This window comes from Xenopus laevis, chromosome 4L (genome assembly GCF_017654675.1).
Source record: "Xenopus laevis strain J_2021 chromosome 4L, Xenopus_laevis_v10.1, whole genome shotgun sequence".
In the NCBI taxonomy this organism is placed as follows: Eukaryota; Metazoa; Chordata; class Amphibia; order Anura; family Pipidae; genus Xenopus; species Xenopus laevis.
Window position 1 is genome coordinate 40,673,356 of NC_054377.1, and position 284,068 is coordinate 40,957,423.

The window sequence follows — 284,068 nt, forward strand, 5'->3', positions numbered from 1 at the left end:
ACAATTTCTCTTCTTTAAATTGCGTTGTGGCAATGCTGCTCAATAGAACAAGAAATTCAAATTACAGATAAACATTAATGAAAATGAATAACTGCAAGAACTGCTTAATGTAAGAACAATTTTTATGTTTGGAGCAGTTTTAAGTGCAATGCATTATTCTGCAAATGAATATTAAGAGGTATTCCCAGATAATAAATGAATCAGCTTTGGCGACTTTTTAGTGTAATTTCTTAGATAAAACAGCAGCTTCCAAGTCACATATTGATTATTTTGTGTAACACAATGCAGAGCCTACCAAAGGAGAGGTAGAATAACCCTATTTCTAATTCCAAATATAAGATTTTTTTTCAAATAAAAACACAAAAGATATAGAGGTCTGGGACCAAAGTTTTCCCCTCAAAGGGAGTTGTATGATCCTGAAGTCATGCAGATGTTCTATATTGAATAGTTATCCTACTGTAGGGGAAAGGTTGGTCCATAGTCATATGCTATGTGCATAGATCTTTACAAACAATTCCTGTTTTGTTTAATGGGAAGGGCATTTTTGATAGCCTAATGTCTTGATGTCCTTACCATATTGATTATGGGATGAAGCTGAGGACCACTTGCCTTTGTCCATTTAGTATATCAAAAAATAACAAAATGGTCATTACTTCTACAAGAATAAAATATCAGCAGTCAATGAAATTGAGAATATCGAGTAGTAGAGGACATGTACCAAAATAATACTGACAACTCCCCTATTTTAGTAAATCCAAGTTAAATGAACAGTAACACCAAAAAAAAAAGTGTTTTAAAGGAATAAAAATATAATGTGCTATTGCCATGCACTGTAAAATTGGTGCAAAATTCTAAACCTTACCCTAGATCCTGTGCATGCTTATGTACTGTAAAAAATGCATTTATTTTGAAAATCAAGTTTAAAAGGTCAGTTGCATAAAACGCACAATATTAATTAATAATTATTCATTATACGGCCAAATTGATGCCTGGTTTTTACAAAGGGTAAGCAGAGCCTAGATAGGGATAGTTCTATTACAAGTGTCTTTCAGGGCAAGATTTAGGATAATCGCATACAGCAGTCTGAAAGCATATTGCTGAATGTAAATTACCTGATAAGTGCTTGTGTTGCCACTTAAGGCAGTAACAGGGCAATATTTTCCTTTCTACGAGGAGATCAAAGACTTACCAGCCATAATGGATGGCAAGGGCACACTTGCCTTCAAGAATAACTTTGCTGATGGTTCCATTTATACAAAAGATTCCTTAAACCACTTCCCATGGGGTATAACCACTGGTGATGTCAATCATTACACCCTTATATGTATACTGCGAAAAAATCTTTGGAGGGCTTGACTCACCCCCTCCCCAGATTTCTCCTTGCTGCCTGCTCATCCTTTTGTGGCAGGGGCAAAATTTAGCATGCAAAAGTGGCTGGGGAAAAGGACTACCATGCATATCGTTGTTAGTTACACTTCTTATGTCTATGTGTGTCCTGAACTGTGATTTGAAGTTTAGTTTTTAGTTAATAAAGCATGGATTATTTAAACTGAAAGAAGCTCTTACATGCATTTATGTTTGCAGTGCACTAATATATATTGCATTGTAACAGTCCTCTAACCAAAGCAAAGTTATTAATTCTGAAATAGCATCTACAGTATGTGTAGTCAACCTTCCAATCTAATTCACTTATGGTGTTCATACACCCCAATATTGATAAAAATAACCATCTTTCCTCGCAGTGTCAGATTCCTCCACTGACAACCAATAAAATAAAAGTCTGAGCATGAACTGTATCAAATTTGAATGTGTTAAACCTGAAATGACTTTGCATCGTTGTTGTTTTATTTCCACTTCTATTTATCTCATTCTCTGTTCTCCCTTGTATATAATTGTTGTCAGCCTTTCAGTCCTGCTAAGAAGACTTTTTTTTATAATATAAATAAAAATAATAAAAATGTATATGTTCATATATACTCATTGCTTATGTATAAAATGTATAAAACTTGTCACATCCATATTGACTATTGACTATTGTCTAAGTCATCTGCTTTAACAAATACTGTACATATCTATTTTTTTATACATAGCATGATAAATTGATAGCATTCATTGCTTTTTATGTGATATGAATTATTTATTATTTCAAATATCTGCTTGTTTTTATCATACTTACTATTTCTGAATTTATATTATAGTTCGTAAATTGGCTATTAGTTAGAACCACACTATTTATTTGATCTATACTGGGAGGCCATCTAGATTTTAATCTGTACTATACAGTTTGAAAGGAATCAATGTATGTTTTAACAATCTCACATAAGATCATATTTATGAAAATGCCAAAAGCAAAATTCTGCAACATTCTATCTATTTCTATGGTCTCTTTAACATAATTTTTTAGGAATGCTTTAATGTTTACATGTTTATTAGAAATAGCAATTGCAGGTATAGTACAATCATTGCAATTATTAGATTTTACCAGGGTCAGACTGGGCCGGCAGGACACCAGGGAAAAACCGGGTGGGCTTTGGCCCTTGTGGGCCCTGCTGACCGACACCCGTCTGAAACCATGGGCACCCCTGACCTCCCCACCCAATCGCGGAAAATATGTATGTGTGAGGAATATATGTTGCAGTGTCTACAGAGAGACCGGGCCCAGGGGGGTGTGATGACCCCTGAGGTGGCAGCCCGGGACGCCCTGGGCCCCCAGTCCAACACTGGGTGTGTCCACGATTATTTCATATTATCTTATTCAGTAATCATATTATAGGTACTGTACAAAGGTGGAAGCGGAGTTTGGAAACAACAAAAAAAGTCTTTAAAATTTACTTTTTATCATAAGAAAATTTATATTTTTTGTTGTTTTGTTGCTTATGTATGTCTATGATCTGGTATAAAACACCAAAAATCTGTTTTCTTTAAAAAAAAAAATCTGCTATTTCTGAATCCATACTACTTTATTTATGTGTTTTATAATCCTCTAGAAAATACCCAGTTCAGCTACATAAATATGTTTATTTAGTGTAAAAATGTAAGGGAAATTGTGCTAGCATTGAAGCCAGAATTTGGAAACTCCAGAACATTCAATAATACATTGTGTGTGCCAAGTCATGACTTTCATCTGAAACACCTGATCCCACAAAGCACTTTAATTGAATTGTGTAGGAAATATTGTCCAATCTGATATGCTTATCGCTATAAATAAGATTTGTTGCAAAAAAGTTTTTTCTTTCTGCAAGAAAAAATTATTTATCTACGCATATAATATGGAAAATATATTTTATAAATTTTTTATTAAATATATTTTAATAAATGTAATGTTCTTTTTCTGCTAGCAATTAGAATTCTATATTCACAGTGCCATAGCAATAAGTGCAGGTACATTTTATTCAACATTTCAAATCTGTACAGACACCCAAGAGGACAATATAATTTGATGTCACTGTGTGGTTATTGTGGCATTATGATGTGCTGTTCATTAAAAACATTCACAAGTGACTATAAACCACTTTTTGTATTTAAAAAAGTGCAGTTATTTCGTAAAAAATTTACATTCTTGCTGTACTGTATTTTTATGAGGGGGTTAAAACATTGTGATTTAGTAAGTACATAGTAAGTACATAGTAAGTACATAGTAAGTAAGGTTGAAAAAAGACACATGTCCATTGAGTTCAACCTTTTTTTTTTTTTCTTTGTATTAACTACCTATCTGCCAGTTGATAATGGGGTCTTAGGTCTGTTATACCTATGGCAATTTAAAGTACATGTAACGCCTACATTTTCCTACCATTTATATAAGTTGGGTATATCTTCCCCACCCAAGCCACATCATTTGTCCTACATGTACCCCTCCATTTGCCAGCGCCATCACATTTTCCTAAAACAAATAGCAGCTTTCACCCGGCTGCCATTTTCCCTCTGACACATCATCAGTAACATTGAGACATGTATGCTGTAAAGTCTATGCAATGCAGAATGCAGCACTGCAATAGAATATAGTACAAATGAATATATCCCGCATAGTCTAAAGTCAAAGTAGTGTATTCCTACCTGTAGTCGCATCGTTCATCAGGCATCAAATAGTCCATATAGTTTACATGTATTCAGTCCAACAGTTAAGGAATAATAGCATGGAAAAAGGAGGTAATCAGTTATAGAAAACACTTTAAACTGAGTTCTTCATTTATTCCCAAAGGTTCTAATGTCTCCATTTTGTGAAACCATTTGGATTCACATTGTAGGAGTAGTTGTTTTCTGCCACCACCCCTTTCTGGAACCTGTACCTTTTCCAGTACCAGTCATCGTAATGTGGCAGGACTGTGTTTGTGTGAATAAAAATGTTTACCCACTGGTGATTGTAATTTTTTATTGTCAAGATCATAAGTAGTAATTGATTATTTGTACAATTAATAATGAGGTAAAAACTGCGCTTAGTCCAAATGTGACAGGGGAGATGAGCTGCACCAATATTCAGTTAATGGATCCACTTATCCACCTTTCAAAAAATTGATTATTTGCGTTCTCTTATCCTAATCTTGATTTCCCTAGAGGTCTGTCCTGACATTTCAAAGCATACACCACTGGCTCAGTGTCACATGTGAAGAAGCCCTTAATTGGCATATTGTACCCTTTTAGCGAATGTGTAATGCTATCACCTTTGATAATGGAGTTACAACTCCCGCACCCTATACAAGGAAATGTCCCATGTTTCAGGGGGCCCAAAATACGTGTTTTAGTTTGCACCTCACGAATGTCTGACTTGACAAGGCGATCTGCCAAATTCCTGCCTTGTTTGTAGGGGTAGGGTTTTGCAGTATTTTGTCAATGTGGGATCCTTTTGTAATATTGTCCAGTGATGTGAAGTCACCTTCTATAGTTTGTTACGGGGACCATAATAGTGTCAGTGGACAAGAGGAATGCGTTGTTCAACCTGTTTTTTTTAGCTATTTTGCCCTTTAACAATTCTATTCGATCCTTACTGAGGATGTCATCCCGTATATTGCACAATGATTCAGGATCATATCTCTTCTCCACAATTTTTTTATGAGTTTGTTTGCACTTTCAAGATATCTCTCATCATTTGAGGCTATTCTCCTAATCCTCAAAAATTCGATTCTAGGGATACCTCTTATGGCGGCTGGAACATGATAACTATCTGGTCTAAGTGTATTATTCCTCTCTGTAGGTTTAGAGTATAAGTCTGTTACAAAATGTCCATCTACATTAATGACCAGAACATCCAAATAGTGGATCGTAGTGGAGAGTTCCTCAACTTCACATCTCTCACAGTAAAAAAAAAAAATTATCTAGTTTATTATTTAGACAGTTATACCACACTTCCTGTACAGCTTATACCCGTGAATGATTCATGATGTTTGATTCAGATATGCTGAGTGGTTATAGCTGTGTTGGGGAAAAAAAGTGAATGCATTATCAGTTATGTTATTGCCTGCAGGAGGAAAAGAGTGCAAGATGATTCCTTAAAACTGCATTTTAAATGTAATTGCTCTTAGAAATACATGGTGTGGCATTTGAAAATCAAATTAGGTAGAATTATGTGCCAGGATATAATCTAACAGTCTTTTTATTTATATTAATTGTATCCATAGAAGACAGCAATATGCTAATAAGCAGATTATTTACCTTTCCACCGTTAATGCTCGCTATCTTGGGGTTTACATGAACTGATTCTATTTTCATTATGTTTTGCTTAGAGCTGGTGGCGTCCTTTGATACATTACTTTCTTTTGTAAATGTAACAGATCATCATTTTTTTATTTAAATAAACTCCAGCAATTGTTACTTCCTGCATCCTGCATTGCAAGACCTGCGACTGCACAAGTATGCAAGTTCCCATTTACCATGCATAAGCGCCAGGTCTGATAGATAAGGTTCATACTGTTGTTTGGCATATTAGAAAAGTATAGCAATGGACAGAAATATTGGCATTTGTTTCTGCTCTGTTGGACAGCCACTTTGTTCATGTGCTACAAAAATATCAGGGTGTATTTATATATTGTTATACCATAACCTTGAGGTAATTACAGCAGCCATGATTGAGATCATATTTTGCCTAGCAATGCATTTCCCCAAAGGAATATATGTTAACCCAGAAATATAGAATTTATGTGCTTGCATTTTGATGCTGAAGATCACTTAAAGGGATACTGTCATGGGAAATTTTTTTTTCCGAAATGAATCGGTTAATAGTGCTGCTCCAGTAGAATTATGTGCTGAAATCCATTTCTCAAAAGAGCAAACAGATTTTTTTATATTCAATTTTGAAATCTGACATGGGGCTAGACATATTGTCAATTTCCCAGCTGCCCCAAGTCATGTGACTTTTGCTCTGATAAACTTCAATCACTCTTTACTGCTGTACTGCAAATTGGAATGATATCATCCCCTCCCTTTTTCCCCCCAGCAGCCAAACAAAAAAATAATGGGAAGGTAACCAGATAACAGCTTCCTAACACAAGATAACAGCTGCCTGGTAGATCTAAGAACAACACTCAATAGTAAAAACCCATGTCCCACTTAGACACATTCAGATGCACTGAGAAGGAAAAACAGCAGCCTGCCAGAAAGCATTTCTCTCCTAAAGTGCAGGCACAAGTCACATGACCAGGGGCAGCTGGGAAATTGTCTAGCCCCATGTCAGATTTCAAAATTGAATATAAAAAGATCTGTTTGCTCTTTTGAGAAATGGATTTCAGTGCAGAATTCTGCTGGAGCAGCACTATTAACTGATGTGTTTTGAAAAAAACATGTTTTCCGATGACAGGATCCCTTTAAAGGATTATACCACAAAGTAGAATGAAGGATTAAACATTTTAGAATTATATTTATTATACTGTCAAAAAACAAAATATAAACTACTTTTTTGTATCAATCACACAGACTCATCCCTCAGCAGGAGCCATCATTCAAGATACACATCAATAATATATCAATTCATATTCAAAATAATACTGTCCACGACAGTAGACAGTACTTTCAACTGTTGGCGTCGGCGCATGATCAGGGGGGCCGCATTGCTAGTGCAGATAGCTCTAGTGCGCTCGCTGCACTAGCAGAGCCGAATTTCCATGTCAAAAAATGGAAATTTCTCACCTTGCCTCATGGTAGGAGAGGCCCTGCTGTCTACGTTTTTCCATACAGTGGGCCAATAATTTCCTAAACTGTTTGCGGACAAATTATAATAAAATAATAATGTTAAAGAGGACAATGGTCCTCTTGTGCAGATCACAAAAATCTCTTCGATACCAGATCAGGGTCATGGTTAACCTAAACCATCACTGTTGTGAAACATTGTCATGGTAATATTTTGATTTGTTATGGGTGTTGCTAATAATTATCACAATTAATTATCTTTTCTTTGAAAGAAAACATTTAATAGCAAAGACCCCCTCCTTTGTCCAATGTAAACATATCGCCTAATCCAAGAAATTTCTAAAATAATAATCGCCATAAACATACAACAAAATACAATGAAAAGGCTAATCTTGAAAAAAATGTTTACATACTTGAGATTAAAATGAAAATGTGTGCTATGAATAAAGACTGGTGTTTATCAATGCTCTCCAAGGAACCTAACAGAACTCAGAGAGCTATATAAAAGAGCAAAGTACTGGGAGTTTGAACTCTAAGGGTAGGGACACACTGGGCGATTTGGGGAGTTTTAGTCGCCTGGCGACTAATCGCCGCGACTTTTCTCCCCGAATGCCTCCCCTCGCTCTGCGCCTGGCTAAAATGAAAAATCGCCTGCGCTAATCACACGCGGCGATTCGTTTTCCGAAGTCGCCCGAAGTTTCCTCGTGAGGCAACTTCGGGTGATTTCGGAAAACGAATCGCCGCGTGTGATTAGCGCAGGCGATTTTTCATTTTAGCCAGGCGCAGAGCGAGGGGAGGCATTCGGGGAGAAAAGTCGCGGCGATTAGTCGCCAGGCGACTAAAACTCCCCAAATCGCCCAGTGTGTCCCTACCCTAAAGATTCACAATAGTAATTGCTCCCAAAGGGATTTCCATCAAGTTGTGACTTGAAGGAATTGAGTTTTGTCAATTGAGGAATTGAGTTTTGTGAGTTTTTGTATTTTTAACATATTGTTTCTTTCTTGATGAAGACACTTGACCACTTAAATACATGTACTTAAATGGAAAATTCCTCAGCTAAATGCATGATAGAGCCAAAACCATATCACTCAAGCTCTAAAACACACTATGTCAGTTTTGCTTCCCAAAGCCCATGGTAAACTTTTGTAGTATTAGAAATGATCAAAATCAATATATTCAGCTTTCACTGAAGAAATTATACTATTATTTTGATCCATATTCTACTTGTATGCTTATGTTGTTATATGGGGCTAGAAATGAATATTTCTAGTTAAATGCACAAAATGCAGCAGTTGCCTTCCCACTTTGTGAGCATTTTAACATATAGAAACTGTCCAATAGTCATGCAAGTAAAGTTCACAATGACATAATTATAATGTCATAGTTACAGTGGTGTATTCTCATTGTGCTGGGCCCCTCAGCAAAAATCTTCAGGGAGGGCCTAGTACATAGCTGTAGGCCCCCAACCACCTCTAACCACATCTAACCACCCACACGCATGTTCTGCCTCCTTCTGCAAATGAGAGTGGGCAAATGTTTAAAGCTTAAATGGGCTGGAGAATTTTTTTTTATTAAAATCAATATCATACAAATACAGAACACACAGACAACCAGAACATTATGGGGCTGATTTATATCAAGGATTGAATAGGAAATTCAAATTTCCCTTTCTTTCAATGTCAAGGGAGGCACTTATGTCTGCACTGGTTAATAAAGCATCAAAGAGCTTATTATATGGTCCTATTACCAATAAACAAACAACAACATGGGTGCTGTCATCTCATCAGGGCAATTCATCAGTACATCAATTGTACTAATGAAGACACCCTTGTGAGGTTTTGACATAATACTTTTTTAAAAATATTTTTGGAAAACCAGAGTGCATCAAAGGTTTTTTTGGTAACTGAATGGAGGGAGGTATAGAGAAATCAATCCTCTGTCTGACATTCAATTAATGTAAAGGAGTGCAGTTCTCACAAACATCACTGTTATATGGTCAAAAGTTTATCATCCTCAAAGATTAAAAAAAATGTCAACATTTTTTCAAAGTGAGTACTGGAGAAAATGCTGCATTGCATGTTCTAGACAGGCCTTACCAGTGCTTTGTAAAGGATTAGTAAAACCTATCCTTCTAGAAATCTATATCCCTATATCTATATTTCCTGCTGCTGACTGGGATTTCTTGCTACAACTACTTCTAGGTCCTTCTCTATCAAGGATTTGCCTAATTTAGTTCTGTTATGGGTAATGGAAATGTAAAAACAGTTGAGCACTTGGATTGAACTCTTATAGTCATATGACAAAAAAAACTGGATAGAGCAAAATCTTTTTCAGATTATGCTTAAATTGGATTATGCAAATTAGGATTCAGATTTGGAATTTGGAAGAAAATTCTGTTTTTGTAATTTGCCGAATTCATGGATTAAATTAAGTATTTATTGCAAGCCTGGAAATAAAAGTAAACTATGTCATCAGTTTTCAAGTTTGTCTTGTGTTAGCATACAAATGTAAAGATATAAAACATATTATACTGCAATACTGGTTTATTAATATGTAATAAGACAAATTTGTATTCAAGTTTATATAGCACAAACATGCATCTAATACAGGTATGGGATCTGTTATCCAAAGAAAACATGTCCAGAAAGCTCCAAATTATGAGAAGCCCGTCTTCCATAGACAATATTTAAAAAAAAAAAAAAAAAAAAAAGGTCCATTATGCAGGGGGGTTATCTGTGCTCTGGTAATCTAATTATCTATCTTTCGAAGACAAACCAACCAGTAACCTCAATTTCCCTGTTTAGCTGCTGCTCAATAAATAACACTGGCTATTTAAAGGGCACTTATCATAGCAAAGTTATCTCTCCTAATGGTGTGGGCAGATAGTGCCTGCACTCCAGTTTGGGGAAACAATATTTTTTGCACAAGGGGAGAGTAAACAGTTTTGAGTCTTTACAAAGCATATGTAATGAGAAGTGTCCCAAACATGGGTGCTTTCACCAGGAGCTCCACCCAGAGCAGGCAGTATAATAAGTAAAATATGTACTCATATAGCACAAGCTAATCTAATACAAAACTCCCTAGTGGTCCATGGTGCTCTGTTGCCTTTCTGAATACTGCCTAGGGATATCCCTGTCAGTAAATGTTAGTTGCATATTTATAAAACTGTGTAAAACGTATCTATATTTTATATCCTTAACATATTTATTCTAATACAAGGATAAGATTCAGAAAACATGCATAACAATTTACTGCCAGGGCTTTTCTCCCCTTTCAGCCATAGTAACTGCTATATCCTGTTACATGCCACTGAATGAATTTGATGGATATTTGCTCTTCCGGAACCTAATGTTTATGTCACCAAAACTGTAACCTGTAACTATTAAAAAAAATCATACTCTATGACTACTAGAGCATAAATCCCAACTGTCCCGTACAGTTTCGATTTTGACAGCTCAACCCACAGTCCCGGATTGTTACTAAAATGTCCAACAACAAAGTTTTTAAAACTTAAAACTTAAAGGGTTGTTCACCTTCAAACAAGTTGTGACAGATTTATCAAGGGTCGAATTTTGAAGTTTAAAATACTTAGAAATTCTACAATCTATCAAAGTCGAAGGATTTTTACCAAATTCGGCCATCGAACGATCGAAGTAAAATCGTTCGAATCTAACGATTCGAACGATTATGTGTGTACAATCAAATGATTTTACTTGGATGTGTAAAGACTTAGAAAAATGGTCTAGAAGGTCCCCATAGGCTAACATATCACTTCGGCAGGTTTAATTTAATAAGTATTGAAGTTGAAGTTTTTTTTAAAGAGACAGTACTTCGATTATTAAATGGTCGAATATTCAAACAATTTTACTTCAAATTGAATTCGAAGTCGAAGTCATAGTATCCTATTCGATGGTCTAAGTATCCAAAAAATTACTTTGATTTTCAAACTTTTGTACTTCGTAAATTCCCTCGAATTCACTTCCAATCACTTTCTATTTTCTATGTGTGACCGTTTTTCTAATATTGAAGTGTAAAGTTTCATTTTTCACCTTTCAAAGCAGCTCTGGGAGGGGGGGTCGCCAACCCTGTAAACCGTATTAAATTGATACATTTATTTGATACATTTCTTATCTTTGTCCCTGCTGAGCAGAATCCCTGGGTTTCATTAAAGGCAGCTGTTAGAATTGGAAGGTGAACAACCCCTTTAATTGGCTTTTAGCAGAGAGCCCAGAATACGTGGCAGGTAGGCCCGGCAATCTGTGGGTTCTGGCAAATGGCAGAGGGGCTGCTATAAGGTGCCATAGAAAGTCAGTATTTAGTGGGTTGGTGAGGGTTGTTTGGGCCTCTGTGTGGGCTGATTGGGCCTCTGTGTACCTGAAATGCCAGGGCCTATTTTAATTCTCAGTCCGGACCTGGTGGCAGGTGCACTTAGATACTTTTGTAAGAATTTAAGGGCAAATCACCTTCATTAGTTAAATTGCAATAAAACATAAAAACCACAGAAATGTGTTCAAACTTTCATAACATGCCCAATTATGTAAAATGAACATGGTAGTTAGGGGTGTGGCCACACAAAAATTGGCGTGGCCAACAAATTAGCTGCGTTCCGCAAAATCTTAGGAACACTTGGTGAGGGAGGAAGTAAGCATCATGGGGCATAGCCAACAGGCAGTGAATGTAGCTACACTCACACTGACACTCTTCCAAACTGAGGAACATATTTAAGTGGGCGTGGATTTCCATTTTATGGGCGTGGTTTGTCGGTGTCGGGGAGGGGTTACAAGCTGGGGGCGGGCTGCGCCCCCCTCCCAGTATCAGACATGTGTGAGCAGGCAGCCCGGTACTGCAGGGACAGCGTCCACAAGCTCCTGCAGCAACAGCATCCTCAGGCCCGGGGTCTGGACGGTCTACTCCGCTGGATTGTAACCAAGATGAGCGACAAGAGTGAACGAGAGCTGCGGGGAGAGGAGGAAGTCACCCCTATCCCGGTCACCAGGAGGGGCATCTCCGTAATCCTGGATGTGAGTAACCGGCAGATACATCTCCGTGCACTCCTGTGCTGGAGAATCCCACATTCGGATAGATGCTTCAACTGTGTCCATAGAAACGAGTCTTCTAAATCCCAAATAACTAAGCCCCTTGTGATTCGTCTGTTCTGTATGTGATACTTTGAGGTGCACACTCTTTTGTTAACATTATGTACATCGCTTTACAGTCGTGGTGGTGCCTATATGCTCCACTTTTAGATCTGGCTATACTGTCTCATAATAGTCTTTCGTGTATACTTAATAGTTTAACAGCAGTCTTGTTTCAATTTCATACCATTTAGTTACAGCTGCAAATTGTCCTTTATTTCTATATCATGATATCCCAGAATCACTTCTTGGTGTGTCAGAACCATACCGTCTAACCTGTAAAAAAAAAAAAAAAAAAAAAAAATATATATATATATATATACACATGCAGATAGACTGCTTGCATATACAGTACATTTCATATGCACACCAATATCAAGTAATTTTCTTACACATTTCTTAAAAATCTATACACAATAGGCACTCACAAGATGCATTTACTAAAATCTCCATGCCTATCTCCTATAGAAATAAATTATGCATTATTCTTTGCATCGCTATATGTAGGTTAATTTAGAGAGAGTGTGCAAGGCGTGTACTGCGTGTTTAACGCATGAATTGTATGCAGGCAAGGGAATAAGGGCACATATATACACATGAAATATTCTGCAGCTATCTGCATATCTCTCTCTCTCTCTCTCTCTCTCTCTCTCTCTCTCTCTCTCTCTCTCTCTCTCTCTCTCTCTCTCTATATATATATACATACAACCTGATTATGGTTTGTGATTTTCTGTAACGGACCTAATTATCAGAATAATTACATTGATACATGAATAGCCTTTTACAACAGTTAGTTAATTCAGCTTTGGATCAAAAGTTTTCTTTTGTCAATGAAATAGTTGCATAAAACAAACAATGCAGAGGGTGGGTATACTTCATAAGTATATATTCAAGTGTACTGCATTGCCTTGCATTGATTTGTATTGCATAGTTTAGATTGGAACCCTTATTTAGCCATAAATTCATAGCTTTGTAGTACTGAGGTTGAAAAAAGCACATTTACTTTTCAAGCTTTTCACAAGTAAATCATACCTAACTTCTAGTTGATTCTAAGAGCAAATAATAATTATTTTTATACAGAGCACCAGCCATCTTCCTCCTGCTTTCCTAACAGTTTCACTTCTTGTATTGTTGCCCATTCCACATGGGCATCAGACCAGCTTTCCCCCAGCTCAACTCTCCAGCTCTTTACTCGCTTGTTCATATTTTTGTGCCAGGTCCCACTCTCAAACTTCTCCCCTTTACTAATCTTGGAGTCGCCCAGACATCCAGCAAAACTCCCCTGAAGCTTCTTCGCAAACCTTTTGTCAGCTTCTTCTTTCTTGTGCTAAAATGCAGCACTGCTCCAGGTGTTTTTTCTCTACAAGCACAAGAGCACCCGACAGTCAAGTGGGCACACTGCTCTAGTAATGCCTGTAGGAGCACTAAGTGCAGCACCAATAAAATGCCTGTGCTGAGCTGCCTTCATTATTTTACAGAAATACAGATTAATGGAGGATTAAGGAGTACATTATATAACCACTCCTCTTGTATAGAATGTAAGTGAGGTGCAATTAGCCCAAGGGTACACCCACAGCATGTACCCAAAAAATCAATAGAAAATGTATTGGGCCTGCACCCTCCAAAGAAATTTTTTTTACAAATTCTTTATATTTCAAATAGTAAAACATACATCAAAAACATTTTTGTCATTCAGTATAAACAAAGATATACATACCTCCCAGTAAAGTATTTCAAGGCAAAAAGGAAAACACCAAAAGAAACAGATACACTTGCCAAGGATGATATCCGTTTCTTGTGGAATACCCCTTGACAAAGGTTTAGTGCCGAAATGTTGGGGTGTTCTCATCCTTGGTGCATTGGAAAATGCCCATCTTGTGTAATATATATGGGTTATTTATTACCAATTACCAAGATCTCATGACAGGCTTTTCTGGTTTTATGTTTGAAGATGTTTAAAGAATGTTTAAACATTAAGGTAGTTCTGTTCTGTAACAAACTTTCAAAGTACCCATTATATTCTGTACTTTCCCTCTGGCACAAGCACAGTTTATTCCAATATTGGAAAGCTCACTTGCTGCATGTAGATCAAATCTCCATCAATGTTTTACAATTTATATATATAATTTATTCTTTTACAGCTACGCATTCAAACACAACTGATGGATTGTAAGTTCACCAATTAAATTCCCACTATAGTTTGTCATAAAAAGGATATTATATTACATTTCCAGCTAAAGGTTTTATGTACAGTAGGTGCAGCATGCTGAAAACTGAAGACTTAAAGATGTTTGTGGTATATGTGACATAAAATAATCATACAATAATTGCAACAGTTTTGCAGAAACTCAGTGGCCATTAGAAGATTGAGGGGAATTTAAAGGAGATAATTTGCATCAGCTGTTGGTGCAAGAATGAAAGCTTGTTATGCCACTACAATGTTTAAAGTGGTCTCTTTTCACTGAAGAAGTGCATTTCTTATCACCACTGGGATATTACTGTTCTGGGAAGTAAAGATCTAAACTGGCATCCTTTATCTGCAGTACAGGAGGTGTTAATAATCTCACTATCTGCCACCAGCTCCAGCAAATGTCAAGCAGCATTGCTGCATAATATTATAGAAAATATCTAAGAGCAATTAAAAAGAAAAAAACTTTTATACTTTGCAATAAACACTCAATTCCCTATGGGAAATTACTTGAATAGGCTTGACGTGATCAGAGAGAACATTTGAACTTATTATGAAGTTATTAACTTGTTCTAAGCGTAGCTGACCTGCAGCCTATGAAATGCTGATATAACTTTGGAAAATCTACCACATGCAGTAGAATGGAAACAGAGCTGTCTTTGTCTACTGTGATTTGTTGGATACCCTTATAAGATGTTTTATATTTTATTTTTTAGGTATGAAATGAATGGAAAATGATTAGATGTTGACAGTTCATTAAATACCAGTACTTGTTTTTCTAAAGTCATATAATTTTTGTCTTTTTGCACCCAGATCTTCCGCCGGGCAGATAAGAACGGTGAGTACATCTTTTGGAAACATATTGCATATAAAAATATATTTCACTGCTTTGCATTTCATTGGACATTTTGCTGATCAAATGAAGAGGTTTTAAAGCTTGTCATATATTAAGGCAATGCTTTTGATGGGAAAATGATGGCTGCACTCATGTCAGAGAAATGTCATCAGGAGTACCTTGGGTTACAACATCAACATGGAAATCTGTGTTTTTGGCATAAAAATTGCTTCCCTCATGGGTAGGAGCATGACAACGACTCATCAGTCATGCGCTCTGTTACCCTAGGTAAATTTGAATATTTTTACACTTTCAGAAAAAGTCAACAGCAAGATCAGTTAAGATGCAACATCTTAAAGTACCATGAGTAGAAAATATAACCAAGTCAGAAACAAAAAAGAGAGACATGAATTCATTTCATACATCCATGATTCAGTAATATGCAAATTATCCATTTTACTAGCTATGAAGTATGTAGAATACAGCATATAAACAAGTAATTATATTGTCACATGCTGATAACATTGGAGAGGACATCTTGATAGAATTTCTTAGAACTTGTTGGACCATTGGTGACAGGGTCTGCCATACACAGCAATTTTTTTGGTCAGACATAAGCTGCCTCTTATGCAAATCACTATCACATTTTAGAGACACATGTTAGAGGCTGGTCACCTGGGCCACCAATATGATTGACAACTGGAGCTTAATGGCCCAGACAGCAACAATTTTTTTTTTATATGCAACTATATTTTTGGCAGGCAGCAGGGCCCTCCAGCACCCAGGCAGGCCAAAAAATATCTGGGCTCCAGCGATGCTTTCCTAGGACCTACTGTGCTGGACAGAATGGTTGCACATATCTCCACCAGCATTTTTTATGTGAAGGTAGTAGAATGGCAAATATGTGCCAAGCTAATTGAATAGGCTGAAAAATAACCTGCCTCCATCAGCCTTACTTAGTAGGAATCTAGTGCTTGGAAGGTTTATACAGTTGTCTGTGCAACATAATGGGTACTAGAGGGTTAGGGTTTAAAATGGACTCTGGGGCTCTGTACAAAGTTACACTGGTACTGAGGGAATATCCATTGTTAAAATGGATGCAGGGTTATATGGGCACTAGGGGAAGCTGTAAACTTTAATATATTAATGAATCTCATCAATGTATTATTATTATTAAGTATTTATAAAGCACCTAAATATTCTGCTGTACAATAAATGTATGTGTACAATGAACATACATTACATACAAAACAAAAGCAATAACCAATACAAGAAGTAAAGAGGACTCTGCCCAAAGAGCTTACAATCTAAAAGAGTAAGGGGTATTAGGTACTAGGGGGCAGATTTACATAGGGTCGAATATCGAGGTTTAATTAACCCTCGATATACGACTGCCGAATGTAAATCCTTCGAATATCGAACGATTTTTCTTCGACCAAAAAATTGATAGAAAGCCTATGGGGACCTTCCCCATAGGCTAACATGGCACCTCGGTAGGTTTTAGGTGGCGAAGTAGGGGGTCAAAGTTTTTTTTAAAGAGACAGTACTTCGACCATCGAATAGTCGAGCGTTTTTTAGTTCGAATCGTTCAATTCGAAGTCAAAGTCGTAGTCGAAGGGCGAAGTAGCCAATTCGATGGTCGAAGTAGCCAAAAAAATCATTCGAAATTCGAAGTTTTTTTTTTATTCTATTCCTTCACTCGAGTAAATGGGCCCCGAAGTGTGGGCATAGCAGTTTGTATAGCAGCTGGTGAAAAGCTCTAGGATTTCAGCTCAGCCTAACTCAGCCTAAAAATAAATAAATAAATAAAAACATTGTGCAGTGGAAATGTGACTTTTGTTTAGCAATCAACAACTTGAACAGAAAAATTTAAAAAATGCTTAAACACAAAGCAAAGAAAGAGTTTACATGTATCAGACAAGGGGGCAAATTCACTAAGAGCCGAAGCGCCTAACGCTAGCGTCAATTTGCTAGCATTGGGCATTTTCGTTACTTCGCAAATTCACTAACGAACGCTGGCGTAAATTCGCTAGTGTTACTTCGCACCCTTACGCGTGCCGAATTTGCGCAACGGACGTAACTACGCAAATTCACTAACACGCGCATTGTACTGAACGCTACCTTTTACGCTAGACTTCCTTCGCCACCTCAGACCAGGCGAAGCGCAATAGAGTAGATAGGGATTGCTTTAAAAAAAGTTGGCTGGCGTTTTTTCTATATCATGGGTGATAGGCTGAAAAAGATCGAAACTTTTTTTGGGGCTCCCCTCCTTCCCCCCTACATTTCCTAACTCATGGCAACTTAACTATACAGTGGGCACATGTGTAGTGCAAAATAAAAAAATTATTTGATGTTTTGAAGGTTTCCCAGGCATTTGTAGTGCTGCTACATATTCCTCCATTGAAATTTGAATTTGGCGCTGTATGTAAATTAACCATCGCTAGCGTAACTTCGATTCGCTTAGCGAATCAACGCTAGCGCAACTTTGCAACCTTACGCTACCCCTGAGCGCAACTTCGGATTTTAGTGAATTTGCGGAGCGCTGGGGAAACTACGCCTGGCGAAGTGTGGCGAAGTGCGGCGAAGTTACGCCTGGCGCAACTACGAATCTTAGTGAATTTGCCCCAAGGTACTTTCATTTGGCCCCCAAAATCACCCTATGTTCCATTGCGCTAAAGGAAGGTATGAATGGTCCACTGTTGCTATTTTTGCATTCCTTAATGCTGATTAATGAGCAGCTCAGATCTTTCCATACAATAACAACCCCATTATGTTTGTGCTATATAAGTAGATCCTCCTGGTATTTGCTTGCTGCAAAGAGTTAATGTAATACAATCACTGAGTAGAATGTATGTCACTGGGAAGAAGGCAGAACAGGCTGTATCACTGGGGATTTATGGGAATGTCTACCTTGAAAAGCCTGGTCCTGCTGGAGCTTCTTTATTCTGGTTCAGTTTATAATGGTAATGTTTAAAGGGATAATTGGAGAAATTTTACTGGAGAGAAACAACACTTGCATAATTTATTAATATAGAGACAATGTGTGTTTTTTCATTTATAACAATTATAGGAGAACACTTTAGCAAAGGAAAATGGTGCCACAAGGCCAAGATCCACTTTTTATTTGACTCAGCTCCTGAGTTATAATTTGACAATGACTAAAGGGCCATCTGTCAGAAGTTATCCTATATATAAATACTAGGACCCTACTACAGACAGCCTAGAACAGAATTGTTTATTGCTTGTCCTAATTTTATATCCAGTGCAAGCAAACATCTTCCTTACAGTGGGTTGATGATCTCATAGTCACAGGTATAGGTATATTAAAATCATGATGTCGTACAGAGAACACTGGGCAGACAAAATACTTTTAAGAGTCACATCTGGCAAATGGGCTTCCCATTTGTCAGTTCTAATGAATGCTATTTAAAATGTGTCCATTGTATAATCTTGCAGCATTTTTCTTTACTTGACCAACACAAATATGTTTATTTTGTTTTTTGGCTAATAATATAGAAGGGTCTTATTTGTCATAGTGATTGTTCTACCCATTGGGGAGCCTTGTGGAAATTCTCATTTACTGGAGGGACAGACCTTTCTCTCAACTAGTTGCTTCCATTTATTTTATGGATTTTCAGATTGACTTCTGATTAAGAAAGCATGGAAAGCTATTTATTCCGAGCTCTACAAAGCCCCAGCTGAGTGTAAAAAGCTTCTCCTGATGTGTATTGAATTTTATTCCTACTTGCCAGTTCTTAAACCTCTTTAGGTTTGCTTTTGCCAGGAAAATATTTTTGGAATGAAAAATCAGAGAAGGCGTAATTGCACAGGAAACAAAAGACATCATCAATATCCTGAGATGGGTGATCTTGGAGACTTATGTCTCTATTTTTTAACTAAATATGGGAAAACAATATAAAAGCCATATACTGAGGTAGTTTCATCTCATATTTTCCTCAGTTTACAACTTTACTTCTCAGCATTAGCAGAAATACCCTGCTAACAAACTACTAACTAAAGGGTTATCACTAAAGTTATTTTCTTTGTAGAACAATGAAAGGGAGATTTCTGGAATTTGTTTAATGTGGGACTTCATATATTTCAGCATGCAGAGCATATTTCTTTTTTCATACAGGTTTGCTTACTATATTTGCTTAAAGCCAGATTATTGTTAAATCCACATGCTGTAATATCTGTCCAGCTGGAGATCTCCATAGATATGTTTGAAAGGCTTTATCATTTAAATGTAATCTAGCCCATAAATATTAATAAACAATTGTTCTACTACATGTTAAAATGTATGCAGCATTTCTATATTCCCTACATATAAAACACACATTTGATCTTCATTAATTATTCACTGAGATTTAGGCTGCCAGCTAAACTACATTACAATCAGGTATGTAGCATACATTGAAAGTGTTAAGAATATAGATTTGCTCACTGTTTAAAGGAAAGGCTGCAACCTTAACATTGTATCTGGTACTTTTTTTTTTCCTCTTTCAATTGTTTTTATTGACATTTTTTGAATGTATCTGGTAATTTTAACAGGAAGAATACAATAAAATGTTCTTTGGTGAAATCTGTGCAGTACATAGGATAGATACATCATCCCTTCATTTCTGGTGCCAGGTTTTAAGTGGATACATACAGTTTGGACCACAGTGCAATCTGCAGAACACATTAAAGTTTTTAGATTAGGTGGGACACTTCTAATAAATGCAGGTTACTGGCCTGCAATGTATGTAAACTGCTTACATTTTAATTGTTATCAACCAAAAGAGCACTTTCAGTTCTATTTTTCAGATATTGTAATCTGGTAATAATAATCATGGCATTAATAGTAAATGACAGTGTGCTTGTTATTCAACAGTACATTTTATATTAGATCAACAGCAGAAAAAGGTATAAATGACCTCGGGGCACATGAACGCAATAGTATTATTGTTCATGTCATGTGCAATCATTTTGACCATAAGGATAAAATAATAGTGACAAATTCCCAACTGATTTCCTGATTGGTATCTTTACATGCACGGCCAATCAGACCAATGTTTTTAAGGAAGGATCTCATCTCAAAAAATTTGCTCTTTACGTTGAATATTATTTTCTTTACCAATCTTATGAATCTTTACCTATAACTGACCATATCCCCATCTTGTATGGATACCTTATCCATAAAATTGCAATTGCCTACTATTTTTTAAATTGTAATGAAGTCTTTTAGAACTATACCATTAAACGTTGCACATTATTTTAGGCACAGTTTGTTTTATGACTGGATATTTTATAATATGTTTCACCCACGTGAAACATATTATAAAATATCCAGTCATAAAACAAACTGTGCTAGCTATTCTATACTGCTGTGCAAGGGAATGGTGTATGCACACCATTCCATTGCACAGCAGTATAGAATAGCTGGCAATATATCAATACATAATAATAATAATCATTCCTGTATCTTGAGGCATTCATTTATATGACCCAGAATCTTATGCATAAAGCAGTACTGGGCTGCTGCTCCATGAGGAAAATGAAACAGATGCAGTCACGTGTGTTACAGGAATCATACCAAGCCAATCTGAAACAAAAATTCAAAAAAAATACATTTTACAAATATAAGCTATAATGAATTTAATCAGATTTCCCAACTCTTCTCTTATAAACATATAATACAATATCAAGTGCAAATGTATACTATATTGTCTATAATTTTTTTATAATTTTTTAAACAAAGCTTGATAATTGTAGCTAATAGTTACTACACCAAGGGGGTTATTTATTAAAGGTAGAGTTGTTATTTTTGACGAAAAAATTGAGTTTTGGAGGGTAGTTCTCAGTAAATACTCGATTTTTGGGTTAAAAAAATTTTTTTTTTCAGGTTTTTAAAAAAAAAATAATTCATAACCCCCGAAGCTTGAATCCAAAAATACTCCAGCTAAAATCTGTTGAGGTCAAGTAGAAGTCAGTGGTAGAGATCCCTTGAACCATATGAAGATTTATGGAGCCTTCATGATGTCTGGGATTTTTTTGGTAGTTTTTGCTCAAAAACTCAATCTATTCGTGTGATTCAAGATTTTTTTCCACAGAAAACTCGATCAATTCGAGCTTTTCACCCAGATTACACTGATTCGAGTTTTTATTTTTGAGTTTTTTTCATGAATTTGAAAACATTCGAGTTGTGAGTTTATTCAAGGTATAAAAAAACCTAACAAACCTCACATACTCGACCTTTGATAAATAACCCCCCAAATGTCATGATGAGAACCTCAGCCTATATTCTGAAAAACTTCTCCCCTTGTAAGTTTGAATGCTGCTTAGTAAGACCATTTTAATATAAGATGAAGAGAGTGATAATTGCAATTAGTCTTAATTTTTTATTATATGTGGTTTTTGAATTATTTTGTTCAGCAATTATTGGTTTGCTAGGGTCTAAATTGCCCTAGCAACCAAACATTGGTGTGAATGAGAACTGGAAAATGAATAACAAAGGCCTGAATAGAAAGATGAGTAATAAACAATATTAGTGTAACAATATCAATAATATCAATAAAATTACATCTTCACAGAGCAGTAGTGTTTTGGCTTTTGGGCTCAGTGACCCCCATTTGAAAGCTGGAAAGCATCAGAATGCAAATAATAAAAAAAACTATAAAAACCAGTTGAAATGTTTCTAAGAATTGCCAATATGCCTATACCATACTAAAAGGTGAACTACCTCGTTGAAAGAGCTTTAGAATTGGAGTATTACGCTGCTTGATCTTTCAAGTAATCTTTACTAGCTTTTGTTGAGATAGTGACCAATGTCAATGTTTGTAATACAATCTGCTAAAGGATTCTGATTATTGTGAATATCTATTATGATCCACTTCAGGTGCTAAGAAGTCTTCAGTGAGCCCTCTATAGCAGTGCTGTCCAGTGGCGGGCCAAACCGGCTGGGTGCCCTAGGCAGCCCTGCCGGCTATGTCACCTCTCCTGTGGGGCGCATGTTTGCATGTGCATGCCGGGAGAGCGCGGGGACGAGCGCACGTTTGCGTGCACGGAAAAGTGCATTCAGACACCCCTCCACCTTTGTGCCCTATGCATGTGCCCCTTCTACCCACCCCTAGTTCCAGCCCTGGTGCTGCCCAGCTTCTGTGGTACCGGTATCTGTGGTGGAGGGCTGGTAATGGAAACCAGTGTTGACCATTCCCTGTTTTTAAACCACACTTACTTTGAACCACACCCATGTTACCACAAGACCAGGTCCACATCAATGGTGGTAACACACCAAAAAGCCAAATGGTTTATGCTCACTGAATTGATATCACTCGTCACTCATATGTGAAAAAAGTTAAGTCATATTAAGATATACTCTTAAATCCATATGCCTCCTCCTCCCCTGTGGATAATACAGCAACCCCCAACACATGATTAAACACCTTAGGGGCTTCTAACAATAATTTTCAAATGCTAACAAACCCCCAAAACAAATACCAGGCTTATGTTCCACAGGAAGAGCAGGGCAAACACAAGCAGAGTATGACACACCCAAGGAACAAAGGGCAGGCGTAGTATGGCACACCCAGGGAGAATAGGGAACGCAGAGTATGGCACACCAGCATAGGGCGGACAGAGTACAGCACAGACAAGGAGAACAGGACAAGCAGAGTATGGCACACCCGGGGTGCATGGTGCAGACAGATTATGGCACACACAGGGAGCATGGGGCAGACAGATTGTGGAACAAACAGGCAGAGTAGGGCAGGCAAAGTATGGCATACACAGGGAGCATAGGGCAGGCAAAGCATGGCACACACAGAGATTATTGGGAAGGCAGAACAGAGCAGGAGACATGGAAGGACCACTCTTAAGATGTACTACATACAGTGACACAATGCTGGTGCCCTTTCAGTAGTTCGTGTGAGGGCAGTTTCAGTCTGGGTCTCAGGTGTGAACAGTACAGGGCTTTAGGGGTGTGAACAATACAGGGGGGATTACATGTGTGAAATACAGAGGATTACAGTCTGAATATGAGGTTTAAACAATACAGGGGCTAGTTAATCTCTGTAGTGATACCTTCTAAAGTTTACACAAGAGGCAGACTTTCATGTGGGGGCCACAAGGGGGGGTAGAGGGACGCCAATTGTACAGCTCTGCTCTATAGTATTTATTGGCACAGTATGTACTTTTTGTGTGCATTGCATTTCATGTATAACTGCTGTGGCACACCTGGGATCTAATTAAATTTATGGCCATAGGTGTTTTATGCTTCATGGATGCTCCTTCACAGTCAATGGTATACCTTGTCATAGGTACATATCTGGGAACTACCTTTCAGATCTTAAGCTTTGTTTTTCCCCCTTAGAAATGTATTCATATTTTTGCTTTTTAGAAGTTGTCAGTTTATGAAATATCCATCTTATTATAGAATAGCTCTCTCTGGATAACGCTGGCCTACGCTTCCACCCACTCATATATTGTGTTATGTTAGTTTCTTCTATATCCTTTAACATGCTCAAGTGTAGGTCCCTAACCAGCAACTGCTATCAGTTTGTATCTGTCATGTTCATTCTGATCGTTGTTCCCAGGGGTACAATGCTGTAGACTTTATAATTACATTTGCTAAGAAATGTATAGCTACAACCTCTCTTACTTTCTCTCATTTACCTAAGACAGGACATTCAACCAATACCAGCAAAAATAAAGAATTTTAACCAATATCAGTAGAAACAAAGATCTGGACACCAACATATAGCAGTGCACTCCTGGGATTAATGTCTTTATTACAACATGGCACAAAATCGACATTTCCTGTCCATTTTTGGAATAGAAATTAATGTTTTAAACAAAATCCCAGGAGTGAGCTGCTATATTTGGTTGTATGGATATGGTCCCAGAAGCAACACCCAGGTAAGATTAAGAGATATACCCTAAGGAGTCAGATCTTGATGGTATATTTATATGTATATATATATATATATATATATATATATATATATATATATATATATATATATATATATATATATATAGATATACCTTTTGTGTGTGATTTGGGTGCACATTTACAATTTGTATGTACACAAATCTTTAAACCAGTCCTCATTTAGAGAGGTCCTAATGAGGACCGAAACTTTGGACTTACAATGTATCAAAAATAAAAGGGCCAGGGGCGTAACTATAGAGGAAGCAGACCCTGTGGATGCAGGGGGGCCCAGGAGCTATAGGGGCCTGATGAGGCATAGGGGGCTCCATGAGGCCCTAATTAATGGGCAATTTTAATATATATATATATATATATATATATATATATATATATATATATATATATATATATATATATATATATATATATATAGTCAACTACAAGAGGTCCTCTGCACTCAACCCATTATCAATATATTTAAGACAGCGACATTTTGTGCATACTGCTACTGAAAAATGCCTTACCCTTTAAACAACACAGGGATTGTTTGTCCATATATTGCAATATATTTAAGCTGGCCAACTACGTCAAATTCATCCCATATCTGGCCAGTCCTATGCTTAATTTTCATCTGATTCATTAAGAATTTAATTGCTTAATTATACATTTTACAAAGGGACTAAGTTTTACCTGCAATTTACTAGCTGTCTTAAATATATTGATAATGGGTTGAGTGCAGAGGACCTCTTGTAGTTGACTATATGTATTTTGTGGTCACACCCTCATTGCACCCCCGCCTAATGTTTTTTAAAAAATAGTGGTGAGCACAACTTTCCCTTGTTTGTTATAGTTATACAGGAGCAGTGACCAGCTCCATGTTGTAGCTCCCACCCTTCCCAGCTATAGTCAGGTGATCCCACTGGTGTCTAATAAAAGGGCAGCCAAGTTTGGGAGTTTTACTTTGAAAGCAGCTAGTAAGTTGCATGTAAAACTTAGTCCCTTTGTAAAATGTATAATTAAGCAATTGAATTCTTAATGAATCAGATGAAAATTAAGCGTAGGACTGGCCAGATATGGGATGACTTTGACGTAGTTGGCCAGCTTAAATATATTGCAATATATGGACAAACAATCCCTGTGTTGTTTAAAGGGTAAGGCATTTTTCAGTAGCAGTATGCACAAAATGTCGCAGAGGACCTCTTGTAGTTGACTATATGTATTTTGTGGTCACACCCTCATTGCACCCCCGCCTAAGCTTTTTAAAAAATAGTGGTGAGCACAACTTTCCCTTGTTTTTTATATATATATATATCTATATATATATATATATATATATATCTATATATATATATATATCTATATATATATATATATATATATATATATATATATATAGATATATAGATAGATATATATATAGATAGATATATATATAGATAGATATATATATATATATATAGATAGATATAGATATATATATAGATATAGATATATATATATATATATAAATATATATATATATTATAGTTGTGTATGTGTAACTAGGATAAAAATTTAGGTAGTATATGCTATATATGATACATCTGTGATGACATAACATGATAGCAGTGTAATGCTTATAAATATTAGGGATGCACCGACTCCAGGATTCGGTTCGTGATTCGGCCAGGATTCTGCCTTTTTCAGCAGGATTCGGATTTGGCAGAATTTGCATATGGGAGGGAAATCACATGACTTCTTCAATTAATTACTGCTCTTTGTTAAATAAATATTAATTTAGTGTGGTCCTTCCACTAGAGAGGCATCTGACCTATTTTTTAATCACCCCAAAAAATAACTCATTGTAAACTTTCTCATTCATAACCTGCCTATTTAGAAAATAATTCCTTCTTGTGCTGTTAGTGAAATCTCTTCCTCCTGAATGTACACTTTTCATCTGTTTCCTGTAAAGAAACAAAGTTAGACAGACTGGGCAAATTTGGGTACTTTAAGAAGCTTAATGTACCCAGAAATGTCCCAGTTTGCTTTTAGATAATCATATGCAGGCTTTTTTCAGGTGATAGTAGTCAGTTTACTTAGTGTCAGTAGTTCTGGGATATCTAGCACCTTGTATTTATGTTCAAAGTATTGAAATCACCCCAACCACCCGTATCATTGCCACAGGTGTATAGCTCAAATTGGTGGCTTTAAAGAAAACATAAATGTAACTGAGAATTATGATGCAGCTACATTTTTTTTTATTCATGGGCCATGCAAGTGCTTAATGTTTTATAGCACAATATAGAATGATGTCGTGATGTGACTAATTTTACATTGTTTGTGAAATGTTACCAAAAGTTTTATTTAAGTAGGTTGTGTCATAATTGCCATGGGTGTGGACCAACAAACCTCTTAGGTAAGATTGTACCTCTTTTCAAGTGCATAATATACCTGCATAGACTTTGTGACATTTCAACAGAACGGCAGCCCAAACAGCATTGTGCAACAGTCAAAGAAAGATATACATCATGAGTTGTTAATTTCACCTGTATCCCAGAGTGTTCTGATTGCTTGGCCCATACACAGTTCCTCATGCATGCCTGTGAGTATATGCAGAGAAGCATGAAAAGGATATGAGCTAACCCTAGTAGTGATTTGTCTGTTGGAAGTAATAATCTACTTTAGTTGTTTGCTGTTTCTATAAGCTGTAAATGTGGGGCCTCTTTTCCTGGATCCAACCCTTTACTTTGTTAAAATACATACAAAAATGGACTATTCACCCAAAAAAAAATTTTTTTAAATAAAAATTAATTTTTTAAATAAATTTCAGTTGGTCTTTTTTTATTCGAATTTTGACGATTTTTTAATTCGACATTCGACCCTTGATAAATCTGCCCCCTAATGTTGTTTTCCACTTGTGACAACTGCCCTTACAACTGAGATTTAATAAAGACAAGCATGTTTTCATTGAATGAATAGAGGGGGTTGTGCTGATTTAAGTAGTTAGCTATATCAACAGTACTGAATGCATGAGCACGTTTTAGTAGATCACTTGCAAGACACACATACTCCTCACTTCCTCGTGGGCATTAGGTGTTCCACGAGAACACTGCAATTTCTGCACTTCATGAGACATACTTTTTTGGGAGGCTGCCTATTTCAGGAACTGCCAAAATACTGGTCAGTCTGTTGCTTGCTTTTGTGGCCAGGACTAAACTTTAATGGACAACAGTTTTCATCTGATTATTGTTTTTACCTGTAGTACTTAGGGACGTAACTAAAGAGGAAGCAGACTCTGCAGTTGCAGGGGGGCCACTAAATTAATGAGCAGTTTCAACATACAGTATCTTGGTAGAATAGGTCAATTTACCAGTGTTTTGGAGCCCTAAATTTGCTGTGGGCCCAGTAACAACCAATTATACCACTGGTATTTTCTTACTTTCTTGTACATTTGGGTTTCTCATATATGGTTACTACCTTTCTCAATATGTAATACAAGACACAATCAAATAGTTATTCAAATTACAGTAATGCGTATTTTCAGAGCAGAAACCCTAATTTTCAGCAAGATGTCCTGTAGTTTGCTTAGATGGTAGATAAATAAATTGTAACAATTAACAATTGAATAATTATATATATATATATATATATATATATATATATATATATATTATATACATATATATATATATATATATATATATATATATATATATATATATATATATATATATATATATATAACAGTGCTTAGTGATGTCACCATGTACAGCTGGTGGTTAGTGGTGTAATTTGTGTATTATAAAAAAGAACTAGGCGTACTATGAGCTGTATATATGGTTATGGAACTGCTTGGTGACTTATAGTATCTTTATATTTTATGTCAAAGCTTTCCATTCAGTGTCATTAGATGTGCATAATGCACTAGGGCTATAGCACCCTAAGCTATTCGATTCTGCTACAAATACTAGCATCAAAATGCCAAGAAGTCCCCTGGATCGCTTGCCATTGGGGAGAACTGAAAACTCTACACATAGTCTGAAACCCATTCTCCCTACAGGACAGAAAACCCAGCAATACTCAGTAATTGAATCTCTTCTCTTTGAAGTGATATTGAAAAAATCCTAATGTGCCATATCCTTTATGGATAAAAATCTAGTTTTACATCTTTAAGGAGGATTGTCTCGAAAGCAATGAAATAAAATATAATGCTAAGCAACTTTTTAGTATACACGACTATACATTAATTAAAAATGTTATTTGAAAATGGAATAGCAGTGGAAATCAATATGCCTCTACCTTGCAATTCTCTTCAAAGCTTGCCATACTTCAGAAACATTGTACCAGAAATTAGACCTCCAACAGCCCAGACTCTGATTTCTATAAAAAGCCATGCATGCTTTTGTTATTCTTTTTTTCAGGGTTGCTAATCACAGTTTATGCAAGGGATGTGGAGACTAGAGTCTTGGCTGAAGGCGCATCAACTACCAGCAGAATGTTTCAATGGTACAGCTAGTTAAGAAAGTCAAAGGAAGAAATAATATAAAAAGACAGAAACTGTTTTCAGTTGCATAAGATTTAGATATAACAGTTAATTCAATAAAACATTGTAAAAAATGTTTATTGAAAATGTGCTTATAATTACATTTAATTTTCATTATGATGTGAAAGAAAATGTTTATTTTTCATTCTTTGGAAAAACATTCCTTCTAAGTTTGTATGTTGTATTCTTCATTTAACATTGTATACATCCATTTATTGTACACTGCAGTATATATTATAAATAAGTGTTAATAATGAAACACGTTTCCCTCCCAAGTAAATTAAACCAGTTACATTATATTTATTTACCAATATTTCCATTGCTTTAATTAATTTGGTTACTCATGTCTGATCTTTTTCATGTTCGTGTGTCATTTTTTGGGTTCCTCTATGGTCCTCTATGTCTGTGGACATTGCATTATGGTTCTGATATCACTTTTATTATGCATAAATCCTTTTTCGATACATTGCCTAAGCTGATTCTAGTCATTTGACAGTTTACTTGCTTTTCACTTTTATATAGATGCATAGCCTTGCATATCGATATTGGCACATATCCATATCTCAGAGATGAATTTTTGAAATATGATTGCTCCAGAAACCCTTTTTACCACTAATTGAATCAAAGGGGGGTGTTTAAGTGGTGTGGGTGAATTATACCTCAGTCGAGTTAGCAGAATTGAAGATATAATTAATAAACAGTTTTATAAAACTATAGTGACACGGAGCATTGATAATAAATGGGACTGAGATGTGTACAACACACCCTTGCCACACCCTGCCACGCAGCTGGTTAGCAGTTCTGCAGTTTTGCCATGATTATACAGTAAGTAGCAATGTAGTATTTCCTCCTGGCTCCACTTTTCCTGGTTTCTTACATTTGATTTGGGCATGTTAATTCTCTTTGTACTCTAATAATCTTTGACTCTTATATATGTTGATTCATGCAGATAGCATTGTGCATTATGCAACATGCCACTTGTCACTCACATAAAAGACAGAAGGAGAAAACATCAGAATAATTATAAAATAGTAGAAATTAACAGCAACATTATTACACCGTTTTGGGTGCATTTCAGACATATACACCATGTGTGTAAATCACATGCTCCTGAAATCAGAGCTGTGGAGTTAGAGCCGAGAGCAATTTTGGGAATCTAGCGTCAGAGTCTCCAAAAATGTTCCAACTCCGAATCCTAATAACTTTAAATACAAGCACTGAAAATAAACAAATCAAGTTAAGGGGTTGACAGAAATGGCCTAGCCACTGAACCATTCATACCAACTCTCAGATCTCTATGTCATAATCTTTTATATGAGTAGAAACCAAACACAATCCTTTCTATATGACAGAATGTGACCCAATAAAAAAAGAAGCTTATATGAATGAGAGATAGTCATATCTGTTACTGAGCTTATCTCTAGTATTACACATTCAATTTCAGTCTGTGTCATTAGATATGGATAGATGCCTTTAGCTCATTTAACACAAGTGAAATCTGGACCTCTACATTTACAGAAAAAAATGTATAGCCTGAGGGCCAAGCGATCAGATTGACCAGATATTTCCCATCTCAAAGTGGGCATGTTGGTGAAAGATCTGCTTGTTTGGTGACTTCGCCAAACAAGCAGATCTTATAATGTATGGACTTCTTGATTTGTTTGCTTTATTCTAACTTAGATACCTTCAAAGTCCACTCACAGTGGCCTTGTTTTGAATCATATAGCAGTATACTAGTTGGTCTAAACTGCTCTTAAGCAAATAAAAGATATCTTCTCTTCATGGAACTTCATGACTGCAGGCCTGATGCAGAATTTAAAATTCTGGCCCTTGAGCGCTCATTACGATTTATTATATGTGGTTGGCATTTAAGGAAAGAAGAAATAATTGCATTAAAGCCTTGATCTCTATAACATCCCAGTAAGGACAAAAGGTTGGGGTTATCAGAAATAATTCAATGCTAGGTCAGACCCAACTGTCAGCATTCCCAAAACTCTGAAGGGCACCAATTAGAGACTATAATGTAAAATAAGATATAAAGGGTTTTTTCATCTGCCATCTGTTTGATAAAATTGTTATGTAGCTCCAGGGGAAGCTCTAATGAAGGGGAGGTGGCAGCAGTGTGTGCGTGGTAGTTTTAATGGCTGTTCTACACAGGTATTTCAGTGAGGTCTCATCTGTCTCTACATCTTTGGCAATCATTAGCAGAGCAGAGACAGTGATTTCTAAAAGCCTCAGTAAATGCCAAATCTTTATTCGATGCTCAGGATTGGAGGATTTCTCTTATCTTTTTTGAAGCCTAGCTACATTGAATCGAAACCTCCATTGCACACACAGCGTGCATTGCTTTTATTCCAACTTAAAAGTAAACCCCAGCCCCAGCAGACACTTTCTTCTGGTGCTTAGCGTTCAAAGCAAAGAGAATATGTTGAATAAACTAGTGATACTGAGTATCTAAAGACATTGTCCAACATTTCTTGATGTGTTACCCAGTGTTGCAACTTGTTTTTAAAATTGAAAATTATACAGAACTACAGGCTGTGCTACAGATGTCAACCACGACAACTCCCTCTGCTCAGTAGCTGATGCACACTAAAACCCCCTCATTTATTTGCTGTCCTAGCTTTCTGTTGACATGATACAGTCAAATAGATTTTGGTCCAGTTCCCAGTTGGTAATTAAAATGTAGGCAAAGTTAAACAAGAGACAGATTAATGAGCTTGTTAAGATTTCTTTGTGCCTGAGCTACCACAAGAGAGATGTTGCTGATGAATATCAGGCAAGCTGCTCATTTTCCTGCCTTCTCTTTGAATATTAACCCCTTAAATGCATTCCATTGCTTTTCTTAAAATAGGGTTAAACAATAGCTCGTCTATGCCAGAATCCCTGCAGACTGAACCAATATACTTTTAAATCTGAGAATACTCTTGAAAACATGTATTTGGGTGAGAATCTGATGCACATGTTCACAGAGGTATTTCATATTTCAGTAACCCAACAAAGCACTTTCATTAATGGACCATCAAATTCCTTGAAAATCTCATTCCTTAGAGAATACTTTTTTCAGATATTTTTTTTTTTTTTTTCGAATATGTACTTCTTATCAGCCACAACCCTCCTGAGCTTCTAACTCCCTGATTGCTGTGGGATAAAGGAAATAGGAAAGTTGTCAGTTCTTGGAGCAGATTTACTGCAGAGGGGAGTAATGGGAATTCTCTGTGCTGGAATGGCTGTGTATAAATCCACACTGCATAGATACATTTGCTGTCATTTTTTTCTTTTAAGGGCAACCCTGTTTATAGATAGAGAATGCCAAACATGTGGTCTTCCACTTTTTGTAGTTCTCAGACAGTCCATGAGTAAGTTTAGTGTTGGAATTTGTAGTGCAACAAAATATACATTAGCATCATGATATCCAGTCCCAAGGAAAACTCATCACTCCTAACAATAGATCCAATAGTGAAGGTAAATGCATGGTGCAATGGAGCGGCTGGAAGTCATTATGACATTTTTGTGTGTTCATGTTCACTTTCTGTATTGGATATACAGGTATGGTAGCTGTTATCTGGAAACCCGTTATCCAGAAAACTCAGAATTATGGAAAGGCCTTCTCCCAAAGGGGCATACTAACTAAAGGGTGAATTTTCGGCTTGGAAGGCTCCGTCACACTTCGCACAACTTTGCAAACGTTAATTCAAAGCCAAAATGCAAATTTTAACTAGACAGACGAACGATGGCAATGTTTTGATATATGAAACTCTTTCGCTATCGAATTGTCCTCTATGCCTGTTAGCAAATTGGCAATGTCCCTGCTAATTGCAGTTTTGCTAATTTTTGCTAGCGAAGGCCACTTCTCCCTTTAGTAAATCTGCCCCATAGACTCCATTTTATTCAAATAATCCATATTTTTTAAAATTATTCCTTTTTCGCTGTAGTACTGAAACAGTACCTTGTAATTGATCCAAACTAAGATATAATTAATCCTCATTGTAAGCAAAACCAGCCTATTGGGTTTATTTAATGTTTACATGATTTTCTAGTAGGCTTAAGTTATGGAGATCCAAATTGCGGAATGATTTGTTATCTGGAAAACAACAGGTCCCACCGTACTTGCAACTATAGCAAGAAGACTGTGTTTCTATAGAACCATATGCATGGAATACGCTAGGGGGAATTAACTACATTTTTGCCAGTTTTGAACCAGGAACGTGTGAAAACATCTACTCTTAGTATGCAGTATTCCGTAGAAAACTGTTGAAACAGTTCAGTTGAACTAATATCCAGGGCTACGGTGTAGAATCTGAATTATTTGTAGGGATAACCCTTTTGATAAAAATGCAGCATGTTTAATATCATTGTTGCCCCTCATGTTTTTGGGAAATAATGTTGACTGCATTAGTTGCAATTTTAAATACATGAATACTTTGTTGATAATATTCCATGGTTAAGCCAAACTGCCAAAGACAAATATGTTTAAGTGGCTTAAGCACTTCAGATTCAGTTATGAAGTCAACAAACCCATCTATAACTGAACACTCTTAGAATATGAATGAGGAAAGAGTGTGTGACTGGTCCCCAACCTGTTCATAAGGCTGCTTAATTAGCTGCCTTGTTTTTCAGAAGTGTAAATTTAGCAATATAGATGGATTTCTAAGAATAGATTTCTACACTCCTCGTTCATCTTGTGTTTGTGGCCAGGGGTGGGAGGCAGAGCAGCAGCTGGCGTAGAATCAGTTAGCAAGGTATCATGCAGAGTGTAATCTGATGTAGATGATGGAACATTTTCAGTAAAGAACATTTTTCTTGGCTCTCACCCACATGCTACTTTTTGGTAACTTTTTATGAAAGAAATTTATCAGGATCAGCACACTTAAAGATAATTCTCTGCAATTTAAGAGTAGGAATCACTAATGCTTATGGAGCAAATTTAATTGAAGCATCTGGAACACACAGCCGTGCTCTTTCTCCCCATGAATACAGTGCTGTGTCTCCTTGTGCACCAGATGCATCATTTAAGACTCCTTTCTTCTAACTGGCTTCTGATGTTTCTCTCTGGTTGCCCTTTCCTACCATCAAATATCCCCCATGAAATCTCATGCTAAAATTGCTGCAGCCTTATACCAGGTATAATATTACAAACGTTCCACTTTATAGAGAAACATTATAAAATGCAACTACTGTAATGCAGGGCTTAAGCAGTTCCAATTACGCACTTGTTATGCATGTGTTCCTTTACCCTGCAGCATGCAGATTCAGATCCTGTAGATACGTCATGCTCGGATACTATTTAAAGGAATATCATGAAGTTCGCTCAGTCCGGAGAGTATACTTACACTTGACTATAGCTGTGATAATGCAGAGCGTAGGTTGATATCCAGATATCTATATTCTATACATGCTGGTGGCATATATATACACAATATTGGGCTTTAAGTATATTTAGAAACTGTTGTAACTGGTACGTTCTTTGGTATCAAAAGTTGAAAGAATTAGAGCAGAGGAACTAACACGGCGTGTTAAGCTGGCCATAGACATCTAGATTTACCTTCATATCGGAGCCATCTCCTGACCTGCCACTAACCATTCAGATCAAATAAAGTAGTAAAAGAAGAGATCAGATTATGTTCTGCCCCTGACAGCAATCGTACAAACGTTATGTCCGACAAAAGCTGGTTGATATTGTCAGATTGGCAATACATGCAGAGATATTATCGGTATAGAGATTTCATAACCTCTACGATCGCCTGTACGACCGATTGACATGGCACGAAAAATGTCTGGACACCCTACACACAGCCTGAAAACCGTACAAAATGGAGATTCGTATGATCAAATCTTTGCGTCTATGGCCAGCTTAATTCTTTAAGCAATGAAAGCTGATCTTAGCAGGAAACCCCTTTCACAGTTGGAGATAAAGGAGCATAGTATACATAAATTATCAGGAAAACACTCCTTTCATGCATCCTGATTAGATCATTATGCAGCAAGAGTAAATCAGATTGTCTGCTGACTGAGGCTGAACAGTAACTAATCAGCAGTCAATAAATTAAAATCCAAACTGAGTCAGCAGGTTCTCACTTGGCCCTTGAGAGTCAGATCCTGTTCCTTATGATTTGTGTCTTGCAGCTATCCAACAGGTTTTTGCTGTATACAAATACAGTATATATCCTTCATTCATATGTTTCTGTCGCTGTGGGGGTATTCACAGACATAGGAAAGCTCAGATTTGTACAGTGACATTTGCATCAATCGACTGGGTCACACACTTGCCACTCCCTTCTCTCTTCAGTAGAAGTCACTATACACATCAAACTAATGAATTCATTTATTTCTAGAAATCCGGGGAAATTCATTTTGTAAGGTGGATGTCAAAAAATAAAGCATTCATTTTGGCAAAGACAAAGCCAATAAAAACATTTTGCAGACACCCTCAAAAACTCAAGACAGGTAGGTGCCCCCTACCCACCCCTTAACCTTTCCATCAGTTATATGGACAAATTAGGAAGTGCCAACATGAGCCCAAGGACTAATAGTACTAGCACATGGGATGTAAGTGCTGCAGTTCTCGTCTGGCAGAAAACATCAGAAGTCAAAATGCCTGTGTGTGACTGTTCTTAATGTTATTTTTTAACATAATATTTAATAAAATTAAAAGTGGACAGGCATCTTGTCTGTTGCTGACTGCCATTGTTTGCCAGAATGACAGCAGCTGACATCTGTGTGCCATTAATGTAGGACTCTGGCAGGAGGATATTTCCCTCATATTAAGAGCTTTAATATTACCTATTTAGTGTGCTGGTGGTAGTTGCTTTTTTGCATTTAGATATCTTACTAGTTTCCTTATTAAACAACTGTAAATCAGGCCCAGATCCTGACCTTTCCAGATAGATTAAACACTAGAATGTGTAGCCAATTAAATAAAACAGGGTACTTTTTCTGTGTACATTGTTAATTACCCTCCGCGGGGCTCCTAGTCTTCAAGGAGACTATGGAATGAGAATCCTGAATTATTTAAGCAGTACAAGTGCTGCTGTGTGTTTTCTGTTCTTTTGTGCAAAAACATTATGGTTCTTTGGCTGTACTTACACCAAGCCAATGCCACTGTGTATATTGTGTATGTCCAGTGAAATAAAAGCAAAACACCAGATGGATAAAAGGTTTATGCCATTTCTTATTTCAGCATAGAATGTTATATATTGTGAAACCTTTGCAAATTTTAAGTATCTATAGGTAGAAATAGATGTGTCCTTATTTTGTGTTATTTTGTGCATCAAGCTACTGGAAAATTGCTTCCCTTTTAAACAAGACAGGTATTGTTTATTCATATATTTCAATATATTTAAGCTGGCCAACTACTTCAATTACTACACTTACTTTAATCTGAATCACTAAGAATTATATTGCTTTGTTATACATTTTACACAAGTTTTACCTGCAACTTGCTTGCTTTCAAGGTTAAAACTACCAAAGTGGTGGGCACCACAGGGGGGCAATGAGGCTGTGACCAGAAAATTCGTACAGACAAAAATAAGAGGTCTTGTGCACTCAACCCATTATCAATATATTATGGACACTGAGACATTTTGTGCATTAAACTAATAGAAATGCCCTCCCCTGTAAAAAAAAAACAAAATAAACAGGGATTGTTTGTCCATACAATATATTTAACTGGCCAACTACTTCAACTGCACACTTCCACCTGCATCTCTTTTTCTAAGGTGCTGACTGAGCACAAGGCAGCCCTGTCCTTCTTTCTAGTAAGAGTACCCCTGTATGTTGCCAAGAAGGTCTATTTATACAAAGAGTATTGGTACGTTTTATCAGACTCAAGTCTCAGTTCAAATATGCATCTTGTCTAGAGCTTTACACAATATTTACATTCACAATATTACTTTGCTTAACAGGAGATTTGGGCAGGACATCAGGAGGTTCAGTTTTAAAAAGATATGGTATTGTATTTAGGAATCTTTTTAGCATCCATAAAAATGAATCTATGCCACCATATTTATTATTATAAGACCAGAAGCATAAAACTCTGACCATTTAAACTGTATCTAAGACAAATTTGTATTTGTATGATGTGTTAATTAAATTTAAGTCAACTATCATATTTTAGTGTGTTATAAAATTAACATTATCAATTGTCAATTTAACATTACTGAGATCAGATATGAGCCTCCAAAATGATCTGAAGTCTAACCTGCAGAAACAAGTTTTGTAAGGAGCAGTAATTTGACTGTGTAGACTAGACATCCTTAATAGTTTGTTGACCTATAAAGAGAAACTTGTAGGGTTTATTGGCTGACACCTAAGCAGTTTGGTTGGTTAGCTTTGTTATTAATAGCTGCTTCTTTTTCAGATGATGGGAAGTTGTCGTTGGATGAATTTCAGACATTTTTTTCAGATGGGACACTCAATGAGGAGGAGCTGGAAAAACTGTTTCACACCATTGACTCTGACAACACCAAGTAAGAAATGTCTAAATACTTCCAGAAATTGTAATTGTATTGCACCAACATATTCCACAGCACTGTACAATAAATGGGTATATACATTGAACATACAGATTTACATACAGATAAAAGAAGTAAAAAAGGACCCGCCCAAAAAAAGAGCTTACAGTAAAAAAAGAGAAGGAAGTGGTTGAGAGACAAGGTGTGGAGATTAATGCTTGTTAATATATTCACACTAAATAAAATATTACTAAATCCTTGGGCTAAAGATATTTCCGAATCATGCCATATTTGACACCAGTTCCTATTGCCACTCAAAGAAATTATGTGAAATATCCAGGGCTGGAACTGGGGATATTCAGAAGTGCCTAGAGCTTAATGGTGAGGGGGAGCTAGGGCCATTGGTACATACCTCTTCTACCTCCTTTAACTCCAGCTCTGAATCTCAGAATAGGCTGACGGTGACTGGTGAGTAATGTGTGAATGGGAAATGGGATGGGGAGGTTCTCGAATATAGGGGGTGCAAGTTGCAGTGTAGATGGGGGGGACGTTGCTAGGGCTGCCACCTGTCCAGACAGACGTTTTTTTTCCTAATTTGGAAATCTGGACAGGAAATTGAAGTGAATGACATGGCGATCAGCCAATCGCTGATTGCCACTTAATCAGTCCCACCCCTGATGTCACCCATCCCAACTTCACTGGCCTGCCCCCCACATCACTAGCCCGCCCCCCCTACGTCACCAGCCCGCCCCATGTCCATTTTCACCAGAAAAAAAGGTGGCAACCCTAGAGGTTGCTGATTGGGAGGGAGGATGACAACACCAAAAATTGTATAGAGAGTGATTTGTTATGAAAATAAATGATTACTGATTAAATTATATGCCATAATTACATGTAATACTTCAATAAATTGCTACGACCATGTCCTATATGAGTGCTACATTTTTTGGCATTAATGGTCTATGAGTTCACATAAGTAGTGTAATTACAATACAGCAGACCCCCTGGCTTCAAAAAAACACTCTGCTATGCATTAGTATATTTGTAGAGAAGAGGGTGGCATGAAGGCATATACAGTTAGGCCCATAAATCTGTGGACAGAGACAACTTTTTTCAAATTTTGGTTCTGTACATTACCACAATGAATTTTAAATGAAACAACTCAGATGCAGTTGAACTGCAGACTTTCAACTTTAATTCAGTGGGCTCAAAAGTAATTGCACCATTGAAAGGCTATTTCATGGGCAGGAGTGGGCAATTCCTTCGTTATGTCATTATCAATTAAGCAGGTAAAAGCCCTGGAGTTAATTTGAGGGGGGGGGGGGTGCTTGTATGTGGAAGATTTTGCTGTGAACAGACAACATGCAGTCAAAGGAACTCTCCATGCAGGTGAAACAAGCCATCCTTAAGTTGCAAAAACAGAAAAGACCCATCCGAGAAATTGTAGATTTTGCCACTCCTAATATTGTAGCAGTTTGGAAAGAAAGAAAGCACTGGTGAACACAAAAAGACCTGGAAGTCCACGGAAGACAACAGTGGTGGATGATCACAGAATCATTTCCATGGTGAAGAGAAACCCCTTCACAACAGACAGCCAGACAAGTGAACAACACTCTCCAGGAGGTAGGCGTATCAATATCCAAGTCTACCATAAAGAGAAGACTGAATAACAGTAAATACAGAGGGTGCACTGCAAGTCATAAGCATAAAGAATGGAAAGGCTAGAATTGAATTTAGCTAAAAAAAAAAACATCTTAAAAAGTCAGCACAGTTCTGGGAAACATTCTTTGGACAGATGAAACCAAGATCAACCTCTACCAGAATGATGGCAAATATGGAGAAGTCGTGGAACAGCTCATGATCCAAAGCATACCACATCATCTATAAAACATGGCGGAGGCAGTGTGATGGCTTGGGTGTGCATGGCTGCCAGTGGCACTGAGACACTAGTGTTTATCCATGATCTGACACAGGACAGAAGCAGCCAAATTAATTCTGAGGTCAGAGACAAATGGTCTGCTTAAAACCAGCTAAATGCAGTCAAATTGATTAGGAGGCGTTTCATAATACAGATGGACAATGACCCAAAACAGACAGCTAAAGCAACCCAGGCGTTTATTAAAGCAAAGAAGTGGAATATTCTTGAATGCCAAAGCCAGTCACCTGATCTGAACCCAATTGAGCATGCATTTCGCTTGTTGAAGACTAAACTTCGGACAGAAAGGCCCACAAACAAACAGCAACTGAAAGCCGCTGCAGTAAAGGCCAGGCAGTGCATTAAAAAGGAGGAAACTCAGAATCTGGTGATGTCCATGAGTTCAAGACTTCAGGCCGTCATTGCCAGCAAAGGATTTTCAACCAAGTTTTGGAAATTAACATTTTTTAATTTGTCTAATTACTTTTGAGCCCCTAAAATAAAGTTAGTTATTCTGTTAAAAAAGGTTTTATTTACTCACATTTTTATGCAATCTTTTTGTTCAACCCACTGAATTAAAGCTGAAAGTCTGCAGTTCAACTGCATCTAGATAAGATAAGATTCTTTATTTGTCACATGCATAGTAATACAGGTACAATATGCAGTGAAATGCATCCTGATCCACTTTTTAGACTGTGCAAAATTAGTTAAATACTACAAGTAAATACAAAAGGATTACCAAAAAAATAAGAATTCGAAGAAAATTTTTTAATTAAGTATAGCAGCAGAGCAGATGTAGTGCAAGATGAACCATGTTATTTACATAAGTGACAGTGAGTGAAGATTGTATAAAAATGTAGCAATATACAGCAGTGCAGTACAATACACAAAATAACCATATTACATTAGGTGACGGTGAAATAAATGTAAATGGACTGTACTATGAGGAAAAAAAGAAACTGTGCAGTAACAGTACACAGTATTAAAGTGCAAAGTATGTGAATTGTATAGTACTGTATTGTGGTGACATAGTATCACATACTGTGGGTCAAGTAGTTGCAAGTAAGAAAAAGAAAGGGAGGGGAAAGGTGGCATGAACCATGTTATTTACATAAGTGACAGTGAGTGAAGATTGCATAAAAAATATAGAAATATAAAAAAAACAGCAGTGCAATATATGACAATATAAAAAACCGGCAGTGCAATACTGTATTGTGGTGACATAGAATGTCACGTGCATTAAATAGGTGCAAGTGAGAAAAAGAAGAGGGGGGAGGGATATGGGAGATTATGGGTAAGTTGGCATGTCCAGGTTTAGCAGTCTAATGGCCTGGGCCTAGAAACTCGTTTTAAGTCTCTCAGTTCTGGCCAAGATATATTGCAAACCTTTTCCCTGATTTAAGTAGGTAATACAGTCCATTATTGGGATGTGATGGGTCCTTAAGAATCCTGAGGGCTTTGATCCTGCAGCTCTTGGTGTAAATGTTCAGCAAGGATGGAAAAGCTGACCTGCAGCAGTGTTCTGCTGCACGTATCACTCTCTAAAGGGCTTTGCGATCCTGGACACAGCTGTTTCCAAATCAGGATGTAATGTTCTGTGTTAGGACACTTTCCACAGCACCAAAGTAGTAGTTGAGTTGTTTCATTTTAAATTCATTGTGGTAATGTACAGAACCAAAATAAGAAAAAGTTGTCTCTGTCTGGCCTTACTGTATCAGACTGGGATTGGCATTTAGTAATGTTTATTATAACCCTAGAAAGTTTAAGGTAATTATTTAGTTTTTTTCTTTTCCTCTTCTGTGGCATTCAACTATCCCCCATCTCTTCTTTTATGCAATAAGAATACCTTTGCAGTGTCGGACTCCTTTTTGTACTATGGTTATTAAATGGTAATTATATGTGTGTTGGCTTTTTCGCAAGCCTCTAAATTGATTTCTCTGGTGATTTCCTGCCAGAAGGATTTCAACCTTAATTGGATGCATATGCCCTAAATTGAGTTACAGTATCTATTCATTAATCTAACATGGTAGTATGTATCTTAAAATGTGTTCAAAGTTTAGAGAAATGTAGCCCGTGAAGCCCGTTATATTGAATATTGTAGTGGCAGGTCACACCAAAATATGCCTTTGTTCTACATGGACACAGTGCTATTGTGGAAAACCATGTTCAGTCTTGCAAAATGTTTCTTGTGCCATTTTAACATAGTAAATGAGGTATAAAAAGACACACATACATCAATTTCAACTGTTTTCCAAAGCTGCCTAACTGCTAGTTGATCAAGAGGAAGGCAAAAAAAACCCAACTGAAACCTCTCCAATTTGCCTCGGAGGAGGAAAAATATTCCAATTGGTTCTTTAAAATAAATTTGTATTTACTACTTCCTGATAGGAAATTAGATTAAACTATTTAATTTATGTGCAGGTACAACTGCTTCAGTGTGAGGATTCCTCAATTTCACAGCTCTCTGTAAAAAAAAATTTTTTGCATTTTCAGATAAAAGCTTTTCTAATTTGAATTAATCTACTGAAAACTGTTAATAACTTTTAATATAGGTCAGTACTTTGCTGGCACTTTATGTTGTTTATGGCTTGCTATAACCAAGTGCAGTATATTATCCTCAAGTACCCTAGATCCTACCCCAAGAGTGATTTGCCTATCTTAGCGGCTTGCAAATGCACAACTTTATATTCAGTGTTGATAACATTGAATATCAGCTGCCAATTTCGATGCCCACCACATCTACTGTATTTCATCTTCACTGTCCAAGTTCCTATTTACTTCATCTTAAAAATCTATTGCTTTTTTTTCCTTATAAAGCTATGCTAGTTTATACTTGTTCACCATTCTTCAGAACATACTCTTGAATGTGATTCCATATCAATGTTCAAATAACTTGCCCACAAGTGAAGTTAAACTATATACCTATGCTATGCCTATAATTGTCAGGTTGAGTTTGCAATTCTTTTTATATATTGGAATGACATTATCTTTTCTCCAGTCCATTAGTACCTTGCCAGATGCAAGTGAGTCTAAATAAATTAGAAAAAGGGTCGAACTAAAACTGAACTAAGTTTTGTTAATACAGTACTTAAAGGGATACTGTCATGGGAAAAAAAAACTTTTCAAAATGAATCAGTTAATAGTGCTGCTCCAGCAGTATTCTGCACTGAAATCCATTTCTCAAAAGAGCAAACAGATTTTTTTATATTCAATTTTGAAATCTGACATGGGGCTAGACATATTGTCAATTTCCCAACTGCCCCAAGTCATGTGACTTGTGCTAGATCTAAGAACAGCACTCAATAGTAAAAACCCATGTCTCACTGAGACACATTCAGTTACATTGAGAAGGAAAAACAGCAGCCTGCCAGGAAGCATTTCTCTCCTAAAGAGCAGGCACAAGTCACATGACCAGGGGCAGCTGGGAAATTGACAAAATGTCTAGCCCCATGTCAGATTTCAAAATTGAATATAAAAACATCTGTTTGCTCTTTTGAGAAATGGATTTCAGTGCAGAATTCTGCTGGAGTAGCACTATTAACTGATGTGTTTTGAAAAAAACATGTTTTCCGATGACAGGATCCCTTTAAGGGTTTATTTTGTGAAGTCCCAAGCCCTTGTTCACATTTGATATGCAGGGTCAGTCACTGACAACTTGTATAAGCTGAGCCATCCATAACTTTACTCCTCTGTTATATATTTGAAGAAGAAAACCCATTATGCACCTGTGACAGAGTTATGTCACTTAAATAAGTTTTTCTTTTTTTTGTTGAGATATGTGTGGAGGACAGTGCTTTCTTTCTTCTCTGTCTTTTCTACTTCTGCTGGCCAGCGCAAACCCTCTTTCTTAATCTGTCTTTCATTACTTCTTGTGTCTGTCCTACACCATTCTCAGCCTTGAAACATATTTTTTCTCCTGTGTTCAACATGGCAACAACAGGATTAAAAGCCATGTGAAAGCAGTCTGTTTTGCAGCTCTATAAAGTTAGAACATTTAAGGTGGCCATACACGGATAGATCCGCTCGTTTGGCGATGTCGCCAAACGAGCAGATCTCCCTCCGATATGCCCACCTTGAGGTGGGCAATATCGGGCTGATCCGATCGTGGGCCCTAGGGCCCAACGATCGGATACTTCACGTTCGCAAACGGGCGGTCGGATCGCGGGACCGCATCAACGAACAGATGCGGCCGCGATCCGACGGGATTTTTAACCCCATCCGATCGAGATGTGGCCGACTTTCGGCCAGATCTCGATCGGGGAAGCCCGTCGGGGGCCCCCATACACGGGCCAATAAGCTGCCGACTCGGTCTGTCGGCAGCTTTTATCGGCCCGTGTATGGCCACCTTAAAACATTAGTTTTTCCTCTTAGAAAAGCAACTTGCCAGTAAAATATACCCTTTATTTATATGAGTTCAAACTTTAACATTTAAAGTTTAAAATACTTACCTGAGTTTCCCAAGTTGATCAGTCTGCACAGGGTTTGGTGAAACACATGGGTGTAGGCTGATTGTTGTCAGCTGTGCACAGACATTTCACAGCTTGGAATTCAAACTTTGTTTAAATGTGAGTTTCTTTTTACCTTTTTTATGTTGTAATCTATGAAGGCTAATATGTAAATGTATATGTGGAAATTGCAATTATTGTTAAAATTTAACATTTTGTTTAATGTGAGATGTATGATGTCACAGAACCACAAAGCATTCTGGGAGCCTTGGGTATAAAAGGCCGCTCCCAGTCAGCAAGAGTCTCTGTCTGATGTTGGCTCTCTTCAAGGAAAGACCTAGGGAAACTGCTCTGCTGTTCTGATGCCATGCTGAAATTGAGCTGTGTAATACTTTTCCTTCTGCTTTAAAGAAATAAAGCTACCTTTTTCATTGCCAAGCAAGCTTCAGCAACCTCTGTTAAAGGGCCGACACCACACTTGGTGTCAGAAGTGGGATGCCATTTCATTGCTGAAACTAAGCATGAACAGAGATCAATGCTGAAGTATGTTGAGAAGGTGTGCTCCTAAAGCTGGTGCAAAGAAAATAACCAGAGTACAATCGCCTGGCAGTATAGCTATTCGAAGGCAAGAAACGCTAGAAATAAAGAGAGATCTTTCAAAGAAAAGAGCTATGACTTCTGAGATTGATCGTCAGGAAGAGGTTGCAATTGCATCATCTGAACCTGTTCCACTGATGGAAGAAACATCTGCAACAGGTTATGCACAACCTTTATTCCCAGATGTAAAGCCTAAAGTCACTCCAACTATCCACCCACAGACTGAGACTTTGCCTACTCAACCTCCAGAGGATCTCGTTAGCCTTCTAAAATGGATGGTCTTGCAGCAGCTAGACGCAGAGTCCAAAATAAGGGAAGCTGAGGAGAAACACAAAAAGGAGGAACAGCAACGCTTTGCTGAAGAGAGACATCTCAGAGCTGAGCAAGAGAGAAGGTGGGAGGAGCACTTGAGAAGGCACCAGGCTGAGATCACTATGTTCCAGAAACAGCATGCCCAGCAAATCACAGAAATTCTAAAGATAATGAGCAAGTCCCAAGCCGAGCCTACAGAAGAGCTAGTGGTGAAGGGTCTCAAAATTCCCAAGCTTACTGCAGATGATGATATTGAGGCATATTTCACCATGTTTGAGCGTGTGACTAAAGCCAGTCGATGGCCACCAGAGCAATGGGTAATACGTCTTGCTCCAAATCTGACTGGGAAAGCACAAAAGGCTTACAGCTCACTGAGCCTAGCAAATGCTGCAAACTATGATGCTGTAAAAGAGGCCATACTTCGAAGGTATGACATCAACTGTGAGACATTTAGAAGGCGATTCAGAGAATACCGTTACCGGAATGCAGATGGACCTAATGAAGCCTACGCCCAACTGGAAGAGCTGCTCCTGAAGTGGATCAAACCAACAGGAAAAAGTAAGGAGGAGATCCTGGATGTGATCGTCTTAGAAAAATTCCTTAACATCCTGCCAGATGGTGTGTGCATCTGGATCCAAGAGCATTGTGCAGAGTCAGGATCCAAGGCAGTAGCCCTGGCTGAGGATTATTTCCAGGCTAGGAAGAGAACTGTTCAGCAGCCTGTGGTAAGATTACCCCATGTGACTACCCCTCCACATAGTAGTGATGCAGGAGCAAAAGCTCTTACTGCTCCGCAGGTCTGTTTTAAATGTTGGGAAAAGGGGCATATTGCTCGCTTCTGTAAAAAAGCTAAAAACCCAAGTCCAGTATCAGTAGTGGGTGGGAAAGGGCTCTTGAAAATGGTTAAAGTTAATGGAAAACCAGTTGAGGCCCTGATTGACACTGGAAGCCCACAGACCTTACTGAGAAAAAATGTATTGAGGCATTTACCCAGAAAGGGCAAGACTTTTATCAAATCTGTCCATGGTGATACAAAGTCTTATTTAACAACTCAAGTGACTGTTGATCTTGGACATGAGTTATAGATCATTACTGTTGGAGTAATTGATAATTTGCCCTACTCTATGATTTTGGGTAGAGACTTTCCAGGGTTTTTTCAAATATTGAGTGAAGCTTCTACGCCTATTATAGCTGTGACCACACGATCTCAAGCAAAAGAGGCAAAAGATGAAAACAAGCTTTTGCATGAGATTTTTCCATTTGAAGGTGACATTTTCCAAGGTGAAGGGAAACCCCGTTAGTCTAAAAAAGAAAGAAGAAAGCTTAAAAAAAAGGGAGACCTGAACACCTTGTGAAAATGTCACCTCATATTAATTGGGATGCTGATATTGCAGATGAGCAATATAAAGATGAAACTCTTAAAGAATACTATAAAAATGTGGTTGGAAATGACAAAGAATGTGCAAATATACCAATGTATGTACTGAAAAACAGAATTCTGATGAGAGTGTGTCAACACCCCAAACTTGGCTACAAAGTTGAGCAGTTAATGATACCAGTAAAATATCGCAGAGAAATCCTTAGACTGGCTCATGAAATTCCTACGGCAGGTCACTTGGGTAGAGACAAGACTCTCGAACGAATTCTGTACAGATTTTTCTGGCGTGCATAAAGATGTAGCCTCATTTTGTGATACCTGTTCCACTTCTCAAATGACAGCACCATTAAGGCAAAAAGACAAAGCTCCGCTGATACCTATTCCCTTGGTTGATAATGCTTTTGAAAAGGTGGCTATGGACATAATAGGTCCCTTAGAGAGAAGTAGTAAGGGGAATAAGTATATTTTGGTTGTATGTGACTATTGTACAAGATATCCAGAAGCAATTCCTCTTAGCAACATTACTGCAAAGAGAGTTGCAGAAGAAGTTGTAAAAATCTTTAGCACAGTAGGAATTCCTAAAGTTGTATTAACTGATCAAGGTACTAATTTTACCTCTGCATTCTTAAAAGAATTATATAACCTGCTAGGGGTAAAAACTGTTCGTACAAGTCCATATCATCCTCAAACGGATGGCTTGGTCGAACGAATGAATCAGACACTGAAGCGCATGCTTCAAAAGTTTGTTGAGGAGGACCCAAAACATTGGGACAAATGGCTTCCATACTTAATGTTTGCCTATAGGGAGGTTCCACAAATGTCCACTGGATTTTCTCCTTTTGAAATGCTTTATGGGAGACAACCCAGGGGAATTCTTGATGTGATAAAAGAAAACTGGGTTGAGGATACTGCAGAGCCTCAAAACTTGGTAACTCACATTATTAACATGCGAGAAAAATTATCCAAAATATGTGAAATAGCTCAGGAGAATCTAAAAGAAGCCCAACATAAACAAAAAAATTGGTATGACCATAAGTCAAGATACCGCACATTTCAATCAGGTGAGAAGGTCTTATTACTGTTGCCAAATAAGGAGAACAAGCTACTAGCAAAGTGGCAGGGTCCTTTTCTAATCACCCGCAAAGTAGGCCCCGTTGATTATGAGATTGAAATGCCAGGTAAACGTAAGAAAACAATTTACCATGTTAACTTGCTGAGAAAATGGAAAGAGAGGGATGAGAAAGCATCAATGGTGGTATTAAAGGAATGTGCTCCTGATATGGCAGAGCAAGCGTATCAAAGGTTATCTTCCTCATGTGAACCTTTAAGGGATGTTGATATTGGTCCCCTTGATGATAAAATGCATTATGATCTTTTAATTTTATTAAATCAACATAGAGATACACTAGTAAAAACCCCTGGATGTACTTCTTTAATTGAACATACCATTTACACTGATGACGCCAAGCCCATTCGGCAGAGACAATACAGAATGCCTGAGAAATAAAAGTCAGTGGTAGACCAAGAAGTTAAATGTTGCAACTTGGAGTTATAGAACCCTCAAAAAGTGAATGGTGTTCACCTATTGTCTTGGTACCAAAAAAGAATGGTGAAATAAGATTCTGTATTGATTTTCGTAAGCTAAACAGTGTATCTAAGTTTGACTCATTTCCACTACCCAGAATTGATGACGTAATTGATCAGTTAGGTGGGGCCAAATATATATCCACCCTAGATCTGACAAAAGGGTATTGGCAAATACCTCTGGACTATGAATCCAGGGAAAAGACTGCTTTCAGTACCAGGAAAGGTCTTTTCCATTTTGTAACTACAGGTATGCCATTTGGCCTACATGGAGCCCCAGCAACTTTTCAGCGCCTCATGAATTCTCTCTTAGAGGGTCATAGTGAATACTCAGCAGCATATCTTGATGATGTGGTGGTGTTCAGTTCTACATGGGAAAAACATTTAGAGCACCTAAGTAAAATCTTGTCTGTTATAAAGTCAGCTGGTCTCACCATTAATCCATCAAAATGTGCCTTTGCCTTTGGAGAGACACGGTATTTAGCCTACATTTTGGGTAATGGTGAAATTAAGCCAGAAAGTGTGAAAACCAAGGCTATCAAAGATGCAAAGGAACCTACAACTAAAAAAGAAGTTCGTTCTTTTTTAGGACTAGCTGGCTACTATAGGAGATTTATTCCTCAATTTTCCTCTATTGCAGCACCTCTTACAGAGCTAACCAAAAAGGCTAAAAACAATAAAGTTGAATGGAACAGTAAGTGCGATGAACCTTTCTCCAAAATTAAAGAAATTCATTGTGATGGTCCTGTGCTTAAAAGTCCAGACTAATCCAAATCATTTATTGTTCAAACAGATGCATCTGAAAATGGTCTTGGAGCGATTCTTAGCCAAAAGCATGATGGAGTAGAGCATCCTGTGCTGTATATTAGCCGTAAATTGTTTCCAAGAGAAACCCGATATGCAGCCTTAGAGAAGGAATGCCTAGCCATAAAATGGGCACTAGAATCCTTAAGGTGCTATTTGTTGGGTCAGGAATTCCAGCTGATAAATGACCACTGTCCTCTCATATGGCTAAATTCCATGAGAGACAAAAATGCTAGAGTGACAAGGTGGTATTTGGCACTGCAGCCCTTTCGTTTTTCAATTTTCCACAAAGCAAGCAAGGAACATAAAAATGCTGATTATTTGTCTAGATATGGAGCAGTCATAGATGAAACAGTAATGTAAATTTTTTTCCTTGCTTGAGAAAGTGTCCTTTCTCTTAAGGAGGGGGATATGTGACAGAGTTATGTCACTTAAATAAATTTTTCTTTTTTTTGTTGAGATATGTGTGGAGGACAGTACTTTCTTTCTTCTCAGTCTTTTCTACCTCTGCTGGCCAGCGCAAACCCTCTTTCTTAATCTGTCTTTCATTACTTCTTGTGTCTGTCCTACACCATTCTCAACCTTGAAACATATTTTTTCTCCTGTGTTCAACATGGCAACAACAGGGTTAAAAGCCATGTGAAAGCAGTCTGTTTTGCAGCTCTATAAAGTTAGAACATTTAAACATTAGTTTTTCCTCTTAGAAAAGCAACTTGCCACTAAAATATACTCTTTATTTATATGAGTTCAAACTTTAACATTTAAAGTTTAAAATACTTACCTGAGTTTCCCAAGTTGATCAGTCTGCACAGGGTTTGGTGAAACACATGGGTGTAGCCTGATTGTTGTCAGCTGTGCACAGACATTTTACAGCTTGGAATTCAAACTTTGTTTAAATGTGAGTTTCTTTTTACCTTTTTTATGTTGTAATCTATAAAGGCTAATATGTAAATATATATGTGGAAATTGCAATTATTGTTAAAATTTAACATTTTGTTTAATGTGAGATGTATGATGTCACAGAACCACAAAGCATTCTGGGAGCCTTGGGTATAAAAGGCCGCTCCCAGTCAGCAAGAGTCCCTGTCTGATGTTGGCTCTCTTCAAGGAAAGACCTAGGGAAACTGCTCTGCTGTTCTGATGCCATGCTGAAATTGAGCTGTGTAATACTTTTCCTTCTGCTTTAAAGAAATAAAGCTACCTTTTTCATTGCCAAGCAAGCTTCAGCAACCTCTGTTAAAGGGCCCACACCACAGCACCTTTGCCTTGCTAGAGTCCTGTGTAACCAAACTATCTCCATCCCTTAAAGGAGAAGTAACACCTTGAAACAAATTTAGGTAGAAATGCTGTATTTTATATATTGAACTTACTGCACCAGTCTAAAGTTTCAGAATCTCATAACAGTATTATTTCAGGCCATCAAAGTTGAGCACAGGAGTGTATGGAGTGTCAGAGACACATGCTCAGTGTGCTCTGAGCAGCTGTAGAGAAGCTTAGGTAGTGTCTTTGAAACTGATGCTACAAGGCTGAATTAAATTCTAATGCAGCTTGTACTAGTTTCTCAGCTACCAAGTAATGGAGATCTAAATTAATTACTAATTATCAGCCTTGTATTGTCACTTTTATATTCTGTGTAGGCAGTATATTGTGAGTCAGTCTATAAACTCAGGTTACTGACAGCAGCACAAACTATGTGCAGTGAATCAATAGAAAAGAAGATGGAGACTTCTGGGGGCACCTCCAGAGATCTGCACTGCTAAATGGCTGTAATCACCTTAGAACACCAAAACATAAGGTTCTCATTCATCCAGGTTATGGTATATCTATAATGATGGGCAAATTTATTCGACAGGCGTGAATTTGCGGTGAATTCCCGTGATTCGCCGCTGGCGAATAAATTCACTAAACCGCCACAAAAATTCGCCAGTGAAAATTTGGCGACGTAAAAAAAAACGGACGTCAAAAACGATGCGCCGGCACCGTTTCATGAATTTATTGCCATTTCGCGGTACATTCGCAACTTTTTCGGCGAACCGAAACGCCCCAAATTCGCACATTACTATATATCTACCATCAGTTCTAAAAATATAGCAAGTCCAGTTCATTTCACTTATTAGTATAGATAAACCAAAACATAATATGCAGCATTTCTAGCCTATTTCTTTGTTAATTTTTTTTGTTCTTCTGTAACAGTCACAGTTTCAACCTGCATCTTTTTACTATTGATAGCCTATCAAAAAATAAGATACGTTTGTGCATTTGCTGCAATCAGTTCCTCATTTTCTATTTATAATTGCTGCTTTTAAATTTTGATGAAACTCTGATTTATGTGATCTACATTTCTTCACTTTATCTGTACTTTGCTCAGCAGATGCAGGTTTAACAGTAAAAATAGGATTGCAGATAAAATATAAGTGAAATGACCTGATTCCTTGATCTGTTAGTTGTGCTGGACTAAGTCCAGTTTAATCAGGGATTCAGAATTCAGCACTGTCTACTGAGTGCTCATTTTATGCAGTGTAATAACACTTATAGGCTGGCATTATTAAACTGCTGTCCGTGAATATGTTTGTGCAACAATAAACTTTCTGGGGATTGGAACAGGAAGCGAGAGTGATTTTTGATGTTATACAATGTTAATGGTAAAAACAGAATACTTTTAAGTCTCTCATGTCACATTGCACCTACTCTATGTAGCTTTTACAGTTAGCAATGAATGCTTGATAGTTTAGCTGTAAAACTATGTCTTGGCCTGTATGAGCTCTATCAGAATGTAGATGATAATGAATATCCCCATGTTTGTGTGTAGCAGAGGAATCAGATCCTGGTGGCACAGTGGGGTCCATCCTGGCAATCCGTTTCAAAATATATTTGTGAAAAACATCTTCTCAGTGTCCGACTGGGGGGTCTGGGCCCCCTGGGGTTGCAGCATTGGGGACCAACCCCCTGGACTTCTGCAACCCCCACTACCCCTCCGCCCCCTTGCCCCTGCCAGCATTTACCTTCTTTTTTTTGCTCTTCTCGCAGGAGGAGGTCAGGGAGTGCACAGTCTAATGTGGCCATAGGGAGTGGGAATGGTAAACCCAGTTTGATCCTGCATCTTCTTGTATGAAGCTTGAGTGGGTCCCGTAGGATTGGCATATATTTACCTAAGGCCACTGTTCGCAAACAGCTGTGCCTTCTCATATACTATAGCTGCAAAAGCAAAGCACCTATAGCTACTAAAGCATAAGTCTTAATAAGGTTCCAGTGGGATCCACACAGATCTGTAGACGTTTTGGTTTCTATGGTGATGGCATAGTGTAAATTCATCCAAAGGTATATTAACCTGCAGTTCTGGAACAGACCCCAGTCTCTCTCCCTTAACAAACAAACCAAATTAAATCTGATGAATAGGGTCCCATGTGTTTATTGCATTGTGTATTACAGCCTTTATCTGAATGCAGAGAGAAAACAAGCCCATGTATCTGTGCAATTTGTTAGCGGTTCTCTTAGCCCCACTGTGGAGTCTGCATATTCTAAACATGATGATGGATATACAGAAAAGAGAACATTGTAGTTGTTAGAATATATTATAAAGCACTCTTAATAAAAGTAATGTGCCAATTTAAAGTGGACCTGTCACCCCAACATAAAAAGCTGTATAATAAAGTTTTTTTTGAATTAAACACGAGATCCAAATTCTTTATTTTATGAAAGCATTCGTAGCTGTTGTAAACGCAATTAAAAAACAGCTGTCAATCAAATATTGTTTGCCCCTCCTCTATGCCTAAGGCATAGAGGCAGGGCAGGCAATTACTTTCACTTTCCATTCAGCGCTTACTAGATGTCACTGCTTTCCTCACATTCCCCCTCTCTCTTTCCCATTTAATTGTGAATTAATAACAGTGTCCACAAAATGGTGCCTGCCTGCTTGCTAAAATTATGAGTTCCCAGACCAAACAAAACAAGATTCAAATAATTTATATAGTGTAATTAAAGTTGTATTTTGCTTGACTAATGTCATAAAATAGTATTTGGAATAATTTTTTGGGCGACAGGTCCCCTTTAAGATTGTTGTACATGCTCATTATACCAAATGCATTCTACTGCCATCCCCAGGCCTCCTCCCAAACTTAATAACATGGGCTTTGAAAAAAGTTTACAATTATGTCCCCTGTATGCTCCCAAACCACATCCCACACCAGGCATAGAATGCAGAGATGTGCATTGCCATCATCTTGGCTGTGTTATTCTGGAAATGATGCAGGCAAGATGACGACTGCAAAGAATTATTCAGATTTTTGCATTGACCGTTTCTTATAACAGTTATGTGCAATTAGTTATGAGTTATGTAACTTTCTGTAACAAATAAACCACTACAGTTTAAGAGGTGAGAGGAGCAATATAATGTGCCATATAAATTTATTTGTCCTTTTAAGTGGACATATTGTATAAAAAACAATATTTTGCCAGTGCATTATACTTTTATAAATATAGAAGAAATGTATATATAAAAAATTATATATAAAAGTTGTGTGTGTGCTCAAACAGGACATTATTGAATTAGAGAGGGTACAGAGAACTGCAACTAAGCTGGTAAAAGGTATGGAAAATTTTAGCTATGAGATGGCCAAGTTGGGATTGTTCACACTGGAAAGTGAACAATGGAGGGTGATATGATAACTATGTATAAATATATAATATTATAAATATATAATAATCTCTCAAATGCTTTATTTACCAGTAGGTCTTTCCAGCTGACAAGTGGTCAGCCATTCCAATTAGAAGAAAGGAGGTTCTGTCTGAATATTTGGAAGGTGTTTTTTACAGTGAGAGTTGTAAAAATGTGGAATTCTCTCCCTGAATCTGTTGTGCTGGCTGTTACATTAGATACCTTTAAGGGCTAGTCCACACGGGGAGATAGCGACGCGTTTGCGGTCGCGGCGACAAAGCGCCGCGACAGTCGCCGCGACCGGCGCAGGCGACAGTTTTGTATGGGCGCCTATGTAAAAACGCCTGTGCTAACCACACGAGGCGATGCGCTTTTCAACAGTCGCCTGAAAAAGCCTGGCGAGGCATTTTCAGGCGACTGTTGAAAAGCGCATCGCCTCGTGTGGTTAGCACAGGCGTTTTTACATAGGCGCCCATACAAAACTGTCGCCTGCGCCGGTCGCGGCGACTGTCGCGGCGCTTTGTCGCCACGACCGCAAACGCGTCGCTATCTCCCCGTGTGGAATAGCCCTAAGAAGGGGTTTGATGGCTTTTTAGCAAAGGAGGGAATACAGAGTTATAAAAGATTGCTCGTAGTACAAGTTGATCCAGGGACTGGTCCGATTGCTATCTTGGAGTCAGGAAGGGTTTTTTCCCCCTCTGAGGCAAATTGGAGAGGCTTCACATGGGTTATTTGTCTTCCTCTGGATCAACTAGCAGATAGGCAGGTTATTTAGACTTAAAAGGTTAATATAGACTTAAAAGGTTGAACGAATTTTTTGGTTAGGATTTAGGTGTCCTTTAACAGGCTTGAAAAGAATAGTCACAAAATCGTCCAAGACATTGTGGGAATAAGAGTATTGGCTGGAGAAAAGCTGGATTTCTGCAAAACTGTTTCAGTTCCATTTACAAATCACTTTTTAAAATCACTGAAATATGCAGAGTTGCTTAGAAACATATTTCATGTAATGAATGTAAACATTTTTCATTATTTGGGTTGACATGCCCTGTACCACTCTTCATGCATGTCACTTGTCTGTTCCTATATTATTCCAGTGTGTAAGGGATGGAAGGAGCGCTTGTTACACAGGGCTATTTGACCTGGGCAGCCCCCCCCCCCCGATAATCTGAATATAATTCAAGAAGAAGAGTTGAATGGAGTTACACTTTCTCTTTTGTGTCACAGTAACACCGGGAGTAATATCCCGCGCCCCCCACTCCTATCATTAAAAGGTGATCACAGCAGTGTGTAGGGGGGTGTAGAGGCAAATGTTTGCCAGGTGGCTCATATTCCCCTCCTTGGTACCGAAACACCAAATGATTTTATCTATGTTTGCAAAATATATGATAGGTCTGGTTGCTGGCATGATGGGTGGACCGATAACTCCAGCAGAGTTCTGGTTGGCAATCATTCCCCAGTTGCTATTATGATTTTATCTATGTTTACAAAAAAATATGATATTTCTGGTTGCTGGCATGATGGGTGGACCGTTAACTAAAGTGGAGTTCTGGATGGCAGTCATTCCCCAGTTGCTATTATGATACGGTATTATCTATCTTTACATAAATATATGATGTTCAGTGGTGTTTGTATAAATAAAGCTGTGGCTGTTCATATCAATCCTGGACTTTGTGTGAATTCTATATATGACAGAGATGTACAGCTCATCATATATCTCTGCAGTTAACTGAAATCCAGTATATCTTTAATCTTCAGAGGGGTTTGATGCATTATGTCCTCTGACAACAGAACTGATCACACAGAGTTTAAAGAACCCCCTCTGCAGAGAACTTTAAACTGTTAAAGGATTGTCAGAAAGACCCCATCTAGAGAGAAGGGGTGGCTAAGAAATCCTGACTGTTTCCAGAGAATTCCGTGCATTAATATATAATGATTCCAATTATTCTTTTGGCTGCTTGGAGCAGTAATGGTAATTAAACTAATCATCCTGCATATTATGGATGGATTTCAGAGAACAACTGACATGAAACAGAACTCTGCTTCCCACACATACTATTGTTAACCCACGTATTCTCTGAGCATATGGCTGTAATGCTAACTCTATATTTATGCATATTTTATATCCATACTGGCTTTATTAGGGCCGGTAACACCAAAAAATTAAAATGATAACATATGAACATAGTAACCTAGCTTGAAAAAAGACATTGGCATGGCATTGGCATTGACATGGCATTGTGCCATTTTTAAGGCAAGTACCTGTAGGTGCATCAAAGTCCTGTGTGTAAATAATGCACAATATTGGGGTCATACCAGGGGGTGCCCTTGTGCAGTTCACCTACTGCCAGCACTTTATGAAGGTGCAGCTCTTTGGAGCTCAGTTAGTTACACCTCAGTGTACAGCAATAAAGAGAAGGAGAAAAGTGTCTTATATTTCATAAATGAGCCCCTCTCCCCATTTCTTTGCAGTGTATGTGCTGTAAGCTATTCTCTGTCTTATCCATCTTTTATTTACCATCTGTTGTCCCACCTACAATAGATCACACATGACCTGCACAGATAAGAGATAACTACTGTTTTTCAAATACCAATATCATACTTCCTTGAAATCTTCCTGAATAAACATGAATACATCCATATTTTGTGCAAGTGCAGTATCCCATAAAACAGGTAACCACTAAATGTTACCTGCTGATTGGTTGCTATAGGTTACTAGACCTGTAACAAATGTTGCACCTGTGCTACTGATCCTTAAGAACACTGTATTTATAAACAGTCAACATACCCACCACATGTATTTGTGCCTCCAAAATATTTTGCATCGCAACTTAGATTGGGTATTAATCAATAGGTACCCTTTAAAACCAATCATTACATCACCTCAAAACAGTCACAAGACTGCAGTAAATTTACTCTGAAGTTGTAAATCATAGATGCCAACCAACAAATACTGTAGCTGTTTTTTCAACTGCAATATGACTAACAAAAGCAAAATTCGTATGGGTTCCTATGGGTTACCCCTTTGGTGTAAAAAAATCAGCAGTACTTGCTCAGTATGCCTCTGGTGCATGGCAGACTATATCCCATCTAACTCTAGATGCACATACAATATCTCTCTGCTGTTAGGTATATACTGTAAGGACCCAAATAAGTTCAGTCCAAAGGGCAATTTCAGATGGTAAAACAGACTATGTATTGTTCAATTGTGAAAATCATCATCTCATTAAAGGGGATATATTATGTAAAAAAACAATAATGTACCAGTGCAATAAACTCTGCCAGATTTTGTAAAATGAACATGGTAATTAGCGGATGTGGCCACAAAAATGGGCATGATCAAAAAATTGCGCTGTGCTCCATGTGACAATTCTTTTTGTCCTTCTTTCTATTTCCAAAATGTTGGGAGGTATTGCTATATCATATGCATATATGGATTTTCTACAATACATTGGGGTTTAGTTTTTTAAAATATCTTTTTATTTATCTAATGTTTAGATTAAAAGCTGAAAGTATTATGCTATTCTGGTTTTCTTTTAAGTGCTTTTGTAGCCATTTTCATGTTCTGCCTGTAAAGAACCTATAGTATGATAGTTTCACTTGCCACAATCATCTGTATCTATTGCCAAAGCCCTGTTATTATATGATATGAATATAGTAATGTAAAGGACTAGGCGCAAATGTTACCAGTTGTGGCTGAGAGCCAGTATTGTAAAAATCCCTATCTTGGCTCAAAGCCATTGCAGAGAAGAGATCATGTAATGTTCTGTATAATATGCATGTTCTAGGCACTACTTCTTATCTCCAAACAGCTGATCTGCACAGGTCATGCCTAGTTATTCTAAAATTCCCCCATCACTGAGCACCAGGAAACTCTGCTTGGGTTTGTGAGGTGTGCGTTTTTTCCAAATTGGCTTAGTTATTCTAAAATACAAAAACTGTATAAAAACAACATTCCTTTTAAATACAGGGCTGTTATGTCTTTATTTATGGGACATTGTATTTGCTTCTCCAGTTAAATTAATTAATTAAATTAATATAAAATATTTCTTAGCATCAACTATATTTTGAAAAAAGAGATTTTAACCATATACAGTAGGTATGTAGATAGTTGCAAATGGCAGTCGTATGGAAAGTGATCAGCGTTATGTGGATGAAAGGGTGGAGAGGTGGATAAGAGTGTGTTTTGTGGCTAACAAATGGTTGAGATGAGCTAGATTGTGTGGAGGTGTACAATATTTATTTGTTTATTTTCAGCTGGTCAACTTTGTGAGATTTGTTTGGTATATCAATGTCATGCCAGTCTCTAAAAAACCTTAACCTGTTAGTGATTTTCTTTCAAGTGACCTTTTCAATTCCATGGACACTTTTTCACCTTATATGTCTCCTGACCTACCCTACTGTAAAAATGCCATTCCTGGTTCCAACCAACGAGGGAAATTAATATATATTATCAGTATCCATTGCAAATCCAGTTTAAAGCTGATACTAACTGTGGGAAAATGTCCCCAGTGTATTCCCTTTTTTTTAAAGAAAAAGCTATAGTTTGGCTTAATGGTGTTGTTAAGTAAAAAGTTGTTACCGTGTTAGCCAGGCAAAATGTTTAGTAACATTACTGCTATGATAACAATTATAAATCTTTTAGAAGATCCCTGTTTTCTAAGCAGTTTTTTTTTTACTTTTGTCTAAAGCACAGTTTTTTGAACAAATGCAGAGATGAGAATTTAATTCACTTTGCTTGTATGTTCTCCTTTGCATAATATGTGGGCGCTATTTAAATAAAGAATAATAACTTCCTGTGCCCAACAGGCCTCTGAATCTGTAAGAAGGATGGATGTCACCTTTCTTTTTTTTAAAATATTAGAGGCAGTTTTACAGAGATTAACATCTTCCCATTCCTGTTTGGTTATTGAATTACTGTAGGTGAGCAGTAGTTGTTGATATTCCCTAGTAGTGTCTATAGCACTTAAACAATCACAGGTTAAAATAGGTGCTAAAGGCTGGTATAAATCCATCTTCATAGTCATGGGAGAAGAGTGTCTTATACCTAGTGGACCAAAGATAATTTTGTCCATTTTATGTGGCATGTATAGTAGGGATGCACAGAATCCACATTTATGGGATTATGCCGGAACCCCGAATCCTTTGTGAAAGATTTGGGCGAATACTGAACTGAATCAGAATCTTAATTTGCATATGCAAATTATGGGCAGGGGGAGGAAAAAGAGAACTGAGTGAAAGACGTGATTTTAAGGATTTGGATTTGGTTCAGCCAGGAACAAGGATTTGCCCAAGTCTTGCTGACAGAGGCCAAAGCCTGGCTGAATAGTGAACCAAATCCTAGATTCAGTGCATCCCTACTGTATAGTATGAGCTGTTCTTTATTTAACCCATGTTTGTAATTGCCCCATAGGATTCTGCATTTCACATTCTCCACTGGAGAAAAACTGTATTTTTTAGACAAATATACAAGCAATTCCATATGTCAGTCTTAATCCACCTCACATCACCATGACTTGTGTAATTAAATTTGTGAGCGTCAGTGAGGACAGGTGAACATTCAGGTAATATCTCCCTGGTTCTTCTCTAATTGAAGTCTCTAGACAGAAATCCAATTATCTTTTCAATCCCTGACCTGTTCTTACTGTAATTGTTTTTGTGGCATGTTTGGGACCAGTAGACAGTTTTCTACTGTTAAAGCACTGTCTGACATCTCATTTTGTTGCTGCCGCTGCAGTATGGTTACCTTTATTGCTTTGCAGAATTGTATTTCTGCCAACTTGTAGAAAGAAATCTTTCTATGTCACTCTTGTTATGCACAATTATACACATTTAGAATCAAGTCTATGATGCGGGTCTTAATTAATCTGCCACATTCATCATAACAAAGCCATTAAGCATAATGCCTTGGCCTTTTAAACCCTATATCATATTGCAGGAAATGTCCCACTGCCTGCCAGCAATCATTTTTCACCCCAGGGCATTCAAGAAATGATGGGTTAGCCATTAATTTGTGGAATATCCTCTGAAATTGAAAGTAGTTTGGTACCGTTCAATACATTTTGCTTGAATTTTTTTAACTTTCTTCCTTGACCATTGGAATATGATATTTTAGTATGCAGAACTACTCAACTCTTTCCTTTTACTAATTTCTTTATCTGTTTCTTCTTTTCCTTGCTGCTCTGTCCTACAGTAATGTGGACACCAGGGAGCTTTGTGGTAAGTATCAGTTCTAGGGAAATCTAGGGATTGTAAAAAAGATTGTGTCCTATAAAAGATCATTTTAGCTGAATTGCACATGCACATTTAAAGGGGTAGTTCACCATCACATTATATTTTAATATATGATAGCATGTCCTTTTATTAGTAACTTTGCATTTTTGATTTATAGTTTTCGAATTATTTGCATTGCTTTTCAGCCTCTTTTCTTTAAAATGGGAGTCCATGACCCTGCTAGCCAAAAATCAGCTGCACTGTGATGCTGCAATTTTATTGGCGAGCTCCTAAACAAACAAAAAAAAGCCACAAAAAAATGAAAGCCAACTGCAATTTGTCTCAAAATAGAATTGGAAGTAATTCCTTTCCATTCATCATTGTTTTGCAATGACATCTACAATATACTTTTGGTATAACTGAAACTCTTTTGTTCATTTTATGGAAATCTGGTCTTGTTGGGTTAAACATCTAAGCAACTGTTGTTAGTGGAGAAACCACCCCCCCCCCACACACACACACACAAACCTCAGCCCACTCCACTGGCCTCTATCAAGTTCCCATCTTGCAATTAGGGTTGCCACCTTTTATGGAAAAAAATACCGGCCTTCCTATATATTTATCTTTTTTACCTATTAATAACATTGGGATCAACCATCATTTTTACCGGCCAAGGCCGGCAAAATCAAGTGGCAACCCTACCTGCAATGTCTGTTCTATTCAAAGGTTTTATAAAACTGCAGTGGAGTTCAAAATCATCTTCCTCTGTCTTCAGATCAACTTCTGTCAGTTGAAGGTAGGTCTGGAATCAGCTTCAGATGGTCATGCTCCTGCAAGGTCTATGTTGGCAGACTTACAGAAGAGGATTAAAAGATAAAGGAAGATGACTCTGCTGTTCAACTCTGCAGTTTTATGGCAAGTCTACACACAGGGAAGCTTTTGAATGCAATAGATGCTGGAGACAGAGGGATGGAGGTTTGGGGAAGGGTGAAATTCTTTAAATGCTGGTAGCATTTCACTAGTGACTCTTGTTTTAAAAACCATGTCAAGTGAAAATTTAATACAGTGAAAAGGAAGGTGGGCCAAAAATGCCATTAACCCACTTTAAATTTAGAAGTATTTCAGTGTAATTGTAGATTAAGGTATGTGTGTCAGCACCAAGGGGCCCAATTGTACTAGAGGCCACTGGCCTTTACAGGGGTGGTTCACTTTTAAGTTAACATTTAGTATGTCATAGAATGGCCAATTCTAAGCAGCTTATTAATTGATATTTATTATTTATTTTTAGTAGTTCTTTAATTATTTGCTGCCTTCTAAATCTTTCCAGCTTTCAAATGGGGATCACTGGCCCCATATAAAAACAAATGCTTTGAAAAGTTACACATTTATTGTTATTACTCATCTTTCTATTCAGGCCCTCTTCTATTCATATTCTAATCTCTTATTTAAATCATTATATGGTTGATAGGGTAATTTGGACCCTAGCAACAAGATTTCTAAGTTTACAAACTGGAGAACTGCTGAATAAAAAGCTAAAAAATAACTCAAAAACCACAAATAATAAAAAAATGAATACCAATTTTAAATTGTTGCAGAATATCACTCTGTACATCATACTAATAGTTAACTCAAAAGTGAACAACCCCTTTATGGGGTAAATTTATCAAAGAGTGAAGTTCCGCCACTAGAGTGAAATTCTGCAGCTCACAATCCATTTCTATGGGATTTTGAAAGGAATATTTTTCAATGGGTGAAAGTGAAAGTTCACCCTTTGATAAATACGCCTTTAAAAATCCCATAGAAATGAATGGTGGAATTTCAGTCTAGTGGCGGAACTTCACTATTAACTTCACTCTTTGATAAATATACCCCTAAGTGTGATGGCTCACCTTAAGTGAGAATCAGGCAAAAGTCTATGGAAAAAAGTCACAAGCATCGTGATGAAAAGGCAATGTTGATTGGTATAAGTGACTGAATGTGAATGGCTGACATCACTGGGCCAATATGGCTCAGTCACATCATTCTCTACAATATGTCCAATGACCTATGGTGACAAATTTCCACTACTCTCTGCACTTTGCTTCACACTTATTTAAACTGAAAAAAAAGCCCAGGCTACAACTTATTGCATTAGGCTCCTTTAAACACATACTGGTAGGTAAATCAGAATAATCCCCCAGTGTAAAATATCACAGAAACCTTAGTAAACAATGGTGTTTCTTTATTTGTTTCTTTCATATAGGAGAATTTTCCAAAATGTTTTCATTTCCACTTGATTCATATAGCTAAGAGGATAGACTTGCTCCCTGCCCCTCTCCCAAATTACCATATACTCACATTTTACACGTCTGTCATGTTGCTTTTCTTTTCTACACTGTGTGCTGTATCTTTATGCAGTAATGAAAACAAAATATTTGTGGCATTAAATCCGACCTATAATAAATAAAGAGCCAGCTGGATAAAGTAAAATCTACACCTAAGAATATCCGCCTCAGTCTTAAGCCTCATATACAGGCATACACACTTTTCCCATGGTAGCCAGATGGTGAGATTATGTGATTATAAGGGTAAAACAGAGAAGATTTCTCCCAAAAATGATTACTGTTTATTGTAGAGAGTTTGCAATATATAACCATCATAGACATTCCAAAAGTGGAAAGTCATTATTATTGATACAAGCCTATGCCATTTATATTAATAATGCCTATATACTTGTTTTAAAGATTACTTTGCCAATCACATGGGGGATTATGAAGATGTCCTTTCTTCCCTGGAAACACTCAACTTGTCCATACTAAAGGCTATGGACTATACAAAGAGGGTAAGCTCATTTTTTATGGCATCACAGGACATACAATTTATACAATCAGACCAATATAGACAGCAGTCTATGAGTCACATGAGGAAAAGCAGTAACAGTACAGTTTCTTAATAAGAAATTCCTGAGCATAGAAGCTAAGCCAATCAGTGGGAGATATAAAATGAAAATGTAAAACTCAGACATAGGAAAAATAATTCAAAGTGTTACTTTGGTATTGCTAATGTCATTTACTTTTTCAGTTTTGGTTTGGCAACATTGATGTGACTCTGAATATGTAGAACTGAGCAGCTGGACAGTATGGGTAGCCAGCAGGATATTTATTTAATTCACTGAACCTCCATATTATCTTGAGACTACAAGCCCGACTTATGAACAGTGGTTGGAGTGTTAGATGGAAAACAAGAGGAAATTGTGTCTGTATATAAACCAGGTCATGCCACTGTATGCATTAGCATCAGAAATGTAGGGCCTGGCTGCTTATGCCATAGTCATTAATTGTACGTAAGTCTCAAAAGAGAACCCTGCATTTAACCATTCCTATGACCACCTTTTTTTTGCCTGCATACTATTTTTTTATTCCTATATTGCATGCAAATAATAAGGGTTTAGCACGTATTTTTTACATATTTTCCTAACAAACAGCTGTAATGACATTTGCCAGAAAATAAAATGATGTTCAAATTACTTAGCAAATTTAGAAAAAAACTGTGTAACATTTCCATCCATGAGCATAGAACCTTACAATAGAGGGATGTTTATATTAGAAACCTCTTCTCTAACTAGGAGTAATGCTGTTAATGATGCTTTACACAGGAAGGGACGCCATTCACAACCACAAATGGAGCAACAAAAACACTATTTACTGAATATGTGATTTAACAACCAAATGATAATTTGAAACCACAGTGTTGGACAACCTGCAAATTTCAGCTCACAATATTTTTCTGATAAGGAACGCTACATTGGGAGAGACGCTGATTTAAAGACACATAATTCTAAAATGTAACTACTAAATTATGCTAAGTATCTCTTTAATGGTGTGTCTTTGCATAGGCTATGACTAAAAAGATTGTCTTACTTATGATAATACATTCAGTATTTGTTTATATCTGCTTCCAGCTGGCCACAACAGTGACACAACAAACAATAGAACATAAAGCTAATGAAAAATTTGTAATACATTAGACATAATACTTCTATCAGATAAATGCAGTAGAAAAAAACGCAAAATCAAACTATAGTGGGTTTTTAATTACTAAACATGTATACTATTTTAGACAATATGATTTTCAGTTTGGTCAGAAAATTGGACTGGGTTCTTCCTCCAGGGTATGCACAGAAGAAATGTTTGCAGTTTATTTCAACTTTCCTTTCGTTATTTTTTTAGATCCTCCTGGAATTAGGTTATATAATTTTGCATGATGTAGCAGTCCCAGGGCTAAGACTAACAAACTAGCACATTTCCCTTTTGTTGTTACTCATGAAATCACTTTGAGGTGTGCAAAGTCAGCAGGTCTCCTGGTGACATACAGTAAATGAGCTCTGAGTATATGGGTCCTGTTAATGTGGGGGCTGCTGAAATTGTAATATGTGTAATAGGATGCTGAGAATTGACTCCTTTGAAGATCGCATTGGCATACAGCACAGGGTCAATGGCTACATCAATTGCCGGACCCAAGTTGTGATTTATTGTCTTGAATGCCCTTGCCAGAAAAAATATATTGGGATGACGACTCAGATGCTAAAACAGAGGTTACAGCAACATTGTAGCACAATAAGAACAGCTGGGAACCTAACTAAAAACGATAAAACACTATCAACAGTAGCCCACCATTTTCTAAAATGTCATAATATGAACCCGGCACTTTTAACATTTTGGGCTTTAGAAAAAATCAACTTGGGGATCCGCAAAGGAGATCTTGAGCAAGCTCTCCTCAAACATGAAAGTTATTGGATCTTCAACTAGACACTATTTCCCCAAAAGGAATAAATAAAAATAACTTGTACACTGCTTTCATATAGGCACTGAGATTTCCAGGCTTGTAATATATAAGCATTTAAACTCTTAATCTTTCCCCCATGATTCTCAGCTCTCTCAAGTTTTTATTACTATAAGATATGTGGGTTTCACAATTTAATTTAAATTTTATACAATTGATTTTAATTTTATTTACAAATAAATATGTTTTTAAAAAAACTGTAATTTATTAAGTTTTTGAGTTAATTATGGATGAATTGGTGGTGTGATATAAATTTCAAGCTATATAGAAATTAATTAATTATATTTATTTCTATAAGCTACTGAGGCTGATTTACCTCCCAGCACATATTGCACTAGCACTTTTTGTGGTATCCAATTCTTTGTATCCAATTCTTTGCTTGTATCTAGGGGCTGACAAAACTCTCATCTCCTATGCATTACTTAAGAGATTTGTCCAGGTTACTTGTTAAACCATCCAATTTACAAGTTTCTTGCATTACCCTATCGGGTATTCAGTGCAGCTTCAAAACATTTTGGTGCCATTCCTTTTAGCATTGTGGTCCTTTGCAAACCTCAAAGACTATGTCCATAAATATAAAGTAAATCGTCTATTATGCTCATTCTTGTTGCATTAAAGCATGCAATACCCTTAAACCATTGGCATATTTCTCTTTGTGGATGTTTGTAGACAGTTAGACTCTGTCTTTCCTTTTCATCATTTTCCATTTCTGTTTTCTCTTTTTCTATCCATCTAGAGTGCTTTTCCTATACCAAATCCCTATGCTTGTCTTGTTGCTCAGATTGAACTTAATATGAATGTGATTCAGTAGATGAGACAAAGAAATAAAGAGAGAGAATGCTGTCTGTGGCAGGAAGAGCGATTGTGTGGTACTCAAAGTCTATGCCATTCTCAAGATTGACACATTCTTTGAATTATATTTGCAGATGCAACAATAGGGAATAACTTATAATGGCAAACATATGCCATTAGCTGAGATGTAAAGGAAAACTGATTCCTAAAATAGCAATTCACTGTAGCTGATATCAACTTCATTTTAAATATTGAGAAATACACTATGCAAGATCATAGTGACTATGGATCCTTCTGAATATATCACAGATCAGCAAGAGGGGTGATCATAGATGTGATGACTTATGCATTTGGTAGTTTTTGAGAATTGTATATAGCCCTATGGAGTGTTTAAATCTATCATAAACCAGTTACTGCTGTTATTATAGGTAGCTGCACATTTGTAATAACATCATTTAAACCTGATATACATCAATGTTTTGGATTATCTTGTCAATTTTACTACATATAGAATGTTTATTTAAAGGAGAACTAAACCCTAAAAATAAATTCGGCAAAAAATGCCATATTTTATATACTGAATTTATTGCACCGGCATAAAGTTTCAGCTTCTCAAAAGCCGCAATGATCCAGAACATCAAACTTGTCACAGGGGGTCACCATCTTGGAAAGTGTCTGCGACACTCACATGCTCAGTGGGCTTTGAGCAGCTAAGTTTAGGGGTCGTCTCAAATTATAAAACAGAGTTTGGCCTGTAATATAAGCTGATGCTACAAGGCTTAATACTAAAGCCTGATGCTAGTTGCACTGGTTACTATGCTGCCATGTAGTAATTATCGGTATTAATTATTAATCAGCCTTATATTGTAACATTTATATTCTATATTTACTGTATTTTCTGAGTCTGTCCCTAAGCTCAGTAACTGACAGCAGCACAGAGCATGTGCAGTCAATCAGCAGAAAAGAAGTTGGGGAGCTACTGGGGCATCTTTGGAGGCACAGATCTTCCCTGCTAAAGGGCTGTGGTTTTCATGGTCTGGTATAGCCCAAAACATAATGTACAGCATTCCTAACCAACTTCTTTAGTTAAGCTTTATTTCTCCTTTAAAGGGGTGGTTCACCTTTATGCTGGATTTTAGTATGCCATTTAAATCATGCTCTGTAAGGCTACACATAGTACATAGTAAGTTAGGTTAAAAAAAAGACATATGTCCATCAAGGTCAGCCTTTTAAGTCTATATATAACCTGCCTAACTGCAAGTTGATACAGACCAGTCCCTGGATCAATTTGTTCTATGAGCTATCTTTCATAACCCTGTATTCCCTCATTTGCTAAAAAGCCATCCAGCCCCTTCTTAAAGATATCTAATGTATCTGCCATTACCACTATTCAGGAAGAGAATTCCACATCTTGACAGCTCTCACTGTAAAAAAATCCTTCACAATATTTACCCGGATTGCTCGAACTTCCTATCTTCTGATCAGAATGAGTGCCCTCTTGTGAGCTGGAAGGACCTATTGGTAAATAAAGTATTAGAGAGATTATTATACAATCCCACAATAGATTATACCTAGTTATCATATCCCCTCTTGAGCACCTCTTATCTAATTTGAACAACCCCAACTTTGCCAATCTTTAGCTGAAATTTTCCATACCTTTTACCAGCTTAGTTGCCCTTCTCTGGACCCTCTCTAATTCAATAATGTCCTGTTTGAGTGCTGGAGACCAAAATTGTATGGCATATTCTAGATGAGGCCTTACGAGTGCTCTGTACAGTGGAAGAATAACCTCCTCCTCCTACGAATCTGTGCCCCTTTTGATACAGCTCATGACCTTGTTTGCACTTGAAGCTGCTGAATGGCATGGTTTGCTACAGCCAAGTTTATTATCTACAAGGACTTCAAGCTCCTTTTCCATTATGGATTTGCCTAGTGCAGTTTTATTAAGAGTATACAGTAAGTGGCTTGCATATTTTTACATCCCATCTGCATGACTTTACATTTATCAATATTGAATCTCATCTGCCACTTAGCCGACCAAATTGCCAGTTTGTCAAAATCCTGCTGCAAGGATGTTGCATCCTGGATGAAATTAATTGGACTGCATAGTTTTGTGTCATCCGCAAACTGTAATGGAATCTACTTCTGGTCTTCAAGATGGCGTCCAAGATGGCGTCCAAGATGGCGACCGTCTGCCTCACCACATGGCTCCTGCTGGGCACAGGTCTATGACCTCACCTTGTTCCCACTCCAGGATTGGTCGTCGGCGACGGAACGGACGCCGGCGTCAGAATCGGGCGCCGGCGTCGAGACGTCAACGTGAGGACGCTGGCGTCTGCGTCTGACGCAAGCGCGTCAAAATTTGGCGCCAACTCAGAGACTATTTAAACGTACTTCCCCTGCCAATCCTTGCCCAACTATAGGTTCCTGCTACTGAGTTCCTGGGTGTTATTATCTATTTGATTCCTGTGTACCGATTCCTGCCTGTTCTTCGATTTTGCTTGTCTTCTGCCTGGTCTGACCTTTTGCCTGTATTTTTGACGATTCTTTGGATAAACCCTTTTGTACCTCGAACCTGGTCTGGTCTCCTCTTTGGTCTACACTATTACTGTGCCTTCGGGCCCGTTACAGTATAGTTGGGCCATGGACCCTTCGGAGGAGACTCCAGCTCCACCTGATGTCGGTGGCGCTATCCGCGGTTTGGCTTCCCGCATGCAGTCATACGAAGCCCAGCAGTCACACTTCGGTCAGGCTCTGGAAGCTATCCTAGACAAGTTGTCGGCATTGTCACCTGTGGCCCCGGTCCCTGTGGCCGTTCCTGCAAGCCCACTTCAGCCTTCGGAACCTCGCATTCCTGCACCTCCCCTCTACAGCGGTGATCCTGATGCGTGCAGAGGTTTCATCAACCAGTGCGAGATCCAGTTTGCCCTGCTGCCAGGTCAGTTTGCATCCGAACAAGCTAAAGTGGGGTACATGATTACTCGCCTGCAGGGGAAGGCTTTGGAGTGGGCATCACCTCTGTGGGAGAAGAGGGACCCTTTGATTGACAACGCCAGTGCCTTCATCCGTGAACTTCGGGTTGTCTTTGATGCCCCTGGCCGAGCTACGGCATCCTCTGCTCGCCTGTTTCAGATTCAGCAAGGCACTCGCTCTGTTCCAGAGTACGCTATTGAGTTCCGCACCCTAGTGGCGGAGACCACCTGGAACAATGATGGGTACCATGCAGCCTTCTACAACGGCCTAGCCATGCGGATCAAAAACGACTTAGTCTCCCGGGAAATTCCTTCTCGGTGGGAGGATCTGGTGGCGCTGGCTATAAAAGTTGACACCCGACAGAGGGAATTTCAACTCGAGCTCGACAGAGAGCGTTTGAAGAAGTTTCCCCGGTTCCAACCCACCTTGGCTCCTCGCTTCCAGAGACCCCTACTCTTCAATCCGGCTTCTGCTTTCCCCTCTCCTACTCCTGCGGCTTCTGCTCCCTCTGTTCCATCTACTGAGGAACCCATGCAGATTGGACGGGCTCGTCTTTCCGAACAGGAGAAGCTACGGAGAAGGGCTGCCGGCCTATGCCTGTATTGTGGGGGCAAATCGCACTTCGCCCATGAGTGTCCTGTGAAGCCGGGAAACGCCAGCACCTAGGTAGGTTTGGGGAGACCTATCTGGGTGGTGTTTGTCATTCTCCCCAACCCTCTACTCAACGTTTCCTTCTTCCGGCACAGATCCAATTCGGTTCCCAGAAGATCCCAGTGCAAGCTTTCCTGGACTCTGGTGCTGCCGGAAATTTCATGGACAGAGTTTTTGCTGCTCGTTATGCGGTCCCCCTACAACCCTTGGCCTCTCCTCTGCGAGTCTTAGCTATTGATGACCGCCCTCTGTCTTCGGCCATTATTTCTCAAACCACCGCTGAACTTTCCCTTAGAGTGGGCACCATGCATCTGGAGAGATTGGCCTTTCTACTCATTGACTGCCCTTCAACTCCACTCGTTTTGGGGCTCCCCTGGTTGTGCACCCATAATCCAGTCATTGACTGGTCCTCCACTCAAGTCTCCCGCTGGAGCCCCTACTGCCAACGGAACTGTTTGCCTGCTGTACCCCTTATCAAAGTTTCTTCTGTTTCTTCCAAGTTGTTCCTTCCTTCCACCTATCAAGATTTTGCTGATGTCTTCAACAAGGGCTCAGCAGAGACCCTTCCTCCTCATCGACCCTATCACTGTCCGGTCGAACTTCTTCCTGGTTCCATGCCTCCCCGGGGTCGCACCTATCCTCTTTCCCCCTCTGAGACGGCTGCCATGAAGACCTACATTCGGGAGAATCTCCAAAGATGCTTCATCCGCCCTTCTTCCTCCCCTGCTGGTGCTGGATTTTTCTTTGTCGAAAAGAAGGACGGGGGTCTGCGACCATGCATCGACTATAGGGGGTTAAACAAAATCACCATTAAAAACCGTTACCCTCTCCCCCTAATCTCCGAACTCTTCGATCAGTTAAGAGGGGCCAAGATCTTCACCAAGCTGGATCTTCGGGGTGCCTATAACCTCATTAGAGTTCGTGAAGGGGATGAATGGAAGACCGCCTTCAATACCCGAGATGGGCATTATGAATATCTAGTCATGCCATTTGGACTATGTAATGCCCCCGCGGTCTTCCAAGAGTTCGTGAATGATATATTCAGAGACCTGTTGGGGCAAAGTGTTGTTGTCTATCTGGATGACATTCTTGTCTTTTCCAAAAATCTCCACGAGCATCGCTCCCAAGTGAAGGAAGTTCTTCTTCGTCTAAGAAAGAATAATCTCTTCGCTAAATTGGAAAAGTGTTAGTTTGAAGTGTCCTCCATCCCTTTTCTTGGGTACATCATCTCCCAGCAGGGTTTCGAGATGGATCCAGCCAAGGTTTCTGCAATTCTTGATTGGCCCCTCCCCACAAGTGTCAAGGCTATCCAGAGATTTATTGGCTTTGCCAATTATTACAGACAATTTATTAAAGGCTTCTCTTCCAAGATCTCTCCTATCCTGGCCCTCATCCGCAAAGGGGGTAAACCACAGCACTGGCCTCCTCTTGCCCTGGAAGCCTTTGAATCCCTGAAAACTGCCTTTTCTTCTGCACCTATTCTCAGACACCCTGATCTTCTTCTTCCCTTCTTCCTCGAAGTCGACGCCTCAGATGTGGGAGCTGGAGCTGTCTTGTCACAGAGATCATCCTTGGACGGGAAGTTACATCCCTGTGCATTCTTCTCTAAGAAGTTTTCCTCCTCCGAGCAGAACTACGATGTGGGGAATCGTGAGTTATTGGCAGTGAAACTCGCCCTGGAGGAGTGGAGACATTTACTGGAAGGATCCTCCATTCCCGTGACCATCTTTACAGACCATAAGAACCTTGAATTTATCCAGTCCCTCAAACGTTTGAATCCTCGACAAGCCAGATGGTCACTGTTCTTCTCCCGTTTTAACTTCGTCATCACCTTTCGTCCTGGCTCTAGAAATAGAAAGGCTGATGCTTTGTCTAGAAGTTTTGTTCCTGAAGTTCCCTGCTCCGAAGATCCTGAACCCATTGTGCCTTCCTCCAAGATCATCGCTGCCCTATTTCCCTCCTTGGCCTCGCAAATCTTTTCCGCCCAGGCTTCCGCCCCTGACAATATTCCTCTAGGGGTTGCCTTTGTTCCACCTGATTGTCGCCAGTCTATTCTATCCCAGGCTCACAGTTCTAAACTGGCCGGCCATCCCGGAGTGGAGAAGACCACTGAACTCCTTTCTCGCCTGGTATGGTGGCCATCCATGAGAAAGGATGTCAAAGACTTTGTTTCTTCTTGTACCATCTGTGCCATTTCCAAGTCTGGACATTCTCCTCCCAAAGGACTCCTTCTTCCATTACCCATTCCATCTCGTCCTTGGACTCATCTTGCCATGGATTTTATTGTAGACCTGCCTGTCTCCTCCGGTCACACTGTTATCTGGGTTGTCGTTGACAGGTTCAGTAAAATGGCTCATTTCATTCCCCTTCGCAAGCTTCCCTCTGCTCCTGAACTTTCCAAGCTTTTCATCCAACATATTTTTCGTCTCCATGGGTTTCCTGCCGAGATCGTCTCTGACCGTGGCTCACAATTCGTATCCAGATTCTGGAGATCCTTGTGCAAAGCTCTCAACATTTCTTTACAATTCTCTTCTGCCTATCACCCACAGTCCAATGGAGCCGCTGAGAGAGTGAACCAGGCTTTGGAACAGTTTCTTCGCTGTCATGTTTCCCTGTGCCAAGACGACTGGTCAGATCTCCTTCCCTGGGCCGAGTTCGCCCATAATAACGCCTTGCATTCTTCCTCGCATCGGTCCCCTTTCTTCTGTGTCTACGGTCAGAACCCATTGGCATTTCCTCAGGATCTTCTCCTCACCAATGTTCCTGCCGCCAACGATCAGGCTGCCCACATGATGGCTATCTGGGCCGCTGTTGCCTCTAATCTGCAGAAGAGCTCTCTGGTCCAGAAGAGGTTTGCCGACAAGAAAAGGATTTCCGCTCCACCCTATGCTCCTGGTGACAAAGTTTGGCTTTCCACCCGTAACATCCGCCTGAAGATTCCTACCCCAAAACTTGGCCCCAGATTCATCGGTCCCTTTCCTGTCATTGAAATCATCAATCCGGTGGCGGTTCGTCTTCAACTCCCTCCAGAGATGCGGATCCCGAATGCCTTCCATGTCTCTCTCCTTAAACCTGCTGTGTCTTTTTCTTCTTCTTCTCCCCCAGCTCCAGTCCTGGTTGACGATCACCAGGAATTCGAGGTGAAGAGGATTTTGGACTCTCGTCTTTCCAGGGGCACTCTTCAATATCTCATCGAGTGGAAGGGGTTCGGTCCCGAGGAGTGCTCCTGGGTCAGGAGCTCAGATGTCCATGCGCCCATCTTGGTTCGCAGATTCCATAAGCTTTTCCCTCTCTCCCCTAGACTCGGTGGTCCTGAGGCCCCCCCTAAGGAGGGGGGTACTGTAATGGAATCTACTTCTGGTCTTCAAGATGACGTCCAAGATGGCGTCCAAGATGGCGACCGTCTGCCTCACCACATGGCTCCTGCTGGGCACAGGTCTATGACCTCACCTTGTTCCCACTCCAGGATTGGTCGTCGGCGACGGAACGGACGCCGGCGTCAGAATCGGGTGCCGGCGTCGAGACGTCAACGTGAGGACGCTGGCGTCTGCGTCTGACGCAAGCGCGTCAAAATTTGGCGCCAACTCAGAGACTATTTAAACGTACTTCCCCTGCCAATCCTTGCCCAACTATAGGTTCCTGCTACTGAGTTCCTGGGTGTTATTATCTATTTGATTCCTGTGTACCGATTCCTGCCTGTTCTTCGATTTTGCTTGTCTTCTGCCTGGTCTGACCTTTTGCCTGTATTTTTGACGATTCTTTGGATAAACCCTTTTGTACCTCGAACCTGGTCTGGTCTCCTCTTTGGTCTACACTATTACTGTGCCTTCGGGCCCGTTACACAAACACTGATATATTACTTAGAATACCTTCCCCTAAGTCATGAATGAACAAGTTTTTGTGCTGAACTGATAAAAATTTTAAAAAAAACAACAACAAAAAAACTCTACAATAGTTTATATAAACAAGCTGCTGTGTAGCCATGGGGGCCGACATTCAGTCACAGGAGACACAGTAGATAATTCTGAAGAATCCCATTGTATACTACAGAGCTTATCCATTGTGTATCCTGTGCCTTTTCTTCTTTTTCAGTTTTAAATGGCTGCCCCCATCGCTACACAGCAACTTGTTTATATGAACTATTGTAGAGTTTCTGAAGCAAACACACCAGTTTTAGCAGTGCAGAAAAAGTTTTAAAAACTTTTATTTTTTTGTGTTACTGTTCCTTTAAGCCCAGCAGATCTTAGTTTAAAAAAAATGTAGTTTGTGGGGCACTTTATCAAACACTTTGGTAAAATCCAAATAGATCGCATCTACTGCTCCCCCGCTGTCCAGCATATTACATACCTCATCATAAAAAGCAATCAAATTTGTCTGACATGACCTATCCTTCATAAAGCCATGCTGATTGCTGCTCATAATGCCATTCACTAGGACAAAATTTTGAATGTGATCCCTTAAATAGCCTTCAAATAATTTGCTCACCACAATGTCTAACTTACCGGCCTTGTATTTGAAAAACACACATTTAATACTGGAACCAATGTGAGAATTTTGTAAACACAACATGCGGTCATCCCTGTCCTTAAAGGAACAGTTCAGTGTAAAAATAAAAACTGGGCAAATAGATAGGTTGTGCAAAATAATAAAAAGTGTTTCTAACATAGTTAGCCAAAAATTTAATCTGTAAAAGCTGGAGTCACTGGATGTCTAACATAATAGCCAGAACACTACATCTTGCTTTCAACTCCCTAATTCTGAGTTAGTCAGCGACTTTAAGGGGGGCCACATGGGACCTAACTGTTCAGTGAGTTTGCAATTGATGCTTAGCATTCAGCTGAGCAAACAGTTATGACCCATGTGGCCCCCCTCAAGTCTCTGATTGGTTACTGACTGTTAAAAGGAAAGGAAAGGTTGTGGAAGCACTCCATGGCTTAATAAAAATGTACTAAAATACAATAGAAGTGCTACTGATCTGGCCAAATTAACTACAGACATAGAGAAAAAGAGGAAAAATTGATCAATGCACATTCCCTGGTCCCCTGTCATATCAGTAATCTATGCAGATGCGTGTATTTACAAAGACAGGGGTTTTTTAGTTACAAAATTATGATCATAAGATTGATAAGCCACCATACCAAGTCAAGGTAAAACCCATATGGCGGTCCCTAACTATTTACCTCTGGTCATAATTTCAAATGCTAAAGCCTCCCGGCATAAGAGCATCACCTGAAATAAAAGGTCCAACCTGGGCATTGGTTTTTATCATAAGGCTTAGTCCATTAGCTTTTAAAGGGGAAAGATAACCTAGACCTCAGCATTGGTTCCATGAGATTAATCCTCCCCCGCTTGCGGCTTTTAAGAGAGAGAAACTGCCCAGACCAACACCCATTTCCAAAGGCATTGTTCCACCATTTAAAGGGACGGGTGTGGGGGTGCTACAACCACATGGAAGCCTGGCCTGCAGCATAGCTGCTGAACTTCTGAACAGAATAGATCTGGTACAATACAAAATGCAAAAAGGAAAGGTTGTGGGAGCACTCCATGGCTTAATAAAAATGTACTAAAATACAATGGAAGTCTTGGTTACTGACTGGTAACCAATCAGTGGAAACCAAGAGAGCTGCAAAGCCAGTTTTATGGCTATTATGTTACACATCCAGTCACTCCAGCCTTGATAGGTTACATTTTTGGCTAACTGTATTAGAAGCATTTCTTAATTTGCATTCTACTTATTCTACTTACCTAGTCTATAGGCATAATTATCACACTGAAACTTGGCAAAAAATTTGGCTCATCACTACCACTACCTCATCTAACCTATCTTTCATGTAATCCATTAGGTCTTTCCAGCTGACACGAGGTCACGCATTCCAATTAGAAGACATGAGGTTCTGCCTAAGTATTCGTAAAGGGTTTATTACAGTGAGAGCTGTGAAGATGTGGAATTCTCTCCCTGAATCAGTAGTACAGGCTGATACATTAGATATAGATAGGTATAAGAAGGAGTTGGATGGCTTTTTAGCAAGTGAGGGAATACAGGGATATGGAAGATAGCGCATAATACAAATTGATCCAGGGACTAGTCCGACTGCCATTTTGGAATCAGGAAGGATTTTTTTCCCCCTCTGAGGCAAATTGGAGAGGCTTCAGATGTTTTTTTTTTTTTGCCTTCCTCTGGATCAACTAGCATTTAGGCAGGTTAAAATAGAGTTCAAAGGTTGAACTTGATGGATGTGTGTCTTTTTTAAACCTAACTTACTATGTTACTGCATTTTGTAGCATTGTTCAATACTAGTAAAGGAGAGTTAAGGCAAAGGTTGTGCTGGTGAAGATACAGGTTTATCCACCATTGGGCATAGCTGGTAGATTTCTATCCTGCTTTTTGTTGCAGATCAGTTCAACTCAGTGAGCCCAATAAGATATATTTATACTATTATTTACACAGAGAAAAGGTCCTGCAGAGAACAGTGTAGTACAAACAGAACATACAGTATCATTTGTATTTCTGTCACTGAGTCACCCGCCTAAAGAATAGTGAAGGCCTCTGTGTACAGATACCATGCTCAGATCTGAACAATTTGTTAGCTTTGTTGCTGTGTGCATGGTGGTTTGGTATTTCCCTCTGACAGCCGTTATGGTTTTTATTTACTTATGTCATGTATTGAGCTTTCAGGAGCAACAGGTCAAATGCATAAATGCAAGTCATGCCTATACACAAAATGTAATTGTGTCTCTCTCATTCTCCTGTAGCATTCTGCATATCTACAGCTATGCCAGACAAAGCAAAATATACTATACCTACTGTAGTATTGTGTATAAAGTTATATTGCTCCCTCTGCTCTTAAAAAGATTACTCTTTATTTTTAGCAAAGTATTCCAGTAGCCTCCAGTATGCTCAGTAACCATTCACTGTCATGCTGACTGACTGCATTGAACTAGGAGTTCAATGGACACAGTACTCCAATAACACAAGACTGCACCATCTAGAAGTTACCGAAACACTCAATTTTTATAATATTATTATAGTATGCTGAAAGTAACATTTGAACTTGTGTGTATATATATATATATATATATATATATATATTTTTTTTTTTTTTTTTTTTTTTTTTTTTACAGAAAGACAATGAGATCTATACAAACAGGTCCTTCTTTTCCCATTTTAAAGGAGAACTAAACCTCCTGTACCAAAAGCACCCCTAAACTGCCTGCTATTCCCCCCTCTCCCTCCCCACACTGTGCAGTAGTAAAAAAAACAACCCCTCACTTCGCTCACTTCCCAAAGAAAACCGAAGATACAGAAAATGGTGCTTACTCTGCACCTATAGGCGAGTGAAGGATTAGGGGCACTTATAGTTGTTATCACCGATGTGGTGAGGGGGGAGAGCAGGGAGGAGGGACTATGTAGGGTACTGGGTAAGGAGTTTTATTAAAACCACAGACTAAAATATGTTGCTTGCCTGTTTTGGACATCAAAAAACTGCATGAATTGCGAAAATCTATAAAATCTGGGTAAAAGTTTTTGTATCTCACAAAATAGAGTTGTTAGTATTTTTTGTTGTCAATTAATGCTAACTGAAAACAGATCACTAAACCTCACATATCATAAATGTTTGTGTAGTGCTATACAACTAAGTTTCAGCAATGTAAAGTAAAACTTAGAAGAGTTTACAAACATAGTGTTTCTTGTGCCAGGCATAACCCTATAGGGTAGTTTTGCAGACAGATAAGACAGAGCTCTGTGACTATTGAGAGGCTAATAGCTTTGGCATAAAATATTAAATATATTTTTTTAAATGGTCAAGGCAAAATGCACATAAATGTAAAATAGTATCAGTTCCTATATTATAATTGAGCAGTGGTGCCTTATTTCATAGAACCTGCCCATGCTTAGCAGTTCCATTTATGGACAATTTTTCCTTACCTCTAAGTGAAAATAATTGGTTAAATGCTAAGAAAACATGTCCATCAATAAAGTGCCCATGAGCAAGGTGTAAAATATCTACATTATCCACCTGTTTTTCCTGTATGTAAATATTATAAAGGATAGTTCAAAAATATTCAGCTGGTCACATTTGAAAAAGAGTATCTTCTAAATATTTCTTTAAAAAAAGATTAAATTCACATCTTCCAGTTGATTTTGTCTAATGCTAAATGGCATTCTTGATCACCTGGCTGTTTGTACCCTCTCCTGCTGTTCCTTGCTCCCCTGCAAGGTCCCTGATAGGCAGACAATTAAATTACAGAATAAAAGTGACTGTCTTGGACTGACATGTTTTTGCTGCCCACTGAGAAGAAGTGATAAATATAGCAAAGACAGAGCTTGGCAGCACCCTGGTAAAGGTGCAGTCACTGCACGCCTGAAGCAATTAATTTAATCAAATCCATTGTATTTTGCTATCATTTGTACAGCAAGCTCGTAGACTGTCTGACTTTGGAAATGTTTTTTCAAATAGTAATTCATGTGTCTGCTTTTGTACTGATGCTAAACTCAATGCCCTCCTACTCTTCTAAACTACAGTAAGTAGCGTCAACAAGCCATTTTCTTAAACAACTGCCAACATCCACAGCAAAATCAAATGATGACTTTCAATTATAATGAAACAGTGTTGGACCTGGAAAAGTCCCTGGGGCCAAGGTGTCAGTGGGCCCTCACTGCTAGACATTTGGCATATTTCATGGCTATTCCCAAATTCTATGAGAACAAAGAGGCTAAACAGATGGAATAATAGATTATAGTATGTAAAAGATAGAGACTAGGACAAAAGAGGTTGAGTGAGGAGAGGAAGAATAATAGTACTAAGAGTGGGCCCCTGCTCTAAGATTAATTGGTGGGCCCCTAATCAAAGGTTTTTGGGTCTGCCCCTGGTGTCCCAGTCCGACACTGTAATGAAATAATTGGTAGTCTGATCTTGGGTTAGGTTTACAAGGCAATGGTGTGACTACATTTTACTAGGCCCCAGAGAAAAACATATTTAAAAAATCCCTCCACCCCAACTCCCCACCTATAGTGATATGCTTTGTGCCCACATACAGAAATGGAAAATCAGACAGAACTACACTGATCCCTTTGGATACAGCTGTATCTGTTTTTTTATTTTTAAAGGTACAGTTCAGTGTAAAAATAAAAACTGGGTAAATAGATAGCCTGTGCAAAATAAATTTTTTTTCTAATATATGTAGCCAAAAATGTAATGTGTAAAGGCTGGAGTGACTGGATGTCTAACAGAACAGAACACTACCTTTTGCACAGGCTATCTACTGTATTTACCCAGTTTTTATTTTTACACTGAACTGTTCCTTTAAAAATAGAAAAAAACAGATACAGCTGTATATTAGAAACATGTTTTATTTGGCACAGCCTATCTATTTATCCAGTTTTTATTTTTATATTGAACAATTCCTTTAAGCGTTTGCAAAAAGTATGCAGTGGTGGCACTTCATATTCATGCAATGTCTTGTCTTCACAGGCTGTACTTGAATGACCATGAGCAAAACTGTGGCATAGTCTTCTTACTAGATCCCTCTGTTTTTTATGTCAAATAAAGAAACAGATACCCATTAGAGAAAATAAGTACACCTAAAAGTTTTTATATTTTTTCTCCTCTCCTTTGTTCTATTTTCTGTTCATCAAAGAAAGAAAATCCAACCATGACTAAACTTTAATATGTATGAACAGAAGGAATAACTTCTTTCCTTTTTTTTTTATTAATATCCCTTATATTACTTGGTTAATTGGAATCATGAAATACCATGTTTTGCTGAACGATCTCAAAAGTGTTACTGTTGTGAACTAATGTCCTTAATAATTAGATAAGGACAACAACAAAGGCAGATATTTTTGTTGCACCCACTCACCATATCTCTGTTAAATCCAATCTTATTAATTGCCATATTAAATGAAAATAAAGCAGCAAAGACATTTAAGACAATAAAAATATTTTATTTGAATATATATCAGAGTAATACTTTAGACTTTCTTTTACTTTGATTACAATGTAACTCTCCAAGGTGCCAATGTAATTGGTATGTAACGTCTTCAGAATTCGAAAGCTCTGTTTTTCTACCTGCCTTTGGGCTATCACTGGACTGAAACTCTTTCTAGTGGAAAGTAATTGTGTATTTATTTTTTACTTATTTTATTAACAACATTTATCTTTTATCATATTATCTCTTATTGCTGTATACTGGGCTGGCTAGTACAATTACTGCCAGTAATGGTTAGTGTTATAATTATCATTATAATATAGATTTTGTTTTAATACCACATGGCACAGTTTTTCGGCTCACAGCAGAGGAATAAAAGTTTTGTGGAAGACTAAATATTAACTATAAACTTAGCTATCAAGACCTGAAAACAGGTATCTAGCTGTTTAGAAAGACTGCACAATTGATATATTATTAATTATTGGTGCAAATATTTTTTTTTTCATTGATACATTACATTAGGAATGTCCAACCTGTGATCCTTTGTTTATTTTTGAATCTTAGTTACTATTGCCCAACTAACATTGTTTGTAGTTGAAAAACGCTTGGATTTGGAATTGATAAACACAAAATTACATTAAATTGCAAGGTAGTAGACAAAAGTCCATTAAGTTGAACACTTCCAAGTGAATTCCAGTGCATATAGATAAATATACAGACCTATCTATACACTCATACTATATAATACTATTATAGTTTATTTGCTCTATAATTAAAGAATATTCTTATCTTTGAATTAGGCCTTTTTCTCTTGGTTATTGAAATTCTGGTAGAAGTTAGCAGTAAGCAATTGGTCAGCACAAATGTAGTTTTAAACTGTAGTTCTACACAGCAATACTACTTAGTCAAAGGATTTTCAATAATAAAGGTTTATAAGATTCAATCAACAAAGCATATAATATCCTTAGATAATTTTAAGGGTGAAGAGCAGTAAGCGCAAACAAAAAAACTTCCAGAAAATCTATATAAATAAGAAAGAAAAAAACGTATGTATCTTAATAGGTCCATATAACATTCCATCATATACACTTCACCACTTTGCACACACAATTCAGCCATGGTCAAGTTTGTATAAAAAGTTCCACGATATTGGTGGCATAAAGTATATATTACAGTTGTACTGGTGGAACTACTGGGAGGCCGGTGCGAATCTGGCATTAAAATTGTATCCGGAGGGGGGTGGGGGGTTTGCTAGCCTGCACACGGGCTAGGGAACTACTTACTCTGTTATTGCCGTTGTAAATGATAGCGCTATTGCTATAATATTATAACCCAATGTAAACAATTGCAACTGAAGGCTGCAAACAATTGTATCCAAGAGTGTGGGGCCCACCTGTTGTCCCGACCAGATGTGGCTTTCCTCCGTAACTTAAGTCCCTTCCACCAGGTCCCTTCCATCACTTTGGCCCCAGGCCTAACCCCTATTGTTCCCAGTTCCTGACACACTCTGGAAATCTGGAAGAGCGTGATAAATTACCCTGAACGTAGAAGAAAATGGTACTCGTAAGGTGCCTGCTTAATACTTTAAACTAGGGAATCCTGAAGATCACATAAAATGCATTTTGTCTTCTTCCACATAATATGCTGGTATTTTGGAAAATAGAAATAAATATGCCTTTATTCATCTGCATATATAAGTGTGAAGGGTTAGTTAGATGGGTCAACAGCAACGACAATTCACTTCAGTGGGCAATTTTTGCATTAGAATAAAAGGCCAATTTTCACTGACAGGGCTACAAAAGGAGTCAAATTAAAAGCAAGCAAGAATGAGATAAAACCTATATGCAATTTTCAGGTTCTCCAGCTTACCATCACCACACACCAACTGAAGGTCTTGAAAGATGATAGGTTTGCAAGATGATATGTGTCCCATATAGCCCATACTCTTAATAGGAACCAATCATCCAACTTTCCCAACATTTGGCCTGCAGCTTTTTTTATTCTAACTGTACCAAACTGGACAAAATTGATAATGATTGTTATGTGTTGCAGCCCTAGGAAAAATTAGCTTCAAGTGAGCCTGCAGGGCGGTCTAGAGGAAAGTGCCATGTTATATAATGTATTCTTCATAAATTTATAGGACATATTTCAATTCACTCAAGGTGCCTTCCCGAAAAAAGCACATATATGCATACTTTGATACACATACAAATAATATTTTTTCTGGTATGTAATATTATATTCTCATATTTGTACATAAGGTAATAACATAAATTGCATTGTCATTTGTTTATACATTGGGGTTTTGTTCTACACAACAATAATAATACAATAATAATACAGATATGTGTATAAATTTGCTCTGAATGCATGGACATCCCATTTGAAATTGTTTATTTCTTATGTATCTCTTACTTCAGTGTTGCCCAGTTCAAATCGGCTATAATTAGGGAATACAGAAAGCCTATAATTACATAAGGTTATTATCAGACACGTACACAGGATTGAAAAGCTACAGTACAGTCACTCCCTGTGTTGCTAAATCATACCAGAGCCTTTGTTCAGTTTATTATCTGATTATTTTAGTTGCTAGTATGAGCACGGACACATCTAATTTCATATTTCATTACCAAAGTAAAATGCACAAACTATAAGTGTCAGCATCAAAACATTTTTCACTCCTTTAACTTAAGTTCCTTTTATCAGTGTTGAGCATGAGGATTACATGTGGAGTCGGTTAGGGTTACAGACAAAGGAGTTATGTGTCAGGGGTTTCTTTACTAAAACTTTGCACTGGGGCATGATAGTGTCAGGGAGCCGGGAGCTCCCTCCAGGGAGGTTGTCTGGATCAAGGAGGAAGCCCTCTTGAGGGAACAAGGTCGCGGTATCCAAAGGGTTAAACGGAGAATAGTCAGGATCAGGCAAGAGTTCACAGGCAGGCAGAATACAAACAAAGTCCAAAGTCCAGGCAAAGGGTCAGGATACAAGGCAGGAACAAGATTAGGCAATAAGGCACACAGGAAACCCAGGATATGCTTCAGGAAAGTAATCCTATTCTTGGGCGCCATTCTGGCGTCTAGTTGGCGTTTTTATTTTCAAATTTGGCGCCATTCTGACGTCATTGACGCTCTTGCGCCGACGTCGGCGCGCTGACGTCATCGCCCAGCGCCGCTACCCACGTGGCGGCCATGGGCGCCGCCATTTTGGGAGCGACGCCGGCGAAGATGGACGCGCCGCCCGGAGCTCCTGGGCCTGCTCCGGGCGGCGATCGTTACAGTACCCCCCCCCTCACGGGGGGCCTCTGGACCACCAGGACTTGGCTTCTGGGGAAACTTGGAATGGAACTCCCTCACCAGACGAGGAGCGTGAACATCACGGTGTCCTTCCCAGGAGCATTCTTCAGGGCCAAAGCCCTTCCACTGAATGAGGTACTGAAGGGACCCTCTGGAGATTCTGGAGTCTAGGATTTTCTCCACCTCGTACTCGAGTTGACCCTCCACTGAGATGGCAGGAGGAGGAGACTGACCGCCAGAGAACCGGTTGGTGATGGCGGGTTTCACCAGAGACACGTGGAACACGTTGGGGATTCTCATCTCTGGTGGAAGCTGGAGTCTGACAGCCACAGGGTTGATTATCTCCAAGATGGGAAATGGTCCCACGAATTTTGGACCCAACTTGGGAGATGGTATCTTCAACCGGATATTCCTGGAAGAGAGCCAGACATTATCACCCACCTTGTAGAGAGGAGAGGATCTTCGATGACGATCCGCGAAAGTCTTATGAACAAGAGCACTCTTCTCTAGGTTCAACTTGGTCGCAGCCCAAATAGCAGACATATGGGCTGCGGAGTCGTCAGCAGCCGGGACGTCAGATAGCACAAAGTCTTGGGGAAAAGCTTGAGGATGCTGACCATACACCGACATGAACGGAGACCTTCCTGTAGAGGAATGACAAGCATTATTATGAGCGAATTCCGCCCATGGGAGGAGATCAGACCAGTCATCCTGGCAGAGGGATACGTGGTTCCTCAGGAACTGCTCCAGGGCTTGGTTGACACGTTCAGCTGCCCCATTCGTTTGCGGGTGGTATGCAGATGAAAACTGAAGAACAATTCCCAGGTCTTTGCATAAGGAACGCCAGAACTTGGCAGTAAACTGGGTGCCTCTATCAGAGACGATCTCCACCGGGAAACCATGCAGGCGGAAGATGTACTGGATAAATAGCTGGGACAACTCCACCGCAGAGGGCAACTTCTTCAGAGGGATGAAATGGGCCATTTTGGAGAAGCGGTCAATAACAACCCAGATCACAGTATTCCCACCGGAGGGAGGAAGTTCGACAATAAAGTCCATAGAGAGGTGCGTCCATGGACGAGAGGGTACCGGCAAAGGCTGTAACAACCCACTGGGGCGGGAATGGCTAGGCTTAGAAGTGGCGCAGACATTACAAGCAGCCACAAAGTCCTTTACATCCTTGCGGATATCAGGCCACCAGACTAGGCGCCTCAAGAGTTCAAGGGTCTTAGCCGAACCAGGATGTCCAGCTTGCCTGGAGCAGTGGGTTTGTTGCAGGATGGCCAGGCGAAGTTCTGGAGGGACGAAGGCCATGCCAATCGGAGTATCTTGAGGAGCCGAGGACTGCCCAGCCAGAATCTGGTCGGCAAATTGGGGATACAGAGAGGCAATGATCTTGACTGGTGGAATGATTGGTTCCTGTCTCTCAGGGTCACGGTCCACCGGAGTGAAGCTACGAGACAAGGCGTCGGCCTTCAGATTTTTGGAACCTGGGCGATAAGTCAAAACAAAGTTAAATCGGGAAAAGAAAAGGGCCCACCTGGCTTGTCTGGGATTTAGCCTCTTGAGGGACTGTATGAACTCCAGATTCTTGTGATCAGTGAAAATCTGGACAGGAATTTCAGAACCCTCCAGGAGGTGACGCCATTCTTCAAGGGCAAGCTTGACTGCCAAGAGTTCTCGATTCCCGACGTCATAGTTCTGCTCTGCGGATGAGAACTTCTTGGAGAAAAACGCACAGGGGTGCAATTTTCCATCAGAGGAATGTCTCTGAGACAGGATAGCTCCGGCTCCGACTTCAGAAGCATCAACTTCGATGCAGAAGGGTAGTGCAGGATTGGGATGTCGAAGAACAGGAGCGGACGTGAAGGCCTCTTTCAAGGACTGAAAGGCTTCTATAGCAGATGGAGGCCACAGGCTGGGTTTACCCCCTTTTCGGATGAGGGCCAGGATAGGTGCAATGCGGGAAGAGAACCCCCGGATGAACTGTCGATAATAATTAGCAAATCCGATGAATCTCTGGATTGCTTTGGTACTCAGTGGGAGAGGCCACTCCTGGATGGCCGACACTTTCACGGGGTCCATCTCAAATCCCTCTGGAGAGATAATGTATCCTAGGAAGGGGATCTTGGATACCTCGAAAACACACTTCTCCAACTTGGCGAAGAGAGAGTTCTTCCTCAGACGAGAGAGTACCTCCTTCACCTGGGAGCGATGACTTTCAAGGTCCTTGGAAAAGATCAGGATGTCGTCCAAGTATACGACTACGAACCTTCCTAGGAGATCTCGGAACACATCATTCACAAACTCCTGGAAGACGGCAGGGGCATTGCATAGGCCGAAGGGCATAACGAGATATTCATAGTGCCCATCCCGAGTGTTGAATGCCGTCTTCCATTCGTCACCCTCCCGGATGCGAATGAGGTTGTAGGCCCCCCGGAGATCCAACTTGGAGAAAATCTTTGCCCCTTTCAGCTGGTCAAAGAGCTCGGCAATCAGGGGCAGAGGGTATCTGTTTTTCACGGTGATCTTATTCAGACCCCGATAGTCTATACAAGGCCGAAGGCCTCCGTCCTTCTTCTCCACGAAGAAGAACCCAGCCCCTGCAGGAGAGGTAGAAGGGCGGATAAACCCCCGCTGGAGATTTTCTTGGATGTACTCCTTCATAGCGGTAGTCTCTGCAGGAGAGAGAGGGTAGGTGCGCCCTCTGGGGGGCATAGCTCCAGGCAGGAGTTCAACCGGACAGTCGTAGGAGCGATGTGGGGGAAGGAACTCTGCAGACTTTTTACAAAACACATCGGAAAATCCCTTGTAAGTGGAGGGCAAAGTCTTTAATTCCGCAGAGGAGACATTCACCTTCTCGAGGGGTTTTGGCGGAAGGCAATGTTGCAGGCAAAATAAACTCCAACGAGAGATCTGCCCAGTGGACCAGTCTATGGTGGGGTTATGCAGACGTAACCATGGAAGACCCAATATCACTGGAGTAGAAGGACAGGGGATGATGAAGAATGAAAGTTTTTCTTGATGCAGCGCCCCAACTTGTACAGATAGTTCCGCCGTGAACTTTGTGACGAATTCAAACTCCAGGGGTTTGTCATCTATGGCAGTAATTCGCAGGGGAGAAGACAATGGAAGCAGAGGAATCTTCATGCGTTCGGCAAAAAAGGCATCCATGAAATTGCCATCCGCTCCGGAGTCGAGGAAGGCCCTTTCGAAGATAGACTTACTTGCCAGGTGAATCTGCAAAGGAAGGAGAAGCCTGCGTGAATTTTCTTGATACTTCTCCAGAGAACCTCGAGTGATGCCCCCTACATGAGAAACCTGAGACATACCTCGGGGTACAAAACTCTTGGCTTTGGCAGGACAGGCGTTGGCAAAATGGGAATGCCCACCACAGTATAAACAGAGACCTGCCATACGTCTTCGGAGTCTTTCCTGCTCGGAGAGGCGAGTCTTTCCTACTTGCATGGGTTCCTCCAAGGGAGACGTCGACACATGGGTCACAGGAACAGCGGGTGTTTGCAGAATCGGCCTTTGAAAGCGAGGGGCCAACATGGGAGAAAATTGTCTACTGCGCTCTCTCTCCACCTGGTGCTCTCTGAGACGAGTGTCCACCTTAATGGATAGAGCGATCAACCCTTCCAGGGTGTCAGGAGTCTCTCTGGAGACGAGATCATCTTTGATGCGGATGGATAGGCCTTGGTAGTATACAGCCTTGTAAGCGTCATCACACCAGGAAGTCTCCGCCATCAGTGTTCGGAAGTCTATAGCATACTCATTGACACTGCGGCTTCCTTGCCGGAGCTGCAAGAGACGGGCAGGGGCGTTCGTAACCCGACCTGGAGCATCAAAGACTATACGAAAAGCTTGGAGAAAGTCTTTAACATCAAAAGTCAGCGGGGAATTCTTCTCCCAAAGAGACGTTGCCCACTCCAGTGGCTTGCCTTCCAATCGAGACATCACATACCCCACGTTGGAACGCTCGCTTGGAAACTGTGTGGGTTGGAACTCAAATTGAATTTGGCATTGCGTGGCAAATCCCCTGCAAGCTTGTGGGTCCCCACTGAAACGAGGGGGAGGTGGAATGCGAGGCTCACCTGTCGGGTAGCTTGTGTTCGTGGGGGCTGCCGCCATGGGGGGATCCCCAGTAGGTGGAGCAGTGGAGGACGCAGAAGGCACTTGAGCCAGCAGGACATCGAGTGCTTGCCCAATGCGAACCTGCTGGTTTTCGTAGTCCTCCATGCGGGATGCCAGTCCGCGGAGCGCTCGTCCGACATGAGGTGTGGCTTCCTCAGAAGGATCCATGGCCCAAGAATAATGTCAGGGAGCCGGGAGCTCCCTCCAGGGAGGTTGTCTGGATCAAGGAGGAAGCCCTCTTGAGGGAACAAGGTCGCGGTATCCAAAGGGTTAAACGGAGAATAGTCAGGATCAGGCAAGAGTTCACAGGCAGGCAGAATACAAACAAAGTCCAAAGTCCAGGCAAAGGGTCAGGATACAAGGCAGGAACAAGATTAGGCAATAAGGCACACAGGAAACCCAGGATATGCTTCAGGAAAGTAATCCTATTCTTGGGCGCCATTCTGGCGTCTAGTTGGCGTTTTTATTTTCAAATTTGGCGCCATTCTGACGTCATTGACGCTCTTGCGCCGACGTCGGCGCGCTGACGTCATCGCCCGGCGCCGCTACCCACGTGGCGGCCATGGGCGCCGCCATTTTGGGAGCGACGCCGGCGAAGATGGACGCGCCGCCCGGAGCTCCTGGGCCTGCTCCGGGCGGCGATCGTTACAGATAGTAAATATTTCAGAATGCAAATGAGGGACTTAATTGTTCCCACTCATCCTACTTCTATCCATACTATACCATTCACTGTAAACCACACCCCTTCTAATCACAGGGGCCCATTTACAATGCTGTGTAAAAAGTGGAGAGAAACATTACTGGTGATGTTGCCCAGTACACAGTATTATAAATAGACCCCAAAATGTCTGTTTGCATCTTTTTTTGCACTTTGCTCTTAATTGTCATGGATGGAGCAAGCTAACTCTCAAAGTTCCCTGGGGGCAGCTGCAGGTGTGTGAAGAGTGAGAGGAAGGAAATCTGTCGCAAGAACCCTACATGCTGAACTGTCTGTTGTTTGCCTAGTTCTTGGGTTTGGCATGTGGTGGAGCTACTCAATAGATTCTTGGGGGGGGGGGGCATTAGATACCCAGAAGGTCATTGTACACATTGGTACAAATGAGAATGTTAGATGAAAGAGCGAATTACTCAAGAATGATTTCAGAAAACTAGGTGAAAAACTGAAAGCAAGGACCCATTGCATGTAATACATAAGGAGGCAGCAGGAGCATAGGGAGATTTATATGTAGCTAAGAGATTTGTGTAAGGGGAAGGGATTTGGTTGTTTGGAGAACTGGGCTAAATCAGCTACAGGCTCTTTGCCATGGATGAGCTGCGCACCTCAGTGATGACTTAATTTGTTTCCTTAAGGAGGAAATGTAAAAAAAATGTAGGTTTAACCCACCCCATGTGGGTTAACTTAAACGTAAGGAGTTTTATAGAAATTAAGAGGAAAGCATTTAAAGGAGAAGGAAAGGTTAAAACTAAGTAAGCCTTATCAGAAAGATCCATCTAAATATACCAGTAAACCCCCCAAGTAGTGCTGCTCTGAGTCCCCTGTCAAAAGAAACACTGCATTTCTTTCCTTCTATTGTGTACACATGGGCTTCTGTATCAGACTTCCTGTTTTCATCTTAAACCTCATTGCCCTGGGCAAGAGCATGCTCAGTTTGCTCCTCTTCCCCCGCCCCCCTCCCTTTTCTACTGTAATCTGAGCCCAGAGCAGGGAGAGACTCAGGCAGGAAGTGATGTCACACCATGTTAATACTGCAGCTCCTATCCTAAACAAACAGAGAGTTTCTAGAGCTTTTTACTAAGGTATGGTAAAACATTCTACAATATAAATATAGCATTCTAGCTTGCACTATTGCGGCTAATCTATTGCCAATAAAATGCCTCAGTAGCTTTCCTTCTCCTTTAAAATCTAAAATTCAGAGGAGACAGACCCTTCTTTTAAAGCATATAAATGCTATAACTAAAAGTTGTAAAGCAATAATCTAGACAGCAAAAATAGAAAATAGGAACTGATTGATCCCCAAGATAAATTAAAGGGATCCTGTCATGGGAAAACATGTTTTTTTCAAAACACATCAGTTAATAGTGCTACTCCAGCAGAATTCTGCACTGAAATCCATTTCTCAAAAGAGCAAACAGATTTTTTTATATTCAAATCTGACATGGGGCTAGACATTTTGTCAATTTCCCAGCTGCCCTTGGTCATGTGACTTGTGCCTGCACTTTAGGAAATAAATGCTTTCTGGCAGGCTGCTGTTTTTCCTTTTCAGTGTAACTGAATGTGTCACAGTGGGACATGGGTTTTTACTATTGAGTGTTGTTCTTAGATCTACCAAGCAGTGGTTATCTTGTGTTAGGGAGCTGCTATCTGGTTACCTTCCCATTGTTCTTTTGTTTGGATGCTAAAAGGAAGGGGGTGATATCACTCCAACTTGCAGTACAGCAGTAAAGAGTGATTGAAGTTTATCAGAGCACAAGTCACATGACTTGGGGCAGCTGGGAAATTGACAATATGTCTAGCCCCATGTCAAATTTCAAAATTGAATATAAAAAAATCTGTTTGCTCTTTTGAGAAATGGATATCAGCGCAGAATTCTGCTGGAGCAGCACTATTAACTGATTCATTTTGAAACAAATGTTTTTTACCATGACAGTATCCCTTTAATCCCCCAAAAATGTTTCAAGTATATTAAGGTTAAAAGATCTAGGCTGTGAGATAAGGGACTTCGAAAAAGCAAATGTGCTAATGTGTTAAAGGAGGACTAAAACTTTATAAAGAATCAGGCTAGAAATGCTGTACATCTTGTTTTGAGATTCTGTACCAGCCCAAGCCTTTTAGCAGTGAAGATTTGTAAATCCGAAAATACCCCAGTAGCTTCTCCTCTTCTTTTCTGCTGATTCACATTACCTGGTCTGTGCTGCTGTCAGTTTAGGGGCCAAGTCACAATTTACTGCATATTGAGTATATAAAAATCATAATATAAGGCTGAATAGCAATTAATTCAGATTTTCATTACATGGCAACTCAGAAACCAGTGCAATTATCATTGGAATTTAATCAGCCCTGTAGCATCAGCTTTTTGATGATTTGTGACCCCCAAGCTTAGCTCCTGAGCAACTGCCCATGTGAGCTTTGAGTGTCACTGACACACCTAACAAAGGGAGAAGTCAGTAGATAAGATATTGAATGGGAGCACCTATCATCAAAAGGAGCAGTATAAGGTGGTGTGCAGGGTCAAGTAGTTTAATATATATAACTAAAGTAGAATAGGTTATCACTCATTCTCTGTTGTGAATTAAGACTTTTAACTTTTATTTAAAATTGATTAAAATAAGTTATGTCCAAAAAGATTAAATTAAAAACTCATGTAGGTAGTAGCATAAAATGAACAAGTTAATAGGGACCACTAATAAACTATTACTGCTTAACTATTTGTATATATTCACTGAACTGTCTAGCTGCCTCATACTTATTAAACATGAGCCTCTCCCTCACCGCATTGTATTGGCAGAATAAATGTCTGTAATAAATACCCTATCTGTGACAAACTGTCATGTGGAGTAGAGACAAAAGAGAGTGTGAAGCATACTGCAGTGAGCAAAGTTCAGTTGGTTGTTTGTCTTCCAGATATGATTAGAAAGAATACCAGTTTGTTGTATCCAGATAATGATCACAGCACGTTTTACTTCCTAATTAGGAACTGGAAGCAATTCCTCTTATCTGTTTTCTGTGTGCAAACTCTGCTGCCAGAACACATTCCGATTTGTGTAAAGCAGATTAATGGGCAGGCCCGGACTGGCAATCTGTGGGTTCTGGCAAATGCCAGGGGGGCTGCTGTAGATGCTATAGAAAATCCCTATTTAGAGGGCTTGTGGGGGCTGTTTGGGCCTATGTGTACTTGGAATGCCAGGGCCTATTTTGACTCCCAGTCCAGACCTGTTAATGGGTGTTTATATACGCACTGTTTATAAGCACCTACCGTATATACTCGTGTATAAGCCGACCCGCGTATAAGCCGAGGTACCTAATTTTACCTATGAAAACTGGGAAAATGTATTGACTCGTGTATAAGCCTAGGGGCCCCATGTCAGATTTCAAAATGTGAATGTGTAAATGTGTAATCATGTTTTATGGCATAGAAATCTATCTAAAACGATTTAAAAGAGTCAGAACTATTAGCTGGACAATTGCCACTTGTTTTCCCTGTGACCTCCCACCTGTCATGGCTGCTCAGAAGATCAATGAGGCGCTGCACCTAGCAAAAGCAGAAAAAAGGTACCGTACCGTAAGTTTCCTTGCACTTTTATTGCATATACTCTCTATAGTTGTAAGAGCTGCCGGATCTGCAACCAGGGACCTTGCATTTTCTGGTCACTGCTGCCTGGTTGAGCCACAGGGGGTTCAGGCTTGCAGTCAGTGTTAATGACTTCTTTTTTCTCTGACCCTGTCTCTGCTTCCCAACCTGCAGGCAATCCCTCACCGGCCGCAGATACGAGGCTCCTTCCGCGGCCCCAACACACCTCCCTCTCCCATAGCGCATCAGGACTGTCTGGGAGCGACGCCGGCAGGGAAGGACGCGCCGCCCGGAGCTCCTGGACCTGCTCCGGGCGGCGATCGTGACAGTCAGTCACAGACAGTCCTGATGCGCTATGGGAGAGGGAGGTGTGTTGGGGCCGCGGAAGGAGCCTCGTATCTGCGGCCGGTGAGGGATTGGCTACGGTATGTGCAGGGATTTAGCTGACCCGCGTATAAGCCGAGGTCGAGTTTTTCAGCACATTTTTGGTGCTGAAAAACTCGGCTTATACGCGAGTATATACGGTATATAAAATTTGAGATTGAAAGAGATAGAATTGAGATACAGTATATGTCTGCTAAATAGCACATACAGGTGTAGATGTAGCTTGGATGGCATTTTTTTCCTTATTAAATGCTATGTATTTTCTTGTTGTATTAAGCAAATGCAGGGGCACACATGAATGTGCAGTGGTGAGTGCTAGTTCTTAAGGCAATATAGAACTGATTAAGTGAACCACTATCATGTTATCATTAGTAATCATTAGTAATGAGAAGTACTCTTTTCTTCCCCTTTGGATCCATGCCTCTGCACATAGTTATTGAGTAGATTTTCTGTCCATAGTGGGACAGTCCAATAGAGTTGAATCCATGTTTATTGCTGGATAAGTACTTAAATATATGCGTTTGGTTTATACAGCTTTAGGGATCACCTTAGGCTAATGCCAGACGGGGGCTGATCTCGGCCACTGATACGGTGGGAAATTAACTTTGAACTTATAAACATAAAGTCATTATTTCTTGTGAACTATTTGAAACCACTTGAACTGAAAAAAGTGTTTGAAAAGGGAACTACCAAATAACATTTTCAGCACCATAAGATTGGTGCATAGGTTTGCCATGTCCATGTATTGCAGAAGAGTTCATTAGATAAATGAATTCCTAACGTCATATCTTGTGTTGTCACATTAACAATTGCAGCTGTTTTATCTTAGATAAATTACCTCCTACTCTTCCATGAATCATTTCACTGATATGGTTTGTCTTGCGTGTATGCTATAAATTAATCTCTGGAAAGCTGCACAACAGAATACCCCAAAATTACTTTTTTTTTTTTAGTCTTTTTTATTTTTTCCAAAGAGCTATTTATGATTGTTTTCTGTGGGAGCAGAAAATAACAAGTTCAAGTGACATTTATTTTAAATGTATGAGGTGGGGATCACGTAAGGAAAAAAAACATACAGATTTTGGCTGCATGTAGTTTTTATACAGAATACAGCTTCAAAGCTAGATTTCTGATGTGCATTTTGTCTTCATCTTAGAGCTCTCATTAGTGAATTATACCTGCTGTTTCTCATGGGGCTGAGTATTTTCATGCTTTTTTTCTTTCTAAAACTGTTGATAATTTACAAAGCTCAACAGAGCCTAACCAGTGGCTAAATTGGCATTTTCCTGAGAATAAAGACTGTTTTTAGCCTACTCTCCAGGGATACGGGATCTTATGGTAAATTTAACCCATTTGATGACTTAAACAATTCCCTTAATATAACTCATAGGTGTCTCTACTGTGCTATTGCACAATACTTGTATTTTTCTGAGATTAAAACAAGGCAAAAATGTATGATGTATTTTTGTTAGCCTCCACTCGAATGTTATAGGATAATGATAAGTATGCTTATGTTTAATGTTCTTCAAAATAGTTTTTTTATTTGCTGTGAATGAACCTAAAAACTAGGTTTATTAGGTATTTTACAAAGTAGTAGTACACAAAGTAGTAGTAATGTCAGGGAACTGAATGTAGACAATACATAATGGTTATAATAATGCTATAGCCCCACAGGGCAGATCATTTATTACCATCAATTATTTATATAATGGCAAGTACAAGTGAAACTTGTGAAAATCCAATGCATTGTGAAAAGCACGTAAAAAAGCCCATACCATTATGGCATAGACCACCCAAATGCTCCTGTGGTATTTCTGAGATACTTTTCATGTATGCTTGGGGGGCCATAGTATGTCATGAAATGGGGGGCCATATCATTTCTGTCATTCCATAAACAAAACATCAATGTCTGTCTGTCTGTCTGTCTTTCCAACCATGTAAGAAAAGTTGTGTTTTGCTAACTAGGTGTTGTATTTGTGGGTGTTGGTTCAAAGTGGGCTTGGTCAAATTTTTAATTTGTGTCCCTTTTTGACTTTTATTTTGGGAGGTATGGTACCCACATTTAGGGGGTTATTTCCTAAAATCCTAATTTATCTCATAATTAAAATAAAAAAAGCTTGACCAAACTCCCATGCCTGATTTTAGCTTATCTATGAATAATATAAACTTAATTCAATCGGATTGTGAAAAAAATTTATAAAATTGAGCGAAAACCCGAATTGTATGAATTTTTGGGTCTTTTTTCCCCATTGACTTATACAGGACCTCGACAGGCCTGACATGGCGGATTTTTGGATTCAGGCTTTTTGCAGCATCAGGGTATAATAGCATGTGATCGATTTTTCATGAGTGCTTAAGACATAGGATAATCCATCAGTATTTTTGAAAGCAGTGCAGTGACATCATGGGGCTTAGTTAGGGACAGGTCATAAAGCTGGCTGAACTGAGAGGGAGACTGTGGTTTATAAAGAATTTAAAGGAGAAGGAAAGCTACAGAGGCATTTTATTGCCAATAGATTAGCTGCAAAAGTGCAAGCTAGAACACTATATTTATTCTGTAGAATGTTTTACCATACCTGAGTAAAAAGCTCTAGAAGCACTCTGTTTGTTTAGGATTTATTTAGGATAGCAGCTGCTGTATTAACTTGGTGTGACATCACTTCCTGTCTGAGTGTTTCCCTGCTCAATCATACCTCTGGGCTCAGATTACAGCAGAGAAGGGGAAGGGGTAAGAGGAGCAAACTGTCCATGCTCACACCCAGGGCAAGGAGATTTAAGCTGAAGGCAGGTTGTCTGATACAGAAGCCCATGTATACACAATAGAAGGAAAGTAATGCAGTGTTTCTTTTGACAGAGGACTCAGAGCAGCACTACTTTGAGGGTTTACTGGTGGACCCCTCTGATAAGGCTTACTTAGTTGTAACCTTTCCTTTTCCATTAAATGGGCTGGATGGGCAGGGCATAACTTCTGGGGCCCCCTCTGCAATCTTGTGTGGGGGGTCACGGTTGACCCATGATTTTGTTCCTACATACACTGTGACTACCAAGAAAGGTGACCTCCTGTAATCCCAGGACCCGCTGGGTCCGCAAGGTTTGCTTCTTCAGTAGTTACTCCACTGGGGATGGGGTAAAGAAAGGGGGAGTAGTACATAACCAATATATATATATTTATAATTCTGACCAGGGGACAACACTAGTGGAACCTGAGGTTTTCCAGATAAGAGGCACTTAAGTAACTTAGAGCTTCATGCCTTACGCTTACTAAAAGACATTTAAGAAATTATCCTAAATGGGGACCTGTTATCCAGACTGTGTAATAAAAGTAATTTTCATTTTAAACATAAAGCCCAAATCCTTTTTTTTTTATTAACACATCCATACCTGTTATAAAGGTATTTAAAAGGCAATAACTTTAACCTTCTATTCAGCACTTCCTAAATATCACTGTACTCCTCACATCTTCCCTCAATACCATATAATTTTGTAGCCTGTGCCCCCATTCTGCCACATAAATAAGATTTTTTTTTTGTATTATAAATGTTTATTGAATTTTGCAGATGAAATTAAATGGGAGGGGTAAGGGTACAGAAAGAAGAAAAAGGAGGGGGCAGCAGTACATTGCACAGTTACAGCTTTTATCAGTCCATGGATGTCCTCCTTTGTATTATGAAATTCAGTCAAAAAATCTGTAATTTCAGTGTTGGGTTAATTAATTCAACGTGTACCATATTTTTATTGTACTAGGTAGATTTATTGAACTAAATTATTGTCTGAATGACAATTATATAATTGCATGCTCTCTGTCTGAACATATATCTGCCTTTTTCTTTTTGCGTTCTCAGCTTTTTTATTACAGCAGCCCAAAAATCTGCAATTTCTGTCCTGATGTTTAGAACAAGTGCGCATTATGAGATGATGATGTGAGATAATAACATCGTAATTCTCAATCTGCTTGTATTGGCTTCTTAGGTATATGAAAGGGGTACCAATGTGGACCAATTTGTAACTCGCTTCCTTCTGAAGGAGACAGCCAATCAGATTCAGTCACTTCTCAGCTCAGTGGAAAGTGCAGTTGATGCAATAGATGAACAGACAAATCAGATCAGGTAAGTAACAAAAACCTGCAAATAGTTATACACATACTGGGTGTTATTTATTTGATATAAGTTTTTCTACTTCACAGAATTTTTTGTGGAAAAAAAACTTCGAGATTTATTATACCCCAAGGCTACAAAAAGTCCAAATCTGAAAATACGTCAACCTGTCGAGGTGCAATTTGAAGATATTATTGTCTGCGCTGGTTTTCGTATGATAGTCAGAACACGTTTTTTGTGCGAATCCGAAAAAGTACTGGTTTTTGACGATCCAGTTATTTTGTGGGGTTTTTTTGATAAATAAGGGTAAATCGTGAATTCTAGTTTGATCTGACTTTTTTACTTTAAAAAATCAGAAAAATTAGAATTTTGATAAATACTGTAACCCCCACAGTATTACCTGGTAGTCATGTGACTAGCAATCTTTTCAAGGGAAAATATACCCAGCTTATCAGTCGTTTTTGTCTTGCATTTTACCTTAGAAAAAAACGCATACCATCAAACTTATGCTTAAGAAGAAATACATAGATGACAAGTTCATTTGCAAAAGGTGTTCCCTTTAAAAATTAAAGCTGAGAATAAATGGCATGATGTGATTTTTATAATTGCATCAGAAAATAACCATATAAACTAAAAGAAAGTGATACTGACACAGTAAGAGAGAGAAGGAGCCTGCAAAAGAATCGCAGATTGTGGGGTATATAATAAAAGGAAGAGCTTCCAGGCAAGAAAACAAAAAGCAAAGACAGAAACAGAAGGGAAGGGGGATATAATCCCAACTCTGAGAGAGCCACACAGGAAGGAGAAACGAGAAAAAGAGAAAGATGATATGACAGTGTGCGGGACCAAAGTTTGATGCTGGTCTAGGTCATGTGTCTCCATGGAGATGGAAATGGCTCTGCGTAACCATGGAAACTGTTTGAGCAGTAAATCTGCAGAAACATATTAAAAATGCCTCTTCTATTCAACACCAAAATTGTTTTCAGAGATGCACTCGATATGTGGCATCTCTATAAATCTTTGTTATAGCTGTGTACCCTATGTAGCATGATCTTTATGCTTGAAGTTTGCTTTGTGGGACCCTCTTGTGTACCTCAGTGTGCTGTTTTGATCTATTAGGATACTTAGCTTTGCCTCAGTAGGGGTGGCATAATGATCAGTGCAGTGCTCTATATCTGATAGCATTGGTTTCTGGCTTAGCACAAACCTTTCCATCATTTTATTCCATAAAATGCAGGTAAATCACATAGATGTATTTTAAAACACACATGAAATTGTTTTATTTTTTAACATTTCTTTGAGGTGGTGTTCTTTATCTTGCATTGATGTTTTTTGTTGAAAACAGTGTTCTTTTAATAACTTAAAGCACTTTATGTTTATCCAATTATGATATGCAACTATACTGGCTGTTCCTGCGGCACTCAGTATACCTCTTCTTGTATGTATTTATGCAAGTATAACTATTACGAAGCACAGGCACAGGCCCGGACTGGCAATCTGTGGGCTCTGGCAGATGCCAGAGGAGCTGCCATAAGGTGCCATAGAAAGTCAGTATTTAGTGGGCTGGTGGGGGCTGTTTGGGCCTCTGAGTGGGCTGATTGGGCCTCTGTGTACCTGAAATGCCAGGGCCTATTTTAATTCTCAATCCGGACCTGCACAGGCAGTACAAATTACAATGTATAAAAGCACACACTGGGTAAAATAATAAAACACAATAAATATGTATACATGCACAGAGATTACGGGGCACATTTACAATGGGTGGAATATCGAGGGTTAATTAACCCTCGATATTCGACAATCGAAGTTAAATCCTTCGACTTCGAATATCGAAGTCGAAGGATTTACCGCAATTCCTTCCATCAAATGATCGAAGGAAAAATCGTTCGATCGAACGATTAAATCCTTCGAATCAAACGATTTGAGAAGATAGCTAGTAGGCAGCTCACAATCTGGGTCTGAACATCAGTGATTTGTACTGAAGGGGAATCTTAATATATCTGGATGTCACAAGCATATAGGTGGTATTTAAAGCCAAATGAAGATATACGATTTCCTAAAGACCTGTAACGAACTTACCTGGTGGTCTAGTGGGGGGACGGCAGGGACGCCTGCCGCCCCCTCGGCGAGGACGCTCGCCGCACTGAGCCGCGCCGGTCTGTTAGGGCGCGCGCGCCTCTTCCTTGGTTTTATGCGCATGCGCGCTGACGTGATGACGTCAGCGCGCAGTGGCGCAAAATTCAAATACTATTTAAAGGGATCCCTGGTTTTGTTCAGTGCCCGTGATAGGATTTCGTTTCCTGGTGCTTTGAGCTATATTCTGAATCTGTTTGATCCCTGTTTTGACCCCTGCCTGGCTATTTTGACTATTCTGAATTCTGGATCCTGACCTTGCCTGCTTTCGACTACTCTACTGTTTAACCCTTCGATTGATCACCCGGTTTTGACCCTTTTGCCTGTTTGACGATTCTTGTTATCTGCCTGCCTTGACCCAGCCTGTTTGACGATTCTTGTTATCTGCCTGCCTCGACCCAGCCTGTCTGACGATTCTGTTGCCTGTTCAATTTGTACCGTGACCTTCGGCCCAAAAGACTCTGCTACCTGCCGTGCCCCTCTGCTAGCCAGAACATCTTGCCTTGTACCCCTCGTTAAGTCCAGGTGGCACCCAAGTAAGCTGAGGGCTCCTCCCGAAGCCCAACGGTGGTCACACTACTGGTGAAGCCGAGCCGAGACCAGGGTACTTGGCACCTGTTCTGGTATTGGGTGCCGGCCGTGACAAGACCTTCATAAACATGCCACAAAGGAAAGAGATCAAAAGCAACAGAAAATGAAAAAGCAGAACAGAAAGCAGCTAACAGGGCAAGCACAAGTGAGGTAAAAAAGATTGGATGAAATGAAAATGTTCAAGGTTAATAAGAAACCAGAAGAGAATAGGAAATTTGGAATAGGAACAGTAGAATAAAATATAGGATGGACAAATGAACAGAATTGGGGGGAATATAAATAGAAAGATAACATCTAAGCAAGAAAACAGACTTGATAAAGAATGAGAAAATTAACAGGGATGGAGGACTTCTGGAAAAAAGAAAAAGTAATAGAAGAAGAGAGGGACAAAAAGCAACAAAAAAATCTGCAAACACAAAACGTGGGAATGTTAGAGAGAAAAGAACAAATGGAAGAAATGAGTAGAGATTATACACATAAACAGCAAAAGAGAAAAACACATTGAAGCTATGTCATCAGTCAGAGTTTCTGTGCACTCATCTCCCCCATCCTAAGTGATCCAGTTTCTACTTCCCCTATTGTTACCCCTGAAAAAGGTAAAAAAATCTCATTCTTCTCATTGCTAGGTAAGGCTGCAGTCTGACATTCTGCTAAACCAACATAGAAATGTTTATGTCTCACACAGACACACGCAACAAGGATATACACCAACTTCTAACACACCATAAATAACCGACATTCCATATGGTTGTATATCCTAATTACAGAATCTAAATATGTGGTGTTCAAATGTGTGAATATGTTTGTTTCCTATATAATATTACGTGTTTGAATATGCTTTTGTGTGTGGTATGGAATACAGCACTAAGGGATGGAAGAGCATAATAATTTAGAGCAGGTGTCCTCAACCTATTTAACCCTTGAGCAACATTCATATATAAAATGTGTTAGGGAGCAACATATGCACTAAAACATGTTCTTTGGGCTACCAAATAAGTGATTGGTTATTGGTAGCCCCTGTGTGAACTGTTATACTGTATAAGGATCTGTTTGGCAGTACACCTGGTTTTTATGCAACTAAAGGTTGACTTTAAACCAGGAATTCAAAAATAAGCACCTACTTTGAGGCCACTAGGAGGAATATCCAAGGCGTTGATGGACACAAGCTCACAAGCCACTGTTTGGGGATGAATGGTCTATAGGGAAACACTGGGTAATAGAGGGAGTGATGTTCTCTGGATGTAACACAAAGATAATTCTCTGTGTTAGATAAGCCGGATAATCAGCTCCATCCTGGTGCTGCTGCTACCTAAGGCACAGGCCATGATGCACTCCCCCCCCCCTTGCCCAGTCGGTGCTTACAGTTTTTGCGCCAGGGGGAATGTATTGCCAGTACAAACAGCAATATTGTCCTTGCTGCGCTAGCAGAGCTGAATTTCCATTTTAAAAAATGGAAACTTACCAGAGGCAGCTTTTTGCCTCATGGCAGTAGTGGCCCTGTGTATAATCACTCATTATCCTTGGTTTGGGACAATCATTTTTTGTTGCACTGTGCAAAACCAATAGGGTGTAGCTGCAGTTATGAGTGTTGTTGCATGATCTCCTTTTAAAAGTAACACTGATGCAGAGATTATTATTATTATATTGTAGGAACTGTAACAGTAAGAGTGGACAGATGACGACAGTTGGATGGTATGAAGATTCTTCTCCTTTTTACCCTGCAAGCAGGTCTTCAACCAAGGACGTGAGGAAGAGCATCAAAAGCAGTAGGCTTAAGTATTGTGCTTATCAAAGATAAAACCCTTTCTCATCCCTGGAATACTTGGGACCTGGGGTTCTCGGGGGTCTTTACATAATGTAGATATTCATACCTGCTTAACGTATTTAAACCTTAAATAAACCCAATAGGATCATAGGATTGGTTGCAACCAATATGGATTCATGTATCTTAGTCAGGATCAAGTAAAAGACACTGTTCTGTTTTTTTCAAGGAGTTCAAGGAAATAATTTTTAAAAATTCTAATTATTTGCTTAAAGGGGTGGTTCACCTTAAAGTTAACTTTTAGTTTGTTATTGAATTGCCAATTGTAAGCAACTTTTCAAATGGAATTCATTTTTTCTTTTTATAGTTTTCTAATTATTTGCATTCTTCTTCTGACTATATCCAGTAATCAAATGGGGGTCATTGACACCATCTAAAAAACAAATGCTCTGAAAGGTTTCAAATTTATTGTTATTGCTATTATTTATTACTCATCTTTCTGTTCAGGCCCTCTCCTATTCATATCTTATTCTTATATTTAAATCAATACATGGTTGCTATGGCAATATGGACCCTAGCAACCCAATGGTTGAGACCTGCTGGATAAAAAGCAAAATAACTCAAAAACCACAAATATTTAAAAATGAAACACAGTTGCAAACTGTGCCAGAATATGACTGTCTATGTCATACTAAAAGTTAAAGGTGAACAACCCCTTAAATATGGACTCTATTAGAGATAGCCTTCCTGTAATTCTGATATTTCTGGGTAATCAGTTTCTTGATAACGGATCCCATACCTGTACTTTGTAAGGTGAATATCTAAAGGTTGTGTTTTGACGACCCTTGGAAACTATAAAGCAAACAAACCTAAGTTTGTTCACATGGTGCCTGTAACATATTAAATGAGTAGCTGAATTTAGCATTAACATGTATTATTCTACAAAACCTCAAAACCTTAAAGATGAAGTTCCCCTTTAACATGAAATTTCAAAATGCCGTTCTGGTGCATTTTGCTATTAAATCTTAAGAGCACCCAAATAAACAGAAGAAGGGGCATTTACTTACATAGTGCAGGTTGCGCCCCATGTAGCTGTGTCCACTCCATTAAAACTAAAGCAAATGCACTTACTGCAAATCTGGTGCAAGTTGCAGCTGTGGCAATGAAGTCATTTATATTGCACAGCATTAAAATGAAACTAGCGCACGTGTGCATGATTCATCAGAGCAGACTCGACAGACAAAGTCTAGCTTGGAGCAAATGCACAGAAATATAGTTACTTTAATAAATTACATCAATATGTGCAATATTTGCACCCATTTTAGCTTATTTGTCAAGCCAACTGCAAGCCCCAGTCAACCGAGCTGGCCACTTTACTCACTTTGCAGGCACTGACCAGGAGTAGTCGAAAGAAGAGTTAGTGCCTGGCACCCCGCATCATTGTGCCCTAGGCACATTCCTTTTCTGTCTAACCCTTGTTAGAGCCTTGCCCTTCACTTGTGCTCATTACCATATACAAATGTGTGTGTTTTTATTTTTAAAGCTGCCGCTACAGCTTATTCTTCTGTAATCCTAGTAAATATTTTCCTTATATGCCACAAATCCAAAATCATCTAAAGTGAAACTGGCTGTTTGATTGGCACCCATTTACATTCTTTTTAAGCATCAGTTCATGTATCATGTTTTATTAGGGACAAATGTGTGTTTCTACCTTCCATTTTTTCAGTTTATACACTAGTATTAGGGCCCCTCAACACTGATGCAGGTGAAATCACAGGTGATCCCCAACTCCCACGTCTGCGGCTTCATATCCTGCCACCATGTTCCCATGGGCCCACCCACTGTTACAGGATCTGAGCCTTATGGTTCCTGTTACATTACTCTATATACAATACTGGAGTCTCGAGCCCAGTAGCTGTATATAATCAGAAAACACGTTTGATGACAGCACCCACTTATCTTATTTTGATGATGTTACTTTTGTGTACACAGGCTCCTCTGACATAAAGGACGAAGGCTTAGAGGCTCAGATTAATCGACTGGCCGAGCTGATCGGAAGACTGGAAAACAAGGTAATCCGTTAAACCATAAAAGTCCTAATCAAACAGATTGTGCTCACAGAGACTGAAAAAAACTCTGACATTTGTTATGTACAGAATGTTACAGAATGACACAGGGTGGCACTGTCCAGTTTCCAGTTTCTTAGTGTGACATATTGAGCACTGCTGTCTGCTTGTCAGTTTAATTGAGCTGTAGAGAAACTGTTTCACAGAAAGAACCTAAAATAATGATCTTTAAGATATTTCCCCCCCGACACCCAAATATAACCTATGAGGATTATTCACTAGAAGAGGTGATACTGTGTAGTTGCAGTCATTCATATCGTTCAACGTCAGGCAGAACTTGTCAAGCCAGCAGCACAGTCAAGCACGTGTGCACTTAACCCTTGCAACACCAGCTCTGCATGTTGGGAATCTATCTATCTATCTATCTATCTATCTATCTATCTATCTATGTTTAGTTAGTTCTTCCCCTGAAATCACACTTGCCCATTAAAAGGATGGAAACCTTTCCCCAAAGAATAGGGATTCTAACACAATTCATTAAAAGAAGGTACTTGCAATAAACAGTATATGTTACTTTTTTTTATACAATTTATGTAAGAGGATATCAAAAGGAAAAGATTGAAAAACAAAGAACAGTTAGAATAGAGGAATATAGAAAGGGAGAGCCCCAGAGATGTAGGCAATAGAGAAGAGAATGAAGGCTAGAAAAGCAGTAGAATATGGGTAAGGAAGAGTTGAGAGAGAATGACACAGAGAATGAAATTGAAGAGAGGAAAGGAGTGGGTCCTAGAGAGATAACAGAACAGTGGAGAGAAAAGAGGACAGAGCTATAGAATAGCACTAAGAATGCATTCATACTTACTTTTCTACTTACTTTTCTATATTGCTTGCAGCCAGACCAATTGCCTTACTGTCAGTCTGCAGGGAAGTCAGACCATGCAATATCCAATTAGGCAAGTAGCAGCAAGGCAGCAACATTAGTCAAAGTGCATATATTAGCCAAACACGTTTAGAGTGGGGGCAAGCATATGCAATGCTCTTTACTAGAAAAGCTATCTCTCTTCCCTAATATGTTTTGGAGTCATGCGTGTTTCACTCAGTGCATTTTATATTACAATCACTACTAGAATATGAAGCGCTTGTTCTTGTGTTCTGAAGCACCAACTTGCTGACTGCATTCCGTAATAACTAATGAGGAATTGAAGACTTTAATTTCCAATTGATGAAAATTTATCTTAGGAAGTCCCACTAGTCAAAATAATTGAGAACTGTGGTTTGACCAGTAGTATTCCTTTTATGTATAACATTTCTTTTATTTAAGCTGGAAAGTTCCTGAACAAGAACTTGTTTTTCCTGTTTGGTTGTGTACTAGATTTTAAAGAGGTGGTTTATTTTTAAGTTAACTTTTAGTTTGTTATAGAATGGTCAATTCTAAGCAGCTTTACAACTAGACTACATTATTTATTTATTATTAGTTTTCTATTTTTTTTTCCTTTTTCTTCCAACTCTTTCCAGCTTTCAAATGGGGGGGTCACTGACCCCATCTAAAAAAAACAAATGCTCTGTAAGGCTACACATTTTTTGTTATTGTTACTTATTATTATTCATATTTCTATTCAGGCCTTCTCCTATTGATATTCCAGTCTCTTATTCAAATGAGTGCAGGGTTGCTAGGGTAATTTGGACCCTAGCAACTAGATTACTGAGATTGCAAAATGGACAGCTGCTGAATAAAAAGCTAACTAACTCAAAAACCACAAATAATAAAAAATGATAAGAATTGTCTCAGAATATCACTCTCTACATCATACTAAAAGTAACACAAAGGCAGGGTTGGACCGGGAAAAAACCCAGTGGGCCCAGACCCGCTCCTGTGCTCCCACTTCTGCACTAAAAACTTGCAAGTGTGCGTGCGCGTGCATGCGGAAGAGATCCAAGAGGTAATCAATAGTTTGTGGCTGGGGGCCCCTGCACTCCCTCTTCTGACGAAAAAAACTCAGAGTTTTCGGAGCCACTCAATAGTTTGCGGCTGGGGGCCCTGGACCCGCTCCTACATTGCCTCCCTCTTCTGCTTACCAGCAAGCATGTTCATCTGCAGAGGGGGGTGGAAGAGGTATCGTTTATGGCTGGGGGGCCAGGGGGACAGTGTGAAGAGCCCTTGAGGCTGCAGGCCCAGTGGGCCCCTGGCCCCCCAGTCCGACACTGCACAAAGGTGAACAATTCCTTTTAAGAGTTTAATACTAGTAACTTATATGTACACCCCAGAATTAGTTACCAGTGTTTTCACATAATTTACTGTAGCTGTTCTCTGCGGACAAAATAATTAATACCCACATGAGATCATTTACTAACACTGGGCATATTTGCACTTGGACTGTAATGCATAGTCACAATCAGTGCTTGAATCGGGGTGAAAAAAATACAAGCTCCACCCACTATTATAAAAAGCCTCGCCCACTAACACTGGTTCTGCCCACTTTAAAGTCCTTTTCAAATTAAACATGCAATCCAATTTCTATTTTTTATGAAAGCATTCATATCTTTTGTAAGCTCATTTAAAATCTCAACTTACAATTACTTTCACTTTCCATTCAGCACTTCCTAGATGTCACTGCTCTCCACACATTCCCCCGTTCTCTTCAACGTTTAATTATGTAGCCAGTGCATGGGGATGGACATCAGGTCTCCCATTCTGGTGCACAAACAAGATTCTGAGATGATGCAAGACTTGCCTTAATAACTGTGTCCACAAAATGACTCCTGCCTGCTTGCTATAATTATGAATTCCCAGACTGAAGGAAACAAGATTCAAATAATTTATATAGTAAAGTTAATTTTGCTTGACTAATTTGATAAAATAGGATTTTGAAAATTTTTTGTGGGTGACGGATCCCCTTTAAGGCAAAGCTGGTTTGCTATTTCCATGTTTATTAACAAAAATTCAGTCCAACAGCAACAGGCCACATATCTGGAAAACTTTCAAGATAAGGAATGGCATTATTTATACATACATTCCTGGTTGGCATAAATGTGACATATTAATTTCCTCATACCTAATCACTCCTCCTCCCTCTAGAATATCAATTCAAGCATCCCATGGTTTATGATGTGGCAAAATAAGGCAGAAGTTTAAAAGTACTCGATCCATTTACAGGTCTCCTGTGTTTTGATAAAATATTATTATTCTTTATATACCACCAATATATTCACCAACGTTTGTTTATGTGCCAGAACGGGGGACCCCATGTCTATGCACTGGCTACACAATTAGATGGTGAGGAGGGAGGGGGCATATGAGAGTGCAGCGACATATAGGCAGTGCAAAATGGAAAGTGAAAGTAATTGCATGCCCCGCCTGTATGCCTAAGGCATAAAGGAGGGGCAGGCAAAATATGATTGGCAGCTGAGATAAACGAGTTTATAACAGGTATGGATGTTGTAATAAAAAGCATTTGGATGTAATATTTAATGTATTGTAGCTTTTTATGTCTGGGTGACAGGTCCCCTTTAAGTTTAAGAAATAACATTGTGCAGATATTGTTGCCACCTTTCCTCGCGACTAACACCGGTTGGGGAGGAAGGACCATGACGTAGCAGGAGGTGGGGCCGTGACGTAGCAGGGCGGGTTGTGATGTTGGGGCCGGGGGTTATGATGTGGCGATTGGCCGATCACTGTGTCATTCTCAGGGAATCCTGCTGAGCAGACATTTTTGATCCGGACAGCCCTTCAAAAACCGGACTGTGTGGGTCAAAACTGGACAGGTGTCAACCCTATGTGCAGGGCATGTACCTAATCAGGGGTATAACAATGGAGACCGAAAACCTATTTATCGGGATCCAGAAATATTCAGGGTTAATGGGGTCCTGAGTATTGTCAATGTTTAATAAATGTAATGATATAAGATATATTATCCAGACTGCTTTTGACCTGCAATAAGAATCTGGATGTCATCGGTATGACTAATAATTTCTGATTATACATACACTGCAGAACTCCAGGACCTTGAAACAGTAAAATATAACAAATAACAGCATTGCTGGATATTACACCTCTGATGAAGTAAAACAGTAGCTGGGTAGCATATTGTACCATCACCTTTGTGCTCTGTTCTTTGGGGAGAAAGCCAAGGTGGAATCACTGTCAATTTGAAGGCTTTGGCTAAGACCTTACCTCATTAATAATGCAGAGGAAGTTAGATGATAGTGCTGCTGTATTCAGCATAGGTGTATAACACCTATAGTAAAAGAATGATATAATTTTTTTCTTTTTAAAACATAAGAATTTAAATGGGGTTTTCACCTTTAAATTAATGTTTAGTATAATGTAGAGAGTGATACTCTGAGACAATTTGCAAATGGGTTTTATTTTTTATATTTGCGGGTTTTTTTTATTGTGAGTGCAACCATGCATTGATTAAAATAAGAGACTGGAATTTTATTAAAGGAGAGGTCCTGAATAGAAAGATGAGTAATCAAAAGTAGCAATGACTATAAATTTGTAGCCTTGGTTTTTTAAATTGGGTCAGTGACCCTCATTTGAAAGCTGTAAACACTACAGAAGAAAAAGGAAAATAATTCCAAAACTATAAAAAAGAAAAAATGAAGTCCAATTGAAAAGTTGCTTAGAATTAGTCATTCTATAGTATACTAAAAGTTAACTTGAAGGTAAAGATCCTACCCAATTTGCCGCCCGAGGCAGCCTTTATTTTTTGCCGCCCCCGCCATATTTGTAGGGATGTGAAAATCTTAGACACCCTTACACATTACAGACAGGCACATCCCTGTAATATGGACACCTCAGTGGGTCCTTATGGGGACCTTGTGCTTATGTAACCACTGTAGTTCTCACAGTGAACACCAGATGGCACTGTGCCAGAGTATAAAAGGTTTAGGAACCATGAGGTCTGGGTCCATTGCTTTAGCCCAACCAAGCAGGCTGGAAGGGAATGGGTAGTGTCAACCCTAGGCGCCTTGGCCCTAGTAATTAGACAGATATTCTCACTTATAGATCACTCTAGGAGAGGTTAAATAGTTGAGCAGTTCAAGGCTCCGCCGAGGAGATTAGAGTGATTCAGATCCCAGGGTATTACTGACCCGGAGTAAGGACTAAAGTGTTGAAATAGGGATGATAGGAATTCCCCTAGTCTGCCACTGGAAGATATCCTGAAAACTGGACAATACCCCTCACACGCTGCGAACTTACTCTCTGCTGTGTATTCCCTAGCCTGTAGGGATTCAGCCTATACGTGCTGTGAGTATATGCTTCCTTTATGCTGCTGTGTTATTCTATGCTCCATTGTGGATCAATGTGCTGAATGATCTATGTGCTATTGTTTAATAAATACAGTTCTATGTTCAACCGTTAAAGAACTACTGGGGCTCATCATTGTGCTATTGCACATAGTTACAGTTACACTAAACCCTGCCTCCACCCCGCTGCGAGGGCTTGCCCCTGAGAAAGAAAGCTCATCTGTGGTATCAGCCCACAAAGGAAAGTAGCTAAACTGCCAAATACAAAGCAAACAACTCAGAGTCATACACGAACAAGATCCGTAATGAGGCCAGATGAGCGCTCTATCCAGGTTCCCAAACGTTCCACTCTGGTCACGTGGATAAATCAAACTCAATAATAAAGGCGCACAAGTCGGTGAACCTCTTAAGGATAGATTCAAAAATATATGAAGAGGACTGTATAAAATCTTTTCCTTTATTGATGAAAATGTTTAAAACCACGAAATCCAGAAAAGCAAGGCAGGGGAGTGCATGGCTCTACGCGTTTCGTGACTACCAAGTCACTTCATCAGAAGCAGTTTACTATACAAAGCAGTTTACTATAGCGCTACATATTTATATGAGATATATTTATCATAAGTATCTCATAAACGCCCATCCTCTCTTTTTAGACTCTGTCATTTGATTTGCATCAGAGACTGTCTGACAGCGAAAGTGGCTCTAGTGCGGTGAGTATTAACTTACATAGCATTATTTTTCCTAAAATTGTGTCTTACAAGTGAGCAATATTTGTTTAAACAAATACAGTGTAGTACTCTTGTGTTGGGAATGTAATAAATGTAGTTAATAATAACTATGAAAAGAATGCTAAATAATATTCATATGTATGATTTATTTTTGCCTTTCAGACATTTGGGGGTTTATCTACTAAAATCCAAATTTTTCAATTTTTTTTTGTTAAAAAAAGTTCAAACTTCCATCCACAATTTAGCCTTGTTTATCATTAAAACTACTCGATCGGAGAAAAACTCAATAAAATCATATGATTTTTTCAGACTTTTCTCCCCAATAGCTCAATAGCAAACCACTATGTCTTCAAATTGAGATACGGACATCTCCAATTGATTTATACATGACCTTGACATGTTTGAGATCCTAACGATCTCAAATAATCCACTTAATATAGCTTTTGTGAACCTAAATATGTATTTAGCAATTCATCTGCTAGTGGAAAAAAGATTGTGTGGACTGTGTTCTATAGTTGCCACCAGCTTTCTCTGTATAATTGTCTAATGAAGATTATTACTGTGCCAAATGCTTAATTTTATTTATTTTTTATGAAAATTAGTTTTTCTGTTAATGCTTCTATGGCATTTAAACACACACACGAATGGACCGGACAGTAAAAACCAAATTGTCTTCTTAGAAACCAAACAGGTGGAAACCATACATGGTAGTCTGTGCTGCAGGGATCAGTTTCCAACCACCTTTAGGCTCACAGTTTCATGTAACCCTTGTTACAATGTGAACTGATGTATTCTGGGATTTGAAGTTCCTCTGCTTTTAAGAAAATATGTTCACCACCCATGAAAACCAAATGCACTTCAAATCTCACTAGTTTAAGGGGGTTATTTACTAAGCTCCGAATACCTGAAATTCCCCGAAATCCGAAAAATTCACGATTTTTTGTTTTTGTAGCAGCCGATATTGAGATAAATTCGGACCTTGATAAATAACCCCTTAAATGTCCCACCTTATCACTGCAGTGTCAGTGTGGTTCTCCCTCCTGCACATTTGAAAGCAGCTGTGCAGAATGCATAGACTACCAGTGCTCACTGTCTCTCTTTACAGTATATATTGCTTGGGGTACCAGTATCTATTGTCATTTATCTGTATATAATGTGGTTATGGCTCCTGTACCATATCATTATCACTGTATAAAATGTGTTCAGACTGACAGTATACACTGTTTTAAGTGTATTTAATGTACTTTAGGCTCCATTGCCCACTGGGTCTCACTGTACAATAACAAGGGGTACCAGGGGAAAAACTATAGCATGAATGGTTGCACTGAATAAATTTAAATTAAATGCAGTCACCAACTAGGCACTCTAACATTTTTATATGACAGTTTTGCTACCCAAAGTTCTTGTTTCGTTGGGTCAGAATGAAATGTAGATGATCTACTTTTGCTTATTTTCATAATAATTCTTATTTTGTGCATACAGATTTCTTTTTCATTTAATGTTCCGGGCCACTAAAAAAGCCAGCTTTGCAGACAGGCATGGGAAACAGTATGAATGCAAATACTTGTGAATATTCATTTTTCCCTAAAATATTATGTTGATGGGTTCACAAGCGCTGCAGCTTTTGTATTAATCCTGTGGCAGATGTGGACGAAGTTTGCATTGTTAATTGGGTTTTTTCTGTTCCTCTGGGAATAGCTCAGCTGTGACTTTATTTGATGGTCCATTATCGTGTATTGTCTCATTCTTCTCTTGTGAGGGCTCCAGTGGTTAGAGGATTCTGTAGAAAAGAATATATCAAAATATGTGGGATAAAATAATTACAATTATGGGTATAGGTATAGGCTCTTTTTAACTATTCAGTCACTCATTGCTGTACCTAAGCGATCAGACTGAGATAATGCCATAAATAATAAAGAGATCATTATATGGAACTTGGGAAGCTATATGAATTTCATTTTGTGGTAAAATTTAACTCACAGATGAGAATTGCAATTCAGCAAAGTGTAAAGGCCTTCATTAACTTTCACTGTACCTTCCACTGTACCTTCCAAAATAAAGATGGTTAGGCCACACCACAATCCATCCTGACTGCACCTATCTGGCCCCTTATCCACATTACACTATACCCATTGGGTAAACTTCACTTAGTTACATAGTTAAATCGGGTTGAAAAAAGACAAAGTCCATCAAGTTCAACCCCTCCAAATGAAAACCTAGCATCCACACACACCCCTCCCTACTTTAACATAAATTCTATATACCCATATCTGTACTAACTATAGAGTTTAGTATCACAATAGCCTTTGATATTATGTCTGTCTTAAAAATCATCCAAGCCATTCTTAAAGGCATTAACAGAATCAGCCATCACAACATCACCCGGCAGTGCATTCCACAACCTCACTGTCCTGACTGTGAAGAACCACCTACGTTGCTTCAAATGAAAGTTCTTTTCTTCTAGTCTAAAGGGGTGGCCTCTGGTACGGTGATCCACTTTATGGGTAAAAAGGTCCCCTGCTATTTGTCTATAATGTCCTCTAATGTACTTGTAAAGTGTAATCATGTCCCCTCGCAAGCGCCTTTTTTCCAGAGAAAACAACCCCAACCTTGACAGACTACCCTCATAACTTAAGTCTTCCATCCCTCTAACCAGTTTAGTTGCACATCTCTGCACTCTCTCCAGCTCATTTATATCCCTCTTAAGGACTGGAGTCCAAAACTGCACTGCATACTCCAAATAAGGCCTCACCAGGGACCTATAAAGAGGCATAATTATGTTTTCATCCCTTGAGTTAATGCCCTTTTTATGCAAGACAGAACTTTATTTGCTTTAGTAGCCACAGAATGACACTGCCCAGAATTAGACAACGTGTTATCTACAAAAACCCAAAGATTCTTCTCATTTAAGGAAACTCCCAACACACTGCCATTTAGTGTATAACTTGCATTAATATTATTTTTGCCAAAGTGCATAACCTTGCATTTATCAACATTGAACCTCATTTTCCAGTTTGCTGCTGTCAGGGGGACTATCGGCTCCCAGCGGGAGTAGTCTGGACCAAGGAGGAAGCTTAGGGGTTCAAGTCCAAGTTCATGGTACAAATAGGTTTAGGCGTAATCATAATCAAAGTCCAGTTGGAAGTCCAAAAGACAGGCAGAATAATATCAAGATCGAGGTTCAGGCAGGGTCAAAAGTTACATGAATAATAAAGCACCCAGGAATGCACCAAACAATTCCTATACTCAGGCGTCCTGGGCCACTGACGTCAAAGCTCTGGTGCCCTAACTTATGCGGCTGCCATGGGTGCCGCCATCTTGGAACCGCCGACGCCAAGAGTAGGAGCGCCGCACAGCACTCCTGACAGCTGCCCGGTTTCCTACTTGGATGATATTAGTAGGGGATTTACTAGGCAACATGGTCTGAAGGTACTGTAATAGTTAATTAAGGCCCTAAATGATGGGTGGTTTCAGGTCTGTGATATTGGTTTACAACGTTTTGGGGGCCTTAATTATACAGTATTTTTAGGACCCAGAAACTTCAAGTTCAAGCATTAAATATTTGAGTTAAACAGAGTATATTTTTTGCTGGTTTAGAACAGTGTAAACCACTTTTTATGAATAATTTATTTGAAGGGCACCTAACCCCCTCCCAACAAAACCTTTTTCTATTTTATTAGTGTTGAGGTATTAGGTGCTGTGCTGCTTTCCACAAGCAACAACAATTGGGAGGTTGTGCTAACTCCTTGTCCTCAAAATTACCCTCCTCGGGTACAGAATGCTCACTGTCCTGCCCACAGCAGCTTTATGCTTTATTACTCATAAAATGAAAGGATCTTTTGTTGGAACTGGGCAGACACAATTGCCTCCTAAATATCAGTTATTGCAAAAAATGTTTATTAAATAAGCGAGAATTTTATGAGGCAGTGTTGTTTCTTGGATTTCAGAATTCTTCAAACTATGTAACATCAAGTATAACACTGCTTAACTAGTCATCCATTTGCTTCTCCAGTATCTGTTCCTGGTGAGGCAGGAGATGAAGGTTTCCCAGAAGAGCATGGGGGAGTTCTACAGCTCTCTGAAGCAGTATTTAAAGAATCTGTCTGGAGATGGGGAGTGTTTCCAGTGAGTACAGGACTATATGTAAACTATATGTAAAATAACCTCACATTAAGGGGCAGATTTATCAGAGGTTGAGGTAAATTTTCGGATTGACAAAATTCGAATTTTGAGATATTTTTTGTGTACTTTGACTAGGGAATAGTCCAAATTCGATTCGAATTTGCACAAAATTCGAATATAGAAATTTATCATTACGTTTATCATTATGTAAAAATTCGACTTCAACCATTCGCCATCTAAAACCTGCCGAATTGCTGTTTTAGCCTATGGGGGACCTTATAGAACCTATTTGGAGTCTATTGGTGGACTGTGAAAAATCAAAGTTTTTTGGTAAAAACTTTGAATCGAATTCAATCGAATGCGCTATTCCTTCGATTCGTACGATTCTAATTTGGCCAAATACAGACCTATTCGATCGAAAACTGACCTAACTACGACTTAATTTCGGTTGGTCTTTTTGAATTAGAATTTTTCAATTTAAAATTCGACCATTGATAAATATGCCCCGTAATGTAGTGACTGCCATAGCAATGGGCTTCTCTTTTACTGGCTTAGTGCCATGGTGCAGGTAGTTTCCTTTTATTACAGAAACTGAAAATTCAGGGAAATAAGTGTGCAGCATACAGCACATTGTGTGCAGTTCATAATATTAAGAGTATTGTGCTATATTACCTCATAAGGGATTTATGAAAGAATTAAAAATTGATCATCGGATTTGTTTTGGCTTCTTTCTCCTGTAACACCTGTATTTCATGAGGATTGTTCATGTTTAACTATTTCTGATTATCTGAACCACTGTATTTTAGCAAAGTACACTGCAGCAGTTGTGTTGCAGTTGTGTCTATTGTTTGCTTTAGTGCAATGTTTTTTCGGCCCCACATTTTTATATAGCTGTGTTTTTCCTTTTATTCAGCGTAACTGCTGCCCGGCTACCAGATGCAGCCACTTATATAGTTTATGAGTTTTGGGAAACAGAAGAGGATTGGAAGAGGTTAGTCAAACATTAACTTGTGTACTTCTTTGTCTATTTGTGGAAGTATTCTTAAGGGCTCTTACTGACGAGCGGTTGAAACTGCACTCCCCTGCGTTCCGTTTTTCTGCGTTCAGCAGCAGGGGAGCGCAGGAATAGGAATAGGAATTTTTTCAATGGGGCTGTACTCATAGAGGCACGTGTAGGCGCCGAACCCAGGAAAAATGCAGCATGTTGCGTCTCAACCTGCGTTCGTCGCCTACACGCGCCTGTGTGAGTACAGCCCCATTGAAAAAAGCTTAATGTGTCTATTCCTGAAAAAAATGGAACGCAGGGGAGCGCAGCTTCAACAGATCATCAGTAAGAGCCCTTAGGCAGTATTAGGCATGGGAATCATGATTGGTGTGCATGTCTGTGGTGTTCTGCTATGCTAAATTGCTGCAGTTTGGTTACAGATTTGTACACAGTACAGGAATAATTTATTTTTTATTTTCTCAGACACCTGCAGAGTGCAGCTTATAAATTATTTCAGCATGTCAAGGTGGACACCCTGCTCCAGCCAGAATCCATCTCCAACATTTCTGTACCAGGTATGCACTGTGTATACTTTCATGGCTATAGTGTGAGAGTATTCTTCCAGCTCATGACTCAGCAGCTTGAGGCATGTGGTAGAACAATATTAATGCCCCAACCAATATCTGCTGTAGGCTTAAGGTGGCCATACATTATAAGATACGCTCATTTGACGAGGTTGCCAAATGAGCGGATCTTTCCCCTATATGCCCACCAACAGCAAGGGATATCAGCTTAATCCAAACGTTTGGTCCTAAAGCCGAACAATCGGATTACAACAAAGAGAATGGGTGCAGAAAGGTCATAGGACCACATCAACTACCTGATGCGATCCTCGATTGCCAGAAATATCAAACCTCTCCAGGGCCAAAATTAGGGGTAGGCAGAGTAGGCATGTGCCTAGGGCGCAAAGCTTGGAGGGCGCCCAGCACGTACCTCTAACTGCTGCCTACCCCAGTCCAGCCTGAAGAATCCTGGGCTATGTGCATTGCAAGCGCGCCTTGGTGAGGAAAGGGTGGTGTGTGCACGCGTGCTCCTGTACATGTGCAGCTGCACGCGCTGCTGTACGTGCGCTCGGTTGGAGGGGGCGACGCGATCGGTCGTGTTGCCTGGGGCGCCTGCCCGATTTGGCCCAGCCCTGAACCTCCCAGATTGATATCTGGAAAATTTTTAGCCTGATATCGATCGGGGAGACCCTTCAGAAGCCCACATGCCTGTGTATGGCCACATTTAGACAAATATAGAGCTGGCTGACTGAAAAATTATATCTCTGGAATGGTCTGTGACGGCTCCAGTGTGATCCAAACAGTGGCACAGGTCACCAAATTAGTGCACCTTCTAATGTATAAAATTCTTTGCTCTCGCTGTTAAATTAGACACAGATATTTACAACAGCAGTGTACAGTAGTTATAGTTAAACATTCAGATAAAGGGGAGTTAATCCTACTTTTCCACATTAGTTCAGTGACTACAGCTTGTGAAACTATGAAAGTAAATTCACAATTTCCTTCCTGTTCATATGTACACAATCAAAATGAATGAATCTGTCCAGTGAGAAGGTCTCTTGTGTAAACAAATTCCTCCCTCCCCCAACTACAGCCTGTTGGGATTTTGATATAATGAGCAACTCATTATACAGAGGGTTTCCAGCAGGCTGGATTTGCTTTAAATCAAGATGGTACTACTGTTGAAATGGAAACACAAGTTCTTGGAAATTGATTCTGCCATACTAAATACTGTGGTAATCTGTAAAATTAATATTTATTTCCATAATATAGAATTCAATTAAGGCAATTTGCTTAGAATTGAGATGATTTCATCAATATTACATTGTATTTTCATAAGAAGGTAAACATATTCTTATCCATTTAAGGTAAATGTCACTGATTTGTGCATGTAGATACATCAATTACTGATTGCTATAATTTTTTTTTTAATTTTTCAGCTGCGTGGTGCACCTTGAGCAGAGATTGATGGAGCCACCTGTAAGGACAGACCTAAGTGGATAATATTGTCAATACTCTACTGAGCCTCATGTTTCTGTCTGACTTGAATCCCCTGTAACCCCCAACCAGGAGTTTTTCTCTGAGAATTCTCAGTTTTCTCAAGTGCTGTCTTTTTAATCTGAATGTATTTGCTTGTTAGTTAAAGGGAAATCATAATGAAACCCCTTAAACCCTAAACACTGCCTCAATAATAGTAGTATTAAATAAAAATGGAATAATAAAAATAAATAATAGTTAGTAAAAATGGTATAGGTGAAAAGTGCAAAGAGTCTAAATATAAAAAAGCAACCCACCAGGACAATCTTCAGAAGATCCTGGCCTTAGAAAGATATTCTAGAAACCCTCCTCGAGACTATATTATCCTTGCATCATATACACCAGTGAACCGATCCAGTGGGTCCATTCACATTATCATCAGTTAATTTACATTATATTTCTTTAGTTCGCTGAGAAAAAGAAAACTAATAACCTGTGAGAAAAGTAGTTAATTCTGCAGCTGGTCTCATTTGTAGAAACAAAGCCTGCCAGTGGACATATGCACTTAGATCATTAGTTGGCATTCTTTACATTTGTTCTTTTTGTCCATGCAAATAGCATATTCTAGGCCTACGCAACCCCTCAGGTCTGTTTACTGTTTATCTTCTAATGATGCATGGCTAGATTAGATGTTCAGTGCACTGGAAGCCTTAGTAGCTGCTTCCATTTATTAGGTGATATGTTTTTTCTTTCTTTTTTAAAAATATCCTAGGACTGAATGACATGCACAAACTCCTCGGAATGTTGAATTCTTCAGTGTAATGTTTGATATTCTATACTTGTATGTACTGAATACTCTTGGTAAAAGGTTTAATGCCTTGTGTGATGCAGGATTCTTGGAAATGCCATTTTAAAGGAAATATTTATTATAGGATATGTACAGCCCAGATACAAGTAATAAAACTCTTAAAAAAGATTTGACATTTATTCTGAGGCTGGAATTTGTTTATGAGTTCCCATGTGAACTGGAGAAGGGAAAAAACTCTAAAAAATATCTAAATGAATATTGAAGATGGGGAGTAAATTTTTTTTCCCGGTGTGCCGCCGGCGCAGTCGAACCTGAGTGCAGGTGCTGAGTATTCTGGGCTCCAAAAAGCATCCTTAGCTAATTAAGTTTGAGAAAGGAGATCTAAGAGAAATGTGGAACATTTCAATAAGAATCTTGGAATGCTGGCTGAGCTGTTAAAATCGTGATAGTTGGGAGGTATGGGTAAACACTAATGCACGCCTTCCGCCTGTTCTTATGAATTATATACATATAACACAAAAGCCATGAATATCTTGTAAATGATATCCTTATAAACGGTGAGTTCTGATGTCATCAGTTATAAACGGTGAGTTCTGATGTCATTTCTGTCACATGACTCACTGAAACTTGTGTGTAATAATAAATAAAGTACCCCCAGTTGCAAAATATGAGGATATTAGAAGTTAGAAGTTTTTATATGGTTATGAAACTCCTCGATAACTTATAATATCCTTATATTTTACAAGAGGGGGTACTTTATTCACTAAATCTACTGCATGTATAGAGATGATTGAGTTGAGCCATCTGTACCCCTATCAAACTAATTAAGCACATTTGCTTAGAACAATAGAACAAATAACAATAGAACAAATAAGTTCTATTTTTTTAACGGAGCCTCACTATGTCTTTCTCAAGCATTTCTGGGCAGAGGTTCCTCTGTCACCATTATGTGTGCCTTTGCTTCAGGTTGCATTTCCCATGTATTACTAAGGCTGGGGGGGGGGCACACCATATACTGGGGATAATGGCACCAAAATACAAGATTTTGCATTTTAAGCCAAAATCCATCACACATGCCTGCACTTGAGTGGAGGCAATGTTTCCATGTGCAGGCAACGCAGTAGAAGAGGAGCTTTGGGGCAGCATGTAGTGTTGCCCTAGCCTAAGGGAAAGAATGAAAGACAGTGATTTCCACTTTTTTCTGATGTATGCGCAGTCAAAACATCCCAAAATGTAATTATCCTTAAGATGTATCAGAGCAACTTCTGTGCAAGGAGTTGATGAAATAGTAAATAGTATTTTGTTCAAGGCACCCCTTCCGAAAGCTTAGCCTCATGCACTAGGAGTGTGGCCATGTTGGGGCACATACAGTTAGGTCCATAAAGCTTTGGACAGAGACAACTTTTTTCAAATTTTGGTTCTGTACATTACCACAATGAATTTTAAGTAAAACAACTCAGATGCAGTTGAACTGCAGACTTTCAGCTTTAATTCAGTGGGTTGAACAAAAATATTGCATAAACTAAAAAGGAAATAAAGCCTTTTTTTAAATACAATCACTTCAGATTTACAGGCCTAACTGTACATACACATACATGAGCATGTATGTGAAATGCATGGGGATAATTTGAGTTAGGGAACCCGCCCTAACTCACATTATACCCATGCATATCACATAGGAACGGTCAACATGCCACCCAAGTTCAGGCACATGCTCAGTAAAGAATCTGTTATACTTGCACAGTACACGATTCTTGCATGACCCAAGCCTGAATTTACACAAGAATTACTTTGTAGGCAGTTTAATCCAGGCATACTTGCAAGAGCCTAGTGGATGTATTGGTCCTCATATTTCAGTTTCCTACTGCACTAAAAATCACTTGGGCGGTGGCCATACACTGAAAGACCAGCTTGTTTGCCAAGGTCGTGAAACAAGAGGACCATTCCTGGATATGCCCACATTGGCCCTTAGATCACAATGAGGGGATACAGGTCAATGCAGTCCTCTAACTCTGCCTGACAGAAATTTCAAACCTGCTCAATCTACATCTGCACGATTTTTGTTGGAGGACCCCATAAGATGCCAGCTCGGTCCATCAGCATCTTTTATTGCCTGTGTATAGCCACACTAATGCAAATTATTACACTAGAATGGATGGGATCTAAAACATACATGTATTTCCAAGATAAAATGTTGCAGTCAAAATGATTTGGTTATAATTTCTTAAAGACAGCTGGAAGCTTAATTTAATTTTTATTCAAATGGACAATACTTTGGTGGTGACAAAAATGGGCATGTGAGGTTCTGATAGGGGGATAAGTTAAATCTATTTTAAGTTAAACTAAGGCAAATTCTTCTTTGCCCTACACAAATACTTCTCCATCTTCTTACTTCACTCTTTTTAAACCTTACCACTGAGGGTTCCTCATACTATAACAGTCGATTTTATTGACAAAAAAAAATTGGACCGTGTCCTTAAATGAAACAGAGGTGTAAATAAAATGATTTATTGTTACAATGTTAAAAACATCAAGTTAAATAGTAAAAATAACATTTAAAAATGGTTGTGCCATAAGTGACAAACTCTCAAAACTTGGCTATAATTTCCATAATTGCAATAGTTGTGCTTTGTCCAAAGATAAAAGCTCCACAGACCACAGAGATAATTCCCCAGGCAGTCAGGCAAGATCTACACACAGAAGAGAATAAACCATACTTGTTACTTTTATATTATTTTGAGGTACAGGGAAACAGTGTGTATTTAAAACTGAAAACAATATCTAATATTGTGTAAAGGGCTATAAAAAAAATTCTATTTAAATTTGAATTGATGGTCAGTGATTTCCACTCAGTAGCATAAAAAGAGAAGTTGTATTTGTCTGCAGAAAATACCCAACCTTTCAGTTACAGGTCATTTTTAACTGCTGTTCTAGATAATTCATTCATAACTTAAAAATTACAAGAATCAGTTATATTTCATGAGAGAGAGCAAGCAACTGTATACCCATGAACTATAATTGACATATATGCGATTTCATAATGCTTATAAGAAAGTAAAAATTGACATAAAAAGTGTCTTTGGGTAACCATGAGAAATCAAAAACTTCCATTACATCACAAGCACTACCTCTGACACTGCTGCTAAACCAATTTTCACTACAGGACTCTGTAGAAGAACAATTAACACATACATGGTCACACTACAGCTTCACATAATTGATATTCCCATAAAAACTCTAAAGCAAAACCTTAGTACCAGATGGATTTGCTAAATGTTACCCAACAAAGAGGAAGAAGAAATGCTTTGGTGGCTGTCCCCGGCTAGGTTTGGCATATTCCAGTTCCCTAATATTCAAGTTCTGGGGGCTAATAGAACAATTAAACTGTTCTTAGCCCTATTTCCTTTTGCTTTTTATGTCTAGGTGATGGTCTCCTTTAATAAAATGAAGCCCATATCATGGACATTAATGCTCATAAGAATCAATTAAGATGCAATAATGGATTCATGAAGAAACAAAATACATTTTGTTAAAATCTGTGAAGACACACAAATTCCACTGAAACCTCGGCAGGAATGTTTGGAGTTTTTTAGAGAATAAATTTACATCACTGCAGCCTGTGAAGTCCTTATGGTAAAGATTAGTTGAAGAAGAAATACACTTTATAGAGACAGTTTTTACTTACTTTACTTTTGGATTCATTGGTTCTGATTCAATTGCACAAATCAAGCACAGGCCTGAAAGATGAATGAAATTATTTAAGGCAGGTCACAGGGCGTTTTTGTACAACAGTGCAGTACTGAGTTGGATATATTAGGTACAGTATATTTTGCATTTCAAAAATGTATAGAATAAGACCCATGGCATATGCAGAGGTTAGATTACTGCAGTCATCAAAACACCATTCCCAGCAAGTATCTCATTGCTACTCAAGTAAATATTTTAGCCACTGTGTCATAAGCAGTTCATTGCATTTTAGGGGTACTAAACGCTGCAATACTACATTGCTCAACAAAACTTTACTCAGCTGTTGCCTGGACTACAAATCCCAGAATAAGCAGCATATTATCAAGGTTAAGGCATACTGAGAACATTAACATCAAGTTTGTATTACTCAATAAAAAAAGTCCCAGTTTTTCCATAACCAGCAGCTGCATTAAAATAAAAAAAATCCTCCAATGAGATTCCCAGATGATCTGTGTAAATCTGGCTGCATGATTTTTTTTGCATTCATAATTAAGGTTATTGGCAACTTCTAGGTGGTGCTGTGGGAAAGCATTGTGGTTCAGTTTAGAACCCCTTTAAGGTAATAGCCTCTGGCAGGAAAACATGATTTTTTATTGTGGTTCTCTAAAAAGGCTATAGCAATAAATATGATTCTGTGTATATTGCGCTTTAAACACAACACTGTTCATTTAGAACTGAACAGCTTAGAAAGCCAGGATCACTACAGTGAACGGGCTGCTGTGCACTTGATACAGTAAGAATAATGCATCAGATACCACATTTGCAGCCTAATACTTTGTTGGGCTTTAGTTATCTTTTAATTTCTGTATTGACAGACATTAGCTTTATATTCTTAAAAGTGGAAAGATGAAACAGCAGCAAACTTGGTTAGTCCAAATGAAAAAGCATGCTTAGTAGTATTGGTAACTTCACACAATTTAGGTACACATAATCAGAGGCTAAGGAGTATTTAGAGGAAAGATTCTAAAGTTTTACTTTTTATGGTACAACACAGGAGTTGGAGTTATAGTTAACAGCACTGCTTTGCCCTGTATGGCCTACATGGTGAGTTGGAGCGACTTCTTCCTTTTTCTTTTATATTGTTAAAATGTTAGACTCCAGCAAACATGCTGCTTATATGCCACCCCAGAGGTCCCCCACTGGGTTTCAGGTTAACACTGAAATAAAAACACCATTACTGCCTACAGAAGTATTTACAGAGGATAACTAAATAAGTAAACCCTCAGGACTATTATTGATACTTCTTTCATCTGGTTCAATCAAGCAAGCAAAAGTTGTCTTAGCTCACTTATCAGTACTAGAGAAAAGACCCTGATTGGATTCTGGCACTGTTAACGTTGGTAGTCTAGCCTATCACAGCCTGAAAATACCCCAAGAAGGCATGGTAGAGCAAGATAGTAGTTGATTTGAGTATGTTTGTGAGTTCAAAATAAACAATCAATAAGGGGCAGATTTACATAGGGTCGAATATCGAGGGTTAATTAACCCTCGATATTCGATGCCCGAATGTAAATCCTTTGAATACCGAAGTCGAAGGATTTACTGCAAATAGTTCAATCGAACAAAAAATTGTTCGATCGAACGATTAAATCCTTCGAATTTGACTCTAAGGATTTTAATCCATCGATCGAACAATTTTTCTTCGGCCTAAAAATTGTTAGAAAGCCTATGGGGACCTTCCCCATAGGCTAACATGGCACCTCGGTAGGTTTTAGGTGGCGAAGTAGGGGGTCGAAGTTTTTTTTAAAGAGACAGTACTTCAACTATCGAATGGTCGAATAGTCGAACGATTTTTAGTTCGAATTGTTCGATTCGAAGTCGTAGTCGAAGGTCGAAGTAGCCAATTTGATGGTCGTAGTAGCCAAAAAAAACATTCGAAATTCTAAGTTTTTTTTCTAAGTGAATGGGCCCCTAAATGTAACATTATAGGGTTAATTTATTAGCACTAAAGCAAGTGTGCCTGGGTTCTGGCTAGCTTGGTATTGGGTCTGGATTAGAAATCTGTAACTATCTGCAGCACCCATGTGTGCAAGACAGCCCTATCATTATTGCCTGCCATAAGGCAGATGAAAAATACAGCATGTTACCCCTTCATCCCTCATGAATATAACACTACTGAAAGCTGGCAGGTTTAAGCTTTCCATTTTGGAGGGCGGAGATCTGTGGCAATTAAGAATAGTATAGGCTGCAAGTGTGAATAAAATATGACAGTTTGCTCTTGCACTTTCCGCCCTGCCCTGCACTTTGTCAATGACCCCATATAAGTGGCAGCCCTGAATATGTATGGTATTTTTGAAGTAAATATTTATTAATATTAGACTGCTACCCGTTAACAAGTTTGGTCACAGAGTACAACAAATGCAAACCTGGAAAGATGAAGATGAAGAAAGCGCTAATTCCTCCAATGACAGAAATCACCTCACTGATGTCAGGCACAAACAGGGCGATGAGCAAAGTGACAAGAATCCACAGCACTGTAATAACCACACGAACACACCTCTCATATGAAGACGTTACAAACAAAGACTTTTTCCTGTGGTTTAACCAGGCTTCTTGAATGACAGACCTGAGGATGGAATGTCACATATTAAAACACAGCAGGAAAAGGTAGAAGGAGTTTTGCACCTATGCACTACATGCATGAGGTGCAGAGTTCAGCAACACAAGACAGCCCTGTCCTTACTACCTGCCATAGGGTCTGAATGAAAAAGGTTTAGGTACTCGCACATTCTGCCTTCTTTGGCTAAACAAAGATACCTGGTGCTCACCGGTGGAGGTCTGGCCACCTCCCAAAAGTACTGCAAACGAAAAAATTCTAATGGCACACAGGACTTATGCATCACCTTAAGCGTTTATTGTGGAATGCAGTGACTGCTAAAAACACTTAGAGGGATACTGTCATGGGAAAAAATTTTTTTTCAAAATGAATCAGTTAATAGTGCTACTCCAGCAGAATGCTGCACTGAAATCCATTTCTCAAAAGAGCAAACAGATTTTTTTTTATTCAATTTTGAAATCTGACATGGGGCTAGACATATTGTCAATTTCCCAGCTGCCCCTGGTCATGTGACTTGTGCCTGCACTTTAGGAGAAAAATGCTTTCTGGCAGGCTGCTGTTTTTCCTTCTCAATGTAACTGAATGTGTCTCAGTGAGACATGGGTTTTTATTATTGAGTGTTGTTCTTAGATCTACCAGGCAGCTGTTATCTTGTGTTAGGGAGCCGTTATCTGGTTACCTTCCCATTGTTCTTTTGTTTGGCTGCTGGGGGGGGGGGAAGGGAGGGGGTGATATCACTCCAACTTGCAGTACAGCAGTAAAGAGTGATTAAAGTTTATCAGAGCACAAGTCACATGACTTGGGGCAGCTGGGAAATTGAAAATATGTCTAGCCCCATGTCAGATTTCAAAATTGAATATAAAAAAATCTGTTTGCTCTTTTGAGAAATGGATTTCAGTGCAGAATTCTGCTGGAGCAGCACTATTAACGGATTCATTTTGAAAACATTTTTTTTCCCATGACAGTATCCCTTTAAGGTGTTGCATAAGTCCTGTGTGCCATTGGAATTTTTTCGTTTGCAGTACTATAGGGTCTGAAACCCTAATGCAAGTTCCTTCATCCACCCCATATTAAAGGGATTGTTCACCTTTGAGTTGAGTAATATTCTGAGAAAATTTCCATTTGGTTTTAACTTTTTATTATTTGTGTTTTTTTAATTATTTAGCTTTTTATTCAGCAGCTCTCCAGCTTGTGATTTCAGCAATCTAGTTGCTAGGGTCCAAATTACCCAAGCATCCATACATAGACTTGATTAAGAATGTAATATAAATAGGAAAGGGCCTGAATAGAAAGATGAGTAATAAATAGTATAATAATAATAATATTAATAATAATAGCAGTAGTAATACATTTGTAGTCTTATAGAGCATTTGTTTTTTACATAGGGTCAACGAATCCCATTTGAAAGTAGCAAAGAGTCAGGGGAAAAAAATGCAAATAATTAAAACACTAAGGGGCAGATTTATCAAGGGTCGAATTTCGAAGTAAAAAAAACTTCGAAATTCGACCATCAAATTTAAATACTTCGAATTCGAATATCGAATTCAAACTTTTTTCATCGAATTTGGGTATGCTGCGGTCGAAGTAAAATCGTTCGATCGAATGATTAAATCCTTCGAATCGAACAATTCGAACGATTTTATCGTACGATCGAACGATTTTACTTCGACTTCAAAAAAACTTAGAAAAATGCTGTAGAAGGTCCCCATCAGCTAACATAGCACTTCGGCAGGTTTAATTTGGCAAAGTATTGAAGTCTAAGTTTTTTTAAAGAGACAGTACTTTGATTATTGAATGGTCGAATATTCAAACTATTTTTACTTTGAATCGAATTCGAAAGTCGTAGTATCCTAGTCGATGGTAAACTCAAAGTCGTAGTATCCTATTCGATGGTCGAAGTATCCAAAAAATTACTTTGAATTTCGATTTTTTTTTTTTTTTTTAAATTCCCTCAAATTCAAATCTGCCCCTAAAACACCAATTGAAAAGTTGTCCATTCTATAACATACTAAAAGTTAACTAAGAGGTGAACCACCAATTTAATTTACATTACAGTTAAACAGATTGCAGTAGCATCATTCCACTTGTGCAACAGATTCTTGCAACTTGAAAATTGAACCTGACTAGGAAATATTCCTTGGTATACCTGTGGGGAGCCAAATACTTTAAATATCATGCATAAAAGTCTTGCATAAAGCTGTTACCTTCCCAGCAGCAAGATGATTGGATAGATTGTGACGATAGAGACAGTAAATAGCAGCCTAGCTATTATCACAGCCACATCATTCCCAGGGTAAGACATGAGGATATCAGCTGCTACTGCCTCTCCAAATGTGAGGGACCCATAGATACCTGCAACAGAATAATAGTCAAACAAATAACGTTTATCTTGAAGAAAATGTCACCTCTGGAAAGAAATCTTGTAAAAATGGTTCATTTAATTGCAATTCCCCATTCAATAATTAAATATGAAAGCAAACTTCTGATTGGTTGCTATAATGGACAACTGCTGTACTGCAATTCAGCACATATATCATAAGTTATCCCCCTAAAGGTTAAAACACACAAAAGTGGTAAGCATCTAGTGTGCCAGTCATGGCCTCAAGCTGTGTTTGTACCACATAATTCAGGTTCTTGCCAGTGAGCAACCAATTTGTCGAAATAATTCATAAACTGGCCAATCAGGTTGGAGTAGAAGGCTCAAGGAAAATGTAAAAACCTGCTGTTACAGAGTTTTGTCTAGCCCCTTATTCCAGACACCAGAGAGAAATAAAGGCATGTTTAATTTTTAGTTAGTGTCCAGGACTGCCACCAGGTTGACATTTAAAATTTCGTAAGAGGGAAGGCATGCATATAATAGGTGACACTTTACCTGGGGCAGCAAAAAGCTATCCCTAGTAATTTTAAAGGCAATGACACAAGGGGAGTTTTAGAGCCCACATTAAGTAATGGGTGAAATATATCTAAAAAATACCTTTTCGTTGCCAGCAATGTTAATCGCCATGGGTATGTCAGGTTCATCACACAAAAATGGCCAGCAATGATTTTTTATACCCACAGCATTTAAATTGGCAGCAGTGATAAGGTATCCGTTGTATCAGAAATTCTCCTGCAGACTTAAAACCTTTACAGTAACTTTTAGAATATTATAGAATAGCCAATTCTTAGCAACTTTTTAATTGGTCTTTTTTTTTTGTATGTTTTTTTTAATTATTTGCATTTTTCTGACTTTTTCCAGCTTTCAAATGGGGGTCAAACTGGTGAGTTGAGCAAAAAGCTAAATAATTAAAAATACGCAAATAAATCAGGGTCAGACTGGCGCATAGGGGGCCAACCGGGTTCCAAACGTCCGGACCCCCCACACGCATATGCAAATGCCAGCGTGTATGCGTGAACGTCGGTGTGCTACACATCATAGGTTTTTTTGGGGACTGGCCGATCGAGGGAGCGGGTCTGGGACGGCGGGGGCAGGTGAGGGCCGGGGCCCACCGAGTTTTTTCCAGTTTACCTCTGACCCAGTCTGACCCTGGAAATAATAACAATTAAGACCAATTGCATATTGTCTCAGAATATCACTCTCTACATGATACTAACAGTTCATTGAAGTTAAGCAAACAATGAAAACATTGTGTGTAGCAGGGTCAACATAATGTCACACTAGTCAGACCAAACAGATGACACATGGATAAGCAGTCACCTACCTGTTAATGAGTAAATTAGCAAGCAGATCAGCATTGAAAACACTGAAACAGCTGCCCAGTTGGACAAACATTTGTTTTTCATGCTGGAGTAAATTGTAATGCAAGCTTCATGGCACTGCAAGGAAAATACAGTGATAGGTCAGACTAAAGGCTTTGTTTATCCAACTGTAGAATTATGACAAGCCAACCAGGCTACTAGTTCCCATCTAGCCACACAGGCAACAACTATGGTCTACAGCAGTGGTCCCCAACCAGTTGCTCGTGAGCAACATGTTGCTCTCCCACCCCTTGGATGTTGCTCCCAGTGGCCTCAAAGCAGGTGCTTATTTTTGAATTCCAGGCTTGGAGGCAAGTTTTGGTTGTATTAAAACCATGTGCACTGCCAAACAAAGCCTCAATGTAGGTTGACAATCCACATAAGGGCTACTAAATGGCCAATCACAGCACTTATTTGGCACCCCAAGAACATTTCTCATGCTAAAGTTGCTCCCCACCTCCTTTTACTTCTTTATGTTGCTCACGGGTTCAAAAGGTTGGGGATCCCTGGTCTACAGCCAGGGCCGCCATCAGGGGGGGACAGGGGGGACAAGCGTACCGGGCCCGGGCATGAAGGGGGGCCCGGCAGCGCTGCATTTTTTTGAAGATCCGGGCCCCCCTTACGAGCGCCCGAGCCGTACGTCTTGCCTCTTCAGTGCCGAATGCGGAAGTGCCGAAAAGCCGAAGCCGATGCGACGAAAAGACCCGAAGTCACGGAAAAAGCCGAAGTCCCGAAGTCACGAAGCGCCGAAAAGACCCGAAGTCACGAAAACAGCCGAAGCCGAAGTCCTGAAGCAGCGCAAAGACCCGAAGTCACGAAAACAGCCGAAGCCGAAGTCCTGAAGCGGTGAAAAGACCCGAAGTCACGAAAGGAGGCGAAGTTGAAGTACTGAAGCCATGAGTTCAATTCTACTGAACACCAGTTTGTGTTTTTTTTTTTTTTAATCCCCTGGCCACCAATGTATTATTTTAATATTCTATAGGCCCCTGCCACCAATCTTTTTTTTAAAACTTTTGTTTTTGGGGCCCCAATTTTTTTTTTAACTCGTAAGGGGCCCCTTGCCACCATTGTTTTTTTTTGGGTTTTTTTTTTAAAAAAAAAATTTATTTTCTTTTTGGTGGCCCCAAATTTTTTTAACTTGTAAGGGGGCCCCTGCCACCAGTTTTTTTTTTTTTTCAAAAAAAAATTATTTTTTTTTTAAATTTTTTTTGGGGCCCCAATTTGTTTTTAACTTGTAAGGGGGCCCCTGCCACCATTTTTTTTTTTTTTCTCCAAATTTTTTTTTTTGGGGCCCCAATTTGTTTTTAACTTATAAGGGGGCCCCTGCCGCCAATGTTTTTTTTTTTTTTCAAAAAAAAATTAATTTTTTTTCAAATTTTTTTTTGGGGCCCCAATTTGTTTTTAACTTATAAGGGGGCCCCTGCCGCCAATTTTTTTTTTTTTTTAAAAAAAAAAATTAATTTTTTTTCAAATTTTTTTTTGGGGCCCCAATTTGTTTTTAACTTAGAAGGGGGCCCCTGCCACCAATGTTTGTTTATTTTTTAGTTTTTTTTACATTTTTTTTTGTTGGGGCCCCAAGTTTTTTTTAACAGGGGGCCCCTGCCACCAATGTTTTTAAAAAAAAAAAATTTTAATTTTTTTTTTTTGGGGCCCCAATTTTTTTTATAAGGGGCCCTGACCATCAATAGCTTTTTACAACTTGTGTGGGGGGGGGGGGTTACTTTTTTAGCGCTGATGTCTGTGTGGTCTTTTAACTGCGATGTGGGCGGGATATGGGGCGGAGCTTGGTCGTCAGTGTGGGCGGGGCCCAGGGGGCCCCAAAAATTTTGTTGTACGGGGCCCCGTGATTTCTAATGGCGGCCCTGTCTACAGCAGTGCTGTCCAACTTCTGTAGTATCGAGGGCCGTAATTTTTCCAATCTACATTGTGGAGGGCCTATAACGGAAGCCAGTGTTAGCCACTCCCTGTTTTTCGACCACACCCACTTTAAACCACACCCACATTACCGCAAGACCATGTCCACATTAATAGCACACCAAAAAAACAGATGGTTGGTGCTCACTGCAGGGCCGGAACTAGAGGTAGGCAGAGTAGGCGGCTGTCTAGGGCGCCATCATTGAGGGGCGCACTTTTTTCAAGCGTTTAATTTAATAATTTGTTTCAGTAATCATGGTCACCCAGTTGGGTGGTATCCATCTCCTTCCCCTTCTCCCTCTTGCCAGCAAGTAATAGCTCCTTCTGTGCGGTGCATACACGCGTCAGTGACGTCACTGATGTGTTGGGTGACAGAGAGAGGCAGAGAGCTGGCGGCCTGCTTGGTGTGGCTCTCGCTGCTCTCAGCCTTGCACATTTGCACTGAACTGAAGACATTCTTTCTATTACTGTAAAGTGTGAAGCTTCCTGCTGGCACAGCCAGGTACAGATTTGGGCCGGGAGCCATATGTTTGCTGTTGCTGCTGGGCTGGGCGCTCTCACAGGTACATAAATACATGGGGGCAATATGATGTGATCAGATTTATTTTTGGGTGCTGCTGACACAGGTAAAGATTGGGGGCAATATAATGGCTGCAGGAGGGCTGTATGATGGATGGCTGCTGAGCTTGCTTGCACAGGTACGGGCGGGATGTATTATGGATGGCTGCTGAGCTTGCTTGCACAGATACAGGGGGCAGTAATATAAATGAAAAAGTGTTGTACACTTTCTTGCTCTCTTTATTGAAAAACCATCATGGTAAGGATGGAAATGGTAATGCAGGACAGGGGAGCACTGATTGAAGCTCTTGCCTAGGGTGCCAAACTACCTTGTGCCTGCGCTGGCAAGGATGTCACTCATATGTGAAAAAGTTGTCATATTAAGACATACCCATAAATCCATATGCCTCCTCCTCCCCTGTGTATAATACAGTACCCCAGCATATGATTAAACACCTTAGGGGCCATTAACAATAATTTTCAAATGCTAACAAACCCCCAGAACAAATACCAAAGTATGACACACACAGGGAGCATAGGGAAGGCAGAACAGAGCAGGAGAAAGGAATCAGGACCAGTCTAATATGTACTACATACACAGTGACACAATGCTGGTGCCCCATTAGCATTTTGAACAAGGTCTGAACAGGTGAACAATGTGGGCAGTTTCAGTCTGGGTCTCAGGTGTGAACAGTACAGGGCTTTAGGATATAGACAATAGAAGTGTCACAAGTGTGAACAATGCAGGTGGATCACAGGTGTGAACAATGCAGGGGATTTGTCTGAATTTGAGGTTTAAACAATGCAGGGGCCAGTTAATCTCTGTAGTGATACTTTACATATGGTAAACAGACACAGCAGGCAGACTGGGATATGGAGGGCCACACGAGGGGGAGGGGCCGCTGGCCGCCAGTTGGACAGCCCTGGTCTACAGTATATTAAAAGTTATAACCATCCCATATTCAGACATATATGATTTTTCTTATATATATTTTGTGCTACTAAATTTCAATATTTAATTTGAAGCGAATTACCTGAAAGCCAAAGCAGATGGTGGGAACAACACTGAACATAGACGCCCAGGAAGCAGCACTATAATGGAGATAAAACCAGGTTTATTGAGTATAGTTCTCCTTTGCTCTCACTTATCTGTTTCAGTTTAAGATAAATATATGATTTGCCTATATAAAACAGTGCTTCCTCAATGCCATTCCTATTTTGTTTCTTGTAGTAGTAAACTGAAAACCATGTCAACAAGGCCTTCAGCGCTTTGTTGGCAGTATTAATTTATAGGTATGTTTTGGCAAAGCCTCTTATTATAAAGATCCATGGCCGTATAAAAGCATGAGGCCACAGGCTGAGAACTTTTGTAGAGGGTATGGGACTGTGACCCACCAATCAATTATTGGATGTGACATGCATTACTAAGCACCAATTTAACTATTGACATAATTTAGCATCTTTTATAAGGATATCATTGATAGGATATTCATGGCTCTAGTGTGTTATATACAGTACATGTTCTAATTGTATTTATCCAAAGTAATCCCTCCTTAAGAAATGCTTCTCTAATGTCTAAAACCAAAAGGTCCAGTTTGTTGTTGCAACGGAAAATTTCCCATCTTTCCCATATTATTTTGTTGCCCTTTATTGTATTTTACTTACATACTTACACATGTCATACTGATTACTATACACCAGAACTATACTGAATAGTTTTCATGGGGCATCATAAGCAGAATGGAAATGTTTAATCCTTTTTTCAGGGTAATATCTTGGTGTATCTAGTTTTCTACCAGTCTTACTAGGTTAATTTGTTTCAATTTATCTGTATTTAATGGAATTAAGGTGAATCTATAAACACAGGTATGGGATCCATTATCCAGAAAGCTCTTATTTACAGAATGGCTGTCTCCCATAGACTCCATTTTATCCAAATAATCCACATATTTTAAAATGATTTCCTTTTTCCCTGCAGTTATCAAACAGTACCTTGTACGTGATACAAACTAAGATATAATAAATCCTTATTGGAAGCAAAACCAGTCTATTTGGGTTTATTTAATGTTCAAATGATTCTACAGTAGACTCAAGGTATGAGTTATGGAAGCTCTGTTATCCGGGAAAAACCCCAGGTCCTGAGCAGTCAGGATAACAGGTCCTATACCTGTATTTCCACTAGTTTAAAGGGATACTGTCATGGGAAAACATGTTTTTTTGAAAACGCATCAGTTAATAGTGTTGCTCCAGCAGAATTCTGCACTAAAATGCATTTTTCAAAAGAGCAAACAGATTTTGTTATATTCAATTTTGAAATCTGACATGGGGCTAGACATATTGTCAATTTCCCAGCTGCCTCCAGTCATTTGACTTGCGCTCTGATAAACTTCAATCACTCTTTACTGCAAGTTGGAGTGATATCGCCCCAGTCACTGAGGCAACTTTGGGCGACTATTGAAAATGCATCACCGCGTGTGCATTAGCGCAGACGACTTTTCATTCTAGCCTATGGGGGAAAACGCTGAGGCAGTTCGGGGAGATAGTCGCGCAAAAGACGAGGCGACAAAATCTCGCCGAATCTCCTCGTGTGGCCTTACCCTAAGTAGGAGAAATAACAGCCTGCCAGAAAGTAATTCCATCCTAAAGTGCAGACACAAGTCACATGAGTGGGGCAGCTGGGAAACTGACAAAATGTCTAGCCCCATGTCAGATTTCAAAATTGAAAAAAAATTGAAAAAAAAATTGAAAAATAAATCTGTTTGCTCTTTTGAGAAATGGATTTCAGTGCAGAATTCTGCTGGAGCAGCACTATTAACTGATGTTTTTCCATGACAGTATCCCTTTAAATGTCCCTTTTTAGCAGGCCCAGCTTTGCAGTTCATTATGCTCAAGCAGCCAGTAAGGGCAATGGGTTGTCAGCCAAGGAAGTGCTGCCTTTGTATAATGTGGTAGTAGAAAAGTCTAGCTTTAAAAATATCACAGCCCTTTAGGGGGGGTTAATTTGTTATAGAATGCCCAATTCTTAGCAACTTTTCATTTGGTCTAAATTTTTTTTATTTTGTATAGTTATTTAATAATTTGCCTTCTTCTTCTGCCTCTTTCCAGCTTTCAAATGGAGGTCCAAAAAAATATTGCTCTATGATGCTAGAATGTTATTTTTTATTAGTTCTGTTCAGGTCCTCTCCTATTCATATTCCAGTGTCTCATGCAAACCTCTGCCTGGTTGCTAGGGTGATTTAGACAGGAGAATTGCGAAGAAAAAGCTAAATAATTTTTTTTTAACAGCAAATAATCAAAAATAAAGACCAATTGCAAATATACGTTAATTTGAAGGTGAACTACCCCTTTAATAAACAAAATAAATTCACTAAAAGCAACCCCCACACATTTTACCAGCCCATACCGGTTTCAAAGGAGAAAATCTTGCTGGTCTCTTTTTGTGGCAGTAAATGGATGAGTTTGGTTGTTTGTGTTGTTCTTATTTTCTACTAACTGACATTATCTAAAACACAGTATATGATGACACAATGACAGTATATGATGATATGATGAAATAACATGTTTATACAGATATATAAAATGGAAAGAGCTGAGGGCTCTTTTGACAAACCCTTTCTTATACTCACCTGGATGAAAACTCATGCTTTGTTATAACTGGATGTTCCATCACATAATACTTTACGATAATCATTACTGTCAGGTAACAAGCGGCCAGTGTTCCCAGGATACTGTGAATATAAGATATCACCTAGTTGTTGGTCACAGGCACTAATAATAATAATAAAAATAAAATGTGGTTCTAAATGTGGTTCTAAACAGTTTCCCACAGCAGAGCATAGTAGGAGAGATTGAAAGAATAAAAACACCCACCAATTTAAGCATTTGTTCAAGTGCAACCTGCTTGAATTCTCATTTAATTTATTTGAATGGGAAGAGGCAGCATGTTCCAATGAAGAGTAACCCAAAACAAGCAGTGCTAATCGAATTACATTGTATTCTATAGCTTTTCAAGGCTATACCTGTAGCCGCTGCGTCAGCCAGAGTGAAGGCACACAGAGTGGAGTTTGGCACCCATATCGCCCCATTTGCCTGCACCTGGGCTAATGCAGTGGCTGCAGGTGCAGTCACACAGAAGAAAAGTGATGGCAGTGAAAGGGCTTATTCTCGACCTACTGTTATCTGCAGACTGGGGATCAGCCCCATATGGCATTAGCATTATTATAGAGTCTCCAGTGCCATGACTGCATGAGCATATACATTACACTGTACTAGGCAGCTAAACAACTTAAAGGGGTGGTTGACCTTTGAGGTCACTTTTAGTATTTTATAGAATGTCCAATTCCTAGCAACTTTGCATTTGTTCTTCATTATTTATATGCTATACTTTTTGAGTTATTTGCTTTTTTCTTCTGACCCTTTCCAGCTTTTAAATGGGGGTCACTGACCCCATCTTAAAAACAAATGCTCTGTAAGGCTACACATGTATTTGTTATTGCTACTTTTTATTACTCATCTTTCTATTCAGGCCCTCTCCTATTCATATTCCAGTCACTTATTCATATTAATGCATGGTTGCTAGGGTAATTTGGACCCTAGCAACCAGATTGCTGAAAATGCAAACTGGAGAGCTGCTTGAAAAAAAGCTATTATTTTTTATTAAAAATTGCAAATGGTCTCAGAATATCAATCGCTGCATCATATTAAAAGGTGATTTAAAGGTGAACAACCCCTTTAAAGTGACACTGACACATTCCAGTGCCGTGGGAGAAGTATATCCAACACTGGTAATAGCTTGTGAAATAGAGGTAAGGATGAACTTATGAGAATTGAAAAGTTCTTGTAATAAAAAGTGTCGATATCTTTATAAAAGTGAGGATATTGGTCTTTAATTTGGCAGCTAGTATTAAACAGAAATAAATATTCATGGTGCTTCATCTGTATTGTACAAGCAGGAATGCAACAACCAAATAGGACAGAAGTTTTTTTTAAGATTCCTAGATTACCTTGTATATTTCTGGAAACTGATCTCTTTAGGGATGGATAAAGGAAAAATCATGACCAGGCAGAGGACAGTCATTGAAAAGCGTTGGTCCATGTACCATGGTTGAGATGCCTCACTCATTGCATACAAGGTACTGTTTGAGTGTAGAGAGTCACACACTAGAAAGACAACAAAAAAACAAAAAAAACAAAGCTGTAACCCACAAAACAGATGTAACAATTTGTGTTATGATACAGCATAATATGTCATCCTCTGCAATACCTATCATTTATTGTATTTACTTGTCACAGAGTACATTGACCTGTGGCAACTTACACGTTAAAATCAAAACCTTGGTTATCCCAATGATCTGCTTGAATCAGAATTTAACAAACAAAAAATAAAGAAGTCATACAGTATCCCTAAAAGTTTTTTTTTTTTTTAAGAGGGTAGAATGCATTTTAACCTTGGAACAGCAGATTTAGAGCATTATGTAAAAAATACACCAGAAAATGCAGCCAGCAAAATGCCAGAAATATGCCCCGCCCCATGCCATAAAATGATAGCCATCAATCTTTTTCTGTTTATTTAAATAGAATGTAGAAAAGTAGAATCTACAAAACAAAATCCCTTTTGTTCATTTACATCATAACCCAGCAGCAAAATGGTTTGACATAAAGGGGGTTATGTACTAAACTCCGAATGCAAAATTCATGAAAAATTTGCATATAAGTCGATGGGAGAAGTCCCAATGATTTTTTGATGTGCGCTGGGTGTTGTGCAATACCCTGAAGTTTTCAGAGTTTTCGGATGAAAAAAGCGAAAAAAAATTGAAAATCGGATAAAAAATCAGAAACAATCACGAAAATCTGATTTTTATTTTCCGAAAAGCAGATTTTCGGGAAAATGTAATAATAAATAAGCGAAAAAAAAAGCAGAGCGGATTTGATTGGAGTTTGTAGCAGAAAATATTGAGATAAATTAGGATAAATAACCCGCTTTAATGTATAGTAAAAGTATATGCTTAGTCATTTATATTGCATGACACTGGTTTTCAGATGCAAATACATATTTTGCATCCAGTTATATAGAATCCAGGAGTAATCCCTCACCCACATTTTTCAAGCTGATCTTCTACCACTCGGAGGAAGGCAACGCAAATCATGAAAAGGTTGATTATGTAGCATATTCCGCAGAGCTTCCCAATGGCTGGACCACACAGATCTTTAACGACTCCTTGGTATGTGGATTGTTTGCTGAGTGATGAGGCATATCCCAGGCTTACTAGTCCACTGATGAGGAAGATCAGAGATCCCTGAGATCCAAGTAAAACAAAACAAAAATACAACAATTAGATTGACTGTGCTTAAAAAAAGATAAGCCAAATAAACTTTCACAGAAGCTTGAAGGTATTAAAGAAAATGGAAAACAAATATATTTAGCTATTAGGTTTTCCATTAGAGAAACAATCACCCCACATTCCACTCTTAGTAAAGGTATGGGATCCATTATCTGGCGCTTTATCCACAAAGCTCTGAATTAGGAGAAGACCATTTCCAATAGACTTCATTTTAATCAAATAATTTAAAAAATTTTCTCAAAAACTTGAAAATACTCCAGCTAGAAACTGCCATGTGCGCCATTAGGCTAATAATCAAAGACATACAAGAATTATTGGAGTTAAATTCATGAAAGGCTTGCTCTATCTCATAAATGTCTTATTTTTGTGTCCTCCTGGGAGCAATTGTAATAGAATTACTATATCTAATATCTTCAGATAAATCTGAATTAGAACTTACACCAGTCTGAAGATGATATAAGGCATTATTAACAAAAAAAGTCAAAAAATTTATTTAAACAGAAATTACTTTACCCCAACTTTTTTAAATTAAAAAAATGTTTTGTCATAGGGTGGTGTCAATAAAGAAAAATAGAGCTGCCATTCAGACAATGGTGAGTATCTGCCGGTTTTATTCCAGTTTGAACAACACATTCTTCTTAATACCCTTTTGTGATTCACCCTTTTCAGATTGTGTGATTATTTATCGAATTTTGCCATAAAAGTATTTATCTGATGCCTTTACACTGATCCCTCATGTTCCTCTATGAAGGGGGCTGCCACTTTTGTGCAACAGTAGTCCGTTAGCATTAGAAATTCTTACAAACAGTTTGAGATGGGACAGCCAGGTCGACAAAACCGTAGTGTTTAGGAACTTACAGTAACCATTTCTTACAAAAGCAGACTTATTAGCAAAAAATGATATGCATGACCTATAGGGAACTTTTAGGGGGTTACTTACTAAAATCCAAATTTATGTCATAATATTAATAAAAATAGCTCAGCCAAACACTTGTGCCTGATTTTAGCTTATTTATTAATAAAAAACTTGATTTAATCGGATTGTGAAAAAACTTCATAAAACCGAGCAATTAATTCTCTTGAGTTTTTTTGTTTTTGCCTGAAAACACTGAAAAGGTTGGATTTGTGAGCTTAAGTTTTTGCCAACAAAAGCTTGATCAGGAAAATTCGAGTATAGTAAATAACCCACTTAATATACCGTAATATTTTGAAAAGTAGTTTAGTTTCAGTATTACTTTAAAGTCACTTTTGTGAATTTACTGATAGTCTAGTGAAACTTCATATACACACGCCTTTATAAAAGTGTAACTTTTTGTAACATAGGATCATGAAGCTCAGCGTTAATTCATGCATAAAGAAATAAAGAACTTCATACTACACACTATAGTACACAGTTTTAATATACAACCCCTAATCTATGTGCAGCTAATGAAATACTGAAACTGGAAGGTTCAGACTCACCAGCTCCACCATTATGGCTGTATTCGTTCCACCAACTTTGTTAAAAGCCCAAGGGAAGTTTAGGAGTCCAGCTCCCAGTGCAGACTTTAACATGATGAAGATGGCTCCTATGGAAGATAGACTGGGTGTCCCACCTTCCACACTCCTGCCCAGCAAGCTGATACTCTCTCTAGCCAGCTCCTCCATTCTGTGATTTGTATAAAAGCAGATGAGATAAAATAATGTTTGTTGCCAAAACTGCAAAGATCTTTAGATCTGAAGTACATAACACATTGCAGTGCACATAGTCAAGATGTTCTGTTTGAAAGAGAATGAATCTCCTGTCCTGATCACTAATGGGCAAAGTTATCAGTAACAGAAACTTCTGAATATATACCGAAGAGAATTCCTCCTCCTCTTCCACTCAGTGGGCAGAACAATGGAACTGTCAACACATCTGTAATGAGTAATCAAGTCTGCTAACTCATTTAGTAAACTGCCCTGGTGTCTCACAGGGTTATGTAAGATACTGTAGATGTGTGAGTGAATGTGTGCACTGCAACTCAGTGTCCCCTAAACAAACAGATTTCAGATGGGAATGATTTGTTTTTTAGGCTCTATAAATCACATATAAATACTGAAAAGCCAACTGTTCCATACCAGAAAAAAAAGTTTTTTTTAAAAAAAAAAATTAAAGGGCTTCATATAACACATTTTGGGGCCCATTTTAATAAACCTTTATTTTTGCAGGTTGAGGTTTTTAGGGGAAGAGTTCTTTTGTAGTAGTGATAGCTGCCATGAGAAGCATCTTGATCGCTATGCTGAGCAGATACGCCATTTAAATGATCACAGCACATAATATTCCTTTCATAGTACCACTATAATGTACATTGAAGGGCCTATTTACTAATATTCGAATTTCTTTTTTTTTTTTTTTTCCCCAAAACTTAAAAAAAATTGTGTTTTTCTATATTTCTTTAAAATTTAAAAAAAGATTTATTAAGGGGCAGATTTATCAAGGGTCGAAGTGAATTTGAGGGAATTTTCGAAGTAAAAAAATTCGAAATTCAAAGTATTTTTTTGGATACTTCGACCATCGAATTTACTTCGAATTCGATTTGAAGTAAAAATAGTTTGAATATTCGACCATTCGATAATCGAAGTACTGTCTCTTTAAAAAAAACTTCAATACTTCGCCAAATTAAACCTGCCAAATTGCTATGTTAGCCTATGGGGACCTTCTACAAACTTTTTCCAAGTCTTTTCACATCAAATTAAAATCGTTTGATCAATCGCTGAAATCCTTCTAATTGTTCGATTCGAAGGATTTAATAGTTTGATAGAATGATTTTAATTCGATTGCCAAATTCTCTGAAAAAACTTGGAATTCAATATTCGAATTCAAAGTATTTAAATTCGATGGTCGAATTTCGAAGTATTTTCAACTTCGAAATTCGACTCTTGATAAATCTGCCCCCAAATGTATTAACCATGACATAAACCATCTAATACAAAAATTTGCCAGGTAAAAGTTGTCAAGGTCCTATAGAAATCAGTGGGAGCTGCGCGGTTTCTGTTGGACCTTTTTTAAGCAATTCAGATTTTTCAGGTTTTTGGAATTTTTTTACTAGGAATTGTCCAAAAAAGCTAGAATTTTTATAGGTTTTTGAATTTTTTAGCAAAAATATGGGGATCGTTTAATAAATGTCATGGTTTTAGAGAAAATGTGTTTATTTGTGGTTTCAAAAAGTTCTAAAACCACTAAAATGAGACTGTTGATAAATAGGCCTCCACGTGTTGAAAAAATTGACATGCACATTTTTACCAAAACTTGCCTGTATCAACTGTGATATGCGGTTTCTTCCATTAGCCATAGAAGTTCATAGAGTTTCACAAGGAAACTTTGGGCGACTTTGGAAAACGAAGTGCAGCAAGTGGCATCCCGCTGGCGATTTTTCATTATAGCCGGCAGGAAAGTAGGGGAAGGCAGTTCAGGGAGATTGTTGCCCCGAAGAAGAGGCGATTTGTCACAGTGGTGACTAATCTCCCCGAATCTGCCCCTGTGTCCTTACCCTTATAGTTCATAAAGACAATGCAACTGTTTACATTGTCTCAGCTAAAGCCTCCTTATCTCTTTCACTCCAATTGTTCAGACAACAAAAAAGGCAATCCAAACAGAATTGTACTAAATGATTATGATCCATTCAGATAAAGGTATTTCATCCCCTTTGTTATTTGGAACTCTGATCCTGGCAATATATATCCAAAGATATAAATAGTCAGGTGAGTACCAAGAAATAGAGTAAACAATTTGTAATCTGACAACAATATCCCTTTAATCAGGGCTATGTTCAAAAAATGCATTGCTTTGATTTGCTTCGGGCAGATTTATCAAAATGTAAGATTAGAGCTCATCACAAAAAAAAAATTTTGATAAATCTGCCCCTTACACTTATTTATTATTACATTTTCCCAAAAATTTGCATTGCGGGGAAAAAAAAACAAAACTGATTTTGGGGTACTGCACAAACCCATCAAAAAATCATTGGAACTTCTCCCATTGACTTATCCGGCATCCGGCATCTCAGACCTGTCAAGGTTGCATATTAAACCCAGAGGATGGCCTCGGGGTTTAATAAATTCCGAAGAATGTGTGATTTTTTAAAAGTCCAATTTTATTTTAAAAAAACTTTCGAATTTTTCGAGATTTTTGCATTCGGAGTTTAGTAAATAACCCCCTTAGTGTCTGCACGCCTGCTTAAAAGGATGCCTAGCATAGGCCACAGTTTTCATATAGGATTCAGTATATTAGAAGAATTCCATGTTTTTAGTTAATGTAATGGTGAAACCAGTAATGGTGAAACCAGATGTCTGAAATGACACACCTTTATGTGCTATGTGGTAAAAAACATTTACCAAAGGGCGAATTGTTGCCAGCGACCACTTCGCCAGGTGCAAATTAGTTTCCACTACGTTAATTCACTAAAATGCGGAGTTGCATCCTGTACACCGAATGCTGGTGACTTTTTCGTGAGTCATACTTCTTAAGTGCGAGCATTCATATCGAAGATAGGCTAGTGTTCGTTTATGCCTAGCGAAAAGTCACTAGTGATCTTACACTTAGGTCAATTTGAATAGGGCGGTTACATTAAAGTTGTATGGATGTCTTTATTAGAGATGTTGATGCAAATGCTTGAAGTGGCCACTTTTTAATACAAATGTATATTGTATTAAAATGGCTATTATATTCAATTTTTAAATCTGACATGGGGCTAGACATATTGTCAATTTCCCAGCTGCCCCAAGTCACTTGTGCTCTGATAAACGTCAATCACTCTTTACTGCTGTACTGCAAGTTGGAGTGATATCACCCCCTGCCTTTCCCCCCCCCCCAGCAGCCAAACAAAAGAACAATGGGAAGGTAACCAGATAGCAGCTCCCTAACACAAGATAACAGCTGCCTGGTATATTTGAGAACAACACTCAATAGTAAAAACCCATGTCTCACTGAGACACATTCAGTTACATTGAGAAGGAAAAACAGCAGCCTGCCAGAAAGCATTTCTCTCCTAAAGTGGAGGCACAAGTCACATGACCAGGGGCAGCTGGGAAATTGACAAAATGTCTAGCTCCATGTCAGATTTCAAATTTGAATATAAAAAAAAAATCTGTTTGCTCTTTTAAGAAATGGATTTCAGTGCAGAATTCTGCTTGAGTAGCACTATTAACTGATGCGTTTTGAAAAAACATGTTTTCCGATGACAGGATCCCTTGAAAGTGATTCTGACACTAAAAATTTTATTTCAAAATATTAATCTACATGAAAAGTTAAGTTACCTATAGGTCATGTTGATCGCTTTTCGCTGATCGTTCTGCTTTTGTAAGTAATTGTTTAAGTTCCTAAACCTGACTGTTTTGCAAACCTGACTGTCCCTTCTCAACTTGTCAGTTCGATTTTCTAATGCTAACAGACTACTGCTGCACAGATATGGCAGCCCCCTCATAGGGAAAAAGGAGCTAAGAAAGGTTATGTAAAAGCATCAGGCAGATACCTTTATGGCAAAATTATAAATAGCATTAAAGCATAATATTATGATAGATATTAAAAAAGTTTATTTTCTGGTGTCAGTATCTCTTTAATAAAGACAAAAGAGATCATATAATGCCCTAGACATGAGCCCATTGTAAAATTAATGTCCCATGGCCCTCAAATGTCTGGGGAAAAATATTTTCTAATTTAAGATTAATCACTTAAGATTAATCTGCCGAAAAAACTGAAATCAGTAGAATTAATCGCATTTTCGAGCGAAACCCTCCAAAGAAAAACCAAAAATCATGAAGGCTATTAACATCTTCAAATGGTTGAAGATTTCCAGCTTCAGGATATAATACATCTCCAAAAATTCAAGTTTTGACTGAACACTACCCTCGAAAAAATTAAATTTTTCGGGAAAACACAACTCAACCTTTGATAAATAATACCCATAGTGTGAACTTTGGAGCTTTGGTGAGTATAGTGATGGGCAAATCTGTGGCGTTTCGCTTCTCCGAAAAATTTGCAAATTTACAGAAACAATTCATGAAACTGCGAAAAATTCACAAAACGCATTGAAGTCAATGGGTGTCAAAATTATTTTGACCCGCAACAGTTTTGTCCAAATGCATTAAAATCAATGGGCATCCAAATAAATTTTTATGCACACGACTATTCTGAAGGTTCTCCTTAAACACATGTAGTTATTTCTAAACCACCACTAACCCTTTGAACTCTATGGTAATTTATAATGGTCACTTAATTATTTCATCGTAGAAGATGCTAGAGCTGTGGTTGTGTTTCTGTATTTACATTAGAATAAATGTGCACTGTATTTATTATTTTTAATATATTTATATAGTAATAGTATAGTAATATGTAGCCTGTATAATATAGTGTAGACAGTGCACTGGTTGGAATCAATCATAGGACCTCAGTTCTGCAAGGCAGTAATGCACTAAGCCACCTTTTAGCTCATATATCCTGTGCTTGAAAAGAACTTGTTTATATAAACTATAGTTGTGTTTCTATAGCTAACCCACCAGTTTTACCAGCAAAGGGCAATAGTCATTAGATTGTTATCCCTTTAAAATTCTTTTATGTTACTGTTCCCACCTATCTAGTGTTTCAGGTAATATGCAGTTTTGGTTCCTTTCAAAAATGTATTATTGTGTTGCATCTCCATTTGGAGAACATTTGTTTTGTACAATGAACACTCAACAACTATTGAAATTTTTCTTAAACAAGGCAAAGTTAGCTGGATTTACTTCTTGACCTTCTTTATAGAAGTAGAAGTAGTTGAGTCTAACGCTGCAAATATTTTACTCAAAGATTAATGTCTATCTTTTCCCAGACTTTACAGCTCGCCATTTCCTGTTGTGTATTTATCCTGCGTTGATTACTTTTTTAAAGTGGAACCTGCTGATTATGGCATTGAGAACAAAGGGAACTTAATTCAGCTTGCAGGAATTATCTATGCCTAATTGCCTCTGTCACCTAGATTCCCAGTTGTGTGAGAAGATGTGTATAACCATTAAATATGCCCAAGCAGCTCATTAGCTCTACACAAAGGAATGCCACAATAATTGGCTTGTGTGATTTAAAAGAAAAAAAAAATACCTTCTGTAATTGGATATAAAATTCCAGCTAAAAGGAAATTGTGTGAAATCGGAAAGTTTCTTTTGATTTCAATGCATCAGGTTTAAATAAAAAAAATACGCCTAGTCGTTAGCTAGAAGCCCAAATATTACATCCAGACAAAGTGACTTCAAAAGCATATCTCAAATTGTGAAGACTTTAGGAGACACCTACAAAAGTGTAGGTCACTAAGAGCTATGGCACATGGGGTCATTTCAGGTACCTGCTGAATTTTTTCATATCTCATACAAACACTGCCTAAATGCCCCAAATTGCCCTCCTACGCTCAGTGTTAATCACCAGAAAGCACTAGGCCGAGTACCTCAAGGCTATTCTCTTAGAGAGTAACTTTGAGAATTTTAGTTTTGTGTGTTTGGACTACAAGATAATGCAGTTGTCAAAACAAAATAATCCATTATGCCATTGCCATAAGAAATGGACATACAACAAAAATCCTGAGGTATATGCAATAGATTGATCATTGTAGTGCTGTCATAGAAAACATCAGGTGATATACAGTGTCCTTGGCATATGCAACAAAAACTAAATGCAGCATGTGATGCTTCAGCTTCAATTATTTGTATTTTTCACTGCTTATCTTTCTACTCAACTCCTCTCTTATTAATCTTCTATTCTGAGTTCAACTGCTGACTGGTTACAAGTATTACATTCTAAACCCTTGTAACATCATTTTTAAGAGATGAATGTATATTAATTATTTCTACCTACCACCCGTTTCTATAGTTATTACTGTTTAACCTGAAATCTTAACATTTTCTCCTAGGTTGGCAGAGCCCAAGCTTTTTTATTACATCCCATAATTATAATATTCTGTTAAAATACAAAAACAAAAAGATTGAAGGGTTATGGCAGCTTGGTAAAAGTCCAAGATGTGTGGTGTGATGTCATTGGTAGATGTGGTCAGCCAGCTGTGCCAAAAAGGCCTTAGTTGTAGCTTTCTGCAGGATGTCCAGCAGTTCTGCATTGGGCAGTTTTCCCAGTCTGTTATTTTCGTGGAAAGAGACACAACTATTATACTATTATATTATACTATTGATACAATACTATACTCATTGACGAGCCTTCCAGCACTCATCTAGCTCAATGCATGTTGCTTTTTTTTGTGTAGATACCCACTAAGCTCCCACATATAATTGTGTATAGTCTTTTATGTATAGTAAATAGTGATAATTGAAATTTTTCAGCAGGTATGGATTTGTGGCAAAATTCCGCATTACACCATGTACGAATATTTTTCGAAACCGCCCAGAATGTAGCTGTGAAAATTTAAAAAAAAAAAAATGTGGCGACAAAACGCCCATAGACCCCAATGTATTCTGAACAAAAAAAGTTGGCTTAAAAAAATACCCATAGACTACAATTAATTTTGCAAGGAAAATAAACCAGAGCACAGTAAACTCAGAAGAGACAAATAGTTCCCTGGTCCTGAACATGTTCCTAGATTAGTACTGTTATAGAAGAATAAGCACACAAGGCAGGGGTGTAACTACAGAAGCAGACCCTGAGGCTGTAGGGGGCCCTATGAGGCCCTAATGCTTATGCAAGTTCAATAGATATTGGTAAAACAGGTCTTCCTCTAGACATTTTGGAGGCCTGAAAATGATTTTGCTTTGGGGCCCAGAAATATCTAGTTGACACCAGGTACAACCTCCTTTCCAAAAAGTTTGGGACACTATAAAAGTTAAATTTAAAAAAGAAATGGGAACATTTGTTTAGTTGCGAATAGCAGTGACAACATATCAAATGTTGAAATAGAGAAAAGGTGTTTTCTGAAAAATATTAGGAATGCATGAATCCAGGATTCAGCCTTTTTCAGCAGGATTCGGCCGAATCCTTCTGCCCGGCTAAACCCGAATTTGCATATGCAAATTAGGGGCAGGGAGGGAAATTGTGTGACTTTTTGTCAGAAAAGAAGGAAGTACAAAATGCTTTCCCCTTCCTACCCCTAACTTGCATATGTAAATTTGGGTTCTGATTCGGTTCTCGGCCGAATCCAAAATTGTGGATTTGGTGCATCCCTGAAAAATATATATGCTAATTTTGGCAACATAAGACTGGAAAACTAAGAATGCAAAAAAAAAAAAAAAATGGCCTGTGGAACATCTCACCAATTGGCAACAAGTCAGTAACATAATCCAAGAAATTTGGAAATTATTCCACTCTTTTTATTTACATTTTATCCCAACTTTTTGGGAATTGGGGTTGTACACATATATTTAACTATTAAAAAGCAGGTGTTTTTTTATATAAAATGAAGAATCATACTTACTCCTTGCATACAAAACGCCAATTGTATGTATTTTCTCCTGAAGCTGTGGCTCAGCTCAGTGTGGTTTTTTAATAGCACCCCATACCCACCCCTTTATACTAATGGTGGTCCTATGCTTTTAAATATGGGCGTTGGTTTAAGCAATCGCTCTCTCTTAAAAGCCCTTGCTGGCGGGGGAGGATTTAGCTTTCAGATTGAAACCAATGCACAACACACATTGTGTACAGGTAATGCTTTTATGCAGAGAAGCATCTTTTTATATTGTGACCTGAGTTAAGTAAGTTAGGGACCGCCATATGGGGTTTACCTTGACGTGGTATGGTGGCTTTTCAACTTTATGATCATAACTTTGTAACTAAAAAACCCTGTTTTGTAAACACATGCATTTGCATTTATATTGAATTACTTATGAGACAGGGGCCCAGGGAAGTGCATTGTAAGTGGCACTTCCATTATACTTAAATTGGCCTTAAGAGTGCTTCCACCGCCCCCCCTAGATTTTTACAAAACGCCAATTGGTTTCATATTATACAATCTAGGCTAAAACATAGCCTACTGCCCGTATCCAAACAAATGATTGTATCATCACAGAAGTGGACATAATTCTGTTGGCCAGAGAGCTCATAGATGCTGATCTTGTTATTGTATGGCCATGATTTTCCATTTTAAGAAATCAGCTCAGCAGCTGAATTCACAGATGAATTCACACTCAGGTGTGAATTCATCTAAACCAGACATCAACTCACATGGATAATTCGAGAGTCACCTTAATTTGACCTCAGTCACTGGCACCTTCTGAAAGCTATAAGAGGAATTTAGAAATATTATGGGTTAAAGGGATAGTGTCATCAGAAAACATGTTTTTTTCAAAACACATCAGTTAATAGTGCTACTCCAGCACAATTCTGCACTGAAATCCCTTTCTCAAAAGAGCAAACAGATTTTTTTATATTTAATTTTGAAATCTGACATGGGCTAGACATTTTGTCAATTTCCCAGCTGCCCCACATCATGTGAATTGTGCCTGCACTTTAGGAGAGAAATGCTTTCTGGCAGGCTGCTGTTTTTCCTTCTCAATGTAACTGAATGTGTCTCAGTGGGACATGGGTTTTTACTATTGAGTGCTGTTCTTAGATCTACGAGGCAGCTGTTATCTTGTGTTAGGGAGCTGCTATCTGGTTACCTTCCCATTGTTCTTTTGTTTGGCTGCTGGAGGGAAAAAGGGAGGGGGTGATACCACTCCAACTTGCATTAGAGCAGTAAAGAGTGATTGAAGTTTATCAGAGCACAAGTCACATGACTTGGGGCAGCTGGGAAATTGACAATATGTCTAGCCCCATGTCAGATTTCAAAATTGAATATAAAAAAAATCTGTTTGCTCTTTTGAGAAATGGATTTCAGTGCAGAATTCTGCTGGAGCAGCACTATTAACTGATTCATTTTGAAAAAAATTTTTTTTCCCATGACAGTATCCCTTTAATAAAGACACAATGGCATTCTGGTCACTGCAATCCTCTGAGGTAGAATCCCCCCTCCACTCTAAATACATAACTTTCTGTCCCATGACTCTGTCCAGTCTCTTGACTAAGAAACACACTGGGGCTCATTTAACAATACTGGGCAAATTTGCCCATGGACAGAAACACATAACCAATCAGCGCTTAGCTTTTTAAACCCAGCTACAGGTAGAACAATGAATGCAACAATTTGATTGGTTACCATGGGTTACTATCCTCTGGCAAATTTGTCCAGTTGATAAATGACTCTCGCTGACTTTAGCAGATACAATGGCAGGTTTAATTGAATGTGGTAATTTAATAAATAGTCTAAAGTTTTCTTCTTGTCTAGTAACTCCTCAGCCAATGAGCATCACACATCCTTCAATTTACTGTATAAGACAATGTAATGAAACATAGAGGTGCCCTTCTCAGCATAACCTTGTACTCTAGTTACCTCTTGGAATCACCCACGTACACTCCCTTCCGCCCTTTGCAATGGCAGAAACTATCCCAGAAATAGTTGCTGGACAGATTGCAAAACCAATTATTTCAAACAAGACCAGTGCCAGGCAGGGGTTGCCAGCCTAAAAAGCATTAAACAGGAAAGGTCATCTGACCTCAAGCCTTCCATTGGACATGGCAGTAAAGCAGTTTCACACAGTATTAACAGCAAAAGGGATTAGAGGTAAGGAAGGAGTGACATGGAATTTGGATCCTGAAGCCAAGAATTTGAAGGACACAATTTTAATACAGTAAATTAGTAACAAACACATGATGCAGACGGATTTATAAGTTACATGAACAAATTATGATAAATGGACAGAACATATAGAATTTTTTTGTAATTTTAAAGAATAATCAGAGCATATTTTCAGTGCAAGCTCTGTTTATTTAATATAACATAGCATATCCCCTTTGATGTGTATCCACGCAGTATACTTCTCTAGAACACTTTCTAGGACATCAGATGGCCATACATGGGACTATATTGTCTGCCAGTTGCCCCCCCTCCCAACTGATATCCTGTCAGGTTTACCATTGGTTAAGGATTGTACAATGACCTGGTCCTCTCTTAAAGGAGAAACAAACCCTTGCTACTAAAATCCCCTACTCCCCATAGACCCCTCCCTGCTCCCCCCAGCCTAGGTGGTACCTTTGCTAAAAGCCCCTAACTCTTTACCCCTCTGTGCAGATTCTGTCCAGCAGAGTTCTCGGACGCCATCTCCAGCCGCTTCGGTAATCTTCGGGTCTTCTTCCAGCATTTCGACAATCTCCGTGACTTTCAGCGCATGCGCAGTTGTCGGAAAACAGAAAATTGCTCAAACGGTGCATACACAGATACGGCACTTGCTTCCCTAAGATTAACGAAGAGAAGATGGCTGCCGTGAACTCCAATGCCCTGAATCTGCACCAAGGGGTAAGTAAAGAGTTAGGGGCATTTAGCAAAGATTCCACCTAGGCTGGTAGGGGATTTAGCAAGGGTTTAATTCTCCTTAAATGGGTCTACAGTGTAATTGTTGGCACAAGGTACAAACAATTGAAAGAGCCTTACTAGGCCCATTATTTCTTTGGCAAAACCTTGCAGGTTTGCAATCTGCTCATTTAGTGACCTTGTAAATGAGCAGTGCATGAGCAGTGCATATGACCATCTTGAGATTACACATTCTTCTTGTTATAGTGTGATAATTACCTTTATCTCTGTAGCCCAATCAAAAATGACCCAGATATCATCCCTGGTAGCAAAAATATTGCGCATATAAACTCAGACTTTTTTTAAAATAAATATAATGGTGTTAAGTCCCATGATTGTAGTATATTTTGTTTCCATTTTTTCCCATTATTTTGGCAGTAATTTTCTTTGGCAATTAATCGTAGAGAGAGTCATCTTTGTGACTGTCCTAAATCTATTTAAAAACAACAGATTATGATAATGATTAACGTCGGACAAGTTTAGAGACACACATCATGAGCAAACCCACAAATATACAAATGCATAATAACAAAAGATAATGATTATAGTCAAGTAAAGATTTACCTTTCAAAATGCTGAGGAGAGCAAAGAAGAAAAAAAAAAACCCATTGTCTGAGAATCATACAATGTTGGGTATAACTGCAAAGTTCCTGTGCCAAATGAGACCAGGCCATAAAAAAAGAAAAAAAAAGAAGAAAAAACGTGTTTTACTTGGATTTCCTTAGATGTGTTGATGCTCCTGTAATTGTAGGAACCCAACTTTACCCAACTCACAACCTCTTACAGATCTGACATTTGGTTACCCACGCACAAAAAAGTTTAGCTGCAAATACATTGCCATAATTTACCATAAGTCAGTGTGAAGCACTATCCTGATGTCATGACTATGCCCCAAAGCTGCCGCCATAGGTAAGTGTCCTTAAGCGCTTTTATAGCAGTTCAGATGGTCCCTTCACATTCTCCATTGGCAAACAAGGGAAAGTTCTGCTCAACACTAATTTTTAAAACCATTAGGCAGGGGTGCAATGAGGCTGTGACCACAAAATACATATAGACAAGATATATACTATACAATAGATATATACAAGAGGTCCTCTGCACTCAACCCATTATGAATATATTTAAGACAGAGACATTTTGTGCATACAGCTACTGAAAAATGCCTTACCCTTTAAACAAAACAGGACAAACAATCCCTGTTTTGTTTAAAGGGTAAGGCATTTTTCAGTAGCAGAATGCACAAAATTTTTTCTGTCTTAAATTTTTTTGATAATGGGTTGAGAGGACTCTTGTATTTGTCTATACATTCTCCATTGGCACGAGGGTAAAACTTGGCCAGCTGCCAAACATATACAAAGAAGAATGAGTGGAGCCAGGCAGAACATGGAAGAGAACCTAAGTGTTTTATGTGCACTTTAACCAGTATAAGGAACTTACTCCTGGTTGTTGAAAGATTCACTAGAGAAGGCAAAAGGGATCGTGTGGGGGGCAGGTTTGATAGTTACTGGTTACTAAAGTAGTTGAGCCCTTGAACCAGATTATAACATCCTTATATTTTATGGTTCGGGGTAGATGATTCCTTATCAAAGTCTTGCATTCTCCCAGCTTCACTAGTATAAAATGTAAAATGACGCTACCTCACTGAAACTTAAGAAATCGGGGTTTCTTGTCATTTCATCTCACAGCAACCCCATGGCTGTTTTCAGTTTTGCATAGAAATGCAAATGCTCATTTACGAACATAAGGTACAGTGCATGCAAAGTGGTGTCCACAGAAGCGCCACTCACAAAAGGTTCTTGAATTAGTACACACTACTTTATTTTGTACCAAATTTCCAGTTTCAGCTGTTTTGCTGAAAAAGGTGCAACGTACAAAGAGCACTGTTGCTAGGTTGCCTTGGAATTAACAAGCTATGCTACTTTCAGGGCCCCTTTTCCCAGTTATATAACAGCTGACTTGAGCCTAATTAACTGTATGTTAATGCCATCTCTGGCACTGATACAGTTTGCAGCCATTCATAGATGCATGCAAAACACAAATCTTCTTATACATAATGTAACAATACAGACATTATTGATAAATAGTGTACAAGTTGCAGCACAATCTACACTGCAGGTGCCGACAATTATGCTGGAGAAACAAATCATGGATTGTTTACTAATTTAGCACCCAGTGTGGTTGCCGCTTTTTAGGTAAACACTTTAAAGGGGACCCGTCACCCAAAAAAATTATTCAAAATCCTGTTATACCAGATTAGTCAAGCAAAATGAACTTTAATTACACTATATAAATTATTTGAATCTTGTTTCCTTCAGTCTGGGAATTCATAATTATAGCAAGCAGGCAGGAGCCATTTTGTGGACATTGTTATTAAGGCAAGCCTTGCATCATCTCAGAATCTTGTTTGTGCACCAGAATGGGGGACCTGATGTCCATCCCAATGCCCTGGCTGCACAATTAAACAGTGAAGAGAATGGGGGAATGTGTGAAGAGCAGTGACTAGGGAGTGCTGAATGGAAAGTGATTGACAACTGAGATATTAAAATAATCTTACAACAGCTATGAATGCTTTAATAAAAAATAGAAATTGGATTTCATGTTTAATTTGAAAAGGATTTTTATTATACAGATTTGTGTGTCTGGGTGACAGGTCCACTTTAAAGTGGCAGTTCACCTTTGAAGTTAACTTTTATCACGATAGTATGGTGAAACGGATATACTGATATACTTTTTAATTGGTCTTTTTTATTTTTTGTGGTTTTCCCTGGCAACAAGAAAGATGTTTGAAAGAGAGACTGGAAAATGAATAGGAGAGCGCCTAAGGAGAAAGATAAAAAACAAAGATAAAAATGTTACCCCTACAGAGCAAAGGTGACCCCATTTTAAAGCTGTAAAGAGGCAGATAGTGGAAAATAATTCAGAAATTTATAAAAATAGAAACCAATTGTTACCACCCAGGTAAGTGTGTAGAGGGTGGGTGTGTTTATGTAACTTAAAATTATCAGTATGTATTCTTTTCTATTTCTGTGTTTTTAGGCCAAGTACAGATGCGTATACACAAAAATAGAGAAGGCTGCTCAGAAAAAAAACATAACAAGAAACAAAAATTTTCTCCCTGGCACTGATATATGGACAAACCCTATCAGATAAGTCAGGAAAGGCAATGCAAGATCACACATGCACAAATCATAAAAGACCGGTGATGCCATAACACAATATTTTTTCAACATTTTAGATGTGTAACTGTTCATCCAGTACTTACAAATATACTATTTATTGTCTTAAAAACCTATTTCATATAAAAAGTGTTCATTGAAAATCTTTCTTTTTAAGGATGAACAGCTATATTCTACGCAGCTGATCTATAATCTGTAATGTACCTGTTGGCCCTAGAGTCCAATTTTTTTAAGTCTTATTAAGACTTGAGGAATAACATATTGTGTCAGAGCACTAGATTTTGCACATTTTGCTTCATTATATGATGCATATTTATTGAAAATTGATTCCACCAACAACGGTGAAATGATGACAAAGAATTACAAAACTGCCAGAGATATTTATAAAAATAAAAGTCAAGGACTGGGCTCAACACCCACCAGGAGATCCCATGATTTAGTTTGAGCCATGCACAGGTCTTCTAACAATATTGCATTCCACCCCAATGTCACTTTTTTTGGTAGAACTGAGCCCATATGAGTATTTCCTTTCATAATAAATATAAAAATGAAGACAATTCCACTAGGTCGCAGTTTGGTCAGTATTAGATCAGATTTGTTCATTTGAAGCCAAGAGTCAGAGCTCATTAAACAGAGGTCATTGTCCAGGAAGCATTATAGCCATTCCATATACCTCTCGTTGCCAGAAGCAGTGGACTATGGTTTAGCTCAAACTGATGGAGCCTTTGGTTGGTGTAACTGTTGAATCAGTTGAGGTCTCTTTACTCGTGGTTTCCGTCTCTTTGGCTTGCTCTTGGCCTTGTTTATTTGCACCACAAAAAATGCAAGGACCACCATGGCCCCGAGAAATGCAAAAACTGGAATGGTCTGGCCCACATCTTGGTTATAACGTCCGGGCATAATACCTGAAAGGGGAACAGTCATATGTAATACATATTATGAGACATGCAAATCTCTACTACAGAAAATATTCTAATGAAATTCATTTCACTTTTTATAAGGACTAGAAAATTGGCAGAGCTGAAATCAGAGTAACAGAAACATAGGTGACATAACATCACCTACTGTACTGTGAAAAAAGTTACAGGTTTGCTTTTTATACAATGCACTTGCTGTATGCCTCTGATGAAGCAGTGTGAAAAGAGAAATACGTAGTGCTGGGCATAAGTGGGTTGGGCAAAACAAAGGAATTGTTCAGTGTAAAAATAAAAACTGGGTAAATAGATAGGCTGTACAAAATAAAACATGTTTCTAACATAGTCAGTTAGCCAAAAATGTAATGTATAAAGGCTGGAGTGATTTGATGTATAACAGGTCAGTCAGGACACTACTTCCTGCTTTTCAGCTCTCTTGGTTTACACTGACTGGTTACCCTGGTTACCAGGCAGTAACCAATCAGAGACTTGAGGGGGGCCACATGGGTCATATCTGTTGCTTTTGAATCAGAACTCACTGAACAGAAATGTACCATGTGGCCCCCCTTCAAGTCGCTGACTAACTCAGAGTTATAGAGCTGAAAAGCAGGAAGTTGCATTCTGGCTGTTTTATTAGAGATCTGTTCACTCCAGCCTTTATATATTACATTTTTGGCTAACTAACTATATTAGAAACATTTTTTATTTTGCATAGCCTATCTATTTGCCCAGTTTTTATTTTCACACTGAACTATTCCTTTAAGGTCCCCATAGACGCAAAGATTTTTCTTGCCGAACGACCGATTTTAGAAAAGTCCGACCAATCCGTCAAATTATCGTGAAGTTAGTGGGATTCGAACGATCGTGCATCTTACGATTTTTCGTCCGACATCTGTCAGAAAATTGACCGGCCAAGTTAAAAAATCTTTATCGGTCCCAGTGCAATTTATCTATGTTTGCAGGGCCAACCCTTCAGTTTTGCTGGCAATATCGCCTGAAATGGTCTTTTTAGTTGATGGACACATCGTACATTTAAACGATCATTTCGAGATAATCGTGGTCTCACGATAACGATTGGCTCTTTTAAAAATCTTTACATCTATCGACAGCTTTACAGTGACTTGCTTTAGCATTGCCCCACTGAATTTTTGCACAATTTAAGGTTTTAATAACCATAATTAAAAAGTAGATGTAACTGGGATTCTTATGGTTTCATTTATACAACATACATTAAAGAGGACACAAACATTTACTAAACAAACAAAAAAATAAAATGTTTGTTGCATAAGTATTCACTGCTGAACCAATGCAGCAAAATGTCCACCGAGAAGACAAAATAACAGAAATTGGGAAACAATCTACCAATATGAATTTTGAGAAGCTAGATTATCTAGAACAATTGTCCTATGTTTATTGATGGCACAGCTACTAACTGTGTATATAGAAAGTCCCACAGCCTTTTATACTAGTTTGTTTCAGGCATACTATTCCCACACCATTAAATGGATATTGTGTAGTTTTTGTTTTTTCAACATAATAAAAGTGATGTTTTAGAAATGTAATTCCAACAGCTGAAATGACTGAACAATCTAGTTGTATACTATTGGAGCTCTTTTAATGTTACGTGATGTGGTGTGGGTGGCTTGCAGGCCATGTGATAGCTATAACTTGATATGAATTATTCTCCTGTCGATGTTTTACAGTGCTTGCTTAAAATGTGGCTAACTGTATCTGTATCACTAACCTCCAGGAATGTCCCAAGCACTACTCTCTCCTGGAGAAAGTGGCCTCACTTGTGGGCGATTCTGGCGGAAACTAGGCAGAGCCAATGCATCAAGGTCAATAGATAGCAGCTTCTGATGCTTCCACAGGTTACTAAAGTGAGCAAAAAATAAGAACGATATTATGGATGTATATTGAATATGGGTAATAATGCTGCTTGGTTCTTTAAGCACAAACTTTTTTTCTGGTTGACTATAACTGAATACAATCTTAAGTAACATAAAATGCAAAAACTGCCAAATTCAACAGGGCACTATACATCAGGCATATAAAATTAATATTTGGATGAAAGCAATACGTCCAATAAAGAGCTTGAAACACTGGTCCTTGAGTACATGGTTCCCCATTAGTAAAAAGTGTCTCAAATAGAGTAAAAAAAATTGGTACAATTTGAAACCCTGTGGCTAATATATAAAACAGTATAGTGCACCAATGAGCAAATTAAAAATTGCTAAGGAAAAAAAGACACTGGGTTGTGAATTTCCCACACTGTCTCATTAAAGTAATACTGTCATGGGAAAAAAATTCAAAATGAATCAGTTAATAGTGCTGCTCCAACAGAATTCTGCACTGAAATCCATTTCTCAAAAAAGCAAACAGATTTTTTTATATTCAATTTTGAATTCTGACATGGGGCTAGACATATTGTCAATTTCCCAGCTGCCCCAAGTCATGTGACTTGTGGTCTCATAAATTTCAATCACGCTTTACTGCTGTTAGAGTGATATCACCCCCTCCCTTTTTCCCCCCAGCAGCCAAACAAAAGAACAATGGGAAGGTAACCAGATAGCAGCTCCCTAACACAAGATAACAGCTGCCTGGTAGACCTAAGAACAGCACTCAATAGTAAAAACCCATGTCCCACTGAGACACATTCAGTTACATTGAGAAGAAAACACAGCAGCCTGCCAGAAAGCATTTCTCTCCTAAAGTGCAGGCACAAGTCACATGACATGGGGCAGATGGGAAACTGACAAAATTTCTAGCCCCATGTCAGATTTCAAAATTGAATATAAAAAAATCTGTCTGCTCTATTAACTGATGCGTTTTGAAAAAAACATGTTTTCCGTTGACAGGATCCCTTTAAGTTCTGTCTAATCTTTTGTCAGTTAAAAAAAAAAAACCACAGGAATCCCTTACACAGTTGTATGGAAATACACCTACCTGGGAGCTGTTTCATTTAAGGGCACAGGTTTAGCCCAGGAGAGATGAGGACAGTTTGGAAGAGGCCGTGGCTTAGGGTCACCCAGGTGTGTTTCCAGCACTTTCGAATAGCGATGCAAATGGTTTCCTGAAAAACGGTCAATCATGTAGGCAAATTAGCAAGTACTATACAGGAAAATAAATATATTAATTTTCTATTTGGGGTATACATGTGCAAACTCCATCAAACCATGTGCACACATAGCCATTTGATTTTTAAGTTCCTAAATACTGGCATAAAGAACTACTGCACTATTTCACATTTTTGTTGTTTATTTGGGGTGTCGACCTCATTTTCTATGCAGTCTCACAAAAAATCTTTATCAGCAGTATGTAGTCGTAAACACAGATCAAATTTTAAGTGAAAATAAATGTAAAACTACATAGCGCACATTGTTTTAAAAAGAACATTTTTGCACACAAAAAACAAAAACTTAGAAGAAACATTGCCTACGGAGAACAATTTTGCTTCACATTTCTCTTGGTGTGAAATAGATTTTCAGATTAAGATTTTGATAAAATACTGGAAAAGAGAAATTATAATGGCACTTTAAAGAAAATAAACACTCTTGAGAAACCTAAAAAATATAATTTAATAAGTAGTGAAAAAAATATTTTAATAGAAAAATAGGAAATAAATTCTTTACTTTTGTGTGCTTCAATGTGGGATCATATATTTGAAACCGATCAAACTAATTCTGTTTCCTATCTGGCCTAACTTTTTGTTATGACAGGGTCTGTAGCTGTATACTCAGGACCACAAATACTTTATACCAGCCAAAATCTGCCATCGATAGCACTGGCAGTTGGATACTACCCCAGTCAGTGTACACAGATCATAGGGAAGATCGGAGCAGATTCATATTTCTCCATTGCCTCATGTGACATAAAACTTAGGTGAGGCAAACAGATGAGCAGTAAATGACCGATGTAACATAAGATGTACATAATGTAACATAGGAGCACACTTTCAAAACTTGTGTAAAACAAAAAAGTTATTATGATTTTGTGATAAAAGTTACATAGTTGCATAGTTACATAGTTAAATTGGGCTGAAAAAAGTCCATCAATTTCAACCCCTCCAAATGAAAACCCAGCATCCATACACACACCCCTCCATACTTTCACATAAATTATATATATAATTATATATACCTATACTAACTATAGAGTTTAGTATCATGTCTGTCCAAAAAATCATCCAAGCCATTCTTAAAGGCATTAACTGATGTATCCCTTTAAATTTCCATGAGGGGGAATTGCAATGTAAGTAAATACACTGCCTTGCAAAAGTATTCACCCACCTTGGCTTTTTACCTATTTTGTTACATTCCAACTTGTAATTTAAGGGCTATTCCACACGGGGAGATAGCCACGCGTTTGCGGTCGCGGCGACAAAGCGCCGCGCCAGTCGCCGCGACCGGCGCAGGCGACAGTTTTGTATGGGCGCCTATGTAAAAACGCCTGTGCTAACCACACGAGGCGATTCGCTTTTCAACAGTCGCCTGAAAAAGCCTGGCGAGGCATTTTCAGGCGACTGTTGAAAAGCGCATCGCCTCGTGTGGTTAGCACAGGCGTTTTTACATAGGCGCCCATACAAAACTGTCGCCTGCGCCGGTCGCGGCGACTGGCGCGGCGCTTTGTCGCCGCGACCGCAAACGCGTGGCTATCTCCCCGTGTGGACTAGCCCTAAATGTTTCTTAATCTTATTATTCAATCTAATTGGGAATCTGTGGTCAGACTTGAAGATTGCTGTTCACAAGCAAAAACCATCCAACATGAAGGAGCTGGAGAAGTTTTGCCTTGAGGAATGGGCAAAAATACCAGTGGCAAGATGTGTCAAGCTCATAGAGACTTATCGAAAAGCAACTTGCAGCTGTAATTGCCGCAAAAGGTAGCTCTACAAAGTACTGACTTTAGGGGGGGGGGGTGAACAGTTTTTCCTATAACAAAATCATCCTCAAAGTTGTAGATGAAAATTTGTAAATGAAATGGTGCAAACTCTCAAACAATCCATTTTAATTCCAGGTTGTGAGGCAACAAAACATGAAAAATGCCAAAGGGGATGAAGACTTTTGCAAGGCACTGTATATCCTTACATATTTAAATAGACACTCATACACAACATTTTAAGAATCTGTAGCTAAATATACAGTTCTATGTTAAAAATGTGTTCTACACCCTTTTGGGAAACTTCTTGAGGTAAGAGAGAATGTTGCTGCTTCACACCTATTTGTCAAGTCAAGAATAAACACAAACTAATTGAAACTGAGAACAAATATCTAACCTGCTTTTGGTTAAGTGATTGTGTTAAAAAAAGGCTCTAGTTCCTCACATTTTTATGCAATCTTTTTGTTCAACCCACTAAATTAAAGCTGAAAGTCTGCAGTTCAACTGCATCTAAGTTGTTTCATTTAAAATTCATTTTGGTAATGTACAGAACCAAAATTCGAAAAAAGTTGTCTCTGTCCAAAGATTTATGGGCCATAAATATTTAATTCTTTGGAGTTTTGTTTATCATTGGCTGAGCTTTCAAAGTAGCAACTTCCTTTTAATATATAACATGCCTTATGCAAACAGTTGTATCAGCAGTGACATAAAGTTTATTGGATTAACAGAAAATATGCAATATGCATCATAACAAAATTAGACAGGTGCATAAATTTGGGCAGCCGAACAGAGATATTACATCTATACTTAGTTGAGCCTCCTTTTGCAACAGCCTCTAGACACCTCCTAAAGCCTTTGATGAGTGTCAGGATTTTGGATGGAGGTATTTTTGACCATTCGTCCATACAAAATCTCTCCAGTTCAGTTAAATTTGATGGCTGCCAAGCATGGACAGCCTGCTTAAAATCATCACATAGATTTTCAATGATATTCAAGTCGGGGGACTGTGATGGCTATTCCAGAATATTGTACTTCACCCTATGCATAAATGTCTTTGTAGATTTCGAAGTGTGTTTAGGGTGATTGTCTTGTTCGAATATCCAAACCCTGCTTAACTTCAACTTTGTCAATTTCGTGAAAGATTTGTCGATATTGTGTTGAATTTATCCGACCTTCGACTTTTACAAGGGACCCAGTCCCTGAACTAGCCACACAGCCCCACAGCATGATGGAACCTCCACCAAATTTGATAGTAGGTAGCAGGTGTTTTCTTGGAATGTGGTGTTCTTCTTCCACCATGCATGCACCATGCTATTAGTTATGACCAAATAACTAAACTTTTTTCTCATCAGACCAAAACACTTTGTTCCAAAATTACTGTGGCTTGTCTAAATGAGCTTTTGCAGACAACAGGCGATTGTTTGTGGCGTGAGTGCAGAGGGCTTCTTTCTCATCACCCTGCCATACAGATGTTCTTTGCACAAATTGCGCTGAATTGTAGAACGATGTACATATACACCATCTGCAGCAAGATGTTCTTGCATGTCTTTGGAGGTGATCTTAAGGTTGTCTGTAACCATTCTCACAAGCCTTCGCATATGCCGCTCCTGTATTTTTCTTGGCCTGGCAGACCTGGGTTTTACAGCAACTGTGCATGTGGCCTTCCATTTCCTGATTACATTCCTTACAGTTAAAACTGACAGTTTAAACTGCTGAGATAGCTTTTGTAGTCCGCAACCTTTTTTAGTCATGAGCCACATTTAAATGTAAAAAAGAGTGGGGGAGCAACACAAGCATGAAAAAGTCCAGGGGGGTGTCAAATAAGGGTTGTGATTGGCTGTTTGGTAGCCTCTATGTGGACTTGCAGCCTACAGGAGGCTCTGTTTGGCAGTACATCTGTTTATACAACCAAAACTTTCCTCCAAGCCAGGAATTCAAAAATAAACACCTGCTTTGATGCCACTGGGAGCAACATCCAAGGGGTTGGTGAGCAACATGTTGCTCGTGAGCTACTGGTTGGGGATCACTGCCCTAACCATGGTAATGAACAATCTTTGTTTTCAGATCTTTTGAGAGTTGCTTTGAGGATCCCATGCTGTCACTCTTCAGAGGAGAGTCAACCAGAAGCACAACTTGCAATTGGATATCTTAAATACCTTTTCTCATAATTGGGCACACCTGCCTATGAAGTTCAAGACTTAACAAGCTAATCCAATTAATTTGGTGTTGCCAGTAATCCGTATAGAGCAGTTACATGCACACAATGCGATTGATCTGCTTTTCTATACCAGTTTAGTATAGCTGCACACAGGCCGTTACAGCGCCTGTCAGTGGAGTTACAGAAAAGTGTGGATGGAAGCAGATCCGCTTTTCACATCAAGCATACAAAAAGCAGGTGGAGAAAGCGAATCAACTGCATGATGTACCCTGACATCTGGCTTGGCCGTTTAATTTAGCTACTTTCACTGGGTTGCAAACAGATTTAGCTATCTTTTTTAACATAAAGCTGCATCTGCCAGTAAACAATACAGTTTGCCTCTACACTACTACTACTAACGCTACTAATTTGCCTCCCCCTCTGAGGCAAATTGGCGAGGCTTCAGATGGGGTTTTTTGCCTTCCTCTGGATCAGTTGATCACATCCATCAAGTTCAACCTTTGATCTCTTTTTTTAACCTGCCTCTAGCAGTTAGGCAGGTTAAAAAAAAAAAAAAAGTTCACAGGTTGAACTTGTTGGACGTGTGTCTTTTTTTCAACCTAACTTACTATGTTACACTTTCAAAGATTTGATGCCATTGTAATTTTATCCCCCGTAGGCTCTTACCTTCCATTCGCTCTGGGGGAGTAATTCCTTCTCCTGAAGGAGGTTTCTGGCGGTTTTCTGAATGACTGAGGCTTGGTGGCATCACGCCATAAGATGTGTACTGAAGAACAGCATCCATCAACCAGAAGCAGTCTAATCAAGAAATAGAGGCAATAAAGTATAATCACATGTTGCTCTAACCAGATCTTTGGGAGGTGGCAGGAAGGTTAACCAAAACATTTTGTTGAATGCTGAAAATCGAGTGGGTGACAAAAATCCCTAAATTTGCCATTACCCTAAATATGAGGTGCTTGTTAATACAGTGCTCATTATATCCTCAATTGATTCCCGGAGGCAGGGGATAAAATGGTAATAAAACAATGATTCATTCATTATCATAGAAAATAGTTATAAGGAAATAAAATTACAGATACTGTGGCCCTTCTCAGAGAAACTTTGCAATTACTTTCAAATCTGCTGTTGCTGCTAGTAAGCCCTGAACAGAAATACATCTAATGCCTATAGTCGTAAACTTTGTTCTTCGACTATGCTACCTCTTTGTGTAGAATACAATAGACTGCAAAAACACGTTGTTTGGATAAAATAGATTTCTTCTGGCATACAGTCTTAACACTTTATATTTTTACAAAGTACATTTTCCACAAATTTTCCAAAATGAAGGCAGACAAAATGCTGATTCGAGCCAGATGGGGTACTTACTTATTTTACTTTTACAATGATTTTTTTTGTTCAGTGATCCCATTATTTAATATGAAACTGCAACATTTTTGCCCTTTAACTGGGGCTAACTATATTGGACCTCATTTGTCTATTTTTTATTGACTAACAGGTACCATGTTAGCCAGTCACAGACTAACTACTCATATGGAGTTCCTTTTATTTCCCCCTCCATTAATTTAGGCCTAATTTATGTGCAGCCACTTTGATCCACATTATCTTGTATCATATCTATTTGTCAAGTGCATGTCCCCGTGTATATGAATTTGTTAACACCTCACAGAGATGGACATTCTGCTTTGTTGGTTATTTAATATGTGAGCTGAATGTTGTATATATACCAGAGAACACCAGAGCTTCATTGTATTCAGCTTGAAAAAGGAACTAAAATGTTAAGAAAGCTTGCTATGATTATCCTAGTTAGCAAATAAAGGAATCACCTTTATACCACCTGTTTGTTATTTTTCTTGCCTCATTGACTAACAATAACTGATATTTCTTTACATTGCTTTCCGGGACTGCTCAAACACTTCTACATGTCTGCGTTTCCTATGTACAGTAATTGAACATATGCACAAAAAAGAAGTACAGTAATAGTTTTCAAGGAACTTTATATATAACTATTTAAGTAGTATGTCAATAAATATTGATGCTAAATAATTCAAAGTCTTGGAAATGTCACTGATATCGACATATTTTGAATGGATGCTGTATTTTTACTTTATTTGCAACTTTCATAAAAATGCTGGCTATTTGATGTTTCTGTGGAGATGTAAGCAGCTATTTTAGAATTACGAATCACCAGTACTGCAAAGTAATTTTTGTCTTTTTAAAAAAAAGGTTGCCTAGAATGACTGTTAGAGAAAATGTTGAGCAAATAGAAATTGTACACCAATGTGCTAATAATATATATGAATCTTTGAATCATGTAATCTGATGGGAATACAGGTAGGGGGGGGGGTTGAAGGGGAAAGAGCTGGTGTAACACTGACAGTACGTTGCACAAGAGATAACACTTGTTGACAGGACATTAGCATTTTATAGAACTGGAAGTGATCGTGGCAAAAGAGCTAACTCTTAGGGGAACATTTACTATGGGTCGAATATCGAGGGTTAATTAACCCTCGATATTCGACCGTCGAAGTAAAATCCTTCGACTTCGAATATCGAAGTCGAAGGATTTAGCGCATTTCATGCGATTGAAAGGATTCGAAGGATTTTAATCCACCGATCGAATGATTTTCCTTCGATCCCAAATTGCCTAGAAAGCCTATGGAGACCTTCCCCATAGGCTAACATTGAGGTTCGGTAGGTTTTAGGTGGCGAAGTAGGGGGTCGAAGTTTTTTTTTAAAGAGACAGTACTTCGACTATCGAATGGTCGAATAGTTGAACGATTTTTAGTTTGAATTCGATTCGAAGTCGTAGTTGAAGGTCGAAGTAGCCAATTCGATGGTCGAAGTAGCCAATTCGATGGTCGAAGTAGCCAATTCGATGGTCGAAGTAGCCAATTCGATGGTCGAAGTAGCCAATTCGATGGTCGAAGTAGCCAATTCGATGGTCGAAGTAGCCAATTCGATGGTCGAAGTAGCCAAAAAAAAAAACATTCGAAATTCAAAGTATTTTTTCTTCTATTCCTTCACTCGAGCTAAGTAAATGTGCCCCTTAGACTCTATACTATTTTACAGAGTGAAGGTGACAGTGGGAGAGAAATCACTGATGTTAAGACATGAAACAACAGAGGGTAAAGTTCACCAGTTTGCAGAAGACAAGACACAGAGGAGTATAAACATGTGGAGGTGTGAATGTAGGGTAGATGCTGTGTTCTACATGTGGCAGGAGGAATGTTGCAGCTTGCTTATATTAGTGGCAAACGTCATGTGTTTGCTGAATGGCAAATGTGTTAATTAGTTTCTTGGTGTTCTATAACTTTTTGCTTTTCCTTTCTTTACTCATTTAATTTTCTACTGCCTTTAATTGATTAATATAAAGTGGGCCTTTCTCTATTTCTGCTTTACTCTATCTCGCATTTCTTGCTTTTAATTCATCCTTCCGGATATGCTGTATTTTTAGCCATAGAGTGCTTCACTAGTTTGAGACTAAAGCTGACCATGCAAGTGCAGATTTTGTTTATGGATAGAAGGTTTCATACAATTTTAAGGGCGTCCATAGAATGTGTGTAACAGACCTCCTCATACAGTGGATATCAGTTATATAGCCAATAAATGAGAATATCTGTTGTTGTATTGTCAATTTGAAAAGAACGGCAGAAAATAGTCAAAGTAAATCTTTGCCTTCATATTAAAGATTAAATATTCATTGTTCTATACAATTGATCTTGTTCTATACTGATTTTGTGCACGCTGCAGCATCCCGATTCCCTCTCTTGCAGGTTCTCTATTCTGATCTCCCTCCTATGGTCACAAGGTCTGCACTCTCTATAGTTACAACACTTGTATACAAGTATGGGAATGGTTATCCAGAATGCTGGGAAATTGTTTTTTTTTTCAGATAATGGATCTTTCTGTAATTTGGATCTTCATACTTTAAGTCTAGTCGAAAATCATGTAAATATAAAATAAACACAATAGGCTGGCTTCCAGTAAAGATTAATTATATATTGGTTTGGATCAAGTACAAGGTACTTTTTTATTATTACAGAGAAAAAAACATTATTTTAAAAAATGTGGATTATTTGGATAAAAGAGTCTATTGGAGATGGCCTTTCTGTAATTCTGAGCTTTCTGGATAATGGGTTTCCGGATAATAGATCCCATACCTGAACAAATAGCACTACAAAAATAAAAACATTTCAATAGATACATTGTGTAAATGCCAGAACGGTATTCAGCCAAATATTTTGTGAAGTTGATCCAAATCCAAATATTATAGGTGCATCCCTAATACATTTGTATATGAAGCCTTTTTTCTGTAAACACTTCATTCCTTCTTTCACATAGCCAAGCTATGTTCCAGATCCACCTTCACTTTCAGCTAATTTCTCTTACCTTTCCCAGGTTAGAGCTACCACTTAAGCAACCATAAATTACCAAAAAAACCTTATGTTGTAGGAAATCATGTGTAACTATGAACCAATATGATCACATCCTTCAGTATTAACTCCAAATTGCTGGGAGAGGAACTCATATGTTCGTTAGTTTATAAATGAGCTGAACTACTTGTATTATTAAATCATAACTACCGTACTTTAGAAAGCAAAAAATACAGATTGAACATATTGACAAAATACGATCCTACACAACACCAGATCAGAGAAAATGACACCTTTTTGACGATGACTGTCATCTAAGCAGTTAGAGTCCCCATAAAGAACAATTCTACCCCCTCCTTCAGATGGGGTTTGATACATCCCAAGTACTGGAACATTCTGAACCAAGGAGGTTTCTTGTTTTAGTACTTCTTGTCCTGGCAAAAATAATGAAAAATATATAATCAATTAAAAAAATAACTAATAGGAGTGTATGTTTTCATAGTTGTGTGAGGAGAGGATATATAGCCATCTGGGGTTTGATAAGACAAAGCCGTGAAATGTCTTCAAAGAAATCAGTGTCAGCACAGAATCGCCTTTCCATGAGAGTGAGAAATGAGAATGACAGGAGAGTTAGGGCAGAAATGTATTTTAATAAAGAACTACCATGACAATGCATTGTAAACCTTGTACACAATGTAGAATTTTAAACTGTCAGGGTGGGCTGTTTAATTCTGCAATAGTTGGAAAAACACATTTTGCCTACCCCCGGCTCAAGCTATGAAACAAAGTAAGAGATGGTATATACAGAATCTAAATAAAATTAACATTTGAAATACAGGAAAATAGAGAGCAAAAAAGTAAACAGTGAAGAACTTCACAAGAGGATAACATAACAGTAATTACTGTTGTAAAAGCAGGCCATACCTTGGTCCTTAAGTGTGTGTGAGATAACAGCTCCCTCCTCTGGAAACTTTGCAATACTACAGCCAGATGCATAATACACTAAAATAAAGAGGAAGAAACTTATACCAAATGGGAATACCCAGTGCTGCAAGAAGTGCTGCAAGAAATAGAATCAAAGTATACAAGGAACAGTTTTGGGATTGCAGCTAGTTGCACTTACTGTCATGATTAGCCATTATAAAGTCTCCTTCATATATGCCATCACTAAAAGACATACTCCAGACAGAAAGTAGATCATTCAGTGCTGGTATATTAGCACCTCCAGTATCAGGCATCCACCACTGCCTACAAGGGAACATATAGAGACTAAGTATAAAAAGATTTACAAATTAAAATTACAATTAAAAATAGCAGCGTCACATGGGCACCATTATAATTTAAAATGTTTTCCATATTGCAAATGATTCACATAAATAATGCTCACAATATCAGAGCCAGTAGACCTTAAGAACAATGTCCTTATTAAAATTAAAGTAACACTGGCACTTTTCAAAAATTCCTTATGTAGTTCAAATCAGATTCTACATTCTAAAAAAAGTCAGTGTAAAAGCATAAAAGTGATATAAAAGTAGATATATCAAATTCCTATGTGTTATTATTCTCAGTGTATTTATGTATAGAGCACAATAAGTGCTTTGAAAAGCATAAACAAAAACAGAATGAGTTCCTTGCCCAAGAAAGCTTACAATCTACGATTGTACATATTTCATGACCATAAGACAATAGTTGACAAATGAGAAACATACTCCCATACCTGGTATTTTCATCATAGAATTTGACTTTCCTCATTACAGATGTGTTGTACCAGTCACTGAACACAACCAATGAGAGTCCATTGGCCACGTCCCTGCGTAGTTTGGAGATCTCCTCTGGGAAAAACTCTTCCTCACTATCGACCAACAGCAGTGTTCCTTTGAGTTAAAGAAAACAGATGTTACATACAAATGCTTCACTTCATAACAATAAAAAAATTAATTGTTTTCACACATTAAAATAAGGAAATTTACATAATCATCGCACGCCAATTGAGCCAAATCACTGCGTAACATGTCTAGCACTCATAATGCTAAATGGAAGCAACCCACATCAAAAATGCACCAGCAGCAACCAATTTTAGCCTTCTACATACAATACATACATTGCTGTCCTTGTATTGCAGAACATTAATAATGCCTATATTTTTTATTATTTATGTAAAATAGGAAGGAAACATATCACAAAACACAGATGCAAAAAGAAAGTGCTTGAAGGTATAAAAATAACCCTAGGTAATTCAATCAAGAATATAGAAGTAAAGAACAAAACACACAGACATAGTCACTGAGTGAATAATAATTACTTTGCCCATTTTGATGCATCAGACACAATTGCGCCAGGCGCATCTCTGAATCTTGGCAATAATTACACTGGAATTATGAAAGATAACTCTGCATTGAGGGCAAAAACCACAGCAATTTGCATCCAACAGTTGTAAAAAGACCCTTAAATTAATTTGTTATTAAAAACAACTTCTAACTAATCAGTGACAACAAAACATTGTTAATAATGCAAATCAATTAATCAAATAAACCAAAGTATTTAATCAGGGTGAAATTAAGCAGCAGAAGAAATAAATCTGAATGCATCATGGAAACATTTCTGCTCTTACCATACTGACTGGCATCAAAACATGTGAATGGTGCACCAAGAACCTCTACAAAATAGCCCATACTCCTTAGGTGCTGGTACATGTCTCTGAAGTTGGTATGCACGTGGTCCCCATTCCTGAAGGGAAATAAACAAATACTAGTATCTTTTAAAAACAACTCCACTTCTTTCAGTACTTAGCACTGGTGGTACAAACCTATATTAAAGCATATTAGCAAAACAAGGAGCTCAGTATCCCAAGGACGAGTTCAATACAGAGGATGTGGCCTCATTTTATGCTAAAGGTATGGGATCCATTATCCAGAAAGCTATGAATTACGGAATGACCATCTCCCATAGACTCCATGTTATCCAAATTTTTTAAAATTTTCCTGTTTCTCTGTAATAATAAAACCGTACCTTGTACTTTATCCATGTTAAGATATAATTTATTCTTATTGGAAGCAAAAACAGTCTATTGGGTTTATTTAATGTTTACATGATTTTCTAGTAGATTTAACATACTTTGGATCTTCATACCGTAAGATCCTGTATCCGGAAAACTACAGGTCCTGAGCATTCTGGATAACAGGTCCCATACTTACTGTCATGTTACCAGATGCTAATTGCCTTCATATGCAAATAAGTCATGTAATATTTACCAGTCTAAAGGATCATTCTTCATTCTTAGGTTGTCACGAGGGAAATATCCAGGTGGGTACCGCAGATTATGATACTGGTCCCACAGAACTCTCTTACTGCGAGGAGGAGTGGGAATGATCTTTACTTTAATTGGTAGCTTCACTATGGAGAACTGTTCTGCCCCATTTTTTGCCTGCCATAATAGTAAAAACAATACTGTGAATATTAGCCTGGTAGACCCCTCCTGAGACCTGTGTACTGTCTACAAAACAGAAAACAATTTAAACTGAAGTACCATGCATTAGAGCTAAAACACCTTGTTGAAAGAGAAAGCAGTTTATTGATTGATAGTTAGCACCAAGGCCAATGGCATAAGGGGGATTAAAGCCAATCTACTGCCTTCCACCCAGTCTGTATGTGCATGGACAGGCAAAGGGTCAGCCTGTCAGCAGACATATTTTGCATTTTTGAGCTGAAATCCACTCTGTGTGTGCTGACAGACTGACCCCCTGCCACTGCAGGAGATGAACCTTATATTAAATTTTATTTCATAAAAGTTCCTCTTTGACCACAGAACTATGAATATTGGCACACTGCAAAAATGTATGGGCATCCTTTTGTTAAGCAATAAACTAGACATGCCCAAAAATAATGTTTTGCCATTGCACAAAAGAATCTACTTTACTATTGATCCATCTTCAAAAACACACAAACCTCATTTTCCTCTGGTGAAGCAATTGTGACCATAATGTGACCCTGAGCAATTCCTTCCCAAGAAGCTGCTTTCTTTGCCACAGAAATGGAAATAGCGAGATAACCAGACCAAGGCCAAAGCACTGGCGAGTAGGAAAAAGCCACCTCTATATTGTCCCCGTTGTGTGGTAAATATGGCTGCCAGTCAGGCTAGAAATTGAAAGAAAATATTACATATATAATAAAACTCTTTTAGATATTTGTTTATACAAAAAGGGTTTAAACACTGGCTTCTTTAAAAGGGAAAAAACCATCACCAAATTTGAAATGGTGTTCCATGTCCAAGTTCCTCCGATTTCCATGGTGGGTGGTGCACAGATTCTCTGGAAATAGTTATTTCAAGTTCCAGAATCCATCATCTAAACATGGAACAGAGCAAAAGAGACTACGAGTCTAAGGGGGTGCGGGGGTTGAAAATGGTCCCTGTGATTTCAGACTGTCATGAAAATTATTAATCTAAGGAATCATGTATGTCAGGGTAAGTTCAGAGAGTTTTTATGCACCTTTTGTACATAAACCCAACTAAATGTGCATATGTCAAAATGGGAGCGTTTTTTCAACTACTGTATGATTCAAATGAAAAGGTATATGCCTACAAAGATGCCTCTGAGCATTCTGAATAAATCCTATAAGTGTATATCTTTTCAGTGAAACAAGTAAACAACTTTGGAGACACTTATGTCAATACTTAAAACTTAATACTTCTGCTTGGAAAAACAGAGGACATCCTCAAAAGTATTGCATTTTATCACACAGTAGTGTGTCTACATTGCATAGAGGCATTAGTGCTTGTATACAATAATAAAAAGTGTGCTGGCTAATATGAACAACTATGTTAAATTAGGCATAATAATTAAAAAAAAAAAAGACAGTAATGCCATAAGTATTATATAAAGACAACTAGGCGATGCCTAAAACAAAGATTTTGTTTGCAAACATATGGACCCTTCATTGCTAATCTTTTTGGAGAAAACTATAGGTATGGGACCTGTTATTCAGAATGCTTGGGAACCTGGGGTTTTCTGGGATAAAAGGATCTCTCTGTAATTTGACTTTTCATAACTTAAGTCTACAAAAAATATAACATTTAAACATTAAAGTACAAGGAAACCCTTTTTTTCTTTTATTTCAAACGTCATCATTGAATTAGTACCCCCTTGCTCTCTGAGATTGCTCATTTTATTTTCAGAAATACTGTTTGTAAAAGTAGCAACTTGTGTGGAAATTTCCTTCATGTCCACCATTCTAGAATTGCTTACGTCATGAAGAGCAATGTTTCAGACAAGTGCGCATGCACAAAAATTGCCAGGTTGCACTAACACGACAGCACAAATACAAAGCATTAAGGTATGCCTTTCTCTGGTCAGATTATTGTCTTTAGGCTCCGTTTGTTCTTTAATAGGCTGGGTTTACTTCCAAGAAGGATTAATTATATCTAAGTTTGGATCAAGTACAAGGTACTGTTTTATTATTACAGAGAAAAAGGAAATAATTTTAAAAATAATTTACATTTTGGGGATAAATTGAGTGTCTGGGAGATGGCCTTCTCGTACTACAGAGCTTTCTGTAGTTTCCTGATAATGTACCAGTGATCCCCAACCAGTAGCTCGTGAGCAACATGTCGCTCTCTAACCCCTTGGATGTTGGTCTCAGAGTCCTCAAACCAGGTGCTTATTTTTGAATCCCAAGCTTGAAAGAAAGTTTTAATTGAATAAAATCTAAGTATAGTGCCAAGTAGAGCCTCTTGTAGGCTGCCAGTCCACATAGGGGCTACCAAATAGCCAATCGCAGTCCTTATTTGGCATCCCATGGGACTTTTTCATGTTTGTGTCGCTCCCCAACTCTTTTTACATTTGAATGTGGCTCACAGGTAAAAAAAAGGTTGGGGACCCCTGATGTATCCTATACCCATACTACAATTGCTGCAAATCTACAAAAAACTCTGAATTGCATAATTCAAAGACTCCATCTTAGGCAAATTAATTTATTTTCTGTAATAAGAACAGTACATGGATTTAAGCTACCACAAATCAAGGTTGGTTGCAAAACAATCCTAACTGCGTTATTTAATGTTTAAATGTTACTTAGCAGACTTAAGGTATTGTGATCCAAATTGCAGGAAACCCTTTTTTCAGACTAACTACAAGTCCCAAGCATTCTGTATAACAGATACGATACCATATAAATAGTATACAGGACTCACCTTGTCCACAATTCTTCCAGTGACTCCCATGCCGTTTAGAATGGTGACATTTACAATGGTTGGCATTCCTCCATAGTATATAGGCTGGGAGCAGTAGGGCCACATGTAAGGGCATTCCGTCAGATCAACATAGCTTGGACTTAGGCTATATTTAAAGAAAAATAAATATATAAGTACATCATAATTTACTTTTGTTCTATTGATTGATCTTAATTTTCATGACCAAGACTGGTGAACATAAAAATAAACAGGTACAAAAAATTAAGTAGGCAGTGACAGCACAATTGATCTTTAAGTCTAAGGCACATGAAATAGAATGTATTTTTGTCTGCAGAACTTGTGCAATGAACAACACCACTTTCTACCCCGTAGATGAGTCAAACACGGAGATAAAAAAAAGAAATACAGAAGTAAATAAAACACAAAAGATTTTAATTTATCTGTATAAATAGTAAACAATAATGATTTGGTAAAGAATAGCAGCCTTCAGAGAAGGCATACGTGTACACTTGGCAATTTCATGGCCTTGGAACTTTGATGGAGAAATACAACAATCAATATGCCCTTGCCTAGTATACATTCCTGAATGATCACCATCTGACAGCTTTTTTTTTTTTTTTTTGTTGTTACAAGGGTCAAGTGGCCAAATTTTAATTGTCGTGGGCATTTATGAAAGGGCTATGTACATCATAAGGGTGAAAACACACAGAGCTATTAGTAGCAGATACTTCTTGCGGCTACAAAATGACAAAAAATATATCCATACATATAGGCCATATACAATACTGAGAATTGTCTCTGCTGTAACACATGCAGTGTCTTAGCAAAGTCAATTATCAGTATTGTCTATTTTGTAGCCATGGCAAGTAGCTCTGTGTGTCTACACCATAATGCCCTATTTGTGGTATTACAGTGGACCTACTTTATTGCCACGGATCACTTTAAGCAGATCAGGTATATGCAAATACACAGAGAATAAACCGTTTTCAATGTTGTCTTAAGAGTACACTTACACATTAAATTCCTCACCTGGCTTGGGGTTTGTAGCTGTTCAGGATTTGGTAAGCCCGCAAAAGATCCAACTTGCCGTGGCCTTGCTCAAACATATTGACACCTGGAAGTCTGCGTGCCGAGGCAATAAGGGCTTGCTTCATACTAGCTGGATTCACCAACTCCCTCTTTTGAACAGTGCTAGAAACATACACAAAGCTTTGTTAATTGAGCGAAAGGAGTTGCAGATGTGAAGTTAGAAGGAGAGCTATTTTATTCATTGCAATACAGTAAAAACTAAATTTTACATCCCCTGATTTGAAGTTTTTCCTCATTTTCCCCTTTTTGTTGTCCCACCAATATATTATGCATAACACATTAACCTGATTTTAAATTTTTTCCAAGATTTGACACCATTTTTTTCTGGTCCCCTAAAAAGAGTAAAATGGGGATTCTACTGTAGGAAAGCAAACAATTCTTACCTAACAAGCAAAGTAACAGCTCCAGCAACAACTGGAGATGCAACACTTGTTCCTGAGAGTGATCGGCAGCCTCCTTTCAAGCCAGACCCACGAACCCCAGAGCCATAAGTAACAATGTCAGGCTTCATTCTTCCATATCCTCCAGGCAGCTCCTGCATAGAAGAGTGCATATGTTTTTGTACTTCAGTAATATAGTCTGTTACCAGGTTTGTGCAGAGGACGACAAGATGCTCCAGAATTCGTTTTAAAGTTACTCACCAAACAGTGAAAGTGGTCCGGGTGCACCAGCCCCAGACCCCCAGCTTCGGGGAGCGGTACAGCAGAAGATAAAGAAACAGGGCTGACCGGCACTCAAACGGATCCACAAGACCAGAGATAATCAGTTAAAAGATAAATTTATTAGTAGAAAAATTAAAAGTTATGGCTTCATCTCCATCCACCCTACACGTTTCACACCCTTCAGGGTGCTTAATCATGGGCTCATGATTAAAGGGATACTGTCATGGGGAAAAATTTTTTTTTCAAAATGAATCAGTTAATAGTACTGCTCCAGCAGAATTCTGCACTGAAATCCATTTCTCAAAAGAGCAAACAGATTTTTTTATATTCAATTTTGAAATCTGACATGGGGCTAGACATTTTGTCAATTACCCAGCTGCCCCATGTCATGTGACTTGTGCCTGCACTTCAGGAGAGAAATACTTTCTGGCAGGCTGCTGTTTTTCCTTCTCAATGTAACTGAATGTGTCTTAGTGGGACATGGGTTTTTACTATTGAGTGTTGTTCTTAGATCTACCAGGCAGCTGTTATCTTGTGTTAGGGAGCTGTTATCTGGTTACCTTCCCATTGTTCTTTTGTTTGGCTGCTGGGGGGGGGAAAGGGAGGGGGTGATATCACTCCAACTTGCAGTACAGCAGTAAAGAGTGATTGAAGTTTATCAGAGCACAAGTCACATGACTTGGGGCAGCTGGGAAATTGACAAAATGTCTAGCCCCATGTCAGATTTCAGAATTGAATATAAAATAATCAGTTTGCTCTTTTGAGAAATGGATTTCAGTGCAGAATTCTGCTGGAGCAGCACTATTAACTGATTCATTTTGAAAAAAAAATTTTTTCCCATGACAGTATCCCTTTAAGCACCCTGAAGGGTGTGAAGCCATAACTTTTAATTTTTCTACTAATAAATTTATCTTTTAACTGAATATCTCTGGTCTTGTGGATCCGTTTGAGTGCCGGTCAGCCCTGTTTCTTTATCTTCTACCAGGTTTGTGCACCCACAGCAACTAGGTACAAAAACCATCCAACAGACAATTCTTAAATGAAGAAATTATATTTTATGGCACTCTACTACCAAACAAACGAGTGTCCCTGAGTATAAAGCTCATTGATTCTTTAACTTGTGCCGGCAATGGGAGCTGGTAGTTACAACCTTGTGTCACTTCATTCTTCCAAAATCGTTTGATCGTCGCTGGTAAAACTTTTAAAGGAGAACAGATTTATTGCTGGAGATTAATCTCCTTGTGGATCATTGCTCTAAAAGGTAATGTCTTTTTCTTTACTATATAGACTGTGTTCCTTTATCTCCTATTCCTGTCCTGTCTCCTGCACAGACAGTAGCTACTGCATAAAATTATTTCTCCCTATTTCTCCCCCTGCCACTGAGGATGGTAGGCAATGGGGCTGGGTGGGGCAATCACTGAGCTTAACAAAAAAAATTCATATAGCCATCTTGTACTCACTGATCTCCCACACTATCTATAGATATTGGAGAACAGGCGCGTTATGAGATCGAAGTATGGTCAATCACTGTAGTAACATAGTATGGCACTCAATATAATGAGACTCACTTATTCAGATGAATAAGTCATAAAGTACATTATATATTTAGACTATCATCACTGTCATATGGGAAATGCGTGGGCAATAAAACAAGGGAAAAAGTATTTGCTCAAGATCTCACTTCTTTCAATATAATCATGTATTCATGGGATGTTATATACTTAGAAAACTGTTAGATCTTGAATTAGGAAATATTGAATTGTAACACAGTTACCACAGTTTAATCTTGGACTACATATATAAAGATTATCGCAATAGTATGGGCAACGCATGCGCAATATCAGTAAAAAGGCTGCATGGCAAATAAGCAACTGGCTGCAGACGTGTCCCATCAAGAATGGAACATATGCGCAAGTGCGTGATCCACACACGTGAACAGATACCTGTTTAAACTCAGAATAAACACAAGCCAGGCACTTATGCCCCTGAAGAAGCCGAATCTTCTGCGAAATGCGTTGGGGGCGGCATTGGTGAACGATGATTGAATAGCTCCAGCTTGCTTCCCACGAAAATAGGTAGGATTCACGGGGAATGCTTGGAAGGGAGGGATAGGGTGTTGTGGGCATACTTTTCCGATGTGTAAACTGGGGCTCTAATACTTTCTACGGCTATTTGATACCTGTGTTACCTGCCAACAGCATACCAGGAGAGTGGGTAGAGGGATGGCAGATTACTCCCATATGCTTACTGGAATATTAGTTTGGAACAGCTTCACGGAGCATATTAATGGGAGGCTTTAGCAATCAACACCCTGACATTATACTAGTCGATTGAAGCAGTAAAATACTGGACATTTATAGTAAAATAACCAAACATACCACTAGTTCACTCTATGTGTTTTTAATTGAATGTTATTTTATGGACATGGTCCAGCACTACAAACAAGGGCTGTCTGTGCTGAGTCTATGATGTAGGGCAGCGTGGTTTTAATTAATTCTAAATAAAGGTTATGTTTTAAAACACTGAGTTTGTTCTTCAGCTGAACAGGTTAACTAGAAGTGCAGAAGGTTGTTGCAGTCATTACATTGTATTCAACTCTAAAGGTGGCCATACACGGGCAGAAAATGCTGCCCGATTTGACAGCTAATCTGCCCTGTATGGAGGCTTACGACGGGTCTTTCCGATCGATATCTGGACATGATATAGATCGGGAAGGTTTGATTTTTCTCCCAACCGACCCGTCGGAGCCCATTCTGCTCGTCGTAATCTGATCGTTCACCATAGGGCCGAACGTTCAGATTACCCCCGATATAGCCCTGGCGTTAGTGGCATATCGGGGAAATGATCCGCTTGTTTGGCGATGTCGCCAAACGAGCGGATCTTATAGTGTATGGCCCCCTTTAGGCACCTCAAGTGTAATTGTTTTTGAAGCTTTGCATCATGTCAAAATCTTGTTTATGTGCCAGAATGGGGCACCTGATACCTAGGCCCATGTACTGGCTACACAATTAGATGATGACGAGGAGGGAGGAGGAATGTGAGGAGTGCAGTAACAATTTGGAAGTGCAGATTGGAAAGTGAAAGTAATTCCCTGCCATGCCTATAAGCCTAAGGCATAGAGGAGGGGCAGGCAAAATACGATTGGCAGCTTAGACTTTTAAACAAGTTTATAACAGGTATGAATGCATTTTTATTATACAACTTTTTATGTTGGGTAACAGGTTCCCTATAAATAGCTTGCCAGATGAACATAAGATTCTATTCAATAGAAAGTTACAGGCACACTTACCCATGTGGTCATTCCTCGTGATGAGAATCGAGCTATGTTGTCTTCAAAATCAATGCCACCAACTCCAATGACATCCATTTGGTCAGCTGGATTGTTCAGTGTTCTAAATTCAGAGGGGGAATGGAAAAAAAAAGAAAAGAAAAGATGACGATATGTCTGTTACTTCCCCCAGTATTATTCTTTAGCGCTATATATGTGCAAAACCAACAAAATAAAAAGATAACGTCTACCCCACCATGAGTACACACGTGGTTTTCAAAATTCATTGGCTAATTGAGCTCCTTAAGCATAATATTGTGCTGAAATCCGTAAAAAAGAAAAACATTTTTCTTTATATTTAGCAATAAAATTGCAGCATAGGGAAAGCTATACTTCTACTTTCCCAGGATTCACTGCATTCCAAATAAAGCTTCAGTAATTTGCAGTGTATTTTACTGGCTGCACTGCAAACAACAAAATAGTAAGAGCCCTTTTTATAGATTTTTTTTCTTATTAAAAAAGTTTTTTTCTACATTTAACTACATCTAATATGAACAAGCCTTGCCAAATTCTTTTTATTGCCACCCTTGATATTACCCTATACAGGCATAGGATCCATTATTAGGAAACCCATTATCCAGGAAAGTCAGAATTATAGAAAAAGCAGTTAATTTTTTAAACATTAGAATTATTTGTTTACAAACATATTTATTTATCTATGTAATAATAAAATAGTACCATATATTTTATCTTAAATAAGCTGCATGAATCCATATTGGTAGCAAAACATTCCTTTTGGGTTTATTTACATTTTTTCAATGTATATATTTACATTTTTCACCTGAGGTATGTTGATCGTAATTACCCTTAACTAGACCACTTAACTAGAAAGCCTGGTCGAAAACATTCTGGATAATAGATACATACAATTACATTTATGCAGACAGTTGCTGTTTTCATAGGGGGTACCGATACATGTGGGTACAGATAATTTGTGAACTTTAGGGCAGTTTCACTCCATGTTCTTTCTACACTTCTGCTCTTTTATTCTGCCTCTTTTGTCTACCATATTTCATTTTATTTACATGTATACTAGTTTTCTTTGTCTCTGCAATTTTTTATCTCCACTTTGACCACTCTCACTCCTCTCATTTATCTCCCCATTTATTATGTGCTGTTTATTTTTCTCAAGTTTTTCCTTCCTTTTTAGTTCCAACATTTCTTTCCAACCCATTTTTAAAGCTCTCGAACTTTTCGCTCTGCTGTCATCCACTGATCTCACGTTCTATTTTTTACCCTCATTTTACCCTTTGCTACACTTTTTTTGTTCTCCAAAAGCTTCTTATTCGTTTACTCCATATACCTCCCCTTTGCACAGTCTTTCACTTTTCTCCTCTGAACTCCTCAGACACTTTTCAACCTTACTTACTATGTTACTATGTTACTATGTACTATGTTACTTCCTTTTTACATGCTATTCTCTTCTCTTACCAGTCCCCTTACACTTACATTTAACACCATCTCTGCTTGTCATTTCTTGTTCTTTGCATGACACCTTAACCCATACTCCACTCAAGTATTTCCCCTTCAATGTTAGGACTAGCCTGCCTCAGGTCATTCATATACAACAGTCTGTGCAACTCCGTTGTATGCCAAAATGCTAGTTCAATAATACCAAGCAAAGCTGAATGACAGTAGGTAGGAGGTACAAACTGTTGTCAAACTTATAATGCTAGTTTGGGAGTAAGTGTACAAGCATGCAAGGGAAAAATTACCATATTAAAGGGGACCTGTCACCCCGACATAAAAAGCTGTATAATAAAAGTCCTTTTCATATTAAACATGAAATCCAAATTCTTTTTTTTATTAAAGCATTCATAACTGTTGTAAACACATTTAAAAATCTCAGCTGTCAATCAAATATTGCCTGCCCTGCCTCCAGGCCCGGACTGGCCATCTGTGGGTTTGGGCACATGCCAGATGGGCCCTTTGCTTTAAAAATGCAAATTAGGTCCGTCTTTAATATGTAAATGAGCTGCTAGCTTTAGAAATCTAAATGATTTGTCCATAACAGACCCCCACTGCTAAGCCAATGCCTGCATATGCCTGCATTTGTGCACATGCAGGTGCTATGGGGCGGGACCAGGAACTCTGGTCTACCCAATCTCCATGCAGTGGGGCTAATCTCACACTTTGCCTAAACTGTGCAGCTTTGCCTGCCCCTCAGCCTTAGTACCCAATTGGAAAAGAGAAGATTGTGCTCATGTTACTGGGGCCAAACTTTAAAGACAGGCTAGTTTATGTGGTTTCAGCATATAGGTTATATAATAATGCTAGGGATTCTATGTTAATGGATCCCAGCTTGGGTGCAGGAAACAGAGCTCTATTTATTAATAAACAGAAGTTCTAGTTAACCTTGGGGTTGAAAATATTTATCATGCGTGTGAATACATGGGCTGCTTTGATGCTTTTGCCAGGGCTGCTTTTTCCTCCCAGTCCGGCACTGCCCTTCTCTATGCTTTAGGCATAGAGGCAGAGCAGGCAATTACTTTCACTTTACATTCAGCACTTACTAGATGTCACTGCACTCCCCACGCTCTCTTTATGATTTAATTGTGAAACCAGTGCATGGAGATGGACATCAGGTTCCCAATTCTGGAGCACAAACAAGATTCTGAGATGACGTAAGGTTTGAATTAATAACAGTGTCCGCAAAATGGCTCCTGCCTGCTTGCTATAATTATTCCAAGACCGAATGAAACTAGATTGAAATTATTTATATAGTGTTATTAAAGTTTATTTTGCTTGACCAATGTCATTAAATAGTATTTGGTATATTTTTTTTGGAGACAGGTCCCCTTTAAGGGCAATGTATTAATTAAGCATAAGCCAATCATATAAATTTATAGTCTGCTAATGGAGGTTACTATGAAGCCATACAGAAAGTTGTATCACAGGTCAAAACATTGGTAGGAGCATACAATCCTTACCCATAAAGTGGTCCATCATTCCCTATGGCAGACACCATTATAACATTGTTTGCAGTGAGCTCCCAGACCTTCAATAAATAGGAAAAACATTAAATGTTCACTTAGTAAGGTGCTTTATAAACTCAACTCAACTGTTTTGTAATTTGTACACTTAAATGATGGACACTGACCTTGTCAACAAAGGGGTGGTCCATGAAATCTGGTCCCCCAATGCTCAGGTTCAAAACATCAATTTTCTTTAAAATGGCATAATTAAAAGCATCTAAAAACCATGATGTGTATGAGACCTGTATAGAGAAAGAAATATATTCACAAATGATGGAGAAGAGACATAACTCACAAAGTCCCCCAACCAAAAATTACTGTGTGCTTTTCATAATGAATAATAAATATGTGTAACAGCTATGTTTTTGTTGGCAGGATCATCTGTTTTTTCATCAATTAATTACCAGCATAACTGTTTAATTTGCTTAGTATGGATTATTCTAGAATTTAATAAAGATGGTTTTCTTACAGGCAAGTGTGCCCTTATAGCCAGGTACTTCTGTTCAATATTTATACAGCTACATAAATGTATAGCGATTACAATACATCCTATTGTAAAATATAAGTCACTAAGGCATGGAACTCCAAGGTTACTTCTAATATTCTAAAATTTCACAAAAGGGAGTACTTTATTATAATTCATAAGTTTCAGTGAGCCATGTGACAAAAGTGACATCACTAAGCACAGTTTGTATAGTGACTAATGTACAACCCACTGTAAAATATAAGGATATTATAAGATACAAGACCGAAGGCAGAGTGCGTTTATATGGGTCATGGAACTCTGAGGTGACTTCAAATATCTACAAATTTTACAACAGGAGGTACATTATTTAATATAATACAGGTTTCATTGAGCCGTGAAAGAAATTACATCACTGAGCACTGTTTAAAATCAATGACATCACCACTTATAAGCATATCATCAGGGCCAGATTTACTTAGTGGGCGCCCCTAGGCCCACTGCCGTTCATCGCCCCTGTCCCCTCCTCTTTATTCGTGCAAATTTTCATCATCTGGATCGGAGCAATGGCCTGGGCATAGGTGGCCTTTCCACAAATCCAGGCCTGCATATCATTTACAGAGGACCTCTTGTCTTTGCCTGCAAAAATGTTGTAGCCACCGTCTCATTGAGACCTCGCCTTATGGTAAAATGGTTAAAATTTAGAGGTGAGCACAACTTTTTTTTGCACTTTGTTATTAAATAACATCTATGATCATGGAGGAATTAACCTGCACTTAAAGTATCTCTATATAGGCAAACTTCTAATGTCCTTATTTGACTGTTGGGAAGGCCATGGTATATATCTGACATAATACATACCATTTTCCTGTTATATGCATATGCTGTATGAGGGTACATGTAGAGTTGTGTGTGCAGGGCAAAGAAGTTAAAGTAGACTACTTGTGCCAACCAGACTGAAATCCTGGGCACTATTTGCCGAGTGTGTATGTTCATACTGTTTCCTCTGGGTACCCTGGTTTCATCCCACACATTGAAAACATACAGGCAGGTTAAATGATTCCTGATAAAATGGACCACAATGTGTGTGTGAATGTGAAAGTGATTTTAGACTGTAAACACCACTGGGGTAGGGACTGGTAAGAATAATGTAAAATATCTCTAAAGACAGGAGGAATGAGTTGGCGCTATATGAATAATAATATTATTGTCTGTGAGATGTATCTTCCCTGAAACATTTTCTCAGCGAGCTTGCTCACTTCAAAAAGAGCTTGCATTAGAATAGGTGACACCATGTATATTATGATTCTTGATACACGGTTTAACCAGAAGATATCCTTCTCATATAAAACTATGAACTATATTCTTTAAAGAGTAAGAATTATATTTCGGTATGAATTGAGGAAATCAAGCCAACCTAATCAGGACTATGTTATTTACTCAGGGTTCAGACCAGGATTTTGTTGTGTGTATGTACATTTCTCTTCTTTCAGCCAGAGACATTAAGCACACAGTAACAAGGATTTAAGCAAACATATGCATGGCCTTTTCAGCTGTCACAGAAACGAATTTAATGAAGAATTTTAATAGCGTTATTAAACTTGGATCTATGAGTAAAAATGTCCCTGCAATAAAAAAAGAACATGTTAATACTGAAGACAGACAGGAACAGAATATAATCAACAGGTGTCTTATGGAATTGTAACTCTTCTCTGGGAATACAGTTAATATTTGTGCAAGGTGTGCCAAAATCAATTTCTGAAAAAACATAATGGATGCAAAAGGTATTTGCAAGCCATGAACAGAGAAAATGGCGGAAATTACTGTTATCTTGCTGACTATAAAAGCCAAATGAGGAAGATCGTACATGACACGACAGTGAAATAGGTACTCCCATGCATCTCATACCACTACTTAGAAGAGCACAGATGAGAGTCAAGAAGCTTGCATTGTGTCACTACTACAGAACACCAAATACAAAGAAAAGGAAAATATAAAGTAATAGGTACCTTTCCTCTATAACAGCCAAAACTACTGTTACAATTTCACAGGTGTCCCATTATTGGTCAAGCAAAGAATTCTAATCCTGGGATTAGAAACCCAATCTTCATACAGATAGAAGGAAGGGAACCATTGTGAACATATTAAACATACAATGTGTATTTAATAAACGACCTGGCATGGTTTCAGAAGGTGTCATTATATGGTAACAATGGACAATATTGTTCTAAGAAAATAATAGCTCTTCATCATGTGGGGTGAACCACATTATTTCCATGGATCAAATTTCACAATGTGAAACTATTCTTATTTAACAAAAAACAACATTGTTTCTGTTTTGCTATAGATTTACAACACATGCATCTTATTTCACAGGTTTTGAGAGAAACTGAAAATGGGAGAAACCCAGCAATGTGACTACTGTGGCTACCATTTTCAAGCAGGTTGTAGTGTGACTGACAAAACAAAGTAGGTATCCCGAGAAGATTTATGAATCCACAGTTGGGAGCAGATTTATTAAAGGTTGCGTTGTATTTCATCCAAATGTCAAAAAATTAATTTTCAGGTTAAAAAAAAATATATATATATTTCCCCACATAACTGTGATGAGCATTTTAATATATAGATTTTGTTATTTAAAGGGGAACTATCAAGGAAATGCTAATTTTATATAAGCTTCCTCATACCGAAGTAAGAAACTTTCTAAATACAATCAATTTATTATTAATGGAAGATAGCTCATAGTTCAAGGTGATCCAGGGACAAATTGGAGAGGCTTCAGATGGGTTTTTTTTGCCTTCCTCTGGATCAAATGGCAGGCAGGTTAAAAAAGTAAAAAGGTTGAATATGACCGACGTCTTTTTTCAACCTAATTTACTATGTAATTAAATATTCTGCATTGTTTCTAAAATAATCAAGTTTATGTTCACTATTCCTCTCTCAGCATCTGTTTCTTCTCATTCTGTCTTCAAGCAGCAGTTGGGTGTTAGATGAATGATCCAATATATCTTATAGGGGGCTCCTTCCTAGCAGATGTATTAAAGCTCACTCAAATAATGGATTCCAGTACAAACAAAATCAAACAAAATAACTGCCTTTTTGCACAAATTCTGCAAGTAGAGAGACATTATGTCTGATGATTTTAATAGAGTGAGCTCTTCTACATCTTCTAGACTGTCACGTTCGGCACCCTAACTGCAGAACCAATGCTAGGCTCCCTGGTCTCAGCTCTTGCTTCTGCCTTTAACAGCCACCTTTCACCTCGGGAGGAGCTCTCAGCTAATTGGATGCCGCCAGGTCTTACTAAGAGAGGAGGAAAGCTAAAGGTTCTGGATGAGCAAAGGGGCATGATCGTTTCACCAAGGATACTGGATGGAAAACAACATTGAAAGACAGACCAGACAATGTAGCGTGAACGAACAGGCTGAGCCGGCACAAGCAGGGTTAAGAATAGTCAGACAGGCCGGAATCAGGATTGGAGAATGTAGAGTAATCAGACAGGCTAGGGTCAGCTAGGTCAGATTGGAGAGGTCAGAATAGTCAGGCAAGGCAAGGATCAATAATCAGAAGATCAATAGGATACACTTATAAATAGCACCAGGAACAAGCTAAATTGAACCTAACAACGGCAATGTGTTTTAATACAAAGCCCCTTTAAATTTCGCACCATTGCGCAATGACAACATCACGCCGGCGCATAAACCAGGAAGTGCGGTGGCTGCGCGCACCATAGGAGAACCGGCACTGAAAGGGAGAACATCCATGCGGCGGGCGTCCCTGCAAGCCCCTAGACCAGCAGGGAAAGCCAATGGACCACCAGTGTAAGTTAGAATCCTTACAAAGACAGAATGAGGAGAAACAGATGCTGAGAGAGGAATAGTGAAGATAAACTTGATTATTTCAGAAACATTACATAATTTTTAATTGATTGTATTTAGAAAGTTTCTTATATCAGTATGCTGAAACTTATGTTAAATTTTCATTTTCGTGAAATTTCCGCTTTAACCTTTTACAATAAATCTTTCTATTGTAGTTTTAAAGTTCGAAGGACAAGCACACAAAAGGAGTGGAGTCTACTGAGCAGCGTACTCTCTCAGGGTATCTCGTATACAGTTTTCTAGTTGTATATATGTATGTATTATATATTTGATACTACTTTCTATAGCGCTGCTGTATCTGTTGCAGCTTTATAAATATGCACTATTAAAAATAATTATGCCTGTTGGTACAGTATATCCCATTTTATCAGAATTCAGCTCTGCTGCTCAGAAGTTTCATTTTTACAGGTATTCAGATTAAAAAGGGATGACTGGGAAACACAAAACCTTGCATAAATCAGTCTAATCTGCAGACCAAACTTGCAATTCAGAATAGCTACTGAATGCAAATTAAATTGGTCACACACTTCTGTGTATCCCTATAGAGAAGACTTGCTCTGTTAAATTCTGGTTTCATTAAAAATTCCACTACATGGGAGTACGGGTATAAACCTAAAAGACAGATAAGAGAAGACAGCAAAGGATACACATGCAAATATTTAGGGAATATTACACAGGCAGCTAGTGCATTTCACAAAATATATTTCTTGCATTAATTCCGTAAAAGCTAAAATCAAAATACGTAGACAATATTAAAGCCAGAATCAAAGCAAATAAGTCATGGGGAACATTACTTTTTGGTCAAACTATATTAGTGTATAAAAATAGTGTATAAAAATTTTGGATTAACTGTTCTGTAATCTTAAATGCTGCAAAGTTCAAAGACACTTTGAACTATGTGACTGAGAATATTGAATGAACGCATTCTGATATTAATTAAGCAGGACAAAAAGTACTCAGGCTTTCCATCTAGTTCCCATAATGGATAGGATTAATAAAATATAAAACAAAGTGACTGTAAAGCAAATTTCAGCAATATTCCTGTATTGGCTCACCAGATAATTGTACAGTATTTGCAATTGCCTTCTAAATCTATTTTAGGCTAACTATATTCAGCATAAGCAGTACAGTGCATTTTTCCATCTTTAGAACCAGTAAACCATCTACCAGACAAACAAACAAAGAACTAGCCACCTCCTGCCACAGGATTTTTTTCTGTTATACTAACAGCAGACTGCAATGGTGCATTGAGATAAATACAGGTACAGATGGGAAACCCATTTTACATAGAAAAATCAGAATTATGGGAAGGCCAGCTCAAATACAGTCCATTTTAAGCAAATAATGTAAATTTTTAAAATTTCTTTCCCTTTTCTTTGTGAAAATAAAAAAATACCTTGTACTGAATGAGAACACAAAACTAGCATAAACCCATATTGGCGGCAAAACAATTCCCTTTAGCAGACAAAATATGGTGATGCAAAAAAAATCCAATACATGTACTGATTTGTGTAATTGTGCAGCAGAATATATTGTGTTACACAGTTAGGTCCTCACATGCAGATAATTATAGCGTTTTTGGCGCAGTGTGCGCCACAGGCTGAACTCTGCGTAAATACTGTAGCCGAAGTGCCATAGCCTAAACTTGAAAATGCTAAGTGTATTTACGCAGTGGTTGGCTTTTTTAAAAACCGTGGCGGAAACGCAGTGGAAAAACGTAAGTGCGTCCATAGCCTTATTTAACAAACTCTGTGCTAATACACATAAAGGGGCCTATTTATAATATGGTTTAAGACATTCGGGAGTTAGGTGACTGTTGAAATCTAATTGCTGATTGGTTACTATGCGCAACACCAGCGGTGATATCTTTCTCCAATGTTTTACATAGCATGATGAATATACCCCTAAGGAGTTCAAAAAATTATTTAAAATAAAAACAACCAAAAAATTACAAAACAGAAAAGCACCTGGTTATTGGTAAAGACTCTGTATATGTGAAGCTCAGAATCAGGAGCAAATCCCTGGCATTCTCTCATGCTGGCAATGACACCTGCCACAAAAGTTCCGTGTCCCAATCCTGCCAAAACATGGATTCATCACAAGTCAACAAAATAAGCACCAACACATTTTACATCAGTATAAAAATAAAGACAAAATGGTGTTTTTAGCAGCTCCTAACCACTCATCGCGACAAAACGAAGCCCATAGGGCAGGGATGTGCTGACAACTCCAAATTTGACCAAAAAAATGATATATCCTAAAAGAGGAACACCAAGGAGTGAAACATCACACAGTTCCTAAAGGAAAAAAAAAGTAAACTACTTTGTGTGTGAGAGAACCAAAGGGAACTCTATAGTGAAATATATGAGAGTAACACTTTTATTGTGACCACTTCACTTGAATTGTTAATTGTGTATCAAAGACATAAAATTAAAGTTAAAATTACTGGTGTCTAGAGATTTTGTAAATATGTCTTGGGAACTCCAATGTGAACCAATTAGTCACCTATATTAATATCAGTGACTGTTGTAATAATTACTGTGTCAATCATGAGCATACAAAAAAAACTGCAAATTGTTCCAAATGGGAGATAGAATTCCCTTTGCGCAATGGTGGTCAGTTTACATCAGTAAGGTACATACTGTAACTACATCCCTCTAGTGATATGTGAAAAACAATGGTATTTGGGGGGTTTTATTAGCAGTGCCAACAGCTTTCCCCATCACTATGTCCTCCTAGAAGCACCTACAGATGATTGTGGCCTAATCCCTGTTGTTATATCCTGTTTAACAGCAACTGACAGCCTTCTCATTGACCACATAAGCGCATCGAACAAATAACCACAATAGTCCAGAGCCTAACGGATAATCTCCCCGTCAGTATACAGTATTGCTTGTCTCAAAAAGTTTGTATGTTCTCCGACCACTCAAATTCCCTCTTCAATCTTTCCCACAACTCCATTCCAATGCCCCTTTTTCGCTCTTTCAGTCTCTGCTATTATAGTTTCTAAAAACATATAACGCGCGTTTTGCCCGGCAAGGCCTTTGACAATAGGAATTAGGCCGCAATAATCTGTAGTTGCCTCTGAGAGTACATAGTGATAAGGAAAGCTGTTGGCACTGCTAATTAATACCCCCAAATACCATTGTTTTTTCGATATCACTATACGGATACATATACAATATATACCCTTATATTTCTATTTCCCATTTGGAATAATATGCAAATTTTTATATGCTCAAGATTGATTAAGTGCTTATACCACCACACCCAATATTAACACAATCTCTCTCTCCTCCAATTCTTTCTAATTTGGGTTGCAATACTGCTGAAGAGGGTTGGTCATTTGGGTGTATGATCTAGTTGGGACAGAAATTATTATTACAATAATCAGTGGTATTAATGTAGGTGACAAACTGGTACACATTTGAATTGCCAAGACATATTTACTAGATCTCTAGACACCAGTAATTTTATGTTTTATTCTTTTTTGATTTTACAATGAAGCTTTAATTTAACAAGTTAGACTGCTAGTGAAGATCACAATCTATTCTAGTGACAATTTAAAGAAGCCATGACAGCACACCGTGTTTAGTATAATCCCTTTATTTAAATTTTTGTATCTTCTACATGTAAGCACACGTCATGTATGATATTTAATTTGATACACAATTAACAATTCAAGTGATGCGGTCACAATAAAAGTGTTACTCATGTATATTTCACAAAAGACTTCCCTTTGGTTCTCTCACACACAAAGTAGTTATATAATAAAATTTTACATCAGGTCCTACAATTTTTAAAATGTATGGGGAGCTTAAGATGGCTGCGCCAGATCCAATATGTTGGCAGGTAAAATAAATATATGACCTCACTTTATAACAATGAGAAATGTATTTTTTTGTAAAATTTGCATTCTAATTTTTTCTAAGCAAATTGCTTAAGTATCAAAATAGAACGGACTAAATCCTTGTATGCGCCATTTGTATGCATGAATAAATGTATATTTTGCATCAGAGGAAGACTTGATATTAGAGGACAATAATTTGTTATTAAATAAACCAAGATTAACAACCTGTTTTAAAAAATTCATGCACAGGTTTCTTACTACCGTGACCACAATAGTGCAGTTTATTAGAGTCAGTATCCATTAGGAATTCAGCAGCTTACACATTTTTCAGAAGTGAAAATGCTTACTTAAAAAATCACTAAATAAAACAATTTTGTAATGTATGTCTTTTTAAAAATGTTCTACCTCTTTTGAGGAACACAATTGTTTCTGCAGCTTTCTCTTCTCTGTCCTGTTTGCGATCTCCTTCAAAGTTCAGTGGCCACTTGCCTTCTGTTCACTAGTGATTGATGGGCTGCCCCACCGATGCTGAACTGCTAGATAAGGCTAATTGGTAGTTTAACCGTTACAATATACAGATGCTTGTTCAGAAATTGCTGCCCCTCAGAGCATCAGGGATTAAAACGGATCACAAACAAGATGGAGAAGAGAAAGATGGAGATCACGTGTATCTCAAAACAAAATACATTAGACATACATTACAAAATGTTTTATTTAGTGATTGGAACCTATATATGCATTTAAAAAAATTACTTTAGATCACCCCTTAAAAGAAAGATTTTTGCTATACATGCACACTAGAGCATGCATACAAGATTGTGCAACTTCCAATCAATCAGAACTCCAACACAAACATAGATGCTTCATAAATCATAAGGCTGACAAACATAATTTAACCCTGCTTATCATATCATACATAATTATTCATGCAACTTCATGTTACCTACCATCATCCAAAGTCTTTTCATTGGTCCAGTTGGTTCTTTCCTTGACATTTTTGAAGTGTGGATGTTTTTCACTTAGTCCAGTATCAAAAACTGCAACTTTAACATTACTGCCTGTAACAAAGAACCACCTCACATCAGTACAGCATAAAACAGAATCATGGCATTACAGTAGCATCTTCACACAAAGACAAAAAGAAAGCTGAGCTTAACTGCATAACTGTGGGAAAAGGTGTTTGTAAATTTAATGTAAAGGTGGCCAAACACCTTTTCCCACAGTTATGCACAGCCAAACACTGCAACATCAATCTAGAGCTAGAGACACAGCAGCAAGACCTGGCAATGATTAATTGTAGCCAAATGTGTGATTGATTTAATTGTAGCCAAATGTGTGATTGACACAGGTATCATTAATTCTTGGTGTGGTCATAAATACAGGCCAGTCTATAACTACCTATAAAATCAGATCATTATGAGAGAAATTGCTACAGGGGTGTCTGCAAAAAGTTCTGTGTAAAAATACCCAGTGTAATGAGAGACAGTGATCACTGAAGAGGTAGAAAATGCGGAGTTATTTTGTGAACCTATTTTGTAAACAAGCCTGGAAACCAGCCACTTCTTGAAACAAGACACTGGAGGACATACACAAAGGAGGCTGCAGAACATAATCCAGAAATGACAGGTCTGTTAAAAATATCTAGAGATGAACTTTTTAAGGAAGGCATAAAGAGAACAAAAAGGCATCACACCTGATTGGGTGTAAAGAAAGAAGTTCAAATAAGTGTCTAATAAACTATTGAGGGCACTCACACACGGTATATATTGATGTTCAAATGCATTATAAGTCACTTACAGTTGGAATATAATAGTGTGCATATCTTATGCCATGTATTACAATACTACGAGCAATTCATAAAAAGCAAAACTAATCTACAGCTTTAGCTAAAAGTGGGTATGATTAACACATTTTAATTCAAGTATGAATATTAAATTATGAACAACGAGCTTGATGGGAATACAAAAGTTTAAATTTTAACATGAAACTCACCAGTGTATCCAAGCTGCCACAGCACATCTGCTTGCAAAGTCTGAGCAACCTGTCGAGGAATTGCTTTTAAGAGACGCCGGCTAGAATGTCTCCCAGTTGCATGCCAAAATCCAGAGCTGAGGGAAAGGCTAGTTCTCCGAAGTGGCCGAGAGGACTGCCATTTCTGGCTCCACTTAGTCTCATTGCAAGGGGCAGGCATTTCACCTAAAAAGTAAACAGTCCAACAGGATGTTTTGTAAATAGTTTTAGTTAAATAGAACCCTTTAAAATAGTTTAAAGAAATTAAATATAAGAATATATCAAAAGGAAAAATCATATATTCAGACAACCTAGCAACAAAACTGTACAACTGGATTATACTTTTGTCACCTTTTCTGGAAAGAAATATCAGCCTAACATAAGCATAATTTTTCCTGGCGGGGTGAAAACACTACTGAAAAGAAATGGACATGTCAAATAGGAAATATTATTTTTATATGTAATCCTAATAAATGCAGTGTTTGAGTTTAGACATAACAAACAGAACATACCACCCCGTGTTTAAAGGCAAAAATTGGCGCCAAATCCTCCCCGTGACATCATCAGTGACAAAGAAGAGGTGTGTGTGTGTGAGAGAGAGAGAGAGAGAGAGAGAGAGAGAGAGAGAGAGAGAGAGAGAGAGAGAGAGAGAGAGAGAGAGAGAGAGAGAGAGAGAGAGAGAGAGAGAGAGAGAGAGAGAGAGAGAGAGAGAGAGAGAGAGAGAGAGAGAGAGAGAGAGGTGAGTGCAGATCTGATCTTTGTATGAATCTTGCGGTCACACCATTATTGCTCCCCCATTAAATAAGTAAAATTTCTTTAGTGGTGAGCACTACAGTCGCATTTTATTTTAGTTCTCTTTTAAGGATATTCTCAAAGAATCGCAGGCAGACTTTAAAAAAAAATCAGTAACTGAAAGTTCCTCATTTGGCACCCATACATACTGTACATCCATAAATATAGAAACAACTATGTGCAGCTACTGAAAATGAATAAATAAAAGGTTTAATTTGGAACAAACTACACTAAGTCAAGTAACTGAGTTATTAGGACTCTACCCTTAAAAATATTTTTTTTCCTGCTTTCGCCTCACTGCACAAAGGGCAGAAGTATGAAGAAGATTAACACATTTTTTAGAAGGAGTGGATTAAAATATTTTAATGGGCTGGAACTATAAACATAATAAACTTTTAAATAAAGATTAATACACTAACTTGATTAAAAGAAAAAAATAACGGGCCAACATCTTTTATCACACATCCTGAAAGAGACATAATGATCACTGTAAATCAGGTCATAAGCTGCAACCAATAATAGGTATATAAAGACTTAAAATGATTTTCAAAGTGACGAACTAAGTTGGGGTTACACTCTATGAGATTTTTGTCATGCTCACAATTCAAAATCAACAAGTCACTTACTGTCTACAAATTTGAGGGAACGAAAAACACGACGCTGGGGAGTGACGCGTTTGATGTTAGGATGATCCTCCAGAGTCAGTACAGTGTCCCTCTGGCTTGTCTTGATTTCAATCAATTCAAAATCACTAGGGTAATCACTGGCTGGATTATTCCTGGGTACAATCTTCCAGTCATCAATACCTCTGCTCTTCAGTGCAGTAGAAATAAACTTGTTCCGAGCCTTGGCAGTATAGTAACCAGTGAAAGCCACTATGTATTCTGAAATAAATTAGGTGAGATTAGTAAATTTAAGAAACTTTATTCAAAGCAAGAAAACATCACTGCAAGAACATTAAATTGACGGTTAACACATTTAACAATAAAAGTCACATAGGTCATAAAAGCACAAGGTAAAAGAGCAAGAAATTATAAGAAATGAGTTCAGGTACATAAGAACTGCAGGTTCAGGTGCAAAAATAGTTTCATTGTTCACTTGAATTATTTATAATTACCATGTTCAACTACTGTGGATGAGAACTCGACTTTAAGAGTGAGGTGGGAGCAACTTTTACATGACTCTGTCTCGTACGATGAATTCCCTAACCTCGTGCCTTGATGTTTCTTTAAAAACAGAAACATCAAAAGCACTTTGAGCCAAACATGTGCAAATTTCATCTTCGCAAAGTAAGGTCTCAGAGCCATGTTAACTCGTAGCCTGTGTTTTTGCCTTTAAATAAAGCTGGTCCGACGTCCCGGATTTCTCGGGACAGTCCTCGTATTAGTAGTGTTGTCCATAGATCGGTTTTATCCCCGGAAGTGCCTCCGGTTCGCCTGTAAACCCCGGGACAACCGGCGCCGCCATCTTGTTTGTTTACGCGCGTGCTCGCATGACGTCAGCGCGCGCGATGTCGAAGGGCATGTAACGTGACGTGAACGCGCACTCATGTGACATCAGCGCGTACCCGTGCCCGAGTACTATGACATTTTCGTCTTTTTCCTTGTTTAGTCGCTGGCCTAAAGCATTCGCCAGAATCCATATTTCCATACTTTCCCCAAACACACCAGTGGTGTGCTTGGGGAAAGTATGGAAATATGGATTCTGGCGAATGCTTTAGGGCTTCTTTGAGATACCATACGTAGTTACTATATAGTGGGCTTTTAGTGCTCTGTGCTTGAATTTCTAGGGCCTGTTTTGAATCCCCAGTCTGGACCTGCTTGAACATTTTGGAACATTAAATATTGAAAATATTTTATTTACAGTTATATGCCTCCTAACATTTTGGAAATAAAATGAGGGAGAAAACAGTTGGCTTGTTTTTTTTTGACCATCCCCTAATTATCATGTTCATTTTACAAAATTTGGCAGGTTATAAAAGTTTGAACATATTTCAGTGGTTTTTTTTTCAGTTACAGTTTTGCTAATGAAGGTGAATTGCCCTTTAAGCTGTGAGTCTAACTTTTCCCAAGGGACCTATCTTATATTGTTACAATTACTTATTTGCGTATCTCGAAATTGTTACAAAAGTATCGTACCTGCTGCTCTGGCTGTTCTGGGCTCTCTGGCAAAAGCCAATTAAGTTAGAAATGTTGCTCTTTTTCTGGCTGCTCCCAGTGCAGAGAAAAACGGTATGTTCCAGTACAAACAAGGGACTGTGGGTTGAGCTGTCAAAAGAGGGACTGTCCCTCTAAAATGGAACCGTTGCGAGGTATGCAGTTAGGGGCAGATTTATTAAAGGAGAGGGAAAGGCATATTTAATTGGGGGTGGCTGAAGTTAGGCACCCCAAAGTGATTACATACACTTACCTCACAGCTAGGGTTGCCACCCAGCCGGTATTTTACCGGCCTAGCCGGTAAAACACCTGCCAGGGCCGGGGCCTGTATTACAAATTTACCGGCAATGTAGCTGCCGGTAATTTGTAATACCCTTTACAAAAGCCCTTGCCCTCCAGTAAAAACTTACATTTCCTTCGGCTTCTGCGATTTACCCTGTGGCTCCGCCCCTTTTTACATTGCTGACCACCAGCTCCACCCCCTTTTGCGTCACGGCCCGCTCTTTTATTATCCGCCCCCACCACTTGCCGGTATGTTTTTTTTTTTTAAAAGTTGTCAACCCTACTCACAGCCCGGGCCGGTGCTCCTATCATTAGAAAACTGCACCTGTCCAGGCATTCTTCCAGCCAGCACCATGGAGCGATCAGCTTCCTTCTTCTTTCTTCAAATTTACCAGGGCAGACGCATGCACTATATAATGAAATGAGGACTTCTTAGTTAAAGTTCGGCTTTTCGAGCTACTTCGCATGCGCACCCGTGAGAAGAAGAAGCCGGTAGTCAATTGCTCCGTGGTGCCCACTATCAGCAGAAAACTGCACCGGCCTGGGGTTCTTCCATCGAGCACCACGGAGCGATCCTCTTCCTCTTCTTTCTTTATGCCGATGCACAACAGTGCAAAAAGCTGAACTGAAGTATATACAAAGTATATACAAACACATGGGGTGCCTAACCCTCAAGTAATGAGCACTTTTTCTTCTTTAAGGTTCGAGTTGTGTGTTTCCATGAAAAATTCTTTTTTGAGGTTATTTTTGAGTCAAACATTTTTTTTTGTTTTTAATTAAAAAATTTAAAAAATAAGATTTTCAAGTTTATTTAAAAAAAAACTCAAAATGTTTTGATATTTATTATACCCCGACCCTTGAATCCAGAAAAAATCTAAAACCTGTCGTGGTCATGTATAAGTCAATGGAAGAAGTCCCTTGAACCATAGCCTTCATGATGTTCAAGGTTTTTACTGAGGGTTTCACTCGAAAACACGATAAATTTGAGTGATTTGAGTTTTTCCCTGGAGAAAACTTGATTAATTTGAGTTTTCTTGTTGTTAACCTTGAACTCGCTGATTCGAGTTTTTTCCATTTGAGTTTTTTCTTAAATTAGAAACAATTTGTGCTGAGTTCATTCGAGGTCTAAAAAAAGCTCACATAACTAAGATTCAACCTTTGATAAATAACCCTTAAAGTTTGTATCTGAGCATCCAGCAGCTACAAATAAACTTTTTGTTTATCCAACAAATCTAATTTTTTTCTATAAGAAAGGTATTCAGTGTGTAGTACTGTATCAAGCAATTCATGATTTATTTATTGTCCTGTGTAAGGAAAAACTGTTACTGTTTGGAGGACCCATTCGCCATCCCACTCTGTGAAACTAAATTATTCCCATTCAGCTTTCTTTGCTTTTACTTTCTGCTGACTATTACCTTTCTCTTTGCCCTCTACTGCCTTTCTCTTCATACCACAACTTCCTAAAGTTATTCTCTTTCTCATTCCATAATACCCTACCCAATGCTGCTTTACCCCCAGTTCCTTTCCCTCTACCCCTTAATTTGGACACCCTCAAGCAGTGGTTTAACTAGATATTAATAAACCCAACAGCAAACTATTTTTCAGCCCCCAAAAATGTCTAGAGGTTGACCTGTTTTACCAATATTTATTTAACTTCTATATGAATTAGGACCTCATAGGGCCCTTATAGCCCCTGCAGCATCTATAGTTATGCCCCTGCCCACAAGCAACTCCCTGTCTACTGGTGCCCTGCCATGCCCACAACAGCGCCTTGCACCTCTTTCAACTACCCAGAACAGCTCTGTATACATTGCTACGTCTTTTACCAAGACTTTCACCTCTGCTTGCCATATGTTGTATTGCTCATTTGAAAGAGAACTCCCTGCCTGTTTATTTTTGAATTGCAAACAAGTTCTTCTATTGATTCAAGAGAGTTTTGGCGCTACTGTCTGTCACTTTGAAGCTGATGGCTGTTTCAGGGTTCCCACTGCAGGCTGCATCAATTGGCAGAATGAAGCACAAATAAATAAATGTGCCCAGTGTAAGGGGGCAAAATAAGAATTGTTAAATTAATGGTAAATGTTTAATTAGTTTGGTGAGTGAAGTATAAAGTTGTTAGTAGTAAAAGGTGAATAAAGCAAACAGGAGATAAGGTGGATTTTTGGCAGTGATAGACCAAGGGACATCAGTCTATGTTATGGAAAGGCGAGGAGAACAAATTGTGCCGCAGTTTAGCAGGCCGCCATTAGAAATCATGGGGCCCTGTACAGCAAACTTTGTTGTACGGGACCCCACCCCAGATCCCCCCACTTCACACAGAGACATCAGCTCTAAAAAAGGTAACCCCCCACACACAGGTTATAAAAAGCTATTGATGATCAGGGCCATTTATAAGTAAAAAAAAAATTTGTGACCAGGGCCCCCCTATAAGCTAAAAAAAACATTTGCACCAGGACCCCCCATAAAAGTTTTTTTTTTAAACTGTGGCACCAGGACCCCCCATAAAAGTTTTTTTTAACTTTACAAGTAAAAAAAATTGGGAGAATATTTTTTTTAAAAAAAAAAACATTGGTGCTAGGGCCCTCCTTACAAGTTAAAAAAAGTTGGGGCCCCAGAGAATATTTTTTAAGAAAACATTGGTGGCAGGGGTCTATAGAGTATTAAAATAATACATTGGTGTCCAGGGGATTAAAAAAAAACACAATGGTGTTCAGTAGAATTAAACTCGTGGCTTCAATACTTCAACTCCTTTCGGGACTTTGGGTCTTTTCGCCGCTTCAGGACTTCAGTTTCGTCTGTTTTCATTGCCGCTTCAGCTTTTCGGGACTTCAGAAGGGCGGCACGGCTTTGCGCTCCCGGTACAGGAGTACCCCCTGTGGCAGACCTGGGTCAATGCACTCAAGAATGGTTCCATACACCAGCTTTCTTTGTTTCCTATTTCCCCTCCTTTTGGATGTTCTACTCTGTCAATCACATGCCATTCAAGCTGTGATACTGTTTATGTTTATTTTCTTAAAATGTCTTGAACAGTGTTTTGTAATTTGTTTAATCTGCAATAAAATTTCTAATATCATTTCAATGTTCTTTGTACTGTATATTCTGGTAAAAAATCATATGCAATATGTGAAATACCAACTGAAATACTCACGTGGCAAGGTTTATGTGGGAGAAAGAATACAGCCAGTAATAGAAAAGTAATAGAATGGATCAAAGAACATTGAAATGCCTTTAGGAGTTTTATTGCAGGTAAAAGATTATGAAACTGCATTGTAAAATATTTTTTTCAGATTTAATGGCAGGTGATTGACAGGGTAGAACCTCCAAAAAAAGGGGGAAATAGGCATAAGACAATGTTACTCAGAGAGAGAGGCATGGTCAATAAAGAAATTGATAATATGTACCCTAGAGGAATTAATGAAAGCTGGAGTGTGAAACCGTTCTTGGGCTAATTGATATTTAACAATGTTCAATGGTCTATAACGATTTATGAAATAAGAATGGAACTCCTGCCCTAGTTACTTGATTCTACATTAAAGGGGTTGTTCACCTTCAATGTACAAATCTTATGAAACCACTAACAATGCTCTCAATGTGTTAGAAAAACCATTTTCCATAACAAAAAGTAAAAATGCCATTGTAAAAGCTAATTTTTATACCTATTAACTCAGCCCTTCTCCTGTCTCTCAGACCAGTTTTCTGAAGTGATGGGAGTGGCCTATTTTGAACCTGACACACCAAGAACTTCCTATATGATGACATCATCATGCCCAGGCTTTGCCCTTACTTGTTTCCTATTGGATGTTGATACTGCCCTCCTCCTAGTAATTTATTGGGTGCTTGTGAACTGTAACCGGTCACATAATTTGAATGGTCATTGGTTGATTACTCAATTGTAATGGCAGAGGTTAACAGACGCAGCATATAAACAAACCTGCCTTGCAACAAACAATCACACAGCCATGCAGACAAATACTGCAGAAAAGGAAGGAGCAACATTGTTTGGCAACCTTTGGCATTAAGCATAATGTCAGTTATTTACAAAATTGCAACAAAACCAGCAGTGACTTGCTTAGAAACGTATGTAACTTACACATCTAGCAGGGACAGTAGGGCTGCCGCCTCACCCTTTTAAAACCAAACACATATGAAATCCACAGGCTGCATGGATAATTATCAACTCATTTAGATGCTGCAGACTGAACTGATTTCTGTGCAGCCATGTATCATGCATCTAAATGAGTTGATAATTAGCCATGCAGGCTGTGGATTTCATATGTGTTTGGTTTTAAAAGGGTGAGGTGGCAGCCCTAAGTGACAGGCAGAGCAGTGATGAGGGCAGGTACATTTTTTGAACATTTTGTGCGCTCTCCCGGGGGGGGGGGGTAATTTACCTAGGAAAACGATTCCTTTTTTAAGTGTTCCACTTCTGGAACAAGATTTAGAGCTCTAAATACCAAAAAATTAAAAAGTTATATTTTTCATGATATAGGGATCTATACCAGAAAAATATTTTACCTTTTTTATGAGGTAAATACACAAAATAATACATGGACCCCCCCCCCAAAAAATAATAATAATATATTTCTGGAAAGTACAAGTGTCATCTCCCATAGTAGCCATTATAATCCAATAATTAAAATTTTTAAAAATGATTTCTTTTTCCTGTGTAATAATAAAACAGTCGCTTGTACTTGATCCCAATTAAGATATAATTAATCCTTATTGGAAGCAAAACCAGCCTATTGGCTTTATTTAGTGTTTACACCATTTTCTAGTACTAAGATCCAAATTACAGAAAGATCTGCTATCCGGAAGACCCCAGGTCGCAAGCATTCTGTATAACAGATGCCATACCTGTACCTTGTACTTGATCCCAACTAAGATATAATTAATCCTTATTGGAAGCAAAACCAGCCTATTGGGTTTATTTAATGTTTACATGATTTTCTAGTAGACTTAAGGTATGAAGATCCAAATTATGGAAAGATCCATTATCCAGAAAACTCCAGGTCCCAAGCACCTTGATCCCCCCATCTGCACAGTTGAAGTCTCTGCAGCACACAGCCCACACTCCCCCTCCCTCTCAAAAACAGTTTCTTTTCAGTACCTGAATGCTGCTCAAATTCCCCAGCACAGCCAGCACAGGAAGCAGTGGCAGATTGACAGCAGACATAGCCAATAGGAGTTAAGTTAGCTGCCAGTACAATGTGTGATGTCATATAAGGAAGAGGAAGTGAACACTGTAGTGTTTTTAGGGGTCAGTGACCCCCTCCCAGCACAGGGTCTGTGTTGAACTGAATGATTAGTACAGGGACACTTCCAGGTGCGGACTGAGAATTAAAATAGGCCCTGGCATTTCAGGTACACAGAGGCCCAATCAGCCCACATAGAGGCCCAAACAGCCCCACCAGCCCACTAAATACTGATTTTCTATGGGACCTTATAGCAGCCCCTCTGGCATTTGCCAGAACCCACAGATTGCCAGTCCGGGCCTGGACACTTCTGAGGTGAATATCTCTTGAACTGTACTTTTTCTGTTAACTATTTCTATGGAAAAGTTTGTTCTACTCATGTGAACTGTTAGATTTGTCAATTTGTTACAAAGGTGAACAACCCCTTTAAATGACAGTAAGGCTAAGGATACAGGACAGGAGTGTCTCATATGTAAAAGGAGCTAACATGTCTTTTTTGGATACCCCAGGGATAGGCACAACTTGGGCAGTTTCCAGTTCATTTAATTGTTTAAAATAGATGTAGACTAGACTCTTAAGAACTGTGTTAACAACTGGTGGATACAAGTGATAAAAGATTTGTGCACACTTTTGGCACACCAAAGACATTGGGAAACGTAGTTCTAAATCTGGACATTGTGTTACACTGAGGCTCATGGAAGTTGAGTCCTGATGCTCATGAGGATATTACATTACAAGGGGTGGGGTTTTATGTTTCAAATGCTAAGATGGTAACATTTTCTGAACAAAAACAGGCAGCTTATCAATGCCCAAGTCAGTATCATGGGAACTGAGACATATGGTGGGCCTGAGTGGTGTAATGGGGCCAAGTAGTTTAATGATTCTAGTTAGAATAGTAAATGATATGTTTCTTGAGTAAATTTGTGTAAAACTGATCATTATTTTCATAATTATCATTATGGCTGTCCATTTCATTTCCAGTAATGCTCAGTCTTCCCTTGGCTTCCTTTTTGAATAATGTGATATAACATAACCTGTGCTAAATATATATTTTCTTTGAACCTCATTGGTTTTCCTTGACCAGATTTTGCATGCGATTACCTTAAAGTTTGAAAGACATTTCCCCAATTTTTTCAATATCTTTTAGATTCTTTTATGTGTAAAGTTTAGAAAGCAGCCATAAATAGAACAGGAAAATCAAATATACAACATATTCTGTGTGCAACATCATTTTCTGCAATGTCCCTGCAATTCATACTCCTGTTGCTTATGGCCACATCATGGTGTAAGTCAACTTTAAACATATTTTGTTACTGAGAGCTGCAGAACAATCATTATCTTAGGAGCTAACTATAATTACAGCCAATCGTAAGTATTACAGGTATGGCATCTGTTATCTGGAAACCAGTTATCCAGAGAGCTCCCAATTACAGGTAGGCCATCTCCCGTAGACCATATTTTAATCAAATAATTAAAATCTTTTAAAAATTATTTTGTTTTCTCATGTAATAAGAAGACTGTACATTCCTAGTACTGTACATAATCCTTGTTGGAGGCAAAACAATCCTGTTGGGTTTAACTAATGTTTAAATTATATTTTAGTATATTGAAGGTAAATTAGAGTAAGATTACAGTTAAAAGTATATTTTCGTAAAGGCAACATTTTATATAATACTCATCTTCAGTTATGTTATTCATCTTTCCCAATATGAAATGATGCAGAAAAAAGCAGTTTTGAATGCATTTTATATCCTAAAACTGTTATAATATTAGAGCTGCCGAGAGATGTTTTTGCTTCTTTGTCTAGGCTGAAATGAGGGATGGGAGTGTATTTTCTTTCTCCAACAGGAAATTGTCAAAATATTGACTGACGTTCTGAAATCTGTAAAAGCATAGACAGTCCCTCCCAAATTCCTGCCTTTATCTTTCCCCAGCCTGCACTTCAGACTTATGCTGACACTCCCCACATCTAATGATATACTGATTCTGCACAGTTATTAATTTTTATTCTATAACTGCAGTTACAATATGGTTTAAATCTAACTCCCTGCAACTAATGATACATAGTCTATGCAAATTTGTGTTAATGTTATCTAACCGCAGCTATTGCTCTGTAATTAGATAATATGTTCAGAAACAGTTTAATATTAGTTAAGGGAGTTAAACTAAAAGTTCAGCTATTGCTCTGTAACAGGATACAAATATATAAAAATATGAAGAATCAGTATATCATTAGATGCAGGGAGTTGGAGAATATGTTTTGAGCATATATTGTATTTAGGTAACACATTAAAAGTATTTGTACAGCGGCAAATAAAGGATGATGGCAGTAAAGGCAGTGGGTACACACAATTGGGGAAGGCAGCAGGGAGCCACTCGGGAGAGGTGGCGGGTAGGTGATGGAGGAAAGACGCAGGGACTCGGTAGGGCAAAGCAGTGAGGACGATATGGGGAAAGGGAGCAGAAAACAATTGTAGAAGGCATTAGGGAGGATGGCAGGACGCAACCGCGAAAGGCAGCAGGGATGCCATAGGGAAAAGCAGCAAAGACACTTAGGGGCAAATTCACTAAGATTCGTAGTTGCGCCAGCGTCTGCTTCGCCGCACTTCGCCAGGCGTATTTTCGCCATCGCTACGCAAATTCACTAAAATCCAAAGTTGCGCTCAGGGGAAGCGTAAGGTTGCGAAGTTGCACTAGCGTTAATTCGCCAAGCAAAGCGAAGTTACACTAGCGATGCTTAATTTGCATACGGCGCCAAATTGAAGTTACAATGGAGGTATATGTAGCATCACTACACAAGTCTGGGAAACCTTCAAAACAGCAAATAAAATTTTTATTTTGCCCTACACATGTGCCCACTGTATAGTTAAGGTGCCATGAGTTAGGAAATGTAGGGGGGAAGGAGGCTAGCCCCAAAAAATTTTTCGATCTTTTTCAGCCTATCACCCATAAAAAAAAGAAAAAACGCCAGCATTTTTTGGGACTTAGAACATTTTTTAACTTTTTTTTAAGCAATCCCTATCTACTCTATTGCACTTCGCCTGGTCTAAGGTGGCGAAGGAAATCTGGTGTAAAAGGTACCGTTCAGAAAAATGCGCACGTCAGTGAATTTGCGCAAATTCGCCAGGCATAAGGGTGTGAAGTAACACTAGCGAATTTACGCCAGTGTCCGTTAGTGAATCGGCGAATTAACGAAAATGCGATACGCTAGCGAATTAACGCTAGAGTTAGGCGCTTCGTCCTTTAGTGAATTTGCCCCTAAGGGGGGAAGAATTGGGAAAGACTGTGGTAAAGGCAGTGAGGATGCGATGGAGGAAGGTAGCAGGAGGGAATGGTAGAAAGCAGCAAGGAGGATGGCAGTAAATGCATTGAGGACATGATAGGGAAAGGCAGCAGGGAGCCTACGAACGCATTTTAGGACATCATCAGTAGAACACACGCTCCACGCTCTCGTAAAGAAGAAGTATGACTCATCTCTTATTATACTCACTTAGAAACTGCAGTCACACCTCCCCCCCCTCATGGCTCATTCCTCAGCCTTCCCTCCTCGGTCCTCAGCCCTTGTTACAAAAGCCCTCCGTCCTCAGCCCTCCCTCCTCAGCTATCAGCCTGGCTTACGAGCAGAGGTCTGAGCACAGAGGGCTGAGGAGGCAGGACTGAGAGCTGAGGAGGGAGGGCTGAGGACGGAGGGCTTTTGTAACAAGGGCTTAGGAGGGAGGGCTGAGGAATGAGCCATGAGGGAGGAGATTGCAACAGCAAATGTGGGCAGCATGGAGGTGTGACTGTAGCGGAAAAGATGACAATAAAGGGAGCCGATAGGGGAAGACAGTGTGTGGTGACGGTGAAAGTATGCAAGGAGGTGATCGAGGAAGGCAGCAGGGAGGAGATCAGGACATGAGACAAGAAAGGCAGTCAGGGCGCCAAAATGACGAGTGCCATCCCGCCGGCGATATAGATTCTAGCTGACTGGGAGGCAGTTCAGGGAGATTAATTGTCCAAAGAAGAGGCGATTTGTCGTCGGGCAACTAATCTTCCCCAAATATTCTAGTCTGTTTCTACCCTAAGAACAGCATTCAATAGTAAAAGCCAGGTCCCACTGGGACACATTTAGTTACATATTGAGAAGGACGAACAACAGCCTGCCAGAATGCAGTTCCATCCTAAAGTGCTGGCTCTTTCTGAAAGCACATGACCAGGCAAAATGACCTGAGATGGCTGCCTACACTCCAATATTACAACTAAAAAATTACAATTCCTGGTTCCGGAATGACATTTATATTGTAGAGTGAATTATTTGCAGTGTAAACACTGAAACTACATAATAAAGATCATGACAGAATCCCTTTAAGTCTACTAGAAGATCATGTAAACATTAACTAAACCAATAGACTGGTTTTGCTTCCAGTAAGGATTCATTATATCTTAGTTTGGATCAAGTATAAAGAACTGTTTTATTACTATAAAGAAAAAGGAAATCATTTTAAAAAAATTTGATTAAAATTGAGTATATAGAAGATGGCCTTTCAGTAATTCTGAGCTTTTTGGATAATGGGTTTCCTGGTAACTGATCCCATATATTGTGACAGAGTGTTTGGAAAACACCACTGTCTTGCAGGAAAGTACATGGAAAAAAAGTACAGTAAACTGAACATTTACAAGGTGTTGCAGAGGGATACTTGGCTCAGGTAGGGTTAATATTCCCTCTCAGCCAGGTAATTAAGTGGCAGCTGAGAGAGGATCTACCTGATAATGTAAAAGGGCTGTGTGAGCACAGCTCAGAGCTCTCCAGGGAAGTGAGGTGCTGTGAGAGACAGAGCTGGGCAGAAGGAGCTTGTCTGCCAGCAAGAGAGTTCCAGAGCTTGGAGCCTAAATCCTTTGTGGGGAAAGAAAGAGGAAAGGACTGGCAGAGGCTAGTGAGTCCCAGGAGGGTAAGCCAGCAGGGCTGAGTGCAAGAGGGTGAGAGTTTCCCTTGATGGTGAGCGACCAGAGGGGAGAAAACCCTGAATGTTTTGCAGTGTATTTACTGAACTGTACCCTGCATGTTCTACAGTGAAGTTGAATAGTGATGGGCGAATTTATTCGCCAGGCGCGAATTCGCGGCGAATTTGCGCGATTCGCCGCCAGCGAATAAATTCGCGAAACTCCCGCGAAAATTCGCGGCAAAAATTCGCCGGCGGCAAAAAAAATTTTTCCGAAAAAACGGACGCCGGCGTCAAAAACGGGCGCCGGCGTCAAAAACGAGACGCCGGCGCCGTTTCGCGAATTTTTCGCCGTTTCGCGAATTTCGCGCGAAATTCGCGAATTTTTCGGCGAAGCGAAACGGCGCAAATTCGCCCATCACTAAAGTTGAACTGTAACCTGAACATTTTTCTGTTGCCTTTTTGTTGGGAATGTCCAGTGCTTAATAAACCTGTGTTTTTGTCCTAAACCTTTGTGTCCCTGTCTCTAAGCTCCAAAATCCTACGCTACCTGCCTACCAAAAGCTGATTCCCCCATAAAAGTGCATGTGCAGGCCAGTGGCATGTCACATATGCAGTGGCGGAACTACTGAGGGTGCAGGAGGTGCAGCGGCACCGGGGTCCGCTCCCCTGCACCCCCGGTGGGGCCCGCAACCCAGGAGTGGAGTACCGGTACAGTCCTGATGGCTACTCTGTGGTGCCACCAGTATAAAGATTCCTGCAGACACCTCCTCCCCCTCACTGCTGGCTTCAAAATCGGACTGAGGGGCACGGGCCCACTGGGGCTTCTCCCTCAGGGCCCCCCCATCGGACCCCGGGGGATGCTGCCTCAGCGCCTCTTGTCTGGCGGTAACCCGATGCGCATGTGCGTTAGCGTGCACTTGCGCATGTGCGTTAGCTCGCAAACTGCCTTTTTTCCAGTGAGGCAGAAAATTAGATCTGGGCCAGCAGGGCCCACTGGAGCCGGTTCATCCAAAGAAAACTGTAGCACACCGATCAAACTTGTCTTGTGAAGAAAAGTGTTTTTATTGGCTCACGGCAGACATAAAGTTTGGCAACGTTTCGGGCCACGCAGGGCCCTTTATCAAGCCTCAAGAGCCAATAAAAACACTTTTCTTCACAAGACAAGTTTGATCGGTGTGCTACAGTTTTCTTTGGATGTTCGAGTTATTTGGACCTTGAGCAGGAGGTCCTGTGGACTGTTTAGCACCCGGCACCCGAGAGGGTAATTACGTTCAGGTGAGCACTCTAATTCTGTGTGGCACTGGAGCCGGTTCAGTCTGACCCTGGGGGGGGGGGGTTGAAAGAATGCTGGGGGGGTTGAAAGAGTGCTGTGGGGGGTTAAGACTTGAGAGAGTGGGGGGGTTGAAACTTGAGAGTGTGCAGGGGGGGTTGAGAGAGTGGGGGGGTTGAAACTTGAGAGTGTGCAGGGGAGTTGAGAGAGTGTGCTGGGGGGTTTGAGAATGTGTGCGGGGGGGTTGAGAGAGTGTGCAGAGGGGGGTTGAGAGAGTGTGCAGGGGGGGTTGAGAGAGTGTGCGGGGGGGTTGAGAGAGTGTGCAGGGGGGGGTTGAGAGAGTGTGCAGGGGGGGTTGAGAGAGTGTGCAGGTGGGGTTGAGAGAGTGTGCCGGAGGGGGGTTTGAGAGTGTGTGTGGGCAGGACAAATGCCAATTGCAGCAGGGGAAAAGGGCGCCAGTATTCATTCATATTGTTCAGGACCTGTACTAAGCATTTTATGTAATTCAGCAGGAACAGTCCCCTAAGTTTGCTCATAGTCTTTACAGAGAGATCCCATAAAACTATGGCAGCATAGGTATTCCCTGTATTAAGCACAATTCAGCAGGAACAGCCCCTAAGTTTGCTCATAGTCTGTACAGAGAGATCCCATAAAACTATGGCAGCATAGGTATCCCCCTGTACTAAGCACAATTCAGCAGAAACAGCCCGTAAGTTTGCTCATAGTCTGTACAGAGAGATCCCATAAAACTATGGCAGCATAGGTTTTCCCCTGTACTAAGCACAATTCAGCAGGAACAGTCCCCTACATTTGCTCATAGTCTGTACAGAGAGATCCCATAAAACTATGGCAGCATAGGTATTCCCCTGTACTAAGCAATGGTCACAGAACCCCTCAGTGACTTCTAATATCCTTATAATTTACAGTAGGGGGTACATTATCCCTTATAATACATGAGTGATACTCGGAGTTCCCTGTATAACTCAGTCTGCAGCCTTGTGCCTTTATATGGTCACAGAACCCCTCAGTGATTTCTAATATCCTTATCATTTACAGTAGGGGGTACATTATCCCGTATATCATTATAATACAGTAAAACCTAAATCTTACATGTCCTTTTTACGTGTAATTTTTACATTAACTGTTGTTGCTACTTTTTAATGACTCATTTGTGTATTCAGGCCTCTCCTTTTCATATTCCAGTCTCTTATTCAAATCAATGCATGGTTGCAAGGGGAATTTGGACCCTAGCAACAGACTACTGAAATTGCAAACCGGAGAGCTGCTGAATAAAAAGCGAAATAACTCAAAAAGTACAAATAAAATGAAAACCAATTGCAAATAGTTTCAGAATATCACTCTCTACATCATACTTAAAGTTAACTCCTAGGTGAACAATCCCTTTAGGGCGGGCCCAGTTGTAAATTTCTGTACCGGGGCCCTTAGGGGTCTAGTTATGCCACTGCACATATGTATAATATATGTATAAACTACTGCAATACTGCTATTACTCCTAAATCCCTTTAATATGTGATATAGGTAGTTATGCCACTGTTAGCTTATCCTTCTTGATATTAAGGCTCCTCTGTGGCTTCCAGCCAACCTCGCCACACCAGGTCATATTTCTGAGGACACCCTCTTGCAGTATAGGCGAGATGTATTAAGGAGAGTGTTGCTTTAAGTAAGTTCAACCAGCCATTAACTGTGAGGGATTGGGGGGACATCCAGTTCAGGAGGATACATTTCCTGGCATAGAATAGTAGAGTACGGAAAAGTATTCTCATGGCAGCCCTAGGGGTAACCTCATCTATTACATCAAGAATGCATACCTGGGAGGTTATTAGTTTAGGTAGTGCAGTTTTATCCTGAATATACTGTAATTAAGAACCTGAGGGATTCGAGGGATTGTATTGCATTGTTACTTAAATTACTCAGTGTAATGCGACTCAGATCTGTGTTATATGTTTTAATGTTTTTAACAGTTTACCTGTATATGGAAATAAAGCTTATGGCAAGTAGGGCTAAATTATGAGCAATTATGAGCATATTATGCTGTGTAAAAATTGCAATTCATGTTTTTTACCAACCTCCTAATTCTTGTTTCATGCAAGTGAATAAATGGCAATGTGTATCAGCAGCAGGACAGGTGACTTTACAAGGAAAATATATTTTCTTATTAGAGTAAATGTTAGTTCTTACATCAGGTTCTGCAATGAAATGATTGGAATGATTGCATTGCAGTCAGTTTGTTTAGTGACAGGGTAGAATGGGTATTTGAGCTGGTCTCCAAGCCTCAAATGGGGGCTCTTTAGCCAACATACTTGATTTGTTCTTTGTACCTCCAAATACAAGGCTGTCAACCTGAAAGAGAGAGCCATAGCAGCGGAATCTGTGGTGTGCAGCCAGGCCTTTCCTCGCACCAGAACGCTCACTTGCCATACACATTACCATATTGTGATATAGTGTGGTAGTGACATAAATGAGGTAACTACCAGGAAAATAGGGGGAGTTAAGAGCTCTGTGAATGTTGCACTGTGCACTGGTGAGTGGTTAAATTAATGGGGTATGCTTCCAATCCACATGACAGTGACTGTGTGTAGCTCCTCATTTTCTGGTATAGTGGGGTGCTTTGCTTGTGTCTAAGGGTCAGTACCACCATTACAATGAGAAGACATTGGAGGTACTGTGTGCACTGTATATTAGTAGACTTAAAGGAGAAACAGACCCCTTATTAAAAAAAAAATGCTCCTAACTGTTCCAAGTTATAAACCTGTATAGCAAATAAAATTAAATGGTTGCTGCTCACATGCTGTATGCTATTAGTTTCAGCTAGAGGGAGTATGTGGGTAACATGTAATCCTTGGCCATTCAATAAAACAAATCCAGAAAGAACATAGCCCTACTTCAGCTCATGATTTAACTAAGTAAGGTGTACAGTATTTAGTGTGAAAAACTACTAGAGAAGCAAATTTTTTCTTTCACTTCCAGATGGACTAGTCATATCCTTGGTATTCATAACACATGAGGTAAAGTAAATGACACTGTACCCTTTTGAAAAGTTCAATGGTTCTTGCCCTGTCCTTGGCAGCTATGAAATTATGGCCACCAAATTGAAATTTACACTTCAGGGTTTCTTCACTCACATAAAATACCCTGTACAGGCATATAATTTACCAAGTATTTGGTATTGCATATAATGCTGAATCTTATATTAAAGGGTGGCCGTCACCCAAAAAAATTATTCAAAATCCTATTTTATCACATTAGTCAAGCAAAATGAACTTTAATTACACTATATAAGAATAGGGAGCATGAAGCAGTATATTTTTAGATCAGAGCTGTATATATTTAACAGGGAACCTATAAACTGTTGTATTTGAAGGTAAATTGATCTAACCAAATCAGCATTGGACCAGAGATATTACCTCAGGGGGCCCCTCAACCAATGGCATACTGCAGAGCCCGCAGTCGTGGGGGGGCTCGGGGAACAAAGGTCTGCTGCATGGAATTTCCTAATTCTGGCTCGTTTTGCCTCCTAATTTTCAGCCACCACAATGAAACAAGTGGCTCGAGCAGAGGCAGCCAACAGCAGGGGTGGGAGGGAGGCACTGACACAGAAACTCAACCACCAGTTTTGGCAAATGACCCCCCAAAGTGTCAGTTTGTATTATTGTCCAGTTGGGGACAGTTGGTGATAGTTGCTCTCAGTATATGTTTGTGCCAGTTAATTTCAGTCCTCTCAATGTCCATTGGTAACAGCTGGTGAAAGTTGGTTTCATTGTCCATTTTGTGACATTTGGGGGGTTATTTATTAAAACTTTAATTTATCTCATCTTTTTATTAAAGCAAGCTCGACCAAAGTCCCATCCATGATTTTAATTTATTTATCAATAAAATAACTCGAAAATTTCGGTGCAGGAAAAGGGTTGAAAAAAAGGAGCAAAAACTTGAAACATACATATTTTTCGGATTTTACTCCCAAATCACTCTTTTTTTCAGGTTATCGCCCGAAAACCCCAAATTTTACAGATTATCAGACGAAACCCAGGGCAGATCACCATATCTTCAAATTGTAAAAGGGACATCTGCCATTGACTTCTACATGACCTAAGCAGGTTTGAGATGGCAGATTTTCAGATTCTGAGTTTTATCAAAGTTTAGTAAATAACCTCCTTGGTTTCAGATGGTGGTATTTGGTGTCTACTGGTGTCAGTTGGTGATAGTTTGTGCTAGTGACAACGTGTGCCATTGTCTAGCAAAGGTACACTGGTCAATCCTCCATGGTATCCAAATGACCAAGGGGTCAAGTTGGAGTATACTGTACAAGAAGGCATAAACATACATAGCCACCTAGCATTGTTCTTTTCTTTTGGGCTAACCGCTGAAATAATCAGAACTGCAGAAAAGTGAAGGTCGTGCAACTTATTTCATCTGCACCATGCACCCACTGACTGAAAAAGGAAAGATCATCTGGTTAATCAGCCAAAATGCCCGACCAAATCTAATCATGTATGGTCAGTTTTAGTCATAGCAGCCAATCAGGGATGTTTTCATTGTTCTGTCTGCCCGAGAACAGTAAAAGATAACTTCTGATTATCTGTAATTGTTTACTTTAACTAGCTTTGCAATTAGGGCATTTGTCATTATTAGACATATGTTTCATGGTAATAATATAATATGCATGTAGGTTGTTTAATTGTGTATAATACATATTACCAGTCTGATATTTTACATTGTTGTTAAATTCAACAGATCCTGTTTGATTTCTTTGCAGGATATATAGACACAAGTAATGGTTTCATATATTTGGCTAAAAATGGGAAGTTATCTGTTTAAGACCCGTTAAATCAAAATCCACGCCTAAGAATGATCTGAGATGACTTCGAATTGTATATTATATATGTACTTATACTTTACTTAAAGCCCACTGTTTTACATCTGACTATGTAACTTTTCACAGGAGAATATCATCAAAACTATCTCACTTAACAGATGCACTTTGTACCCAGGGTAGTGTGTTTTTTAAATAAAGAGGAGCACTATCCCAGGGTAACAGGTAAGTGACTGGAATCACTGGGGAAGGGGTGCCTCACACCTTCCTTCACCTTTCCTTATGCTTTTATTTTGATTCACAGCTATAGAAACTGGGACATATAAGGACACACAGAATACAATTTGGCAGTTACTCAATTGGATAGAAAAGCTGTTCAGTGACCTGGAGCTGCAGATTAGAGCAGATGTTCTGGTGAGACCAGTACAGCAAGTCGCAGCCCTTGACTAACATCTGTGTCTGTAATACAATGTATTCTTCCAGTAACTTAAATAGCATCATACAGATACAGGTTTAAGACATAATAACTAAAGTTCATAATCAGGGCTGGACTAGGGGTCTGCACATCATCTCCATGAGCATTAAATTCATTGTCACAGTTGTAAGTTGGGCCACATGGACATAGATTTTTAAAAGAAGAAAGAATTCTGGAAATAATGTTTTTTAATTGTATTCTTTATTTAATTAAACAAATGATTGTTATAACAGTAGTCCAGCCTGTACTTAAAGACTGTGAAATTGGCATCAATATTAAAGAGATGGAAGTCCCTAAAACTCATCTGACCTCACTAAATGAGCAGATGTTAATGAACAAATGTTAATGGGCAGTACAAAAAGGAGGAGTGGTATGTCCATTTGTTAGGCAGGATTTAAAAGCTTATATAAATGAGAAGGTGATGTTAGAAAATGAGTGGGCAGATGTCGTATGGGTGGAGTTCTTAACCAATTGTAAAGAGTCCAGCAAATTAATTGTAGGAGTATGCTATAGACCCCCTAATGTAAGTGAGGAGGAGGCTAAGCCAGTAACGTAACTAGAGGGGGGCAGGCCCTGGTGCGTGACGTGCAGCCGCCCCCCTCCGTACGTGATTTTTGGCCCACATTTCAGTGGCGCGCGAGCTGCCGGGGGGCCCTGAGGGGGTGTGGGCCCTGGCCCGCTCGCACCCCCTGCTCCCCCAGTAGTTCCACCACTGGGCTAAGCTCTTGATGCAACTAGACATGCAGCTAGTTTAGGTAAAGTAATGATAATGGGGGATTTTAATTACCCAGATATTGACTGGAGCAACAGTACTGTCAGATTGGTTAATGGAAACAAGTTTATAAACTTGTTGCATGACAATTTTATGGCACAGGTTGTTGAAGAGCCTACCAGAAATGCTATTCTGGATCTAGTGATCTCAAATGACCCTGTACTTAAATGACCCAGAATTTCAGAAAAGCTAATTTTAGTGCCATGAGGGCTGCCCTTCAGAGCATTGATTGGGGCATTATGTTTTCAGCTAAAAACACAGAACAGAAATGGTTGTCATTTAAAATGATATTAAATCGTTACTTTTCCCAATTTATTCCCTTAAAAGAGAACTAAACCATTAAGTTAAAAAAAACTCAGAATGAGGCCGGCAATTCTGCAATTTCCGTAAGTTTCAGCACATACACAGTTGTCATGAAACAGAAAATTGCTCCAACTGCGCATGTGTCGCTACGCCGGTGTCATTCCGAAGATTACCGAAGAGAGGAAGATGGCTGCCATGAACTTCGCTGGACAGAATTGTAGGGTGGGGGGTAGGGTTTTTTAAATTTTGGGTTGAATTCTCCTTTAAGGAGTAAATGTAGAAGCACTAAGAATCACCCTATATGGCTTAATATAGAAGTAAAGAAGTTAATAGGAAAGAAGAGAAAGGCATTTAAAAACTACAAGTCTGTTGGGACAGAAGCTGCATATATATATATATATATATATATATATATAAATATAAATATAAACACTATAATAAATGTTGTAAAACAGCAATCTCTGGCACATTGTTCACTGGCAGGCGAGGAAAGAGGATCGGCTTTGAGATGTCTGAAGAAGGCAGAGTTTGCGACATCCTCCAATGGGTCCAGGCTGAAACAGGACATGAAGACATCCAGGCGCTCCTCAAACAGTGTCAGCTTGTGGTGACGACAGCGGCTGTTCCGCTCCAGGAAGATCCAGGATCTGCTTCAGAGGAAGCAGCATCATCTTCGGGTCCCGGATCTGATGTCAATATCCAGCGCACCCCAGCAGACAGATTAGCGCGTCGCAGAATCATCCCTGCTAGAAAGGCCAACAGATCAGGGAAACAGCCAGCGAGGAAGAAGATGAAGACAGCACCCGCAAGCATTGCCAGGAAAAGAGTTCAAGCAGCGTCATCTCAAGTGGGGATCTGCCCGTCTACTTCACCCCTTTTGGCAGGAGCGATGCCTGCCGCTGTTGCAAATGGCGGGATGCTCCAAAGTGGGTCAGTGGCGGACAACAGACCCTGCTCGGCGCAGCGGGCTAGCATCATGCTACACAGTCAGCGAAACCATAGGCCTTCCAGTGGTAAGACTTCAAGTCACCCTGTTCTTCCATTCACTAGTGCAGGGGCCTTCACTGCTACTGCCAAAGATAGTCTGCCCCAGCCTGTAGGAGCGCCGATAATGAGCCATCAGGAGCAGCAACCTTCAAGCAGCAGTACACAGCCTTTTGGAGGGGAACCTATTCAACAATATTATTAAGTCTTTATTAGCTATGTTATCCCCTGGCACGGCGACAATGCACATAAGCGCAGGGGCTGCTACTTCTGTTCATGAAACTGCTTTCAGAGATTCCATCATTTGTGATTCTACCCCGTTAAGTTTGCACTTGCCACAGTCCATAAAAGATAAAATTACAAGAGGAGGGTCTGTGGATATGCTCTAACTCTTGCCTTTTTCTAAGGATTTTTTAAGCAAACAACTAAAGCAGTCTGATTCTAAAATGGATAGGCACAGGCCTGTGGTTAGGACATTCTCTTATTGGTTGCAGGCCATTTATTCTAATGCATTAAGTGAAAAGCACTCATTGAATGCTGGGAATTCAATGAATGTGTGTGCAGGTTTCAAGCTAACTGTAGATATAAGCATGAGTGTGCTCATTGTGCTGGCAATCAACCGGCCTTTCGATGTGTCAAAAGATTTGTTTCAGCAAAATCCAGTGGTAAGGACCCCAGTAAGTTGGATAACCCCAGTGAACCTTAGAAATGCGCCCGTATCTAAGGCTATACCCAAGACGCCAGATGGCGACTCTGTTAGAGATGAGTTTGGAGGTGGGTTTGTGGATACCATTATCCATCAGAGCGTCGGTCAATGATGGGATTGGACAGATGCTTGCTTCTGTATCTTAGCATCCTTTGATTAAGCCATAGAGTTGAAACAGGAGTATGGGCAAGGAGCAATGTGGTCTAAGAGCGACATTCAATCAGCATTTAGATTACTTCTAATACAACCTGATTGTTAAAAAGTTTTGGGCTTTCATTATGAAGGAAAGTTCTATGTGAGTGATGCCTGCCGACCGTGCTTCTATGGTTCTCGCTAAGTAGGTAAACACTGGCTACAACTCCCATGGACTGTTAAAGAGACCTAAGCTCTCCTCATGCATGGGAGTGTGTCAGCTATATATAAAAAGTTAATATTTTTCCATTGCTTTACTTACCTGAAATCTGATTGCTTAATTTTTGCATCCTTGTCTTTGGATTGGTTGATTAAAAAAGAGGATATGGCTTCTCCAAAAGGCGCAAAATCAACCTATATAACGGCAGACTTGCAGCGCTTGGCTCACTGTTCGCTGGCAGTCGAGGAAAGAGGATCGGCTTCAAGATCCCTCGAAGTCGAAGTACCCAAAAAATACTTCAAAATTCGAAGTTTTTTCATTCGAAAATTCACTTCGACCTTTGATAAATCTGCCCCCAAAATATTTTTAAGCAAATGTTATGCCATTACAAACCACAAGGTGGAGACATATCCTTTCATGCCCATATATAATACACTACAAATAGAATGATCCACTGTTATACTTGATGTTCAATAGATACATGTTTGAAATCTTAACTTTGACAAAAATGTCAAAACTTTTTTTCACTACACTTTTTATACCATGTATGATGTTTTGGTTAATACAAATATAAAAACATATATGACAAAGATCATTAATTTTATTGAATGGAAGCAATAGATATAACCAAATAGTGAGTAGCTACATAACATGACCATCACACAATATGTGCCTTCTAAAAAACCAGAGCTATAAAAAATGGTGGTAAAACATTGACGGGTAGTGCACATAGAGTAATGATGGACACAGCAGGACAAGGGAATGCAACTGTACATCCAATGTACAAACATGGACAAAAAAATCACTTCTTTTCACTCTTTTCATAAAAATAATTGTTTCCATGCATGCTCCTAGTACTTGTGGGGAATGTAAGTGCACCCTCCCATCCTAATCTGATGAATTACATGCATGGAATTACTAACAACCTGGATGTTGCGTAATTTACAGGGTTTAAGGGCTATTCCACACGGGGAGATAGCCACGCGTTTGCGGTCGCGGCGACAAAGCGCCGCGCCAGTCGCCGCGACCGGCGCAGGCGACAGTTTTGTATGGGCGCCTATGTAAAAACGCCTGCGCTAACCACACGAGGCGATGCGCTTTTCAACAGTCGCCTGAAAATGCCTCGCCAGGCTTTTTCAGGCGACTGTTGAAAAGCGCATCGCCTCGTGTGGTTAGCACAGGCGTTTTTACATAGGCGCCCATACAAAACTGTCGCCTGCGCCGGTCGCGGCGACTGGCGCGGCGCTTTGTCGCCGCGACCGCAAACGCGTGGCTATCTCCCCGTGTGGACTAGACCTTAGTAGCAGGTTGTATCAGTAGGTTCTACTGACATGCAAAAGCCAATTATGCACTAATGCCACTACTAATATTGCACATTGGTGTGCCTGAAATTGAAGTTAACTTAAAGGTGGCCCACTACTTTAAGCTATGGTATTGTATATGTTATTTAATTATGCAACATTTTCTGTCTTAAATATGGATTACACCCAAATGATGTATTCATGCATTATACTGGAATTTTTCTATTAGTAGTTTCAGACACCAATATAATGGATTGCTGGATTAGTACTAAAAATTTTAGAAACATAGTCAGGATGTCTGGTTCTATTGAAGCCAGATTCTGGTTTTTATGAGCACAGTCAATGCTGGATTCCGCATTTTTGCCCCAGCTCTCTGCTTCCTGGTTTGATTCCTAGCAGGGCCTTTATGCAGTCTGAGGACAGAATTTTCCCTGCCCCCACCAACTCTGTAACATTTCCTGCTTTCAGACCTGGATGGATGGAGGGGGAAACTGCTTGTGTAAGAAGTAGTGCAGTGCAGTGTTTTTATACAACAAAGGAGCCAAACTTCCTGTAAAAACTACCCTCATGGCAAAAATGTCTCCGATTCCTAGTTGTATTCCTATATGATGAGTGTATACTCTGGCTAAACCTCCCCAAAACTGCTTTAAAAAAAATCCTGCTCCCTTACAAACTGCTTGCTCATGATCTATCTTCAGCTGAGGGCAGGGGATGCTGCTGGCAGAGATATTGTGGTGGGGCAGTTACTGCTGTGGTGCCAGCTTACGTTTCCATCCACTGCATACCTCCCAACTGTCCCATTTTTAGAGGGACAGTCCCTCTTTTGACAGCTCAACCTGCAGTCCCTCATTTGTACTGAAAAGTCCAGTTTTTCTCTGCTCTGAACAGCCAGAAAAAGAAACAATGTTTCTAACTTAATTGGCTTTTGGCAGAGAGCCCAGAACAGCCACAGCAGCAGATAAGATACTTTTGTAACAATATCAAATAAGTAATTGTAACAATATAGCATAACAGGTCCCTTGGGAAATGTTAGACTCACAGCTTAAAGGGCAATTCGCCTTTAATAGCAAAACTGTAATAACTGACAAAAACCACAGAAATATGTTCAAACTTTCATAACCTGCCACATTTTGTAAAATAAACATGGCATTTAGGGGTTGTGGCCACCAAAACAGGCATGGGCAAAAAAATGTTGCCGCGTGCCAAATTTTTTGTCCCTCTTTTTATTTCCAAAATGTTGTGTGATATGACAACAGGGCAAGTATCTCTTCTCATTTCTTCTACAGCTTTGATGGTGATACGAGTCACTCTCAACATTGTGCTTGTGAGTATATAGGCGGGAGGGGGAGCACTGTGGTGGACCCTTACCTGTTACATATTACTCACATTCCCTTACGGAAACGCATTTTAGGACATCATCAGGAGAATACACGCTCCTGCATTCGCTCTCGTAAAGAAGAAGTATGGAGACTTTTCTCTTATTCTACACACTTATCTGAAAAAACTGCAGTCACACCTCCGTGCTAAACACATTTGCTGTTGCAATCTCCCCACTTGTGGCTCATTCCTCAGCCCTCTCTCCTCGGTCCTCAGACCTCGGTCCTCAGCCCTCCCTCCTCGGCTATCAGCCTGGCTTACGAGATGAGGAGGGAGGGATGAGAGCTGAGGAGGGAGGGCTGAGGACAGAGGGCGTTTGTAATGAGGGCTGAGGAGGGAGGGCTGAAGACTGAGGAGGGAGGTATGAGGACCGAGGAGGGAGGGCTGAGGAATGAGCCACAAGGGGGGAGATTGCAACAGCAAATGTAGGCAGCACAGTGGTGTAACAAGTGCGCAGAATAAAAGATGAGTCTGCATACTTATTCTTTACGAGATCTCAGGCAAGAGCGTGTGTTCGCCTGATGATGTCCTAAAATGTGTTCGATATACCCTGCTAAGTGGTAACAAGATTTTGAAACCTTGCCACTATGCCATTTGTGATACACTATGGGAGTTTTCCCTTGTACGCTCTCTTTTTCTTTTTAAGCAAAAAACACATCTAATAAAAGGAAAAGGTGAATCACTGGGGAGATGCCAAAAGTTAGGCACCCCCCAGTGATTGCATTCACTTACCCCAGCCCGGTGCTCTTGAAAACTGCACTTGCCCAGGGTTCTCCTCCGCAAGTACTAAAGAGCAACCTTCTTTTTCCATTCTGTAAGAATAAGAAAGAAGAAGAGTAAGAAGAAACAAAAGATATCTCTGTGGCAGGGCTGGAACTAGGGGTAGGCACTTTTAAGGGACATTTTTTTCTTTGTTTTTTTAAAACCCTGGTTTGCTTGGCCTTTAATAGTTTTTCAGTTTTACAAATTGCCTGTTCCAACCCCTTCTTGCCTGTGATTCGTACTGCGGCAGAATCACTGCTTGCACTGGTAAACAGATAATTAGGAGCAATATGATGGAATTTTGGCTGCTGCTGGCACAGATACATATGTGGGGGCAATATGATAGATTTTTGACTACTGCTGGCACATGTACAGATCCGGGCCAATATGAGTGATTGGCTGCTGCTGGCTCAGGTACATGGGGCAATATGGTGGCTGCTGGCACAGATACATAGATGTTTGGGGCAATAAGATGGATTTCTGGCTCCTGCTGGCACAGGTAAAAATTAGGGGCAATATGATTTTTTTAGCTGCCGATAGCATATGTATTGGGGGTAACAATGCGATTAATGTTTTGGCTTATGCTGGCACAGATACAGATTAGGGGCTTGGGGACAATTTGTGGAATTGATTGCCTTTGGCACAGGTACAAATGAGGACATCTGATAGGTGCTGGCACAGGTACATGGGGAAATATGAATGGTAAGGTGGGAAATGGTAATGCAGCACTGGGTGGGGGGGGCACTGATTGAAGCCCTTGCCTAGGGTGCCAAAACACCTTGGCCCAGCCCTGGTCACATTGTTCCATTTGTGAGACAGTTCCTGAAGCAGGTAGGTGAGGTAGCTGGGTGTATTTGGTGGATCCGCTCTGGTACATAATATGCTCTACGGAACAACTTAAGGGAGGTTTCCATGATAGTTACATAATAGCGCCAAAGTTTTTTTTTTTGTTTTTTTTAAGGTAACTTCTGTCGACTTGGGAAAATGAAGCACCACTTATCAGGGCCGGAACTAGGGGTAGGCAGAGTAAGCACGTGCCTAGGGTGCAAAGCTGGAGGGGCGCCAGGCACGCACCTTCTGCCTCTCCTACCCCTAGTCCAGTCCCCCTCTCTGGCCGCATTTGTCAGCTTGCGCATGCGCGCTTTCCCTTTCACGCTGCCTCATGTTTTCGCACATGTGCTCACAACATATTCTTTTGCGCATGCGCTCACAACAGATTCTTTTGCGCATGCGCGTGCACGCGTTTTTTCAGCGCACACCAGGTTTTCTGCATGTGCGCTGCTGGGGTGCTCCAACCAGCTGGGCTGCCTAGGGTGTCTGCCCAGGCTGGCCCGGCACTGCCACTTATGTTTCCCACTGGCACTGGTTTATTGCCAGTGGGAAAGTATTTTGGGGTTATTTAAATGCGGGCAATAAATCTCACCATGTGCCAGTACCCTTAGGTTTGAAGATGATTTAGTAAAACACTGTAATGTCTTGTTGTGGAAAACAAACAAACTCAACAGATTCAGTGCAGCCCTCTCATTTTGGTGACATAACTAAAATATTTGCTGTCAACCACAGATCATACCTTGATATATATAGAGATTTGCTGATTGCTTGCAAGCACCTCTAGCCCCACAGAGACATGTCACCCCAATCAGGCCCAGACTGGTAATCTGTGGGTTCTGGCAAATGCCAGAGGGGCTGCTATAAGGTGCCATAGAAAGTCAGTATTTAGTGGGCTGGTGGGGGCTATTTGGGCCTCTGTGTGGGCTGATTGGGCTTCTGTGTACCTGAAATGCCAGGGCCTATTTTAATTCTCAGTCCGGACCTGACCCCAATAGACATTAGTGTGATGCAGTATTTACCTGTTTCAATTTTCCAGCCTTTATAATCTCTGGTACAAAGTTTGTGTAAATGCACCAACTTCCAAAAACCTTATTTACTAAAGTATTTCCTTTGGTAAATTGTTCTCACATTAAGGTGATAAATCAGGCCCTGAAGCACTAAGCAGTAATTTTTTTAGGATGAAAAAAGTCTAGGTGACTCCATACATATTTTCTACCAAAATTGTATTCCTTTTTCCTGTGAAGGAAATTAAGGGATCGATGCATAAAATTTAAGTGCCATAGATCGTAGAATCTACAATCTGTTGATAAAAGGACTCAAGTGCCACTAATCGTAGATTCTATGATCTGCAGCACTTCCGGGTTGGGGAGCAGAGGAGCGGCTTGTAAAGTCGTTCTCTCCGTCCCTGCTTATTCCCCCACCCCTAGTCTACAAGCAGAGCGGGGGAACGAGTGGCTCTTGGAGCGCAATCACGCAGGACCCCCAAGGCAGCAGCAGGCACATGAAATCTACTTGTCCTGCTGCTGTGGCTCTTCCTGCAACCCCCTGCGCCACCCACTGGATCAAGCAAGAAGATGGATGCCTTCTCTTCACGGGGGCCCCACCAGCCCTTCCAGGCGGATCTGCAGCCTTTGCCCCAGGTTAGTGTTACACACACAAACACACACTTATTACATTGATACACACATACATTTTTGGATGATCCAGGGGGGGTCACACACATTCACAGTCTGTTTTTTTTTGCATGAAAAGACTATTGGGAGTAGCGTATTCACTAACCACATTATAATACTTGCAATAGTTCAAGAGGGCTGCAATTGTCTCGTGGTGTATCTTGAAACCTTGAAGCATCAGTCAGTTCCAATATTCCATGCAAAATCAGAAATAAGATGGCACACACTTCGGCAAATGTGCTAATTCTTTAGTGATTTATTGAGATCTCCACATAATGTTTCGGAGGTACAACCTCTTTTATCAAGTGCTCTCATACGTGTAATTCCAAACACAGGTATAAAAAGGTGATTGTTCTTTTATGTTCCCCAATTCTGATTCTTATCTCTCTCTTGGTTTTACCAACGTATGCCTTTCCACAGGGACATTTTAACATGTAAATTACACCTGTAGTGGTGCAGGTGGCGTATGCTGTAACCTGATGGCATGTCTCTTAGAGGGGTGATTAGAACTTTCCCCTGTAATGATGCTATTACAACACCCACAGGACAAACAGGGGAATGTTCGCATTCTTGGATTGCCGAACAATGTTGGTTGTCTTACTTTTGGTTCTAACAAATCTGCCTTTGTCAATATAGCACCTAGGTTACGAGACCTCTTATATGAACACAGTGGTATGTCATCAAAAATTTTGCCAAACTCCACATCCTTTTGTAATATAGCCCAATGTTTGTGCTTTTAATACAGTTTGAATTGGCATTGTAGGTAGAAATAAAGGCGATCCTGTTGTTATTCTTACTCGGCATTTTGTTATTAAGTAAATCTTCTCGTTTTAAAGACATAACTTTATTTTTTTGTGACTCCACTAGAGTCCTATTGTAGCCTCTTTCAATAAAACAGTGAAATTCCTTGGTGTCCACCTGGCGAGGGAATCTCACCTGGTCCCACAACACCAGCTACTTAGCTTAGAAAGGCCAACAGCGCCTCTACTTCCTGCGCAAGCTGAGGAAATCCCATCTCCCACCATCCATACTCAAAACCTTCTACAGAGGGACTATCGAGAGCATCCTGCTGTATCACTGTCTGGGCTGGGAACTGCACTGTCATGGAGCACAAGACCCTACAAAGGATAGTGAAGACAGCAGAGAAAATCATAAGTGTCTCTCTTCCTTCCATCACGGACATTTACACCAGCATTGTGGCTGATCCAACACACCCCTCACACTCACTGTTCACACTCCTGCCATCTGGAAAAAGGTACTGAAGCATTAGGGCCCTGTAAGGGGCCCGAAGGCTCAGCCAGGAGTAGCGAACCAAGGAGGAAGCACCAGTCCAATAGTTCGAGGTACAGGCAAGGGTATAGAAAGAGAGTGGTCGAAGTCCAGGCAATAAGGTCGGTTCAGGCAGCAAAGGTTCAGAATACGAAATCAGGCAAAGGTCAATACACAGGATCAGCAATGATAATCACAGGAAGCGCACCCAGGAACTCACGAGGAAGAACCTATAGTAGGGCACAGTCTGCAGTGCTTCAGCATCTTTTATAGGCCTCCTTTGGCGCCAAAACAGATGCAGTGGCGTCATGACGCTGGCTTCTTCACGCTGGCGTCTTCGCGCTGGCGTCTTCACGCAGGCGTTTTGACGCTGGCGTCTATTCTGACGCTGGCGCTTAGGCGCCGGCGACCAATCCGATGCTGGCGGATATTCTGACGCTGGCGTGATGTCACAGAACTGCGACCAGAAGGAAGCACATGGAGAACGCCGCCATCTTGGACTCCGCCATCTTGGGACGCCAGGTAAGAACTCCTTACAGGCCCTCACTACCACGCTCACTACCAGACTGTGTAACAGTTTCTTCCCCCAAGCCATAAGGCTCCTGAATACTCAGGGACCGGACAGATCTCTCTCACACACACACTCCATCTGACCTTACTATATACCACAACATTACACAGCCATTGTATGCCATTGTATAAATAAATAGCCATTGGATACAATTGTTCTCTATGAGCACATCTGCATTTTATCATGTTCTTACTACTATCATATCACAATGATACACCCATCATGTCTGATGTTTAGCATTATTTACTTAACATATTACATCTGAGTGTGCACTGTCTTGTCCTGTCCCTGCACAATGCTGACCTGTCTTGCAGGCGTTGCATATTTTTGCACTTGCACTTTTTGTCTGTTGTACGGTACATCTATGTTGTGTTGTGTAGCACATTGGTCCTAGAGGAACGTTGTTTTGTTTCACTGTGTACTGTACAAACGTATATGGATGAAATGACAATAAACTCACTCTTGACTCAACTCACTCTTTTGCCAACCCTTGCAACTAGCCACTTGCTGCCGCCTGAGGAAAGGTTCTCACCTTGCCTCATGGCAGGAGCGGCCCTGGCCACATTTGGTATATCTATGCATATTGGGCGTCAAAGTATTCTATAAACCCATTGCATTCATATTTAGGATGTTTTATGCTGATATGTTATGAAATTTGGGGCATATAATGGTGTAAAGTGCAAGCTTTGTGACGGTTTTAAAAAAAAAAAATTACAATGTACAGCATAGCTTTGCAGTTTGGTAGTTTGAAGTAGAAAGCTATAGTAGTAGATATTTACCATTTTTGGATTTGTCAGAATGTGTACTATTCTGACAAATCCAGCAGCTATTTAAAATAATGTCTGGTTGCAACGTAAATGGGGTGTAATAGTAAATACAGTGGTGCCTGAATGATAGCCTTGGGCTTGTTAATGAAAAAACAGTCAATAGCAGTCCTACAAGCTCCTAGGCAGGCAAATTATACGTTGAGTATTATATACTGAGGAGCAGGGTACATACAAAGTGTCCAGCCGGTGCATCAAAACGTTTCAGCATTAAGCATTTACAAACAGTGAAAAATAGCACATTACCGGATCCGCTGTATGGAGAGGTGCTTGCTCATCAGACTTGGGGCCCCTGCAATGTGCGCCTATGTGTGCCGGGTCCGTGCTGCACTCGTGGACCCGACTCTCAACTAGTGCTGGGAGCTCAATACTTCAAATTAAATGAATATTATATAAAATATCCAAGGCACACAATTCCTCTCCCCCTCCTTTCTTTTATACATTTTTTAACAGAGCATTGTCACTTTTATTGATATAAATAAAAAATGTTTTTAGCAGTGATAATCATGACGACCAATAGAGGTCGCCATAGACCTATTGTATATAATGCATGTGCACGACTCATTTTGTAAGCGTTAAGCGTGTTCCCGAAACGCGTAAGGCCTGTGTAATTCTACAGTACTTAGCAATAAAAACCTGCTTTTTTACCGGAGTGCCGTCCTCCTGTTCATGTATTATATGTTGGCAGTGGGGACGCTGCGGACTGAGTTTGAAGCGGTCCTAATTGGTTTTGTGGTAAAAATTCATATGAACTATTTTCATTTGGGTGCCTCTATAGTTTGGTAAATCTATGTATATTGAGCATCAAAACGTTCAGTAGACCCCTGGCGTTCTTATTTAGAATGTTTTATGCTGATATGTTATGAAATGTGGGCAAATAATGGGGTAAAATGCAAGCTTTGTGGACTATTTTCAGAAATTTCATAAAATTTCATATGTTCAGCATAGCTTTGCAGCTGGGTAATTTACAGTAGAAAGATGTATTTACCTATTTTAGATTTGTCAGAATGTATACTTTCTGAAAATATATGGTTTTATAGGGTCTCCATTCTGTTAGGGGGTCTCATGGCACATAATACACATACCAGGTACTTATATTTCAGCAGCCAGAATGTCAGTCTTGAAAATGTATATGCACTATTTGCATTTGGGGGTCTCTGTACGCCACATAGTTTGGTAAATCTATACATATTGGTCATCAAACTGTTCAGTGGACCCCTGGCATTCATATTTAGGATGTTATCTCTTGGTGCCTAATGCTATGAGGGAGATAAGATTCTAGAAAGTGGAAGCTTTAAGTCAATTTTCAGGTATTTCATTAAAACCGTCAAATTTGAGAAAGTTTTGTGACTAAGTAGTTTGGAGTAGAAAGATATGGTTACCCATTTTGGATTTAGCTGAATGTGTGCTTTCAAAACATATATGGTTTTGGGGTCAAGGTATTTTTTGTTTTACCCCACAAAAATACAGTAAATGTGTTTAGTGACTTCCAGGTAAAATTGTATGTGCTAACTTCACTTTGGGGTCTCTTAACACCAGATACTTTCACAATCCTATACAAAATGGGCATCAAACTGTTCAGTGGACCCCAAACATTCATATTTAGGATGTTTTTTCTTGGTGGCTAATGTTATGAGGAAGATAAGATGCTAGAAAATGGAAGCCAAAGTGGAAGTCAATATTTAATCAAAACCAACAATTTTAGGAAAGCATTACCACGCAGTAGTTTACAGTAGAAAGTCATGCTTACCCATTTTTGATTCACCTGAATGTGTACTTTTCAAAAATATATGGTTTGGGGAGGGTCAACATATTTTTTGTGTTTTCACCCCACAAAAAATGCAGTAAATGTGATGATTATTCAGTAGCTGAAGTGACTTTCAGGGTAAGTTGTATGCGCTAACTTCATTTAGGGGGTCTCTAAACACTTTGTAAATCCTATGGACAATGAGCATCAAACTTTTCATTGGACCCCTGGCATTCATATTTAGGAAGTTTTTTCTTGGTACCTAATGCTATATGGGAGATATGAAGTGAAAGTTTTGAAATTATTTTTCCAAATTTTTTTTTATAAAAACCACAAAGTTCAGAAAAACTTTGATATTTTGTAATTAGGAGAAGAATGACATGGTTACCCATTTTGGATTTGAGAGAATCTGTACTTTTGAAAAATATATGGTTTCCTGTGGTAAACCTACTGTTCCAGGATTTATTGGCTTTTGAATCCAAATTATGCCATATACTAGTGTAGAGCTTTGGAATTTGTTAATTTACTGTTGGTAGTTTTTGATCTATAGAAGTCAGGAATCTTCATAAAACTATAAATATTTGATATTGGCACATTCAAAACACAAAGCTTTTTTGTGCATAAAATAAAATATTTTTCTGGTATAGATCCCTATTTTGTAAAAAAAATCTATTTTTTTTAGGTATTTAGAGCTCTAAATCTTATTCCAGAAGTGGTAATACAAATTTCTAAGCAGATTTAGAAAGCTCAGGTTCTCCCGAAAAAACAATGTATAGTTTTCCCAGGTAAACTAACCCCCCCCCCCAGGAAATACCCCTAAAATGTGTAAATGAAATGCAAACTTCTGCTGGCACGTAAATGCTTAAAGATCTGTATTTGTTGATAAACAGTAATCATGCTGAATAAAAACTGCAGGCAATAACATGATGGAATGGATAGACACATCCAGATGGAGTTGCATGCAGAGTCCTAATAAGGCAACGGAAACAAAAAAATTGCCTTTTACTCAATTGACTCTGGTTTTAAAACAAAATATAATCATTCCATTTAAATAGTTTTGGAAATCAAGCACAGATACAATTGAGATGCAGCCACCACATCCCACCTACAGTGGCAGTGCTAAGCTCTAATGCTGCCAAATTTATAATCACCCCCCCCCAAAATGTGTGTGGATTGTTTTATATTAATTTAATACAAATCTAGAAATGAAAAAAATGTAGTAAATGCGACAGTTCTGTTTTAACCAAGCAATAAATACCATTAAATTCAATGCTGAAGAGAAGCACGTATCAGTGTCCATTCAGCTGCTCACAAAGGACCAGATTCAATTAAATAAATAAATGATACCATGTTTTATCCAGTGAAAACTCATGTGCGAGATTCAATTCAAGGAGAAAAATACTTTTCTCCTAATTCAGTTCCAGTTCCCATAGACTTCAATAGAATTTTCACATGATAAACTGTGAGATGTTTTTCTGAATTGAATTGCATCTCAAATTGAATCTCGTCCATGAATTTTCATGCGATGAACCTTTTTTCTCACTGAACTGAATCTGGCCCAAAGTTGGATCAAGCTGCAATCAAGCAGATCAAGATCAAGCATATGTAACTGTTTTCAAGACCACAGAACACAAATGCTGTTTTTGACCAAAGCATTTATATATTCTTAAGCACTCACTAGTATATTTAAGAAAAAAACAGAACAGAATTGTCATGGTCCTGTTTCGTCACAGAAAAAAAGTAGCAGACTAATTAAAATCTCATTGTTACATTAATTTTCAGTTAAATGAATAATTATGAATAATTTCTGAGTTGATTTTTAATATACTATTTCAGCTTTCAAAAAAACATTCTTGTGTGTATTTGCATATTCATACACGAAAACACAATCTTGAATGTTGATATATCTACCCCTCACAGAATGGAGCTGTGCAATTGCCTATAAAGTGAATTCTAATTAAGTTAGAAATGTCACTGTGCGTGAGGACTAATTATATGCAATATTTATCATAAGGTGCCTGCAGTTATACAAGGAAATGCCATACATAGCTTGAATGTCAACCCAACCTGTGTCATAGATACAGTGAACATGATAGCAAGTGACTGAAAAAAATAATCATTTCCTGCTTCTACATAATCTTACCATATGCAAAACAGTAAACAAGTTAAACAACTGAAAAAAAATAGATGTAGTGCTGTGTATTACCTAGGTCCCACCCACAGGTAGACTATAGATAGCAATTAAAGGCCATTCTTGAAGCACACTGCACTCTCTTGCAAAATGGATCTCCAGTTGCTTTCCTTTCTGCTCATAGGCACCTGGCTAGGTAAGCCATTTTATTTCTGGGTTCTAGAATGTTTCTAGGAGGTCCAAGTTTTCATTTTATCATGTTATAAAAGTGAAGAACAGATCAGAAGACAAAATCAGGCTTGGACATTTTAGCTGCAGCTTCGTTAATTAAAGGGATACTATCTTCCAAAAATATTTTATTTGACAAGTACATCAGATATTCAGCTAATTAGATTACTAGTTATAATTATACAATTTTTTAAAAACTGTATAGGCATGCTTTGTAGTTGCATAGGGAAACATGTTTATTTTGCCTCTTTCCAGTCACAATAATCACAAATAATTGTTTATAAATAGGATAAGGAGATAGTAACAAGATATTAGAAAGCCAACGGTACATGAGGTAGACTTCCCAAAAGCACCCTCTCTCCTCCACCCACTAATGAGTTAAATAAAAAAACACCAGCACTTTTATGATAGTGTACTTTTAGTTCAAAATTCAATCCACACTAAAGAAAGTCCTTCTCTATAAATATATTTGTAAAGATAGTTTACATATAAATTTACATACAAACTGTGATGTTACTAAAGTTTTCTGGGATAATCAGGAGTTTCAGTAATTTTAAAATTAAATGAAAGCCAACTTAAGAGGGCTCATTTATGATTAAAAAGTTCAGCAAAGGGTGAAAAATTTGGCCCTTCAGAATACCAGTGTTTTTCATATACTGTACTACGGGTCAGATTTACATAGGGTCGAATATCGAGGGTTAATTAACCCTTGATATTCGACTGCGGAAGGTAAATCCTTCGACTTCGAATATCGAAGTCGAAGGATTTACCGCAAATAGTTTGATTGAGGTTCGGTAGGTTTTAGATGGCGAAGTAGGGGGTCAAAGTTTTTTTTTAAAGAGACAGTACTTTGACTATCAAATGGTCGAATATTCGAACGATTTTTCGTTCGAATCGTTCGAGTCGAAGTCGAAGGTCGAAGTAGCCAATTCGATGGTCGAAGTAGCCAAAAAAACATTCGAAATTCAACGTTTTTTTTATTCTATTCCTTCACTCGAACTAAGTAAATGTGCCCCTACGTGTAGCTCTACAGTTGCCCTGTGTGTCAATATGTTGGTTGCATCTGTTTTACACCTACCCTGAACAGGCATTAAAGGGCATTTGTATGTAAATTATTTGTAAATGTAATTGATATTAAATGCAATATCTGTTTGTCCATAGCTATTATCTGTAAGGGTGATTGCACACGAGAAAATGAATTGCCAGCAATAAAACTGTTTTAATGAGGGTGATTGTTCTCCTGAAAATGCTTTCACCAGCAAAATATATATATATATATATATATATATATATATATATATATATATATATATATATATATATATATATATATATATATATATATATATATATATATATATCAAAACATACTTCTAGTACAAGCCACAGCTAATTAACAGACCTGGCTGGAGGAGAACTAACTCCTTCTATGCCTTCTATGAGGCAGCAGCTTATTTATCAAGTGGAAAAAAACATTTTCGTTATATTGAATAATCAGGTGCATAAAATGGCATATGCAAATTTTGGGTGGTTTGTGATTATGTTGGAATGCTGGGTAAAAACTGTTTATTGTGGGTAGAATGCATGATGCATTTTGCTATTTAAACAGAGACCAAATAGCTCCAGTTTAGTAAATGCACCCTAAGAATTTATATAATTTTTGCATATAGTGCTGCAGTACTGTTCCTCACATGTCAGCCATATACATCGTATGGTCCTTCTATATCTCCCCTCCATTTAGTTCATGCAATCCTATTTTAAAAGATTGAAATAAATGTACTGGTTAAAGTGTGGTTAATGGTCAAAAATACATAAATAATATAACAAGAGAAGAATTAGGGCAGATTTATCAACATGTGAGATTAGAGTTTATGACAGAAAATTATTCTTATGGAATTTTTAAAAGTGCATCTATCAAAAGTTAAACACACTTTTAAAAGTTACAGAAGAATGAAAAAGTGATTGAGTTTTTCAGAAGTAAACTCTAATCTCACACTTTGATAAATCTGCCCTTTAGACAAACCCAGATTCCAAGAGGCTGGTTTATTATGCCTCAAGGTTTGATGGAAACTATGTAAAGAAACACAAAAGAAATTTTTAACGTTCTTGTGTTTTCTTGAATCTATTGCTTCAATTGCCTTTATTCTCCCACCATCAGGTTATTTTTTACTTCGCACACTAAACCACATTATAAATTTGGCCTAAAAGCAGACACATAAAGGGGCATTTACTAACCAAGTACAGTGTGTATAGAGCAATTTTCAGACATATAATATCATATTTTCACCCACAATGCATAACTTTTCCTAATAATTAATATTCTCACATTTAGATAAACCATCTGCTTCAGTCCCACAAGAGGGAACAGAGTTGTTAAAGTGGTTGCTAGTTCTAATCATAGTTTAAATATTTCTTTGCAAATCCTCATCACCTTTGGACATTTCAACTAAATTTGATAAATGAGCAATCCTGATTACAGCTACTAGCATTAAATGGGTTAACCTCTGGGTAACTTTTATGTAAAACCATCTGTGTTAATTAGTCTTTATCAAGAAACTGAATTGCTGTTTCTCATAGGGTTTATGTTTCAGTTATTCTCTATCATGTATAATTACACCAAGGTCAGATTATTTTCTTGTATACCTATTTCTCTTTCTTATATTTGGTTTGACTTCTCATTTTGCTTTTTTTACAAATGTTAGCACATTGTGGGGCACATTTACTTAGCTCGAGTGAAGGAATAGAAGAAAAAATACTTTGAACGTTTTTTGGGCTACTTCGACCATCGAATTGGCTACTTCGACCTTCGACTACGACTTCGAATCGAATGATTCGAACTAAAAAATCGTTCGACTATTCGACCATTCGATAGTCGAAGTACTGTCTCTTTAAAAAAAACTTCGACCCCCTACTTCGCCAAGTAAAACCTACCGAGGTGCAATGTTAGCCTATGGGGAAGGTCCCCTTAGGATTCCTAACAAATTTTTGGTAGAAGGAAAACCGTTTGATCGATTTTTCCTTCGATCGTTCAATCAAACGAATTGCGGTAAATCCTTCGACTTTGATATTCGAAGTCGAAGGATTTAACTTTGACAGTCGAATATCGAGGGTTAATTAACCCTCGATATTTCGACCCTAAGTTAATGTGCCCCTGTGTGTTTGGTTGTGTCATAATATTAACTATTCTATCTTTAAATCGGGATTGTTTGCAGCAGAGAGGATATAATGAAAAATACAGTGGCAGAACTACCGGGGGAGCTACCAGGGCCCGCACCCCCTCAGGGCCCCCCCGGAATCCCGTGCGCCACTGAAAATGCGGCCTTACGGAGGGGGGCGGGCCTAGCTGCACGTCACGCACCAGGGCCCGCACCCCTCTAGTTACGCTACTGCTAGAATAGCTAAGTAAATGTGCCCCTGTGTGTTTGGTTGTGTCATAATATTAACTATTCTCTCTTTAAATCGGGATTGTTTGCAGCAGAGAGGATATAATGAAGAGACTAGAATAGCTAAATTAAAAAGGTTGTTCACCTTTGGGTTAACTTTTAGTATGATGTAGAGAGTGATATTCTGAGCCAATTTTCAATTGGTTTTATTTTTATATTATTTGTAGTTTTTGAGTTTATTCAGTGGCTCTCCAGTTTGTAATTTCAGCAATCTTGTTGCTAGGATCCAAATTACCCTAGCAACCATGCACTGATTTGAATAAGAGTCTGCAGTGTGAATAGGAGAGGGCCTGAATACAAAGATAAATAATAAAAAGTAGCAATAACAATAAATGTGTAGCCTGACAGAGCATTTGTTTTTAGATGGGGTCAGTGACCCCCATTTAAAAGCTGGAAAGAGTCTGAAGAAGAAGGCAAATAATAAAAGAACTATACAAAATAAATAATGAAGACCAATTGAAAAGTTTCTTACAGTTAGACATTCTACAACATACTAAAAGTTAACTTGAAGGTGAACCACCCCTTTAAGCTCTCTTATTACTTATTTATCAAGAATACAAGATGGCATCCATTAAGATTGAAGGGAATTTAAGAAGAAATACACATACATGCTTCTAACAGCTTGTAGTAGGTTCCAATGCACCAATTCATTCTACTGTGATGAATTGGGTTATGCTGTGTGCATGGAGCTACCACCAGCCTGGTCTTGGTCATAATGTAAGGGTTCCATTAGAGCAGTTATCCTCAACCAGTGGCTCGTGAGTAACGCATTGCTCACCAACCCCTTGGATGTTGATCCCAGTGGCCTCAAAGAATGTGCTTATTTTTTAATTCTTCACATGAAGGCAAGTTTTTTTTTTAATAAAACTAGATACACTGCCAAACAAAGCTTCCTGTAGGCTGCCATTCCACACAGAGGCTACCAAACGGTCTATCACATACCTTATTTGGCACCATCAGGAACTTTTTTCATGCTTACACTGTTGCTCCCCAACTTTTTTATATTTGAATGTGGTTCATGGGAAAAAAAAGGTTGGGGACACCCACCCTAGAGGGCGGCAACTCATGAGAGTGAAGAAAATTAAAGACGACTGCATATGATTCATGAAAAGGGTTACTAATTTAGGCCTATACTGTTGCATTATTTAGAAGCTACAGTGGAAACTACTTAAGTGCTCACAACTAAATTAGCAGGTAAAAACATGCAAATTTTTTCCCAATTAAACTTAAGGTGTGAGAATTGTAGAGCTCTGGAATTTCTCTCAGAAGTGGTTATAGTGTCCACATTCAACTGATAAAAAAAAGGATTTGCATGCCTTTCAGTAAGACAAAATCGCAAGGTTTGCACTTTTTTCAATGTTACTAACTTTTACAGTGTACTGTAAGCATTCCAGTGCTTTATTAGATGTGAAGTAAACAAAGGACATCTTAGCTGTAAACATCCTTCCTAAGTTGTTGTTGACCCTGGCTCACTCTTGCATTGGTCACTCGCAACTTTTCTACTGATTGCTTTTTATGTTCCAGGTTTAGGCTGCTGTGAGAACAACTGCAGTTATGTTGAACTAATGAAGGCTATAAACGATAACTTCCCCTCTACACATGTACGCCCAGCAATGATTTGGACCAATCGAACTGTCGTGCATTTGGATCTGACCTTGTACAGCATTGTAGATCTGGTAAGAATCTGGTATTTCATGTTTCGGTGAACAAAACCATTTTAATGAAGTGCAATTGGTTCCTGAATAAATGTGACAATTTAAGCTTTTTTCTGACGTTATGGAACAGTTCGGTAATTCGGGCTAAAGAGAAAAATCACATTTGTGCAGCTAAAACATTTTTTTCACTAATCTTGTGTAAGATCAAATTACTTGTGTCTATATAGTCTACTCAGGTCACTAGCACACACCTCATAGTTACTCCCTGGGGTCCAATATTCTTGATTTCCTAGTGAGTTTGGAAACAGCATATACAATTTAAGAATATAAAGCTACAGTTAACGTGTTAATGTGTTAATTTTGACATTAAAGTAAATATCAATATTTTCTCTTATATATCAGCCATTGTATATTAGCACAACCCTTGAAAAGGAAGGCATCTAAGAATAATGTGGGTTTTGATCACTATATGATATATTTTCTTTATCTTTTTTTCCAGGATATGCAAAAGCAGATACTCACTACTTATATCTGGTTCTCAATGGTAAGATTCTGACTATTGCTAAATTAATCCAAAGGGATTTAGTGGATAGTCAACCCCATGTAATATGTCAGTTCCTGTAGAAAGAATAGAACATATCTGTATATTATATACAGTATTTAAGTATATTTTCCCTACACCGGAGGAGTGGGAGAGCTCAGGTGGTTTCACTGGTGAAAGACCTATGCTAGCCTCTTGGATAGTTTCCCAAATGTTGCAAATGGCAAGAGGAACTAAATAAGGGGGACTTGGGACATTAGCCTCTGGTGCCAGTAGCAAGTGATGCCAGGGGAAACATTTCATTTTTAGAGGAAAAATAACAAATTAAGATTTATCACCCCAAAGCTGCTAAAAATCTAAAAATACTGTATCTCAAACCTGTCAAGAACATGTAGAAGTCAATGACAGATGTACCTGAAGATTTTTCTTGACATCATGATCCACACTGGTTTTCTTTCAATAATCTGATAAATCCTGGTTGTCGCAGTGAGAATTAGATAAAGTTGAGTTTTCAGAGCATCAATTCGAAAAAGTTGCACAATTAAAATTGACACATGATTTTGTCACAACGTTTTCCACTAGGAATGCACCAAATCCACTATTTGGGATTTGCATATGCAAATTAGGATTCAGGTTTGGTTTGGCCAGGCACAAGGATTCGGCCAAATCCAAATCCTGCTGAAAAAGGCCGAATCCTGGATTCGGTGCACCCCTATTTTCCGCACTGACTTTTTCAAGTTGATGTTTTGACACGTGAGTTAAATTTGTGGATGGGAGTTAAGTGCCTGCCAGGTTTAATGTTATGAGGGTTAAGAGTTTGGGAAAGAACCCAATAAATAGAGCTTGTACTGTATTGTTCTCTCCTTAAAGGAGAACTAAAGATTAACTAAAGAAGTAGCTAGAAATGTTGTACATTATGGGGCAAATTTACTTACCTCCGGAAATTCGCCACTGGCTTTGCGCACATCGCAACTCTTCGCCAGGTGTAGATTAGCCTGGGCAACACTAATTCACAAAGATCCGAAGTTGTGCATAGGGTTCCGAACTCTTGCGAAGTTGCACTTGCGATAATACGATAAGCAGTTTGAAGTTACGCTAGCGATGTCTAATTAGCATACGACATGCAGTTAAATGGACGTATATGCTGCAGCAACTACATTACACTACACAAGGCCAGGGAAGCTTAATAAAACACAACAGAGTTGTTATATTTCCCTACACATGTGCCCACAGTATAGTTAAGGTGCCATATGTTAGCAAATGTAGGGGTGAAGGAGGGTACCCCAAAAAAAATTTACAATCTTTTTCAGCCTATCACCCTGTAAAAAGGAAAACACGCCAGCGTTTTTTGGTACTTAGAAAAAATTTCAACTTTTTTTTTACAAACTCCTATCTACTCCATTGCACTTCGCCAGGTCTGAGGTGGCGACGGCAAGTCTGGCGATAGAGGTAACGTTCCGTAAAATAAAAAACATAGTAAATTTGCGTAGTTACGTCCCTTCGCCAGATCGAAAATTTGCCTGCCGTTATGGTGGGAAGTAGCGCTAGAGTTTATCTACTTCGCTAGCGAATTTATGCCAGGGACACTTAGTGAATCAGCGAAGTGGTAAAATGACATCACACTGGCGTTAGCCACTTCACCCTTTAGTAAATTTGCCCCTATGTGTTGGGCTTCTGTACCAGCCCAAGAAGACAACCACAGCCCTTTAGCAGTAAAGATCTGTGTCTCCAAATATGCCCCAGTAGCTCCCCATCTTCTTTTCTGCTGATTCACTGCACATGCTCTGTGCTGCTGTGACTTACTGAGCTTAGGGACCCACTCACAATATACAGTACACATAGAATATAAATTTCACAATATAAGGCTGATAAGTAATTAATACAGATAATTACTACATGGTAGCACAGAAACCAGTGCAACTAGTATCAGAATTTAATAATCAGCCTAGCATCAGCTTATATTACAGGCCAACATCATTTTCTGCTTGATAATTTGTGACGACCCCTAAGCTTAGTTTCTCAACAGCTGTTCAGAGCCCACTGAGCAAGTGAGTGTCACAGACACGTTCCAAGATGGTGACCTCCTGTGACAAATTTGAAGTTCTGGATCATTGGTACTATTGACAAGCTGAAACTTTAGGCTGTTGCAATAAGTTCAGTATTTAAAATAGGGCTTTTTTAGGGTTTAGTTCTCCTTTAAGCATGTGTACAGCTTTCATTGAATGTGATGCGCAGTACCAAATCACTTTCCTTTTATATTGGATCCCATAGTCTTGGTTCTAGGAACAAATGTGAAAGGAAGAAAGGCTGATTTCTCTTCCAAACACTCTGTATGGTGAATTCCTCTTTATCCACAAGTGTGAGACATGGCCAGAAATTAGGGGAAAGCAGCAGCTCATTATACAGAATTTTTGAGCCTCATATACTAAAGAGAAAAATGAAAAACACTAGTTCAATTTGTCATGATTTCCCTACATTCCAGTTTTTTCAATGAAAATATAATTAAATCATTCAGTGTCACATGCTCCCAATCGCATGCTACTGGAATTTCACTTTCCCTGGTAACCTCAACTTCCCTTTTGGCAGGGGTGCCCCTAATTACTTCTACAAAAAATGTTATAACCTCTAAAATTGGTAATTAGTATATTGCAACATTTTATTTTTAAGTTTAAACACTATTTAAGGGTTGTAGAGTGTCTTCGTAATGATTGTATATTTTGGTATATTTTGGTTTATTAAAAAGCACTAGAAAACTGGGAGAAAATTAACCAATTTTTATTTATGTGTTTATTTTAGTCATGGCAAAATGACTTTGTAAAATGGGATCCAAAGACCTACTGTGACATTCAAAACGTGGTAGTTCCTGATACATTAGTTTGGAAACCAGACCTTTACATCTATGAAATGTAAGTCTAAATAAGTCTAAAATATACAATAGATAAATAATGAAGGGGCAGATTTATCAAGGGTTGAATTGAAAATTTGAATTTAAAAAAAAAATTGAAATTCGAATATCGAAATTTATCATGAACTGTCCCTTTATGAATTCGAATTTGAATATTTGCCATCTAAAACCTCCCAAATTGGTGTTTTAGCCTATGGGGGACCTTCTCAATTTGGAGTCATTTGGTGGACTTTTGAAAAAAATAACTGGAATCGAATTTGATTCGAATTCGATTTGAGTTTGCAGGTTGATCTTATGCATCCGAATTTAAAAAATTTGAATTGTTTTAATAAATTTCGATTGGTAATTTTTTTTTTTGAATTTCGAGTTTATGGGAGATTGTGGGAGTTTTTATAAACTCCCATAAACTCTAAATTGATAAATATGCCTGTAAGTGTTCTGCAACATTATGGGGTCTCCTAAATATATATCTTAGTGTAAAGCTATAGTTACATTTTATTCCATCATGCTTGTCCTTCTATATAACCATTCTTCAATTCATATTTCACTGTACCATTGAAACCACTACCTGGTTGCTAGGTATATTGGGGTTATCCACACAGATATAACACATGTATTCATCTTTCGACTACTCTCTTGCCTAAACCTTCTGATACCGCAAACTCTGGTCTAACTAACTGCCTCCTCCTTGGTCCGCACTCCAACTGTGCCTTCGGGGCCTTACAAATACTCACTAGCGAGTCTCCAATTCCTCGAGGAGAAGGCCCTTACAGTGGTGCTCCTTAGCAGATCTCTTTATCCCTGAGCTTGACTGCTTGAGTCCCTATGCTGGCGGGTGACCAACCCTTCTGATTACTTACGGGAACTACTTAAAGGAAAACTATATCCCCAAAATGAAGAGAGCTAAGAAAAACATGAATGTATTTTCATATAGTGTCAGTTCTAAGCAAACCATTCATATTTTAAAATTTCCTTTTCCTATGTAATAATAAAACTTAATAAAGGTATGGGACCTGTCATGCAGATTTCTCTGGACCTGGGGTTTCCAGATAAAGGATCTTTCTGTAATTTGGATCTCCATACCTTAAGTCTCCTAGAAAATAATGTAAATAAACCCAATAGGCTGGTTTGGCTTCCAACAAAGATTAATTATATCTTTGTTGGGATCAAGTACAAGGTACTGTTTTATTATTACAGAGAAATAGGAAATACTTTTTTAAAATTTGGATTATTTGGAAAACCAGGAGTCTATGGGAGATGGCTTTTCCGTAATTCAGAGCTTTCTAGTTTCCGGATAATGGATCCCAAACCTGTACTAGATGGAAACTAGGCTACCTGATTCCATGTTAATGTTTTTTTCATGTTCAAATGCTTTTTGTAGGCTTAAGTTATGGTGATCCAAATCCCAGGTCCAAAGCATTTTGAATGATAGATCCCATAACTGTATGTGCCAGCATGGATTCTACCTCCCACAAGCCAAGTATAAATGTATAGCATGGGTTCATCTCCTCTCATCTATACCTCCCACAGGCCTCTGTGAATCATAACTATAGAAACAAAGCTAGGCTTATACAGGTCGACAGACAATTTAGTAAATAGTTAAATACAGATACAGATGGAGCTGGAATACTGCTAGGGACGCTACCCTGAAGTTATGGGAGGACCTTATCCACAAAGCAACTCCACTATACAAACTAATGTACACGATGAGAGGATGCCAACAGAAATTTAAAAACATCTGGGGTCTATGGATAGAGCTTGAGGATGTTGATTAAGGCATTGTTAATTTAGGCCAACTCTTTCTACCTCTCCCTCTCATACTTATGATTACCTATATAATTGCTGTAACTCCTGACGCTCCAAGTGGCACACTATTATTTTGATGTCTTTTGCATGAATGACACAGTGACTTAGGTTGGAGGTACTTTTAGTTAATTTTATTTGTTCTGAAACCTTGTTGTATAGTTTATATGTACAGTATATGCAAAAGCAATACAATGTCTGAGGAATCATCACAGATCTTTTCAATAAAAAAAAATAAAAAAAATAGGTAAATACAGATGCAGGCTAAGCACATTTATGTGCATGGATGACATGTCAAACTTTGAAACTATTGTCAGTGTGTATTTATATATCAAATATATATATTTATATCTAGGGTAGAGGATGAAGACAAATCTCCAAAAATCAACTACCTCAAAATTAAATACGACGGAACTGTCACTAATTCCAAACCTCTTCGGATAGTCGGTTCTTGTAGCATGCAAAACTACAAGTTTCCTTTTGATGAGCAGATCTGTAATATCTCGTTTGGTTCTTATGTATATAATGGTAAGTATGCCTATGGACCTTAATCAGTATATACCTCCTAGATCATCAGATTGACAGAATGATATGGGATATGCCAACTTTAGATAACTTTAGATAACTTTGCATGTGCAACCCTGCTGATCTTCACCCTGGCAAGTTAATCCAAACTGCCCCATATTTTCAAAATAGTGGACTCGTCTCTTCTCTATTTTCAGAGAAAGGACAGGGTTTGGCCCTTGCTAAGAGACAGTGGTTTTCACATTGAATTAATTTCTATAGGCAGTATAAAGCAGGTTAAATAAGCGTTTATGGTATCCAATGCTTTAAAAGGATATAAATGGAATAAAGTGAATCTGTTCATGACTGTATCAACTGGCTATGGACCCCACTAATTAAGCACAACCGAAGCAGGTAAAACTCCAGAACTGTTTGAAGCTGACTACCCAGCTAGCCCAGCAAAGTATCCAATTAAATTATTGGCTGCAGTAATGAGGTCCTGATGCTTGGAACATTTGCCCATATGTAATTTCTTAATTTTCCCTAATTCATATACTACTTTGTATTTATTAATTAATACAGCATCTGTCCCATCCCATGTTCATATATACCATATCTTCCAAAACTTATATACCACCTTGCTTCACCCCAAATTCATAAAGCATTTCTTCTTCACACCCATTCCCCAATTAATATCCTATCACACAACTCCATTCTATTCATATGTGACCAACATCTCCCCTAGTTCATATGCCATCTTCCCTTCTCATTAAGTTCATGCACCTTATCTCCTTCAATTCATATTTAATGCTAATAAATCACATGCAGCATACTATTTCCCCTGTATTTGAGTTGGAATGGTGTAATTTCTGGCACAGGGCATTAATAACGGCATTAGCATAAATGCACAAATCAGTTGTATCTACTGACACAAACTTCTAAGAGAATCACAGAACTGTCACCACTGGGAATAGTTTCTTAATGTCCTTATGTGCGTTTCAGGCTTATTGATGCGTGTGTTATGAGGATGTATAGGTGCAAATACCTAAATATCGTCAATGCACACTCAGTTCAAACTTGTGCTTTGCACTTGTGCATAAATGACTTCAAGAAAATATAATGCTATACATATAATTTTACCCTCCATTTATTAAATAAAGATAGATTTAGGTGGAAGCATTGCTTTTTATTGGCTCTGCTATTTGCTTTCATATACATAGGTGCTGAGACATACTGTAAATGGTTGATTTTGGTCTCCACCACAGTTTCTTATAATGGAAAAATAACTCCCCAGTACGCAGTACCCCCTTTCCCTTTCTAGTTACAATATTTCCCGACTTAGTCATGTCACTGTCACACCTGCAGGAATTTAAATCTTGATCTCATCTGCTTTAAACATAGTCAACAAAATAGTATGTGTAGGTTTTGTGTAGATTTGTGTGTTGGTTTGTGTGACTGTGGCCCAGCACCCAATATAAGTACATTCCACTGATAGACCTGCTAAAGCCATCACTTGTCAAATCCCTTATCTTTCGTTATTTCCACCTATATTCTATTATAATTGTTTAGCTCTTGTGAGCAGGGCCCTCTGGTCCAATTTTTATATTCTGTAACCCTTGTTTGTTAAATTATTGCAAGACTCCTGTTTGTTACAAATGAATGTAAAGCTACTAAAAACAAGAAAAAGCAGTAAAACCCCACACTACCTTACTAAAATTAATTGAGATCTAATTATATAAGTGCTTAGTGCTATTATAATTTTAATTCATCTTAAATATATATAAATAGCCCTAAGCACTTATTTAATTAGATTTCAATTAATTTTAGTAAGGTAGTGTGGGTTTTTACTCCTTTTTCTTGTTTTTAGTATCCCTATTTTGGTTTATATCCCTATTTTGGTTTATATTAATTACAAGTGAACTATATTTTTGTTTGTGATCGAATTAATGTAAAGCACCGCATAACTTGCTGGCACTATATAAATAAATGGTGATCATGATTAGTGTTTTGAATATTCTGCTCTCCTCAGACTATCAAATATATATGACAAACAAAACAAATTCTTCAGTAGTAACAAGCAATTCAAAAGTGATCTTTAGTTCGAAAGGAGATTGGTCTCTGGCAAACATCAAAGTCGGAAATAATCCACTTGGGAACTTTAGCCGTGTGACTTTTGAGGTAAGATCTTATATGTTTTAATGGTTAAATCAGCCAATGGTAAAGTGCTTGTTCCAAATGAGACAACATTCTAACAATTTCAATGTGGTACCCATTTGTTTTTTGTTTTTGTTTTTTTTTCAAAAATAAATTAATCCTAAAATTTAGTCGGTTATTTACTCAAATCTGAATGTATCTCATAATTCAATTAAAAAAAAGCTTGACCAAATTCTGCCTTATTTATTAATAAATAACTCAAATAAATTGAATCAGGAAAAAAACCTGAAAATCGAGCAAAACCCCAAATTGTATGATTTTTTTTCCTGACTTTTTTCCCGAAATCACATAATTTATGTGGGTTTTTGCCCAAAAATATCAGATAATCTGGTTAATCCTATGATAAAACCACGATAACTTCCAATTGTGATAGGGGCTTCTCCCATTGATTTATACTTGACCGTGACAGGTCTGAGATGGCAGATTTTTGGATTCTGACTTTTTGAGGGGTTTTTTCCACAAAACAATTGAGGTTTTTGCCCCAAAAACAAAATAAATTTGTGGTTTAGTAAATAGCCCCTTAAATCTACTAAGGGACTTTTGGATGATGAGTACAAAAAAGGAAGGTTGTGGGTGCACTCCTAAGGCCATATAAAAACATATACAGTAATCCCTTGTCTAAATGATTCAATGAATATGCAAGTGCATGTATTTAAAAAGGAAAGAAAAACAGGGTTTTTTGGTACAAAATTATTATCATAGTTGATAAGCCACCACACACATACACAGACAAGTGTGCACCTATATATACAAATTACTTTGCCTGTATTATAGACTGTTTATTATCACATTTTTTTTTAAAATGGGCGTTGGTTTGGGCAGTCTCTCTCTTCAAAGCTGCATACGCAGGTGGCGGGGTAGGATCTAGTCCATAGATTGAAACCAAGCTTCAGGAGACATTTACTCCAAGTAATGCTATTAAGCAGAGAGACATATGACCTTTTATATTTTGATCATAGGTAAACAAGTTAGGGACCACTGTATGGGGTTTACCTTGACGTGGTATGGTGGCTTATCAACTTTATGATCATAACTTTGTAACAAAAAACCCTGTTTTTCTTTCCTTTTTAAATACATGCACTTGCATATTCATTGAATCATTTAGACAGGGGATTATTGTACTTAAAGGGCATGTAAAGGCAAAAAAATAAAATTCCATTTTTACTTTCTTTTATGAAAAAGGAACCTATCTCCAATATACTTTAATTAAAAAATGTGCACCATTTTTATAAAAAACCTGACTGTATGCAGTGAAATTCTTCCTTCATTTACTGCTGTGGATAGGAATTGTCGGTCCCTAACTGCTCTGCAGGGAAATAATCATACTTATGAACAGCAGGGGGAGCCCCCGCCTTACTTCCCAGCCATGCAGAACTCAAGCAGCTTTGTTTGTTTCCCTGTTTTGATCATTTATGACGATACCTAAGCAGCCCAGACCACACTGAGCATGTGTGTAGTCTTGGTCTTGCAAAGATGTTTAAAGGAACAGTAACACCAAAAAACTTAAAGTGCTTTAAAGTAATGAAAATATCATGTAGTGTTGCCCTGCACTGATAAAACTGATCTGTTTGCTTCAGAAACACTACTATAGTTCATATTAACAAGCTGTTGTTGAGCAATGGCGGAAATTGAAAAACGGCTGTATGGCACACGTTAACTAATGGATATAACAGATAAGACCATTAGACAGACAGAGCTTATTTGCTATCTGCTGTGTAACCTGAGCCTTTTCTCCTTTGAATGGCTGCCCCCATTGCTACACAGCACCTCATTTATATAAACAATAGTAGTGTTTCTTAAGCAAACACAGCAGTTTTACCAGTGCAGGGCAACACAACATTATATTTTCATTACTTTAAAACACTTTTATTTTTTGACGTTACTGTTCCTTTAACAAAGTTACAAGATGGTGACCCCCTGTGGCCAACTTTGAAAGCATAAATCATTTGTTTGATTAGGCTTGTGGTGCAGTAATTTCATGTTTATGTTTAGTATACAAAATACAGCATTTCTAGCCTTATTCTATTTTAGACTTTTCTTTCCCTTTAAATATGTTTTTATATGGCCTTAGGAGTGCACCCACAACCTTCCTTTTTTGTACTTTTGGATGATGACCCTGAAAATGGTTAGTTTGAACCTTTGGATTAAAGGGGCATGTAAAAATAAAGGAGATTTTGCCAAAACTATATTTTTCATAACTTAGGCAAAGATGTGAGCAAAGTACAAAAAGCAATGGGAATGAAATATTTACATGATATTGTCCTCTTTATTTTAGAAAAAACAAAGGTTCACTTTACTTTACATTGTGTTTGTCTATTGCACTTCTCCAGTGACTTGGTTTTAAAATTTCAAATTTCCTTCCACAGATCCATATAATAAGAAACCCAATAATTTACGTCTTTAACCTCATCATTCCAGCCTGCCTTCTGGTAATACTGGACATTGCCAGCATGTTTATGGAGTTGGAAACCGAGGGAAGGCTCACCTTCAAAGTAACCATTGTACTGGGGTTCTCAGTGCTTCTGCTAATCTTAAGCGGCATCCTTCCTAATTCTGACACCCCACCAATGTTAGGTATTTCAAAGCTATTATTAAATATTCTCCACTACCTCTCCACTCCACTACACATCTTATTGATGCATCTGGCCCATATTGCACCATGCTCATTTTAATGTAAAGCATGGTCACGTGTGCCAGAAGCTTCTGATAATTACTTTTATCCTGTATGTCTGTAAGCCAGAAGAATTAATTTAGATATACCTGCTCAGCCCAATGCAATATATACTCATACAACAATAACTATGGGCTATTCTTTAAACTAAAATGTTCAGCTTGATACATCAACAGATGAGGTTTCAGGTTCAGTGTCTAGTAACTAGGCAGGAATAAAACAAGTATTAAAATGCTCAAAGGGAGTTTCTGAACTGCAGCAGTACCAGTATAATTAATTCCTGGCTGAGCAGAATACATTTTTGTGTTCAGTTGATAGAAGTACAACATATAGAGTAAAAGTTGAAAATGTAATGCTATCATTTTTTAGGACAATAATTGGTTTGGTTTGTGCCTGTTTTGCACAGGTATATTCTTCTGTGTATGTATGATAATGATGGTGCTCAGCATAGGTGGGTCCATTTGCACAGCATCTATGGCAGCAAAGTGTGCCACACAGACCAGTGTCTCACCATGGATGAGAAAGTGGATTCTTAGATATCTGGCTTGCGTCCTATGTTATAAAACAAAGTTCATCAAAGAACATCTTGTCACAGTGGTTGCCAATATCCATAGTAAGTACAGAGAAAAGAGAAACTACGCAATATAAGAATGGTATAATTATATCTACTTACAGCCTTTTCTCTCATTTACAGCTTGCGAGCTTGACCAGAAGCTAACAAAAAATCTGGAACTACAGGAGAACAGGAACAATCTCAAAGATGATGATGATCCGATAACCACAGCAGTGCAGATTTTAAATAAGATGCTAGTAGGGATTAGAAAGATCCACCAAGAGATAGTTGTATCAAAGCACAAAGATCATTCCAGCTCAGAGTGGTATATAGCAGCAATGGTGGTGGACAGGTTGTTTCTGATCATTTACCTTATCATAGTTGTCATCACAGTTGGTCTTGTGATCAATGCTTGGATCTCGTAACCTTTATAATATATGTGGATATTTTACAATACAAAGAAAGGGGAAAATGACTTTCTGTTCAGTAGCTGTAGAAATGTATTTAATACAGTTTGTTCTAAATTAAATTTACGTGGACATAAATGTCACTCAAATGACAAATACATTGTGATAGTTTGATGCTTGTTATGAGAATTCTTTGGAGCAAATGTGATATAGAAATGTTGTCCCTTTTCCTCTTCTTTTCCTTAAGAGCATCTGCAGTGCTACAGCCAACAACTTTTTAGTGTTTTTTTTTTCTCCATTTAGCCAGAAGAGCCTGAGTTAGCCTGGGTGATCAGGCCTCATTCATAGTCACTGTCCAATTCATAATTCATCACAAGAGCGCTGATTGGAGTGAAGTCAGTGCTCTGTCCAGGCCATTCAGGGTCATCCACTTATATCTTAGCAAACTCATTATGTATTGACCTTGTTTAATTCATTAGATACATCTTAAAGGAAAAGGAAAGCTACAGAGGGATTTTATTAACAATAGATTAAGCTTCAATAGTGCAAAACTAGAATGCTATATTTATTTGTTTTTGTTATTATTATGCTTTACCATACCTGAGTAAAATGCTCTAGAAGCTCTGTTTGTTTAGGATAGCAGCTGCAGTATTAGTTTATCACTTCCTGCCTGAGTCTCTCCCTGCTCACTTGTAGCTCTGGGCTCAGATTACAGCAGAGAAGGGAGGGGGAGGGGCAAGAAGGTTTAAGATGAAGGCAGGAAGTCTGATACAGAAGCCCATGTGTACACAATAGAAGGAAAGAAATGCAGTGTTTCTTTTGTCAGAGGACTCAGAGCAGCACTACTTTGATGGTTTACTGATATATTTAGGTGGACCTTTCTGATAAGGCTTACTTAGTTTTAACATTTCCTTCTCCTTTAAAGCAGTACAGCAATACTTAACTGAGCTCTCATTTAAATAGTAAATGTCAAAGAAAGAGATGCTTCAGTTGTTAGTTACAACATGACATTTATCTAAGTATGGTTAGTATAGTCATTATACACCTGGGGCAGATTTTAAAGTATTCAAGACTGCATTTTTCCATGATTTAGAGGAAAAAATGCTACAAAAATACTCTGTCATGAATATACTTGAAAACATCTTTTGAAAAGTCAAATAGACGAGCTTTATTAAAGGGAAAGAATTCAAAAACTTGCATGAAAAAACTTGTAAATCGTAAAATCTGGAGACTCTAATGAAAACGGTGTCGGTTTATAATGTCAAGATTTTCAGTTTAATTGAACATTAATTGAAAAATGTGATTTTCATTTGTGTGTGAGTATTATTCCATTACCATACACAATTGTGACTATTCTGTGAGTTTTGTCTTAAATATAACAATGCTCATGAATAAAAAAAATCTGATTGTGTTTTTTTCCTGTGATCATTGGTTTTTTTTTTCTCAAACTCAAAAATTGATCGTTGGTTAAATGAACACAAAAGGCTGGGGATTTATACAGCTCTTACATTATACTGCTTCCTTGTAAAGAAGAGTGTATTTCTATTCTGTAATGTTGAGGTTTGCTTTTACTCAGGCCGGGGCCCCTAGCTTAAATTATGAAAAGCAAAATGAAGCCTAGCACTGCTCCAAAAATTTACATGTACATGGAATACCCAGAAGATTGAGCCGCAGTCAATGGTTTCTAAAGCACAGTCAAGGCAGTATGCTAATTGGATTCTTATTTACAGACCAGTTTTGCCCTTTGCACATGCTGTTGTAGATGTGTGCTGCTTTTCTCCCATAATTTTGATTCTCTCGATTAACTGTTTTTTGGTTGGCTTTACATTAGGTGCAGTTGGACTCAGTGGGTGTAATATAATGTAGAATAAGTTTATATGTATTTTTTTTTAAGCACAGGTATTGGCTATAGGTGACAAAGCATGGAGTGAAAATACAGCAGAAGGTGAAGCTTCCTAAAAAGATATTATATTCAACAGATACAATGGCACCAATGCTTCTAAAAGAAAAGCAATAAGATATTTGTATCTGCAAATCACAGATTAATGCAGCTCCATACAAACATGCGTTAGTTTGTGTGGAGTAAATATTGGTGCTAAAATGCATATTTTCACGTTTTTGTGTCAAGATCCAATATGCAGTTCCACAAAGGCCAATGCTGTGCCTGTCAATGCAGCTACAGGAAGGAAAGAATGAAAGCAGATTTGCTTTCCTTCACCGTGTACCCCTAGGCTTATGAGAACAGGAAGGGCAGGATGGCTGGTCCACAAAGTCTACAACAACAGGTTTGACGGATTGGGGGAGGATGTTGGGGAGGACAACTTTGAACTACCATGTATGGAGCAAGCTGACTTTCGGCACACCATGGGGGGGGAGGCAGCAGCACTTGTACAAGGGTGAGGTGAATGTTAGGAACACAAGGCAGGTAATAGTAATAGGGCATTCAATTATTAGTAGATAGGCTAATCTTCGAATTCAAATGGCAGGTAGATCTATCAATAGGTATACTTGAATAATTAACTAAAGGGAACTGACTTGCATCATAAAAATATCAGTGTTGATCAAGATAGAAAGATATCCCTTTAATTAATTCTAATATATTGTTAATAAATAAAACTGAATAAGTTACAATTATTTAGGAACACATAGAGAATTTTAACTAATATTTAGAACAAAGATGATATGTGAAAATAAGGATTTAACTTCCCGTAAAGTGCTTAAAAAGACCAGTTGCCAATGCGCATTTCACAGATTTGCTTTATCATAGCCTTTGATAAAGCAAATCTGCGAAACGTGCGTCAGCAACTGATCTTTTTAAAGCAACGGTTTTTACCATTTTATAGTAAACCTTGGGTTTTTTTTTTTAAAATACAACATTTTTCTTGTTGCGTCCTGTGGCGCAAATTGCTTGGAAATCTAACTCCTTTCTAGAGATGTCGCGAACTGTTCGCCGGCGAACTTGTTCGCGCGAACATCGGGTGTTCGCGCTCGGAAGCGCGAACGTCGCGCGCGTTCGCCTTTGGTTCGCCATTCTGTCTAAGAACTATGGCAGCCAATAATCTCTGACCGCCCCTTCCTATAAAACCGATAAGCTCTGCAGCGTTTTCGTTCCACTTGGCTGTGTTGGCTGGGGCATTATTTGTAGTGTGAACGCGCTCTCAGCTTCAGGGACTTGACATTGCTGGCTATAATGGAATAAGTCTCAATTATTAGGACACGAAGAATTTTAACTTATACTAGCTTGTAGTAACAAGTACTTGAAAATAGCGATTTCACTTGCCTAGTGCTTAGACTGCAATGCGATAGTTTGCTTGTACATGCTTGATATGTAAATCTGCAGAACCTAGCACTTTAGCAAACTTTTAGCCTTTAGTAGTAGAACTGCTTGTTAGCAATTTGCATGTTTTGAGCTTTAACTTGTTCTTTCTACTACTAATCTACACTTTACGCATGCTATAGTTACTGTTGCTGAGTGGGACGTGGGCCTGTCTATTGCACTGCTCACACAGTAGTTCGAGAACCATAACTTTAACTTCTTTTTTACGATTCATTTTTTACGTATCGTATACCGCTGTAGCAGTGTTACGTGGACTTTGCTTATTTGCCTGCTGCAACCGCTCGAGTGTTGCGCTGTCACATCTGTTAATATCCATTATTCGTCTCGAACGATCATTTTTCAGCGCATTATTTTTTCTATGTTCACGCTGTAGTTGTATATTGTTTAGCATTTTTCACACTGTTCTTCAACCGCATGAGCTGTGTGACCTTGTTCATTTGTCTAATATCATAAAGCAGCACTGGAGTACTTTTTTAAGATCATATATTTTCTAATCCGTATACCGCTGTAGTAGTGTATACGTTGCCTTGTAGGCATTATTTGCACACTGTTTTCTTCAACCCGCCATCGAGCTGTGTGACCTTGTTCCATTCTGTCTAAATATCCATAATATTACCGTCTCCAGAAAAACACCGGAGTCACTTTTTTCAAGCAGCATTCATATATTTTACGTAATCCGTATCCACCGCTGTAGTAGTGTATACGTTGGCCTTGTAGGCATTATTTGCACACTGTTTTCTTCAACCCGCCATCGAGCTGTGTGACCTTGTTCCATTCTGTCTAAATATCCATAATATTACCGTCTCCAGAAAAAACACGGAGTCACTTTTTTCAAGCAGCATTCATATATTTTACGTAATCCGTATCCACCGCTGTAGTAGTGTATACGTTGGCCTTGTAGGCATTATTTGCACATGTTTTCTTCAACCCGCCATCGAGCTGTGTGACTTGTTCCCATTCTGTCTAAATATCCATAATATTACGTCTCCAGAAAAACACGGAGTCACTTTTTTCAAGCAGCATTCATATATTTTACGTAATCCGTATCCACCGCTGTAGTAGTGTATACGTTGCCTTGTAGGCATTATTTGCACACTGTTTTCTTCAACCCGCCATCGAGCTGTGTGACCTTGTTCACATTCTGTCTAAATATGCATAATATTACGTCTCAGAAAAAACACGAGTACTTTTTTCAAGCAGCATTCATATATTTTACGTAATCCGTATCCACCGCTGTAGTAGTGTATACGTTGCCTTGTAGGCATTATTTGCACACTGTTTTCTTCAACCCGCCATCGAGCTGTGTGACCTTGTTCCAATTTGTCTAAATATGATAATATTACGTCTCAGAAAAACACTGAGTACTTTTTTCAAGCAGCATTCATATATTTTACGTAATCCGTATCCACCGCTGTAGTAGTGTATACGTTGCCTTGTAGGCATTATTTGCACACTGTTTTCTTCAACCCGCCATCGAGCTGTGTGACCTTGTTCCATTTGTCTAATATATATTTAGTTCAAAAACGTCTTTTTCAAGCAGCATTATATATTACGTAAGTTCACGCTGTGTAGTGTATACGTTGCTGTAGCATTATTTGCACACTGTTTTTTCAACCGCCATCGAGCTGTGTGACCTTGTTCCCATTTGTCTAAATATCATAATATTACGTCTCAGAAAACACCGGAGTACTTTTCAAGCAGCATCATATATTTACGTATCCGTATCACCGCTGTAGTAGTGTATACGTTGCCTTGTAGCATTATTTGCACACTGTTTCTTCAACCGCATCGAGCTGTGTGACCTTGTTCCATTTGTCTAATATCCATAATATTACCGTCTCCAGAAAACACGGAGTCACTTTTTTCAGCAGCATTCATATATTTTACGTAATCCGTATCCACCGCTGTAGTAGTGTATACGTTGGCTTGTAGGCATTATTTGCCTGTTTTCTTCAACCGCCATCGAGCTGTGTGACTTGTTCCATTCTGTCTAAATATCATAATATTACGTCTCAGAAAAACCCTGAAGTCACTTTTTTCAAGCAGCATTCATATATTTTACGTAATCCGTATCCACCGCTGTAGTAGTGTATACGTTGACCTTGTAGGCATTATTTGCACACTGTTTTCTTCAACCCGCCATCGAGCTGTGTGACCTTGTTCCCATTCTGTCTAAATATCCATAATATTACCGTCTCCAGAAAAAACACCGGAGTCACTTTTTTCAAGCAGCATTCATATATTTTACGTAATCCGTATCCACCGCTGTAGTAGTGTATACGTTGGCCTTGTAGGCATTATTTGCACACTGTTTTCTTCAACCCGCCATCGAGCTGTGTGACCTTGTTCCCATTCTGTCTAAATATCCATAATATTACCGTCTCCAGAAAAAACACCGGAGTCACTTTTTTCAAGCAGCATTCATATATTTTACGTAATCCGTATCCACCGCTGTAGTAGTGTATACGTTGGCCTTGTAGGCATTATTTGCACAGTGTTTTCTTCAACCCGCCATCGAGCTGTGTGAGCTTGTTCACATTTTGTCTAAATATTGATAATATTATCGTCTCTAGAAAAACCACTTGAGTTACTTTTTTTCAAGCAGCATTCATATATTTTACGTAATCCGTATCCACCGCTGTAGTAGTGTATACGTTGACCTTGTAGGCATTATTTGCACACTGTTTTCTTCAACCCGCCATCGAGCTGTGTGACCTTGTTCACATTTTGTCTAAATATTGATAATATTATCGTCTCTAGAAAAACCACTTGAGTTACTTTTTTTCAAGCAGCATTCATATATTTTACGTAATCCGTATCCACCGCTGTAGTAGTGTATACGTTGACCTTGTAGGCATTATTTGCACACTGTTTTCTTCAACCCGCCATCGAGCTGTGTGACCTTGTTCCCATTCTGTCTAAATATCCATAATATTACCGTCTCCAGAAAAAACACCGGAGTCACTTTTTTCAAGCAGCATTCATATATTTTACGTAATCCGTATCCACCGCTGTAGTAGTGTATACGTTGGCCTTGTAGGCATTATTTGCACACTGTTTTCTTCAACCCGCCATCGAGCTGTGTGACCTTGTTCCCATTCTGTCTAAATATCCATAATATTACCGTCTCCAGAAAAAACACCGGAGTCACTTTTTTCAAGCAGCATTCATATATTTTACGTAATCCGTATCCACCGCTGTAGTAGTGTATACGTTGGCCTTGTAGGCATTATTTGCACAGTGTTTTCTTCAACCCGCCATCGAGCTGTGTGAGCTTGTTCACATTTTGTCTAAATATTGATAATATTATCGTCTCTAGAAAAACCACTTGAGTTACTTTTTTTCAAGCAGCATTCATATATTTTACGTAATCCGTATCCACCGCTGTAGTAGTGTATACGTTGACCTTGTAGGCATTATTTGCACACTGTTTTCTTCAACCCGCCATCGAGCTGTGTGACCTTGTTCCCATTCTGTCTAAATATCCATAATATTACCGTCTCCAGAAAAAAACACGGAGTCACTTTTTTCAAGCAGCATTCATATATTTTACGTAATCCGTATCCACCGCTGTAGTAGTGTATACGTTGGCCTTGTAGGCATTATTTGCACACTGTTTTCTTCAACCCGCCATCGAGCTGTGTGACCTTGTTCCCATTCTGTCTAAATATCCATAATATTACCGTCTCCAGAAAAAACACCGGAGTCACTTTTTTCAAGCAGCATTCATATATTTTACGTAATCCGTATCCACCGCTGTAGTAGTGTATACGTTGGCCTTGTAGGCATTATTTGCACAGTGTTTTCTTCAACCCGCCATCGAGCTGTGTGAGCTTGTTCACATTTTGTCTAAATATTGATAATATTATCGTCTCTAGAAAAACCACTTGAGTTACTTTTTTTCAAGCAGCATTCATATATTTTACGTAATCCGTATCCACCGCTGTAGTAGTGTATACGTTGACCTTGTAGGCATTATTTGCACACTGTTTTCTTCAACCCGCCATCGAGCTGTGTGACCTTGTTCCCATTCTGTCTAAATATCCATAATATTACCGTCTCCAGAAAAAACACCGGAGTCACTTTTTTCAAGCAGCATTCATATATTTTACGTAATCCGTATCCACCGCTGTAGTAGTGTATACGTTGGCCTTGTAGGCATTATTTGCACACTGTTTTCTTCAACCCGCCATCGAGCTGTGTGACCTTGTTCCCATTCTGTCTAAATATCCATAATATTACCGTCTCCAGAAAAAACACCGGAGTCACTTTTTTCAAGCAGCATTCATATATTTTACGTAATCCGTATCCACCGCTGTAGTAGTGTATACGTTGGCCTTGTAGGCATTATTTGCACAGTGTTTTCTTCAACCCGCCATCGAGCTGTGTGAGCTTGTTCACATTTTGTCTAAATATTGATAATATTATCGTCTCTAGAAAAACCACTTGAGTTACTTTTTTTCAAGCAGCATTCATATATTTTACGTAATCCGTATCCACCGCTGTAGTAGTGTATACGTTGACTTTGTAGGCATTATTTGCACAGTGTTTTCTTCAACCCGCCATCTAGCTGTGTGTATTATCGTTTCCAGAAAAACCAACTGAGTTTTTGTTGTTGTTGTTGTTTTTTTAAAAATAATGCCAGGCAAAGGCAGGCCGCCACGCAGAGGCCGTGCTAGGGCCGTGCTGCTATGCAATCCTGTGGCCCTAGCAAATTGCCCAGTTTTAAAAAGCCAATGACCCTGAACTCCCAAAATGCTGAAGAGGTAGTTGACTGGCTTACACAGCACACCCCATCCTCTACCGTTTCTAACTTTACCACAACATCCTCCTCATCCTCCACTGCTATGGCCACCCCACGTAACACTTCCTCCACCACCGGTGCCCCTTCTTCACTGGGGTCAGAGGAGTTATTTTCCAATGAGTTTCTTGAACTGAGTAATGCGCAACCATTATTGCCAGAAGAAGATGAAGGAGATGAGGACCTTACACCAGATTTAATTCTGGCAGAGAACACGATAGAGATGGACATAATGAGTGATGAGGAGGAGGTCCCCGCTGCTGCTTCCTTCTGTGATGTGTCAGAAGAAATTGATGCATCTGAGGAGAATGATGATGAGGAGATTGATGTTTTGTGGGTGCCTAGTAGAAGAGAGCAAGAGGAGGGTAGTTCAGATGGAGAGACGGAGAGTCAGAGAGGCAGTAGGAGAATAAGACTTAGAAGAAGCAGGAGGACAGCCCGCAGGGATCAGCAGGGCAACAACATGTATCGGCACCTGTGTTCAGCCGGCCAACGCACCCGCCATTGCCGCCAATACCGCCAACTCCGCCAACTTCTACTGTTACCGCCAGATCGCACACTTCCAAAAAGTCAGCAGTGTGGGATTTTTTTAATGTGTGTGCCTCTGACAAAAGCATTGTAATTTGCAATGAGTGCAGTCAGAAACTGAGCCTTGGTAAGCCCAACAGCCACATAGGTACAACTTCTATGCGAAGGCACATGAGCGGCAAGCACAAAGCACTTTGGGAGCAACACCTCAAAGGCAACAGGCAAACTAAAAGCCACACTCCTTCTGGTCCAGCATCTTACTGCTCTACCTCTGCTCTCCTTGACCCGTCTGAACCACCCTCCACTCCGCCTTCCACCTTGACCACCTGTTCCCATTCCCAGTCATCTGCCACCAGCCAAGTTTCTGTGAAGGCCATGTTTGAGCGTAAGAAGCCAATGTCTGACTGTCACCCCCTTGCCCGGCGTCTGACAGCTGGCTTGTCTGCACTCTTAGCCCGCCAGCTTTTACCATACCAGCTGGTGGACTCTGAGGCCTTCCGCAAATTTGTAGCAATTGGGACACCGCAGTGGAAGGTACCCAGCCGCAATTTTTTTTCTAAAAAGGGAATACCACACCTGTACCAACATGTGCAGAGCCAAGTTACCGCATCTCTGTCACTTAGTGTTGGGCCAAAGGTCCATATGACTACTGACGCATGGTCCTCCAAGCATGGTCAGGGCAGGTATGTCACCTACACTGCCCACTGGGTGAACTTGGTAATGGCTGGGAAGCAGGGAATGGGTAGCTCAACAACAACAGTGGAGTTGGTGTCACCGCCACGGATTGCACGCGGTTCTGCCACCACCTCTACTCCTCCATCGCTCTCTACCTCGTCTTCTTCTTCTTCTTACTCTGCTGCTGGGTCCTCCTTCTCCTCCTCCACACCTGTGCACCCCCAGCTCCCCCTAGGCTATTCGACGTGCCAGGTACGCCGTTGTCACGCTGTCTTGGGGATAACGTGCCTGGAAAGCAAAAAACCATACCGGATCTGTACTCCTGTCATCTCTGCAGTCACAGGCCGATCGGTGGCTGACCCCACACCAACTGCAGATCGGAAAAGTGGTGTGTGACAATGGAAGCAATCTGTTGGCAGCGTTGAGACTAGGCAATTTAACACATGTGCCCTGCATGGCACATGTGTTAAATTTAATAGTCCAACGTTTTGTCTCCAAGTACCCAGGATTCCAGGACGTTCTCACCCAGTCCAGAAAGGTGTCGGCCCATTTCAGACGTTCCTACACAGCCATGGCACGCCTTGCTGACATTCAGCAGCGCTACAACATGCCAGTCAGGCGTTTGATTTCTGACAGCCAGACTCGCTGGAATTCAACGCTCCTTATGTTGGAACGTCTGCTGCAACAACAAAGGGCCGTCAACGAGTACCTTTTTGAACTGGGTGGTAGGACTGGATCTGCACAGCTGGGGATTTTTTTCCCCCGTTACTGGGTGCTTATGCGCGATGCCTGCAGGCTCATGCGACCTTTTGAAGAGGTGACAAATATGGTCAGTCGCACCGAAGGCACCATCAGCGACCTAATACCCTTCGCTTTCTTCCTGGAGCGTGCCGTGCGACGAGTGACAGATGAGGCTGTAGACCAGCGTGACGAGGAGCTGGAAGCGCACGATTTCTGGTCGGAATCACCAGAACGAACCCAGGCACCTGCTGCAACGCAGGGAGAGGTGCCAGAAGTGGAGTCAGAGGAGGAAGGTGGCTTTGTGGAGGAGGAGGAGGAGGACCAACAGGAGCAGGCTTCCCAGGGGGCTAGTGGTGACCTTTTGGGGACCCCTGGTCTTGTACGTGGCTGGGGGGAGGAGACCGTGGATGATGCAGTCCTTGATAATGAGGAAGCGGAGATGGATAGCTCTGCATCCAACCTTGTGAGAATGGGGTCTTTCATGCTGTCATGCCTGTTGAAGGACCCCCGTATCAAGAGGCTTAAGGAGAAGGACCTGTACTGGGTCGCAACGCTACTAGACCCTCGGTACAAGCATAAAGTGTCAGAAATGTTACCAACATACCACAAGTCCGAAAAGATGCGGCATTTACAAACCAGCCTGCAAAACATGTTGTACAATGCTTTTAAGGGTGATGTCACTTCAGGAACTCATCAACATTCCAGGGGCAGAGGTGCCAGTAATCCTGCCACGAGCACACCTGCAAGGACAAAGCCCTTTGGCCAGTCTGTAACGTCAGACATGCAAATGTTTTTCTGTCCAAGGCAGCGCCACAACCCTTCTGGATCCACCCTCAAAGAACGCCTCGACCGGCAGGTAGCGGACTACCCTGGCATTAACTGCAGATATCGACACTCTGAGGAGCGATGAACCCCTGGACTACTGGGTGCGCAGGCTTGATCTGTGGCCAGAGCTGTCACAATTTGCCATGAACCTCTTGTCTTGCCCAGCCTCAAGTGTGCTCTCAGAAAGGACCTTCAGTGCAGCAGGAGGGATTGTAACTGAGAAGAGAACTCGCCTAGGTCACAAAAGTGTCGATTACCTGACCTTTATTAAAATGAATGAGGGGTGGATCTCGGAGGGTTACTGCACGCCGGAAGACTTGTTCTGACTTCTATGCAGCTGTCCTTCTCTTCAAGCCTCATGACTCCACACACAGCTGTCCTTTAGCGTCCTCCTCCTCCCTCCGCCACCGTTACAAACTAGGGTGCAAACCCTACTGGTTTAATTTTTTCTGGCCTCTGTGCTTCAGTGGCTGCAACCAAAAAAACTGGGCAAACAATGTCTACAAGGTCAACGTATGGCAAAAAATGACTATTTTCAGCATTTATATGGCATATTTTTTCTGGCAACTGTGCTTCAGTGGCTGCATCCAAAAAAATGCATATTTTCTGCATTTATATGGCATAATTTTTCTGGCCTCTGTGCTTCAGTGGCTGCAACCAAAAAAATGCATATTTTCTGCATTTATATGGCATAATTTTTCTGGCCTCTGTGCTTCAGTGGCTGCAACCAAAAAAATTTATATTTTCAGCATTTATATGGCATAATTTTTCTGGCAACTGTGCTTCAGTGGCTGCGACCAAAAAAATGACTATTTTCAGCATTTATATGGCATATTTTTTCTGGCCTCTGTGCTTCAGTGGCTGCGGCCAAAAAACTGGGCAAACAATGCCTACAAGGTCAACGACGTTGACCTTGTAGGCATTGTTTGCCCAGTTTTTTTGGCCGCAGCCACTGAAGCACAGAGGCCAGAAAAAATATGCCATATAAATGCTGAAAATAGTCATTTTTTGCCATACGTTGACTCAACGTATATGGCAAAAAATGACTATTTTCAGCATTTATATGGCATATTTTTTCTGGCAACTGTGCTTCAGTGGCTGCGACCAAAAAATGCATATTTTCTGCATTTATATGGCATAATTTTTCTGGCCTCTGTGCTTCAGTGGCTGCAACCAAAAAATTTATATTTTCAGCATTTATATGGCATAATTTTTCTGTCAACTGTGCTTCAGTGGCTGCGACCAAAAAAATGCATGTTTTCTGCATTTATATGGCATAATTTTTCTGGCCTCTGTGCTTCAGTGGCTGCAACCAAAAAAGTTTATATTTTCAGCATTTATATGGCATAATTTTTCTGTCAACTGTGCTTCAGTGGCTGCGACCAAAAAAATGCATATTTTCTGCATTTATATGGCATAATTTTTCTGGCCTCTGTGCTTCAGTGGCTGCAACCAAAAAAATTTATATTTTCAGCATTTATATGGCATAATTTTTCTGGCAACTGTGCTTCAGTGGCTGCGTCCAAAAAAACTGGGCAAACAATGTCTACAAGGTCAACGTATGGCGAAAAATGACTATTTTCAGCATTTATATGGCATATTTTTTCTGGCAACTGTGCTTCAGTGGCTGCGTCCAAAAAAACTGGGCAAACAATGCCTACAAGGTCAACGTATGGCAGTTGTTTAAAGAGAACAGTAGATTACTAGCCAGCAAAGCTACCTAAGCTAAAATGTCCCTCAAATCCCTGCAGACTTCTGTCCCTCCAATACAGAGCAGTATCAAGCAGATTACTAGCCAGCAAACTTACTATCATCTGTCCCTGAAATCACTAACAGCTCTCCCCCTACACTATCTCTTCCAAGCACACACAGGCAGATTTTTCAGATACATTTTTGCCCTTGATCCCCCTCTGGCATGCCACTGTCCAGGTCGTTGCACCCTTTAAACAACTTTAAAATCATTTTTCTGGCCAGAAATGTCTTTTCTAGATGTTAAAGTTCGCCTTCCCATTGAAGTCTATGGGGTTCGCGAACCGTTCGCGAACCGCTCGCGTTTTTGCGCAAGTTCGCGAATATGTTCGCGAACTTTTTTTCCGACATTCGCTACATCCCTACTCCTTTCTCTGTAAACCTATTTTCTTTCATAAGAGCGCTGGGATTTGTGGTTTTATAGTTAGCTAGCTCTCAATTACCAGATAGATACGGCTAAAATTTGAGACCGCAGTAGCATATGTTTTTATATGGCCTTAGGAGTGCACCCAGAACCTTCCTTTTTTGTACTTTTGGATGATGACCCTGAAAATGGTTTGAACTTTCTGATTAATGGGGCATGTAAAAAAAAAGGACATTTTGCCAAAACTGTATTTTTCATAACTTAGGCAAAGATGTGAGCAAAGTACAAAAAGCAATTGGAATGAAATATTTACATGATATTGTCCTCTTTATTGTTGAAAAAACAAAGGTTCACTTTACGTTACATTGTGTTTGTCTATTGCACTTCTCCAGTGACTTGGTTTTAAAATTTCAAACCTCCTTCCCCAGATCCGTATAAAAAGAAACCCAATAATTTACGTCTTTAACCTCATCATTCCAGTCTGCCTTCTGGCAATACTGGACATTGCCAGCATGGTTATGGAGTTGGAAACCGAGAGAAGGCTCACCTTCAAAGTAACCATTGTACTGGGGTTCTTAGTGCTTCTGCTAATCTTAAGCGGCATCCTTCCTAATTCTGACACCCCACCAATGTAAGTTATTTCAAAGCTATTATTAAATATTCTCCACTACCTCTCCACTCCACTACACATCTTATTGATGCATCTGGCCCATATTGCATCAAGCTCATTTTAATGTAAAGCATGGTCACGTGTGCCAGAAGCTTCTGATAATTACTTTTATCCTGTATGTCTGTAAGCCAGAAGAATTAATTTAGATATACCTGCTCAGCCCAATGCAATATATACTCATGCAACAATAACTATGGGCTATTCTATAAACTAAAAAGTTCAGCTTGATACATCAACAGATGAGGTTTCAGGTTCAGTGTCTAGTAATTAGGCAGGAATAAAACAAGTATTAAAATGCTCAAAGGGAGTATCTGAACAGCAGCAGTACCAGTATATTACTGTACCTGCTTTGGAGCCAAGGAATAGGCCATGTAGTATTGAAAATACCTGAAACCTGGGGGCGCATGCGCGCAATGTGAGAGGCGGACGTCTGGTGCGAGAGCTCTGACCAGGGGTCTTTACTTTTATTGATTATTAGCTGACAGATGAGCATTTCTTTGGCTTTCTACAACGCAAGAAGGTCTTCAGAGCTTCAGGATGCCTCCGAAGTTCAAGAAAAAGGACCAGCAGAGTTTATCTGGTTACTTGCAACGCACTCCGGCACGATCCAAAAATGGCGATTTTCAAGATGGCGCCGCAACTTCATCTCCTGCGCAGTCAGATGATTCGGCGGAATGGGCCATGGCGGTCACCTCGCAGGAATTGCAAACTCAGCTAGAGCAGCTTTATGCTAAGATTTCCACGACTGTTTCCGAGGCAGTTGGTAAGGCGGTGACTATGCTGCAAGCAGACATTACAGACTTGGGTCAGCGTACCGCGCAGTTGGAAACCAAAATGACGGAGTCAATCCATCGCCATAATGTGCTGGTAGACGAGTGTGACCGCTTGTCCAATGACTTTTACTCTACACAACTTCACTTGGAAGACATGGAAAATCGTGACCGGAGACAGAACTTGCGGATTAAAGGTATTCCTAATACTATTACTACAACGGAATTACCGGGATATTTGCAGGAACTGTTTCACACTATAGCCCCTACTGTTCCTATTGACGATTGGAGACTGGATCGGGCTCACAGGGCCTTAGGTCGCAATAATGATTCTCCAGATCGTCCTAAAGATGTGGTGCTTCGACTCCATTATTATTCCAGTAAGGAGGCTATTATACAGGCGACTCGTAACTCAGCTAAACTTTTATTTCAAGACCGGGAACTGCAAATTTTCTCTGATCTCGCACCCTCAACCCTAGCCAAGAGAAGGGCATTGAAAGGCTTGACAACGCAGCTACGGGAGAGAGGTATTCGCTATAAATGGGGGTTCCCATTTAAATTGATCGTTTCACACAATGACAGGATTTTCACTTTGCATGATCCGGATGGAATGGCCGCGTTTACAAAGAAGTTGGGCCTATCTGATAACACAGCTTTGGAGTCGGGGACTGCTCCTGCAACAGTGTCTGAGGTTGCTCACAAGATGGAAGTAGAATGGCACACTCCTGCGACAACCAACAAATCTACCTCACCTTGAAGAGGTTGAAGCTTTATTTGGAATGTTTCCTGTTGACCTTCATTCGTTGATGACAGATTACCCCTGGCGGAGCACAATGGTTGTAAGTGCTTATGCATACCCCCCTGACCGATGGAAATCGGCACCCAGACTGGTTCTGGGTTGAACTTAACACTGTTTTTTCCCACAGCCTACCAGTACACACAATGTTTTTGCTGTTGTTTTTTATCGGCTGGATGCAGCCTCGACAAGGCTTGTTTGCTAATTTTTTTTTTGTGGAGATTGCACGAGGCATGATGTGGGCATTATGGTTACAGTTCATTTATGTGAGCTTATTGTTATTCTTTCTTTTTTTGGTTTGTCTTCTCTTTATTCTCTTTTTCTCTTTTCTTACTTTGATCCCCCACTCTAAAAGGTTAATTGATGTTTTTTCTAGAAAGGTGAGTCTCTCTATTAGCAGTATGGTACCTGTGATATTATGGCGAATTTGACCGTTATTTCACATAATGTTAAATGATTTAATAGCCCGGTTAAAAGGAGAGCTGCGTTTCAATTTTATAAGAAAATACATGCAGAGGTTGTTATGCTGCAGGAGACTCACTTTTCAATTGGTCATGTACCCAAATATTTTGATAAAATGTATTCGCAGGTTGTGCATACCACTTATGAATCCAAAACTAGGGGAGTTGCAATTTTTTTAAAAAAAGGTTTGCCTTTTCATATTGATCATATTGTACGGGACCGTGACAGCAGATATGTTATTGTTGTGGGTAGTTATAATGGGAGACAGATTACTTTAGCTAACATATATGCTCCTAACGACTCTCCGAATGCATTTTTGGTAAATTTTCTTTATAGGTTGGAGTGCCATACTGTAGGACAACTTATACTTGCAGGAGATTTTAATATAGTATTGCAAGCCTCGTTAGACCGCTCCAGTTTGACAGTACACTCTAGGGAAGCGTCTAAAGTGGTAAAGCGTCTGCTAGGATCCTTAATGTTGATAGATACCTGGCGATATGTTAATCCCACTGTCACCAAAAACACATATTATTCCCCTGTACATGACTCACTTTCTCGGATCGATTATATTTTAGCTCATTCCGATTTTATACCGCAGATTCAAGAGGTTGACATTATATCAGTGGGTTGGTCTGACCATAATGTTTGTACTATGGTGATCCGGATGGCACCTTCACTCCCTCCGACTCGGTTATGGTCTCTCAATGAGTCCTTATTGTTAAATTCCCAAAACTCCTCAAAACTTAGTCATGCGATTGAGGAGTATTTTTTGCATAATTGTACATCTGATATATCTCCCATTATGATCTGGGCAGCCTTTAAGCCTTTTATGCAAGGTCATCTTATTAAAATCGGGGCATACGCTAAAAGAATTAGGCAACAAAAAATAAATCAGTTAACTAGACGATTGACATATTGTTTTGGCAGCCCAGGTCATAATACTGCAGAGATACAGATATTGAAACGTGAGTTAGCGGATTTGCAACTTACTGAGGCAGAAAAAAGTATTAAATGGACCAAACATAGATTTTATGCTTTTTCGAATAAGGCCTCCACCCAATTTGCTAAACGACTTAAAATAGATGAGCAGGGGCCTCCTATCTCCTCTATTTTTAATCAGACAGGTGAACCAGTCTCAGATCCTACAAGCATTTCCAATGTTTTTCAGCGTTATTATAGCATTTTATATAATCAACCATTTGCTCCTGATATCGAAAAATGTCACGCAGATTTGGCCCGGCTGCAGTTACCCAGTATCGACCATCAGCAAAATTTGGCTTTAAGCGCACCTATTACAGAGGAAGAGGTAGAACAGGTAATTAAAAAGCTTAAAAATAATAAGGCTCCGGGTCCTGATGGATATACGGCAAAGTTTTATAAACATTTTTCGACATTGTTGATCCCCCATCTCGTAGCGGCCTTTAATAATATTATGCAGGGGGCAGCCCTTCCCCAGGAAATGATGGAAGCTATTGTATCTCCTATACCGAAACCCCACACTGATCGTCATCAGTATACGAATTATAGACCTATCTCTATGATTAATGTGGATTTAAAATTGTTCACTTCTATATTAGCAGCTCGGTTAGCATCCTTTTTACCGCATTTGATACATCCTGATCAGACAGGGTTTATTACCACACGTAATGCGGCCGATAACATTCGGAGGATCACCAATGTTGTCCAGCGTGTTAATAAAACTAAAGAGCCGTTATTGATAGTTAGCCTCGATATTCAGAAAGCTTTCGATTCTGTGCAATGGTCATATATGTATGCAGTTTTACAAAAATTTGGAATAACTGGGGAATTTTTACAAGCAATTCAACGAGTCTATTCCAATCCTACTGCTCGTACTAAGGTTCGAGGTCATCTGTCGGAACGGTTTCCTATTAGCAGGGGTGTCCCTTGTCACCGCTTTTATTTGCGTTGGTAATGGAACCATTGGCGCAAATGATTCGATCGCATGCTAACATTTCTGGTTATCGTTGGAAAGGTGGGAAGGAATACACAATTAGTCTGTATGCGGACGACCTATTGCTGACGTTATCTAGGCCGTTAACGGCTCTCCCTACTCTTTTTGCACTCTTGTCTCAATATTATAGCTATTCTGGTTTGAAAGTAAACCCACATAAGTCTGAAATGATGGGTCTTAATATGTCTGACTCTACGCTTCAGTTAATACGCTTGAACTTTCACTTAATATTATGTCCTAATAGTATTAAATATCTGGGGGTTCTAATTGCTCCACGGTATTCACAATTTTATAAAGTTAATTACCAGCCTTTAATCAGGCATATGCTGAAGTTATTGGAATGTTGGAAACGCTACTCGATTTCGTGGCTAGGCCGCATATGTGCAATTAAAATGACTTGGCTCCCGAAATTGCTTTATTATTTTCGGGTTTTGCCAATAGCTGTTCCATTGAAAGATATTGCGTACTTGCAGAAGCACTTATTGTCTTATATATGGTACAATAAGAAACCTAGGGTGTCAAGTCAGGTGCTATATCAAAAACCAATACTGTGAAGGTTTAGGGGCCCCACATTTACTGCTTTATTATAAGGCTGCTCAGATCGGCCAGTTGGTCAAATGGCAACTTCCATCGTCTTCTACGATATGGGTTGAGATGGAGGCTCAGGATTGTTGTCCCTTAACGACTAACAATCTTTTGTGGGCTGATCGTAGGGACAGAAATAAGTTTGGGATTCATAATTTGGTTGTACAACACTCTCTGCGGATTTGGGATACATGTAAATATCGCTACTTACTGTGTAAACCTATCTCTTTACTACAAACTATTGTGGGTAATCCTTCCTTTGCTCCAGGGCTGCAAGCGCAGCTTTTTGAAAAATGGATGCGAAATGGCTTAAACACAATACATTCTCTTCTGGGTCCTTATCACATGAAGTCTTTTCAATTGTTGCAGTTTACATATGATTTTCCGGATTCCGAAGTTTATGTTTACGCTCAAGTCCGACATTTTGTGCAGGGTCTTCTACTCAATGTGACATCTCAGGACAACACTATTTTTGAAGCATTATGCAAAAATTCTCCACTTACTAGAGGTATGATCTCCATACTTTATACTCAGATGCTCTCAATCACTTTTAAGGCTGGCCCAGCTTACTGCATCGCCTGGGAACGAGATATGCCGATACAGCTTCCTAGCAATGGATGGAATGAAATTTGGATGGCTACTAAGAAAGTGTCTGAGAATGTGGCGCTTAAAGAACTTTCATATAAGCTCATGACCAGATGGTATATGACGCCTCAAAGAAAAAATCGAATTTCACAGTTGCATTCCCCCCTTTGTTTTCGTGGTTGCGATGATATTGGCTCCTTAATCCATGTATGGTGGACTTGTCCCACGGCGCAACGTCATTGGCATGCAGTACATGTTTTAATACAGGAACTGTGTTCAGTGACATTTCCGTTCAATCCGTGGGAATTGTTGCATAATCTTCCGATTGTATTGCTCAATAGGTCAGGTAGACATTTAACTAAACATATTCTCTCGGCTGCTAAGTGGACCCTGGCAATCAACTGGTTATCTCCAGAAATACCGTGGCAACAAACTTTGCACAAAATCAATACAATTTGCACGATGGAAGAGCTTACCACTCGTATACAGGATAATCTGGATAATTTTACAGAAATTTAGGCACCCTGGAGAATGTATATTATTACAAAACGGCTTGCTTTCCAATAATATCGTGGAGCTATAGTGGGTAGCATTTTGGGATATGCTTTACCTATATACTGTGTGGAGTGGGGGATCTATCTTCTTCTCTTTCTTCTCTTTTCTTGCTTTTTTTCTTTCCTTTTCTTCTCTTTTCCTTTTTTTTTGTTTTGATCCGGTTCAGTAATCACTATTTGAGCTATATTGCAGTTTGATATACTGTATACGTTTTCATTATGATGCTATTAAACAATTGTACTGTGAGTGACATTTGAGCTGTATTGCATTTAGACATAATGTTTAAACATCTGCAATGGAGATATTGTACAATTGTGAAGGTGTGGTTTTTATTATGTGAACTGGAAGTAAAAATAAAAAACTTTTGAGTGAAAAAAAGAAAATACCTGAAACCTTCCAAACCAAGAAGCTTAAAACAGCTTCTCATTAATATCAGGGTTTTATTTAAAGTCCATTAATACATTGCTCTGTTAAGTATAATTAGTTCCTGGCTGAGCAGAAAACATTTTTGTGTTCAGTTGATAGAAGTACAACATATAGAGTAAAAGTTGAAAATGTAAGGCTATCATTTTTAAGGACAATAATTGGTTTGCTTTGTACCTGTTTTGCACAGGTATATTCTTCTGTGTATGTATGATAATGATGGTGCTCAGCATAGGTGGGTCCATTTGCACAGCATCTATGACAACAAAGTGTGCCAAACAGACCAGTGTCTCACCATGGATGAAAAAGGGGATTCTTAGATATCTGGCTTGCGTCCTATGTTATAAAACAAAGTTCATCAAAGAACATCTTGTCACAATGGTTGCCAATATCCATAGTAAGTACAGAGAAAAGTGAAACTACGCAATATAAGAAATGGTATAATTATATCTACTTACAGCCTTTTCTCTCTTATACAGCTTGCGAGCATGACCAGAAGCTAACAAAAAAACTGGAACTACAGGAGAACAGGAACAATCTCAAAGATGATGATGATCCGATAACCACAGCAGTGCAGATTTTAAATAAGATGCTAGTGGGGATTAGAAAGATCCACCAAGAGATAGTTGTATCAAAGCACAAAGATCATTCCAGCTCAGAGTGGTATATAGCAGCAATGGTGGTGGACAGGTTGTTTCTGATCATTTACCTAATCATAGTTGTTATCACAGTTGGTCTTGTGATCAATGCTTGGATCTCGTAACCTTTATAATATTTGTGGATATTTTACAATACAAAGAAAGGGGAAAATGACTTTCTGTTCAGTAGCTGTAGAAATGTATTTAATATCCTTATTCTGATGAAGTAACAGTTTGTTCTAAATTAAATTTACGTGGACATAAATGTCCCTCAAATGACAAATACATTGTGATAGTTTGATGCTTGTTATGAGAATTCTTAGGAGCAAATGTGATAAAAAAATGTTGTCCCTTTTCCTCTTCTTTTCCTTAAGAGCATCTGCAGTGCTACAGCCAACAACTTTTTAGTGGTTTTTTTCTCCATTTAGCCAGAAGAGCCTGAGTTAGCCTGGGTGATCAGGCCTCATTCACAGTCACTGTCCAATTCATAATTCATCACAGAAGCGCTGATTGGGGTGAAGTCAGTGCTCTGTCCAGGCCATTTAGGGTCATCCACTTACATCTTATTAGCAAACTCATTATGTATTGACCTTAATTAATTCATTAGATAAATCTTAAAGGAGAAGGAAAGCTACAGAGGCATTTTATTGCATTTTATTACCAATAGATTAAGCTTCAATAGTGCAAAACTAGAATGCTGTATTTATTTGTTTTTGTTATTATTATGCTTTACCATACCTGAGTAAAATGCTCTAGAAGCTCTCTGTTTGTTTAGGATAGCAGCTGCAGTATTAGCTTATCACTTCCTGCCTGAGTCTCTCCCTGCTCACTTGTAGCTCTGGGCTCAGATTACAGCAGAGAAGGGAGGGGGAGGGGCAAGAAGGTTTAAGCTGAAGGCGGGAAGTCTGATACAGAAGCCCATGTGTACACAATAGAAGGAAAGAAATGCAGTGTTTCTTTTGTCAGAGGACTCAGAGCAGCTCTACTTTGATGGTTTACTGATATATTTAGGTGGACCTTTCTGATAAGGCTTACTTAGTTTTAACATTTCCTTCTCCTTTAAAGCATTACAGCAATACTTAACTGAGCTCTCATTTAAATAGTAAATGTCAAAGAAAGAGATGCTTCAGTTGTTAGTTACAACATGACATTTATCTAAGTATGGTTAGTATAGTCATTATGCACCTGGGGCAGATTTTAAAGTATTCAAGACTGCATTTTTCCATGATTTAGAGGAAAAAATGCTACAAAAATACTCTCAGTCATGAATATACTTGAAAACAGCTTTTGAAAACTCAAATAGATGAGCTTTATTAAAGGGGACCCGTCACCCAAATAAAATTATTCCAAATCCTATTTTATCATGTTAGTCAAGCAAAATGAACTTTAATTACACTATATAAATTATTTGAATATTGTTTCCATCAGTCTGGGAATTCATAATTATAGCAACCAGGAAGGAGCCATTTTGTGGAACTTGTTATTAAGAGAAGCCTTGTATCATCTCAGAATCTTGTTTGTGCACCAGGGGACAGGAACCCAATGTCCATCCCCATGCCCTGGTTACACAATTAAATCGTTAAGAGAGCTGGGGGAATGCAGGGAGAGCAGACAATATTTGATTGACAGCTGATATTTTTAAATGCGTTTACAACAGCTATGAATGCTTTAATAAAAAAAAGAAATTGGATTTCATATTTAATTTAAAAAGGACTTTTATTATAAAGAATTTTATGTCTGGGTGACGGGTCCACTTTAAAGGGAAAGAATTCAAAAACTTGCATGAAAAAACTTATAGATCGTAAAATCTGGAGACTCTAATGAAAACGGTGTTGGTTTATAATGTCAAGATTTTCAGTTTAATTGAACATTAATTGAAAAATGTGATTTTCATTTGTGTGTGAGTATTATTCCATTACCATACACAATTGTGACTATTCTGTGAGTTTTGTCTTAAATATAACAATGCTCATGAATAAAAAAAATCTGATTGTGTTTTTTTCCTGTGATCATTGTTTTTTTTTTTCTCGAACTCAAAAATTGATTGTTGGTTAAATGAACACAAAAGGCTGGGGTTTTATACAGCTCTTACATTATACTGCTTCCTTGTAAAGAAGAGTGTACTTCTATTCTGTAATGTTGAGGTTTGCTTTTACTCAGGCAGGGACCCCTAGCTTAAATTATGAAAAGCAAAATGAAGCCTAGCACTGCTCCAAAAATTTACATGTACATGGAATACCCAGAAGATTGAGCTGCAGCCAATGGTTTCTAAAGCACAGTCAAGGCAGTATGCTAATTGGATTCTTATTTACAGACCAGTTTTGCCCTTTGCACATGCTGTTGTAGATGTGTGCTGCTTTTCTCCCATAATTTTGATTCTCTTGATTAACTGTTTTTTGGTTGGCTTTACATTAGGTGCAGTTGGACTCAGTGGGTGTAATATAATGTAGAATAAGTTTATATGTATTTTTTTTAAGCACAGGTATTGGCTATAGGTGACAAAGCATGGAGTGAAAATACAGCAGAAGGTGAAGCTTCCTAAAAAGATATTATATTCAGCAGATACAATGGCACCAATGCTTCTAAAAGAAAAGCAATAAGATATTTGTATCTGGCAAATCACAGATTAATGCAGCTCCATACACACATGCGTTAGTTTGTGTGGAGTAAATATTGGTGCTAAGATGCATATTTTCACGTTTTTGTGTCAAGATCCAATATGCAGTTCCACAAAGGCCAATGCTGTGCCTGTCAATGCAGCTACAGGAAGGAATGAATGAAAGCAGATTTGCTTTCCTTCACCGTGTACCCCTAGGCTTATGAGAACAGGAAGGGCAGGATGGCTGATCCACAAAGTCTACAACAACAGGTTTGACGGATTGGGGGAGGATGTTGGGGAGGACAACTTTGAACTACCATGTATGGAGCAAGCTGACTTTCGGCACACCATGTGGGGGGCAGCAGCACTAGTATAAGGGTGAGGTGAATGTTAGGAACACAAGGCAGGTAATAGTAATAGGGCATTCAATTATTAGTAGATAGGCTAATCTTCGAATTCAAATGGCAGGAAGATCTATCATTAGGTATACTTAAATAATTAACTAAAGGGAACTGACTTGCATCATAAAAATATCAGTGTTGATCAAGATAGAAAGATATCCCTTTAATTAATTCTAATATATTGTTAATAAATAAAACTGAATAAGTTACAATTATTTAGGAACACATGGAGAATTTTAACTAATATTTAGAACAAAGGTGATATGTGAAAATAAGGAAGGTAGATAGGCTAATCTTCGAATTCAAATGGCAGGTAGATCTATCAATAGGTATACTTGAATAATTAACTAAAGGGAACTGACTTGCATCATAAAAATATCAGTGTTGATCAAGATAGAAAGATATCCCTTTAATTAATTCTAATATATTGTTAATAAATAAAACTGAATAAGTTACAATTATTTAGGAACACATAGAGAATTTTAACTAATATTTAGAACAAAGGTGATATGTGAAAATAAGGATTTAACTTCCCGTAAAGTGCTTAAAAAGACCAGTTGCCAATGCGCATTTCACAGATTTGCTTTATCATAGCCTTTGATAAAGCAAATCTGCGAAACGTGCGTCAGCAACTGATCTTTTTAAAGCAACGGTTTATACCATTTTATAGTAAACCTTGGGTTTTTTTTTTTAAAATACAACATTTTTCTTGTTGTGTCCTTTGGCGCAAATTGCTTGGAAATCTAACTCCTTTCTCTGTAAACCTATTTTCTTTCATAAGAGCGCTGGGATTTGTGGTTTTATAGGTAGCTTGCTCTCAATTACCAGATAGATACGGCTAAAATTTGAGACCGCAGTAGCATATGTTTTTATATGGCCTTAGGAGTGCACCCAGAACCTTCCTTTTTTGTACTTTTGGATGATGACCCTGAAAATGGTTTGAACTTTCTGATTAATGGGGCATGTAAAAATAAAGGACATTTTGCCAAAACTGTATTTTTCATAACATAGGCAAAGATGTGAGCAAAGTACAAAAAGCAATTGGAATGAAATATTTACATGATATTGTCCTCTTTATTGTTGAAAAAACAAAGGTTCACTTTACTTTACATTGTGTTTGTCTATTGCACTTCTCCAGTGACTTGGTTTTAAAATTTCAAACCTCCTTCCCCAGATCCATATAAAAAGAAACCCAATAATTTACGTCTTTAACCTCATCATTCCAGTCTACCTTCTGGCAATACTGGACATTGCCAGCATGGTTATGGAGTTGGAAACCGAGGGAAGGCTCACCTTCAAAGTAACCATTGTACTGGGGTTCTCAGTGCTTCTGCTAATCTTAAGCGGCATCCTTCCTAATTCTGACACCCCACCAATGTTAGGTATTTCAAAGCTATTATTAAATATTCTCCACTACCTCTCCACTCCACTACACATCTTATTGATGCATCTGGCCCATATTGCATCAAGCTCATTTTTATGTAAAGCATGGTCACGTGTGCCAGAAGCTTCTGATAATTACTTTTATCCTGTATGTCTGTAAGCCAGAAGAATTAATTTAGATATACCTGCTCAGCCCAATGCAATATATACTCATACAACAATAACTATGGGCTATTCTTTAAACTAAAAAGTTCAGCTTGATACATCAACAGATGAGGTTTCAGGTTCAGTGTCTAGTAACTAGGCAGGAATAAAACAAGTATTAAAATGCTCAAAGGGAGTATCTGAACTGCAGCAGTACCAGTATATTACTGCACCTGCTTTGGAGCCAAGGAATAGGCCATGTAGTATTGAAAATACCTGAAACCTTCCAAACCAAGAAGCTTAAAACAGCTTCTCATTAATATCAGGGTTTTATTTAAAGTCCATTAATACATTGCTCTGTTAAGTATAATTAGTTCCTGGCTGAGCAGAAAACATTTTTGTGTTCAGTTGATAGAAGTACAACATATAGAGTAAAAGTTGAAAATGTAAGGCTATCATTTTTAAGGACAATAATTGGTTTGCTTTGTACCTGTTTTGCACAGGTATATTCTTCTGTGTATGTATGATAATGATGGTGCTCAGCATAGGTGGGTCCATTTGCACAGCATCTATGACAACAAAGTGTGCCAAACAGACCAGTGTCTCACCATGGATGAAAAAGGGGATTCTTAGATATCTGGCTTGCGTCCTATGTTATAAAACAAAGTTCATCAAAGAACATCTTGTCACAATGGTTGCCAATATCCATAGTAAGTACAGAGAAAAGTGAAACTACGCAATATAAGAAATGGTATAATTATATCTACTTACAGCCTTTTCTCTCTTATACAGCTTGCGAGCATGACCAGAAGCTAACAAAAAAACTGGAACTACAGGAGAACAGGAACAATCTCAAAGATGATGATGATCCGATAACCACAGCAGTGCAGATTTTAAATAAGATGCTAGTGGGGATTAGAAAGATCCACCAAGAGATAGTTGTATCAAAGCACAAAGATCATTCCAGCTCAGAGTGGTATATAGCAGCAATGGTGGTGGACAGGTTGTTTCTGATCATTTACCTAATCATAGTTGTTATCACAGTTGGTCTTGTGATCAATGCTTGGATCTCGTAACCTTTATAATATATGTGGATATTTTACAATACAAAGAAAGGGGAAAATGACTTTCTGTTCAGTAGCTGTAGAAATGTATTTAATATCCTTATTCTGATGAAGTAACAGTTTGTTCTAAATTAAATTTACGTGGACATAAATGTCCCTCAAATGACAAATACATTGTGATAGTTTGATGCTTGTTATGAGAATTCTTAGGAGCAAATGTGATAAAAAAATGTTGTCCCTTTTCCTCTTCTTTTCCTTAAGAGCATCTGCAGTGCTACAGCCAACAACTTTTTAGTGTTTTTTTTCTCCATTTAGCCAGAAGAGCCTGAGTTAGCCTGGGTGATCAGGCCTCATTCACAGTCACTGTCCAATTCATAATTCATCACAGAAGCGCTGATTGGGGTGAAGTCAGTGCTCTGTCCAGGCCATTTAGGGTCATCCACTTACATCTTATTAGCAAACTCATTATGTATTGACCTTAATTAATTCATTAGATAAATCTTAAAGGAGAAGGAAAGCTACAGAGGCATTTTATTGCATTTAATTGCATTTTATTACCAATAGATTAAGCTTCAATAGTGCAAACTAGAATGCTATATTTATTTGTTTTTGTTATTATTATGCTTTATCATACCTGAGTAAAATGCCCTAGAAGCTCTGTTTGTTTAGGATAGCAGCTGCAGTATTAGCTTTTCACTTCCTGCCTGAGTCTCTCCCTGCTCACTTCTAGCTCTGGGCTCAGATTACAGCAGAGAATGGAGGGGGTGGGGCAAGAAGGTTTAAGATGAAGGCAGGAAGTCTGATACAGAAGCCCATGTGTACACAATAGAAGGAAAGAAATGCAGTGTTTCTTTTGTCAGAGGACTCAGAGCAGCACTACTTTGATGGTTTACTGATATACAGTATTTAGGTTTGTGATAAGGCTTACTTAGTTTTAACATTTCCTTCTCCTTTAAAGCAGTACAGCAATACTTAACTGAGCTCTCATTTAAATAGTAAATGTCAAAGAAAGAGATGCTTCAGTTGTTAGTTACAACATGACATTTATCTAAGTATGGTTAGTATAGTCATTATACACCTGGGGCAGATTTTAAAGTATTCAAGTCTGCATTTTTCCATGATTTAGAGGAAAAAATGCTACAAAAATACTCTCAATCATGTATATACTTGAAAACATCTTTTGAAAACTCAAATAGATGAGCTTTATTAAAGGGAAAGAATTCAAAAACTTGCATGAAAAAACTTGTAAATCGTAAAATCTGGAGACTCCAATGAAAACGGTCTCGGTTTATATAGTCAAGATTTTCAGTCTCATTGAAAATTAATTGAAAAATGTGATTTTAATTTGTGTGAGTATTATTCCATTGCAATGCACAATTGTGACTATTCTGTGAGTTTTGTCTTAAATATAACAATGCTCATGAATAAAAAAAATCTGAATGTGTTTTTTTTCCTGTGATTATGGGTTTTTTTTTTCTCTAAACTCAAAAATTTATTGTTGGTTAAATGAACACAAAAGGCTGGGGTTTTATACAGCTCTTACATTATACTGCTTCCTTGTAAATAAGAGTGTACTTCTATTCTGTAATGTTGAGGTTTGCTTTTACTCAGGCAGGGACCCCTAGCTTTAATTATGAAAAGCAAAATGAAGCCTAGCACTGCTCCAAAAATTTACATGTACATGGAATACCCAGAAGATTGAGCCGTAGTCAATGGTTTCTAAAGCACAGTCAAGGCAGTATGCTAATTGGATTCTTATTTACAGACCAGTTTTGCCCTTTGCACATGCTGTTGTAGATGTGTGCTGCTTTTCTCCCATAATTTTGTGTTTTTTGGTTGGCTTTACATTAGGTGCAATTGGACTCAGTGGGTGTAATATAATGTAGAATAAGTTTATATGTATTTTTTTATGCACAGGTATTGGCTATAGGTGACAAAGCATGGAGTGAAAATACAGCAGAAGGTGAAGCTTCCTAAAAACATATTATATTCAGCAGATACAATGGCACCAATGCTTCTAAAAGAAAAGCAATAAGATATTTGTATCTGGCAAATCACAGATTAATGCAGCTCCATACACACATGCGTTAGTTTGTGTGGAGTAAATATTGGTGCTAAGATGCATATTTTCACATTTTTATGTCAACATCCAATATGCAGTTCCACAAAGGCCAATGCTGTGCCTGTCAATGCAGCTACAGGAAGGAAAGAATGAAAGCAGATTTGCTTTTCTTCACCGTGTATTTATTTATCTTTATTTTTACATGCCCCATTAATCCGAAAGTTCAAACCATTTTCAGGGTCATCATCCAAAAGTACAAAAAAGGAAGGTTGTGGGTGCACTCCTAAGGCCATATAAAAACATATGGTACTGTGGTCTCAAATTTTAGCCATATCTAGCTGGTAATTGAGAGCTAGCTAACTATAAAACCACAAATCCCAGCGCTCTTATGAAAGAAAATAGGTTTACAGAGAAAGGAGTTAGATTTCCAAGCAATTTGCGCCAAATGACGCAAAAAGAAAAATATATTTTTAAAAAAAAAACCAAGGTTTACTATAAAATGGTATAAACCGTTGTTTTAAAAAGATCAGTTGCTGACGCACGTTTCACAGATTTGCTTTATCATAGGCTATGATAAAGCAAATCTGTGAAATGCGCATCGGCAACTGGTCTTTTTAAGCACTTTAAATCCTTATTTTCACATATCACCTTTGTTCTAAATATTAGTTAAAATTCTCTGTGTTCCTAAATAATTGGAATTGGAATTAATTAAAGGGATATCTTTCTATCTTGATCAACACTGATATTTTTATGACGCAAGTCAGTTCCCTTTAGTTAATTATTCAAGTATACCTATTGATAGATCTACCTGCCATTTGAATTCGAAGATTAGCCTATCTACCTTCCTAATAATTGAATGCCCTATTATTATTACCTGCCTTGTGTTCCTAACATTCACCTCACCCTTGTACTAGTGCTGCTGCCCCCCCCCCCATGGTGTGCCGAAAGTCAGCTTGCTCCATACATGGTAGTTCAAAGTTGTCCTCCCCAACATCCTCCCCCAATTCGTCAAACCTGTTGTTGTAGACTTTGTGGACCAGCCATCCTGCCATTCCTGTTCTCATAAGCCTAGGGGTACACGGTGAAGGAAAGCAAATCTGCTTTCATTCTTTCCTGCTTGTAGCTGCATTGACAGGCACAGCATTGGCCTTTATGGAACTGCATATTGGATCTTGACACAAAAACGTGAAAATATGCATCTTAGCACCAATATTTACTCCACACAAACTAACGCATGTGTGTATGGAGCTGCATTAATCTGTGATTTGCCAGATACAAATATCTAATTACTTTTCTTTTAGAAGCATTGGTGCCATTGTATCTGCTGAATATAATATCCTTTTAGGAAGCTTCACCTTCTGCTGTATTTTCACTCCATGCTTTGTCACCTATAGCCAATACCTGTGCTTAAAAAAAAACATATAAACGTATTCTACATTATATTACACCCACTGAGTCCAACTGCACCTAATGTAAAGCCAACCAAAAAACAGTTAATCAAGAGAATCAAAATGATGGGAGAAAAGCAGCACACATCTACAACAGCATGTGCAAAGGGCAAAACTGGTCTGTAAATAAGAATCCAATTAGCATACTGCCTTGACTGTGCTTTAGAAACCATTGACTGCGGCTCAATCTACTGGGTATTCCATGTACATGTAAATTTTTGGAGCAGTGTTAGGCTTCATTTTGCTTTTCATAATTTAAGCTAGGGGTCCCGGCCCTTCTTTTGTCAGAGGACTCAGAGCAGCACTACTTTGATGGTTTACTGATATATTTAGGTTTCTGAAAAGGCTTACGTAGTTTTAACATTTCCTTCTCCTTTAAAGCAGTACAGCAATACTTAACTGAGCTCTCATTTAAATAGTAAATGTCAAAGAAAGAGATGCTTCAGTTGTTAGTTACAACATAACATTTATCTAAGTATGGTTAGTATAGTCATTATACACCTGGGGCAGATTTTAAAGTATTAAAGACTGCAATTTTCTATGATTTAGAGGAAAAAATGCTACAAAAATACTCTCAATCATGAATATACTTGAAAACATCTTTTGAAAACTCAAATAGATGAGCTTTATTAAAGGGAAAGAATTCAAAAACTTGCATGAAAAAACTTGTAAATCGTAAAATCTGGAGACTCTAATGAAAACGGTCTCGGTTTATATTGTCAAGATTTTCCGTTTAATTGAAAATTAATTGAAAAATGTGATTTTCATTTGTGTGTGAGTATTATTCCATTACCATACACAATTGTGACTATTCTGTGAGTTTTGTCTTAAATATGACAATGCTCATGAATAAAAAAAATCTGAATGTGTTTTTTTCCTGTGATCATTGTTTTTTTTTCTTCTCAAACTCAAAAATTGATTGTTGGTTAAATGAACACAAAAGGCTGGGGTTTTATACAGCTCTTACATTATACTGCTTCCTTGTAAAGAAGAGTGTACTTCTATTCTGTAATGTTGAGGTTTGCTTTTACTCAGGCCGGGACCCCTATCTTAAATTATGAAAAGCAAAATGAAGCCTAGCACTGCTCCAAAAATTTACATGTACATGGAATACCCAGAAGATTGAGCCGCAGTCAATGGTTTCTAAAGCACAGTCAAGGCAGTATGCTAATTGGATTCTAAATTACAGACCAGTTTTGCCCTTTGCACATGCTGTTGTAGATGTGTGCTGCTTTTCTCCCATAATTTTGATTCTCTTGATTAACTGTTTTTTGGTTGGCTTTACATTAGGTGCAGTTGGACTCAGTGGGTGTAATATACATATAATGTAGAATAAGTTTATATGTATTTTTTTTATGCACAGGTATTGGCTATAGGTGACAAAGCATGGAGTGAAAATACAGCAGAAGGTGAAGCTTCCTAAAAAGATATTATATTCAGCAGATACAATGGCACCAATGCTTCTAAAAGAAAAGTAATAAGATATTTGTATCTGGCAAATCACAGATTAATGCAGCTCCATACACACATGCGTTAGTTTGTGTGGAGTAAATATTGGTGCTAAGATGCATATTTTCACGTTTTTGTGTCAAGATCCAATATGCAGTTCCACAAAGGCCAATGCTGTGCCTGTCAATGCAGCTACAGGAAGGAAAGAATGAAAGCAGATTTGCTTTCCTTCACCGTGTACCCCTAGGCTTATGAGAACAGGAAGGGCAGGATGGCTGATCCACAATTCTACAATAACAGGTTTGCCGGATTGGGGGAGGACAACTTTGAACTACCATGTATGGAGCAAGCTGACTTTCGCCACACCATGGGGGGGGGGGACAGCAGCACTAGTACAAGGGTGAGGTGAATGGTAGGAACACAAGGCGATGTTTGAATGTTAGAACAAAGGTGATATGTGAAAATAAGGAAGGTAGATAGGCTAATCTTCGAATTCAAATGGCAGGTAGATCTATCAATAGGTATACTTGAATAATCAACTAAAGGGGACTTGTGTCATAAACATATCAGTGTTGATCAAGATAGAAAGATATCCCTTTAATTAATTCTAATATATTGTTAATAAATAAAACTGAATAAGTTACAATTATTTAGGAACACATAGAGAATTTTAACTAATATTTAGAACAAAGGTGATATGTGAAAATAAGGATTTAACTTCCCGTAAAGTGCTTAAAAAGACCAGTTGCCGACGCGCATTTCACAGATTTGATTAATCATAGTCTATGATTAGTAACTTATAGGAAAGCTATACAGGATTCAAGAAAGGCAGTGTAGCTTGTGCAAAACCCCCAGAAACGAGTTCAAACTTTCTATAAAAACTTTTTATAAATTTTGTAAAATAGATGTTGTATTTAGTGTGTGTGCCCACCAAATTGGCATAGTCAAGACGCTGCGCAGTAGATATTTTTGTCCCTCTTTCCATTTTCCAAATGTTTGGAGGTATGGAATTAAAGGAGCAGGAAAGTTGCATTCTATTATTATATTCTAAAGGGAGAGTGGTAATATAAGTATCTGAGGGACATTTTTATCTAAAAAAAAGAGTTGGGAAATATGTGGTGTAGTCAGTGTTATGCGTAAGATTAGATCAAAAACACTTGGGGTAAATGAGTTGGAGACAGCATTTTGTGCAACATTGTAAAGGTTATGATATATGTCACGACTTACCAGTATAATCCAGACGTAGAAGAGGTTGGAGCAGAAGATAATGAACCCACAAGCGCCTCACACAACCACTACCCACCTGGAGTGGAACAGGGAGCAGGGTTGTGGAGAGTAGCCAGTGAGACGTTCAGCGAAGTACAAGGGATTAGGCAAAAGGCGTAGTCAGGAGATCCGAGGTCAAAAGGCAGGCAGCAATATTCGTAATCGGTAAACAGGCAAGAAGGTCGAGACAGGCGGCAGTAATCAAAGTCCGGGTTCAGGCAAGGGTCAATAATCAGGAATCCAAAGTTCAGAGTCGCTAGGGTTTCAGTCAAATAACCTAATAACCAGGCAATGCATGTTAATCTGGTTTGGGTTTAAATACAGGAGTTTTGGCGCCAAACTGGCGTCATTGCGCTGACGTCGCGGAGCTGACGCCAGCACGTCCGTCACAGGCGTTTCCGCCTACGTCCTTGCGCCCGCGACCGTCGCCGGCGCCTCCGCGTCCGCGACCGCCGTCCGGCGTCAGACGCCGACGCGCATTAGCGCGTCCGTGTCTGCGCCGGACAGGACGCAAGCATGCGTTCTCACATTGCCCCCCATCAAGGAGCGGCCTCAGGACGCGACCACCAGAAGGCTTACCAGGATGAGTTCTATGGAATTTCTCCAGCAACTCAGGAGCGTGGATATTCGACGTTGGTTCCCAGGAATTTTCTTCCGGACCGTAACCCTTCCATCTCACCAGGTACTGGAGCCGCTTGCCTCTTAGTCTGGAATCCAGGATCTCCTCAACCTCAAATTCTTCCTGTCCGTTGACCACCACAGGTAGCGGAGGAGGAGTCGAACGCCCAGGGAATCGGAATGTTGAGGCTGGTTTTAGAAGAGCAGCATGAAACACTGGATGGATGTGCCAGGAAGCTGGAAGTTTGAGTTGAAAGGCCACAGAATTGACTTGGCGAATAATAGGGAAGGGACCCAGGAAACGCTGACCCAACTTCCTACTGGGACAAGAAAGCTTAAGGTTAACAGTTGATAACCAAACACGGTCACCCACCTTGAACTCTGGGTCCCCTCTCCGTCTCCGATCGGCATACATCTTGAAATTTTGTTGGGCCTGCTTCATGTTTTCCTGGATCTTTTGAAGATTATCGGATAAGAAGGTTAATCGGTCTTTGACAGCAGGAACTAAAATGTCAGAAACAATGGCAGAGGGAAAAGTTACTGGATGAAAACCATAGTTTGCGAAGAAGGGGGACTGATTGATTGAAGAATAATGGGAATTATTATAGGCGAACTCGGCTAAGGGAAGAAGATTCACCCAGTCATCTTGGAGGTATGAAGAATAGCATCTCAGATATTGCTCGAGAGTCTGATTAGTTCGTTCGGTCTGACCATTGGACTGGGGATGAAAGGCAGAGGAAAGGGACACCGAAATCTTGAGTGCTCCACACAACGATCTCCAAAACTGAGAAGTGAATTGTGGTCCTCGATCCGACACCACCTCATCCAGAAGACCATGGAGCCTTACCACTTCCTTAATGAAGGTATCAGCAGTCTCAGAAGCAGAAGGAAGTCTGGAAGTCTGCGACTTGAAATGAGCCATCTTCGTTAAGCGGTCCACAAAAACGACAATCGTGGAACAATCACAAGACAACGGCAAATCAGAAATGAAATCCAAAGAAACCGAACCCCATGGACGAGAAGGCACCGGCAGAGGTTGAAGAAGACCAATAGGCCGAGAATGAGAGTCCTTGGACCTAGAGCAGACTTCACAAGACGAAACAAATTGAAAACAGTCCTTAGCCAACCCAGGCCACCAAAATAGTCTCTTGGCCAGGATAATAGTTTTCTTGATACCTGGATGACCTGCCAATTTTGAATCATGAACATTCTTGAGGACCTCTAAACGCATAGGTTCAGGAACAAAAATTTTACCTTGATGAAGAAGAAGACCCTCCTTGGAAACTAACGATGGTTCAGAGAGATTTGAGGAAGCGTCTTTAATTCCATCAACCAGGGTAGACTGTAGCAGGAGAAAATTATTAGAGTTTAAAATTGTTTCTGGGACCAAGGACGGTTCGTCTTCAGAAGAAAACATACGGGACAAGGCATCTGCTTTAACATTCTTAGACCCAGGTCGATATGTAAGATGAAAATTGAATCTCATGAAGAATAAAGCCCACCTTGCTTGTCTGGGTCTCAACCTCTTGGCCGAACGTAAGTACTCTAGATTCCTATGATCCGTAAAGATGAGGATTGGATGTTTAGATCCTTCAAGGAGATATCTCCACTCTTCAAGTGCTAACTTGATGGCAAGTAGTTCACGATCAGCAACATCATAGTTACATTCGCTCTTGGCCAGTTTACGGGAAAAAAAAGCAACAGGATGCAGATCCTCCTGAAACCCCGCTCTTTGTGATAACACAGCACCCACCGCAAGCTCCGAAGCGTCAACTTCCAGGATGAAAGGAAGGGAAACGTCAGGATGATGAAGAATTAGGCCTGAAGTGAAGAGTGCCTTCAATTTCTCAAAGGCCGCCTGAGCTTGTGGTGACCAACAAAACTTTTGATTGTTACGAGTCAATTCAGTGATTGGAAGAATAACCTGGGAAAAATTCTTTATAAATTTCCTGTAAAAATTGGCAAAACCAATAAAACGTTGGACAGCTTTCTTGGAAGAAGGAATTGGCCAATCAAGAATTGCGGAGATTTTTCTGGAGTCCATCTGAATTCCCTGCGGAGAAAGGAGAAAACCTAAAAAGTCCACAGATGTTTGTTCAAAGACACATTTCTCAATCTTGGCATAAAGCTGATGAATACGTAGACGAGCCAGCACCTTCTTTAAATGTGATCTGTGTTCCTCCAAGGAATTAGAAAAAACAAGGATATCATCCAAATATATGATAACGAATATGTCTAGGAAGTCTCTGAAAACATCATTGACGAAATGTTGAAACGTTGCAGGAGCGTTGCAAAGACCAAAGGGCATGACTAGGTATTCAAAATGCCCATAACGTGTACGAAAAGCCGTCTTCCACTCATCACCTTCCCTTATTCTGACGAGATTGTATGCGCCACGGAGATCCAGTTTAGAAAAGATCTTAGCCTCCGCCAAACGTTGAAAAAGTTCAGGAATAAGAGGAAGTGGATAACGATTCTTCACAGTAATCTTCTTCAGATCCCGGTAATCAATACACGGCCTTAAGGAATGATCTTTTTTTTCAACAAAGAAGATCCCAGCCCCTGCTGGAGAAGAAGATTGACGAATAAAGCCTTTGGCTAAATTTTCATCTAAGTAAGAACGTAGTTCCGATAGTTCAGACTCGGACAACGGATAAACTCGTCCAAAAGGAATCTGGGCCCCTGGAAGAAGGTTAATAGGACAATCATAAATACAATGAGGAGGCAACTTATCTGCCCCTTTCTTATTGAAAACGTCCGTGAATTCCCAGTAAGCTTGAGGAAGAAGATTGTGAATTTCGGAAGCAGGAGACAACGAACAGACTCTATTGAAAGAGAAAATGCATTGGGAAGAACAAAAATTTGAGAGAAAGTTCACTTCACCGGTAGTCCAGTTGATGGACGGGTTGTGTTTCTGCAACCAGGGTAGACCCAGAATAACGGGAAATAGAGGCGAAGAAACTACATCAAAGTTCATGACTTCAGCATGCCCTTTATTTAATACAACAAAAAGTGAGACGGTCTCTTGCACCACAGGGCCCGAGGTAATCAGGGAACCATCTGCCACACGGAGGGCTATGGGATTCTTTTTGGACTGGAGTGGGATCTGGAACTGCAGCGCCACTTTATTGTCCAGGAAACACCCGCTGGCCCCAGAATCAAGGATTGCTTGAAGCTCTACCCGCTTGTCTCCCCACTGCAACGACAAAGAGACAGTCAGAAGAGGCACGGGAACATGGCAACTGGAAAAGTCCCTTTTGAAAATCCTCTTACCCGTTGGACGAATCGGACAACCCCGAAGCAAGTGACCTGCTTGTCCACAATAAAGGCAGAGGTTGAGTCTGCGACGTCTGATCCGTTCCTCTGGAGTTAACGCAGATCTAATGGCTCCAATCTGCATCGGCTCTGGGGCTGCACTGAAGACGGGTGGCGGAACAGCTGGAGGAAAAGTGGAAGGCATTCGGATAGGAGGTGGAGCGGTTGGTAACATCCAAGACTGTGGTGGAAGACCTGCTTTCTCTGCCTCTTCTTCCTCTCTGCGCTCCCTGAGCCTTCGATCGAGTTGGATGGCCAGACAAATAAGTTCTTCCAGACTGTCGGGAATGCCAGTACGGGCCAATTCATTTTTTAGTTCAGACGAAAGGCCGAAGCGATACTGGTTCTTAAGGGCAGCCGGATTCCACTCCGTGTCATCTGCCCATTGCCGGAATTCTAAGGTGTAATCTTCTGCTGGGCGGCTACCTTGCTTCAAGGCACGCAGGGCGGCTTCAGCAGTAGTGGCTCTGTGCGGGTCGTCAAAAAGAACTGCCATGGCTTCAAAGAAGGAGTCTACTGTGGCCAATGCAGGACTGTGGCGATCCATAAGACGAAAAGCCCACGTCTGTGGTTCTCCCGTCAGGAAAGAGATAATCACCCCTACCCGGGTCTGCTCAGAGGGATAGGTATGAGGCTTGAGAGTAAACAGTAGCTTACAACTGCTCCTAAAATTCCGGAACAACTTTCGGTCACCCGCAAACTTCTCCGGAAAGGCCACCTTAGGTTCCGAAATCTCAGAAGTTATCACCTGGACTTCCGCTGGAACCGGAGGAGTTGCTGCGGCCGTGGAAGGGTGAACAACCGGTGGTTGGGTCCTAATGTGCTCCTGTAACTGAGCATAGCCACTTTGCAGCTCCCGGACAGCTTGCGTAAGGGAAGATAACTGTTGCGTCAGGACTGCAAACGGGGACGCCCCTTCAGCTGGATCCATCTTTGGCCTGGTTATACTGTCACGACTTACCAGTATAATCCAGACGTAGAAGAGGTTGGAGCAGAAGATAATGAACCCACAAGCGCCTCACACAACCGCTACCCACCTGGAGTGGAACAGGGAGCAGGGTTGTGGAGAGTAGCCAGTGAGACGTTCAGCGAAGTACAAGGGATTAGGCAAAAGGCATAGTCAGGAGATCCGAGGTCAAAAGGCAGGCAGCAATATTCGTAATCGGTAAACAGGCAAGAAGGTCGAGACAGGCGGCAGTAATCAAAGTCCGGGTTCAGGCAAGGGTCAATAATCAGGAATCCAAAGTTCAGAGTCGCTAGGGTTTCAGTCAAATAACCTAATAACCAGGCAATGCATGTTAATCTGGTTTGGGTTTAAATACAGGAGTTTTGGCGCCAAACTGGCGTCATTGCGCTGACGTCGCGGAGCTGACGCCAGCACGTCTGTCACAGGCGTTTCCACCTACGTCCTTGCACCCGCGACCGTCGCCGGCGCCTCCGCGTCCGTCGCCGGCGTCCCGCGTCAGACGCCGACGCGCATTAGCGCGTCCGCGCCTGCGCCGGACAGGACGCAAGCATGCGTTCTCACAGATATACATCGATTTCCATTTTTCTTTTTGGCAGGAAGCCAACATTTACAGCTGATTACAAATGGCAGTCAACACTCTATATTAGATTTAAATTTAGCCTTTGGAGACTCTCATAGCTAATCCAGACGAGGACAAACAAGCTTTCAGGATGAAAATCGGCCTATTTATCTCATAGGTGATAACTTCATATTTGCAGAACTGTCAATTGGATAACTACCTGGCTCCATCAGCACTGGTTTTAAGTAATAACCATAAGGCTAATGGTACACAGGTCATTTTCTCCACTGAATTCAAGAAACCTCCCTAGCACTAACCAACTTCCTAGCTCCAAACAAACATTCACAATCCATACTATGACCACTGCTGAAGCTTACTACATAGCTTTCACCAGGTTTCTCCATGCAGGAGAATAGGTGCATTACTTTTAAATGCAAAAGGAGTGGAGTGAAACTTAGAGTGGAGTGAAACTTTTTACATCAAACAACATATTGCAATCCTAAAGGTGTTATTTATGCAATAGGATACGGCTTACGTTATATTGGCCAGCCAAAAAAAGAAGTAGAAAGACAGATATAGGGAACGTACAGTATACTTAACATCCTTAAGAATGACAAAACATATGGTTTGTCCAAACACTTTTTGAAGTACATATCTGACTGTTTTGCATCTTATAGGTATTGGTCATGTGACCTCTTTTCTTTCTGCACAAGAGTTGCTGAATAAGCTATACAAGAAGGAAAGCTTTTGGATTTTTAAATTGTTCTTTCCATATGTGTAAGGAATACTCACCTCTCTGGACCTCTTCAGCAAGATGGCAGCCTCCAGGACTCCCTTGTGGCATGTTCTGACGCCCGACGTCAAACGTGCGCAACATCTTGATGCCAGCACGTCAGAATGGACGCAGCGTCAGGACGCCAGCACGTCAATGTGCGATACGTCATCATGCAGCGTCATGATGCCAGCGCATCCATTTGGCACCAAAACTGGCCTATTTAAGGTGCCAGAACATTGCAGACCTTGCTCAAATATAGGTTCATCTTTGTGAGTTCCTGGGTGTGATCTATTGCTAAATTCCTTGATTCTTGCTATTGATCTCGGCCTGTTATTTGGATTACGAATCTTGCTGCCTGGATTGACCCCTTGCTGGACTTTGTCTACTCTTTTGCCTAACCCTGACAATATGGTTTAAATGAAATTTTGGATTTAGTAATGACCTGATCTATATACAACAGTACTGATGTCTTATGTACATTTTTAAAAAACTTTTAATGTGTGTTTACATATTTGATTATGGATGATTTTATTATGACGATTTTTAAAAAATTTGTAGCACATATGTCTGCTTCTGCTGCCACCCCCATTTCTTTTGGATAAACTCCTGCCTAAAGACTTATTTATTTTCCCAAATATAGCTTTTCATTATATGATTTGCATCCCCAGCGAACATACATCAAATATGCGTAAGTGTATCTTCATGCATGCGCACTTAGTATTCTTTCTACCATGTGGGCCATTTTTTAATTGGGTGGTTATTCAGTCTTTTTCACTGGCTTCCGGCAAATCTTCGCACATATATATCTGGTGATTTTCTAGCAGTGGGGCTATGTTGGATTGGGGTGTTTATCACATCCTTTGCCCTAATTTTAAATGATGCACTTAATGTTATGTGGACCCTTTCCCAGGAAGAAAATCTTTGAGCACAAAATCTTTGGGGGTATTTAAACAAAACACATTGAGCTGCTGGGCTGCTAGCCATTTGACTACAGATCTCCACGTTTATTGATACGCTGAACTATTCATTGCAATCTGTAAATTCAACTTTATTATATTGAATAAATTACGTAAATGGTATTACACTATGGGAGTGTATCCCTTTTCTATATTCACCAAACAGGATGGTATAAGACCCTGGTCCCCTATTAGTTCTCTAGTTAATTGTAATCGGTCATTGTATGCCTCCAGGAAAAATCTCTCTCTTTTTTTAGCATTTCTCATTAACAAGCACGTGCCTGCTTTGTTCTTTGTTTTCTCTTTTTCCGCTAACCCAAAATCATCCAGCAGGCTACAAGATTCAGGGTGAGAATGTGGCCACAGTAAATAATGGAAATAATTTGGTTTTAAAGACTGACCCAATAGGCGCACAAATACTGTAGCTCAGCTCTATCTCGTCAGTTATATTGTATGCAGTATATGGCACCAGGGCCTGATGGAATACACCCTAGAGTAATTAGAGAGCTTAGTTCAACTTTAACAGGACCTCTATTTCTGATTTTTTATCTTTTTTCTGCTATGGTGCCTATGGATTGGAGGAAAGCTGATGTAATTCCAATATTTAACAATGCTCAGCCTGGCATTATAGACCTGTAAATTCGACATCTGTGTTGAGCAAGTTATGTGAAGGCTTAAATGTTAAAGGATCATAATCAAAAATCTGTTCTGGGGAATGACATTATGAACAATAATCAAAATGGCTTTGAGAAAGACAGGTACTGTCATACAAATTCCATGTTTTACCAATGGTGATATTCATTTAACCACTTCAATATTTTGCCACAAAATTTTTGCCATGAAAAAACATACAAGAAAAACCCAGCAGAGAAAACACCCATTGACTTCAATGTATTTTGTGTTAAAACATGCAAATTAAAAACACACATTAACTTCAATGTATTTTGTGAGAAAAAAATGCTGTGTAAAATAGCTTTTTTGGGCTTTTTTGGTTGCTCAATGGAGCCAAAGACACTATGGGGCAAATTCACTAAGATTCTTAGTTGCGCCAACGTCAGCTTCGCCACACTTCGCCAGGTGTATTTTCGACAGCGCTACGCAAATTCACTAAAATCCAAAGTTGCGCTCAGGGGAAGCGTAAGGTTGCGAAGTTGTGCTAGCGTTAATTCGCCAAGCAAAGCGAAGTTACATTCGGCGCCAAATTGAAGTTACAATGGAGGTATATGTAGCATCACTACACAAGCCTGGGAAACCTTCAAAACAGAAAATAATTATTTTATTTTGCCCTACACATGTGCCCACTGTATAGTTAAGGTGCCATGAGGTAGGAAATGTAGGGGGGAAGGAGGGTAGCCCCAAAAAATTTTTCGATCTTTTTCAGCCTATCACCCATAAAAAAAGAAAAAACGCCAGCGTTTTTTGGGACTTAGAAAAATTTTTAACTTTTTTTTTAAGATATCCCTATCTACTCTATTGCACTTCACCTGGTCTGAGGTGGTGAAGGAAGTCTGGCGTAAAAGGTAGCGTTCAGAAAAATTCGCGCATCAGTGAATTTGCATAGTTACGTCCGTTGCGCAAATTCGCCATGCGTAAGGGTGCAAAGTAACACTAGCGAATTAACGCTAGCGTTAGGCGCTTCATCCTTTAGTGAATTTGCCCCTATAGGCAAAAAAAACACACAACTTTAATGTATTTTGTGAGAAAAAAATGCTGAGTGACATAGCCTTTTTGTGTCATTGCCCCAAAGGATGCCCTTAACATGTATTGCCCAGTGTGGTAAAATGCGTTCACTGCAAATGATGGTGTTTCAACAAGTAGCTAGAGTCAGAGGGGTATATTTAACAAAGAGTGAAGTTAGACATAACCACAGTCCGCTAGAGTGAAATACCGCCTCTCTCCATATGCATAATCCCACTCATACATGTAATCCCACTCATACATGTAATCCCACACATACATATGCATAATCCCATGCACACATATGCATAATCCCACTCATACATGTAATCCCACTCATACATGTAATCCCACATATACATATGCATAATCCCATGCACACATATGCATAATCCCACTCATACATGTAATCCCACTCATACATATGCATAATCCCACTCATACATGTAATCCCACTCACTCATATACATGTAATCCCACTCACTCATATACATGTAATCCCACTCATACATGTAATCCCACACATACATATGCATAATCCCACTCATGCATATGCATAATATATATATATATATATATATATAAAAAAGTTGAACTTGATGGACGAGTGTCTTTTTTAAACCTTACTTACTATGTTATAATCCCACTCATACATGTAATCCCATTCACGCATATGACTAATCCCACTCATACATGCATAATACCACTCACTCATATGCATAATCCCACTCACTCATATGCATAACCCCACTCATACATGTAATCCCACACATACATAAGAATAATCCCACTCACTCATATGCATAATCCCACTCACTCATATGCATAATTCCACTCATACATGTAACCCCACTCACATGCTTAATCCCACTCATATGATTAATCTCACTCATACATGTAATCCCACTACTACATTTAACCCCACTCACTCATACATGCAAATCTGGTCAATAATGTTCCTAGTACGTTCTTGGCAGATAGAGACCTTGTCTACCAGCATATACAGTGTTAAAGTACAGGGCTGCATTGAGAACTTCAAACGCAGGTAGTATGGCATTCTTTGGGGGAAGCAGGACTTTGTACTTTGCTTTGGAGTGCAGAGATTTGCTGCAATCTTTAGTGCAGAGAAGGATGCAAATGCAAAACACAGAAGTGATCTACCATGTTTTTTGCATGCACAGTACATAATCCTCCTGCAATGTATCTACTGCAAATGCAACAGACTAGAACAGGGGAGGAAGAATGAGAATGGTGGTGTAGTAGCTATCATTACACAGTAACCTTAAGCTATAGTGTACAATGCCAGTATATGTAATGGGTGAAGTACATGTGTGCACATTTTATCCTGTCAGAGGGCAATCAAAACAGCAAGTGGATCAGATGCATGTGGATGTGCATGCTTATTGGGATTTTTCAGTCTGATTTATTTACAAGACATTTTTCTACTTGCCCGCAGGCTATACATAGCAGGTTGGAGGTTATAGCAGAATAACTGATTTATTTACAAGACATTTTTCTCCTTGCCCGCAGGCTATACATAGCAGGTTGGAGGTTATAGCAGAATAACTTGACGGTCTTTAGATAATTAAATCCAGTGCGTTCAGCCAGTGGAGCACAGGAAGAAACACGCACAAACTCTTTAAAGTGGCCCCCGTAGTGAGTAGTGACACAGGCCAATGTAAGCGCCAAACACAGAATGTTGCATTCCACCTGCCTTTAGAGTTTATATGCATCTGTGTCAGTATGGGAAAGAAAATCTTGATGAAACACTCAAACCTGCACATCAAATGCATAAAATAATACCCCTGTGTATGAGCCCTAGGAGTGAATTTTCTCTAATTTGACAATCTGATAAGTCATACTTTTGGTTTGGTATATATTATAGTATTGCCTGTGGTAAATCTATCCTGCCAAAAATGCTTCCACGTGCCTAAAATACATTATGCAGCAATCCAAATCATACCTCCCAATATTTTGGAAGTAAAAAGAGGGACAAAAAAAATTTTTCCGCATGTAGCGCAGCAATTTTTTGACCACACCCCTTTCTGTGGCCACAACCCCTAATTACCATGTTTGTTTTTACAAAATTTGGCAGGTTATGAAAGTTTGAAAATATTTCTCCTTATCTAAACTGTGTTTTTGTGTCTCAAAATTGTTACAAAGTATCTTATTTGCACCTGTTAGCTGTTCTGGGCTCTCTGCTAAAAGCCAATTAAGTGAGAAACTTTGCTTCTTTTTCTGGCTGTTCAGTGCAGAGAAAAGAGGGACTTTCCAGTACAAATGAGGGACTGCGGGTTCAGCTGTCAAAAGGGACTGTCCCTCCGAAAAAGGGACAGTTGGGAGGTATGCCAAATGAATCCCAGTAACATTGCCTTCTTTTCCTGATATTAAACTGGATCACCGCTATGATTTTTTGGCAAGGAAAAAGCATTTTCATGAGATTTCTTGCCCATACTAAACATTAACTACAGGTATGGGATGCATAATCCAGAAACCCATTATCCAGAAAGATCTGAATCACAGAAAGACTGCCTCTCACAGACTCCATTCTATCCAAATTTTTAAAAATGATTTCATTTTTCTCTGTAGTAATAAAACAGTAGCTTGTACTTGGGTTTATTTAATGTTTACTTCATTTTCTGGTCGATTTAAGGTATAAATATCCAAATTCTGGATCCGCTATCTGAAAACCCCCAGGTCCTGAGCACTCTGGATAAAAGGTCCCATACCTGTACCACATCAAATCTCCATGTGTGCCAGTACTCTGGGAATTCTGCTTTTGGCCGATATGTAATATGGAATAGTACCCTACTTTTTAAAACCATAAAAAAATCCCTGTAGCTGGTATTGTGTGTCGTTTGTGTATAAATGAGATTAAATAGCAATTTTATTAAAAGGAAAAAAAAATATCACATGCTATGGGGACTGATTTCTTACAGAAAACGGGTCAGTTTAAGTACTAGCAGCATTGTGTGCATTTAAGTGGTATTCTCTGGTACAAGCATAGATAGTTCCCCTTGGACAAACATTGATGCACACAGGTCATTATCTATCTATTAAATCTGACAAACACACGAAATTCACTATTGTCAAACAGGCAGTTCTTCTGCTATTGCCTTTTAATATTATTACTTTATTTCCTCATATTTGTACAATTTTCAGAAATCCCTTACTGTATGTGAAAAGTGAAAAATACCAATGCAAAGTCCTTTCCAATTCTCTAATCAAATATATATATATATATATAGATATATATATATATATATATATATATATATTTTTTTTTTTTTATTTTTTTTTTCCTTTACTGACACAGGTACACAGGAGTTGAAGGTTAATAAGAAATCCCAGGGCTGTCTGGTTTTTACATCATGATTACAGAGTAATTAATAAAATAAATCCTCTTACTTCAGCAAATACTGCTAAAATGTAATGTATGTGACACAGGCAGAGTTGTGTTTGGAAAGTTAAAGTGCAGAGTCATTTGAGTGTAGAATACAGACACAATAAGAACACTCTGTTGAGGTGATGTGCCTGTATTGCTCATTTATTGGTACATTTGAAGTATCATGTGAAAGACATACTCCATAACCAAGATGAAGACACCCTCTCAACACTTATTCCCCTCTAGAAAATGGAGTCTGTCCACTTACAACTTACTTTCAGCTGAGCCCTGCCTGAAAGTGACTGAGCTCTCCCTCCACATGAGACTATTCACCAGCACTCCCTGAGTACAAACATTACAATTTTCTCCTCACAAACCCCATTATAACATCCCCCCACACACAAAAGACAGAGTTCTCCCTCCTCACATGTCCCCACAAGTGACAGACCTTCCACCCAGCACTGACTTTACCTTCCCTCACACACAGACACTCCATTTACCCCTCCTCCTTCCGTGTGGATCAGTCACAGATCACTTGTCCCTTCACACAGCACCTCCCTCCTCCCTCCTCCAACCCCACACAAGCCTGTGCCCCCCGCACCCTCCTCTTCCCCCGTGTGAAAATGACACACTGTCCTCCCAACAGGGCCGCCATTAGAAATCATGGGGCCCCATACAACAAAATTTTTGGGGCCCCCTGGGCCCCCGCCCAACCCATCCCCCAAGCCCCACCCCAGACCCCGCCTACTCCACACCACAGTTATAAGACCACACAGACATCAGCACTAAAAAAGGTAACCCCCCCCCACACACACAAGTTATAAAAAGCTATTGATGAAAAGTTTTCTTTAAAAAGTTTGTGGTCAGGGCCCCCCTACAAGTTAGAAAAAAATAATTGGTGACAAGGACCCCCCTATAAATTAAAGAAACATTGGTTCCAGGGCCCCCCTTACAAGTTAAAAAACATTGGGGCCCCAGAGAATATTTTTTAAAAAAACATTGGTGG

The 284,068-nt window shown here is 39.0% G+C and overlaps 4 protein-coding genes across 6 annotated transcripts; 2 read left to right on the forward strand and 2 right to left on the reverse strand.

Moving 5' to 3' along the window:
- Positions 1-11,829: 11,829 nt before the first annotated feature.
- LOC108714000 (N-terminal EF-hand calcium-binding protein 2) lies at positions 11,830-115,075 on the forward strand. Its single transcript, XM_018257808.2, has 13 exons — positions 11,830-12,137; positions 15,253-15,277; positions 37,067-37,175; positions 59,040-59,065; positions 61,783-61,880; positions 94,299-94,435; positions 98,798-98,913; positions 100,902-100,981; positions 106,879-106,935; positions 110,966-111,078; positions 111,989-112,066; positions 112,544-112,635; positions 114,063-115,075. Exons 1-13 carry the CDS (start codon positions 11,937-11,939, stop codon positions 114,089-114,091), a joined length of 1,161 nt encoding a protein of 386 aa, XP_018113297.1. The 5' UTR covers positions 11,830-11,936; the 3' UTR covers positions 114,092-115,075.
- A 2,326-nt stretch (positions 115,076-117,401) lies between these two features.
- On the reverse strand, positions 117,402-135,639 carry slc38a8.L (solute carrier family 38 member 8 L homeolog). The gene is made up of 10 exons (XM_018257809.2): positions 135,224-135,639; positions 133,519-133,717; positions 132,425-132,581; positions 131,048-131,149; positions 128,456-128,513; positions 124,913-125,027; positions 123,416-123,563; positions 121,021-121,220; positions 118,593-118,644; positions 117,402-117,597 (listed from the first exon to the last, which is right to left on the reverse strand). The coding sequence occupies exons 1-10, from the start codon at positions 135,407-135,409 to the stop codon at positions 117,495-117,497; spliced, it is 1,320 nt and encodes a 439-aa protein (XP_018113298.1). The 5' UTR covers positions 135,410-135,639; the 3' UTR covers positions 117,402-117,494.
- Positions 135,640-148,732: 13,093 nt separating this feature from the next.
- On the reverse strand, positions 148,733-188,391 carry mbtps1.L (membrane bound transcription factor peptidase, site 1 L homeolog). 2 transcript variants are annotated; one of them, XM_018256811.2, is made up of 22 exons: positions 187,981-188,391; positions 187,490-187,747; positions 186,054-186,257; positions 185,009-185,119; positions 182,179-182,288; positions 175,996-176,112; positions 175,826-175,893; positions 172,857-172,959; positions 169,289-169,440; positions 168,846-169,007; positions 167,817-167,961; positions 165,575-165,763; positions 164,881-165,053; positions 164,241-164,356; positions 163,347-163,503; positions 162,753-162,877; positions 162,554-162,631; positions 161,923-162,063; positions 157,923-158,054; positions 153,170-153,296; positions 151,968-152,098; positions 148,733-150,214 (listed from the first exon to the last, which is right to left on the reverse strand). In XM_018256811.2, exons 1-22 carry the CDS (start codon positions 188,168-188,170, stop codon positions 150,018-150,020), a joined length of 3,186 nt encoding a protein of 1,061 aa, XP_018112300.1. In that variant the 5' UTR covers positions 188,171-188,391; the 3' UTR covers positions 148,733-150,017.
- Positions 188,392-194,746: 6,355 nt separating this feature from the next.
- LOC108714002 (5-hydroxytryptamine receptor 3A) lies at positions 194,747-239,933 on the forward strand. Of its 2 annotated transcripts, none has more exons than XM_041590135.1 (9): positions 194,747-194,808; positions 226,790-226,941; positions 227,420-227,464; positions 230,258-230,367; positions 232,525-232,697; positions 234,703-234,851; positions 237,254-237,461; positions 237,965-238,171; positions 238,253-239,933. In XM_041590135.1, the coding sequence occupies exons 2-9, from the start codon at positions 226,831-226,833 to the stop codon at positions 238,534-238,536; spliced, it is 1,287 nt and encodes a 428-aa protein (XP_041446069.1). In that variant the 5' UTR covers positions 194,747-194,808; positions 226,790-226,830; the 3' UTR covers positions 238,537-239,933. The 2 variants fall into 2 exon arrangements, with proteins under 2 accessions (XP_041446069.1, XP_018113300.2); XM_018257811.2 differs by lacking the exon at positions 194,747-194,808 and adding an exon at positions 221,716-221,790.
- Positions 239,934-284,068: the final 44,135 nt, after the last annotated feature.

What these genes read in the sequence shown, in the direction of transcription:
- mbtps1.L (XM_018256811.2), bottom strand. Translation starts at nt 188,170, where the DNA reads ATGGCTCTGAGACCTTACTTTGCGAAGATGAAATTTGCACATGTTTGG. An exon ending in CACGAGGAATGACCACATGG is followed by an intron (nt 169,441 to 172,856) that starts GTAAGTGTGCCT and finishes TCTTCTATGCAG; the next exon opens with GAGCTGCCTGGAGGATATGG. An exon ending in TCCCCCAGAGCGAATGGAAG is followed by an intron (nt 153,297 to 157,922) that starts GTAAGAGCCTAC and finishes ACCGTTTTTCAG; the next exon opens with GAAACCATTTGCATCGCTAT.
- LOC108714000 (XM_018257808.2), top strand. Translation starts at nt 11,937, where the DNA reads ATGTGTGAGCAGGCAGCCCGGTACTGCAGGGACAGCGTCCACAAGCTC. An exon ending in GAACAGACAAATCAGATCAG is followed by an intron (nt 94,436 to 98,797) that starts GTAAGTAACAAA and finishes ATTATATTGTAG; the next exon opens with GAACTGTAACAGTAAGAGTG. An exon ending in TCGGAAGACTGGAAAACAAG is followed by an intron (nt 100,982 to 106,878) that starts GTAATCCGTTAA and finishes CTCTCTTTTTAG; the next exon opens with ACTCTGTCATTTGATTTGCA.
- slc38a8.L (XM_018257809.2), bottom strand. Translation starts at nt 135,409, where the DNA reads ATGGAGGAGCTGGCTAGAGAGAGTATCAGCTTGCTGGGCAGGAGTGTG. An exon ending in AGAAGATCAGCTTGAAAAAT is followed by an intron (nt 132,582 to 133,518) that starts GTGGGTGAGGGA and finishes TTGTCTTTCTAG; the next exon opens with TGTGTGACTCTCTACACTCA. An exon ending in AAGCATGAGTTTTCATCCAG is followed by an intron (nt 128,514 to 131,047) that starts GTGAGTATAAGA and finishes TCTCCATTATAG; the next exon opens with TGCTGCTTCCTGGGCGTCTA.
- LOC108714002 (XM_018257811.2), top strand. Translation starts at nt 221,745, where the DNA reads ATGGATCTCCAGTTGCTTTCCTTTCTGCTCATAGGCACCTGGCTAG. An exon ending in CTTATATCTGGTTCTCAATG is followed by an intron (nt 227,465 to 230,257) that starts GTAAGATTCTGA and finishes TGTTTATTTTAG; the next exon opens with TCATGGCAAAATGACTTTGT. An exon ending in GACCTTTACATCTATGAAAT is followed by an intron (nt 230,368 to 232,524) that starts GTAAGTCTAAAT and finishes ATTTATATCTAG; the next exon opens with GGTAGAGGATGAAGACAAAT.